This window comes from Phascolarctos cinereus, unplaced genomic scaffold (assembly GCF_003287225.1).
Source record: "Phascolarctos cinereus isolate Bilbo 61053 unplaced genomic scaffold, phaCin_HiC Scaffold_726;HRSCAF=1367, whole genome shotgun sequence".
Classification (NCBI taxonomy): Eukaryota; Metazoa; Chordata; class Mammalia; order Diprotodontia; family Phascolarctidae; genus Phascolarctos; species Phascolarctos cinereus.
The window spans coordinates 197,936,587-198,219,760 of NW_027556098.1; the positions used below are offsets into that span (position 1 = coordinate 197,936,587).

General features: G+C 35.3%; 1 protein-coding gene and 1 pseudogene across 3 annotated transcripts; both read left to right on the forward strand.

Moving 5' to 3' along the window:
- Positions 1–12,903: 12,903 nt before the first annotated feature.
- Positions 12,904–135,518, forward strand: CALCRL (calcitonin receptor like receptor). Of its 3 annotated transcripts, none has more exons than XM_020977550.2 (15): positions 12,904–13,313; positions 84,478–84,562; positions 84,733–84,855; positions 89,359–89,451; positions 91,399–91,540; positions 95,407–95,517; positions 95,760–95,872; positions 97,502–97,593; positions 115,071–115,197; positions 116,956–117,109; positions 119,907–119,967; positions 120,053–120,119; positions 124,912–125,130; positions 127,535–127,576; positions 133,216–135,518. In XM_020977550.2, exons 4-15 carry the CDS (start codon positions 89,398–89,400, stop codon positions 133,429–133,431), a joined length of 1,398 nt encoding a protein of 465 aa, XP_020833209.1. In that variant the 5' UTR covers positions 12,904–13,313; positions 84,478–84,562; positions 84,733–84,855; positions 89,359–89,397; the 3' UTR covers positions 133,432–135,518. The 3 variants fall into 3 exon arrangements, with proteins under 3 accessions (XP_020833209.1, XP_020833208.1, XP_078003068.1); XM_020977549.2 differs by having other exon boundaries at positions 12,905–13,313; positions 84,733–84,859; XM_078146942.1 differs by lacking the exon at positions 12,904–13,313 and adding an exon at positions 49,016–49,037 and having other exon boundaries at positions 84,733–84,859.
- Positions 135,519–281,807: 146,289 nt separating this feature from the next.
- Positions 281,808–282,230, forward strand: LOC110201710 (small ribosomal subunit protein eS21 pseudogene; annotated as a pseudogene).
- The last annotated feature ends 944 nt before the right edge of the window (positions 282,231–283,174 follow it).

Sequence of the window (283,174 nt, forward strand, 5' to 3'; positions counted from 1 at the left end):
TAAAAATTTCAGAAGAAACAGATAAAGTGTAAGTCCCCCCCAAAGTATTAAAAAATAAATAAAACTGTAAGTGAATTAGTTGAAAAGATTTAAAGAACCAAAAAAAACTTTTAAACAATCTGATTAAAGAAGGCAGAAAATCAATCAGCAAAGTAGCAAACAAGGTGAAATCTCAACAAAATTAGGAGAAATAAAAACAATTATGAGAATATATCTACAATCATATTCTGACAAAACTAATACACAAAAGGAATAGAGGAACATTTTTGAAAACATAAATATCCAAGCCTAACCTCCTAAAAATATAATTCCCTACAAAGGAATTATCAAAGATAGGTGGAGACTCCTGCTGCTAAAATATTTAAAGGATAATTTTATCCAATGTTTATAAAAAGCATTTAGTACCAATACAATACAAATTATTCTCAAAATTAAGAAATAATGCACCTTATTACAAGATGGATTGTTTAACACAAGTATAGTCCTAATATTTAAACCAAAGAAGAATCAAGCACAGGAGAACTATAGATCAATATCACCATTAAATATTGATTTCAAAAATTTTAAGTAAAATCCTGTAAGACTGCAACTCTTCAACTATGAAATAATTCTTTATGAATAAGATGGATTTACACAAGGAATACAAAGACGGTTCAACACTAGAAAAAAATCAACATAATTAACTGCATTAAAAACAAAAAAATATAAACATATGAATATCTTCATAGATGTGAAAAAGTCTTTGACAATGTAAAAATTCTCATTTATATATGCCAATATATTAAATCATAGAAAGTGTAGTCACACAGGAACCTTTTCTTAATATCATAAAAAGTACCTATCTAAAACCGAAAGCAAAAATGATATGCTATGGGGATATACAAAAGCCTTTCCCAGTAAATAGTAAAGCAAGAACACACACTCTCCCCATTATTATTTGATGATGATCTAGAATGCAAGCAACAGCAATAAGACATAAGAAAGAAATTAAAGTCATAAAGATAGGCAGCGGAGATAAAACTATTCCTATTCACTTATGATATGATTGTTTACTTAGCAAAGCCCAAGTAATTATTAAATCAGCAAAGATACTAATTAAGACAATAGATTTAATGATGTGGCAGCCTACAAAATTAACTCCAAAAAAATGAATAGCATTCCCATAGAATAACAGTATCCAAGATGCAATAAGAGGCAAGTCCTGTTACAAATAACTAGAAAATCATAAAGTCTCTTAGTATCACTCTGCCAAAGTACACAAAATACTTGACTCAATTTAATTAGGAAATGCTTCTTTAAGAAATAAAGAAAATTTTAAGTAACTGGAAGAGTAATCAGTGTTCATGGCTGGGCCAAGCCAATGTAATAAATATGACAGCAGTAAAAAACTTTCAATTTATACTTATAATGACATAAATCAGTTTATCAGGAAGATATTTTATAGAAATTGATGAAATTCATTTTTGGAAAATAAAAGTTATGTGATATCACTTTCAGACCTCAAAATATTTTATAACACTTCCTCCATATTTTTATAGACTTCTACTTGTGTACCCCAATTATATGATATAATCTTCCCTCTTATCTTCCTTTCCCACCTCAATCCAGGATTTTCCTCTTCCCCTGTCTTTTGTTTCTTTTAACATCACTAAGATATAACAGAAGCACTCTCAGGACTTCTGTCTAATTAGATTCTCTCTATGACTTCTGATTGTTCTAAGGTTTAGAGAGGACACATATCATTTCTCCATATTTGAATATAAGTAGTTTATCCTTGTTTAGTTCCTTAACATTTTTCATTAATATTTACCATTTTATGTTTCTCTTGACTACTGGTTTTATTTCAGAGTTCCTATGTAGCTCTACTCTTGTTATGAGGACTGTCTAGAAGTTCTCTATTTGATTTAAGTTCGGTTTGTTTTTCTCTTTTGGGATTACACTCTGTTAAGTAAGCTTTTTTGTTCTTGTAAGCCTATATCCTTTGACTTCTGGAATATTGTATTCTAAGTTCTCTGGACCTTTAGAATGGTTAGCTTCTAAATTGTGTGTGAATGTACTGTGGCTCCTTTCTTTTTGACTATAGTAATTTTTCTTTGACCTGAAAGCTCCAAATTTTAGCTATAATGTTCTTGGAATCTATTTTGGGGTTTTCTTCAGGAAGTGACTAGTGGATTTTTTTATTTTATATTCCTTTCTGGTTCTAAGCATCTAGGCTCTTTTGGTCATGGTTTTTAGGTAGTCCAATTGTCCTTAATTTTTTTTCTCCTCTATTTTCCAGGTCAGTTGATTTTCCTATGAAATACTCTATATTTTTTTCTATTTTTCAGACCTTTGATTTTATTTAGATATTTCTCTTTGTTTCATGAAGTCACTATTTGTCCTATTCTAATGTTCTTGGAGTATGTTACATATGCAAGATTTTCTTACTCTTGTGCCAAACTGTTAGCTCCTTTTCCAATTCTTTCTTCCATAGCCTTCATGTCTTTCCCATTTTTCTTCTAGTGGTTTCATTTCATTTATATAAATATTTTAAAACTCTTTTTAAACTCTTTCTTCATTTCTTCCAAGAAGAGATGAAATTAAATTTGTGTTCAAGCTGTGCTCTTCTTTGAGCCTTTGTTTATAAATGTATTGGTGTAATTCTATCCTTCTCAATTTGTGTCTTGAGTACCTCTGTCATCACAATGGCTTTTTTATGCCAGGATTCTATTTTTTTTTAAATTTGCTCATTCTTCCAGCCTATTTCCTAACTTTGGCTTTATATTAGGGTCAGGTTGTGTGTACTTGTAGAGGAAATACTTGGGTAATTTTGTTGTTATTTTGGGGGGTATTGGGTATTGTGTTATTCCAAGATCTCAGGGACAGGTCAGGCTGGGGATCTACAATCTTTCAATTTGCCCAAAATAGCCTAATCCAATTACTGACCCCTGGTCTGAGCTCTTTAAGTTGCCTGCCTAGGCTTGGGTCTGAGCAATGGGCCTGTAGGCTTTCCTCCTTTTCAATAGACTGATACAGACCTCTACCACTATCAGTAGACTGGAAAGCTCTGTTCCTTCAGAGTGACTGAATTGTAGGCTTCCTGTCTCTGGGATTACTGCCTTGCCTATTCCTCTTTAGACTTCAGAGTAGGATAGAAGTTGGAAGTGAACCATGTTCCACTTTTGGGGTCAAAGCCACAAGGCTACTATTTGACTCTGAATTTGTCCCTCACTCACTATACAGCCTAAGATCTCTTATAAAAGATAAGAAAGACTCCAAACTAAATGAATTCTATAACCCAGTATTTGGTAAAACTGAGAACCTAAATTACTTAGGGAAAATTTTAATATTTGCCAAGAACTGCAGAACTGCAAGGAAAAGTGTAAAGCAATCTTGAGGAAGCTAGTTTTAGGCTAACATTTTATACCACACACCAAAATAAGCTTCAAAAATGAATAAATTATTATGCAACTTAATATTAAAGGGAGGGAGAGAGAAAGAGAGAGACAGAGAGACAGAGAGAGACAGAGACAGAGATAGAGACAGACAGATAGAGTGAGAGTGAACCAAATACAGTAAATGGTGAGGGGAGAGGAGATGGGGTTGATTCTTAAAAAAATAAGAAAACTGATAGACCTACAGTTACATAAAAGTGAAACTTTTTACATGAACAAAATCAATGCAAATGATATAAGAAGTGGAGAGAGAAAAAAAGTCTTTGAATCAAATATGACAGGTGTAGTTCAAGCAGAATTTTTAAAAATTGGGTTTGAAAAAAAACAGCCTGATTGATAGCTTACTGGTTTGGTAATTATAAAGTTCAAATCCTACATCTGATATTTACTAATTGTGTGGTCACTGGCAAATCAATTAACTTCTCCAGGTCTAAGGGTTCTTCCTTAATCCAAAATTGGGACAAAAATTACCTGTAGCCCTATCTATCTCATAGTTTTGAGAGGATAAAATGGGATAACCTTACAAACTATAATGTGCTACATAAAAAAGTCATTGTTAAATAGCTAGGATCCATAAAGAATTTCATATATCCCCTGTTTTGAACAGTTGGGTCTATAGGTACTTTGGATCAGTAATAGTAATGATAGTCAACATTTATATAGCACCTACTCTCTGCTAAGAGCTTTACAATTATTATCTCATTTGATCCTCACAACAACTTTGGGAGATAGGTGCTATTATTATCCCCATTTTACAGCTGAGAGAAACTGAAGTAACCAAGCATTAAGTGACTTGTCCAGGGTCGTACAGCTAGTAAATATCTGAGGCTGGATTTGAACTGCGGTCTATCTTGACTTCAGGTCCAGCATTCTATCCACTCTACTACCTAGCTGCCCAAATTCAACTACTGAATCAATAAATAAGGATGGGTACATAAATATAACAAATTAGCTGATGTTTTCCTGATGTTTTGGAGCAACCCACAATAGTGACCAACTGAAATCACATCCTTTATAGGAAACCTTTTCTAAACCCTCTTAATTCCAGTGCCTTCCCTCTGTTAATTATTTCCTATTTTTACTGTATACAGCCTGCTTTTTATATATTTGTTTGCATGTTGTTTCCCTCATTAGATGTAAGCTCCTTGAGAGCAGAGACTGTCTTGCCTCTCTTTGCATCTTTAGCCCTTAGCACATCATCTGGCACAGAGTAGACATTTAATGAATGTTTATTGATTGATTGGTGACAAATAGGAGAATAATTCTTTCTGAATATTTTTTGAGCTACATATAAGATAGCATCTTGGGAAAAAACATTTTGGAAAGTTTCTAGAAAGTTTTAAAGGCATGTCTACCAGACAGATCAGCCTGTAATTAGGGGGTTATAAAATATTTTCTATTTTAGTGCTGCAGTAGACCATATTTGGGGTCCATTTTAAAGAAACTATGTCTAGCAAGTTACTTACAGTAAATTATTTGGCAAGGATTACCCCACACACTTAGGAAAGGTTTTGGGAAAAAATGATGACATTGGAATAACCAGCTTTGTTTTTTATAAAGCAAAAAAAAGTCATCACATTAACTCAGAAGTGAGTATCCAAAAATCCCCTTTTGCCTGATCTTTTCTACTAAAAATGACTGCATTTTTTTGACTGGACTAACAAGATGTTTGGGCATTGTATAGAAACAGCCTTTTGATACAGATGTGGCCATGGCAGTCTTATCTGTCAGAGATTATAATCTCAGAGACAGACAGAAAGACATAGAAACAGAGACAGACAGAGATGGAGAGAGACAGAAAAGAGGAGAGAGTCAGAGACACAGAAAGACAAACAGACAGAGATACAGAAAATGAGACAAAGAGTTATAGACACACAGAGAGACAGAGCCAAGGTAGGAAGGAGGGAGAATGGAGAGAGAGCGAGAGAGCGAGCGAGCCAGAGAGAGAGAGAGAGAGAGAGAGAGAGAGAGAGAGAGAGAGAGAGATCTTAAGCACTGTTTTACTGTTTTCTAAATGGTTGTTTCTTAGTGCTTATCCTCAAGTATTTGCACATTCAAAGCCTAGTGGTCATGTGGATCAGAATGAAATCTTGAAGATGAAAAGAATACAACTTTCATTTCTTATTCATGCTAGAAAAGAGGCTTTGTTGAAAGTCAAAAAAATGTTTCACACTAGATGGCAGCATGAGACTACTCATATGTAATACTACAAAGTGTGCTATAAAGGTCTGTGATCGGTGACTAAAGTGGAAGAATTTTATGCATTCATACTTAAACCATAGATTAATTATGACATGCATTTATGTTTGTGCAACCATCTCATCTTGTTATACAGCACATAATTTTTGTATAAAATATGTGAATTTATGTTAAACACAAAAATATTAGTATACTTTTTAATACTTTGTAATTTTTTATAAACAGATAATTTCTGTTTCAAATAGTCCTATAGTTTAAAAACAAGTTAATCATACATGGTCTTTCCATATTATGACATAATTAATTTACTATTTAGTAATTACATTTCAAATGTTCATTTATATACAACCTAACATAATTATACAACTGAAATATTTCCTTCTGTGAAATTTTTATAGAATTATGGAATTCTTGAGCTGAAAGGGACCTTGGAAATCTTCTTACTTCACTATTTGCTAAATATCATAGACAGTACCAAAACTAAAATCCGATATCCTGTGTCAAAATCATCATGTTTTTATCTAGAATTATAATATGAATTTAGAAATGGAAGAGTAACATTATTTGTAAGACCTTGAACAACTCACTTCACAACTTGAGCTTCAGTTTCCTATAAAGTAAAGGGAATGGACTAGATGAGCTCACCAGCCCCTTCCAGCTACCCTTGGAATTTTGTTGTTTTTTTTTTTTTGGCAAGGCAATCAGCGTTGAGTGACTTTCCCAGGGTTACACAACCAGTGTCAAGTGTCAAGAGGCCAAATTTGAACTCCGGTCCTCCTGCCTCCAGGAGAAGTGTTCTATCCACTCTGCCACCTATCTGCCTCCAGCCTTGGAATTTTAGCACGACTTCTCAATTCCTCTGATTCCAGTTCTGGTGTTATCCATCATAATCAGCAATGAAAAAAATAAATTTCACAATACACAATACTGATATCTTAAATATATAAAATAATTACACAATAGACAAGGATATCCAAAAATTAAACCATCCTATCCAAAAAGACTACATTTAGATCACCACAGAAAGAAGAGCAAATATTTTTAAAAACAGCTTTGAGGGACAGGGATGCCAACACTTTGCCGTATAAGACCACGTCATTGTCTTAGAATATCTGTGCTCAGGACAACCATTCTATAGCCAGCATTGCTCTCTTATGCAAATATGAAGCTTTTCATCACATGTAGAGCTTTGCAATTAGGACTGGAAATATCTCATTTTCACATGTCCATACCATTTAGATTGGCCCTACTCTTATTGAATATAATTGTCACTTCCTGTTCTAGCCACAGTCACCCTCCTTCTAGACCAACCCGACTATGGGAATGCACTTGGCTTCCTGTAACAAATACCCTGAGTTCCCCTACAGACACAAGTTCCCATCAGAACTGAACAAAAGATGATTGAAGGGAGAGGCAGATTGTGGTCACTTTGTTTTAGGTCTCTTGTTGAATTTTCTTTGAGCACTGGCAGATTTCTTTAGGCCTTGGTTAGAAGGAACAATCTAATTTGCATCATGGATGCAAATTATCACCCTTGTACATATGTTATGAAAGCAGTATTTTCTTCAGAAATACAACAGAATTATGAATGGATACTTTAAGTTTAAACATCTTCACCTTTGAATATTTTTAGAAAGATACTAAATGACTTTAAAGGGACATCATGATTCCTATTTGGATGATTGGTAGATTATGTACTTAGTTAGATTGAAAAGATGGCTCATTTATCTAAACAATTAGCTGAATACTCTAAAAGGACAGTCTTAAGTTTCAGTAGTCCCGCAAGTGAATAAAACCTTTCCCATAGACTGCCCATCTGGGCTTCCGAGGAATAAGTTGAAAGGAACCAAATACTTTGTGAAAAATTTTAAGGCCCTTTAAGTAAATTAATTCATTCAGCAAAGAAATAAAAGGAGAACTCCCTTCACCAATACAGATAGACAACTGATCTATAACTTATTGTCACTTGTCACACAGTACCTGTAAAATAGATAATTCATTGATGGCAGAATTGTGAACTATATATAGTATTGTAGAATGTAAGCTCCTTGAGGGTAGAACTGTTTAATTGTTGTCTTCATGTCCCCAACATTGAAAATAACATCTTACTCATGAGAAATGTTTAATAAATGGTTATCAAATTGAATTCAACTAATGTTATATTGATGCAATACCAGAAAAACTGCTCTATTCAGTAAATTCAGTGGTGAAAAAAATTGTCACACAAAGTACCGTTCTTGAGTTCAACCCCATATGACTGAGCACTAGTCAAAGAGAAATCTAGTATAATTTCTTGTAAATATTCTTTGAGTATTCTCATGACTTAGTAATCTATTCATGGTACTTACTAGTAGCATATAATTCTTTTTCTAAGGATATAATTTTGCATTGCTGTCCATATTTTAAGATGCTGTTTCTGACTAAATGCTTAATACTGTGAGCAACTGTAGCAGAGAAAACCACTGTGTATGGTGAGGCTCTTTGCATAAGAATCATCACTCTTATCTGAATAGAAAACTTCTTTTGAGTATAATGTATAGTTAGATATCTATATGCATACACACACCTGAAAGAACTGGTATATGATCGACCATATATTTTACATGAAACATACACACATACATTTTATAAAATCAAATGTGTACATATATATATGTCATTTAACCTCTTTCAGCCTCAGTTTCCTCATTTATGAAAAGGAAATAATAATGGTACCTACTTCATAAGTTATGAGGGTCAAATGAGATTAAAACATAAAGAAATTCAGAAACGTTAAAGTACTACATAAAATTAGTTTATCATTGTTATTACTATTATTAATCACACCTGACTGAAGAAAATATATGATATATTAAAAGGGGTGCTAAGCTTAGAGTCAGGAACCTCAGTTTCAGAGTTTGACTCCAAAATAAACTAGCTATATGACCCCACACAAATTAATTAATCTTTCTTAACTTAAATTTCTTCATAGATAGCATGTTATAATAATAAATATTGCTATCATTTCTATAACATTTTTAAAAGTTTGTAAAATACTTTATATCTATATCTATGTATATATTATTTCATTATTATATTTGATCCTCACAAAACCCTAAAAAGTAGGTGCTAGTATCTATATTTTATAGATGGGAACACTGGGGCAGAGAGAGGTTAAATGACTGACCAAGGTCACAAATCTACTAAGTGTCTGAGACAACATTTGAATTCAGGTCTTCCTGACTCCAAGTACAGTGTACTCTGTCCACTGTACCTTTTAATTGTCTCTAATAATTACTTATGTGAAATGCCTTTCAGGGTGGTTGTGGAAAAAGTACTTTGTAAATTTCATAATGCTCTACAAATGCAAATATCACTAGGTTTGCAGTTCTCATTGTTACTTGCACTCCTGGCAACTACATCATCACTCATGGCTAGTCATATGCTTTTTCTCTTCCAGGAGTCATCTCTTCTCTTAATGATATCTTACATTACAATTTCTCTTCAGTTTTTTGTTTATACCTGGGGCTTAGTGTGTCCTTAAAGAATTTATTTTGTCTATTTTGTTCAAATAATTTTGTAGCCCCAAATCAGAAATCCTGCTGGAGTCTAATTTCTATACATGTGGTTCCTTCACAAAACCACGTCACAGACAATGCTGCTTTGTTTTGTTGCTGATAGTGGAAAGTGTGCAAGAGCCTGGTTATTAGGTTCACTTTTTGACATTCAGCAAACTTGTAGATGACATTTAGAAAATTCTTCATGTATCTGAATGAAATGTCATTTCCATTTCCAAAATCTATCAGTCAACTTTTATGTTTGTAGGTCCTTACCAACAAATAGAAAACTAAACTAGAACACTCCTTAGGATTTTACTATTAGAGAACTACATGTAAGCTATAGGCAGGGTTACGCTGGAACCAGCTCATATTGGCTTGCAAGGGCCAATTGTTAAATTCTCAGCGTGTCTGCACACTAGAAATCAGCAAATGCTATGAACCAAGCATGATTTACTGTTTTGTGGATTGCCTAGACTTAAGAAAGTCATAAAGAAAATGTTAATAAATACAGTGTAAAGTATTCAAAACTAGTTACCTTATAAACCAATCATACAGTATATAACATGTTTCAAAGGGAAGATCATAAAGGCAAAATTTCTCTGGCCCTGTTTATAAAGCATAATCTGGAGTATGCATGTATAATCAGAATTCATATGGAGCTGCAGTTGAATTACAGAATCCGTACAGGGAAATGTTGCTAATCTTTCTCATTGTTCACTTCTGAATAATCTTTGCATTAGGCACTGGTTTGTTTTCTCCCCCTTCTGGAAATTCTTTAAATTTCAGTGTGTGTGTGTGTGTGTGTGTGTGTGTGTGTGTTTTCCTATAGATCCAGTTGCTCAATCTTTACTAGCATCCTCTTGAGTGTAGGGGAAAAAGCCACCAGAAGACCTAGGTTTCAATGAGTGTTCCATTGTACTATCTCTGTAAGGTATATTACTTTACCTCTTTGAAGCCCATTTTCCATATCTCTAAAATGGAGATGAGAATCTTTGCTAACCTCATAGGCAAGTTTTTTGAATCAAATGAGACTTTGTTAAAGCATTTTGTAAACTGTATAGCATCCTCCACCCCAAAAGATCTTTTTACATGACACCTTTCCATTATTTATTTCCTTCTTCATGTCCTGCAAGAAATGCTACTTTTATTCATTTTCCCATTCCATGGATGCAAAGAATATCAAAGCCAGAAGAAATTTTTGAAATCATTTAGTCCAATCACCTCTTTTTATGGACAGAGGAATAGGAAGCTATGAGAAGTTAAAAAAAATTTCCTCAGTGGAAGCTGGAATGAGAACCCATATCTTTGGATCCCATGATTTTTTTTTACCCCAACCCAAAATTCTTCCCAACTCTATGTGTAAAGTCTAGTCAACAATTAAGTCCCATGGTCACTCCCTGTGGAGTCTGTAACTATATTCTCTTCACTCTAGAGATTGAAAGGCTCCTTGTATCAGTGAGAAGTTGATTAGCCTGCTGTGGTTGTCCCCTAGCAGACAAATGGAGAACAGCAGAACTAACTATTTGTTCCTAAATACCACATTTTTAACAAAAAAAAGCTCCCCTTTAGGATATATGCCATTTTTCAATACTCAAACTTTATGTAATTCAGTTTCTAATAATTGTCTCTTCCATGACTTAAAATTTTTAGGGATTATTGCATGCTCTACTTCCCATATCTACTTCCTTTTACATATTTAGTTCCATTAAGATGAACTCTGTATATGTGTGTGTGTGTGTGCGTGTGTGTGTGTATCAGCTTGGGTCAAAAGATCATAAGATTTGGAGCCACTGCTGATGCTGTACAGGATTCATTTCAGTTCCTTGTCTATAGACTCATGGGCATCCTTTAGCAATTCAGTTCTTCATGATTTATGTGCAGTGGCTGATGTTTCACAGGATGCCATGTATCTAAGACACATGGCATTTAAAACTCTTGAATTGTTCCTTAATTTGGAAAGATCACCTGGTCCTCAATTCCTGCCATCTCAAATTACGTTATGGCAAATCTACCACCCTACCTCTTAAAATGGCCTTCTATTCATCAGAATAATAGAATATTAGTTCTAGCTCAAGGAGAACTTCAGAAGTCTTCTAGTCTGGACACTTTTATTATATAAAGACTAAGAAATGAAAAAAGAAAAACTAAGGCTCAGGAAGTTCAAATTATTTTCAAGTCCCAGTAATTATAATTACATGAATGTTCTGAGTCACAGATTTAACATACTTTCCATTTATAGCCACATTTTCTTTTCTGGAACTTTTCAATGTTTACAAAATATCTGGGTAAATTGTTTTACTTTTTGATAAAGCTTTTTTAAAAATCCGCATAAGAAATTCTAGATAATTGACTCAAATGTTAAAAATATTAGATGTATATCAAAGGAATATTTTCTTTAGGCAAAATTAGATTAATTTTAAAATATATTAATAAGCCATTGATATACTATGGTAGGTGTAGAATCTATTAATTAAGAAAAATGGTGGTCTAATAAATTAGATACTTTGTGAGAGTGGATCTTTTCCTCAAAAACTTATTTTTTTTTTCAAATTTTTTTTCAAGCCACAACATTTCATACATTAATCAAATATTTGTATGTATGCAGTTATCAAAATTTAGAGTCTAGGTGGCCATAATTGGGTTTAGGCTGAATCCATATGATGCCAACAACTTCAGTGAAAACAGAAACACTTTAGGAATCATCTGAATATTCTGGCTACAAAAATCTTAGTCAAACCAATTGGAAACACGTGGATGACTGATTGACTTTTTCATTTTTCACCTTCATGCTTGGTAGAAAGTCACATAAACAAAGACTGAATTAAGAGAGAGGAAAAAAAGAAATAAAAGTTCTCTACCACTTGCCCTCCTTTCATTTTGTTCTGATTTATTTAGTTGTAAGTTTAAGCAACATGACATTTTTATTTATAGTTTATTTATAGAAGGTGGTGATGTATTAATTCAAACATAGAGCTACTGATAACCACAGATTTCCCAGATTCCCTAGGCCTAGCTTCACATTTTCTCTAGCTAAAGATTTCCATGTAGGTTCGGACTGTGGAAAATGGAAGCCAGCTGTAACACTTCGACACAAAGATCCATAAGGTCAGGGGCTGAGTCTGTCATCCGTGTATACCCCATGTGGTTAGGAAACTGCCCCAACACCTGTGAGTGCTCAGTAACTGCTTGTTAACTGACTGATAAATTTATTTGGAGTTTTTAGAAAGACAGGCAGTCTTTTATTTGCAAACTATCCTCCTTCTAAATTATTTAAAACTAGTTTCTTTTAAATTAGTTGTAAATACAAAATACGTTTCAAAGGGAAGATCATAAAGGCAAAATTTCTCTGACTTTCTCTATAAAACATGGTCTGGGACATGCATGTATTATCAGAATTCATATGGGCTGGAGTCAGATTACAGAATTAGCATAGAGGAATGCAGCTAATCTTTCTCATTGTTCACTTCTGAGTAAAATCTGAGTTGAGGCACTGGTTTGTTTTCTCCTCCTTCTGGAAACTCTTTAAAGTGTTGTATGTCCCATTGTGAATGTTCATATTGATAGGCACCCCAAACCCACGTGCCTAATTCAGCTCCTTTAAATAGAGTATTATTTTCGGATCAACTTCATTCAAGTCACTGATGTATCTGTTTGACAAGTCCTAACAGAACACAGGGAAGATGCAAGCCAGCCAGTCTTTACTGGTAACAGTGTATTCATGACTTTAGGAACTGTTTCTGCTCAGGCTGCTTCTTGCTCCTGACTGAGAAGAGAGGAGCACAGCTTTCCTGGGGTGTGCTATTTGAGCAAGAAAGTAATCTAACACTAAATGCAGGCGGGGTCAGAGTGATGTAACAGGAAGCTCTGATGTTTCCCTTCTGCTGCTGATCACTTACAATCTGACAACACTTCCAATTCTACTCAGAACAAGCCCTCTCTCCACAGTAGAGCAGTGTAACCTCTTCCATTAAGATCACCAGGCTCTGATAACTGGATTACACCCAGCCTGCAGGATCAAATTGCAAGTCTTTTGCTGTTCCCCCACCTTGCCTGAGGGGGAGAATCTCTTCTGCAGAATCTCAGAAAAATCAAATTGCATTCAAGACTATTTTACAAAAAAATTCCTCAGGAACTGTGCTGGGTGAGTACATATTAAAACATATCTAAGTGCTGTAAATGATACTGTCATCTGACTTGAGATTGTTTCGTGGGCTTTAGTTATGACAATGGGAGAAGCTGCAAACATTTTTATTTATTTGTGTATGTTAGATAAGCTATAGAGTGCAACAGCAAAAGCAGAAACCTTGTTAACTACTATATACCCCTATAATTTAGACTAGTATTCCAGACTTGGGTGGGGGGAGCAAGAAATAAAAATTGAATGACTTGAAAGGAGCTCTTGTTGGAATAGATCTCCAAAACTAGCTATGGGTTGTGCTCTATTTTCTTATAGCCCTAATATTTAAGAAAAAAAAAGTTTTATTCTTGCCAGCTGGAAAACATTAAAACAATTGTGTCAGAAAAAATGTCTCTAAACTCTCTCAGAACAATTGGGACTCTTAGGAAAGAGGAAGAATAAATGAAAAACTCTACTGGCTCTCCACTCCTGAAGTCTCACTGGCACTGTTATTGAATGGGCAATTAAGGGCAAAAACACTACCTTTCCATTGATCATGCTTGTTTCCACTTGCAGTTTATCTCAATTCATATATATCTTCTTAATAAATTCTAATATCATTTTGAATTTTGTGTGTTTTCAAACTTTCACTTCATAAAACTCCAAATATTTGCATTAGAGTAGATTATAGAGTGGGATTCTAGGTGGAAAGTCATTATTGGAAGGTTGAAAAGTGGGCCAGGAGAGAATGTAATTTAAGCTCTGAAGGTATGTACCTTTTTATTTTTAATGTTACTTCATAGGAAATGTAGTATTTCCTCCTGTTGTGCTAGTTGTAGTTTGCTGACTTAATTATTTCTCTGTGCATGTGTTTTGAGAGAGTGTTGAGGGAAATGGAAGCATAGGAATATCCAGAAAAAGAAAAGATATATACATATGAAAAGGGAGGTACCATGGATAATAATAATTTAAATAAGTACATAGAGAATAACTACCAGATCTGTATTCACTGCTTGTTGTGGTAAGAATTATTTTTTGAGTGAATTAATGATCCCTCAGGCAAGACAAATTACCCTAATGAATTCAACAATTTAATACCCACGTAATTTGTAAGTAAAGCAAATTCTTAGATTGTTAAATACTATTATTTTAGGGAAATTTGGTATCAAAGTTGTGCTTGACTGATGTTGAAGATGCCATTATTGATCAAGATGGGTTTTGCTTTCAATGACATGTATTTTTTGTTGTGTTTTGCTTCCATTATGGACATCCTGGACTTATCACCCATAATTTTAACACATTACAAGGGACTACTTTCTCATCCAGTGTAACTCTCTGGCAGTTTTGCCCTGGATATTCAAGAACACAGATGCTTCTAACTAACTTTTCACAAGAGTACAGCTACATGATTCTCTTGCTATTAATTTCCATATTACTTATATTTAGAGTTTTTGGCCATGAGAGGTACACAAATGGGGAAAAAAATGGCAGGAGACGGGGATTCTTGGTTACTTTTGAAAGCCTCTTGAAGTTTGGCATAGGGATTAGGAAGGACATAGTTGAAATCATACATGTTTTAGTTTTGGTTTTGCTTAGAATAGATGTTTAAAATGTTATATTTCTAGTGATACTTAAAGATTATGTCCCTCTCTTTGGGAAGTTGTGTTTAACCAAATATTTCACATTACAACAATAAAGAGTGAAGACATGGACTAAAAAGTGCCAAATATCTAATTAATTGTTGGGACGGGGGGAAATAATTATGCAATATTATTTTCACTAAATATCTTAAATTGAAATGACTTATAAATTTGATCTCTAAAAATAAGTGCACAAAAGAACCAAACAATACTTATCTTCTAGAGCTAAAGACTGAAGCAAGAGTTAAAATAACGTGGACCACACACATATGCATACACACACACACACACACACACACACACAGACACTCTCACACACACACTACTCTAAAATTGTTTCCTTTAAAAATCAATAGCTTTCATGAATCCAGCCATGATTGTGGTGCTGAGGTAATTATTTTACTTCCTCAAATATATTTGTTCCTCATTCTATCTCCCCCCATAGACTGCATGGAGTCATCATGTATGCCTAAGCCATGTACAATGAAATGGGAAATTAAGGCAATGCAATGATATGGACAGTTTAAGCCAAAAAACCACTTTCACCTAAAATATTTAAGCTATTACATAAAAATGTATTATTGAGATAATTTTTCAAATTTTCCTTCAATTTCCAATATATTTCTTGACTTGTGAAAATGCTGAGATTTATTTATTCTATTTCGCAGCCATACTGTGCTATTAAGAACTAGTGATGATAAGTAAAATGTAGAAGATAAAAAAGTACATTATTTTGTACCTATTAAATTACTTGAATTGATTTTGGAGTAACAGAAATTGATATAAACTTGAGTTGTAAACATGTAATCTATAATCTATAATTTCAAAAAATATCCTTTATTTAACTAGCCCAGATTTCTCATCCCAATATGCCCATCTTTAGAACATATTCACTTTGTAGTTTTCTCAATAGAAGATTCCTCAGCTTTTGTTAAAGTATGTTAAAGGTTACCAAAGTTCTAGAATAATATTATTCACCATTTTGTAATATTTTCACTTGAGCAAATAAATTTAATATTAAATTTTGAAGAGTTGTGTCATTATTCTCAAAATGAGTAGACTTTTCAGTGAAAAATAGAAATCTGTATTTAACAGCAAATTTTGTATGTGTATATATATATATACACATATATATATGTGTGTGTATGTGTATATGTGTGTATGTGTATATGTGTGTGTATATATATACACACACACACACACACACACACACACATATATATCCCATATTACTGTCACATTATTTACTAAATAAACCAGAATTTAGAGTGTCTATTGGATTTACTGTTTTGCTATAAAAATGTCAAGGATAGAGAGTTAAAGTTTGATTATAATTCGGTCTTTAAGAATGTTCCTAGGACTTAATTGGAAATTTACCAAAAGTGACTTTGAAGGAAACAAAGTGGCATAGGCAATAAACTAAAAGACTGGTTCCAATTCAGTGTTTATTATTTAATTCATTTCGGCAAACTAATTTGCTTCCTGGGGAATACAGTGACCATTGTGTAAATGTAAATGTATTTTAAGCAGCTTGGGAAAGAATTGGTGATACTTACTAAAAACATGAAGTTGGTGCCTTTTCATATATTAGCTAACAAAGGCAAGCCAATAACCTGTTGATGTGTCTAAAATCTTGAATTTGATTTTTCACATGACCACAATTTTCTAAATATTTTAAGATTAAAAAAATCTGATTCCTTAGGAAACTGTTTTGAGTAAATGCATTTGGAAGATATTTGCAGACTAGTTTTATCCTTTATCTAATCTTTGTTTAGGAGACCAAGAAACTCCCTTGTCAGTTAAGATAAACTGTTCCATTATAAGCTGGTGTGAAAGCTTCTCTTAGTGACCAAAGGTGGTGTATTCCCTTACTGGTATTACATAACCAGAAGCAGATTTTCAGTGAATATTAAAAAGTGAAGAATCTGTGCAGTATTCTTCCTCAAGTCTGGCGTCAGTCTCTTAGAGTACCTAAAATTTTGTCCCAGAAAAGCTCTCATTGCTACCTTACTAGGTAAGTATTCCATGCCATGCAGAAATAACCTATCTCTTTTAGTGCTATCTTCTTGGGTTAATATTTAAAAGTATTCTGCTGAAAATTAGAAAGCAAAAATAACCAGAAATATGTTATATCTATATGCATATGAAAGTATAGTTGAAAAGTTATCTATATAATTAATTTAAAGTGAAAAACCTATGTCTATGATCCCCCCCCCCAACTCTTTCTTTAATGGCAATATTTAGGTTTATTTTATCTATATTTTTTTCCTTATCTCTGCATCTGTTTGCCTTCCTGTGTTTGAATGTGGTATGGTATGGTGGTGGTGGTGGTGGTGGTGTGTGTGTGTGTATGTGTGGTTTTAATGGTTATTTAGGAAAGTAATTGAGATAGTTTAATAGGACTTCATGTAACTAAAATTAAAATTATCCTTTAGGTCCTAGAAGAATATGATGTTCATATAAATGATATTAATCTCTGTCTTATAAGTGTAAATAGTTAGAAATATTAAAAATATTTTTAGTCTGCTACAACTATGATATGAAATAGCTCTTAATATAGATCTATATCTCCAAATATAGAAACATGCATCCATACATACAGTATCTATATACAGAAAAATGTATACAGAAATAGAATATATAAATATATGAATCTATAGTTATAAGTCCACATATAAATCTGTATAGATTTGATCTGTATCTATTAAAAACAGATTCATATATATAGATATATGATATAGAAATAACAATACATATTGTCTCTTTATGCTCAGAATGATGAAAGTTGTTTAAAAAAATCACTTTACATTCACTGCATTTGTGCAAAGCACTTAAGATTTTTAAGGAGTTCTGTAAATACTTTTGCCAGCTTTTTGTAAAATTGCTGAAGCAATGATAGTCACAAACAAAAAGGAATCACTTTCTGTCACCTTAAGGAAAACATTTCTTGTAATGTTTCATTTATGAAAAAGGAATACTTAATGAACCATCATTTCCACTTTTGTACATGACCCAAGAAGTGATCTCAGGGCAGGTATATGCAAACCTAACCTTAGGTCTATGGGTCAGAAAATCTGATGGAATTATAAACATACGTCATTGCTTTAGTACACGAAATGGTATCCTAAGGAGCAGAAAGAGTAAATGCAGTTCCCAGAAATTCGTAAATCATTCCCAGAGAGTTTATATAGTTGGGCAATTAACACACATATGTTAGCCTCTGTTTCTATCATTTAAACACAACCTAAATATCTGTGATTCTCAAATGGTTGGTTCACGTAGTCTACAAATAACTCATAAATACTCATTTAAAGCAGAATCTTTATTAACTATCCAAGATGGAAAATTGAAACAACAATCCAGGTAATTCTGGCTCAAATAAGGGACAAGACTTCTCTCAATAGGATACACTAGTTTTTAATATTTTCTGTAGAAATTATCTTTGAATGAGAAGTGCCTTTGCCAGCAAAGTCCTTGACTTCGTATCCCCCAGAATCTAACACAGTGCCTTGCACATAGTAAATACTTAGTAAGTGCTTGTTAGAGTGTTGTTGGATTGAAGATTAACACCCTCCATAATTAATCCTTCTAAAACCATTCTTCATAATCAGTAGAGTTCCCATCTTTTTCTAACTCTTTCTATTGTATTTTCACAATCAAATGAAACAGCTAGATAGATATTCAACGTGAGAAGTGGGGACTTTACAAAGGAAGTCAAGAAATATCCAATCCTTTTAAGATGGAGAAACAGTTCTCATTGAAGGCAAAGGGATAAAATAAATTGCCTCCTAGGTACCATGTCTACAACCCATGTCAAAATCTATTCAGAATTCACTGGGGTATCTATAGTATTTTAAGGAATCTAGTCAAAATCATTGCCTTTCAAACATTGTTTAGGGTGAGGAATGGTACTGAATTTCTTCTGGCTTCATTTCATCTAGAAAATTGTCACTTGGTAGGCTTACAAAGTGATTTGTTTGATAATAATTTTACTTAATCATCTTGCCAGTTAATAGGACAGAGGAGCTGTCAGGATGATAGATAGAGTGGTCCTTTTGGAGTTAATGCTGGGCTTAGGACCACCTTCTTCAGTGACATTTGTTCTTGGTTTTTTTTTTTAATCCTCCTGGAGGTAGGGGGTGGGACCCAGTGTACTTGGGGCCATCCTCTATATCTCTTGGAATTTCCTGGAACTCACTATAGCACATGAATGGTTTATCAGCTCTCCCCATGATTTCTGTGAGGTACTTTTAGATAGGAAACTTGACATAGTTCCATACGTCAACAAATTTTAGCCTCCTCTCTACCATTCCAAATATTTAGTAAAGAATTTACTTTTCCCCTCTTAATTTTGTAGAAAACTCAAAAATCCCTCCAAAGACCTTCATAGTACTATGTTAAATTTATAAGTTTTCTAATTGAAATGGTGAATAAAAAGTTTATTTTCATCAGGCAAGATTATTTAAGGCATAAGTTGGTGTGAAATTAGAAATGAAAAACCTGGAAGGAACTGCATGGAACAGTATGCTGGCAAGTATAGCTTTTTAATCTCTTGAAAGAGTTAAAGGAAATTCCCTAGGTGTGTAACTTATGACTAAAAAGATCCAGTGTGGGGAGAGCCAAAACATTTTATTTAGTGTGAATATGAAATGGAACTCAATGTGGCACAAGTTTATAAGAGATGTTGGAGTTTTACAGCTGGGCAAACCCTTGGTTTAATGGCAGATTGTTAACACCTACTTTGAGCTCTATCATTAAGTGATATTTTGAAGTGCATTTTCTTTCCAAGAGTAAGTATTTGAGATAATGTGCTTGGAAGGGAACCAATTCTATAAAAGTATTAAGATATTAGCTTAGTATATCACAGTAAAGTTATAAGATCAAGGTAACTGTAATGAAAATGATAAAATTTGTTTTTAAACAAAGAATATTCTATCTTATATTAGCTGGCTTATTTGGAGAAATGATGCAATTGACTAGAAATATTTGATTTCACAAGGTAACTATTCTTTAAAGGAATTGAAAATAAAAATAGGAAAGATATATATCTATACATATAGATATATATCTTTCCTATTTTTATTCTGATCCTTTTTAAATATCACTGTAGGACCCTTGACTGCAGAAAATACAGTACTATGTTTTGAAAGTCCCATTATGGAAAAAAGAACTATGCTCACGGGTGTATGTTTGCATCTGCATATATGCACATACGTAGAGTTTATAAGCAGACAAAAAATGTGAAACAATTGGGTAGAAAACTGAGACTAAAATATAACCAGAGAAAATCTCAATGGCTGGGGGAATTTGAGAGGCCTCATAATACAGTACTCAGATTTCGTTAATTTTACATGATAGAGTACAGCTTGTTGTTGTAATATGATATGGTATTTTCCAAATTTTAATGGATTGTTTTACTTTTTGATTTTATTTATATCCCATAAGAATAACTTCCAAACTTGAATCATAATGTACCATAGTTGACTTTTAAAATGAAGGACCTGGGTTCCAGTCCTGACTGACGTTTACTAGCTATGAAAACCTAAGTTAATTACTTTGGTATTTTGGGAGTCTTAGTTTCCTCATCTGTATATGAGAGGGTTGCACTAGGCATTATCGAAGTTCCCTTGCAGCTCCTAACTTGTGTGATTAGAACCAATATAGAATCCTTTTGGATTCTGTTCAATAGGAAAAAATAATCCCCCAAACCCTTTCTCATAGGTCCCATTTTCCATTATTTTAATAATGGTAACAATTTCCTCTAAATATTCATCAGATCAGTTTCTCAATAATGTTTTAGACAAATGAATTGATCAGATTCTGATTGATTCAGACCATTCAAAGATATACTTGCCCAGTTTATGCATGGTTTATTTCTTGAACATATCAAAACATGATCATTATTATCTTCTTTTACAACAGCACTATCTTTCTAGTGCATATAGTGCTCAAATATTGTTTTCTGTGCATGTCCAGCCAGTACTTCCACATTCACCTTCTTTATTGTATTAGGGTGTTTTTTTCCCTTGTCTATGAGAGTGTGTGTGTGTGTGTGTGTGTGTGTGTGTGTGTATCAAGTTAACTGCTTTCTAGAGTTATTCTTCCAATCTATTAAAATTATTTTGAATTGTATTTTTCTCTTCTAGAGCCAGAGTTGTTCTTGTGTGTGTGTGTGTGTGTGTGTGTGTGTGTGTGTGTCCTAGACTCCTTTAACTATCCAGTTAAGTCTATGAATGCTTCTCAGAATTTTTAAATGCATAAAATTAAATACATAGTAGTACAAAGAAACCAATTATGTTGAAATAAGTTTTGTTTTGTTTATACTTATCCACATTCATGAAATCTACCCACAGACCTGTTGGTTAAAAACTCTTTTTCTGACCACCAGGAAGCACAAATTTGTCAACTTTTAGGCTTTCCCATGCCCTATTCAAAATGTATTCCTATGCATTCATTTACCTAGGTCTCCTGATTGATTAAGAACCCGAGCTGATATGCAGATGACCTTAGCAAAAGTACTATAGCAGTTAACAACATGTGTTTATTTCAGAATTTAAATTGGACAGCTTTCATCTTATCTAAAAATGAATGTTACCTATTAAAAATTAAATTCAACTTTTCCTCATTCAGGGGCTGGCTGTCTAGCTAGCCACAATCCTGGCCACAAACCCTGTGAAGTAGGCATTAACGGTAAATCCATGACCATTTTAGGAGAGACCAAAAAATCAGAGAGGATAGGTGATTTGTTCAAGTTACGGCTAGTAAGTGTAGGGGGTAGGATTTGAACACACATTTTTCTCACTCCCAGTTCAGTGCTTTTTCCATTATGCTATACTTCTATGTCTTCAATTTATCCTCTACTTTACCTGGCACAATCTTTCTTAATGCTGTTAAGAGGCAGAAGAATAATTTAATCAGGCCCCACTGAGTAGCTAACTAATATATACATAGCATATTTGTTTATTGTCAACAAAGTGATGAACATATGTTAACTTATTTGATCCTCACAAGCACTCTGTGAGGTAGGTGCTACTATTATCCCCATTTTACAGATAGGTAACTGAGGGTAAGAGAGATTAAGTGTCCTGCCCAAGGTTGCATAGCTAGTATCTGAGGCAGGTTTGGGGCTTCAGTCTTCCTTACTCCAAGTCCAACACTCTTCACTATACTGCCTAGCTGGTGTTATATATGACCTTGCCAGAACCAAACTTTGAATTGTATTCTTCATACTTTTTTGAATTTATAACTTTTCTGAAAACTTTATTTGAGGCAAAGCAGTTATTTAGCTTCCTTTGTAGATCTTGTTAAAAATATTGATGAAAGGTTTAAATTATTGGTTTAAATAAGGATCTGGAATTATCTGTGGATTTGCTTTAATTATGACATGTATGCTTTTTCCCCATTTCTACGGAAAATTGAACATTGGTTTTCCTTGATATGGGCTATAGATGTTTCTATATAGTAGCCATCTGGAAGTATAAGAAAAATTGGTCAGTCCTAGGAAGAAAATATTTGCGATGCTAATTGCCATCGCCTTATACTTAGACCAGATTATTATCTCTTCTCTCTAATATTTAAGAAATGTAAAATCACATTTACATTTCTTAAATATTAGAAAGAAGTGATATAAAATATCTTAATATTAATAACATGTGACAATAGTATTTTAATATATTTACGTTTCTTATATGTATATTATATGCAAACATTTTATCATATAAATATACTTTCAATGGTAGAATCATGATTATAGTTTCAGTGAATTCTAAGAAATGACCTTTCAAAATAGGTTAAGTGAGAAGGTTACTCACTAATTTAACATAGATTGTTGAAGCCTTCCCCCACATAGCAGAATAATGGCTTAAATTGGCAGGGAATGCTTGTTGAAACTGGCAGACTTGCCAATGCTTTATTCCCTACAAAAACTTTAAGTCCATTCTTATTGCCTTTTGGACAAAACTACTGAGGGGTCTACAGACATAAAAAGAATGTACTTGTGACCTATGAAAGTTAGTAAGCCAATTAAAAAAAAAGTGTTCATGCAGCATAATACAAATTGAACTGCTTTGTCATTAGGGTCATGTCTTGCCTTACTGGATGTGATAGGTTACATATTTGCCTCATTATAATTTACCAAGTTGCTTGGTATGCATTCATCAAAGAATACAGAACTTCTGAAAGGAGTACGAACAGTACTTAAATGTAGAAGTAGACTGATAGATTATCCACTATTAATAGCATTTTTCATGGTCACATATTTTTATTTATTTATTTTTGCAAGGCAGTTGGGGTTAAATGACTCACCCAGGGTCACACAGCTATTAAGTGTCTGGGCTGAGATTGGCTTTGAATTCAGGTCGTCCTGACTTCAGGCCCAGTGCTCTATCTACTGTGCCTCCTATCTGCCCCTTTTTGTCATCTACTCTTTTTTCTTTCTCTCATTCTGTTTTTTTTTTTTTTTTGGCTAGGCAATGGGGTTAAGTGACTTGCCCAGCATCACACAGCTAGTTAAGTGTCAAGCATCTGAGACCAGATTTGAAATCAGGTCCTCCTGACTCTAGTATTGATGCTCCATCCACTGCACCACAGCTGCCCCATGGTCATAGATTTCAAAAATGCCTTTTGTCTACTAAAATGAAAAAAGAAGTTTAAGTAAGAAAATTTTCTTTATAAATGTAGAATTCATTCATGGGTCTCATCACACTATATTCACTGCTATCAAGCACAATAAACCATTAAATGCCAATTGTTTTTTGTCCCTAAGTAATCTTAAAAATTGAGATCCTAATATGGAGGAAAGAACAGGAGTTACAGGGATAGGAATCAGGAGATTTAACCTCTATTTTAGTCTCTGCCACTAAGTTGTGTAGTCTGGGGCTTGGTTCTCTCATCTTTAAAATGAGACGGTTGAACATTATTGTTAATGTTATCAAATGTTAATGTTAAAAATGTAGGCTGACCACCCTTCTTCAAATGTTCACTACACTTGGATTTAGGGGGAGTCTGAAGAAGCTGAACATCATGTGACTATACCTTCTTTCCTCCTCCTCCTTTTCTGCAGCAGCAGCAGCGGGTATGAGCAGAAATCCTGCTAGCATTTGTGTGTGTATGGCGGTTGTTTTGGCTTGTGAAATGTCTGTTTTCTTAATATGTCCATAATCATCATTTCTTCATAATTTCTGAAAAGGTATTTTGAATACGTATTTCTTGTTAGTATGCAAATAACTGAATTAGAGGTATTCTTTCCTGCAAGAAGTCTACAGTGGAGTAGAGTAATATTTTCCCCCCATAAAAAGTAGATAAGATGTACAATTGCTTTTTCATTACATTTAAGGTACTTAGGGATGTAGTTAATTAAGTCTTACTATTTAGACTGTATGTTCACCCTGTTGAGGAAGTTACAAAAAGTAAACATTTTAATTCTGTGATAAATAAATAAATGAGAGGGTTGAAGAGGCATCATGATACAGCAAAAAGAACAGGTCTTAGAGAGAGGAGGACCTGGGTTCAAGTCCCATTTCTGACCTATGCTTGCTTTGTGACCAGTACATCAATTAATCAGTTTGTCTCTCCAATCCTCTTTCTAAGAATCTAAATTGTAGAGGTGTGGGTCTGGGTGGATAGAGTGTTTCTTTTCTAGATGTTCTCTATACCAATGAGGTCACAAGTCTAGTGAAAAACAATTGTGGAGTTAGAAAAGATGATTTTTAACATCTTTTCCAGCTTTAATATTCTATAAATTTCTCCACTGAAAACATTCATTAGACTGGAGATCTCTTTAATTTCTAAGCCTTTTCTCTTTAAAAATAGAATACATTCTATCTTATTAAGAAATATCCTCCTTCTTAGCCCAGAGATATATTTAGGTATTTTTCTTCCCAAAGAGAAGTGCTGAGATAGGGCATTGTCCTTATATCATCCTTAATCTCAAAACTGGCCATAATATTTAAAAAGAGGAAGTGGAAAGAGGAAGCATGTAAAACTGCCCTCTGCTCTATTAAAGGAGCTACCATATAATTTTTTGCTAATATAAACGAAAGGATTATAATCATGAGCAACAAATGCATTTGAGTAAAATAACCAATAATTTGTCCAAAATAAACAGTGTCCAACTTAAAATATTCACATGCTTTCCTCTATCTACTTGCCTTCCTTACTTCTAACCTTCTCTCACCCTAAATATTCTGGCTTCTGTCAAGATGGAAAATTACCAAAAGTCATGTACTGTAAATAAAGCTATTATTATAATATAAACTTAAATTATATAAATAATAAATACTAAATCCCTTAAAAGGGCATCTCAACATTTAAATTACTTTTCCCAAAATACAGGGTAGTGCTTAGTCTACATTTGAATTATTTCTGGCATGTTGTTACTCAGAAAATGCTACCACTCTAGTTGGCTTCCTAAAAAAAAAGCCAAACCCTAGTATGTATTCCCTAAACAGCCTAGCTCAGAAACACTGGCACTTTCTGGTTTACTTTACACAACTAGCTTTGGGGAGGAAAACAAAAGAAAGAGAGGCATATTTCAATTCTGGAATAGCTGGGAAATAAGTTAAAGACAGTACTTATGGAAATGCTACAAAATTGAAAAATCTGATTTTTACTAGAGGAGTTGACAAGAATATTTCATGTTTAAGAATGACCACTTAGAGTGCAGAGGCCTCTCTTCATAGAGTAATGAAATCTCAACATTAAAAGAGACCTCTGAAGTCATTTAGTTTTACCTGTACCTCAATAAGAATCCTTTTTACAACATACCTGACAAATGTTCATCCAGCCTTTGCTCAGAGTCTTCAAGTAAAGAGAAACTTGCCACTTTCTGGGCCAGTCCATTCCAATTTTGTCATCTTGTTGTTCAGTTGTTTCAGTCTTGTCCAACTTTTCATGATCCCATTTTGAGGTTTTCTTGGCAGAGATAGTGTAGTGATTTGCCATTTCCTTCTCCAACTCATTTTACAGATGAGGGAACTGAGGCAAAAGGGTTAAGTGACTTGCCCAGGGTCACACAGTTAGTAAATGTTTGAGGCCAGATTTAAACTCAGAAATATGAGTATTCCTGATGACAAGCCTAGTCCTTTATTCACTTAGCCACCTGGCTACCCTTATTCCAAATTTACATACATCTAATTATCAATATTTTTTTCTTACAGCAAACATAACTTTACCTCTTTCCATTGATCCTAGTTCTGCCTTAAGGGACCAAATAAAATAAGTGCAGTCTATCTTCTACTTGATAATCTTTCAAATAACTGAATACAACTACAATATCCCCCATAAATCTCTTCTCCAGGTTGAACATCTTTAGTTGTTTCAACTGATTCTTATTGGGCAAGATCTCAAATATCATTTTAGTAGCCTCTGTCTGATGATCTCTGCCATACCAATATGTCTCCTAAAATGTAAAGACAAGCCTGAAAATAATGCTTCAAATGTGGTCTGACCAGGCCAGTGAGGATTATGCCTGTGTCTGCCCTGGGCTGGGTTCATTTGGATTAGTACCAAGTGAGATGAATTTGTACTTCCTGTTACTGTTGCAATGCTTAGAAAAAAGTTGTACAAAAAAAATTTGTATTCACTCTTTTCTAATTATAAGTATATTGGCATAAATAGGCAAAAATATTTACTGCCCTGAAATAGACTCATTATCCATACATAAATTGATCCTTCCAATATTCTCTCCATATATCTTCTATGATCTGAAAACAGTTATTTCCCTGAGATAACCTTTGCCTAAGCTTTTTTTTCCCCAAAGAATAGGTATTTTGAAAACAAGATGCAATTTTTAATATAAAGAACTTTTATCACTCTTTAGAAAGAAAATCATTAATATCTGGGCAATAGTTTCTACATAGGAAGTAGGAATTGATATCCTTTTAAAAATTATGTTTGATTATCACACCTTATTACCAGAGGCTACAGGCCTAAAATCACAGGATACAATTCCTAATCATCTATGGATGGAAATGCACATGCCACTTTTCCATTCTCTTATTATGTATTATCATTACTAACAGAATTAATGGCATTTAAAATTCCATGAGGTGACTTGACTACACATCATTTTACAGTCACATTTACATTTACATTTACACATCATTTACATTTACATCCAGCCTGCTAGCTGAGTAAAATTGGAAATGGTACTTCATCATTCTGAAGATATGTTTTCTGTTTTTCTAATTTTAAGGCTTTAAAAAAGCTGTATTTTAAAATTTTGTAACTTTTGAGGAAATAAAAGAAGTCACAAAACCGTTATATTTTAGGAATCGGGAGAGTTTGAAACCAAAAACACAAACATTTGACAGTATTAATTTACCAACATATGGATGCAACCATCTTTCCCAGATAGTTCAAACCTTCCACTGGGAATCTGAGGATCAAAATTCCATTCACAGACTGCTGCGATTGCCTAGAAAAAAATAAATTCCACATAATACCACATAACTTTGCATATCTTACTCCTAGTTTGTTATGTGTTCTCTTCACTGAAGCAGAAACTAAGGCATAGTGTTTCCATTTGATTTAGCATGCTTTCTTAGAGCATCTTTCCTGTGTGTTATAGCATAGAGACCATCAACCCTTCCTGGTAATGTCTATAGATCTCAGGTATCTAGTCAAGGAGTTAGTCATCAAGCATTTATTAAACACCATGTGCAAGGCACTATGTGCTAGGCTCTGAACATACAAATGTATAAAAAAAAGAAAGAGTCTGTGCCCTCAAGGGGCTTACATCCTAACGGGAGAAGAATACAATAAAGGGAGCTGAAAATCTGAGGGGAAGTTAATATGGTGGCAGTCTAGAGAGTCAGAAGGAGAACCAGGAGAGAAAGGAAAAAAGGCTGGCCTGAGCCTCTCCCAGAAATGAAGGCCCCAGTACTAACTGACCAATGGGAGTTACAGAGACAGGGAGTTGTTCCAGGGTGATAATGTCACAAGTGCTGAGGGAAGTTCCAAGATGAGCAGGCAGCAAAGGCATGGTAATGAAATCTGGAGACTTGCAATCAGAACCAAGAGAGGAATATTTAAAGGTACTAGCAATAATTTATAATAATAACAATGATCAGCACAACAATATTTGTTTATCATGTTTGATCCTCACAACAACCCTGTGAATAAGTATTATCATTATCCTTGCTTTACAAATGAGACAGCTGAATCTGAAAGAAGCAAACTGACTTGTCCAGGGTCATATAGCTAATACCCTATGCAAGTTTTTGAACTCCAGTCTTCCCGATTCCAAATACAGTGCTCCACTGTGTCACTTAGCCCATTAATCTTTAAGGGTCTCCTTACTCTACCAAGGACATGGAAACACATGCACATCAAACGTCTGGAACAGTCTAGGGTATGGCACAGCTCTCTGAGATAAACATGTCAGATACATCTAATAACAATTCTGAGATACACAGAATTCAAGTATTCATTTTGTTTGGTTGTTGCATAATTAATCATTTGTCCATTTGGTTGACCTATATGAGAGTTCACCAAGAATGACATTTTATTTAATTTTTACCATAATTCTCCTATGGGTTGGCCAGGAAATGCTATAAAATGACTAACCTCACCAACACCCCAGGTTTCCAGTTAGATTGGTCCACTTTAAAGCCCACCTCATCGCTTCTTTCAAGTATAGTAGAGTTTCAGAGATTTTAAGGATTCTGGCTCAGAAGCAAATTTTTACGGGAAATGAATTAAACTTATCCTTAAAAATCAGATGTTTCCAATTTGTCACTAGATTCATGACATTTTTGAATGCTTTGGTATTTATAATGACGTGTATGCCTATAGTGTTAAAAGAGGACCAACTATTTCCTTTCTTGCTACATATTTTAGCTCTGAATTGAAGGAATTTGTTTCTCAGTTACATGAACACGTGGTAATGAATCCATATTTATCCTTTTGATAATGATTACACTCTCCTGAATATCAACCATAGTTCTGAAGTGTCTCCTATACCTCTTGATATTGATAAGGTTGGGTCCTTTTGTTTAGTTTTTCTTTTTCAACCACTGGTTTTTTGTTTTTGTTTTAATAATAAATTTATTTATTTTTGTTTTCAAAATTCACTTCCATAAGATTTTGAGTTCTGAACTTTCTCCCACTTCTCCCCTCCTCCCATCCCAAGACGGAATGTAAATTGATATAGGCTCAACATATATATTCATATTAAACCTATTTTCCCATTAGTCATGTTGTAAGGAAGAATTAGAATGCCCCAATTGATGGGCGTCCCTTCAATTTCCAGTTCTCGCCACCACAAAAAGAGTGCTATAAATACATTTGTACGTGTGGGTACTTTTCCCATTGGTATGATCTCTTTGGGATATAGACCTAGAAGTGGTATTGCTGGGTCAAAGGGTATGCACAGTTTTATATCCTTTGGGCATAGTTCCAAATTGCTCTCCAGAATGGTTGTATCATTACACAACTCCACCAACAATGCATTAGTGTTCCAATTTTCCCACATTTTCTCCAGAATTTATCATTTTCCTGTTTTGTCGTGTTAGCCAATCTGATAGGTGTGATTTGGTACCTCAGAGTTGTTTTGATTTGCATTTCTCTAATCAATAGTGATTTAGAGCCCTTTTTCATATTTTCTACCTCATATTTTCATAATTTCTTCCTCTGAAAACTGCCTGTTCATATCCCTTGACCACTAATCAATTGGGAAATGACTTATGTTCTTATAAATTTGACTCCATTCTCTGTATATTTTAGAAATGAGGCCTTTATCAGAGACATAGGTTGTAAAAATTCTTTCCCAGTTTTCTGCTTCCCTCATAATCTTGCTTTCATTGACTTTGTTAGTGTAAAACTTTTCAATTTAACTTAATTAAAATTATCCATTTAGGTATTTAGGTTTTAGGTAATGTTCTCTATCTTTTGTTTAGTCATAAATTCTTCTGTTCTCCATAAATCTGACAGGTAAACTATTAGATTTACATCAATAGGTTAGATGATGGTGGAGGGATTGTGCAGGATATGGAGGCAGGGCAAATGGTTGGAGGAGTTAGCAATCAATGACAGGACAGATGATAAAGCCTAATGGTCCTGCATATTACCAGAAGGAAAAAGAGCAGGTCTCATATCATTTAAGCCTTGTTTTTCCAGTTAGCTTATAGTAACAGCCTTTATATCTAAATTGTGTACCATTTTGACTTTATTTTGGTATATGGTGTAAGATGTTGGTCTATGTCTAGTTTCTGCCATACTATTTTCCAGTTTTCCCGGCAGTTTTTGTCAAATAGTGAGTTCTTATCCCAGAAGCTGGAGTCTTTGGGTTTATCAAACAGTAAATTACTATAGTCATTGATTACTGTGTCTTGTGTGCCTAACCTATTCCATTGATCCAGCATTCTATTTCTTAGTCAGTACCAAGTAGTTTTGATGATTGTTGCTTTATAATACAATTTAAGGTCTGGTATGGCTAGGGCACGTTCCCTTGCATTTCTTTTCATTAACTCTCTTGATATTCTGGACCTTTTGTTCTTCCAGATGAATTTTGTTTTTACTTTTTCTAGCTCATGAAATATTTTTTTAGTAATTTGATTGGTATGGAACCGAATAAGTAAATTAACTTAGGTAGAATTGTCATTTTTATTATATTAATTTGTCCTACTCATGAGCAACTGATTTTTTCCAGTTATTTAGATCTGACTTTATTTGTGTGAGAAGTGTTTTGTAATTGCGTTCATATAGTTCCTGGGTTTGTTTTGCCAGGTAGACATCCAAATATTTTATAATGTCTATATTAATTTTGAGTGGAATTTCTCTTCCTATCTCTTGCTTTGGGGCTTTGTTAGTAATATATAGAAATGCCAATGATTTATGTGGGTTTATTTTATGTCCTGCAACTTTGCTAAAGTTGCTTATTATTTCAAATAGTTTTTTTACTTGATTCTTTAGAATTCTCTAAGTATATCGTTCAACCACTGTTGTTTACACATACTGGAATCACAGGATTTAGAGCTAGAATGCAACCATTAGAGATGCCCTCCCTTCCTTTTTTTTGGCCTGATATCCCAGTTCTGGAAGCCTAAAACTTATCTGGGCTTCTTGAGTTACATACAGTGCTTAAATGAGATGAGAGTTACCTGCTTTTTTTTTTTCCTTCTGGTGAGATTCAGGACAGTTAAGCCTTATCATCTGCCCTGTCATTGATTGCTCCAAGACTTACCATTTGCCCTGCCCCTATGGGCTACACACTCCCTTCACCATTATCTGACCTACTAATGTAAATTCAAGGACTTGTAGGACTCCCATCCTTTCACCCTTAGAAATCATAGACTTCTTCATCTCCTCATGTAGTTCAACTTTTTCTTATGTATTGTCTCCCCCTGTTAGAACATGAACTCCTTGAAAGCAGGAACGTTGGCTTTTTCTATTTGTATCCCTATTATTTAGCACCTGGCTTGGCACAAAGGATTTAGTAAGTACTTTTTTATTCATTTGTCATCCAACTAAGTCTCTTGATTTTATTAATGGAGACACAAGTAGAGAGATGGGAAGTATCTTGCTCATAGTCACATAGGGAATAAGTAGCAGAGTTAAGATCCCAACCTCTGGTTCTAAAGTTAGTAGTTTTTTTCCACCGTGCTATAGTATATTTAATGTTTATTGAACCATTTCTCTGTGTTTCTAGTTTGGGAAAACTGCATCATAACAATAAAGAAAAATACAGTTTGTTTTTGCTTCTCCAGAATTTCTTGCTTTGACATTATGGAAACATATTGTCCTTTAGAAATAAACATCAGGTTCGATATATCCAGTGGAGATCTACTTCCTAATGTTTCATCTTTTTTTTTCTTCACCAAGATTTTGATTTCCTTCCTTAAGTTTAATGTAAGTTATTTCTCCCAAATTTATCTGCTATAGAAAGCATACTGTTCTTCCTCAAATGTGTTTCTTTTATGTGGTTTCAGGGTTTGCTTCTAGTGTAGTTGGTTTATATTTTGTTGGCCAATGGCTTTGGGCAGTGCCACTTAAAGAAAAATAGCTCATTCTTTTGGTTTCACTGTAAGCTCTTAAAAAGTCTCTTTTTTGGCCCTATATTATTTACATTTTACTTCCTACAGAAATTCACTACATGCTAAATGCACAGTATGTTAATGTATGCACAGAACATATAAGGTTTAAAAGACATAAAAAATTCTTTAAGAGGGAAGAGCTCTGTGTAGATATATAATCAAACAAGCATTTATTAAGCACTATGTCTAATACAGTCCATTTCCAGCACTGTGCAAGGTGCTGGAGATTTTCTACAAATACTCTGAAGCAGCTAACAAGCCTTTATGTCATTAAGACTCTCCCTTTAAAACATATATTAAAAATGTCAAACACTCCTCATTAAGTGAATGCCAAGAGCAATCAGTGTGTTAAACAGTATAGTACTAGACCTGGAGGACTATTTTAAACTCTTAATCAAACATTTACTTGTTCACAACCTGATTTTTTTCTAATATTCAACTTAATTAAATTCATACCCTGATGAAATGTCACAGCTCACAATAATTTTCTAGGGTTTAAAAAAGAAATATCATGGGTTTTTGAAGTTAGTTTCAGGAAAAAAGGTGATTTTTTTTTTGCATAATCCTTACCTAAACACAAACCCATTCTAAGATTATTCTCTTGGCCACAAACAGTTGCATTTTTATTTTCTGCCTTCAACAAAGTTTGAATTAAACAGATAAAAAGAATTATTTAAACTTTTCCAACCATAATAGAAACTGATATCCCTGACTATATATATATATATGTGTGTGTGTGTGTGTGTGTGTGTGTATAAATATATATATATATATATATACATATATATACACACACACATATGCACACACATACATATGCGTATGTGTATATATGTATATATATATTCAAGAACATCAATTTCTATATACTTTGAAACTTTGTAATGTACATTAATAATAATAATTTGATGATGATGTAATTTATAAACTTCTTTAATAGTGTACATAATATTATAATAAATAGCAGGATAACTATTTAACCCGGTAGTATCTATCTGAACACCATTACAAATGAGAAGAAAGAGATAATTGAAATTTATAAAGTGAGAGAGTATGAGAAAATAAAAAAGAATGTTGGATCTGGAATTGAAGGAACAAGATTTGAATCCTTGGGCAAGTCACTGAACCTCTTTGACCTTTAGTTTCCTCTTATGCAAAATGAGAAAGTTGAGTGAGGAAGGAAATAAACATTTATTAAGTGCCTATTACGCATTAGGCGCTGTGATAAGTGCTTTACAATTTTTTTTTCATTTGGTCCTCACAACAATCCTGGGAAGCTATTCTTATCCCCATTTTATAGATGAAGAAACAGGCTGAGAAATGTTGAGTGACTTGTCCACAGCCACACAGCTAATAAGTGTCTGAGGTCAGATTTAAACTCTGGTCTTCCTGTCACCAGGCTCAATGCTCTTACCACTGCACCACCTAGCTGCCTCATAGACTTATCTATGTGGTCCCTTCTAATGGTATGATGCTATGCTTTTAAATTATGCTTTTATCTCACCTGATTTCACAAACCCTTAACAGTATTTTCACTCTCTGTGCACTATTTCTTAATATAATCAGTAGCTAAGTGTTAATGAACAGCTAATTTTTAAAGAAAAGAATAAGGGAATGACAAAAATAAAATCTTCAATAATGCATATGATTAATCTGTTATTAAAAAGGGAAAAATAACTCTGGTGCTTTCCAATATCCTACTATTGACATCGGCTTAGTTCCTTACCTCAACTCCATTGTGAGATATATACTCATTGGATTCAGAGTCTTAGGTCCAAAACTTGGACTTTGCACTTACAACAGCAAGCGTGTATGACCTTGGGCAAGTCATTTAACTTCCCTGGGCCACAGTTTCCCCAATTGCAAGGAGAAAATTTTGAGTGGATATGGCCTCTCAAATCCTCTCTAACTCTTAGTCTATTATCCAGAGAGAATGTCATTGCATCAACTTTCAAATGTGTTTGTGTCATGGAACCTTCTGGCAATGTGGTATAAACCTAATGACCCCTTCTCAGAATAATATTTTAAATTATTAAATATGTAATATTACAAAGCAAAATAATTATATCAAAATATACTTATCAATATCAATCTTTCAATGAGATAATCATTGATAAAGTCAATGATATGATAGTATAATATGTTATCAATATATATCTCTGTGTCTCTAGCTAGCTAGCTAGCTATTATCTCTCATCTGTCTTACAAATTCATGAACTGCAGGTTACAAAACTCTGAATGTAATGTTTTTATTCCTCTCTCTAACAGGGTACAATTCACCTGCTTCTGTTCTTCCATAAGCTAGTTTCTGAAAACTATTTGTGTTTGTTTGTTTACATTAGGAAGCAAAATGGATTAAAGTAATTAAATTGTATTTGATCGTTGAGTTCTAGAAACTTCCAGCACTGACTACAGAAGGAACTGCCCACCTGGGTGTCGATGCTGCAGAAGTTCATACGAATCATGGTTGTATTAGGAACATGCAATGGAGGGGGCCAAGGGAAATCTGGGAAAGATGACTTGACAATGAGCAAAGGGTCTTAAAACTCCAATGCACCTGTGACACCGGCATGTGTGAGAAGCAGATATCATTCTTTTGTCTAGTTCAAACTTTTCCTTTTGCTGGCACCAAACCTTGAACCCCCTGACTCCAAACTGCACCTGATTGGCTCCCCCTCAGCCTTTTCTGGAACTCCTAGTTCATCCTGTTTTTGTTTCAGACACTGCCTCTGATTTTTGCATCTCCAGCTTCTCAAGTTAGATCATTTTCTTTGAACTGTTCATTTCTTTCTGCACAAATTCTCCACTGCTCTCTTTTTTCCCGTTCTCCAAGCTGGAAGGGGGATCAAAGGAAAATAGCAAAGCAGTTTGATTTGGTTGAAGGGAGATTTGCATTCAAATCTTGCCTCGGACAAATTGTGTGATGGTGTTTAACCTCTTTGTAGCACAGGATGTGGAAGTATTGGATTGGAGTAAGGAAGGCCTCAGAAATTTATTAGCTATGTCATCCTGGGGAAGTCACTCAACTTATCTTAGTCTCTGTTTCCTCACTTGTAAAATGGAGATAACAATAGCACCTACTTCATAGCTCTATGAGGATCAAATAAAATAACACATTTATACCACTTTGCAAAGCTTAATGTGCTATTTAAATGCTGGCTTTTTTATTGTTAATAACAATTTTATGAATCATAATGATATAACATTTGTTACATATCATATAATAATTGTTAAACCATTATATATTGTATCATAATAAATAATATTACATACAATGTATTCTATTTAAAACTATAATTCATTATAATTAATTATCTTCTGTTTCCTAATTTGAAAAATGGTGATAATTATAGCACATACCTTCCAGTGAGGGTCAAGTGAGATAATACATGTAATATGTTTTTTTAAAAATCTTAAAGTGCTAAGCAAATTTTATTTTATAATCAATCAGCACTGATCTGAGCTAACCTATACAACCTCCCCCCAAAAAACCCAAAACAAAAGACATAACCCCACATACACACCAAAATTACTGAGTTGTGTTCACGTCCTCCTTGTTTTTTGAGAAGAAATGATAATGGTGATGGTTTCCCTAATACCATTTAATCTCTAATAGGGCCATACATTTACAGCTAAGAGTGTCCTTAGATGTTAACCTTCTCATCTTATGGGAGGGAAACTGAGGTGAAGGAGGTGAAATATCCTGCCTAAAGTCCCACAAGTTATAAATGATAGGAAGTAGATTTGAACCCAGCTCCTTTCATCTCAGATCCAAGCTTCTTTTTCCCTGGCATCACAATGCCTCTGTTCTCCATCATTATGGACCTACTTTTAAGAGCTATGTCTACCATTGGAGAAACAAATTGGCTCAACACTATTCCCTAACAATGAGTAACTTTCATTTCCTATGGAATAATGGAAACACAGGAATTTTATAGATGATGTAATCAATGTTATTTAAAAAAAATACAAACCTCGCAGTGTTTTTTCAAAAACCTCCAATTTCCCTAGAAAGGAATAAAGTTGAACATTAGTAAAGTGGGAGCTATGTATCAAGTAAAACTGCTAAAAAATAATTTTGGATTCTTCAGTGGGCTTTCTTGACTTAGTTCCCATATATCTAATTGTTTTGTGCAGAGAACTCTTCTTACGGATCAAATTCAATTGAAGGTTTTCAACATTATAAAGCTAGCCATCAGCCTAGCAAGATATTGAATAAGTGTGCCTCTCAAAGGATCATTTTTATTTTACTTAGAAAACAATAGTTGATTACTTATTTCTAATATATTCCTTGCTATTGTAAATCTCTATTTTGAAATACACAGGCTTCTTGACTTACCTGTACTGAGGTGCTAAAAGAAATCCAAACATATAAATATATATTATTTATAAACCTGGGGAAAAACTGATAAACTAAAACTGATATAATCAAGTCTCTCTGCCAACAGTTTTGGTTGCAATGATAGTCATTAACATCAAGTTTCAGGTAGCGTTGGTGCTTTTATTGGAATATAATATAATATTAGCACTTTCAGTGGAGGTAGAAATTTTCTATACTGAGAGTTCCCTACACTAGTGAAATCACAGATCTGGAAGAAAGAGAAGAGAGAAAGGAAGAAAAAGAAAAAGTATCATCTGTGCAATATATAACATCCTGAAGGGAAAAAAATAGACATGTGAAATGGTCATAGTTGGCAATATCCTTAGTATAATTTTATCATTTTAAGAGGTTGAGTTGGATTTAAAAATAAGCAAAGCACAGATGATAATATCTCACTAGAGAATGAAGCAAAGATAGATAGTGAGACACAGTATACATACTATATGCTGTTTTTTAATTCTAATTTATTTAATGAGAGGATAGCTTCCAAATGGTATAATATAGCTCAATAACTCCTTTTTTCTTTGGTTATTTACAATATTTTTTTCATAGGGCATGCTGTTAGGCACAGACCAAGGCCAGAACTTTCGACCTCCTTTGGAAACTTTATCATTCCTGTGCTATACATTTTCTGTGCTCAGAAACCTTTGCACAATATATTATATATGAGCCTTCCATTTGTTAGAATCCATTTTTCCTTGGAACAAGGCTTGAAAATTCCAAGTGTTTGCTTATCCCTGGAAACAAGAGTTGTTTCCATCCTGATCATATAGGTATGAAATGGCATCAGATGCAATTTCACAAGCCTATAATCTTGCTTAATTTAAGATTCAATGGGAACGTTATAGTACATAGACAGAATCCCTCACTTTGGGTCTTAGTTCTACAACTAGCTACTGGAACTCAATTGCCTCACATGTAAAATGATAGAGTTGGAATAAATGACCTCTAAGGCCCTATTTTATTTCAAATAATTTTACTGGTCTGTAGGAACTACAGTGGCAGTATAAGGTGAAATTAATTGGAAACTATCTGTCTCTTCATGAGTTTGCTCTATCAGGGCTCCCAATGCATCTGGCTTATGTGTGTGAGATATATTTATATGTATACACATATATGTATGTACTTACATATATAAACATGTGTATACGTGAACAAAAAAAAGTTTATGTATAGGAAGGAATAAGTTGTGTTTTATGTTCAGAGAGGACAGCAGAAAAGAAAATGGTCTTAAATTCCAGTATGTGTTCCATCAGGCAGCTCATTGACCATAAAAGGTAATTGAATGTTAGTATGGGTTACAAAATCTCCTTTCTTGCATGTCTTAAATGAAATGATGAAGAGCCAGAAGTTTGGATAATTGAGGCATAGCCAGGCCTAAAGGTCTGTGGAGCAACTAAGCTATCTGAGGTTCTTTCTAACTCTGAGATGGTATAGATTTGAGCAGACCACTCCCTCCAGCTTCTGTCTATTTTGTGTTTTATTAACATGACCACATGCTTGCCAGATGTGAAAGAAAAGGAAAGAAGGAGTGAAATAACTATGGGGAGAGTGAGTTCTGCTGGGAATACAATATGTTCTGCATTATTTCAGTTCATAATAATCATAAAGATAGCTGATATTCAAATAGTGCTTTCCATAAATTACCTCCTTTCCTCTCCCCAATAAGCTGTGATACAGCACATCTATTCTATGACCATGTAAAGATAAGGAAACTGAAGCATTGAGGAAGTGAATGACTTGCTCAACATTAGACAGCTTTTAAATGGCAGAGGTAAGTTTCAAACCTGGTTCCTAAGTCCAAATTCAGTGTTTTTTCCACTAAGCCATGTATATGCCTTATGTCACCATGAACCATTACCTAAAATAACAATTGCCAGACTTCTGTTCTTTCTTATATAGGACCGCAGTTGGCTATCTCTTTTAGTCCTTTGATTTATGATGTATCTTTTTTGCTGATCTCCTTGCTCTACAGTGTCATTCAATTGAGGATGCCAAAGATCTAAATATTGTGCCTATTTTAATACTTTCCAAAGATAATGAATCTGATGGGTAGAGTCCATGACAAGTGGGCTGTTGCATGAAATGTCTAGAATATTTTTGGCTCTCCTGATGATATGATAACTTGGGTCAAAATTAAGTAATTACAAAGTATTTTAAATGGTTTAAACTTAGACATAGATTTGTTTGACTTTTGTTTCAAAAGAGATATAGAACCCACATAGGTTTAAAACAAAACTCTAGCTAAACCAAACAAATGAAGAGCCATTAATAAGCTACCTAACATATAGTGCTTTGAAGCAATGTTTTTCATTTGTGGGAGAAATGTAAAATAAGTAAAGCATTTTATCATGATTGGGGTGTTAATGTAAGGCAGCTATGGTACAGTAAATAAAGCAATGGACCTGTTGTCAGTAAGATCTGTGTTCAAATCTTGCCTCAGACATATACTGATTGTGTGAATGTGGCAAGTCTTTTCTGTTTGTCTCACTTTCCTCACCTGTACGATGGGAATCATGACAGAACCTAATTTGAAAGGTAGTTGTAAGGATCAAATGAGATAATAATTATAGAAAGCATTTAGCATACTGGCTGGTACATAGTAGGTACTAATACATACTTATTCCCATCCCTTCCCCCTATTAATCCAACTCTTCATGATAGGTATTTTCAGGATAATATCTTTCATTGGAAGATACCTGAGTATTAGAAATGACTCATCAATTTCCATATTATCCTGTAAATATCATTAACTTAGATATCAAGATAAATATACATGTTTACAGAATGAGGGTGATTAGGAGCTTTAATAGGATTTAATAGGATTCTAAGAGACAGATTAGGAAGGAGTGTGTTTCAGAAATGGGGATACCCTGTGCAAAGGAATAGAGATGGGAGTTGGAGTCTCATTGACCAGCATATTGCATGCATGAAGGAAAATAATATATAAGTAACCTAGAAAAGTTGTCTGGCAACATATTGTAAAAGACTTTGAATACTAACCAGAGAACTTTATACTCTAGTCTAGAAGTAATTGGGGGTCCATTGTATTTTTTTGACCAGGGGAGTTGGATTTGCATGATCAGGACAATATCAATTTAATAGCATTGTGAAGGATAGATTGGAGAGGGTGTAGATGAGTCAGAAATACCAATTAAGAGTTATTGTAATTGTTCAGAGGTGGTAATGAAAGGATATTGGGCCTCAAACTGGGGTGCCAGCCACATAAGAGAGATAAGGGAATGGATTTAAAACTAGATGAGGAGGTAAAATTGTTGACCTGGAAATTGGAAATAGGTGTGAGAGAGAATAAAAAGTTAATGAGGATTAATGATGTTTCAGCTTTCAGCGACAAGTTATAGGGAGACTGAACAGAAATGGAAAGTTAAGAATGCATTATGGATAGGTTTGAAAATGTATTTAAGATGCTTATGTGACATCAAGTGGAAAATGTCCAATAGGCAAAAGGTTATGGGAGACTGAAGCTCAGAATTCTAGGGACTGATTTAAAGGCTGGGGAGTCATTTGCTATGAACCCATCATTGAGAGAGTATAGAAAAGAGGATTCCTACAAAAAAAGTTATTAATACCAGGTTAGAGATTAAAGAAGAAAGGCTTGATGATGATGATTAACAATACACTAGAAGCTTTACATAAATTGTTGCATTTTATCTTTTCAACAATCCTGGGAGCTGGATACAATTATTATCCCCATTTTATAGATGAATGAAAAGGATTATGTGACTTGCCCAGAATATCAAAGCTAAAGTCTGACACAATATTTGAATTCAGATCTTCCTGATTCCAAGTCTGTATCTCTACTGTATCTCCTAAAGGTAAAGAAAAAAAAACCTGGATGAAAATCCTACCCTTGGTTTTTTAAAAAATTGTTTTTGGTGTTACTTTTTTACATCACTATAATTACCCTCACTATCTACGCCCTGCCAGAGAACCATTCTATATAACAAGTGGTATTTTTAAATACAAAAAAAGAGTGAAAAGCCAGCCTAATTGACCAATGCATCTAAAAAGTCTGAAAATATGTGCAATGTATGACTTCTGTGGATCTCTCTCCTCTGTAAAGAAGTGGGGTGGGAGTGTCTTCTCATATCTCTTCATGGGAACCACCCTTGTGTTTTATATAATTTTGCAACATTCACTTTTTTTATTTAAAAAATTATTATTTTGACACTTTTTCCTAATTTTGTGTTCCAAATTCTCTCCCTTCCATTTAGCCCCTTCCCCACTCATTGAGAAATCAAACAATATATCAACTATATATGGTGAAATATTCCAAAATATATTTCCATATTATGCATGTTGAAAAAAAAAAGAAAAAGAAAGTAGAAAAAAAGATACTGTAATTTGCACTCAAAATTCTTCAATTCTCATTCTGAAAATTTTACATCATGAGTCACTTGGAATTGTATTGGATCATTGTATTGATAAGAATAGCTAAGTTTTCACAGTCGATCAGCTTTACAACATTTCTGTTATGGTGTTCAGTGTTCTACTAGTTTTGCTTACTTCACTTTGCATCAATTCATATACGTCTTTTCAGGTTTTCTAAAACATCCCTCTCATCATTTCTTATAGCAGAATAATATTCCATCATAATCAAGTAGACCACAGCTTCGTCAGCCATTCTCCGATTGATGAGTATGCCCTTGACTTCCAATTCTTTGCTGCCACAAAAAGAGCTGCTATATTTAGATACGTCTAGATCATTTTCCCTCTTCTTTGATCTCTCTGAAGTACAGACCTAGTAGTGGTATTGCTGGGTCAAAGGGTAAGAACAGTTTTATAGCCCTTTGGACGTAGTTCCAAGTTGTTTCCCAAAATAATTGGATTAGTTCACAACTCCACCAACGGTGCATTAGTGTGCTCTCTTTCTAAGATATCAGGGAAGTTATCCTTTGTAATTTCTTGAAACATGGTACCTAGATTCTTTCTTTGATTATGATTTTCAGGAAGTGTAACAGTTCTTAAATTATCTATTCTCAATTTATTTTCCAGGTCAGTTGTTTTTCCAATGAGATATTTTATACTTCTCTTTACCCCCATTCTTTTAACTTTGTTTTATTTGCTATCTCATGGAATCATTAGCTTCCAGTTGACTAATTCTAAAGAATTATTTTTTTTTGTGAGAGTTTGTAACTTTTTCCCATTTGGTCAATTCTGCTTTTTAAGGAGTTCTTTTCTTTAGTGATTTTTTTGTGCCTCTACTACCATTGGGCCAATTCTGTTTGTTAAAAGTGCTATCTTCTTAAGTATTTTTTGTGTCTCTTTTACCAAGCTGTTAATTCTCTTTTCATAATTTTCTTGCATCACTCCCATTTCTTTTTCCAATTTTCCTCTACCATTCTTATCTCTTTCTTTAACTCTTCAAGGAATTCATGTTGGGGTTGTATCTAATTTGTGTTTTTTGTTTTCATTGGGGCTTTGCTTTCAGTTATTTTCACATTTGCTTCTTGATCTTCCCTGCATTCAGATTCTGTCAGTTCTTTTTTTTTTTTTCCTGGAAGTGGATAGCATTTTTCATCATAAGTCCTTCAGAATTATTTTGCTTCATTGTATTGCTGAGAATAGCTAAGTCCAGGGATGTGATTTGTTCAGTAAAATGTGGATTCAGTCAAAAAGCTGCACTTAAGGACCTAGAAGGCCACATGTGGCTTTAAGGCTGCAGGTTCCCCAGGGTGGAGCCAAGATGGTGGAGTAAAAGCAGTGACTTGCTTGATCTCTCCCCCAAATCCCTCTGAATACCTGTGAAAAATGGCTCTAACCAAAGGATAGAGCAGAAGAACCCAAAAAAAGACACAGTGACACAAATTTCCAGCCCAAGACCACCTGGATGGTTGATCGGAAAGGTCTATTGCACCAGGCTGGGAGAAGAGCACAGTTCAGCGTGGGCTTTGCAGGCAAAGCAGGCCTCAGGGGACTGAATCAAGGGTAACTATGGTGATTTCCAGACTTCTCAACCCACAAATGCCAAAGACAACTTAGAAGGTCAGTAGGAAAGATCTGTCAGACCACGGTGAGAGAGGAGTGTGGTCTGGCCCCAGTCCTGGTGCAGCCCAAAGGTGGCGGCTGCTTCTGGAGCTCTTGGCCGACATTCTGAGGAGGGATCAAGTGACTGATCAGAGGGGGTCTGCAGGATCTCTTTGCTGGTGCTGAGGCCAGATTTTCTTGCTTTGCCTGTGCATTGGATCTGAGTTGTGGTGGTGCTGGGGCAAGGAGGAACATTGGCATGGTGGAGCTTGTGGAGGTGGTGCAGAGAGAATACTCCTCACAGTTCCAAGGCAGAAAAGAATGCTTGTGGTCACTAATAGGCCAGACCACAGGCCATACTATCTTGGAAGAACTGAAAATGTATAGGTCCCCGGAAGTATCTCTGAAAACAGCTGCACAAAACCCCTAAAGCTTGGGACAGTACATTCCAGTACCATACTGGAAGCAAACCCCTACCTTAACAAAGAGTTTAATAGTCAAGTAATTGGCTGGGAACATGAGCAAACTGCGCAAAAAAGTCAGACCATAGACTCTTACTTTGGTGACAAAGAAAATCAAAACACACAACTAGAAGAAAAAAACAAAGTCAAAGCTCCTACATCCAAAGCCTCCAAGAAATATATGAAACAGTCCCAGGCCCTGGAAGAGCTCAAAAAGGATTTTTGAGAAGCAAGTAAGAGAAGTAGAGGAAAAACTGGGAAGAGAAATGAGAGTGATGCAAGAAAGTCATGAAAAACAAGTCAACAGCTTGCTAAAGGAGACCCCCCAAAAAGTACTGAAAAAATAACACCTTAAAAAAATAGAGTAACCCAAATGACAGAAGAGGTCCAAAAAGCCAATGAGAAGAATGCTTTAAAAAGCAGAATTGTCCAAATGGAAAAGAAGGTCCAAAATCTTACTAAAGAAAATACTGCCTTAAAAATTAGAATGGAGCAAATGTAAGCTAATGACTTTATGAGAAATCAAGAAATAAAACAAAACCAAAATAATGAAAAAATAGAAAATAATGTGAAATATCTCATTGGAAAAACAAGTGACCTAGAAAATAGATCCAGGACAGATCATTAAAACATTATTGGACTACCTGAAAACCATGATCAGAAAAAAAAAAAGCCTAGACCCCATCTTTCAAGAAATTATCAAGAAAAACTGCCCTGATACTCTAGAACCAAAAGATAAAATAGAAGTTAAAAGACTCCACTAATCACCTCCTGAAAGAGATCCCCAAAGGAAAACTCCTAGGAATATTGTAGCCAAATTCCAGAGTTCCAGGTCAAGGAGAAAATATTGCAAGCAGCCAGAAAAAAACAATTCAAGTAGTGGAATCAATCAGGATAACACAAGATTTAGCAGCTTCTACTTGAAGGGACAGGGGCTTGGAATAATATTCTGGAGGTCAAAGAACTAGAATTAAAGCCAAGAATCACTTATCCAGCAAAACTCAATCCTTCAGGGGAAAAATGGACATTGAGTGAAATAGAGGACTTTCAAGCATTCTTGATGAAAAGAAAGAAGAAGAAGAGAAGAAGAAAGGAGGGAGAGAATAGGGTAAATTATCTCACATAAAAGAGAGAAGAAAAAGCTTTTACAGTGGAGGGGAAGATGGGGGAGTTCAGAGGGAATGAATGAATCTTACTGTCATCAGATTTGGCCTAAGGAGTGAATAACATACACTTTCAATTAGGCATGGCAATCTATCTTACCCTACAGGAAAATAAGGGGGAAAGGGATAAAAAAGTGTGTCATGACAGAAGGGAGGGCAGATTGGGGGAGGGGATAATCAGATGCAAACAATTTTGAGGAGGGACAGGGTCAAAGGAGAGAATAGAATAAATGGGGTTTGGGATAGGATGAAGAGATATATAGTTAGTTTTTCACAACATGGCTCTTATGGAAGTGTATTTGCATGACTATACGTGTATAACCTGTATTAAGTTGCTTGCCTTCTCAATGAGGGTGAGTGGGCAGGTAGGAATGGAGAGAATTTAGTACCCAAAGTTTTAAAAACATATGTTAAAAATTGTTTTTATGTGCAACTAGAAAATAAGATATACAGGTAATGTGGTACAGAAATCTATCCTGCCCTACAGGAAAATAGAAGGGGAAGGGGATAAAAGCAGGGGTAACAGAAGGGAGGGCAGATCAGGGGAAGGGATATTCAGAATGCATGCTGTCTTGGCATGGGGGGAGGAGAGAGATGGGGAGAAATTTTGAATCTCAAAATATTATGGAAGTGAATGTTGAAAACTAAAAATTAATCAATTAATTAATTAATTAACCAATTAATTAATTAATTAATTTGAAAAAAGACTGCAAGTTCCCCACCCCTGGCTAAGTCATTCACAGTTGATCATTGTACAATATTGTTGTTACTATGTGTAGTGACCTCCTGGCTTTGTTCAGTTCACTTTGCATCAGTTCATAAAAGTCTTCCCTGATTTTTCTAAAAGCATCCTGCTCATCATTTCTTAAAGCACATTAGTATTCCATCACAATCATGTGCCACAACTAATTAAGCCATTCCCAAATTGATGGGCATTCCTTCAATTTCCAATTATTTGATACCACAAAAAGAGCTGCTATAAATATTTGTATACACATTTCCATTTTCTTTGATCTCTTTGTGGTATTGCTGGGTCAAAGGGTAAGCATAGTTTTATAGCCCTTTGGGCATAATTCCAAATTGCTCTCCAAAATGGTTGGATCAGTTCACAACTCCACAAAGATTGAATGAATTAGTATCCCAATTTTCCATATCCCCTTTAACATTTGTCATTTTCCTTTTCTGTCATATTAGCCAATCTGATGGGTATGGGTGAAAGGTGTCTTAATTTGCATTGCTCTAATCAGTAGTGATTTAGAGAATTTCTAGAATACGACTATAGATTGCCTTGATTTCCTCTGCTGAGAACTGTTCATATCCTTGGACCATTTAAGGCATTCTTTCAAATTATTCTGAAAATTCATTTGACCCACAAGAATATAACATGGCTGTGGAATTTCCATAGCCCTATCTAATCGTTGAGCTTCTTTCTGATACTAGCTACTCCTATCTCCTTCTCCTGCTTGCCATATTCATAGACATATGGCTTGTGGGTAACACACTCATCTCTCCTACAAGCATAAATGACTTTTTGTCTCCCCTTCAAATGATTGCAAGAGAAAGTATCATTTCTTAATCTTTTATGTCTCATTCATTACTAAGCTCAGTGTAATGCAGATAGTATGAAGTTAATAAATACATAAATATTCATTATACAAATGCAGTCCTGCTAGTCTGGTGAAGCTATATCTCCAGTATTGTTTGGTGTACTTCATACATTTTTATGCCAGATTATTAGCCCTTTAAAGAATTCTAAACCGTAGTCACTTTCTATGGAACAGAACTACTTGAGACTATTTGCATGAAATTGAAATCTCTGTCAATGACACATAGACTTTTATTGTTTAAAGAACTAGGACCAAATCTAGAAGATATTTAAAGTACCTGTATCTCACTCACTATGTCATTGTGTTTTTAAAAGTGTGTCTAAGAAAGGATCATTTAATTTTAAAAAGGAATACCAGAAGACTTAACAGTTTCTAATTTATATCTGTTATCTTTTCTAGCATTAAAATAGTTAACATTGCTATGACTTCTGTGACCATAATTAGAAGTTAAAGAGGAAGTTAACACCCTTCTTCATGCTATTGTTTAATTTTTCCCACAAAGAATTAATAAATCATTCATTTATCAATGGCTTTTGGAAAGGACTGTCAAGCAGAAGGTCCATAAATATCTGATTCTTCAATGAAAGTTTAGATAATGTAGAACACTCCAAAGGTGATTTTAGTCTGAGACTTCATGGCTACCTGTGAACTGATTCAAAGCATCAAAGTTTTCTATTTTGAAATGGGTGTTGGGGATGATCTTTCACTATGAATTTCAGATACTGTTAAATATTAAAGGAAACAACATACTGTAGCACAAGAAGAGGGCTGGCTGTGTTCTCCTCTATACCCTGCTATACCCTGCCTGAAGGCTTGGCCCAGTGGGCAGATCTAGGAATACTGGGCAACAGAGAGGCAGGTATCCTGACTTTTTTAATACAGGGGAGAGGGAAGGGAAGAAATATACACTTCTCTTACAATTCGAGGTGTTTAGGAATGGAATTAGCAATCTGGGCAGATATTGAGCACCCTATCACTAGAAATGAAGGCTCAATGACCATGTGTTGTAGATTCTGTACAGAGGATACCTACTTGGGACTAGAGGGGTCCTTCCTATTCTTTGGAGTACCTTCCATCTCTTGAGATTCTGTAATTCTCTGCAGAGTGCTGCCCGCTGGAAGTCATAAGCTCCCTATACCTGGCCATGTTCAAGTTCAGGCTAGATACCAGTTGTCAGGGATGTTGTAGAGGGTATGGAGGAAACTGGATTTCCTCAGATTTCCTTTCCACTTCTAAAGAACGGGCAGAATTGGCTGCCCACAGAGCTTGGAGGGATCTACTTTTAGCAATGATCTATTAAGAAAATTAATGAATAAAGACATCTGTAGCAGTAATAATAATAATAATAATAACAGTAGCAATAATGATGATAATAAATATCCTGCCCTTATATACAGAGATTAAACTGTTTATTCCCATTTAATTATGTTGCTTGAGTTATTTTTTTTCTAGGAATAGGATAAATTTGCAATGAGCCTCCATTAACTTACCTGATTATTGTCCCTATGAAAGCTTAGAAAGACAGATATGTGGAATCAGTTACATTTAGTTGCCATAGAACAAAAGGAAGCTAACCAATCTGTAAAGAAATAGAATGTGGTACTTTGACCTCATTAGCACCTTGCTTTCCTACTTATCTAACTAATGAACTGGAACTTACCATTTAGCTACCTTTATTGCTGAGAAATTGAGTTTGTGCCTCTATGCCCTGGAGATCTGGCTGTCCCATTAGGTTTCACATTCTATTGATCAACATTTTCCATTTGCATACATACAAAAAAGAGGTGGAAGAGGTTTTAGATATCAGCTAGGCCAGCCTTCTCACTTCCATGCCCAGACACATGAAGCTACTCACAGAGGTTATATAGAAATATCAGAACATAAAACTCACTGTCCAAATAAGTTAATAGTTTCAACTATATCATAAAGCCTTCTCTCTCTCTCATGTATGCATGCATGCATGTATGTATGTATGTACTTATACACATGTATATACACACAAACACACATATATGTATGTGTACGTGCATATATGTATATATACTGTATATATAAACATATATGTACACGTATGTATATATTTGTATATATAAACATATACACACATATGTGTATATACACACACACACACATACACACACATATGCACAGCCTCTAGAAAACATTTAAGGCCTTTTCCCTATTAAGTCACCATATGACAAAAGTATTTTAGACTCATGACCTTCTATATTGTTCTATTTCCTATATTATTTTACTTATTATTCCACAATATCATAACATTCCTTTCTTCTTTTCACTCTCACCTGAGAAAGTATTCATTTTCCTCTTTTTAATATCTTTTTAACTTTATCCTCCTTACCCACCACTTATCTTCCTATCTCCGTGTTGGTGCACTTTTGTAAACCAAGTTCATATTTTTAAAAAGTAAAAACTGTACAGCCATCCATTAGAACCGTGCACACAATGATTCCTCTGCAGTGAGAAGAGCACTGAACTTGAAGCCAGAAGATTTGGGTTCCAATTTTGCTTCTGGAAAGTCCTTAATTAGGTGAAAGTGAGCATTATTTAAATTCTGCACCTCAGTTTGGATTTTATTTTTGTATGTCAAACAAGGACAACACAAATCCCATGCCTGTCCGTAACCTTTCCGAGGGAATTTTAAGCTGGATGGAGGGCGGAAAAGGCTTGTCTGGTTATTTCAATAAATTTGGTCTTTATTATCTTTAGTAAGACCTGCAATCCTGGTGAATCTTTTAGAGAGGGGAAGTAGTAAGATAATAATAGCTGACATGAACTAGAACCTTAGGGTTTTACAAAGGCACTTGACATTTTTATGTCATTTGATCTTTAAAACAAGCTTGAGATGTGGGGCTAATTGAAGCTAACGACATCGAGTTGAAAGGTGTCTGAGGCAGAATTAGAACTCAGTTCTTCCTAACTCCAATAGGCCTCCTAACTCCATCCAATGGGCCATCTAGCTGATTTGTCACTCAAATATATAATCACAGTCATGTATAGATTCAAGCAATTAAGTTTATAGAGCTTGAATTATTATTATTTTTTTCCTTTAGATGTCCAGAAATGTATAGACACCTGGGATGAGTAATCTTTGGCTAGGCAGCTCCTGCTATGGAGAGACTCTCCTCTCAGATAAAATCTCTTTTTGCAGGGTGGAGGGTAAAAAAAAGGACAGTGTTGATGAGAGTTCTCTGAAAAAGTATAGAAGGTACTGAAGCCCAAAGATGTTGAATATCCTCCCAAGTTACAAAGTAAGCAGTAATTGGCAGAGCTAGGTTTGGAACCCAGGTCCTCTGATTCCAAATTGAGTATCCATACCACTTTCTAGCCAATGTTGATAACAAGAAAAATAAAGTTAATCATATGAATGTCTTGTCTCCATGATGCTCACCATCTAGATTCTAAGAACAAAGCCTAGAAGATACTTCCAAATGTCCAGATGTTTGGCAGTGAGGAGGTAAGACATCTGGAAGAACAGCTAATTTTTCACTTCCCATCTGCATGTTTCAGTTTCATGTAGAGGCAATCATAAAATTAAAAAAATAAAATAAAATAAAAACAGAGCAAATCCACAGACTTGCTTGGGTTAACTAATTGTTGGCAGATCTATTTGCCAATGTTTGTTGAGTCATGGTCTTATTTCCCCTATAAAACAAGGGTCTGTTTCTCATTGGCAGCAAATCTTCAGCATCAGCATTTTAGATGCTACAAGTATTTGCTCTTGGTTTTCCTTTGTTTTATTATATCCAACCATGGTCTGAGAGAACAAAGGACCTAGACCCCAAGCAGGAAGTGCTTTGTAAAAATACAGTAAATGAGTGTCCTTCCTATAGAAGCCACTCCCTTTGTTTCTTAATTTGTCTTAGACATTTCTCCAAATAATTTCAGTGCAATTTAATCATTTTTGACAGAAGTCAGGAAACGGCATATGTTTTTGTTTGTGTGTGAAAGAAAATGGAGAAAAATAAAAAAAAAACTGGCCCAGGGTAGGGGATGTAAGGATAGGTAAGCAGAAATAGAAATAGTAGCAAGTCACATTCTGCTGTGTAACAAGAACAAGAACCAAAGGGTAAAGTGGTGTTAAGTAGACTATCAATGAGAACTCTATAGCTGATATAGTGAAGTAAAACAGAGTGGGAGAATACTAGGGAAATGATGCAATGCAATTGCATTATGGCAAATACTTTAAAGAATAATCAATGAGAAGAAAATCAGATTCAGGTAGCTAATTACATTCATGGAGATGACTGAAGTCTTCTATAGAGTCATAGAAAGGTTTGATTTAACCAAATAAACACTTGGGACCCTTGCTACTATTTTGTATCCTTCAGGAAGAGGAAAAACTGTCAAAATTGATATGGTCCTTGAGAGGCCACCAGATAGGGTAGAAAAAGAACCTGGAAGTCTACAAAAGGCCTTCGAAAATATAAATAAAGGTGAACGGAACAATAGTAAATTATCATAGTGTGACATGACAAGATTTTGTTTTAAATAGGGAATTCCTATACAATGAGAAGATAAACAAGCAGTGACCACTATAATTCAACATAGGGGAAATATCCCCTTCCCTGATATTTGGCCAAGACTACATGGAGAAATGGAAAGAGTACTGGATTTGTAAGTAGTAGTAGGTAGTAGGAGTAGGAGTAGGAGAGTCAGAGAAGAGAGAGAGTCTATGTTTACAAATATTTCTAATTGGTTATCTTTGGTTGAGTTAGAGAAAAATAGATATTAGTTCTCTTTGAAATTCAGAATTTGTGAAATTTTGTACACATGCCAACAAACAGGCCCAGTCAAGTTGAATGATTGAATGTTCATCTTCAGTTCTCCATGCTTGGTACAATCGTTATCTGGAAATAGACCTGTCTACAAAAGGGTAACTTTCTATGAAGCTTCTTCTACAATGACAATTAAAAAAAATATATATATATATATATATATATATATATATATATATAATATATATATATATATATATATATATATATGATTTTGTTTTGTTTCCTTTTTAATGATTTTAAGAGTGGGTTTGATTCTATCACTAAAATTAATATTTCAAAGCCAATTTTTAATGACCACCCCATAGGCCCATATTTTCACCTTTTTCCTTTTCAACTTTTTGATTCTTTTATTTTAGCTGTCAGCCTTTGTGTTTCATTAGGAAAGTTAGTTTTGTGTCAGAACAAATAAATTCCATTTCCAAATATCTGACAGAGTGAGATTTGCCATATCACAGGCCTAGTCTATGTGAAATGTTTTAAAATTTTTTGAATGTCATACAAATGTCAGTTATAATATTTAGCATCACTATGTGACTTGCAGAGGCAGCTACAGCTAATTCAGTGGATAGAGTGCCAGGTCAGGCATCAGAAAGTCCGGAGTTCAAATTTGATCTCAAACATTTACTGTCTGTGTGAGCTTGGACAAGTCATTTCACCTCTACCTGTCTCAGATTCCTCAGCTGTAAAATGGAAATAATAATAGTCCCTCCCTCACAGGGTTGTAGGAGGATCAAACAAAATAGCTGTAAAAAGTGCTTAGCACAGTGCCTGGCACATGGTAGGTTCTATATAAATGTTTATTCTCTTTCCTTCTCTCCCTTATTATGAGAGATAGAGAGACCACCTCAAATTTAATGACATCAGGAACTCCCAAGTGAGGAAGCTTCCCCTTGGGTAGGATAGCAGCCCCTCTGCAACTTGTATTCTTAAAGAGTTGTCTAGGGCTCTAAGAGGTTACGCAGCTTACCCAGGGTCACACAGTTAGCATGTGTAAGAGACAGGATCTGAATCCAGGTCTTCTTGGTTCCGAAAACAATCATGTTATAATCATTCTTTTCTAAAACATGACACCCAGGAGGCAGCTAGGTGGCACAGTGGATAGAGCGCTGGCCCTGGAGTCTGGAGGACCTGAGTTCAATTTTGGCCTCAGACACATAACACTCACTAACTATGTGACTCTCGGTAAGTTACTTAACCCCAATTACTTCACCAAAAAAGTAAATAAATAAAATAAAACATGACACACAGAAATATACATATACATACATATATATATATATATATATATATATATAATATATATATATAAAATGTATGTATGTATGTAAAATTAAAAGAAAAATTATTCAAACCCATATTTTATTTTCAATTCCAGTACATGCGCCATAGATGTTAGAGACTTTTCTGGTTCACATTTGCAACATCCTTTATTCACATTAAAATATAATTGCAAATGGTCTGAGATTGTTTAGTCATTATGCTAAAGATAACTGTGTTTGCTGACTAATTTGATTATTCTTCAGTTTATTCTCTACTTTTTCCAAAGCTGTGGGATAATAAATTATCCTCAGTCCTATCTCTAACACTGGGTTGAAAGTTCTAAAAAGGATACACACATATGGATATATGTGTGTATACATATCTATAGGTATGCATGTGTATGTATGTATGTATATATGTATGTATATAAACATGAATTCCAATCAATAATTTTCTATCTTGACAAAGTACCCTATAATTTAATTTCCATTACAAGACTGAGTAATTGAAGTAGCATTTGTAGTTGTTCAGTCCTTTTCAGTTGTGTCCAACTCTCCATTACTCCATTTGAGGTTTTCTTGGAAAAGATACTGCAGTAATTTGGCATTTCTTTCTCCAGCTCATTTTACAGATGAGGAAACTGAGGCAAACAGGGTTACTGGGACTTGCCCAGGGCCACACAGCTAATAAGTGTCTGAGGCCAGATTTGAACTCTGAAAGATAATTCTTATTGACTCTTCAATGTGCCACCTGAAGTAGGGTAGATTTTTCTCAAACAAAAACATGTAATCTCATCACATAAACATACAAAAAATTTAGTTAATTATCCTTTACAACAACCTTTTGAGATTGGCCATAAAACATTTAAATAATTTTCTTCAAGGTACTGATTCATTCCAGTGTAGCAATTCATATTCTTTTAATGGAACTGAGATTGTAGACGAATGGAATTTCTAAAGAGGAATATTTAGAAAAGTACTTCATTAAATACATTGCTGCTGATATTGTTCACTGGGAGGGAACTGAAAGGAATATACTTAGTTTGAACATAATGAGAAAAGAAAGTAATGTCTGTTAGCAAATATTAAGTTATGAAGAGTAAAACAACTTTTTTTGTGTCTATACACTAGGATAGTTGGGTTGAGAAAAGCCTGTACGTCTGAAGGTGAAACATAGGTTTCCATCAAAGAATATTATTATTTTTTACTCTAATTAGTTTTAAAGTCAGATTTCTTTTAGAATATTTTAGGAGAGTCAATAAATATGATTTTAGATTAGAAATTATCATTTAATTCCTCTATGAGCTACTAATAATATTGTAAATTCAATTGAGGTTTTGTTTTTTGCATTTATTGCTTTTGTTGGGGATGTAGTTATTCCAAATTTATGGTCGTTTGTCTTTATGATATATTTTAAGAGCATAATTTTTCATTTATTAAATATGTTTACTTGAATATGAACACTTATGATAAACATAACATCCCCTGAGATATAATGTAATTATGGCACAATTTTAGAGACAATATAAAATTCATCCTTCCTAATAATGTCATAATCTGTGGCATCCAAGGGTACCTTAAATGCTCACTATTTGAGCTACTCCTTTGGAATGAGGCACTAAATGTAGAAGGCCTCTCTTAATATACATAGCACCTGAAAAAATTAACATGTTAACATAGAAGAATTCAGTAGCATGAATTAGTTTATTAAATTAGTTAGCTGTTACTTATTTGAAATCTGGGCATTCAGGGAATATAACCTAAACCAGTTTAAATTTTGGTATGAATAAATTTTGACTGTAGTGGAAGTCAGGAATATCTGAGTACAAATCAGTTCACTTAACTAGCTGAGTGACCCTGGGCAAGTCACTTAATCTCTGCCTGTCTCAATTTCCCCAAATGTAAAATGGAAATAATTATAACACCTAACTTTAGTATTGTTTTTCTCATCTCAAATGAGATATTTGTTAAGTACTTAGTATACAGCAAATATGGAAAAGGCCAGAGAAAATAGGATGGGGCTGTGGAGCTAAATGGCATATTTGAGGACAGATGGGGTTATAAACCATGGGAGTAATAACAGCAACAACAACAAAATAATTTATTAAGTGATTTATATGTATTACACTAAGTGCTACCTGATTGAAAAGGTGATCTTTGCCCTCAAGGAGCTTCCATTCTAATGAATAGAATGGACATTTAGAGATACATAATATAGATAGGTAGCAGTAGTACATTAACAACTACTGTTGTCAGTTGTTGATAGTAATTAAGCCAAACGATATAATTCACATTGTTGGCAGCTTCAATTTGTGTATATATAATACACATTCATGAAATTTAACCTTTTATTAAATTTTAGACCACTTAATCTATAGTGCATTCCTATTCATTTTGTGTATGTATTTATACAGAGAGAGGGACAGAGAGAGGCAGAGAGCTTTAAATTTTTCAAAGTGATTTACATACATCATCTCACTGATTTCCACAACTCTGTAAGATAGGTGCTATTATACCTATTTTACAGATTAGAAAATTGAATCTGAGAGAGGTTAAATGATTTACCCAGGGACACACAGCCAGTAAGTAGCTGAGGTGAGATTTCAACTAAGAACTAACTTATAGTCAGCTATACCATCATCCCTTCCCTAAATATATACATACATACATCCATACACACATATACACACATACATATCTATAAACACATGTACATTTGTACATTTATGTATATATGTGTGTGTGTATGTATATATATGTGTATATATATATGTGTGTGTGTGTATACACACACACACACACACACACACACACATATGGAACTTATTAGATTTTTTTCCTGTACAAGCAATAATAATGTGTGGATGTAATCAGCTACTTTTTTCTGTGTGTGTGAAAACAAGTATTTTAGGGTACTAATATTAGTTCCTCCAAGGAATTTCACATTTCTAATTTGGAATGCAATTGAAATACACATTGCAGTTAAAATTATTCTACATACAATTATGAAGTACAATGATTAAGCTAAACTTTCCCATAATTAAATTTTCACTGATTAATCTAATTAATTAAATGGTGAATTAACAGATCCAAATTACATACGTATAGCACATACTTGGTATGCATATACTCTTCTGAAAACTGTTTAGTCTGTTATAACCTTCTATCTTGAATGTATAAGCATGAACAAAGAGTAACTTTCCTCTAATTCATGTGAACTTTAAAATAATTTATGAATATAAGAGAGGGACTTTCTCTCCTACTTGTAATAAGGCAATCACAGAAAGCCTAGAGTTGTAATCAGGTTAAGGAAGGATGCATTCTCCACCTCAACTGATGTAGTGAAAGAAAAGCCAGAATTTAATTATAAGTAAAAAGTAGGTGTTAACTAATTTTCCTATAATCCTACAATACTGTGTGAATAATGTGTTGAAGAAATTTCTTTGAGAAGATGATAGAGTCTTGGTGACAAATGATACCACACAGGATTGGCTAAGGGAATCAGTCATGCCCTTTGGACCTACATTTTTTAAATGTAAATTAAAAATAAGAAAAAAAAAGTTCAGCAAGTTATTCAGCAGTTGAAGCATCTAAAGTTGGCATTGTATAGTGAGGGAGGAAAGGACTTTCTCTCTCCCTCCCCTCCCCTTACCTCCCTCTGTCCCATCTCCCCTTTACCATCTACCAAAGATATGGTAGAATGGGAGCTGGGGGTGGGTGGGAACAGAGGGGTCACACAGCTAGTACTGTGACTAAGTTTCAGGTCTCCTTGACTATAAGGACAGCCTTCTAGTTCTCTGTCATGACAATGTATCTAGCTGAGAGCAGAGACAGGCACATAATAACAGACATGGATACAGAGAGACATTCTCTTAAAAGAGGAAATAGCTTCAAGGAGTATGAGCCCTCACAGCAGAAAAGTGAGCTAGCAACAGAATGCAGAAAAGAGCAGACCCAGGCAGTCCAGCTGAGTAACCTACCCAGCAAAGAAACCACATCTGAAGGGGGTGGGGTGAGTACTTTACAGAAAGAAAAAGGCCTTCTAGGACATGGAGTAACAGGAGCTGTGAATCACCCTTTGCCACACCTGTATCCTGTATGGATGCCAGATCATCTCTGTAGCTTTGGAGATAAAATACTTACTCCTCTGGCATTTAAAATAATTCACAATCTTGCTCTAGACTCTAGCTTTTCTTTCCAGGATGATTACGTGTTATTTGCCCTCACAGATTCTAAGCTCCAGCTAAACTGGCCTGTTTGTTGTTACCCTAACAAGACATTCCATCCTCTGCCTCCAGGCCTTGAAAAAGGCTGCCTTGATGCCTGCAATGCTCTCGCTCTGTAGCTCTGTCACTTGGAATCCCCAAGTTCATTCCTCAGTTCAAATATAACTGTCTTTGAAAAGCTTTTCCTGATTCTGACAGTTGTTAGTATCCCTCCCCTCATTGCCTTGTACTTATCTGTGATCAAGTTGTTCCAAATTGTTAAAAAAAAAATGCATTGCTTAACTGACCCAGGAAAATTGATTTCATTTTATATTAAGTTAGTTGTAGTGAAGAAGAATGGAAATTCCTCTATGAAAATTACTTTTAGTTATATAAAAAAAAATGGATATAGCTCCTTCTACATAGGAGGTCTTGGTATGTTCTCTGTAGCCTCAGGGATTACTCTGTTCCGGGCAGGGGTGGTTCAACATAAGAGAAGAAACATGTAAGTTCTTGCAGGGTGTTCTTGACACCGTTGACAAACTAAGATTCTGAGATCCCCTGATAATAGTGACAATTCCGGCTCCCATGGTTTTTTTCAAGTGAATTTGCAAAAGGCTTTGAAAACATTAGCTCATTATTTTCACAATACCACTGTATATCAGTCATAAGGCACAGGCAAAAATGGGTTATGATTGGCATCATTAGAAGGGATAACCACTTTGACTAGGTCATGGATCCATTTGAATATTTTAAAGACCTAGAGAAGAGTATCTGCTTACCCAAGTTTGCTAATTAGTAAAGACTAGATTGCAAAGCATTTTTCTTATTCCATCTTCTGATCCACTTCCTACATATACACCTCCATATTCTTGTCCCTACTTCCAGTCATCACTTCCTTTCTGCTTTGCAACTTTGCAACCTGCAGCTGTCTCAACAGCCTCATAATAATCTGCACTCCTAAAATGTTTGCTCATGTTATCGCCTCAAGAATTTAATGAGACTCCCAATTAAGCCATATGTGCTCCTTGTTGACTTCCTTTTGGCAGCACCCTACAGGAACCCTCGCCCAGTTTCAACACATTTTTACATTCATCTTTATCCTGAGCTAAACAGTAGCTGGAACAAAGTTCTAGGGTTACATGTATAAGCTAGAATCACTGACAGATTGTGTTTCTCCACTCAATGAAAGCTCTTCTCCTCCCCATGTTTTCACCCCAGTTCCTTCACTTTTGTTTACGTACTGTTTAGTTTAGTTTAGGCATCCAACTCTGCAAAATTCTCTACTAAGATAGACTCTCTCTCCTCTCCCTCCCTCTTTCCCTCTTTTTCTCCTTCTCTCTCTCTTCTTCTGCCTTCCCCTTTCTCTCCCCTTCCCCCCCTTTTCTCTCTCCCTTTTCCTCTCCCTCTCCCTCTCCCCCAACTTATAAGAACAGGGTAGCTGTCTTTCAAATACTTGGAAAAAGGTTGTCATATGAATGAGGAATTAGGCTTCTGCTTGGTCCCAGAGGGCAGGCTTCACAGCACTGAATGGAAGTTGCAAATTTAGCCCTGGTGTAAGGAAAACTTTCTAATAATTAAAGCTTAAGTAGAGTGGGCTACCTGAGGAACAAGTGGGCTTCCCCTCACTAGATGTCATTAAAACTGAATGACAATATGTAGAGAATTTTGTGACAGGGATACTTATCTATGAATCCAGGTTAAATCTGGACCTGAAGTTCCTTCCAAATCTGAGATTCTATGATTCTGTGATTTCTCCTTTCTTTTACTGTAGACAGTATAATAGTTGGTGAGCTAAGTGGATACTAAATTTTATCTAGTATGGACAAGAAAAAGTAACTTGTTTCAAAATTTCCTCAAAAAATGACCCAGTTCTAGCTATAAATCAGAAAATGAAAATATAGTCCTTTCTGCCAGACCTCACACGTTGTGATTCTAATACTTTATTTGTCATTGGTACATAGGACACAAAGCAATATGCTAGGCACTATGGGCTTTGTACGAATTACATTCAGTTACTGTCCTCAGATATCCACTATTTATTAGAGGGATATGAGGGATTAAGCCAGATTTCAATTAATAAAAACCACACATTTTACAATGAGCATACATGTATTTATATGAGCATACACGTATTTTATGTGCACAGAGAAAGAGAGAAAGGTATAAGTCAGAGCATATGCTCTAATGTCCTTTTTATAGACTTTTCTTCTAATTTCAAATTCTGTGTCAGGTTTCAGGATCACATTTCATAGGATCACATATTTAGAGCAGAAAGGGACCTCTGATAATATCTAATACAATTACCTCAATTTACAGAATACAGAAATGAAGTTTTTTAGCTCAAATTCTGAATGTTGTCATGGGAATCTCTCATGAAACTGAGTCAGGATGGCAGTTCTTACTAAAGAGAATAAAGTCAAATTCGCTAAAACAACCAAGCAACCTGTTTTTCTCCAACCTTACAAGTACCCTGAAAAAGATTATGGGAAAAGGATTCTATGTGTTGTCTTAGACAAATTATGATTCACTGTTATTGTGGTCATATTGTGAATGACCAGAGAAAGTCTATATGTACCCAAGAATTGGTTGGTGCTTGGATTTACTAATTTGGACTTTCATCTCACACACACACACACACACACACACACACACACACACACACACACACACACACACACACACACATTTTTTTTGGTGAGGCAATGGGGTGAAGTGACTTACCCAGGGTCACACAGCTAGTGAGTGTCAAGTGTCTGAGGTCAGATTTAAACTCAAGTATTCCCGGTTCTCTATCCACTGCACCATCTAGCTGTCCCTTACATATTTTCTCAAGTAAAGTAGGTACTAGTAAATTAAATTGTGATAAGCTGTTGATAGGCTAACATCTTTGCACTCTGAGAATGTACAAAGTCCTGGAACATAAACAATTACAATTTATAAAATGAAATCCTAACTAGAAAGTGCTGAGGAATCCCCTGTTGTATTGCTATTAAGGAAGTTTATAGGATAGCCTATTACTTTATATCATTTTAATGGATCTAGATATTCATATTAAATTGCTACAAAGTCATTAAAATATTACACTATTTCTCAGGCATTTCAAACCTTGACAGCAGGAAATTATAAGATTCAATCCCTAAGCAGCACATTAACTCCTTGAGGGAAGAGACTGTCATCTGTTTTTGACTTTGTATTCCCAGACCTTTTCATTAATATGTATTATGATGCTTAAGAGATGTTTGTGGAATTGAATTGAATTATAAATTCATAGATTTAAATCTGCAAAAGACTTTGGAGGTCATCTCCTGAAATTCTTCTTAAGTACTAAAAGACAGGCCCCATGGCCTTCAAATGTGAATTATCCAAGTTATATAGGTTGTAACTAGCAAAAGATTGATTCAAACCCAGATCCTCAGACTCCAAATCCAGAGTTTCTTTCATTACATCACCCTTTCTTCTCAATGGCTTTTGTGTATTATATGGTATGTAGGAATTGATCAATATTCCAAAATTCCTCTTCTCTTAAGCCCCCAAATCACTAAATTTGCAGTAATCTATTTTGCCATTTCTTCTTTTATAACATCATTCCTCTGTTGCATAGTTACCACCCTGGTCTAGACTTTCATTACCTCTTTCCTAGACTATAATAGTAGCCTCCTGATTGGTCTCCTTGACTTACATCTCTCCCCTCTCCAATCCATTCTCCACATAACTACCAAAGGGATTTTCCTAAAGCACAAGCCTGTACTCATTTATTTAAAAATCTTCAAATCCTAGCTTAAATTTACCTTTTCATTTTTATATTTTATTCTCATTAACACACATCATGGTATAGCCAAATTGGCAAATATTCCTCATTCATGGCATTCCATGTCTCATCTCCTTGTCTTTGCACTGTGTGTACCTAGGCCTGAACTTCACTCATTCCATAACCCTGCCTCTTAGAATTACTGCTTTCCTTATTAATAGTCAAGATAACTAGTAATAGCTAACACTCATAACACTTAAAGATTTGTAAAAGGTATTATTCAGGAGTTGTTTGTCAGAAGGAGAAGATGGGATGGTCTCAAGGTGAGAAAGAGGAATGGACAGAGTTCTGCACTAATATCTTCATTGAGTGTGAAGAAAGCCAGAAAGGTCTCCCCCATGTTTTGTCAATTCAGGCAAAGGTTTGGGAGGATCTGGACCATAGCTAGAAAGGATGGGTTGCAACCTGCATTATTGGAAAGAAATACTAAATGGATGAGATCACAGATCCCATACGATAATTGTCTGATTTGATCATTTGTTTCTTTCAAGGCTCAACCCAAATGTTACCTTTGGCATGATGATTTCCCCATCCCACCCTACCCAATTATCTCACATCTATATTGTATATACCTGTCTGATCGGAGAGACAACACTAAAATAACTATGTGCAAACAAGATATATACAGGATAAATTGGAGAAAATCTCAAAGGGAAAGGACAAGCATTAAGAGAGTCATTGAAATGATTGTTGCAGAAGGTGTCACTTTAACTGAGACTGAAGGAAGGCAGGGAATCCAGGAGGCAGAGATGAGGAGGAAAGCATTCCAGGCATTTGGGACAGTCAGTGAAAATGCCCAGAGCCCATAGATGGAATGTCGTTTTTTGATAAGCAGCCAGAAATCCTAATCCAATTACACAATGCCTGCCACCTAGCAGTTAACAAGTGGTTATTCATTATCAGTCTAACTTCATCACTTTACAAATGGGGTGTGAAAGAGGAACAGAATTTAGACTGAGAAAGGCTGAGACTTGGCACAGTCAAGTAACTTATTTTTGTGGCAAAAGCAAAGATCTGAATATTAATCCAGTGTTCCTTTCCACAATATCATAATGCTTAAACTCACATTAAAAAGCAAACATTTACTTAGGCTCAAATGTTTTTTGCTAAACACTTGATCAGAGCAATAAAATGAGCAGACTAAAATTTTCTCTAGTTCCAAGCTCTCTTAAGACAATTGAGAATCCTCAATTTTTATATTTACTCAATTGCTTGCTGATTTCCAAGCACAGATAGAGACAAGAATACAGGAAAATAGGATTTTGTGACCAGTCAAAGGCACCTTGATTAGCTAGCCACTAATGAAATATTTCTACGGAACATTTACCTCTGCATGACAGAAAGTAGTTTAAAAAATGCATTTCTTCAGAATATTTGCCCTGTCTTGCTAAGCCTGAAAATTTAGAAACCACCCACTACATTCATATGCATTAGTTTGCACCTCTCTAAATTGGCATCTTGCCCTCGTGTAGACAAAAAAAAAAACTTGGAATTTTTAATGGAAGACATATAATTCTAAAAGAAAGGAAAGAAAGGTTGACAACAAAGATCTTATTATAGAGGATGGGTCAATTGTTTCACTAAACCCAAATCACATGTTTACTACCAAATGGGTGATTTGAAATTTCCTCCAACTTCCTTACCTTTTTGGTACATGGAGTTACAGTGAATGCATTCTTTTGAATTAAATGAGAACATTTTCACTTCTCTTTAATTGTATGAAACGTTTTCCACTGTAGGTCTTCCTGATTCCAGAAGAATATTTATATAAGCATTTCCCTTTTTTTAATTTGTTCATTACTGTTTATCTTTTCTGAAAAATAAGATCTCTGCTTAGCCAGTCTCTGAAGTTGATGCATATTGAATTGAGTTTTCAGTCTCTTACAGGGAAATCAGGACACACTAACAGCATCTCTTATCCAATTCTGAGAAGAAAAGTTGTGTTTTGAAGTTTTTGTAAGTTTAGTTCCTACTTAAATACCAAATAACTTAAAGTAGGCTTTCAATGGGATGCTACCTATAAGAAGAGAGTAGCACTGAGACTTCAAATGGTTACATTTCTTTCTTGTTTTATCATTCAAAGATGATTTTGTATTCAGGTATGAGACAGAGTGGTCACGTAGAGGAAGTGGAAAAGTATTCTTAGACCCAAAGGAGTGTTAATTAGGCTTCTGGGCATGAGTACAGATAAAATGCAGTAGACTTTCTCATTGTCATACCCTAAGCATTAGATTTTAATAAAGCTTATGGGGAAAAGGCAGCTTTCTTCCCACGGGTTGAATATGGAACTATTTGATATTACAGTTTCGGCAGATAACCAAATATTTGCTTTGCAATGCTCCCAGTTTAAATGTAGTACTTTCCATCCTTCCTGCTGGGTGAAAAACAATTAGTGATCTTCCATATTAAAAATTAGAGTATAGCTCTTCTGCCTAATCAAATAGATAAACTAACCTAGGATCAGGTCCCAAACATGCAATAGGGCACATCACATTTGAGTTATGACAAACCTTTTAGAGCAGCAGTGAATGTCAGGGGCCTTCTCACTTAGGGTTAGAAGGTAGAGCATGGGTCCATATATAAATAATGTTGAAATTGGGAAATAATCCTATAGACAGGTCAGTTTTCTCTTTATAGTGACACAGGAAAAAACTTATACTGAATGTTCAAAGTCATATGTGATGTTAAAGAAGTTACATGTAATGTACTGCTCTGAGTTAAGTATTACCATGTAAGTGGTGGCATAGTGGATAGGAGGCTGGCTTTGGAGTTGATAATACCTAGGTTCAAATCCTGTCTCGGATAAACACTAGCTGTATAACCAAGGGCAATCACTTAGCCTATCAGTGTTTCAGGTAGCACTCCAAGATTATAAATTATATCCAAGATACCAATTTGCATCAAGAGTCAGAATTTCCACGTAGGGAGTTCCCTATACCAATGAAATTGCAGGTCCACAACAACTCAACCACCCTAGTCCTGCCAAAAAAATTAAGTGGTATTTTTATTCTAACAAATATTTACACTCTGTCCTTCCATGCTACCTTAAAAATTTCAAGCATCATTCATCTCCATGAGTTTATTTAGATTGTTTTCCTTACCCATAAGTCCTTTCCTTTCTTCCACACATGTGAACATCTTCATTCTTAAGTGACCAGCCCAGATCCCACCTCCCCCATTATGCCTTTCTTAACAGCTCCATCTTTCCTAAAGATAAGAAAGAGATAGTTTCTCAGTCCAACTTGTAATTATGTGTATACCTCCTAGCCTGCTTTTAGACTATAAACTTCTTGAGGGCAGGGATTTTGCCATATTTTTTTTTATGTCTTCAGGGACTAAGATACTGCCTTGAATATAGAAGGTACTTATGTTTGCTGAATGAATAAATAAATTAATATCCTTTTTGCTGAACCTTCATAATCTATATTTCAATTATTTGATATTTCAGAGTACATATGATCTCCTGAGTATGGGTAATCACATAGTGGCACAGATTGATATTCATCTATGTCTTCTTATACTTGGACAATGTAATTCTTGTCCATGACCTCCTATAATTCCTCCAAAGTGTAGTGATTAAATACTCTGAACTTCTCTCTCTGGGTCATTTAAGAAAATATTGATACCCAACTCCATATTCTAGCTGAGTAGATAATCGCTCACAATCCACCTGCTTCCTTTTCTACCACAGAGTTTAGCACTCATTTCTGTACTGGGTTGGTCTGGTTACCCCAAAATGATCATAGAATCCTTGAAAGCAGAGATCACATTTATCTCCCACAGCATCTAGCAGAGTAGATGCTCAATGAATATATGTTGGTGGACCACTACTTATAATTGCCATATTAACCCACAAATGAGAGGCATTTTTATGAAGTAAATGGGTTTTTATCAGAATATGAATGTTCTTTTGACCAAAGAGTGAGATAACTGATCTTCCTTTTTAGGACACACACACGTACATACATGCATACATACATGTACATGTATGTATATTTGGAGGCAACTAGGCCAAGGATCACACAGCTAGTCAGTGTCTGAGGTCAGATTTGAATTTAGATCCTGACTCCAGGGCCAGTGCTCTATCCATTGTACCATGTAGCGTGGCCCCTTTTAGGTTACATTTTAAGATAACCAGAGTTTCTAGTTTCATTCAAAAACAGAATCACTCATAAGCCATACAGTTTTACTTCAATTCATCAAATATCCGTTACACAACTATCATGTGCAAGACACTGTGCTCAGAGCTGGGGTTACTTTGGCTGAAAAAGAAAACATTTGCTGACTTTGCAAAGTGCATTCACTTGTAAGTTACAATCCCATATTTGTTGAATGCAGTCTAAATCCTAAATAGTTCAAATTAGGGTAAAAAATACGGTTGTAGAAAATTTTTAGTTAAATGATTCAAACAATCCCAGTGTCAAAGGTTTATATAAGTAATAACCTAGACTGACTTACTATGGAATCAGGCCATATTTATGTACACACATATAAAAATGCATATATATATATATATATATATGTATAACTTTTGGTGGAATAAAGTTTTTTTTTCTCCCAGTATCTTCTTTGCATATTGTAAATTGTGTCACCTCTTGTGACCATCTCAGTTGTTTTTTATTCAAATGTCTCTAATTGATGCTTTTTTCTCAGGAATGATAAAAGCATCAGACTTCCCTGAGAAAAAGTATATAATAATATGTCACTTCTGGTAGATCTTTTAAAGAAAAGTTATTTTATTTCTGATTCACTGAAAAATCTCAGTTAAATGACAGGAATTCCCTGAATTATACCTTCACACATGATAAACTTATATACATATACATATATGTGCATGTGGATTTGATACACACACACACACAATCCTAAAATCTTAGTATTCAACAAATTTACTTTGTGTGGGGATGGGGGAGAACAAGAGGTAGGAAGGTATAATTCAGGGAATTCCTGTCATTTAACTGAGATTTTTCAGTGAATCAGAAATAAAATAACTTTTCTTTAAAAGATCTACCAGAAGTGACATATTATTATATACTTTTTCTCAGGGAAGTCTGATGCTTTTATCATTCCTGAGAAAAAAGCATCAATTAGAGACATTTGAATAAAAAACAACTGAGATGGTCACAAGAGGTGACACAATTTACAATATGCAAAGAAGATACTGGGAGAAAAAAAACTTTAAATATTCCACCAAAAGTAAACTCCCATGGATTCTGAATGAATTTATATTCACTTCTCCTTTATATTTTAATGCTGATTCCAGAAAAAAAATGCAACTTTCAGTTTTAGTATATAGGATGAAGACAGAATATAATGAAAATTAGAAAAGGACTGTAATAATTTATTGTTAATTTTTAATGGTTAAGATCCATATTTTATCATTTTGCTAGTTCTTATTTAAATATATGCAAATATTAATGTTTTGTGAGATGCAGTTTTATTCAATTCAACTGTCACTTATTATTAATACCAACTTTTAAAAATTCATCTCACAATCAGAAGTGTGGCCATTAGTAATATTTTTATAGAAAAAACTTCACAAGGAACTTTTGATAGACAAAGAATTGGTGAATTTTAGAACCTAATACATTGAAAACTTAAAATTACGCTCAAAATCCTTATTACCATTATTCTCTAACTTTTAAATAATGACCAGCTTAAGTTTGGTAATAGACTAAACTTTATACCTTTAGAGGCTTATGGTCTAGCCTGACATTTAGATAAATGTGTTTTGACTGTGAAGAACTTTAGTTATTCTGAGCTCTAACTATTTAGTTATTCTGTCTGCCTGTTCATATTTTTACCCATCCATCCACTAAAAGCACTTAGAAACTTTCTACTGGCTTGCTTTTCTAGAGGCAGTTGGTGAAAGTAGCAATTCTGGATGACCGTGTTAATTTCCTCAGCTATTCCTATAAACCTCAGTGATAGCAAGAACAAATGAGAGCAATTTTAAAGCAGAACACTGCTTCTTTCTTTTTCTCTTTTTTTCTTTTAATGCCCTTTCTTCTGTTAGGTATTCTCAGAGGTAGCAGGCAGATTGTAATTATCCAGAGAATCTCACCCCTGCCCTAGAAGGTCACATGTGGTTTTATTGCCACAGTACAACCACAAAGGATCTGTCACTTCATTTTTTACTTCATCTTCTTTCAGTGATGGCCACTTTTATTACTTCTAGGAAAAAAGGGGGGGAAAAAACTTTGGACTGAGGTAATGTTTCTCACTGGAAATAGAGAATGAACTATTATAGACTGTTCTTTGAGAAGAGAATACAACAGTACATGGAAGCTGAAAGTTACAACTGTCCTAAAGGACAACATTCTGTAGTTGTTTGCTTACCACTAGAAGTTGACTTGCTACCTACTTATGGAAACATTAAAATCTGGAAGTTCTATTTCTTCTCTAGTAGTGTTTAGACTATACCAAAGTAGTCCTGAGTACTGTGTTTCCTTTTCAAGATAGGTCATCACTGACTTCAGTAAGACAAAAACTTATGTACAATTATTAAAATGAGAGGACATTATTTGAAACCTGTAAGTCTTTGGAAGGCAGCTACTCCCCATCCTTCTCTTTTCAGGTTAGTCTGTAGCCCAAAGAAAATGCATTGTCTTCAGAGATAAGTGATGAAACATCATGTTAGGAAAATGTATTATTAATTCCTGTTGAAAACTATGTCAAACATGACAGTGCATTCCTTCTTAAAGAAATCTTGGTCTGGCCAAAGTTTAGAATTAGAAAAAAAAAGTGTTTGGCTAAAGATTTAACAGGAAAGAAAGCTATTTTCGAAGTCATTTGGGAACATGTTTTTGAAACAGGAAAAAACATACAATTGAGTTGATAATAGCACTCTGTAAAGGTTAGAACCACTAAAATGGATATGCCATCTTTTTTTCACAGGGAACGTGTTGTCCTCAAGGTGCAGTTCTCACTTAAGCACTACATAAAGCAGCCAGAAACTTCTTCCTGACAATTTTTTTTTTGCACTGGAAAAATCTATTTTTAAACCATAGGCTAGACTTAGTCACTGGAGTAAATAATTAAAAATAAATCCTTATTTGGCATGTGCAAAATCAAAATAGTTCACAAAATGCATCAACGGATATCATGTTTACTTCCTCAAGTTAGTGATCCAACTTTGTTTCTCACTACTCTCCAAATGCAACCCTCTATACTACCAGAATAGTCACATGTTGTCTCATACTCATTCCCACAGCTTAGTTTAAACAGTGACCATGTCTTACAATTTGATCCCCGCTTTTCTGCCAATTCAAATCATATATTTCATTCAAAACCCACTTTGACCTTCCCTCATGAAGTTGCTCCAATTTGCTGATTTACTTGTCTATCTAAATTATATGAATTGTTCCCTAGTTGAATAATATCTATACAGTATATTTCTATCCCACTAGCTAGAATTGTAAGTCTCAATGGCCAGAACCATATGATATATATTTTTAAAATTACCTTGTATTAAAATGCTGGGAATATAACTTTAAAAATGTGTGTTAAATGACTAATACAAATAAATCAAGGAGAGATGTGAACAATAGTAATGTTAGGTGTGCTGTATAATATCCAGTCCAAAGCACTATCTGTATGTATTAATGTGTGCATGCATACATACATGCATATATACATACATACATCTGCACAGCCTGCTAGGTTTTTTTTTTCCTTCCTTGAACAATAACTCTATAATGGGGAATAATAGGCTGTGTTATTTTAATCATAAATGAGAATTTCCAAAAATGTATTAAGTGCCCTCATTCCATTTTTTCTTTTTTATTTATTATAGTAGTTTCTCTTTTTCTGGCACTTATAAATAACTTAAAAGTATTATATATGAGACAGAAATTACAACCATATTTGTGAATGAATTGTCACTTCTTCCTCTTGGCACCCAGGAAAATGTAATGCTATAGAGACTGTCAAAAGGAGTAAAATATTTTGTAAAGACTGCTTAAGGAATTAACAAAATTTTGGAAGAGTATAACCAGGCATTTGTTTTATTTTGTTTTTGCTGAACCTGTTTAACAAGGATTTTTGTTTTAAACTGAAATTGATAAAAGAAAGGGGGAGGAAATAGAAGGGAGGGCTGATTAGGGGAAAGGGTATTCAGAATGCATGTTGTCTTGGGGTTAGTGGAGGGACGAGATGGGGAAAAATTTGGAGCTCAAAATCTTGTGAAAGTGAATGTTGAAAACTAAAAATAAATAAATTAATGAATCTTAAAAGTGAAATTGAGTTCTTCTAGGAAATAAAATAATCTTTAACCGAAAAATGAGCAGCAGATCATTGGAGATAGCTTTAAGTAAATCTACTGATTTCTAAGATTTAATACATTTTTGCCAAGGTCAAATGTAAATCTGATTCCAACTTAAATACATACACTTAAATACAAGTGCATTGAGTTGGAAGAATGAGTGCATTGTATATGCAGGTTAGTATGATAATTGTGTGGTGTCTATAGGGAAATATAGAATTTTAAGGTATTCAAAAAACAAGACAGATTCTTTGACAATCAAATCTGCCTTTAAAGGGGAAATATTAGTTGACTTCAGATAAATGAATATTTAATTTAATTTTAATAAACTTTCAGTAAGGACCTATTATGTAAAGCATCCTGCTTGACATTACTAAACATAAACATACAAAAACATTTTCTATCTTCACAAGCAGGGTTTACATTTTACTAGTGGTATACAATATGCCTACAGATAAATAAATACAAAGCAACATGGAGAGGGCCAGAACACTAAAAACGTGGGGGGAAAAAGAAGTCAGGGCAGGAAAGGCTTCTTGTAAATGTACCACCTGAGCTGAGCCTTGAACAAAATTAGGGACTTAAAGAAGCAAAGGTGAGAAAGGAGTAGATTTTGAAGTTTGGAAGGAGCTGGTGGCTGGAATGTAGAATAGGTAAAGGGGAATAATAGGAAATTATTGTAAAAACGTAGATTAGGGTCTAATTGCTGAAAATTTTAACTGTTAGGCTAAGAAGTTTGTATTTTACCTTAAAGGTAATCTTTATCTATTGAAGATGTTTGAGTAAGGGAGTAATATTGTCAGACTAGTGTCTTAGGAATATCATTTTGACAATTCTGTAAAGATGAATTCAAGTGGAGAGAGATGTGAAGCGGGGAGACCAAATATTTCTATAGTCCTGGAGAGGTGCAATGAGGGCCAGTTTAGGCAGAAAGGAGATAAAATGAAGTAATGCTGTGAAGGTGGAATTAAGAAAACTTGTCAGCAAACTGACTATGAGAGCCAAGGGAGGTGATGGTCAGGGTTAACTCTGAAGTAAATCTGGGTGACTAGAAGGATGATAATGTCCTCAGTAAAACTAGTGAAATTGGAAGGCAACATAGGTTTTGGTAGGATAAGTTACTTTGGAATTTTTTTTTAAATGGGCAAAATGAAAAAAAAAATAACTTCCCCTTCAATTCCCAGAACCATTTCTTTTTTTGAATTTTCTTTTTGAGCTGACTATAATCATCTCCTTCACAAAAGAATTACTCTTATATATTACTGTTCTGTGGAGATGACAGTAAAAAGTACAGCATTTAAACAGGTTTGACCAAGCTGAAAAGGCCTTAGGATATGGACCTGATGTTAGATTATCTTTCATCTTTCTAGTTAAATTAATGGATGATTTTGATGGGTATCACAATGACTAATATTGACTTATTGATTTCTATTATCTCATTTGATTTTCACAACAATTCTTCTGAGACAGGTGTTATTATCATCCCCATTTTACAGATGAGACAGTTGAGACTAAGAAAGGACAAGTGACTTGCCCCAGGGTCAGTGTTGGAAGTAAAATCCAGACCCTGGCTTTCCTGTTGGCAGATGTCATATCCACTACATCAACTAGTACCCTAATGCTTATCACTATATAGCTAGCCACCAGATGATGACATTTTTAAAGCTATGTCAACTCAAGAAGGCAAACCACAAAAAGGTGGAGATGAATTCAAAAGTTAAAATAATTACTACACTAATGAAACCAGTGATTTTCTTTTAAGTTACAAAGTTTTAACCTCAGGAATCTATGCTATAACTTATAGCCTTTTTTAGATTCTATTAATTCTACTTAGCAGTTCGCATTTTGCTCTAAGGTGAAGGTGAATCAATTAATTACATCCTTTAGAATTCAAATCTGTCTGATGCTCAGAGACCTTGTGGTCCTAGGCTTAGAATATGCTTTGACAACGCATACCGCTGGTGGTTGTAGGGAGGGTTCACTGGAGGGAATACAGGAACAATGGTATCATTCTGATGCTACTGGGTTGTGTGTGTGGTTTGTCTGTCATTCTCAAAGAGGACCATGACATCAAGGAGATGATGACATGGCTTGCAATTGACTTTGATTTGAGTGAGGGAGGTCTGTGCAGAGTCACCAGCCTCAATTCCAACTCCAGAGCCATCTGGGTCCAGTGGCCAGATATCAGTCAAGACAACTGGAGATGGTTCAGCAAGCTAAATAGGAAGTCATTAAAGAAGATGGGATTTTAGTTTAGATAGGACTAAGAGGAAGCCTGTAGACAGAGATGGGGAGGGAAAGCCTTCTAGTCATGAAGCAACCAGAAAAAAATACCCAGAGCTGAGAGATGGAGTATTAAAAAGCTGGCTAGTATAATTAATCAATTTATGAAACCACATAAATAGAAGTCAATACCCTCTGCATAATATTAGAGCAAGGGGAAAAAAAGTGATCAAAATGGGTTAAGCTACCCTAAGAAATCAGCAAACTTTTAAACCTTAAATTAGATACAACAAAAGCTTATAAGATACATCTTTTATAAGTAATCAACTACAAGTACTCCCTAATTTAAGATTTTTTAACATAACAATAGTGAGTAAAGACAGGAGCTGGCTCCACCTAGTTTCCTAAAAAGCAAAGGGTTTCCCTGACCCCCATATTACTTTCTTGCCATGAGTTAGGTGAGCTCCAAGTAATTTAAAGTGTACATGCAACATACTCATTTTGAAAGTGATGAAATTTAAGACACAGGTTAATAATTTGCTTAATGTCACAAAGCAATTAGTGGCAGAGTTACAACTAGAAACTTGACTTCTAATTTCAACGTTCCCTCCATTACATCACATTACATGTTAGCATTTTATAAGAGCACACCATTAATATTAGTCTGTGTATTCTACTCAGAAATTGTCTGAAGCCTCTCACTACCCAATCTTGTTAAAAATCAAAATCTCTATTATCACACACATGCACATACATGCATACACGTACACATATACCCAAATACAAAAATGTTGTACTCCACCTGGTAACCCATTCATTAAAAATATTTAACAAAAGCGTACAGCAAAATGACAAAGGCATTTGGACATTCTTTTGGCGTTCTGTGTGGTAGGAGAAATGAACTTTTACACAATCAAGTCTATTTCCAGTTTTGTATGTTGGGAAGCTTTAAAGCCCATAGTCCAGATTAAGTGGAGCTATGTTTAGTTTTTGCATTACACTGAGCAATGAATTCTTTCCACATTAGATCCTATGAAGAGATAGAGTTCAATAGCTGAAGTTTCAAAGGGTGTTTTCAGGTTCCCTCCCACTTTTTGCTAATTGGACCCAGGCTTGGCCACTTGCCTCCTTCAAATAAAAGGAAAGTGACCAACAGCACCGGAAATTGGATAATTATGCCCACAATGGGAAAATTGCTCCTAAGGTTAACCACTCAGGAGTGCCAAGTGAAATCCAAACTTTTATCTTGAAATTATATCTCTTTAATAGTTATTCATTTTCTCAACTGAGAACATTTATTAGATAAGCACGTAAGCATACCAGGAATATGTTCTTTCCTGAGCAGCGTTGGAAAAGCTGATTTTAGTCAACCAGTCAAGCTATAGAGTTTAGGGAGTTTTATATTTAACTGGATTAGACCATTTTGATGTTTGATTTCAGAAGAATGGGTATTTTATCTTTATAGCAGAGGGAGCCCAAGAAATTCACTACCAGCAGTTAATTATGAAGAAATGGTACCAGAAAATTATAGTTATGATAAAAATGAATCTGAAAATTGTTGAAGAGAGGAGTTTTATAATTTTGGATGCAGTTCAATTCAATAGACGCTGGATAGCACAGAGGACTTGTAGAAAGATCTGAGGCCAAGTCTGTCTGGTTATGCCATTATGAATCATTTTTACTTTCTCAGTCTAAATATTCTTATATGCATAATGTGGATGGTAATAATTGTACCAGCTTCCAAGAGGTTACTGTGAAGCTCATATAAAAACATTCTATTAAAAAATTCTGTGACTATGTTTAAAGCTGTATTATCTGTGTTCTTGGTTGTTATACTGGACCACATTGATCACTTATTATTTGATTGATGGAATACAGTGAATGGATGGCACCAGGCTGGAGACAGGAATAACAAACTCCTTAGAAGACAGAATAAACATTTGAAATAGCATTAGTAAATGGAATAATTGGTTTAAAAATATCATGTGGTCAGATAAAAAAGGAATGATTGTACAAACCTGGCAGAAGACACTCTAGTAGTTATATCTGATAACTCCTCAATAGGGATTCTGCAATGCAGTTCTGTACTTCTAAAAAGCTAGACCAATCCTCAGATACATAACTGAGGGAGGATTACTCACAAACTGTGAGATAACCCATGTATTGTATGCAGCATGAGTCAGACCATCCCCAGAAACTGGTCTCTAACACTACGTGGGTCTGTGAAGAATGTGAGTGTTATTAGAAGACGCCTTCAAAGATAATAGAAAGGTTAAATAGCTAACAAAAGGAAAGGCTTAGTTAGATATAAAAGACTGATAATGTATAGTATATAAAAATTATGAATTGGAAAAGGAATATATAGGCTAGTTATGTGGAAGACTTTCCTATCAGAAAGGCCCTTTCTTTTCCCCCCAGTGGTGATTGTGTAAGTTTAAAAACAGGATGCATGCTTATCTATATAAGATGGTGCAATCCTGTGTGAAGTGAGAAAAGTATATCACCCATGTGGTAATAGTTTGGACCCCTAAAGGTACATTTCCCACACCCACACACTTGTCATATCTTCAGTGTTGATCAGTGGTGTCAAACTCAAACAGAAAAGGGGGCCAGTAATCCATAAATAAAGATCCCTCTGAGTTTCATATTGACTTAGTTTTAAAATGTAATCTTACCTTTTTATTATATTTTAATTTATTTTGTTAAATATTTCCCAATTACATTTTAATCTTATTCAGGCTGTACTTGGGGGTGCTATGTGCCATTTCTTTGACATCTGTGATATAGAGGATTCCATGAGAGGAAACCTTCTATATCTAAGCCAATATCTGAAACAATCATAACGAATCCACAAGTGTTTATTAAGCCCTATGTGTCAGGCACTAGAACCAGGGGTGGAGAACCCATGGCCTCAAGGCCATATGTGGCCTTCTAGGTCCTCGAGTGTGGCCTTTTGACTAAGTCCAATTTTTATAGAATAAATCCGTTTATTAAGGGGGTTTGTTCTCTGAAGTTTGGATTCAGTCAAAGGGTTGCACTTGAGGACCTAGAAGGCTATACGTGACCTCGAGGCTGCAGGTTCCCCACCCCAATGAATATCTTCTCCTTAATTATTTTTTACACATTGGTCCCAGTTCCTATGCTGCACATTCTTTATTTGTTGTTTTTGTTTACTTATTTCTTCTTCTTCTTCTTCTTCTTCTTCTTCTTCTTCTTCTTCTTCTTCTTCTTCTTCTTCTTCTTCTTCTTCTTCTTCTCTTCTTCTTTCTTCTTCCTCTTCTTCTTTAGTATTATTATTATTATTATTATTATTAACAACATGAATCAGCTTTAAGGTCTACTATTTTGGGTATAAATTTCGGTTTAAGGCAATACTGAGAGGAAAGATTATAACTAATTCAACAAAATCCCCTATCGAAGAGAGCAAAAGGTAAAGCAAATGAAATTGTGCATGATAGTTTAAGTCTTACTAAATGACAGAATGAAATGTACAATACGCAAATTAAAAAACATGTATTTGAATTAAAATAAATACTAAGTTCTCATATTGTCTATTATACACTTGTGTAATAGTAAATAGAAACTCCTGCCAGAACAGATCATAGAATGGGCTTAATGTAGAAAAGACCTGGGTTCAAGCCCTACTTCTACTGATTATGTAACTGGGGGCAAGGTATATAACCTCTCAGTGACCCCAGACAACTCTCTAAAAGCATAAACTGCCAAAAGATTGATGCACTGTTTTGGTACAGAAGGTTTCCTCTTCTGGAATCCTCTACATCACAGGTGTCAAACACATGATCTATAACACCCTCAAGTACAGCCCGAATAAGATTAAAATGTAATTGGGAAATATTTAACAAAATAAATTAAAATATAATAAAAAGGTAAGATTACATCTTAAAACTAAGTCAATATGATGAGGCAGCTAGGTGGTGCAGTGGATAGAGCTCTGGCCTTGGAGTCAGGAGGACCTGAGTTCAAATCTGGCCTCAGACCAAATACTTGATACTTACTAGCTGTGTGACCCTGGGCAAGTCACTTAACCCCAATTGTCAAAAAACAAAACAAACAAACAAAAAAATAACTGAGTCAATACGAAACCCAAAAGGATCTCTATATGTGGATTACTGGTCCCCTTTTTTATTTGAGTTTGACATCACTGATGGACACTGAAGACGTGACAAGTGTGTGGGTATGGGGAGTGTATCTCTAGGGAGCCAAACTAAGGACCACACCATGTTATATAGATAAGCATGCATCCTGTTTTTAGACTTCCACAATCACCCCTGGGGGGGGGGAAGGGCCTTCCTGATAGGAAAGTCTTCCACATAACTAGCTTATGTATGTCTTTTTTTCTATTTTTTCTCCTCAGTGGAGAGAGAAACCTCTACTTCATATGGAGCCAAGACCTTCTTGCTCCAGCAGTTTTGAGTTACTAGACTTTGATAAGCTGACAGCTCTTCAAGGAGAACCCCTTTCAGACTTTCTGGCACTTAAGCAACAGAAATATCCATCTAGGTTCATACACCTGGCTTCTAGTTCCACATTCTCCTACCCATAGGCTGTGTCAGTGTCTCTAGAGGCAGCTAGGGAGAACTGTGGAATAGATCACTGGTCTTGGAGTCATGAAGTCCCGAGTTGAAATCCAGCCTTATACACAGTAGCTGTGTGACACTGGCAAATCACTTAACCCCTGCCTCTGTTTCCTTAGTTGCAAAATGGAGGCAATAAAAGAACCTACCTCCTACAGTTGCTATGAGAATCAAATGAAATAATATTTTTATGACCTGGACAAGTCACTTAATCCTGTTTGCCACAGTTTCCTCATCTGTAAAATGATCTAGAGAAGGAAATGGCAAAGCACTCTAGAATCTTTCCCAAAAAAATCCCAGTTGGGGTGACAGAGAGTGAGATATGACTGAAAAGACTGAACAACCAGTACGTAGTAGAGACTTAGTAAATGCTTATTTCTTTCCCTAAAAGGGGAGGAGGAAGGAAAGGGAGGGAGAGAGACAAAGAAAGGAAGGGAGGAAGAAAGAAAGATAGAAAGAAAATCATGGCATTTTAGATGACTATAAAATGTGCGTGGACAGAATCAAAATCATTTTTTTCTCCCAAATATAGCAAAACTATTTTTGTAAAATTAACATATGAAAGTTAGCCTGCGTCATGTATCTAATTATAGTAGTGTTAAAGTCTACCGCCTGATGAAACTGTGGGGTACAATTATGGAATGTGTGAAGCTGTTAGTGTCCAGTCAGAATATACTAAAATGAAGAACTCTCTCTTAACTTGCTCTTTATAGAATGGTGAAGATCGAGGAAAGAAAAAAAATCCATTCACTTCAACAATCTTTTAAAGCCTAAAAAGTAAAGAATAAGACTGGGGATATTTTCACTATTTAAAGTGTTGAGTTTTCTCCCTTTCTTTGGGATCTATACAACAGAGGAAAAAGAGACAACCATTCAAGTGAATAAAGGACACAATTAAAATTTGACATTTAGTAAAGTGAGAATTTAAATGTAGCCAAAGTAAATTTTGGTATAACAAAATATTTGTTGTATTAAATAAAAAAGTAGATACTCCTAAGGGTGAATTTTTCCTTACAATGATACACAATTTATTGTGTTACATCTCATAAAATTCCTTTAGCTCTAAGGATATGGACTTGCAAGGAACGGACTTATGGACCAAGGTGAAATATGGGAACTGGGCAGAAATAAAATATAAGTTAACTGGGTCATAAAAAAAAGGAAATGTCCTCTGTGCTCAGGAAAAGGAAGGGTAGACTCAATGGGGAAAAAAATCTCTGTGAGGTCTGGAAACCACTAATCATCTATGAAAATCAGGAAAAAGTTGGCTGGACTGATGATCATCAAAGCCTGAGGGCCTGTGAAAGGATAATTTAATTTGAGAAAAGGAAAACAAAATGATCCTAACAAAGAAAACTTCTTAAGCCTGGAGTCCAGGTATGTTTGGTGATTCCTGAGTGAGAGATCGAGTTAAAAGTCAAGAAATCAAGATTTTAAGAAATCATAGCCTTTGGGAATGAAGAAGCAGGTTAGCAAGTGCATCTTGATATATGTGATGATCAAAATTTTGTTGTTTATGTAATGACAGAGGACTATAATTTTAATGGATATTAAAGTAGTGTATCTGCTAATTATATACCATTATTATCTCTGAATTTATGTGCTACAAAATTTTTTTCACATATTAAATTCTTGACTAAGGACAATGGGAGAACAGGTCAAATGCTATTGTGCTTTATGGATTACTGAACCCTGAATTATTATAATGGTTTCATAGTTACAGTGAAGTTTAAAAATGTAAGATATCCAATTTTCATCATTTTATATCATCAAAATAACATATTATTCTTTAACCTTGGGGTTCCATTTTAAGAGTAAAGAGAAATTTCAAAAAGCTCTCTCATGCCCTATTTTTATATCAAATAAAGCTTAAATGCAACCTTACTAAGACAGGAATTAAAAAAAACCTGCTATTTTATTCTATTTGAGGAAACAAAAGTATAATAGTGTTTATATGATTCAGGAGGCTGACATGTAGCAAGATAAAATGACAATAAGTATTACAGCTACTGATGTGGCTCAAAAGATTTCACTTTGGGGAGCAAAGGAAGATTTTACCTTATTAAGATGTCAGTTTCTTGGCTAAACCAGTTCAACTGAGGACACTGAGTACACCAATTGGATAGCATCAATGCTTTGACTTTAGTCTGCCTCATTATTACCTAAATTTCACCCCAAGATTCAATTGTAGCTTCTGAATTTCACCAAGTACCCTCTGAAGCCTTGCTGTGAAGAGATAATAAGTTAACCAGATTTGAAAGAATTAACAATGGACTATTTAAGGAATAGTCAAGGGATAGCAAATAATTTCATGCACAAACATGGAACAAACTGAAAATGGAAGGAACAAAGAGCAAAATGATGCAATTAGAGGCTGCGTGTTAGAAGGCAATGAACCAGGAAACCAGGAGCCTGAAAAGCAGATAGGAATGAAAATTACTATTTCTCCACTGGCAAAATTTTGAAGTAATTTTCCCTCAGTTTTGACATGCTGAGAACAAATAATGTACCACAATGTAGTCCCTCCCTTATAACTCCTTTGGGTCAGAGAATTTCTAGACAAAAAGGGAAAATTATTTCAAGCCTGCCATTGGCCTCCCATGGCTGCTAGTGGAAGAGTTTTATGAAGTTCAACATCAAAAGCAAAAGAATAGAACTTGTGCCAGGAACAGTATTGACAGCCAGTGAATAGGTGGGAAAATTTGTATGTGTGTGTTTGCTACTCTGCTTTCAACATATACCAACTCTTTCTTTGTAAGTAGTGCATAACCTAGAGAATGCAAAGGTAGGACCCCTTGCTTAGCAACCTTTCTTCCAATTATTGTTCAAGAGCTAGAGAGGTATAGGGCAGCTAGGTGGCACAGTAGATAAGAGTGTGGGCCTGGAATCAGGACGACCTGAGTTCAAATTCAGCCTCAGACACTACCTGTGTGATCCTGGGCAAGTCACTTAGCCCAGTTTGCCTCAGTTTTCTCATCTACAAAATGAGCTGGAGAAGGAAATAGCTAATTGCTTCACTGTCTGCCAAGAAAACCCCAAATGGGGTCAAGAAGAGTCAAATATGACTGAAATGACTAAACAACTACTAAAGGGGTAGAGAGAAAAGGCACTTTAATGCCATATGATTTTTTTGGTGGATAAGGGAAACAGCATTAATTAATATTTTATAGATTGCGTAGAACAAGTTTTGCCAATTTTTTTCTTTTTAAAATATTTATTTTAACATTTAAAAAATTAAATTTCAAATGATCTCCTTTCCTTAAGCCCCTTCTCAATCCACTGAAAAGGCAAACAATGTAAGTTATACATATGAAATAATTCAAAACTATTTCCATATTAGCCATGTTGCAAAAAAGTAAGAAAAAGTAGTGTGAAAATCATACTTTAATTTATACTCAGAGTTCATCAGTTTTCTCACTGGAGGTAGATAACATTTTTTACTGAGTGCTTTGGAATTGTCTTTGATCATTACATTGATCACAGTAGATAAATCTTTCACAGATGATCATCATTACAACATTGTTGTTACTGTGTACAATGATCTCCTAGTTTTGTTCATTTCACTTTGCATCTGTTTATATAGGTCTTCCCATGTTTTTTCTAAAATTAATCCCTCACCATTTCTTATAGCTCTGCCTCACTTAAATCCAATTCATGCACAAATCAAGACATCAATCTTGTGATGTCATTCATCCTCTTTGAGAGTGAAGGATGAACAATTCCATCACAATCATAGGCCACAACTTCAGCCATTCCCTAATTGATGGCTGTCACTCCAATTTCCAACTTTTTGCCACAAAAAGGGCTACTATAAATATTTTTGTACACATAGGTCCTTTCCCATTTTCTTCAATCTATTTGGCATGCAGACCCAATAGTGGTAACGTTGGGTCAAAGGGTAGGCATAGTTTTATAGTCCTTTGGGCATACTTCTTAATTGATCTCCGTAATGGTTGGACCAGTTCACAACTTCACCAAAGATTAGCAATACTTTTCAAGGGTGATTCTAAAACACTGAAAGAAGTAATTTATTTAACTATTTCTTTAAAACTTAAATGAGAAATAGAGGCTGGCCTTGGCATCAGGAAGATCTTGGTTCAAGTCTTACCACTGATATAAAGTACCTGTGTTCAAGGCAACTAAGACTATAAATTGTAGAGAAGCTAATGACCTGCTTTTTTTGTTCATTTGTTTTTGGCTGGGCAATGGGGTTAAGTGACTTGCCCAGGGTCACACAGCTAGTAAGTGCTATGAGTCTGAGGCCTGATCTGAACTCAGGTCTTTCTGAATCCAGGGCCAGTGCTCTATCCACTGAGCCACCTAGCTGCCCCATGACCTGCTTTACAAAGGATGTTTTCTCATCTGAGAGTCTGTTCTTCAATGCACTCCCATAGAAATAGGTCCAGTCTCTATTCCTATTCTTTTGCAAGTGTCACCTATGGCCTGAAGAGAGGGACAGAAGAGACATTATGTCCCTAACTCTTGTCTCAAACTCAGATTTGATGCATGGAGAGCCTGTCCCTAAAGAGATGGGAGTCAGATTTTATACTTCCTTTCTGTTAGTTGTCTTTCTTTTTCTACATCTCTCCCTCTTTTTCCTCTCTTCCTGTCTCCCTCTCCCTGTCCCTCCCCTTCCTCCTCCTCTCACTTTCCCTCTCCCTCATTATGCTTCTAGCCCAGAGGAGAAATCCAGAAATCTCTGAAATAATATCTAAGGTCTACCACAGAAGTGATTAATAGCATCCCTTTAAGTTAAGGTACTAAGTGCAAAAAAAGTAGATATCAGATTTAGGATAGTTATGAATTTACTTCAATGAAAAAGAAATTCTTAAGGTACCAAAGACTCAGAAGTATGCAGTGACAAATACTTAAAATGTGACACAATAACCCATCACTTCTTATCCTCTCCTGGTAGATAAAGACAACTTTGTTGGACCGACTGAGCAGGTATTTCACTTTTACTTTGGATCTTTACTACCTAAGAAACTCTCAGGAGCAGAACTCCAGGGAACACTGGCTGCAGCTTTGATTTTAGTCCTTCTACTATATAATCCTCTGAGTGGTAGTTCTCTCCTGCTCTGAGGAAACTGCTGCAGAAATCACCTCCTGATTGGCCGTCATAAACTCTTGACTTTCCAAACTCATGAGGTTGCTGTGCAGGCTAGAAAATCCATCTTTCAGAATTGCTATTCAGCAACTTATGGTCAGGGAAAGAAACACAAAACAGAAGCAGGGGCCAGGCCTATTAAGTCCAGTCTCAAGCATTCTTACATAGTTAATCCATCAATAAACATTTATTAAGCATCTACTAAGTGCCAGGCATTGTGCTGGGGATACAAAAAGTCCCTTCCCTCAAGGAGCTTATAATCTAATGGGGGAAGATAATAAGCACATGTTCTTTTTGTGCTATTGCTGCCAGGATAGAAATGGGGAAAATGGGGAGAAATCTTTTTCTTTTCCTTGCCGAAAGTCAAAGGCAGATTTGGCATTGGCTGTCTTCCAACAAAGAGCCTTAGCTCTAACAAAAGCAGAAACCGTCTCTCCTTGCTCATAATAATCCAACAAATGTGTCCCTCAAAAGCTTAATCACTTATCCTCTTTGACATAACACCACTTCCCCGCTTCTCATGAGTTACATTAGTCAAGCAACCATCACTTGAACTTGAACTTGTTAGGTCAACAAGCAACAAAGACAGCTGATTACAAATCATTTAGCAACATACCAGAGCACATGTGGCTCATTTGAAGGGCTCATGCATGGGCCCATCCCCAGGCCCATATTCCACGTGTTGGGGCCTGTTTATGTTGCTGATTTCCAAGGATTTTTCTATTATAGAAACAACTTTTACATAATTATGTAAATTAGGATATTAAGAGATCAGTTTATGAACAGACAAATAATATAAAATGGCCTTTAAATCCTGGGCAGTAATTTGTTTTCCAACCTTGCACAAGCCAGTTCAGTTCCTTGGTCTGTTTTCTTATCAAGAAAATGAAAAAGGGGCAGCTAGGTGGCGCAATGAGTACAGCACCGGCCCTAGGACCTGAATTCAAATGTGACCTGGGACACATAACACTCACTAGCTGTGTGACTGTGGGCAAGTCACTTAACCCCAATTGCCTCACCGAAAAAAAAAAAAGAAAGAAAATGAAAAGGATGAATTAGACCATCTCTAATGTCTGTCAGTTGTAACATATTATGACTCACAGGAGATCCCTAATTATGTCTTATAAACTGCTTTTATATTTATTTTAAATTAAGCCTATGTGCATATTAAGGGAAATTTAATCCTCATGTTTCAGTCACATATGTAGAGCTCATCATAGCATTGTTTGGAAGAACTATTTGTTGTTTAAATAGGTTTATAGTTTTTTGTTGTTCTTTTTCTAAAGATTAAAAAAATTACAAATTGAAATTGAAATTTCAAAATTAAAAAATAAAAAAAGCTCAGAATCCATAATGAAAGAAAACTTTTTGTTTAAATATAGCCAATGTGGAAATTTGCTTTGATTTTACATGTTTGAAATTTTTTAATTGTGTTCTCAGAGGAGGATGAGACAGGAGAGAGAGAAGGTAGACCTGGCTGATGAAAGTAAATAAAACATTAAAACAAAAGTAAAGATAGACTGGAGTTAGGTTGTAAAAAGTTTCAAATGCCAAATTTAGAAGTTTTGTATTTTATCTAAATTGTAATGGAAAATTAGTAAAACTTCTTGAACAAGGGAATGACATGATCAGACTTGTACTTCAGGAATAAAAATTTGGGGTCAACATGAAAAAAGGATTGGAGACAGGGAAACTTAAGGTAAGCAAATCAGTTGGGACACCTTTGCAATAATTTGTTCAAGCCAGAAATGATAAGGGTATGAATGAAGAGAATGGGACAGACACATGAGATGTTGAGAAATTAAAATCAACAAGATTTAGCAATGAATAAGAAACAAGAGTGAGAATGAAGTATGAATGATAACTTCTAGGTCATGAATTTGGTTGGAATATTAGAATAGCACTGCTCTGTATAGTAATAGGGAATTTGGAAGACATGCTAGATTCAGGGAACAGGAGGTATGGGTGGATAATAAAGAGTTCTGTTTTGAAAATGTTTCTTTTGATATGCGTAAGACCCATCAGTTAATAAGAGATGCAGGACTTGATCTCAAGAGATATATGAAGGCTGGATATGTAGATTTTGGGGCTCTATGCACAGAGATAATCCCTGCTATTTTGTATTATCTGTATCAGTTGTACTACAGCTACTGACTGATTGTTAGTCATAAATGATATTTATACTTAAGAGTTCATGATCTTGAAATGGCATCTGAATCATCAGAGAAAGTTAAATTTTGCCCAATTTTCTTGCTAAATATTTTATTATGTGTCTTTGAAATGTGTTAAGAATAATAATGCTCAACTACTCAGTATACTCATTCTTCCCAGTCATTTTGGTTAAACGGAAATTTACAGTAAACCTTATTTTTCTTTATCAGACATTAAAAAAGTAAATGTGACCAATAGACATGAACCATCTTGTACTCTAGGAGCTGATGTCTTTTAAAAAGTTGATAAATTTAAACAGGTTCAGGATATAGTTATAGCAGGCTATATCAAGTGTCTCAAATAAAATCTGAAGGCAACATAGGAATTTAAGTATATTCAAGAGGTGTTAGGGGTACTGGGAAGGTTCTGGCATGACTTAGATGAAGAGACTTCACTATCCTCCAGAATAAACCAACTGAAATCCTATTTATCTGTTGAGATCTTCTAATGTCATCTTCTCTATGATAACTTACCCTGATTTCCTCAGAAACAGTTTTTACTTCGTTGGCTCTAATTATTCCCATCAGATTACTATCTCCCTCCTCAAATACTTCATAGCATCATATCTTACATTATAGTTATCTGTTTGTATGTCAGCTTCCCTACTGGAATATAAGTTTCTGTGTTATTTGTCTGAATCTCCTATTATGCCCTATAAATAGTAGGAGCTTTACACAGTAACAGCTATACTGTGCAATGACTAACTTTGATAGACTTAGCTCTTCTCAGCAATGCAAGGATCTAAGACATCTCCGAAAGTATCATGATAGAAAATATTATCCACATCCAGAGAAAGAACTATGGAGTTTGAATACAGGTGGAAGCATATTATTTGCTCTTTTTTTTCTTCTGTTTTGTTTTGTTTCTTCTTTTTGTGGTTCCTCCTGTTGGTTCTAATTCTTCTTTACAATATGACTAATGTGAAAATATGTTTAATAGGAATGTATATGTAGAGACTATATCAGATTGCATGCTGTCTTGGGGAGGAAGATGGAAAGGGAGGGGGAGAAAATTTAAAACTCAAAAGCTTATAGAAGTGAAGGTTGAAAACTAAGAATAAATTAATTTTTAAAAAGTAATAAGAGCTTAGTAAATGCTAATTGAACTGAACTCTAAAATAGAAACTTCTGAATTGTTTTTGAAATGTGTAATGAAGGGTAAAATGTCTGATGCCCTTCAGTGTTAAGAACTGTAGTTATAGCTCATCTGGAAAGTCTAATTGGGGTAAGAGTGAAGGCCTAGTGAAGAAACAAATGTATGCAGAAAACAACTAAAAATGTTATCAAGCCAGATATTACAGCCAGCAGCCAAGTCCATTCCTAAAGGCTATAAGTGTCAATCAGTTGGACAAGTTGGGTCAAAGAAACATTGGGAATTCAAAGGGCTGAGATGGTTTCTGAAGAGCATGTACATTTAGAGCTACCTAGATGTGGTCTGGTCTGCTTTGGGAAGTGGTGGGTTCTTTCTCACTAGAAGATGATAAGAGCATGGATTTCAAGTTTAAAAGGAACCCAGCAGCTATTAAGTCCAACCTCTCATTTTACAGAGAAGGAACTAGGCCTACAGAGTTTAAGTGACAAGTAGTAAATTGCAGAACCAGGATTAAAATTCAGGTCCCTTGACTCAGAATCTAGCTTTCTTTTGGCCTCGCCATCTTCCTTGATAGAGGTCATCAAGCAGAGACTCGATGAACTTTGGTTAGGGATATATTAAAGGGGTTTCTTCTCCAGGAACAAATTAGATTTAACAGCCTCTAGTGCCCCATATATGACTGGGAGTTGATGATTTTGACTATGTGATGAAAGAACAATCTAATTCAACACAACTGAGACCTAAAGAGCCCAAATGATTTCCCCAAGTTTACATATAATAAATGTCAGAGCCAGAGGTAGAAACACAGGTTTTCTGGCTAAAAATTCTGCATTCTTCCTAGTATACCTTGTATCTAGCATAATAATTATGAATGGTAGGGATTGATGAGCCTAAAGATTAGGAGTGGGGGCTAGAATTTAAGTTTAGTGATTGAGGGTAATGACCAGCTCAGGAGTTTGAATTGGAATCATGATTTGTTATATTATATGAGATGAATTCTTATCCATCAATCTCATTCTGCAGAATTAAAATTTTATTCTGAAACAGCATCTAATATTACATAGAAATCAGATATTAGTACTATGACAAAAAGACACTAAGGTTACATTGAAAAATGAAAATTAGAAGGAAGTTTTAAAAGTTAAGCAGCTATTACCAATAACTGTATGTTTATATTTTGTTCTGGCTATAAGATTTTCATGAAAATAAAGCCGATAGATTAAAAGAACATAGCAATATTTACCATAATCTATTAATATTCTGATGATAATAGTAAAATAATGATAAAAACTAACCTTTATGTAGTACTTAAAATTTTCAAAACATCTTACAGATATTGTCTCATTTTAGGTCATGACTATTGGTTAAAAATAAATCTGCAAGGCAGCTTCAAACAGACCCTGAGGGAAAACATGGTTTGAACCTGGAGACAACTGTAAGTATGAGCAAACTAAATCAGAGTCAAACGAAATCTAAAGTAACATCAGCCTATTAACATACTCTATTACAAAAATGTCGCCTTACTATATTCCCCTGTAAAAGCATGTGTTTAGTTTTTGTTATATTATTTTTAAATTTTAATACAATTTTTCCTGACTCTTTTAGGTTAGCCCGATCCCTTTAATTTTTGTATTAAGAGTACCCCCAAAAAATATTGCTGATAGAAGAGAAAGAAAAAAAAGAGTTGCCATTTGGACAGTTATCAGCATTAGAAGACAAGGACCTCCAGTGGGTTGGTGACATGTTTCTCTTCATTAATATTGTGCTGTTATTATAAGATGTGAAGAAAACAATATAAAGTGTACATGTGGAAAAATAATTTGAACACTATTAACTACATGTTCTACTAACACTGTCCCCATAGCAACACTAATGACAGGTTGCATGGTAAGAACTGACTTGATTTTCATAGCCCAATGGCTATGATTTATCTTTAGCAGATATTTTCCCCAGAGAACATTTCTCACTTTCCTTATTGTACATATATATTGGCTCAATTGAAGTGTCATTTCCTAAGCCAGAAATGGGGAACCTATGGCTTTGAGGCCACTTGTGGCTTCTAGGTCCTTGGGTACAGCCTTTTGATCAAATCCAAGTTTAACAGAACAAATGCTTTTATTGAGGGGATTTGTTCTGTGAAGTTTGGATTCAGTCACAGGGCCGCACTTGAGGACCTAGAGGGCCACATGAGGCCTTGAGGCCGCAGGTTCCCCACCCATGTCTGAGGCAAAACCTTCCTTAGTTCCTCTGCTTATTAATATTCACTTCTTCCTCAGTTTATCATGTATTTGTTTATCTGTAAATGCTGAATCTTCCCTATAGGATGTAAAGTCTTGCAAGTCAGTGATTTTTGTTTTGTTTTGTTTGGCTTTGTATCCTCAACATTTATCAGAGCAACTTGAGAATTATAGCATTTAATAAATGTTTGCTGCATTAAATTCAATATATACATATGCTAAATATAGATAAGTATAAATATCAGATATTTACACTTTGATAGAAAGATCCATGATCTCTTTGACTGGGATACTCAATGCAGAGAACTCAAACTATTTAGGTTTTCTAATCCCCTGAAATTCTTATCCATTTTTAAATAAGTCTTTACTTCTACTAGGTACTGTGATAAGCACTGGGAGGAGAAAGAAAGAAAGAAAGAAAGAAAGAAAGAAAGAAAGAAAGAAAGAAAGAAAGAAAGAAAGAAAGAAAGAAAGAAAGAAAGAAAGAAAGAAAGAAAGAAAGAAAGAAGAGAAGAAAGAAGAAGGAAGGAAGAAGGAAGGAAGGAAGGAAGGAAGGAAGGAAGGAAGGAAGGAAGGAAGGAAGGAAGGAAGGAAGGAAGGAAGGAAGAAATGAAGGAAGGAAGGATTGATTTTGTAGGAGCAGATAATACTTTTAGAGTGAGACATGTAGGAGTAGATGTCATTTTTACAAATTGTCCATACAGGATTTATCCAATATATGGGAGGTTTTCCTATAGTTCCTTTGAGCTTTTGTGAGAAAAACATTTGTAGCAATTGTTTCCATTTTCTCTCCTTCATTCTCACTACGTGACAGGCTCAACTCCTCCTCCAGTTGTCCATACACTTAATCATATATTTTATGAGGCAGTTCAGTGGCACAGTGGTAGAATGCTGAGCCTAGAGTCAATAAGACCTAAGTTCAAATCTGACCCCTGACACTTAATATGTGTAACCCTGGACAAATTACTTAACCTCTGTTTGCCTCAGTTTTCTCAACTGCAAAATGGGGATAGTAACAGTACATACTTCATAGGTTTGTTTTAAGGATTAATGAGATAATTTTTGGAAAATGCTTAACACAATGCCTGGCAAATAGTAAACACTATATGAATGTGTAATCGTCCCCTCCCCATACTACTTCTCTGCCCTTAATAATAGGTTCTAGACTACATCTGCCCAATACTATTTCTATTGTCCTTTGGATCACTTATAATCAGGATTCTTCTGAGATCAAATTATTTTGTGATTTGCACCCTCTAGGAGAATAATTCTGTTGTTGTTTTTAATGGACCCTTTATCCAAGAAATAAATCAGAACATTTGAAAGCACTAAACAGTTTCCCAAACGTGATCGTAATTGATTCTGAGATCTCCTTACTGTCTGTCTAAAATAATCTGTCCTAATGATATGTACTAAGGATTAATTCACTGAGTTGCCCACTTAACTGTGATTATCCTAATAATGTACATTTTTCTTCCACTTGATCTTGTGTAAATGTAGGTAAAAAATTCATAGCTCATAAAAACACTAAAACAAAATATATTACTACATCTGTCAATATAATTCATAGGGAAGTCAGTCAATAAACATTTATTAAATGGTTACTGTGCCAGGCATTGTGCTAAGTACTGGGGATAAAAAAATAGTCCCTGACCTTGAGAAGCTCACATTCTAGTAGGGGAGGCAAAAACCAAACAAATATGTGAAAACAAGCCATGTACAGGATAAATTAGAAATTAAGAAACAGAGAAGGCATTAGAATTAGTGAGACTGGGGAAGGCTTCCTGTAGAAGATGATATTTGGTGGATATAAGAAGGGACAGCCACAAAAAAGGCCTGGAGCCAATGGATAGAATGTCTTGTTCAGGGATAGCAAGGAGGCCAGTGTCATTACACCAAAGAATACGTGACTAGAAGTAAGATATGAAAAGACTAGAAAGGTGTAGGAGGACTCGGTTATGAAGGACCTTGAACATCAAATAGAGGATTTTGTATTTAATCCTGGAGAAAATAAGGAGCTACTGTAGTTTGTTGAATGTTTGGGGGTGGGGCACAGTTGGACCTGTCCATTAGGAGAATCACTTTGTGGCTGAATGGAGAATGGATTAGAGTGAGGAGACTGGAGGCTGGCAGATCCACCCACAGGCTGTTGAAATAGTCCCATGTATGAGGTGATGGGGGCATGGACCAGAGAGGTTGCAGTATCAGGGGAGTGAAGGAAGGATATTTGAGAGATCATACAAAGCTGAAATTGATAGGCCTTGGCAACAGATTGGATATGGAGGGTGAGAGTTAATGAGGAGTCAAGAATGACACTTAGGTTGTGAGGGAATTGGAGGGAGTTAGGAGAAGGGGAGGGTTTAGACAAAAGGATAATGAGTTCAGTGTTGAACCTGTTGAGTTGAAGATGTCTGCTATTCACCTAGTCTGAGACGGCTGAAAGGCAGTTAGAAATATAATATTGGAGGTCAGCAGAGGGGTTAGGACAAGATAGGTAGATTTGAGAATCCTCAGCCTAGAGATTGTAATTAAATCCATGGAGTAGATGAATCATTAAGTGAAGTAGTATAAAGGGAGAAGAGAAGAGGACCCAGAACAGAAACCTGTGGAACACTTAAGTTAGAGGGCATGATATGGAAGAAGATAATGGATGAAGGATGAAGATGAGAAGTGGTCTGATAGGTAGGAGGAGAAGCAGGAGAGAGTGGTATCAGAAAAACCCAGAAAGAAAAAAAGTATCAAGGAGGAGAGGGTGATCAATAGTGTCATAGGTTACAGAGAGTTAAAAAGAATGAAGCTTAAGAAAAGGTGATTGGATTTGGCAATTAAGAGACCAGTGGTAAATTTGGATAGAAGAGAAGTTTCAATGGATGATGAGGTTGGAAATCAGATTGTCAGAAGAGAGTGAGAAGAGAGAAAGAAGAGGCATCTGTTATAGATGGACTTTTCAAAGACTTTAACCAGTAAGGACAGAAGGGATAAAAGATGATAATTAACAAGGATAGAAGAATCAAGCGAAGCTTTGTTGAGGACGGGGAGACATTTGCATGTTTGTACACATTGGAGAGTGAGCCAATAGGGAGATATTGAAAATAAGCGATAGAGTGGGGATGCCAGAGGTGGGGCAGTCTCCTGGAGGAAACAGAGTGGAATTGGGATCCTTTGGGCAGGTAAAGGGGTTAATTTTGGTAAAGAGAAAGGTCATCATCTAGCATCATCACATGATACAAGAGAGAGATAGTGGGAGAAGGCATATGAAATGGAGAAGGGGGGAGAAGAAGTTCATGGTTCATTTCCTGGTTGTGCAGTCCTTGGATAATTCCTGTATAAGTCAGTCTAGATGATGAGTGGACAATAATTCATGGGGAAAATAATTAAAGTAATTTATTTACCTAAACTACTGAGTTGTTAGCAAATTAAATTCAATACCTTCCACTGAAAAGATGGGAAAAAAACTTCATGTTGAATGTTCATTAACAAAATTTTGGTGTTCTTAAGTGCATGTAAAATACTTATTTTGATAGTTCAACTGAAAAAAGTATTTAATTTTCAAATCAAAGAATTTTAATGATAAGCATGTTATTATAAAGAGAAAAATATAATATAGAGAAATTAAAGAAGCCAAGAATATTTCCTGATCTATATGCAAATAGAAGGCACAGAAGAATAATTGTGGGGCAAGATGTGATGTCTTCGATTAATTTGTTTAATACTGATATTTTTGTTTCTTGAACATAAATGCTTTTGTTATTTAAACATACAAACATAATTTATAGGTTTATTCAATTGTATGTAATATGTAATTAATTTATATCTACATTTGTACTTTTGCCATACTTAAAAGTAAAACGCACATTTGTATGTGGATATACTCAAGCACACGTGCACACACACACAGATACAAAGAGACAGACATATTTACACAATGTAAATTGAGCATTTAAAATTTTATGTTGAATATTAACATTGCATTCTTTTAATTTCTTTGTTACAGAAGCATCTAATTTTATGTGACATTTTGAAGTCAATTTTAATGATGGAAAAAAGGGGAATCCTGGTGTTTCTAATTCTCTTCACTGTTTTTAAGGTAACAGTTTCATACCTCAATTGTATATTTGTGCCTAGTTTCATGGTGCTAGTAAAATAAATGAATGGTGCTCCAGATGCACTGTTGTACAGAGATGTTTTGTATAACTTAGTTTTATTCAGTGCATGAATAATTGATTGAAATCATATTATCTCATTAGTGCTGTGCTAGCTTCTGTGGAAGGTACAAGAAACAAAAAAAAACAAAAAAGCTAAAAACTGACACCCCACCTCAGGAACATTATATAACAATTTGTCAGAATCAAAAAAAAAAAATAAGTTAAATTAAATACGTGCATGTTAACTTAACCTTTGCCTTTTTTTTTTCTACCTATGGCCAGGCTACAGCATCAAATATGAGTTTTCACAATGATTAATTAACCTGGCTTATTAAGATAGGACAATCTATTCAAATTTCTCCTTTCTTTTTTGACCACATGTTCACATCAGATTACCACCTTTTGACTGACATGTAGTCCAGGGCCAATAGTTATCTGTTTTAAAAGTTTGTTTTCTATGGTTTTTGTTTTGTTTAAATTCACAGTAGCTTTGTTATCTTAATGTATTCACCGCTATTCCTCCTGCAAGCAAATCAGTGGACAACCTTTTATTTGCTTAGAGCCATTAGAAAAGTACATAATAGACAAAAATATAATCTGCCTCAATATTAGCAATGGAGTTATGCTATAGTGTTTCTAAGGCAATCCTCTCCCCCCCCAAAAAAAAGAAACTGTGTGTCCTAGTTGCTCATATTGATGGACAGACTCACAACTGGGGGCCTGCTGGCTGCTTACTTGTGGCATACCAAAGGATTTCTGAGGAGGAAAACATCCTTTGTATCTAGAGGAAATCATTTGGCCCACAGGCTGCTTATAGCCTCAAGCCACCGGTTGTGCAGGCCTGATCTAAATGCTGATGAAATCACTGGTCAAGTCCTGTACTTATCTTCATAAATATTTGTATTAATCCTGTCAGTAAAAGTTCTTTGTCTTATTGAGATATGGAGGTTACACTGGATTCCAAAATATTATTCTGTAGCATAATATAAATATTAGCTCTAGAAGACCCCACCAGGCTGGAAAAGCTTCAAAAAGAGTTATTACATCTCTCATCTGAGGATCACCTTCATAGGGATCATCACTAAGCTGACCCTAGAGTGATCAATGTTTTTAGCCCATATAACTCTCAAAGAACAAAAGCTAACCTATGGAAGGTTTATCAGCATCATTAGAGGGAATGCCTAAACTAATGAAATGAGTAAAGTGTTGATGTTGATGAACATATAGTGAGAGGCAGTATATATAGCAGAATGAATAAGAGGGAAGGCAGATCTGCAAAGTCAGAAAAATTAACCAGAAAAGCTACCTCTGAGACTTACTGGCTTTAGTGACCTTGGCCAAGTAATTTAATCTACTAGTACCCCTACACCCCAGACGATGATGTAAGACGATGAATTGTAGAGCAAATGTTGTTATGTAATTAATGTATAATATAATATAATTTACAATGTAATGTAAAATAGTTAATAGTAATAAAAAATAACAATTAAGGTTCACAAAATGCTTTATAAATACAATTTTATTTTATCCTCACAACAATCCTGGAAGCTAGATGCTTTTATTATCTCCATTTTACTGATTAGTAAAATTAAGTAGAGAGAGGTTTAAGAGATTGGCCAGGGTCACACAGTTAGTAAGTGTTTCAGGTTAGATTTGAACTCAGGTCATCCTGACTCTAGGTGAAATGTTCTATCCACTGTACCAGCTAGTAGCTCCGCTCCAGAAGTTCTCTCTGACAGCAAAATAAAAGGTCAACTTGACAGAACAAAACAGAAATATGTGCAGTGCAAACATATATAATAGTATACATTCAAATATAATGACAGCATCCGACACTAACAAAGGTCTGTGATAGAAACTATTTACGAAGTTTCTTCTTTGATTTTTAGCCTTTGGTCATGGCTGAACCAGAAGGAGGACAGAATTTTTCTGGAGAACCAACTCAGTTGGGTGTTACTCGAAATAAGATTATGACAGCCCAGTATGAATGCTACCAAAAAATCATGCAAGAACCTATTCACAGGACAGAAGGTACACGTTTTAATTTTACAATGAGAAATTGTAGAGTAACATTAATATTTTAAGTTCTTGAAAAAGAAATGTTGAATCTTTTTTTTCAATTTTCCCGGTAGTTTATTTGCTTATAAAGATTGTTTATGTTTCTAATATATAATCTCATTATTTCAGTAGATAATTGATTTCACTTACATGGGTCTTTCCTCCAATGGAGCAAACTATGGCCTATTCATGTCTTCTTACCCTTTTGGCCATTTGTCAGTCCTCCATAAACCTTCCTCCAGAACTCTTAACTTGCCATGGATCCCAGGACAAACCTGCCTAAGCACCTCACCATTTTTTTAAAAAATCATGAAAAACAGAAAATATTCCACCTACCTCTAGGCATATCCTGGCAAATAAAGGCTTTTTAAAAATACACAACACAATTTTAAGTTAAATCTGCATTATATTTTCTCCATAACTTTATTAAATCTAGATAATCAACAACAACAACTACAACAAAAATCAATCAATCCCCGATTTTCAGTGTTTGCTGATTTCTGGGGTATAGATTTTCATACTGAAAATTTAAGAATAAGCCATGGAGAGGCTATTTGAGCTGGCTGCACCAGATCCCTACCTACATCCTTTTAACAGTCAATTTCTATAGAAAGATAATATGACTATGAGATGCTCTGTAACTATGTCAGAACTGTTTTCTGGCATAAGATCACATACTTAAGAGGCAGAAAGAACCTTAAAAATCATCTAGTCAAATCCTTAATTTTACACAGCAGTAAAATTGAGCTTCAAGGATGTTAAATGTCACGTCCAAATTCCTACATATAGGCAATAAAGGATAGAGCTAGGTGTCATTACACTAGGCTTTTGATCGCTACGTGGAATTTTTCTGTGCTATGATATAATTACCTCCTACAATGTATAAAATATAAATCCAGTTTTCCCAGAGGGAAAAAAAAAGCTATGACAAGAAAATAAGTTAATAGTGACCTCTTTAGGACCATTCTTTAAAATTATTCTGGCTTTCAGCCACCAGCATTTCTCCTGATTTTCATAGAAAGCTAGACTACATAAGTTTCTTTTTAAAATGTCCACAGCTATTTATTCTTAGACTTAAACCTAAAATAAAAACCTTTCATCTCATCAATTGGAAAGGTGATTTGCGTAAAGTTCATTGCTATATTTGCTCTTAAGTCCTCCTCTACCTCCTGGAAAATATTTTGGGAAATTAATGGTACGTCATATTGCAACATATTCTGAAATTAGTCCCCCAGTGCCACTGACCATCTGGGTCTTTAGAGTTGCTAAGTTGTTACTTTTCCCTTAAGAGTTCCCCTGAGGGATTGGGGTGGTGCTGGTGAATTTCTAACACTGTATCTCACATTTCTAATACTTTATCTTATGCTTCCCCTCCTCTCATTACTAAGGATATCAATTAGCCAAATTTCATTAGCTTTTAGAGAGGAATGTTTACTGAAGTTGTATAGTGAGAATAGTTGCTACAAAACACCCCTCACCTCAAACTTTTTGATACACTGTTTTACCAATACGCTTAGAATCCAGAAGAAAATGAACCCACTTATATACTCTGTTACAGCTACAGGAATGCCTCTTAATGGAGCCCTCAAGATATTCCCTAGGCATGGGTTGGCTTTTCTCTCCTTGTAGAGGTTTGAATCTGCCTTTTCTCACCGTATCTAATATATCCTTGGCTCCTCATACATACCCTCTCCCAAGACCTTTTTACTTTGGGAATGCTGCTAGTATGCTGATGAAAAAGTCCCAAATCTCTCTTTTTTTTAAGTTTATAAAATCCTCCTCTGAACAAGATGGGGTCAGGGGTGGATGGGTTCAGGAGACAGAGATCAAGGCAGAGGTTGATTCCAGGTCTCTTCTCCTCCACTTCTTCTACAACTAATTTCTTCTCAGGATCATGGCTGTATGGTTTTCACCACACTTTTTAAATCCTTGAGTCCCAAAAGGGACTACTGTTTTATAAACGACTCATATTATATGACCAAGTTTTCTCAACCATGCTGAAAACACTCTATGGATAACATTACCCCAGTTCATCCAATGCATTTCAAGGAAGTTTAAATTGACTTAGAAAAAAATTTTTTTTCACTTAGTCCACAGCCAATGATTAATTGCTATCTAAGCCTTATATACATTTAGTTCATACTTCAGTTGATTTTTTCCCTCATCTGAGAAGATATCAGGACATCGTATCTTGTCATTTATTTTAAATTGGACAGGATGATTTGATTAAATGATTCAATCAATCCTACCCTTATGCTGTCAACCACACGAAACAAATGATCTCACTTGGGGGTAAACAAAAGCCCTAACTAGTTTTTTGTATTGGATAGTTTTCAAAAGGACTTTTAAGGTTAACTAGAAGAAATCATTACAAAAAACAAATACATTGCTAATATAATTGTGATTCAATTAATGGATTTTTTCTCTTCCCCATTGTCTACAAACATCATTATGAATATAAATGTTTGGCAATCAATGATTCTTTGCAGACTCATGTTTTTACAATAAAATAATTACATCAATTTTAGTTATATAATTATAATCATATTATTAACATCATAATATATCAATGTGGACATCACAGCTTCATAGATTTAAAACTGGAAGGAACTTTAGAGATCATGTACTCCAACCTCCTCATTTTAGAGTTGAGGAAACAAAATCCAAAAAAAAAAATTCCTTATCCAGTAGTATAATTGACTTAAAAGGATATTTATTTTACATGTGATAGAATGAAGAATGCAATGTAGCATATTGATTTGCTTAAGAAAAATGTTACCTCTCTAAACCCAGTTAACAAAAGCAGATACGTTTGTAGTTGCAAAGTACAATTGTATTTCAAAAATCATAAGTTAGTATAAGTCAATAATTGAATATATTAAAGAGAGTCATGAAGACCAAAGTTTTACTAAATAAACAAGGTAATCTTGAGAAGATAAATCTGAGATTAGGAACAATTTCTATATTCATAAACCCTTTCCAGTCCCTCCTACTTAGAAATGTTTTGAACAAGTGTCCTAAATTAATCCAAGATCAGGCTACTGCTACTAAATGAAGGCACTCATTCATACACACACACACACATACACACACACCCCCCTATGTGTATGTACACATATGCATATCTGTATATTTTATATGATGGAATTGAATAACTGTCATTAGATTAAAACTATAGAAGTATCACAGAAGGAGAGTATTGGTCTGTGTTATAAGCAGAGTATAAGTTTCATTCTTACATTTTCTCAATCAAGTTGGCAATCTGTACCCACAGTTCTTCATTTAGTAACCTTTCCTGTAGGTTCAAATATAATATAAAATACTAATATATATATATATATATATATACACACACATTTACATATATATGTTGATGCTAACCAGCAAAGCACCTAAACCCTGAGAAAAATTATTGGGTTTTATTATTTTAAAGCATAAACTGAAATTTTACATTTCAAAATCTCTTATTTCTGTGTTGTAAATACCTGAGGAATAACAGAATCAAAGCCTATTGAAATACAGACAAAGTGAGGATGATTTTAAGGTGGCTGTCTCTATTTTCTATTTCTGGTCTTCAGTGTACTTCATTATCAGCATTAATCAAGGAATTGGTGCATGACACCATGAGAGTTTGTATTATTAATCATGATTAGAACAACAGAAAAGATACTTATTGGCTCTTGAGTCAGAGAGCTTGTGTTCAAATCCTACTAGCTATTCTTACTCTTTGTGACCTTGGGCAAGTCATTTTATTCCTCTGAGCCTGTTTGGACTAGATACCCTTGAGATTCTTTGTAGCTTCAGTTCTGTGATCACCATTTGTCTACTTAATTCCGTAGGACCTTACTGCAACAGGACCTGGGATGGCTGGCTGTGCTGGAATGATGTTGCTGCAGGGACTGAATCAATGCAACATTGTCCTGACTATTTTCAGGATTTTGACCCTTCTGGTAAAAATAAATTAAATATTTATTATCTATCTATAATGATCTCTCTCTCTCTCTCTCTCTCTCTCTCTCTCTCTCTCTCTCTCTATATATATATATATATATATATATATATATATATATATTCATTTGTGTGTGCATACACATAGAAAAGTACATAAAAGATAAAATTCCTAGATGCATTTTCTATACTATATTGAAGAAAAAGACTGCTTCATTATGGCTTTCATTTGTTTCATTCACAGAAAAAGTTACAAAAATATGTGACCCAAATGGAAACTGGTTTAAACACCCAGAGAGTAACCGGACCTGGACAAATTATACTCGATGTAATATCCATACCCACTTGAAAGTACAGGTATAAAATACACAGATATATTACTATTCAGTGTGGGTTCAGCTATAGCAACATGTTGGTTCTTCAGTTCCATGTTCCCACATTTAATGTGTTTGTAATCTCCTTCAGCACTCCACTTTTAAGAAAAACTATTTTCATAAGCACAGCATATCTTCATATTCATCTTTTTCATTTCTATCAAAAGGTGTGGGTGGGGAATGTACTAGGACAATAACAAAGAAAGACCTTGAAAAAAGAATTATTGAATTTTCAAGTAAGGAGATGGTCTTTCTCAAGCAATGGCAGTATATGTTATGTGTTTTATATACATGTGTGTGTTTGCATAATATATATGTATGTCTATACATATACTTACTAAGTGTCTTTTGTGTGCAAAGAACTGCACTGGTTGCTTGCGGGAAAAGAGATTAAATGAAGACTGGGTTCTTACTCTCTTATGGTTTTTAGTCTGTTGATCCCAGAGAGCAAAGCCAAGAGTAATAGTAGAAGCTGCAAAGAGTCAAATCTAGGTTCTCCATTGACATAAACTATTCCAAACTATTACAACTGTCCAAAAGCAAAATCAGTTTTCTGGAGAAGTGGTGGGGTTCCCTACCTTGGAAATGTTCAAAGAGAAGTTGAATGGCCACTTCTGAGCTACGTTATCATAAGGATCCCTTTCCTGCATGTGTTAGACTAGAAGGCCATTGAGGTCCCTTCCAGATCTTAAATTTTGTGATTTTGTGAGTATGAGGTAGACTTTGCAAATTGGTGTTGAAATGAATTTTTGTAGATATTCAGAAAGCCTGTATTTATTGTAGAGGTGGATGTGTGATTGATTGTCAGTGGGCTGTATCTGTGGGTCATGTTCAATGCAAAAAGAAAAGGAAAAAAAATGCATGGCACATGCTACTCCCATGTTTGGAATGCCCTTGCTCCTCATCTCTGTCTCTTAGAATCTTTCATGTCCTTTAAAGTTCAGCTCACATGCTACCCTTTTTCTTCTCTTCCTCCTCCTTAAATTGTCATGTATATACTTATATATACACCCATCATATCCTAATAGAATGCAAGCTTCTTGAACTGGTTATCATTTTGACTATGTTTCTCTGACATTTAGCTCACTGCTTCGTACACAGCAGGCAATTTACAGATACTTTTGGTATCGAATTGGAATATAATGGGGGGAAAGTCTTATAGAAAATTCTTAATTATTTTCTGACAGAGCAATAGAATTGAGTATGTTTAATGTATAAAAAAGTTTTATAAAAGCATGAAACTTTTAACACTATGAATTTATTATGTGGAAAAAGAAATGTGATTCTGTATAAATATTGATGAACAGAGCATAATACAAACCTCTACAATTGTCTAGAGGTTAATTATTACTGCAGGTATAAAATGTCAATATATTACCATGTAGCAGAAAAATGTATTTGCTTCTCACAGGATTGTTGTGAGATTAACAGGATTTATAAGAATCCAGGGGCTATAAGATGATCTACTTTGTATTTTATATTAATTTAATCAATTAAATTAGAATTTGCATGCACATAACAGACACTTTTAGCTTTGGATCTTACCCAGGACACTTTAACTTAAACTAAAATTTCTTTCTGCTTTTTACATGGTTTTTCCCAAAAATTACAGACTGCATTGAATTTGTTTTATCTTACTATCATTGGACATGGATTATCTATTGCATCACTGCTGATCTCTCTTGGAATATTCTTTTATTTCAAGTAAGTAAAGATATATCCTGTGTGTATACTTAAGGGCATTGTGGTCATTCTCTGTTGAGATATAATTGTGCTACGCATGTGTGAAAAAATAGAAAACGTATCTATATTTAAATGTTGCCAAAAGAGAAGAAAATAATGTTCTTATAACATTTGAAGTTCAGAATAACTTGTGGGTGATACTGATAGAATTCCTCAAGAGACCAAGCATGATGAGGAGTAAATTAATATCCTTTTAAATAAAGTCTATTTTTGTCATCAGAAACACGCCAGATAATTTTAGTTTTGTCTGTGCTTTCAGTTACTTTAGTTTAGTTTTTTCGTTTTGTTTTGTTTTTGGTTTTTTTAGAATTATACTTTGCTAGGCCACAGACTTTTCAACTATATTTTCTTCTTAGAGCATGACTGGACAAAGCATTACCTAAATAACAGGATTCATGGAGAGTGACAGTGGCAACATATTATACTTTATATGTGGTAACCTTTCTTTTTTTAAAAATTTTATTAATTTATTTTGATTTATCAACAATCACTTCCATATGCTTTTGAGTTGAAAATTTTTCTCCCCCTTCCTCCCCCCCCACCCTCCCCAAGATGGCTCACAATCTGATATAGGCTTTACATTTACATACCCATGAAACATATTTTCACATTAGTGAAGTTATAAGTAAAAATTAAAACCCATAGGAGGAACCATGAGAAACATGAAACAAAACTCAACAGAAGGTAAAAATAAGAGATAGCGATTCGACTTCCATAGTTCTTTCTTAGGATGTGGACAGCATTTTCCATCCAGAGGCCTCTGGAGATGTCTTAGATCCTCATAATGCTGAGAAGGGATCAATTTAACAATCTTAGTCATTGCATAATGTGGCTGTTATTGTGTACAAAGTCCTCTTGGTTCTGCTCATTTCACTCAGCATCAGACCATATAAGTCTTTCCAGGTTTTTCTGAAGTCAACCTGTTCATCATTTCTTATAACACAATAGCATTCCATTACATTCACATACCACAACTTGCTCAGCCATTCCCCAACTGATGGGCATCCTCTCCATTTCTAATTCTTTGCCACCACAAAAAGAGCTGCTATGAATATTTTTGTACTTGTGGGTCCTTTTCCCATTTGTTTGATCTCTTTGGGTGTGGTGACCTTTCTGACTGTATGTAGCATTTCCATGCTATAGACAGACTTATTGTTAGTAACAATTTTAAGGAATGTATGACTAAAAAAACGTTTATTAAGTGCTTATTATATGCCAAGCACCATGTAGACAAATCGAAAAGTTGAAAAGGCTCTTACTCTCAAGGAGGTCACACACTAATTGGGTTAGACAACACATAAAAGAAAGTTCAACATCAGGGCAGACAGAATGGCCCAGAGAGCCTATGGGTGCAGCAGCAAGGCCTAGACATCGTTAGGGTACATCAATATATCAGATAATTATGTACCAGGGGTCTGGAGGGCACAAGCAGTTTAGGAATATTTCTCTGGAATATTCTGTCTTTCCTCCTTCTCTTCCCTTTTTTGGCCTTTCTATCCTTAATGTTTAACAGCTTCAGCAAATTATCTGGTGAACCAAGAAACTGGTTTTCTAGTTCTGACTGCTACTTACTAGCAAATATAACCCTCAGAAACACATTTCCACTCTCTGGCACTGAGTTTTCAATCTAGAAAATGGAAGGTTTAGGCTAGATGATTACTAAGTCGCTTCTAGCTGCAAAATTCTGTAAGTCTATGAGTTTAACAGCTTATTAACAGAGAATTCTTAAGCTAAGAAAGTAAATATATGACCCTATTTAGAAGGCAATGTGATGCAATGGAAAGAATATGTACTTGGAGTCTGACTTACTATTAGAGTGCCATTGGGAAAGTCTCTTTACCTCTAAGGGTTTTAATTTTCTTTTCTGTAAAATGTAGTCAATGGAGTAGATAACCTCTGAGGTCTTATGCAACTGCAAGTCAGAGAATCCTATGATTTATGGTTTACAACATGTTTACTGGGGCTTTGATCAGCTAATAACTATGCCTTTGCCTCTAATAATGGTGGACTGATTGATATAGGACATAAGAAGGGAGAAAGGAATTGGGGTAAACTATATATTTTAATTATCACCATGAAAAGTTTGACACATTAGTCCAGATAGCATCTACCTACAGTATTACAAAGTAGACATGAAAAATGATTCAGGAATAAAACGTTAGAGAGAACAAAGACTTAGACTACATAAAAGCCTCCTGCTAATATGTCATGAATACTTTGTTTTAAAAATTTGGGAGGCTAGGGACATGGAAAGCACCAAGTTGTATCACAAAAACTGAAACTGATTATATTTCGATAGAAAGCAAACTACTCATTTCTAATGTGGGAATTATTCCTGAATTAATTTTCTATGTGCACATAACCTAAAGCAAAGGTTAAAATTTATTGAAAAGTAGAACTAATAAAATGAATAAAATATACAACATGTAATTAAAATAATTTGAACTTGATCTGTTTAAACTTCATAACAAAGAGGTAATAGATAGAAACAAAGTCACAGATCCCAATATCCAAAAAAAAAAAATTTAAAAAAATTGACCAGTAAAAATCATTTGCCATTACAAGTAATTAAAAAAAAAATCCTAGAATGAAAGGAAATTCAGCAGAAAGGATAGAGAGCTAGCCTTAAAGTTTCAAGTCCTAAGTCTTCCAAATACTTCCAAATATGACCTCTGGGAAACATCACATAATCTCTTAGTACCTCAAAAACTAAGAGAACATTCTATGGAAAAGGGCATTGGGAGATTGTGATCACTGTGGCATCATAAAACAAGTCATCACCAGAACATATAAGAATGACACTGGTAGGGCAGCAAACAGAAATAAGATGAAAGAGAGCTAGAAATGTTTTTATAACAAACTCTTTTCCCCATCAGCACACAGTGGCATACCACACTTAGTCTCGTGTAGCCTGATTGGGAAGTTATTAAAATATCGATTTGTACTATACTGCAGAACACTCAAAAGTGTTGATTCCATCCCAACATTTGGGTCAACTAGCTCAGTAGTCTTACTGTTTTAGAATCTTGTCCAACAACCGTGTTATTTCAAATAGTTACATGAGAGAAATGGATTCTATTACTTCTATATATAGTAGGAGAGCTAGGTGGCACAGTGGACAGAGCAGTACCAAGCCAAGGAAGACCCAAGTTCAAATCAGGTCTCAGACACTCAGTACTTCTGTGACCATGCAGAAGTCACTTAACCTCTGTTTGCCTCAGTTTCCTCATTTGTAAAATTTAGATAATGATAGCACCTGCCTGCCAGGATTATTGTAAGTAACAAGTGAAATAATAATTATAAAGCACTTAGCACAAGGCCTGGCACTTATTAAACACCATATAATTTTTTTCTATCTTATTGAATTTTTATTTTTTAAATACCTATTTTATTTTATTGAAATTTTATATCTCCTACTCAGAAAATACTAGTCAATTTGTTCATAACCATTGTTTTCCTCTAAATTAAGCTTTAAAAAAAATAACAATCTCCAATGACTTGATCATCTATTTAAAAGGAATGGGAAATGCCCCACATTCTGAATTTCTCTAAAATAATTTCCTAAAGAAAATCTTCAGGCAGGTTTATCACAACATTTCCAGTTTTGTTAACTAGATGCAGCATGCAATAGGACTGAGTAAAGTTTCCAAAATGTTCAGGGGTTGGAAAAGAATATGAGAATTCAAAACACTAAAGAAAATTGAATTCTCTCTATACCTTTAGGTACTTTAATGTGATGCAATTGTATAAAACTTCTAGTTTATGTTGCTTTATTCCAATAAAAATGAATTTACATTTGAAAATATAAACCCATTCTTTTCGGAAGAGCAAGAGACCTAAATATGTCAGAATGAATTTCCCTAGAATTCCTGTAGCATGTCTCAAATCATATACTGCTTTGTATGATCTAATTTGAACTCCTCTACTTAACCACAGCATTTTGAAAATTATTTTATTTAACAAACTTTTAGAAAAAAATAACAAAGAGTTTCAAGAGGGAAAACCAATTACAGACACTACATAGCATGAAAGAACCATTGCTTCAAGACTTTAAATCAACTCGGTCAGTCATGCTTAAAATAGCTTTTAAGTTTGATCTTTGTAACGAAAAATGAAAAAAAGATGATTTGAATATTTTTTTTAAAAAGGTAACAGGTAAGATAGTTATGAAACAAACAAATCCAATGTCTTGTGAAACAGATAATCCCATTTGGTGCACTTGAAAGGTCCTCTTGAAAGAATGTATTGGTTAATGCGTTAATGTTAACCTTGGAGAAGCTTTCTAGTTGTATCACAAGATTCTGTCCTTAGTCTAGTACCCTTCGCCATGTTTACCAGCAGCTTGGATGGAGACATAAAAAGCACGCCTATCACATTTGCAGATGACTAAAAGCTGAAAAGGATCATTAATTACTAAAATGAAAGCATCATAATATAAAAGGGTTTTTTTGTTGTTCAGTCATTTTTCAGTCATGTCTGACTCTCTGTGACTCTATTTGGGATTTTCTTGACAAAGATAATGGAGTGGTTTGTCAGTTCCTTCTTTAGCTCATTTTACAGATGAGGAAACTGAGGAAAACAGGGTTAAGCGACTTGCCCAGGGTCACACAGCTATGTCTGGGGGCAGATTTGAGCACAGGAAGGTAAGTCTTCCTGACTATAAGCCCAGCACTCTATCTACTGTGCCACTTAGCTGCCCCTACATTTAACAACCTAAAATGATGAGCCTAAATTAAAAAAAGAAAAAAAAATACAGTAATGTCCTGCTTTTTGGTGGAAGATATCAATTTTATAAGAATAAGGGAGCTGTCTTTTTATCTATCTATCTATCTATCTATCTATCTATCTATCTATCTAGTTTGTGAGGCGATGGGGTGGAGTGATTTGCCCAGGGTCACACAGCTAGTAAATATCAAGTGTCTGAGGCCAGATTTGGGAGATATAGCTTAACAGCAATTCACAATAATCGTTTGAGTGCACTTCAAGCTCAATGACTCCAAAGTTTTATATAGCAGACAAGAAAAATAAAAAGGAATGAAAACTCAGACCAAGGGAGATAATGTTTTTCTTACACTCTTCACTGATGAGAGCACAGTTCAGTTTTGGACTACACAGTATGAAACCAACATTGATAAACTGTTGTACATTCAGAAAAGGGTCATCAGTATGCCAAAGTGTCTGTACACAATGTTTTATGAGGAGCTGTTGGAGGAACGCTGATTGTTTAGCCTAGAGAAGAGAAGGCAGAGTAAACATAAGTTATTTTTAAATCTTTGAAGAGGAAGACTAGATTATCTTGATTTGCTTCAAAGTAAAGAATTAGTACAAGTGGGTAGAATTTACAGGAAGAATGACTATGGCTTAGTACGAGTAAGATTTTATAATGAGAAGGGAATGGAATGCTTTGAGAGATAATGAAATCTTTGTCATATGTTTAATCACAAACTATATGCCTCCAGTTCTAGATAATTGTCTCTTACATTGGGTTTAGAGGATAAATTAATCTGTCTCTAGAGTTTTGGTTTTTTGTTTTGGTTTTTGGTTTTGTGTTGTTTTTTTTCTAGCAGCTAGGTGGCATAGCGGCTATGTAGCTTACAGGTCTGGAGTCAGGAAGACTCATATTTGTGAGTTCAAATCTGGCCTCAGACACTAGCTGTGTGATCCTGGGCAAGTCACTAACCCTGTTTATCTCAGTTTCCTCATCTGTAAAATGAGCTGGAGAAGGAAAAGGCAAACCACTCCAGTATCTTTGCCAAGAAACCCCCAATAGGGGTCACAAAGAGTCAGACAAAAGCTACCTAGGGGGCAGCTAGGTGGCACAGTGGATAGAGCACCACTATGGAGTCAGGAGGACCTGAGTACAAATCTAGCCTCAGACACTTGACATTTATTAGCTGTGTGACACTAGGCAAGTCACTTAACCCTATTTGTATTGCCAAAAAAAAAAGTTACTTAGGGTTATACCTTCTTATGATTCTATAAAATATTTTTATTCCCTTAATGAATGCAGTAAACTGAATTAATACTACAAACAATATAATTAGCTCACAACTTCTTTGGTGAGTTGTAATTTTATATTAGTGTAATCAGGATAAGCAGGATGAATCCCATAAATAAAAGGGTTACAGAAAGTCTGGAGTTGCTCACTCTTATTTCTAACCATCCACTTTATTCTCATATTTAATTTTATAATTCTGAACCCTGGGGTAATCTAAGGATATATTTATATATTTCTCATTAATGAACATTTAACGAATATCTCAATATATCTCTCATTTGGTCAACTAAACTTACAGACCCCATTTCAACAAATGTTATTTTTAATAAACTGGAGAAATCTCATTTGCCAATAGTGGTAAGTTAGATATCTTTATATATTAAAAATATTAACCTATTAGGAGTAAGCAAATGCCAGTTACCAGCTATATAATTTATGAACAACGAAATAAATAATAAAACCAGAAAATGCTTTAAAATAGTTTGTCCTTGAAAAAGATCACAGTGAGGGTAACCTCAAACCTTGATAATAACTACAGTTGACATCTTTTTTACTCCTGAGAATAGTACCACACAATTTAGTTCACTCTGGATAACTAAAGCTTCATCAGGGGAATATTCTTCTTCTTCTTCACAAGAAAAAAAGGGGTACAAAAGATTTATGAAGATTGTTATCTCCAACATCTTTCTCACTGTTTTCTCCAGTCTCTTTAGTTTCTCTTCAGGCATCATTCTTAACTCTCTCTCTCCAGACTTACTCATCTTAAAATGTTCTTTATGTTTCTTCATAAAATAAGCTATGATAGGTCTAACTTGAAAGCATTTTCTCCTTTTTTTTTTCCATTTTCAAGATAGTTTATCTCATAGGTCCCCATGGGTTAAAATTAAACTTATACACCTTTCATGACAATAGAGAGAGAAATACTTCATAGAATAAATTACAACTGTAACTTTTAAGTTTTTTTTTCCTTCTTAAAGAGACAGTTCATTTCTATAGAAGAGAAGCTTTGGAAATGGGTCATACTATGAATTAACTTGGTAAATAATTAGCATAGTAAAAAAATGATGGATGAGTTTTAATGTTGTTTTCAAAGAAGCCTTCAGGGACAGAGGAAAAAAAAACCTTGCTTCAATATATTTAAATATATATTTAAGAATATTTATTTCACAACCAGAAAACTTTTTTCTGCTACCACCTGATGTATAGCTCCCTTTCTAAAATGTTAGATTTAATACTTCATGTAACACACTACTTTGAAAAAATCTTAAAATTTGCATATTTATTCCTTGGTTGTAATTGATGGTGAACATCAGTGTGGTTTTTTGTGAGCATGAGACAAATGGGTACAGTCATAAAGGAGATAAGGACCAACATCCTTCCTGTAACACCAACTAATTCTGTGACTGTGCATGTCACCACTATGAGTCTCAGTGTGCTCATATGTAAATTGGGGATGATTATGCACACACTACTTTACTGTAAGGGAAGCAATTTTAAATCTCTCCCCCCAAAAAATTCAGAAGTGTGAGTTATCACAATCACTAGCTAGTGGGTACATTTGGATAAACATGCGGAAAGCCATTTGTAAGAGCAGAATTTTCTGGTAGTGAGAGTTTGTTTACTTGTTTCTTCCAAAACTTTTCCTTATTTGCTGACTTGCCCAAACAGCTAGCATATGAACTTGTCAACAAATGAATAACATCAAATCTCTCCCTTTCCACCACCCTCCTCACATCGTTTTTCTTCAATTTACACATTTGGAGAGGGGCACTTTTAAAAAATCTCAAACCAAGAGAACATCACGTTTTAAAACAAATGCATCTCTTCTTCAATTCTAACTTTTCCCTGAATATGTTATGGAAAACATTATACATATCCCTTGGGGCTCAGTGCTCTGCTCCAGCTACACAGGCAAAAGGCATTGAAGCCAGCAGGAGTCTTGCCAACATGAGGAATATGGATCTTGGCCCCTAAACGGGAGAATAATAAAGGTTGTGAACTAATTACATTGCCTCTACTGATGATTCAATTGCTCATTCTCTTTACCGCATTAAAATAATAAGAATCTTTCCATGGTGATTTTGGCAGCTTCTGCTGCAGGTTTTATCTGATACGTCCTTTTAAAAGACCACAACACCATGCTGATCCTTTCACACAAGCATGCATATGCACACATTCGTTTATTCATTCAAAAGACGTTCGTTAAGCATTATTTATATGGAGTATTCTCTCTCTCTCTCTCTCTCTCTCTCTCTAATATTATCACCACTATAGTCATTGACCAGAGATGATAAAATTGTAAGGGACTTTGAAAATTATATTATTTAACCCTATTATTTTGCTGCTGAGGAAATTAAGATCCAGAAAGATCAAAAGATTATAGATTTAGAGTTGTCAGGAACCTCAGAATTTATCTAACGCATTCCTTTCATTTTGTAGTGAGAAACCTCAGGCAGTGAAAAGTTTAGTGATTTGCCCAGTTACACAGGCAGTGAATCCGACAGCCAAGATTTTAACCCTGGGTCTTTGACTCCAAATCAAGTGCCTTCTCAGGGACTTGCTTCGTCCAAAATCACACAAAACCCAAATAGAATCTAGGCCTTCTCATTTCAAGTATAGGGCATTGTTTCAATAACATTTTCTGAATTTTGTGATTCTGTGAATAAGATTTTTTTTAATGGCATAGAGAAACAAATGTGTTCTTTTATTCCAATAATGATAAAATAATAGGTAAAAAAAATTCATGCAATTAGGATCATTTAGTCCTTTTGCTATATTTAGTCCTTTGTCTATAAGAAATCCTAAGTCATCTACAATAATTAATTTTCCAGGTCTACAAATTGTTTTTTACAGCCTTCTTGTCATCATATCCATTAAAGGCATTTATTATTAACTGTGGTGAATAATATCTATATCTAGAACTGTGAGATTTTCTATAAAACAGTTAAATCCCATGTTGCATAATTTAGCTCCATAGCAGCTATAAGAAATAGCTAATTTATAGAATCTATCTATATACCAAATACAGAGAATAGTTTTACTATTAAAAACCACCAACCAATCCCCACCCCAGGGGAGAATTATAATATGTGCCTCTCAAACACCTTAAAAATGAGGAAAAGTTATTCCATTCAATAAATGGAATGATTCATTATTAAGCAATTAGTGAATTTTGTTCAATAAATACTGCAGAAACTAAAAAATATAAACTAGATTTCTATATTGTAATCAATTAAAAGTAGACATAAAAGCTAGAGAGGAGGGATAAAAACTGGGGTAAAACAATAAGAGGAAGAGAAGCAGAAAAACTTCAGTGTTTGCCATGTACTAAAAGGGAAAGAACTCTATTTCTTTTCAGGATTACTTTCCAATTCTGTTTTAAAAACCACATATTTTCAGCCAAATTGACATTGCTTTGACATATAATCATAATAAGGTAGCATGATGTAGCAGACATGGCACCAGACTTGGGATTTTGAAGACCTGGGTTCAAATTCTATCTCATATACTTACTCTGAGCAACCCTCTGTATCGTTCTCTGAATGATACCATTTCCTTTTTTCGATTATACATTTCCCGTATGTTTTTCTTTGTGTCAATTTGTATTATTTTGTAGAAATCATTGTTAAAATATCAAACTGTGAATGCTCACAGATCTTTACAATGTATTCCTTTTTTAATCATCATCCATTATTATTATCTCACACACCTTGAGCTTTGGACTCCTCCCTTCTTTGATCTTCCTCTTGAATCAAGAATAGTTTTAAAAGCATTTTTTATTCATCAGTGACATAAGTTTATTCTTAGCTTTTAATACTCCTGACACTATTCTTTTTTGGGGGGGGGGCTAGGCAATGGGGTTAAGTGACTTGCTCAGGGTCATAACAGTTAGTAAGTGTCAAGTGTCTGAGGTCATATTTGAACTCAGGTCTTTCTGACTCCAGGGCCAGTTCTCTATCTATTAAGCTACCTAGCTGCCCTGCCTGACACTATTATTACAATAAAAGCTCTCTTTTTTAATTCTTCCTAGATTTCCTGCCTTGGTTCCATCCTTGATACTTAATTTCAACAAATCAATGGATTATGTTCTGTAATACAGATTACAAACCATCCCTGTCTTCTCATTCTTTATGATTTTTGCCCATATCTTCCCATATAAATCTTCTATAAAGGATATCTCATTTATTGTTAGCTTTTTGAGGGGGGCACATTTCACATGCAGCATTTGGACTGCTTATTTTCCCTCACCCTAGCTGCATGACCAATTAACTTTTTTTTCCACTCACACATAATTCCTGGGTAATATTTCTTTTACCAATTCTTGTGCATGTGTCATTTTTGGCAATATGTTAGAAGGTACTTATACCATTTATAAGTCCAGTATTCCAAACAAGATCTTGAATTTTATATAGTGTCCTTCTTCACTAGCAGAATGATAGTGTTAAAGAAATGGAATTTTATATTAAGCAGCTATTGTTGATTATGATAAGTCATCTATGCAGCCCTTTAAGAAATCCTAGGAATAAGTAGATTAATTTTTTGGTTGACTCTAGTTAGACACTGAAAAATAACATTTAAGCAATTTTATTTTTGTGATTCCTAAGTAGGTTTGTAGATTCTTGAAGAATTGGCTGAGAAAATGAAATACACCTTGAGTTATAATACCTGATTTCAAATCTTAATTCTTCCATTGATTTCCTGTGTGATTTTGGCCAAATCACTTAACATCTCTGCATCTTAGCTCATAAGTAAAATGAGTGGGTTGGAATAAATAACCAGTACTACAGATGGACAATTTAGGCCTAATATTTAATTGGAAGAGTGTTGCTTTGGGGAAGTAAAGCAGTCTAAAAAATCCCAATTAGCTCCTGTAAGTAAAGTCCCTTCTTTTCAGCTTAAATGTTCTGCCAGTAGTATATCATGTGATGAAATTTAGAGCATCATGGTATCTAAGAAATTCAAGTTTGAGATGATTTAAAGAGTTATTGTGGGTGCAAGTAAAAATTTGTATATTTCTGGTGATGACATACAAGCAAGATGCAAACTTTACATCACTCTATAAATGCTAATTATTGTTAACATTTTAACAAGGAGCATAAGGGCAAATATCAAAGAAATATTTTATCAGAAATGGAGATAGGCTACTCAGATGGATAGTAGAATACAGACTAGATATGGATATCATCTATTCATCTATATCTACCTATCATCTATCTATCTATCTGTCTATCTATCTATCTATCTATCTATCTATCTCTCTATCTATCTACACAAGTGGAGAGACAGACACTCTAGAATTCCTGGCTGTGTGGGTATTGGGTCATTGGATAGCTCTTCCAAGGAGGATCTAATAGAAGATCATGAATATGAATTGTACAGCACGAGATGACATCACAAATAGATTCTGATCTATATCATTAGAAGGAATATCCAGCATTGATAAGATCCCAAATCTATTGAAGTACCAATGCATTAAAAGAGTAGAGAAAGTATTACAAAATTGAATAATCTGAAGACACTTCCAACTCAATACTCTATAAACCTGTTTTCTCATGCAATTTTCACTAATGGGGTTTTCATTACATTCCACAGTCTAAGTCAAATTGAAGTACAAATAAAATGCTTATTTGATCAAGGCAAAAATGAAAATTTAGAGTGGCTTAATCATCATCTAAATTACTCAACTTTTAAGTCAGTTTGGGTATTCACAGAAATACAACCTACATCCTATCTTCCAACAATCCTCTTTAAATTTTTTCTCCTCTAAATTCATTTTGGTCCTCTTATTATTGCCAAGTTCTATTATGCCAAACTGCTCAATATCCCAAAAGATCAGAGTTGAAAGAGATCTCAGAGCCCACCTAGTCCATACCCAAATGGAAATTCTCTGTAAAATACACCTGGTAAATGTCCATCTAGTTTTTGAAGATCTCCAGTGAAGGTGGACTCATTAAGTTAAAGGGCAGTCCATTCTACTTTTCAACAGCTTGAATTGTAAAGAGGTTGCTTCTAAACCTGTGATTTTTTTTTTTAGAGTAAAGTCTGGTCTGAAACCATATGAAAAGCAATCCAATGTGATGTTAAAAGAGGAAGTATGGCAAAAATGAATAGATGGCCAGCCATGGAGTCAGGAAGAACTTTGCTCAAATCTTGTCTCTGACACTGAATAGTTATAATCTAATTATTTAGGCCTTTTTTGTTCTAGTGGAGGCACTTGGGGTTAAGTGAGTTGCCCAGGGTCATACAGCCAGTAGGTATCTGAGGCCAGGTTTAGGTCTTCCTGACTCCTGTCCACTGCACCACCTAGTGCCCCTCTAGCTAATTCTTCAAGATTCCACTTTAAAGACTAGCTGCCTGTCTGTGACAGTGGAGAGCGTAGTCGATACTCAGAATTACATACAGTGAAATCACAAAAAGTTGTCTAATAAAATTGTCACAAAAATTAGTCTAATAAGTTGTTGAAAATACAGAATGAGTCATATTACTGTTTGTGAAGCTTAGCTGTAAATATCACATTGATATCAGAGGTGGTAAAACCTCTGAAGCATTCTATAATTTTCAGTCAGGCATTGTTATGCAACCATTTTAACTAACTACATTTGATTTGTCCAAAAGAAAACCATAGAAGGACCAGTTTATAGCTAAAGGATTCATTTTGTCAAAATCTTTGACCTAGACAGTTTTTATGAAAAGATATATCCAGAGAGCAAAACATGGAAGGACTCCAGACCCACAGACCACATTTTCTATTTGTGGTTATGCTAAGACATAGAAGGAAATTATTAAATTTAAAGGATACAAAGAGAATCCTTTCTTCAAACACTCTCATGGAATATGTGCATAAATTCTGCTTAATATTTTTATTCAAATTAAGGGCATTTGAGGATTCTAAGAAATGAAGTACAGGTTTCAGATGAGGATAAATTAGTTGCAGGTTGAAGCCTTTTACAAATATATTTTAAGCTTTGGTTTAAATAAATTAGTGTATTTACCACAGTCACTTAACTTTAATCTAGTTTGTACCAATCTACTGACATGTGTTAACGAATGTGCTCATTAGGAAACAATAGGCATTGCTAGACAATCTGGGCCATTTGTACAAATAGTAATTGATACAAACCATATGACAGAATGACAGAAACCCATCTGTTTACGATCTGGGATGTAATGCCTGAAGATAGGGATTAGAATAGAATAAAGCAACAGGTTGACAGACAAGGCCCTGTGTCTTTAATTACATAATACAAAGTGAACCGATTTGACAATTACCCAATTTGTTACATCAAATTGCAACAACCAAACTGGAAGATTTGGGCACCAGTGGATAAGCTTGGGGCTTGCCATCTATTTTAATCATCAACAAAAATGAAAGTAACTCAATGGTTACTTGAACTTTCACTTTTTCCTTGTGCAGATATAACTAATCAACGAACAAATATTTACTGAGCTCCAACTCTGTGCACAGCACTCTGCCTAGAAGCTGAGAATACAAGTGCCAACAAGTACATATCATATTTATGTATATACACACACATAAACAACATAAAGTTACACACACGTATATAGTTCACTTTATGGTTGATGTTTTCTATATGAATTATATATGCATACATACACAAAGTAGTCATATACAACATAGTTTGGGAGAAAGGGCACTAGAAGTTGGAGTAATCAGGAAGGCTTCATTCAGAAGACAGTGTTTGAGCTTCATTTGATAGAGAAAAAAAGAATTCTGAGGAGGAGGTAAAGGGGAAATGCATTTCAGGCACATGACATAGCCTGCATAAAGGCACAAAGAAAGGATATGAAGGACAAAAAGACCAATTTCCTTTCCATTTCTGCTATCAGATAATTCCAAGGGTCATGTTATTTTATTTATTTACTTTTTTCGCTGGAGTTCATTTAAATGATCCTATCTTAATGGGATTTCATCCTATCCTTAGAAAGGTACTCAAGGAGTCAACTGTGTCATAGTAACAGCATGATACCAGAGTTTTGTCCTTAGGCCAATCAAACAGGAGGCAAGACTGCGTGTCTAACACCTAACCTCACTGATATACACTATCACCATCCCTTTTCTGCTAACCCTTTTAGCAACACACACACACACACACACACACACACACACACACAAAACATGTGCACATGGGAGCACACACACAATTACACAGTTTTTTGGGTGTGCTTGTAAATAATGGAATTGCTGCGATTAATTGTCTCCTTTGGCAGGAACATTCCCAGCAGCAATCAGTTCAATAACTTTTCTGCAGAGATTCTTTGGGATAAGGAAGCTTAATGAGAAATATGGGGAGCCAGGGGAACACAGAGCTACAGAGATAACCCAATGCTAAAATGGTTTGAAGAAACCAGGACAGATAAGATTCAGGTTGTCACTGTCTTCTCCAGAGTCTCTAAACCCGTTCTACCTTCCTTCAGGTGTTGTTGCTTCAATAATCTTCCTAAACCTTCCATCTTCTCTGCTGCTCTCTTCAGTTAAAAAAAATGGCCATAACTGGACTTGTTCGGGAGTCACTGAATAATTTAGATCAGAAATAGATCATAAAATGCAATGCTGTGTATATTTATGTAGGTTGAAGCAATGGGTCAGAAAATAGGAGGTATGTACTGATTTAAATTCTGTTACTAAGAATGTATCTGTATGCAGTGGCCTAATGTTAATAAAACCATTTGTGTTCCTCATATAGACATAGACTGAATGCAAGACAGACAAGTCTTAAGTGAACTTCATGGCATATCTTTGTTATACTTTTCTATCATGATAGGAAAATATGGATTATTGAAGAATTATTTAAATGTATATGTTTCCATTTACAGTAGCCTATTCATAAAACAGTTGGCAGCTGCATATATATATATATATATATATATATAGACTGAATGCAAGGCAAATAAATCTTAGGGGAAAGTCTCATGACACATTTTTATCATAATTGTCTATCATAAGAAAATTATGGATTATAGAAAATTTTGTTAAAGTTGTAAGCAATCCTAAAATAATTTGACAGGGTCATTATATGATTGAAATTTTGCTTATGTATGTCTTTTGACTTGCTTCCTCATAATACAGCTTGTTAGAGACAGAAGAAATTGTAGATCTTATCTACTTTAAGCACCCTCACTTTATAATGTGGAATTCAAAGGTCATTTAAGGGGATATGACTTGCTGATCATTGCAGAACTGGGATTTGAACTCAGGTCTTCCAGCTTCAAGTCTGACATGCTGCCCGTTATATCATGATACTTCTAAATGGCTAAAAAAATTATCAGATCACTGGTGTGTTAGTGTTTGGGTGCCACATGGTACCCAAAGACATCTTCTTCTTCATGCTCATTAGAATAAATGAGAAAATCATTTTTTCTGGGTAAGACCCTTTATTGAATTTCCCAAACATCACTTCACTTATTGACTTAAAACAGGAGATTTTACAATGCAATGCATTGAAAATGGTCACTAAGTATTTGTTTTAACAGCATCTGTGATCGAGATTTTGGCATTTTCCTCTATAAATGCAGACTGAAGCAGCAGAAATACTATACTTCCATTTTTGCTTATGAATCATTAACCTAGTTAAAAAAAGAAAAAGCAGGAACTTCTTTTGTTGTTGTTCACTCATGTCTGATTCTCCTTAACCCCATTTGAGTTTTCTTGGCAAAGATAATGGCGTGGTTTACATTTCCTTCTTCGCCTTATTTTACAAATGAGGAAACTAAGGTAAACAGGGTTCATTGAACCCAGGGTCATGTGGTTAGGAAGGGCCTGCGGCCAGATTTGAGCTCAAGAAGATGAATCTTCCAGGCCAGACACTCTATCCTCTGTGTTACCTAGCTGCCCAAGGAGCTTCTACCTCTCATAAAGGCTAAAGGCATTCACTCTGTAACAAATAATAGAGAATTGTCAGTATGATCCCTTTCTAGGACAGTCAGTGTAGCATAGTGGATAGAGGTCTGGTCACCAAGTCAGGAAGTCCTGACTCAGACACATTTTGTCTGTTTGACCTTGAAGAAGTCACTTACCCTTTCAAGGCCTCCAGGAAACTATAAATGTTGCAACAATTCCAAATCTGCATTAGTAAATGTTTTCTCACAGGAGTTAATTCCCTAAACAGATGAAGTCACAGCTTTTTTTTGGGGGAAGGGGGAGGATCTAGTTTTGTATTAGATATTCATTAACTTTGCTTATAGAAGAATTTGATATTCACAAAAGAGAAAAAGTACAGATAGTAAGAGGAATGTTTTACCTGAATATGATTTTTAAAGTATTTATGTAAAGATGAAATGATATTAAAATGTTCTGGCAGATTTTTTGGCCATTTAACTAGATGACTTGTGACAAGTATAAGAAGGAAAGACTAATTTCTTATTAAGGTTTTATTTATATATATATATATATATATATATATATATATATATATATATATATACATATATATGCATGTGTGTGTATAGTCTATCATATATATATATATATATATATATATATATATATAGTCTATCATTACTGTGTTACCAGCATATTGTACACACGCACGCACACACACACACACACACACACTGAAAAGAAACTATGTAGACAAAATCCCTACCTAATTAATTTTTCATGGTTTATCCATGATTTCCACTGAATTCAATTCAACTAGCACTTATTAAGTTCCTATATGAGTAAGATACTCTGCCAGGTGCTATAGATTAAAAAAAATATTAAATTGTCCCTGTCCTCATAGAACTTGCATTCTAATTATAACTATTCAGGAAGTTAAAGAAATTTGCATTTAAAGACACTGTCATAATTACTAAGTAGTCAGAACTGTCAAGCATCCAAGCTCTGTTTTTAGCCATAGGTTAACAACAACAACAAGAACAACTATTCACAATTCTGGTAGGATGTCAGGAAGATATAGGAATGTCTTTCTCTCTCTCTCTCTCTCTCTCTCTCTCTCTCTCTCTCTCTCTCTCTCTCTCTCTCTGAATTATATATGAATGTGTATGTGTGGATGCCTAGCTCATTTTTCTCTGTGTAGAAGGATATCAGATTTTGATTTGCTTTGTAGTATTTTCAAGAGATAGATTTCTTTTCCCTTTAAACATCTAAGGATGGATTTTAAATATTTGATTTTGGGATCATATATCTAGAGGTGTAAGGTACCTTTAAGGCCATCTAGCCTAACCTTCTTGTTTTATAGATGAGGAAACAGGCTTTTTAAGTGAGCATCTCACTGAACCTAAAGAGTTTAGTGAAGTTGTACAAGGTCACACAAATAATAGGTATCAGAGACAGGATGTGAACCTTGTCCTTTGACTCCAGAATCTGTACTGTTTTCAATGTACCAACCTCCTCTTTGAAAGTGTTCTCTTAATAAGAATTAAAGTAAATAGGAATTTGAATAAAATGACTATATCATATTTTTTTCTCATGTTTTAGGAGTTTGAGCTGCCAGCGGATCACTCTGCATAAAAATTTGTTCTTTTCTTTTGTTTGTAATTCTGTTGTCACAATCATCTGGCTAACTGCTGTGGCCAACAACCAGGCATTAGTTGCAACCAATCCTGTAAGTAAGATTTGAGTGTTTTATTAAAGGGGGAAATTATGTGTGTGTACACATATAGCTAATTATATACTTACATTTAAATTTGTGTACATTTTAAAAGCTAAGGTACAGAGAATATTTGTATTCACCTTGCAGTATGGGAAGTATGTGTATGTATAAGTGTGTACTTGAAAATAAAGTTGAATATTGAGATAATTATTCAAAATATTCAAGTGGAAAAAACACCATTATCTCAATTATCTGAATATTTTAATGAGTTACATAATTCATTTTACAGGCATAGCTACTACTTTAGATTTGAGAATTGTGAAGTTATTTTTATATCCCATTAAACACCAAAGAGAACCTGTGAAATGTATTAGACCAAGGAAGAGCCTCAGAGTCAGGACCACCTAGGTTTAGTTCTGGCCTCTATGGTATATGACACATTTTCAGAATAAATCAAGCAATTCTCTTAAGTTTACAAGTTACAGATTTGCATTGGTGAAGAAACTTTACATACAAGAAGTTGACTAAAGAAATGAAAAAATTGTTCCTGGAATCGTGGAGCACATTAGAAGCTCTATCTGTATATTAACAAATTAGCTATGATCTGTTTATTTAAAAAAAGCCCAAGCCATTCTTTGACATGTTGAGATGACATCCTACTGTATAAAGAAATGTTTATCTCTTCACATGAGCATAACCAGAATCATTCTAGAAAAATGGAACATGTTTATGTTATTTAATTTTGATATTATTCTAATAACTTTGTACAGATCAAGTTAATCATCATGATCAACTGGTAATTATTGGATATTCTTTTAAAATCCCCTCAATGATGAGTCTTTCAAAACATGAAAACAGATATTTAAGTATCAATATGAAATAGGGATAGGGACTTGACTTTTTATTTAATTGGTACAGAAAAGTTGCTTAGAGCACTGAGAGGTTAAGTGACTTGTCCAAAGTCACGTAGCGAGAATAACTCATAATTTGGCCTTGAATTCAAATCTTTCTAGTTCTGATCTCAGCTCTCTATCTACTAGATCATAATGCCTCTCAACATTAATATTACTAAATTTAATTTTAAAATATAATATATTTATATGTAATATAGAGCTATAACTGAATCAGTTGTGAAGCACTAGTGAATGGGGATTCCATTCTTGTACCTTCATAGTGAGTATTAACCTAGTGACAGACCATGCAGCTGTCATCTGAGGATTAATTTAGCTGAGTCTATAGAAGATTGCTCCCTATTTGGACACCAAAAAGTTCTGAGACTAGCAATTCATAAAATCTTCCACTAAACATAGTGGGTGATCTGAGTTCATATAGGCTCTGCTCATGAGAACGAAATAATGAATCCCATAACTATATGATGTCATTAAAATTGTATAATTTTTCAAATATATACATATATGTGTATACTATAATATACATATGTAGTACTTAATATAAGTACCATACTAAGTATTAATATAAGTGCTAAGTACTTATGTGGTACCTAGAATAATATTTAATAATATACTAAATACTGCACGTGTTTTAGTATTAATGTATATGCTATATATGAGTACTATAGTACATGACATAAAAACAATATAGTACATAAGAAAGTCAGTGGATGAGTACACTAACAATCTTGAATCTGGAATTAGAAAATCCTTGATATACATGGAAATAAATATGTAATTTTCAGTCCTTGTATATATGTCAATAAATTTTAATAAATAAGTATATAACTATTATAATTAATAGATTTTTTTCACACAGGTGAGTTGCAAAATATCCCAGTTTATTCACCTTTATCTGTTGGGATGCAATTATTTTTGGATGCTTTGTGAAGGAATTTATCTACATACACTCATTGTAGTGGCTGTGTTTGCAGAGAAGCAACACCTGCTGTGGTATTATCTTCTTGGCTGGGGTAGGTACCAGTGTCCACATATACACATTTTCCTATTTACCTTCCCCACTGTGCATTCTTTTGTCAGTATGCTTACCATTGTTTATACATGTATTAGCAAAATTATTCAGATGTGTTTCTCTTGGTTTATAGTGGGAATAAAAAGACTTTGACCTGGACACCAAATCATGCAATCTCAATATTAGAAGGGAACTCAGAGGGCATCTAGTTTTATGGCTATCGTTGTTGTTGGGTTGTTTCAGTCTTGTCTGATTCTTTGTGACTCTTTTAGGGGTTTTCTTGACAGATACTGGAGAGGTTTGCCATTTCTTTCTCCAGATCATTTTACATATGAGGAAACTGAGGCAAACAAGGTTAGGTGACTTGCCCAGTCTGGCTATTACTATTACTAGCTAATTAGCTATTACTAACTAATATGTCCAGTAAGTGTCTGAGACCAGATTTGAACTCAGGAAGATAAGTCTTCCTGACTTCAGGCATGACACTATCCTCTGTGCTACCTTGTTTAAACCATATCAAAATTATCTCTCGTTACTATTTTTCTTACATGGTTAGAAATCAGTGGATAATAGACTTTTTTTTAAATCACAATGTCGGTATATTGGTTTATCTTTGCCAAATTAAAGATTGTTAGTTTGCAGAACCAAGAAACTATTTTTATTAAAAAGGTTTTGGGTCTTGTAAAACATTAAGGAGTCCTCATTTTCTTTGACATTGCAATAAAATAAAAAGATTAGTCTATAAGTCAGGATACCTGAGTTCTAGTTCCCCTCCTGCTGACTAGTTAGTGAACTTGGACAAGTCACATGACCTTTAGGGGAATGTTTCCATATCTGTAAAATAAGGAAGAAGAAGACTGGACTAAATAAACTCAAAGGTTCCTCTCCACATATTAGCTCATGTTAAATGATTGTTCAGAGGAATCCTAACTCTAATTTCTATTATTTGAGTCAATACATGTTTGCTTTTGGAAAAGTCAAGTAATTCTTTGAATATGTATTACTTCTAAATTCCTCTTATTCTATATTACCAGAACATAAAAATATAGTGCTGGCATAGTTTAAAAGTAGGAATAATAATTAGAATGTTTTACAATATTGAGACCATGAATGCTGAGATAGTTAAATTGCTTTGCATAACTACCTTACAAAGCATAATTTCACCTTGAATACTATCTGCATAAGATCTTTAGCAACTTTTGTGATTTGAATCATATTCATTTTAGAGTTATTGTAATAACAAAATGAGATACAATTTGCAAAGTATTTTGCAAACCTTAAAGTGCTATCTAAATGCCAGCTATTGTTCAGGGTATCCCCAAAGTCTTACTGCAGTTTTAAAGCTTTAATAGTTATTAGGTAATTGTAATAATATGTATGCAATTAAATTAGGTAAATAATCTATGCAACCTTAAGCAAACTACTCCAGTGGTGGGAAAGTGAATTAATGAACCGACTATCTGAAATGTGTTGTGTTCTTTCTTCAGGCAAATTATATTAGGCAATATTGGTAATACCAACAGTTATACAAGATGTCCCAAAAGTATTAGTGCAGTTTTAAGAATTTAAATATTGTCACATTTTTATAAAATCTAGTATTTAAAGAAAAGTTTTTTCACCTTCCTTTTGTGTTTTGGCTTCTTCCATTAGATTTAAAGCTCCTTGAGGGCAGAGATACTCTCTTTATATTTGTATCTTCAGCTCTTTGCCTAGCATATAATGAGTACATAATAAATGATTATTGTCTGAGTGCCTTAGAGTTATGATGATATTATAAGCTCCTTGAAGACAGAATTTATGTTTCATAATTCCCTATATTCCACTCCCAACAATAATGAGCAATACTTCAAAGAGGCATGGGGCAGGGGGAGGGAAAGGATTCCCCCTACTGAGGCAGAGTCCAACCACCCTATTCCTATGGGACAATTTCAGGAGTTACTGTGGCAGAAGTAGTCCCTCATGGCCAACTTTCTTGCCATGAGCACCTATGGCAATTTAAGGTTTGCAAGGTACTTGACAAAGTATGTCTCATTTTGTCATTGCAATAACTCTTAGGGAGTTAGAGTAATTATCTTTTACAGATGAAGCACCTGAGGACCAGGTTGAGTAACAACTCCTGATTATTTTTCTAGTAAGCATAAGTGGCAGAATTTTAATCTCTGTTACTCTTGATACCAAGGCCAAGGTTCTTTCCACTACATAACCATTTTATTATCAAATCAAAACCCCAATTGGATTATAATAGACTATAGTGGATTCTTCTTTTCTTAGAACCTCAACAGACTAAAGAGAAGCGTTAGCCTTATCCCTCAAGACCAGCATTACAAGAGAGTCTAAACCATACTCTTTTTTATTATTATTATTTGGAGCAATCTAAATTATTTTGGGAGCCTTGGATATAATGGCAAAATTTGCATTTTGCATTTAAGGCTTCTTGATTTAATGTTGGTAAATTTCTTTTTGATTCTTAGTTAAAAATTTAAGAACTACTACATCAAATGAATGGGAGGCAGGGGAAGGCAGAGAAGGTACTGCTGGGAGGGCATAATGGAGAAGTCAATCAGAGAAGTCCCAAAGTAGAGCAGCCAGGTGATGTATGAGATATCTTAACTGGGCTAAGACACAAGAAAACCACTTCCACAAGACAGTACGGTAACTGGTAAGGACAGCAGACACTCAACAAATATCATTTGTATTCCTTTAGCACTTTCTGTAATTTAGCCTTGCCTTATAGAAATATCCATTTAAAAGGTAAATTCAGATGAAAAGTCATTTCTTTCTTTATTTTATCTTGACAGGATTCCCACTGATACCTGCCTGTTTACATGCTATTGCAAGAAGTTTATACTACAATGACAAGTAAGGCAAAGTTTCTTTCAGATTTTTATTACAAATGTATGAAAATGAATCTTTAGCACTCATTTCTCTGCCTTTTTCCCCCTAGCTGCTGGATCAGTTCTGATACTCATCTCTTATACATCATCCATGGTCCAATTTGTGCGGCTTTATTGGTATGGTTTTTTTTTAGCATGTCTTATTTTTATTATCAATTTAATTGACTCAATTTTCTAGTCTTTATATCACATGCCTAGATACTTATAGTGTAATATACTAAAGAAATCTAGTTCTCCAGTTTTTTTGTAAAATTATGTTTATGCTCAATGAAATTATTCCTTAATTTAGCATTATAGCATTCAATAGGTAAACAACCTTTTAAAAAGCAGTTTCCTAACTGGACATTTATATGTGGGAAGAAGCTTGGTTATATTTTGTACTCTTTTTTTCATTTTATAAAGCACCTCGAGTTCCTACAGTTCATGCGTAATTAATATTTTATCTAGATATCACAGAAGGAAATGTAATTATAGTAATAAAAGCATTACCTGTATTGAAAGAGATATGGAGTTTCACATAATGAAAAACATTAAGTATTTAGATAGCAAAATCTGAAAAATCCCTGAAAGATTTCTTCTATAGAGATTTAATAACACTTAAGAAGGGGGTATGCATTAAAATCAATTGCAATTTTTAAAAATTAAGGGAATAACATCATTAATCCATGAGCAAAAAAGAAAAGATGTAGCATGATAACCTTCATAACTAAATAATACTATTTCATATTTTACATACTTTCTAATGTTTATAAATCCCTTTTCTCATAACAGCTCTACAAGTTAGAAAGTATAAGAATTACTATCCCACGTTTACATTTGAGAAGTCACAGAGTCACAGAGAGGTTCAGTGACTTGCATAGGGTCACACATCTAGTCAATATTGGAGCTAGAATTCAAATCCAAGCCGCTGACTCCAAATTCAGTTCTCACTTTCTACTATACCATGATACCATAATAATCATATAAGTGTGGGTGTATATACACACATATATACATATATACACACATGTGTATACACATATCATGTGTGTGCATACATATATTATTCACACACGTATATGTATTTCACAGGTAGGCAAAGATGGATATAAGGAATCTCAGAAGTCATCTAATCCATCCTCCTAATTTTCCAGTAGAGAAACTGAGGACCAGAGAGGTAAAATGACTTGCTCAAAGTCACAAGGTTATTGTATGTTAAGTCATTCAATTCATATTTATTAAGTACTGTTATGTGCAAAGTAGACACTGAGCAGAATAGAGAAGAAATCTGAGGCATAGTCCTTGGCTTTTAAGAGCTTGCAAAATAGCTAGAGATGTCACACAGTTAACAATGCAATAGGTTAACAATACAAAGTAAAGTATGTGGCTAAAGACTAAAGTTAGTAGTTAAGATAATTAACATACCTACTAATGCCACTAGCTTTATTTGAGGTTCAAAGGTAACTTTCTTCCTCAGTCACAAATACATATAAACAACCTTGTTCCAGGGCTTGTGCAGCTTAGATAACAAATGCACATAGAACGGCTCCATCAGGTGTGGGAATTTGGACATGTTACTTAACTCTTCCATGCCTCAGTTTCCTCAACTATAAAAAGGAGATAATAATAGCACCAACTTCACAGGGTTGTTGTGAGGATCAAATGTGGCAGTGTGTGTGTGTATGTGTGTGTGTGTTTGTGTGTGTGTATGTGTATGTGTATAAAGGACTTTGCAAACCATAAAGCAGTATATAAACTTTTATGATGATGATGATGCTTACAGAAAAAGACTAATTCTTATTTATCTTTACCAAGGCAATGAAAACATTCCTCCATAGCTTGAAGGAAATAATCTTTTGTTAATGTACCTAAAGGCTACTCAGTTTATTAGCTTATAAGTCTGTTTTTCCTATGCATCCAACTTTCCTAGGCATGGCTTCTTGACTATTTCCCTAAGATAATTGCTCTATGTAAATGAAATTTACTTGCAAATATTTATCCATGATGTACCTGACATTAAAGTGGGGAGATTTTCTGAGAAGTGAAAGCAAAAAAGTATACTTTGCTTTGTTTACTGAAAAAGGCATATATACGATAAAGATGAAAGACAATTTTTTTTTGTAATTGTGTGAGTGAAGATTTCATTGTTCAGGCAGTTAGCCTGCCAATTCAGATTTTTCACACCCCACTAAACATGGCCTGATTTTTCATACCAAAGGAATGCAAAATTATACTAATAGGGGAAAAATGGAGCTGAAAACATTTTGAAGGACAAGGTGATTTTAAGGAATTATTTTTGTGGGGGAGAATATTGTCACTTAATTTTGTAGAGTTTCAAGCTCCAAAGTCTATGAAGCAGAGCAAATATAAATTTTGAATAATGAAAAAATATGACAAGGTAATGCAATTATATACAAGTACTTTTCTGAGATTGCTTTCTTCAAGGGAAGGAAATAATTTAGGAATATAAAGGGGAAATATGGCAGCACGGTAATGTGGAGTTCCACGGAGAGTGGAACTAGGATGGAGGAAAATCTTGATTCAAATTAGGCCTCTGACACATACTGACAATGTAATGCCAAGTAAGTCATTCAGTCTCTCAGTATCCCAGGCAACTGGGATATGTAAGACTCTATGTTTCAGAATGGTTGCAGATCTGTATTAGTGGAGGGAAACTCACATGAAAGCTTCTAACACTAGTAAAACCATAGTTTCCTTCAAGTGTAGTTGTGTGTCAGGGTGAAGGAAGGTGTTCTTTTAAGTGAAAAAAAAAAGTTCCATCCTACATCCTTATTATAAGGTTCTATGGAGAGGTCAAAAATGTATTTTGGTTAGATGGCACTGATTTTCACTGTGGTAGAAACTTATGTGGGAGCTTCCTTTTTCCTATTCAAAATATTGAGAAGTTTAAAATGTTATATGAATAATTCATGTTTCAAATGCCATGTTGCTTTCTACCTTTTGCATGAGAAATTCACCAATCTTACAATGTAACAAATATCACTGCAAATGTTATTTACTTTCCATCTGTTCCTGCTGTTCTGTCAACTTTCATCTTCCACTAGTTTTGTGCTCAAATGTATGTTTATTTCAATGCATTTTTTGATAATTACATTTCTACTTCTAGTTTCTTCACTTTTTAAAATAGAAGTTCTTTTATAGGGCAATAGAGTAAATTTACTTGACATCTTTAAATTGATGCTACATAGAGATTGTCAGGGGAACTACTGTCAAATTTAATCTAGCACATTGATGTATAAGTTAGAAGGAAATGCTAATTCTATTATCAAGATTAGTTTACTTAATAAACTTGTCTGTTACCCTTCTCTATAATCCTATATTCTTTTAAAAAATCTTAACTGCAACCCAATAAGATTTTTCCCCCTTCACAGACTAGCAACAGAAATTACCATATTTCTACCATTGTTTTAATAAAGGACATTAGCTAAGACACTTACATAAAATACTCCAAGCTTATTGTTCTATATTTGTTTATTTTCAAATTGATATGTGAGATCAATCACTTTGTCTTCTATCCTTTATTGGTGGGTAATATTTTCCTTTGAGTTAAAAAACAAAATCAGCTACAGTATACGCTTAGAAAAGGTAATAAATTGAAAATGGTGAGATAGCAGTTGATATAATAATATATTCAATTCTTAACAGTTCTCTTTTTACTTTTGTCTTTAGTAGTAATATGCCTTTATTTATAAGCATATGACTTTTCATGATGAAATTTCTACGGAGACCTAGTGTTTGTTTATGCTATCTTAAGTTCCATGGGGGTAGAGACTATTTTTTATGCCTCATCTCTTTTCACAGTGTCTTTTTGAATCTAGTAAATTTCAACAATAAGAAGTTTCAACCTCTCAGTTTCAGCGTTTGTCAAATTAGGCATTTGGACTGAATGACCTGAATGATCCTATGAATTCATGCTTGTATAGATTTTTTAAATTTCTGAGGTGGTTTTCTTCATAGCAACCCACTGATATCATCAACACAAATAGTAGTATCCCATTTTACAGATGAGGATATTGATCAAGATATTGATCAGCCAATGGTCACATAGACAGTGAGTTTATGAGGCAGAATTTAAGCCCAGACTACCTGATGCCAAATTTAACCCTCTGTGCACTCTCATACTGTATCTCATATTGTTTTTCCCCATGTTACGTAAAATATTACCATGGTTGTTTTCCAAATCACTGCATGGATTTGCATATGCTCATGTGTTTATATATTGTGTTTTTGGATGCAAACAATTGATTGGGCCTTTAATACTGGTTTTGGGAATAATTGATTAGGGATTTATGGAAGATGTTGGAAATAATCAAGAGGGGATTGGATTGGGAGCAAGAATAGAGAAAAGTAAATGGATACAGTAAGTGAGAACCAGAATCTTTTAGTAGGGGAGATGTGGGGCAAATCACATAATGCTATGAGAAATTGCCTTAATAGCTGCTCATTAGCACTGTTGACTAAACTTTGTTCAGTATGTATGAGATGTATTTCTTGTTAAAAGGACTTTTTAAATGCCCAGTGAAGTTAGACTTTCATGGTTTGACCTGAACATGCCCCAAGGTTTTGGGTTTCAAATGACTGCAGGATCTACAAGCAGATGATAGAAAAGAATCTTAAAATAAACCATGGAAAATATGAAATTTAAAAGAAAATCTTCAGATTCTACCAGAATTTTAGGTTCCTTTAAAAACATTCATCCTTTTTCATTAATGGATTTTTAGTTTATATATTCATGTCATGGCATGGAACCCTTGGACCTAATACATTCTCATTTATTGGTGTAATAAAGTATGCATAATTTATTAGATCCATGGTCCTCCACATGTAAAATCAGTTTAGTGTGAGCTAAGAAGTGATACACCTATGATGCTCTAGGTAACATACCAAAATTTCATTTTTCCCCTTCTAGGTGAACCTCTTCTTCCTCCTGAACATTGTGCGTGTCCTCATCACCAAATTAAAAGTCACTCACCAAGCGGAGTCAAATCTGTACATGAAAGCAGTAAGAGCAACCCTCATTCTTGTACCACTGCTTGGAATTGAATTTGTACTAATTCCTTGGAGACCAGGAGGACTAATTGCTGAAGAAATATATGACTATATTATGCACATCCTCATGCATTACCAGGTACAAGACCATTGGGGGATTTGTTAGCATCTCCTTTATACAACAATTCAGTATACCATGCAGTCTTCATTCATTTTCCAGTATTTTGCCTTCTATGAAAATGAATTTTTGAGCATGTCCTCTTTTTCCCAATTGTCTTCTTTTTCTCAGCAGTATTGTTGCTATCATTTTGCCCTTTTTTGTTATGGAATACCATTTCTGCAAAATAGAGGAGAGGTCAAACTCACCTTCCCACATTGTATCCTTGGTTTAGGAGTTCAATGGAAAGATTCCTTATTCATTAGAAACTCTGACGAAATTCTTTGCCACTTAGAAGTCATGTAGAACAGAACTGTGTTGGGAAGGGGGCAAGTATGAGGATACCACCTCATTTTCATGGGAATACCTGTGGGCTATCTAGACTCCCACAGCCCAAACCACACAGAGACCTATTCAGAACCTTCAACTGGGACTTTCATATATATATATATATATATACACACACACACATACATATATATACATATATATATACACATATATATGTATATATATGTATATATATGTATATATATGTATATATGTATATATATACATATATATACATATATATACATATATATACATATATATACATATATATACATATATATACATATATATGTGTATATATATGTATATATATGTATATATATGTATATATGTATATATATGTATATATATGTATATATATGTATATATATATATATATATATCTGATTTCCATAATCTAGTGACATTAAAGGGGAATAAAACAATAGGAGGCATTCCCTCTCCTATATGACTTACCTTAATCTACTCACTACCTAAGTTTAAGAAGAGGCTCATTGGTATATGTAAAAATAATACTGTTTGGGGATTAGAGACTTTTCTATAGCTTTCACATTATTTATTTAATTTTGGAAGAAAGAGTAGCAAAGACAGACAGAGCTTTATCTAACTTATATCACCAGAAGTGGACAGAATTACCTTGGGAAATCTGCTTTTAAAGCATTTAAAATATTGCCTCACTTTTTGCATGACTGACCAGGTAGTTAGTCCTCCAGTGTCTCATCATGACCTGAGTTGACCTTGGGTTCTCATAGAACACACCAGGAAAACACAAGCTCTAGCAGGTTTCTCCTGGCTAGAAAGGGATCATGTGCTGTCTCAGGGACTTCTGTCATCAGAAGGCCACCATCGCCAACTTTACAAAGACCTATTCCCAGAAGGTTGGCCATGAGATTTTGAATTATTTTGACCACAGCAACTTTTGAAGACAATTTATTAAGAAATGAGAGGCTGCAAGATAGAACATATAAGATAACATGTAAAGTGCTTTCTAAACTTTAAAGTATTATATAAATTATAGCCATAATTATTACTTACACCAATGAAATCATGAAATTATAGATCTTCTGATGTATTAAATATATACTGTATAGTGAGTCTTATTATATTTTTAGAACTATAAGCTATTATATATATACAATTACATGTTAAAACATTTTTTTACATTTATGTTTTTTAAAGTTTTGAGTTCCAAATTCTATCCTTCCCCTTTTCTTCCCCTTCCCCCTCTCTGAGATGATAAGCAATCAGATATACATTATACATGTGCAATTATGTAAAACATTTCCATATTAAGGGACAGCTGGGTGGCACAGTGAATAGAGCTCTGGCCTTGGAGTCAGGAGGACCTGAGTTCAAATCCAGCCTCAGACACTTAACACTTACCAGCTCTGTGGCATTGCGCAAGTCACTTAACCCTGATTGTCTCATCAAAAAAAAAAAAACATTTCCATGTTAGTCATTTTGTACAAGAAGACTCAAAAGAAAAAGAATGAAAGAAAGAAAGTGAAAAATAGTATGCTTCAGGCTGTATTCAGACAATATCATTTCTTTCTCTGGAGGTGTATAGTATGCTTCATCATTAGTCCTTTGGAATTGTCTTGGATCATTGTATTGCTGCGAATAGCTAAGTCATTCACAATTCTTCATCATACAATATTGCTGTTACTGTGTATAATGTTCTCCTGGTTCTGTTCACTTCACTTTGCATCAGTTCATGTAGGTCTTTCCAGTTTTTTTTCTGGTATCATCCTGATTGTCATTTCATAAAGGACAATAATATTGCATTACAATCATACATATCACAGCTTGTTTAGCCATTCCCCAATTGATGGGCATCCCTTCAATTTCCAATTCTTAGCCACTACAAAAAGAGCTGCTATAAATATTTTTGCACAACCTGTTATATTTCTAATTCACGTAGATTAGGACTTCATATATATCATACACTAAAAAATTCCCATTTGTATATTTTAATGTATTATATATTTTGTTCCATAATTCTTTGATTTTATTGTTAGTGAAATTAAGTGAACTATTTTTTTTTATTTTACAGGGTCTTTTGGTCTCCACAATTTTCTGCTTTTTTAATGGTGAGGTACAGTATCCACAATTTCTAGTATTCACTCATTTTTTTATATAAAGGAATAAAAAATTATTTTTGTTAAACAGATCTCTTTAAAACTTGAGGATCAGGGGCAGCTAGACAGTTCAGTACATAGAGCATTGGCCCTGGAATCAGGAGGACCTGAGTTCAAATCAGGCCTCAGACCAGACACTTGCTACTTACTAGCTGTGTAACCCTGGGCAAGTCCTTAACCCTAATTGCCTCAAAACAAAAGAAAATCTTGAGGTCCACAGACTCCCAAGGGTCCCCTCTAGATATCACATATTCCATGAACTTGGACAAATATGTGTGTGTGTGTGTGTGTGTGTGTGTGTGTGTGTGTGTGTGTGTGTATCTTTATTTTCACCAACTTTTGGTCCACCAGACAAAAAAAAAGGATTAAGAACTTATGCTCTAAAAAATTAATTGGACAATACAAATATAAATTCTGAAACAGTAAACATTTCAATTAAATGAGAAATTATTACCATTTATTTTGAACAACTTTCCTGTCAGTCAGAAATTTTAGAGGAAGCATCATGTTGCTTTAAAGAAATGAAGAAAAAAAAGTGTTCTTACAAAAAAAAAAGTGAAGGACCTTATACTGGGATAGCCAAGAGTTCTAGAAGCACATAAATGGCTTATTTGCTTGCCTTCCCTTGAAAACAAACCACTTGAGTCATACTGCAAGACAGACTGCCTTCTCCTAGACATGAGAGAGAAGAGGGCAGGAACTAGGTATTGCTCTCATTCTAGTCTAAAAGGAAGACACAGAGAAAGTTGTGTATGCTACTTACATAGTTGCAACTATCCTTATACTTCTCTACTTAAAGCAAGAGTGGAGTTGCTAACAACATGGATATTGATGGCCCAGAGAGGCACAGGCAACTTCCAACTTTTGAGACCCCTAGCCATACATAAAAAAAAAAGTCAGCAAATATTTATTATGTGCTTATATGTATATCATATATGTATGTCTGTAAAATAGATAATAAATAATTGTGTAAAAAGAGGCTGTTAGCTGAGGGTGAGGAAAGACACCACATAGAATCTGCTACAAGCAAGGCTGCAAAGACAAGAGGCAAAGGAGAGGAGGGAGTAGGTGCCAAATATAGGACAAGCCAGTGTAAAGGTACAGAACTGGGATATGGAATGTTGTGAAGAACAGCAAGAAGATCAGTTTGGCTGGACGGTAGATTGTGTGGAGAGAAATCATGTAAAATAAACCTGGAAAGATAAATTGTGGCTAGATTGTGAAAGGCTATGTGTTCCAAATAAGAGAGTCTATATTTCATCTTAGACTTAATAGGGAACAGCTGGAGTTTATTGAGTAGTAAAAAGACAACATACACTTTACACACACACACCACACACACACACACACACACCCCTCATATACACACATAAAACACATATATACATACAATACAACCCACATATACACGTAGGTGGGCATATGTGACATATGTACACATATGAGGCTGGTATATGTATATACATATGAAAATTATGCTGTATGTGTTTTATATATATATGTGTGTATATATGAAGGTTATATACTTACATGTCAGGGTTGTGATTTACATGCATGTGTTTATTATGTATGTATTTTCTTTTGAAGGCTAAAAGAGAGCAAAAGGGACATAAGAGCTGTCAAACTTAATACTCTCCTGATGCATCACATCAGATCACTTGGCTCTATGCTGCTTCTTATAAGCAGAGGCAACAGAGTAGTCAAAAGCCATTAGTCTGAGTAGTAAAGGAGAAGGGAAGACACAGAATATGATTGGGAATAACAGGAGTTGTCTTCATTTTTTAACAAAGTTGAAATCATGTTTATTACATATTCATAGGAGCTGCTGAAAGCAAGGGTAACAAGGGCACTAGATTGTCAGAGATCATGACTCAAGATAATCAGACAGATTAGAAAACTCATATATAAACATGTAAAAATACACAAAACCAAGAAATAAAAAAACCCCACAACAATACTACCAGAATGCAAACATGTATTTTTTTGTGTTTTTATACAATGAAATATTGGAGATAAAGTTGTGCGACCATTACCTTTTAGTCTAGGTAGTATTTTCATTTTGTTCAAAACACAATCACACAATTGCTGGTAAGATAAAATGTTTGTAGACTATATATGTGACACCACCAATCATTATATTTACCCACACATTAGAAAATATTTTTGAATGTTGATAACTACAAATCCCAAATTGCTTCATTTTATGTCTAATACCAAGGACTGTATTAAAGATAAATATATTAAAACAACCTCCCCCAAATCCTGTAAGGCTTTACCTATATGCAGAAAAAAAAAGAAAATAAAAATTCTATGATGTTCCAGCTTGTCCTAAATAAATTTGGCCATTGGAAATTCCAATACCATGTGAATCCTTGAGCTAAGCTACTGGCACAACCTTCAATTCTTCACATCTCACAAATCTGTCCCCTTAATCTCCACAGATAAAAATGCACATTTGTGAATGAGTCATTCCTAATCTTGATGACCTTTTTGCTTCTTAGCTTTCTCCTGTAACATGAAGGCATAACTGCCAAATTCATTTTCTGCTGTTGTGGTCATGTCATTCCTCTGCATAAAAAAGCCCTTGCTTGGTCCCTTTTGCTTTTCATCTTACAGTCTGCTATCTAGCCTTTAGCTCAATAGCTCTTTGCCTTTTATAAACTTCCCTCTTCCTATCTGTCTGTCTGTCTGTCTATCTATCTGTCTTATAGATAAGCTCTTCTCCATCTCTCTTTCTTCCTTTCTCTCCTTCTCCCTCCCCCTTCTCTCTCTCCCATACCTATAATTTCATTCTGCTGAGTAAATTCCATGTACCGCTGTATCAAAGTAAGTCAGCAGCTTAGATTTTTACAGAATTAGCAGGGGGCACTGAAATGTTAAATTACTTGCCAAAAGTAATTAAAATCAAATAGGAACTACATTTTAATCTGGTTCAGGATGTACTCACATTTAATAACATCTCTGCTCTAAATATTTCCAATTTAGATTGATTTTTCTTCTTGAGGCCAACTCTTTATAATATCTATCTGATATATTTCTGAAAAATCAATCAACAAGCAAGTATTAAACATCTGCTATATGCTATTTAATGTTAAGGCAATAGGAATACAGTAACAAAAATGAAACAGTCCTAGCCTTCAAGAATTTACATTCTGTTAAGAAAAAAAAACAGAAGGCAAACATGTAAACATATAAAGTGATTTATAAATACAATATATAATTCTGCTTACTTTGAACTAATATCAAAGTTCTCAAAAGTTGTTCCTAGCTGCTGATAAAAAACAAATACAAAGAAATGAAGATAGAAAAAAGCAGTGCAATAAAGTTGTTTTTATTCATCCCAAATATTCAGAGAAATGGCAAAAAATAATTGAATTGTTGAAATATCTGAATAATTCTTCCAATATATATTGGACTTAATATAGGATATTTTAAATGAATAAATAAAATACCTTATATGTTTAGACTAAAGCACTAAGAGACACTGTATTTGGTCTTTGCTTACCAAATTTCCAGCTTTAGTTTTTAAATTATGTCTAATTTTAATATTTAATTTGGAGCATATTTTCTGGCAATATATACAAGAACACATTTCAAAACAAAGAAGAACAATATTCTCATGGTAAGAGAATTTACCTCAGAGTCAAGAGGATATGGCTCTAAGTCCCACCCCTACTACACACTGGTTGTAAAGCCCAAAACAAATCATTCATCTTCTTGGTACAGACAGGAAATTCTCAGACTAAATTCTGTAGACAAGTTCCTGATATTCATTTGTAAGCATTTCCTCAGTTGGAATTCCCTACACCTCTGAAATCAGAGTTCTGGCTCCCATGATATTATAGTGAATATTGCAAAAATATTGAATCAATATGTGAATCGTTCTTTAGATGTCATGCCTGTCACAGCAATTTTAAAGGGAAATAAATTATTTTATTCTGAAATAATAATAGTCTCCCAGCACTTATTTTTACCATTTGGCTCCATAGTAATCAGCATAAAAGTATGAAGCTATTAAGTTTTGTAATAAAACTTTCAGAGCGATGATAATCATACATTTAACCACCTTTTTTTTTTCTAATAAGGCATCAACCATTTGAATATTTAAAATCATCTTTATAATTTTTTTCACATAGGTGCTTGGCAACCCATAGTGCTATGTCTAAAGTAGATGCCAACATATACTTGTTCACATGTTGAAAGATAAAAGTTAAAAGGACTGTCTAAATAGTTATACATATTTTCAGTGCAAGTCTACCAGCAACATCATGTGTAACAAACAAAAAGAAACATTGCCATTTGAATACTCTTATGATGATTTCACCAGCTCCTATAGTTCTAATTATCGTCTCTTTCAGAGGACTCCCAGATCTACATATTCAACCTAGTTATCTCTCCTAATTTCCAGTTTCTTATCACTTTGTGGGTCTATCTTTTGAGAATTTCTAACTGAATGTTTCCATAGACATCTCAATTTTGATGTGTCCAAAAGAGGGGGTCATCATCTTTTCCTCAACCTACCCTTCTTCTGAACTTCCTTATTACTGTTGCGGGCAACAACCATTCTGCCAGTCATCCATGTTCACAATTTCAGATTCATCCCCTAATTTTTACTTTTGCTCACTGTCCCTCCCCCCATTTCTAATCACTTGCCAAGTCTTTTCAGTTCTTATCCTCCAAAACATCCTTATCATCTTTTCCTTTCTCTCTACTCTCACAGATACCACTTTATCTCTGGCCTCACCATCTGTACTATTACAATAGCCACCTAAATTATCTTCCTTCCTCACATCTCTCCACTCTCAGAACCATCTTCCATACAGCTGCCAAAGAGATGTTCCTAGAAGTCTGGCATGGCCCTGCTCAGAAAGCTTAAGTGAATCCATACTGCTTTTAGGATAAAATATGAGTCTCTCTGTTTGGAACTTAATGCCCCTTATAATTTGGCACCACGAGCCTTTCTGATGTTATTACCCATTACTTTCTCTAGCCTAGCCAAACTGGCCTGCTTGTTCTTCCTCTCACAAAACATTTCAAATCCTATCTTTGTAAAGACATCCCTTGAATGTCTTCCACGCTCGGGATACACTCCCATCTCACTTCTATCTCTTAGAATACACCTGGGTTCTTTAAAAAAAATCCCTCAGGTCAAGTTCCAGTTACTACATGAAGGTTTTCTTAACTTTCTAAGTACAAGTGTTCCACCAAAAGAAGTTAACCTTCTTATTTTTAAAATTAATTATAAACTGTATTCTCCCACAAGGTAACAGACATTTATTAAGTACATAGAATACAGCAGGTATTCTACTAAGCTCTTTAACAAACATACACGTCATTCTTCCCCTGATTAAATGTGAGCTCCTTTAGGCCACAAATTGTTTTGGTTTTGTCTTTGTATCTCCAGTGCCTAGCGGATAATAAGCATTTATCATATGTTTTTGCATTGATTTTACAAAAATTAGATTATATTCTGAATGCAATGCACTTCAACACATAATGCTCAATGTGTTTCCTTTAAAAAAAAGAATATCTATCAATAATATCATAATATTCTTTTATTTATTTTTCTTTCCTCCTCCTTTGTCTGAATGTTTAGGTTCAAGCAGTTTTGAGAAGACACTGGAATCAATATAGAATCCAATTTGGGAGCAGCTTTTCCAATTCAGATGCCCTTCGCACAGCTTCTTATACCGTGTCTTCCATCAGTGATGTTCATGGCTACACTAATGAGCTTGGTAGTGAACAGTTAAATGGAAAAAGCTTCCATGACATGGAAAATGTGGTTCTGAAAACAGAAAATTTCTATGCTTGATTACAGAGGAATTACAAACTTTATTAACAATTTTACACCCTTATTACTGAAGGAATTGTATTCATGACTCTATGGCCAGAAGATTTCTAGCTAACATGGACTTGTTTCTCTTGAGTGCCACAAAAACAGCCCATAAGCACATTAGCATATGTTGGTAAGAGTACATACATGCACATTAAGCTTGATTCTACTCTTCAGGTCTGGGAGACTGTTCACCACGTATATATCCTCCCTGTCATGGAGGGCAGAAGAGCATCTCTGGTGCATCAGTTTGATGCATCAGCGAATAGTCTGATCCCTTCCTACAACTGCACAGTGGTCAGAAGAGGAGCTAGTACTTATCCTGCCAATTATTCCCACCCCTAAAAAAATCAACAGAGCAGAACTGCTATGCTCACTTGCTGACTCACCTTAGCCCCACTCTGGACCATGTCCCCTTGAGATGGCATGCTATGCACAGGACTCGCAATGTGCACAGGACGGGGCTGCAGGGCATTTACTGCAGCAAGCAGAATATGCGACTTGATTGTAGACCCTTTTTCCTCTCTCACAACTTAGGTGGAGTGAGTCACATCAGTAGAAAGTATATGTAAATAGAAACTTTTCCTCTTGAGTTTCTACTATGTAGACAGTCATCAGTGCATTCTGTATGATGAAATTTGATGAAGGATTTCTTAATTCTGTGGAGCCTGTATAAAGCCCTCGTTGTGAAAGTGATATCATATTTTCAAGAACCTAACTTGTAAATAATTTTAATGCGTTTTTTTTGTCCATGAATTTAGATAGCTTGATGGTATATGCAGGTTAATTTTTAATGCAAGAAGTGCCATGGTTGGTTATGCTAAAAATTAGAGTCTGGAGTACCTATACTAGGCCACCCCATTTAGGAATATCTTAGAAACACAACTAGATACCAGCATCAGAATTTTGATGACAAGGAAAAGAAAAAATTGTAGTGCAAAATTAAAATATTCTTCACAAAGCAAAACTCTAATCAAGTGGAAAACCTTAGAATGAGGTTGCCATATTTGGGGGGCATTTTCTTTTACAAGTCATGCCTAGGTAATGAGTGTTCTATATATGTTGAGTCTATTTTGATTACAAATTGATATCAATTCTGAAAAGTGAGGTGGAAATGAACAATTTTAGGTTTGTTAAATACTATCTTGCTAAGATATTTTATACATTTATGAATTTCACCTTCAGAGACCACATCATTCTAGTGAAGTTGGCTATACTGAAAAAATAATACAAAGTTTTAGAAAGTATTCCACCTAAAGAAATGCATTAATACAATTTGTGTATCTTTTAAAATGCTTTGTTTTCTGAACAAAAAGAATATTTTGAATAGAATATAATTTGTGTTAAAGTACAACAAATCAAAAAAATGTATATATTATTAGGGAACTAGAGTTCACAGAAAACCTATTAGGGTATTAAGATGAAATGAACCCAAAATTGATACACCTCCTATGTAACAGAACATTGGTTTCACTAAAGCAAACTTCCAGTTCAACTTCAGAGTCATCAAAATAAATCTGCTTCAGAACACTTTACTGGTAAACGGATATTTGAACAAGAATGATTTTGTGTGATTGAGAAGTATACAAAGCTGTTAAAATGTAATAACATATGACTAATTATTTGGCTATTATGGTGCTTACCGGTATTCATTTTTTCTTAGTCTTCAGTAGTTTCTGAATTCAGAAGGGTTTTTGTTATAACTATTATTGTTGTTGTTTTTAAATGCTCTAGGAAAGTTTTCTGGTCAGTGAAAATGAAACAAGTTAGATAAATGGACTGGCTAGTAAATACATGAATTATAAATTATCCGTATGTTGTGACTATGCTAATACCAAGTTGCATGGAATTGACAGTAGATATCAGATAAATAAAGATAGGCTGTTCTGACCTTCCAAATGGTTAAAGCACATTAAAATGGTTTTCTGTTTTTGTTTAATTCATTTGTGTTTGAAGCCTTTTTCTACAGAAGCAGATTCAAATTCTGGAACTGCCATGCTCATTTGTAAATAAATAAATAAATAAATGAATGAATACATAAATAAATAAATAAATAAATAAATAAATATGTATATTAATGTCAGATCTATTTATGTGCATTACTTAGCTATACTGCCTCAACAGAACTTTAAATGACTACAGAAAATGTTCTATTTTCAAAGAGTGTTCTATTCTAAATACAGCATTATGAGAGCAGCCTATTAATTATTGATCTTTTATCAGTATGCTTAGATCAGAACCTCATGCTGATTCACTATATGGCCAGTTTTTTTTCCTTCATAAACATTTTTGCATCATTTTCATGTGTAATCAAGCCAATGAAGTTAGCTATTTCTTGTGCACTTATCTTCTTAAATGTTATGTTTCTAAATGTTAGATTTCTGTTTTGGCATTTAAGAACTTCTTCATATCTTATTCAATTAGAATTGTATGATGAAAGGTAAAACAAGGATTTTATTTTTTATTTTTTCCTCCTCCCCCCAAAAAAACTCCGCAAAACATGAAAAAGTTTTTGTATCTATGCAGTACATATCCAAATCATACATATGTATATGTATATGTATACACATACATTTTATATGTATATATATATATATGATATGGATAAGGCACTGCTATTTTTACACTATCTGGTAAAATATTACAAAAGATAATCCCTTCCCCCCAAATTAATGATGTGGATTTTATTTTTAAGAATTAATTTACCAGTATTTTATTTCATTAAATATTTGTGCTGGACCTTAGTATTCATTCAAATACAAACTATGTACATAGAATTAATAGTAGTTATAGCATTGTATTTATTGCTTCAAATAATGAAAATGTGAACTTTTTTCTATTTTCACCATCCTTATAAGAACCATTATTTCTTTTGACCATTAAGAAAGAGTTGAGGTATTCTGAATAATAAAAATTTTTAAAAAATATATTTTTATGCTTATTTAATATTTTGTTGTGTTCTCAAAACATATTTTGCAATCAGAGCTATGTTTTGATCAGATATCAAGATAGTGATACACACAATTACTCAGTTTGTGATTTATTTCCTTTTTGTCCATGTAAAGTTTCCCATAATGATTCAAAGCCAAATCTATTACTTGATTTTTATAGAATCTCTATACAGTCTCACATTTTAAAAGAAATCAAGCTAAAATATCAAACTCAATCCAACAAGCATTTAAGGTACTATGTGAAATGTATTGATGGGTAGCTTGGCCTTGAATATTGGCAATGGGCAGGTAAGTCACTTAAATTCTTACTGTGCCAGGCAACTAAAACTACTATGAAATTGCAGAAAAGTTTTATATCTTCATTGGTAGGGGAAATTTCCTTACCAGGAGTTAACTATACCAATGAATTTGTGGCTTTGAATGAAAAAAATAAAGTACGAAACATTGTCCTATGTACAAAGACAAAAATGAAATCCTGAGTGGGGTGTGTGTGTGTGTGTGTGTGTGTGTGTGTGTGTGCATGCGTGTGTGTGTGTAAACACATACAATGTAAATATAAGCATAAATTCTCTTGTAAAATTTAAAAACATTAACAACATATACAAAGAAGGTTAATTTAAGAGACTAAAGAAAGAGATGGAAAATAGAAGAATGGAAATAGGGAGAAAGAGAGGAAGAAAGGAAATGGAGAAATTCCTTTGAGAACATGGGAAGACAGACATCTGGAAGCAAGCTATGCAGAGAAAAGATGATAGTTATGACATAAACCAAAAGGGTTTGGATAGCAATTTTTTTCCAGGAATTTTAAAGATTTTAAAAGTCTCTTACTATATTCCAAATTTTGATTATCTTCAGCATAGATGCATTTGGTAAATGTTGGTAGAGTAAAAAAGAGAGTTAAAATATTTAAGTCTGTTACTCATGGATACAACGATTCAGACTATCTTTCTTATTTTAACAGGGAAAACACATAACAAGGGGTGTTATCTTTTATCCCGACAACAACAATAAAATAAAAGTTGACTTACATCAGAGATGTAAGCCAGGAAGGAGCCTCTGAGGTCATCTACTCCAATTCCCTCATTTTGTTATTGTTGTTCCGCCATGTCTGATTCTTTGTGACCCCATTTTGGTTTATTTTATTTTATTTTATGTTATTTTATCTATCTATCTATCTATTTATTCATTCATTTATTTGCTTGTTTATTTATTTATTTGTTTGTTTGTTGGCGAGGATATTGAAGTGGCTTACCATTTCCTTCTTGAGCTCATTTTACGCATGAGGAACTGAGGCAAATGGCGTTAAGTGACTTGCCCAGCCACTAAGTGTCTGAGATCAAATTTGAACTTAGAAAAAAGTCTTCCTGATTCCAGGCCCAACCTTCTATCCACTGAGTCACCTAGTTGCCCTATTTTACAAGTGAGTATACTGAAGTCCAGAAAGGTCCATTGATTTGCCTAAGGCCACAGAGTTAGTCAAGATCAGATAGGATTTTATCCTAGGAAAGTTTATACCTATTAATCTTACAAATCTTTTAGTTTCTATTAAAGTTTCTATTAAAGATGTGATATAGATATAGATATAGAGATAGAGATAGAGATAGAGATAGAGATAGAGATAGATATAGATATAGATATAGATGTAGATATAGATATAGATATAGATATAGATATAGATATAGATATAGATATAGATATAGATATAGATATAGATATAGATATAGATGATATAGATATAGATATATGAACAAATTTCCATTTAAGGATTTCTATGGAGTTAAATTGTTATCTCCAGAGTAACTTGATATCATACTGTTCTGTAATTTCTATACTTATTGGAGTGAAATCAAATCAAGAGATGTTTTCATTCTACATGTTATGTACCCAAGAGAATTTTTTTTTATTTCAGTTTCAGGTGTCTATATTTGCCATCATTAGTATTTCTTTTATGCAATCAGATCCTAAGAAACTTCTGAAAGAACTTGACTCCTTTCTAAGATATTTGCAATTATATAGAGACTTAATAACCAAAACCACAGCTATAAACTTCTACAAAATCTAAATCAGTGACTAAAAATGAAAATAACCAAAAAAGGCCCCAAAAGGCTGCTATCTTCCCAAATTTGCCTAAAATGAGCTTTGAACATAGCTCATAATCTTACTCATAGGGTCACTGCTTAATCCTTTTTCAGAAGCAGTCTCTTCAGAAGCAGTAACAATCCCCCACTCTCCTTAACATACACTGAAGGATACAGAGCTTAATGACCCTGCTTCTGATTCTACAAAATAATGACTATTCCCTTGCATCGCTGACCCTGTGAAGCCCATCAGTTCTCTGTGCCTCCCTCTCTTGCACCCCCCATTCTAGATAGAGATATTCAAGGTAGCTGGTGGGAGGCTATCCCTCAGAGTCCCTGCTTTCCAAAGAGTTTGCATTTTTTAAGCAGGCTTTAGATTCTATAAACGCTTATATATAGATAACTGCATTTGAAACTTCCCACCAAGTTGACATTAATGCAATAATAATTATTCTTTGATTCCAGTCATTCAACCATCCTGAATTAACCTGTGAGGACTGGCCTATTGCTAGGCCCTAGAGGACAAAAAAATGACTCCATGTTTGACTATTGACTGACCCACCTATTTATTGGGAATTTCCCATGTATCCAACAACTAGCTTGGTCAGCTACATTTGCAATTATTAACACAAAGCTGGCAAACTATCAGTTAAGCAAATTTCTAATCCACATATGCAAGGTTAACAAATTTTCTTAATCATAATGTCTTTGTGGTTGATAATGGCAGGGCTAGGAGGAGGGGAGGCAGGACTGGAATCTATAGACTAGCCCACCCACTGATTAGTGACTCCTAAAATCCCTCCTCCACTCAGGTCCTATTAATCTGCCCAGCAACAACAAATATGAGGGCAGAAATACATTAGATCCGTCAGCCAGATTGGTGTACATATCCCAACCATGCTTGAACTGCATACTTGAATATTTGTGAATAATAAACTACCTAACTTGATCTTTTGAGTACTTATGTTCCTTCTTCTTACTTCTCCACAACTCTCTACTAACTTTATTGTCATATATCCAAAATCTCTCTGGCTGGTTCCAAGGGTGGCATGAGAGATTTTGTTTAATGTTTTAGCCAAATTTAGTTATACCTTTGGGATAGGAAATGGACCTGTGAATTCATTGATATAGAGTAATATAGGATGAGGAAACTTATCAGTGCAGGTTGGCACCCTCTCTGAAATTTACAGTGTTAAGAGAGTTGTGTAGAACACTGAGAAATTAAGGTGTACCTTCAAGGTCTTATAACTAGTATGTCCCAGTAGTGGATCTTGAATCTAGGTTTTCCTGGCTCTGTGGCCAGTTCTCTATCTGCTATATTATGCCAAAAAGAAAATTAAACGATACCTGAAAATACAAATCTTGTGTTATTGGGGGGAATACAACATACACAGAAATAGATAAATGCAATGTAGTTTGGGGGAGGGGAGGTTAGAGCATTATCAAGATGAGACATTTATCCATCTTGAGTCCTGCAATCATTGTTTTCAGTAGCCTGGGATGTTGTTTATCCAAACCAAGACCTAATTACATTGAGGATGGCTACTGTTAGTGATCTTTGAATATTAATATACAAGCCCTCATCACCTCATGGTTGGATTACTGCAGTAGCCTGCTGATGCGTCTCTTTGACTCAAGTCTCTCCCTGTTCTAATTCATCCTCTGTTCAGCCACAAAAGTGAAACCCAATATACAAAGTATCTGAAAGAGTTGAAAATAACAAAGGTGTGGAACAATCTCAGAATATTATAAATATTATTGTAATATTATAAAAAGTGGCTGAGACATTTAAAACTACTAGTGTATATGTCTGACCTTGATCTATGCAAAATCATTATTCACAAATTGAGGGCATCCTCAGTGAGGGTATTATTAGTAGGAAATATATAAGTTTTGCAAGTGTTATTTAAAGATGGACCACTTCTTTGTCATCTCACAATTAACTGAAGGCGGAGCAGTGGATAGAGTGCTTCAGGAAGACCTGAATTCAAATCTGACCTCAGACACTTACTAGCTATGTGACCCTGAGTAAGTCACTTAATTCTACTTCAGTTTCCTCATCTGTAAAATGAGCTGGAGAAGAAAATGGCAAGCTCCAGTATCTTTCCAAAAATAAAAACACCAAAAGGGGTCATGAATAGTTAGACGTGACTAAAACAGATGAATAATAACAACATAGAGAATATAAAATTATCTTGTGCTTCAAGCTTGTTGATTATTTCAAAAATGCATTTAATTAGGTAGAAGAAGCTCTTTTGCAACCAGGTACTCCCTCTTCATGATCAGTTTAACCCCAATAGGTATAATTATCACCTCTGTACAGGTAACTCCTAAAACTATACAACCAATCCTAATCTCACCTCTAAACATCAGTCCCACAATACCAGTTGGACATTTGCAATGTAGGTAGAGCCTACAGTTCACATTCAATCTCGAATTCAATATGTCCTTGAGGTGAAACTTTTCCCTTAAAACCACTCTTCCCTCAAATTTCCCAATTTGAGATCACAGGCATTTTTTTAAGAAACCCAAGTTCACAACCTCAGAATTATCTTGACTCTTTCCTATTGTTCACTCCCCGCTATACCATCTCAGTTACTATGCTTTGTGTATTCTAGCTTTAAAATATTGACCCCCTTCTTTCCACTCACATGACCACCATCCTAGCTCATCCCTCCAAGTTGCTTCATGCCAAGATAATGAGCCTCCTAATTTTTCTCTGTAAGTTCAATCTCCATGCTAATTCATCCTCCCCAAAGCTGCCAAAATTATCTTCCTAAAATATAGGTTTGATGATACAATTTCCCTGCTCAAGAGTCTTCAATAGTTCCTTATGGCCTATAGAATAAAATACACAATTCTCAGACTGGCACTGAAAGACTTGTAATCTGATCCCAGATGACCTTCTCAGTGTTATTTTATTTCTCTTTCACACAGTCCACCTTATAGTGAGATTAGTCTGTCTCCAGTTCTTGACTTGCTGTCTGCTTGCCCTGTACTGTTCTTTCTCCTTGATTCTACATTTTGGAGAACCAAGCTCCCTTCAAGTCTCATTTCATGTCATTCTTATGTAAAACTTGTCCTGATGCTCTGGTCAGCAGTTTCTTCCCTCCTCTAGCTATCTTGTATTTATTCAACTGTTTACATACCCTATGCCCTAGAAGGAAGCAAGTTCCTTGAGGGCAGGGACTAAGTTTCCTAGATGCCTTATGTATGAATGTAGAGAATCCACCCCAAAAGTTCAAATGGCTTATGGTAGAGCATTCCAAGCTCCTATTGGTATGATCACCCACGGGTGGAGGCATCGTAACTTAACTCTAACACAGGGATGTGATTTTGGTCCTCTTCGGGAAGGAAGGACGACAACCAATGAACCAATCCCCAGCCACAGGAGGTGATTTGTGCATATTTGTTGAATTAAATTGGTCTCTATAAAATTTGAAGCCATGATCCTGTCTATTCTTTCTCTGAATTTTTTGAAATGTTCTCTCTCAAAATCTAGAATGTGTGACATATTATGCTAGCTGTTCTCCTTACCTGCAGCAAACTTTAAGAGAGAGAGTGATCATGGTCATTTTCCCCACTTCCCCATCCCTTTTTATTTGTCAATCAGTTCTTCCTTGTTGGTAACAATAAGGTACAAAATAACAATTCCCCTTGGAGGTATGTTTGCAAGAATTAAATCATCAAAAAATGCATTCCGGGAATATGCAGAGCAGGTCAGAAATTTCCAGGATCTCTATGTTTCCTCCACAAATAGACAGAAAATCAACATGGGTTGAATATACAATGGCAAAAATAAAGGGGTAAAGCAGTTGTCCTCCTAGGACATTTTGAGAGGACCTCAGAGAGGACACCAGGGGCTGAGGTTTGGTCTGATTGAAATGTGAAGAACTCTAGATGGACCTCACTGAATCAACAAAATGGGCCCTGAAGGAAGCAGACTAGGCCTCAACAAATTTCACCTCAGGAACTTTTACCTCAGTAACTTTAAAGAACAGCAGATGGCTGAGTGGAGGAAGATTAAAAGACCCCCTGCTGTTTCCAGAAGTTAGAACTAGTGGTGCTAACCAGACATGACCCCCAGCTGTGACTGTGGGCAAGGAGAAGCAAGAACAAGCCCCATGAGCATGGCATCCCCAGGGAGCAACAACATTTTTGGGATAGCGTGGCTGGGGTTCAGGGGAGGAAAGGAGGAGTCCCTGGGGCTGAGCCCCCAGACAGAATTCAGAAAACAGTAGTAAGGTGGACCCAAGATCTAGGGCAACATTGCTCACAATTTGGCGTTACAATTTTATAATATTAAGTAATATTAAGCAGCTAAAAATAAAATAAGCACATTAAAGATAAAAATGAATGAGAAAGGAAAAAGAACTTGAACACTGATAGCTACTTTGGTATAAAAGAAGATCTGGGTTCATATTTAAAGAATGATAATGAGGTTAAAAAAAAGCCATTCCTACCCTAAAGAGTAACATCAAATGGTCACAAACCCAAGAAGAAATATTGGAAGAACTTAAAAAGGAATTCAAAAACAAAATGAGAGAATGAGGAAAAATTAGAAAAAAAATTCAAGAAAATTATGAAAATAAAGATAACAATGGAAAAAAGATACAAAATCATAAGGAAGAAAATTTTTAAAAATTCAAAAATTAGACAGATCAAGGAACAATCAGAAAAAAAAGTAATACAAGAAAATTATGAAAAGAAAGTTAATTAATTAGAAAAGGAGAAACATTTTTTTTTGCAAGGCAATTGGGGTTAAGTGACTTGCCCAGGGTCACAGAGCTAATAAGTGTTAAATACATGGTCTGAGACTGACTTTGAACTCCAGTCCTCCTGCCTCCAGACTGGTGCTCTATCCACTGCACCACCTAGCTACCCTGAGAAATAACATCTTAAGGGAAAAAAAATGACTCCTTGAAAACTAGAATTGGGCAAGTGGAATCAAATGATGTTATAAAACACCAAGCTATAACAAAACTAGAAAAAAATAAAAGAGAATCTGAAATATCTCATTAGAAAAACAACTGATCCAGAGAAGAGATCAAAGAGAGACAATATAAAAATTATTAGACTACCTGATATTTAAGATCATAAAAAGAATCTAAATACAATATTACAAGAAATTATTTAAGAAAATTGCCCTGAAGCTCTAGAACAAGAAGGTAAAGTAGAAATAGAAAGAATCCACTGATCACCACCTGAAAGAGATTCTAGGAAGAAAACTTACAGGGATGTCATAGCCAAGTTTCAAAATTCCTAGGTTAAAGAGAAAATATTGCAAGCAACAAGAAAAAAAAAAAGGGAAAACAATCAGGATTTCACAAGACCTAGCAACTTCTACACTAAAAGACCATAGGACTTGGAAAATTATATTTCAAAAAGCAAAGGAGCTGGGGTTGAATCCAAGAATAGCTTTTCCAGTAAAGTTCAGTGTAAACTTGAATTTAAAAAAATGGAAATTTGATGAACTGAAAGACTTCCAGGTATTTATAATGAAAATACCAGAACTCAATGGAAAAGTTGATATAAAAGATCCAGAAGAAATATAAGGAAATCATTAAAGACTAATTAGGAGGCAATGACTAAGGCCAAACTGTTTACTTATGATACATGAAAGTTATTAATATTAGTAATTGTTAGTTATTATTAGTAGTAATAGTATTCTTAAAAGCTATTATCATTACTAGGGTAGTTTGAAAGAAAGATTGGGAATGAATTGTGTAAGATGAGATGATTCTAAAAAGCAAAATTGGGTAGTGATAGGGTTGGGATCTGAACCCCCGAAAGGAAAAACCCTGGACTTTCCCACATGGCCAAATCTCTGGCATTTGCCTTAGGCTATAATCCCATCAACTGGCTTTCATTGTGGCTACACCCAATCTCCCAATTCCCTTACCCTTAATCTAGCCTAGCTCTCCATTGTTTTACCTCCCTATGGCCCTTAATCCTAGCTAAACTCCATTTTCTTTTGGCCATGTGGTCCAGGTGCCAGAAATTCTGTTAACCCAGCTTACTTGCCACTCCCATCCAGATCCTCTTTAGACCCCTCCTCCATTCAAACTACTTGGCCACTCCCAGATCCCTCCCACAGTCTTTCTGTATATAAGGTCCATCTTGTCTCCATTAAGGTGCTTAGATTCTTAAAATCTAGCCACTGCTCAGATTCTTACAATCTAGCCAATAGCTTACTAATGTTCAGACTCCTTAAGAGTCTGCCCAATAAGACTGATGTTCTGATAAACTTTGTCTTTGGTTTCAGACAGGATCCATGTATTGTGATTTTGGGGGGATCTGTGTATTGTGATTTTGGGGAATCAGTAGCAAAAGGTTAAAAGAATTTTTTTCTCACAAAAGTGGGGTGTAAAAGGAAGTATTAATATAGAGGAAGCAGGTGGGGGTGGAGGGCTGGTAATATTGGAACCTAACTCTCATCTGGGATGTAGAGGAAATAACATACATCTGAAGAGGTTTAGAAGTCTTCTGAACTTCTAGAGAGGTGAGAAAGCTGGAGTTTAGCGTGGGAAATGGACTTTTAGAAGGGTATTATAGATTAAGATTAAGAGGGTAGGGTGAATAGATAAGGGAGGGAGTAGCTAAAATAAGGAATAAGAGGGTAAGGAGAGAATATAAAGTAACAGGGGTAGGGTGAAAAGAGGCTGAGAAGGAAGACAGTAAAAAATAAAATGAAGGCAAATAAAATATTTGAAAGCAATAGCAAGTTGCACATGGTAGATTCACAGTTTCATGGACAATTATGTTTTTTATTGTATTATGTTATGGAAATGCTTATTTTATTCCATAAATTTAAAATAAAATTTAAAAAACAGTGAGGGAAATTCACAAATAGTAATTATAACTTAGAATATGAATTAGAAAAAATATTACAAAATTCATTTGGAAAAATAAAATTAAAGATTATCAAAGGAAATAATGAAAAAATATAAAAGAAGGAGATTTAGCCATACTAGTTCTTAAATTGTATTATTAGGAAATAATTATTAAAAACTATGGTACTGGCTGAAAAATAGGAAGGTATATCAATGGAATAGAGTAGACTACAATTCCCAGCAGCAAAATTATAACAAAAATAATAATCTTGTATTTGACAAGTGTAAAGCCTTAAGATTTAGTGATTAGAATTCATTATTTCATAAAAATCATTGGGAAAACTAGAAAGCAGTATGGCAGAAACATAGACAAACATCTTATACCCTTTTTACCAAGATAAGGTCAAAATGGATACATGACCTAGATATAAAGAGAGATTTTACAAGAAAATTAGAAGAACACAGCACATATCATTTATCAGACTTGTGGATAGGTGAACAATTTATTATCAAATAAACCAGAGATAAAGAGCAAAGTTAGGTATAAAATGGATAATTTTATTTTATTAAATTAAAATTTTTTTGTACAAATAAAACGAATATAGCCAAGATCAGGAGGAAAGCACAAAATTGGGGGGCAATTTCTGTAGGCAATTTATCAGATAAACGTCTCATATCTAAAATATATATAAAAAAACTTTGACAAATGTATAAGAATAAAATTCATTCCCCAATTGATAAATGGTCAAAGGATATGAACAGGCAACCATCCAATGAAAAAATCAAAGCACTTTATAATCACATAAAACAGCTCTAAATCATTATTTATTAGAGAAAAGCAAATTAAAACAATCTTGAGATACCACTTTACACTTACAAGATTGTTTAAAATGATAGGAAGGGAAAATGATAAATGTTAGAGGGGATATGGAAAAATGGGAACACTAATTCATTGTTGGTGAAATTGTGAATTGATTCAGCCATTTTGGATAGCAATCTGTAATTATGCCCAAAGACTTATTAAACTGCCTATATACGCTTTGATCCAGCAATACCTCTACTTGGTTGACTTCTGAAGATAATCAGGGAAAAAGAAAAAGAACCTCTATGTTAAAGAATTGGAGATTGCAGGAATGTCCATCAACTGGAGAATGGCTGATCAAGTTGTAGTATATGATTGTAATGGAATACTACTGTGCTATAAGAAATTATGAGCTCAATAATTAAAAAAAAACACAGACTTACACAGAATAATGAAGAGCAAAATGAGCAGAACCAAAAGAATGAATAGAACAGTATATAGTAAGAGCAATATTGTTTTAAGAACAACTTAGAGTGAATAAGTTATTTTGACTATTATAAACACTCAAATTAACTATAAAGAACATATGAAAAAGATGCTATCTGCATCCAGAGAAAGAACTGATAAGCAGAAGTATGTATAGAATATATATACCTATTTGTGTCCAATGGTAGCCATCTCTAAGGCAAGGATGGGAGGAGGGAAGAAAAAAATAAATTTACATGATAATTTTGTTGTATATGTGAAGGGAATAGCAAGTTATGCATAGTAGATTTACAGTTTCATATGCAATCATCTTTTTGTTGTACTGTTTGAAAATGCTTGTTTTATTCCATAAATTAAAAACAAAATTTAAAATAATTAAATCATCATTAACACAAGTAAATATAATACATCAACTCCTCTGTTTTTCAAAAACAGTTCTAACAGATGTCAACATAGCAGAAGTCCCTCATCACTTCAATATTTTGCTCCATGCCAGGTTTGTGATATGTTTCTTAAACTTATCATCTATTTTTTTCAGATATCCTGTCATATGCCACCCTCTCCCAATAACTGACATTTTTAAAGTTCTTAATGATTCATAAACACTTTACATACATTCTTTTATTTGATACTCACTTTCATAGAAAAGGAAACTAAAGTTGTTTCAGGTTAAGTGACTGCCCCATCTTCATATTTCTAGTAAGTGCCACAAGCAGGATTTGAACCCATGTTTCTCCTGACTCCAAGTCCAGAAGACTTTCCATTATGTTATGCTTTTGTTCTTATTTCTTTTCCTATGTATTTTGTCCAAATGTTCTCTGCTATTCTTTCCTCTTACGGTCTAGATTTTCACACATGTTTTGATTTTGTTAATACACAGTAGCTTTCCCACCATCTCTCTTACCTAACTATTCTTTTTGGAGAAGGTTTTTCTTTCCATAGCTATATTCCAGGAAAATATAATTTGTTCATTTGTTTTAATATCACTAGTTTATCTTTTTTGTTCCTCAGATTTCATGCCAGTGTACATAAAAATATAGAGCCATGGATTTTTATCATTCCCATGAATGACTGGCATTTATCCTCTGTAATACCTGCTGCTCTGTGGCATATGGTTTGGCATTAATATTTGTTTTTCAGATTTGAAAATCTACAACTAAATAGCTTTTAACAGTCTTTATTATTCATCCTGGTCCAAAAACATATGGCTTCTATATCTTAAGCCATTAGTCAGACATCTAAATCCTATTTCCAGACTCCATCTTCTCAACTAGCTGATAACTTCTCCAATCCATCTTTCTCTTCTGAAGTCTCTACCTCCAATTGGCCACAGTAATGAAAACAGGGTTTGTACTTCTAAGGTCTTCAGTTTCTTGCTGATTACTTTGTTTAGTGACCCGTAGTTGTATTTTCTAGGTTCTTTCTGGCAATATCATTTGTCTCCATGTGAATCATCAGAAATTGATGCTATTAACCTGATTTGACAATACTCAGGCAGCTAAACCATCTATAATGTGCACCTCGAGAAGATGACATATCTCCTTTGTTCATATCAGGTTAATATAAGTCTGCCTCAATACATCCCCTTACTAGGGAATTGACAACCACCACATTCATTCTTACCTCTTTGAACAGTAATGGATGACCTTTCTCCCTGTAATACCTTTGGATTCTCCTCAACATTCTTGAAGAAGCAAGTAGCTCTTTCCTCCTATAAGAATACCTATATGTGTGCATGTATTACTTGCCATTGGCAGGAATACAAATATAGTATAATTTTTGCAGGTCATTAGAAATTTTCCTTTAGTCTCTATACTAGCTGGATCTGAAAGCCTCAATTCTAAATCACTCTTGTTCTTATCTCATGAGTAAATTGTGTGATTATTGCTGCTTTTGTATTTGCCATGCCTCACATTGTGGGGCTCAATTGCTAGCTGGATCCTAAATAACATTTTGGCTATAATGGGCTTTCAAATGGGCTTTCACACCTTTTCTCAGGAGTTTTCCAGACCTTCCTCATTAAATAATGTTGTTTGTTTTGAAAAGTGATTCAAATATCCCTGCCAAATTCCTAATGTGAAGAGAAGGGATCCTCAGCTGCTATTTGTGAGGTCCCATGATGTACTTCTAGTCATTTCCCCCCTCTTCTCTGCTTTCCCTACTGTTTAGACTTCAGTAACCTTCTATTCTGGCTAGTCTCTTTGCTACCTCAGCATCTTTTTCATAGAGAATAATGATTACACAAAATTCCCACATGAAATTAATTTTTTTTTTAATGTAAGAGTTTTACTGACTCACTGCAGGACAGTTGGAGAACCATTATTGCCCACATTTTGGCTTTACACAATCTGGGATAGCAGGAAAATCAGTATAGCCTGTATTCAGACTGGTTGAATATTCACATTTTGTGCCAGTAAAACATTCAGTTTTATGTAATTCTTCTGAAGTATTTTTACATTTATTTTGTCTCCAAACTTTTTTGATGCTCTATACTGCATAATTGCATGATAAATTTCCAGTAAGAATAACTACCTTAAGTTAACACCTCTGAATTTGAAATGTGGTACTCATGAAAGTTTCTAAAAACTAGAAGTGGGATTATGTTGTCCAATGTGATGGTCTTTTAGGAAATTAATATTAATGAACCTCAGGGCAACAGGGCAACAGGGCAACAAGGCTTAGAGGCAGCAGAAGCCTGTGCAAGCATGGATTGTTTGTTGCAGGTTGTTTTAGAGTGTTTATACCCTATTGTGGCTTCCTTGAAAGCTATGGAAGGTTTAACTTCAGGAACAGCTAAGATAGGATAGTTTTCACTGCAGGAAAAATGTTAGGACAATGTGCACACAAATCACCTAACTTCTTAAACTGAATCGTACTTTCCTTTCCTTTCTCTTCCTCACTCAAGTCCAATCCACTGCCAAGATTTATTGATTCTCCTTCCACAACACATCATATACTTCTCCTACTGCAACTGCCCTAGTCAAAACTCTTACATTCACCTAGACTATTATTATAGCCATGTCAATGATCTCCCTGTTTCCAGTCCCTCCCCCCTTACAATCCATCCTGTGCAAAACCTGTGAAAATAATCTTCCTAAGACAGAACTATGATGACATCATCCCTCAAAATTTTCAGTGACTTCCTATTGCTTATATCATAAACTAACTCCTTACTCTATCATTTAAAGACCTCCATAGTCTGGTACTAACATATATTTTCCAGATTTATTTCACATTACTTCCCTTCGTGGACTCTACATTTAAGTCAAACTGGAATAGTCTCTTTTCCTCAGAACTTGACAAGCCATCTGCATCCTCTGTGCTTTCAAACAATAGAGGCATTTACTCCTCCTCTCCTAGTCTTTATTTTTTTAAAGATTATTGCTCAGTACCACCTTGTCCTCGAAATCTTCCTTGTTCTCCCAAAGGGAATGCTCTCTCCCTATCAAATAGTCTTAGTAGTCCTTTGCTCCCATAACTCCCTACCTGTATAGATATATATAGAGAGATAGATATAGATATCTATATATATAGATATAGATAGATAGATATGTGTGTAGGTGTGTGTGTGTGTGTGTACATGTATGTATATATATATATATGTATATATATATATATATGGAGAGAGAGAGAGAGAGAGAGGGAGAGAGAGAGAGAGGGAGAGACAGTACATGTTGTATTGTTCCCTACCCCACCCCCATTCACTGGAACGTAAGTTCTTTGAGGTATGTCAATTAATCTAGAATCTTGAATGTGATAGTAATTACAGAACTTTTGTCAAATTACAGGTTTTGATTTTTGCTTTGTTTTGTCTGTTTTTCTATGCAGTAGGAAGTTTGTGATTCTTCTGCATATTGATGTTAACAACTACATAGCATAAAAAGTTAATTTAAGCAGTGGTGGGTTATTTCTCCTGCTAAAGTGAAGGATTTTTTTGGTTGACAGAAAACATCTGGATTGGCAAAAAGAGAGGATTTGCTTTCCTCTCCAAAAAAGGCAGTTGCTTCTTTTTGCTCTCAAAAGCTCCAAGAAGAGAATTGGGCTAAATGGAGTGATGCACTGAGTTGGCTTTGAATTTAGCCCGCTGCATGTATTTCACAGTGATTTTACAAGTAAATTTGGCCTAGTTTCTTATACGGTGAGTTGTTGTGTATTCTACTGTCCATTGAGAATATGTCATTTAGTTTCCATTATTCATACTAGAACCCCTTCCATGGTTGTTAGTGGGAAGTTGGAACCAGTTCCAGAATAGCAGTCCATCAGAGATTTCCTCTTTTGATTTTATTTTCAATATGTTCTATGCTTCTGAGATAAGAACTAAAAGTAATATAAATCAGATTGGTGCTCTAAATATGCACAAATTAATGAGGGCAAATATTTCCATAATATGTTTTGCCTTATAATTCAATTTCTTATGATATAGGTCCATCTCAGTTCAAATGCATGTACTAATTCAATGAAAACTTTAATACCCTGTTGTATACACACATTTTCCCACTTAGTTATAATGACCTACATAGATTTTACTTTTTATCTCTAATGATATAATGAAGGTTAAACTCTATCCAACTCCAGATGAGCAGATGGGTACCAAATTCCATTTCAGATGGGGAAAGGAGACAACTAAAGATTACTAACAGATAAATTTGTGTCTAATCCAACTCATCTGGCAATCAAAAGAAAATTTCTGTATCTAGTATGCCAAATTTCACTTTTGCGTCCAATTTTGGGGTTAACTCAATTAGAACATAATACTAAGGTTTTTTCTCATTCTTTCTTCAGCTAAACACTTAATTATGGCATAAATATTTTATACTTTAATAAATCAATGATTTTGTCGATATAGGTAGTACCTCCATATTGGCACATTCCACAGATGCGCTAGCATCCTGAACCTTCCATCTCCTCCTGGGCACAGTGTGTCCCTGAAGGCAAGGCTACTAGGGTCCAGGCTAGGAATCTTCAGTCTGTTCAGGGAGTCTACCACTTTCTGCTGTTGCTTTATATTGACCCTCCTCAGGTGAGAAAACCTAAGACTGCAGGTGTGCTAGTACCCTGAACCTTCTATACCTTGATCAACACAGTATGGTCCCTCAGGAAAGAATGCTCGGGGGCCAGGATGGGCATCTTCCATCTGCCTCAAAGAAATCATTTCCATCTCTACTAGCACAAGGCCATCTTCTACCTCTTGCTGTCAATTCAGTATCCTAACTGGGATGTGGAGAACCTCTGATCAAAGAACAGCCCTCCCTTTGGCTTCAGACCTCCCATATCCTTCCATGCCTGCCATTTAAGGGTAGAGGAGTGGTCCCTCCATTCAGTGATGAACATTCTCACATCTGATCATACCTTCACATCCCAGTGACTTTAAAATCCTATAGAACATCATCCAAACACCATTCACCAACCCTATCATCACCCAATTCCTCTTTCCCATCCTTCTCAGCCCTCCCACCCCAAAGTTCTATCCTAACTCCAACCTCCCTTCTGTTATTTGCTTTGGAATGCCTTTTCCATAGGCAACGACCTTTCCTTCATTTTAAATCTATTCCTCTCACACTCCTTCCATCTACTTGCTCTTGCTCAAACCTGGCTTTTTCCTTATGACACAGTCTCCCTAGGTTCTACCTTCATTCATTCTCCTCAGCTCATTAGTTATGGCAGGAGAGTTGGAATATTCCTTGATTCCCATTGTCACTTTCAGGTTCTTCCTTTTCCTCCATCACTCAGTAACCTCTCTTCCTTTGAGATTCATGCTATTCCTCAAAATCTTGCTAGTTGTTTATAGATCCCCAAGTCATTACCCTTGTTTCTGCAATGAGTTTAATACTTGACTTACAATTTTTTTCTCTTCTTCTCAATTCTTGCCCTCATAGTAGAGGATTCCAACATAAGTAATGATTCTCTCTCAAATATTTTAGCCACTCAATTCCTTAATCTGCTTACCTCCTATGAGCTACTTTCCACCTCACCTTTCCTGCCCTAATCTCTCTGCTTACCTCCAATCTCATATCTCCAAATGACTTTCAGACATCTTGAACTGGATGTCTAGTAAACATCTTAAACTCAATATGTTCAAAATAAAATTTATTAAATTTCTCTTTAAAATCTCACCACCCCCTAATTTACCTATTAAGTCTAATGGGCAACACCCACATCCCAAACCCTCAGGCTCACAACCTAGGAATCCTCCTGGATTCCTCAGTATTTCTCACCTTCATATCCAAGCTGCTGCCAAGGCTCGACAATTTTGCTTTGCAAGATCTCTCAAATATACCCCTTTCTCTCTTCTAACACTGCCACCAGTGTCAGAAGTAGTAGTAGTGTAGGCCCTTATCACCACATGCCTTGGTCATTGCAATAGCCTACTAGTGGGTCTGCCTGCTTTTAGTTCCTCCCCCCTCTAATCTATTCTCCATTTCACCTCTAAAGTGATTTTCCTAAAATTCAGATTCTATCATGTCATTCCCTCATACTCAATAAACTCACCTACTCAATAAACTCCAGTGGCTTCCTATTGCTTCTAGAAGCAAACATAAAATGTTCAGTTTAGCACTTAAAGCCTTTCATAACCTAGCCCCCTCCTACCTTTCCATTCTTCTTACACCTTAATCACCAACATGTACTCTTCAACCCACTAGCACTGGTTTCCTGGTTGTCCCACAAATACGACAGTCCGTGTCTAGGCACTATACATTTTCTCTGGCTCTCCTCCATGCCTGGAATGCTCTCTTTCCTTTGCTCTGACTATGTCCTCCCTGGCTTCCTTTAGGTCCCACCTAAAATCTCACCTTCTCTAATTCTTTTTAATTCCAGTGCTTTGTCATTTTTAAACTATTTCATAATTAATGCATATAGCATATAGCTCGCTTTGTATATATTTGTTTGCATGTTGTCTTCCTCATCAGATTGTGAGGTCCTTGAGAGAAGGGACTGTCTTTACTTCTTTTTCTATCCCCGGTACTTAGCACAGTGCCTGGCACATAGGTGTGCTTAATGAATGTTTATTGATTGATAGATTGTGTGATTCTTACTCATATTTTCCTATAATCCTCTACTGCAAATTCACCTAATGCAACAGAAGTAATTTTCTTGTTTTTAAAATATTTTTATTTTGTTAAATATTTCCAAATTATGTGTTAAAAATTAACACTTTTTAAAAGATTTGAGTTAATTTGTAGTCATAAATTTTATTCATTCTCTACATATTTGAGAAATGAGACCTTTATTAGAGAAACTTACTGTAATTTTTTTCAGTTTCCTCTTTTTCTTCTGTTGTTGGCTGTATTCCCTTTGCTTGTGCAAAAGTTATTTAATTTCATGTAACCCAAATCCAAAAAGATTTGAGTTCCAACATCCCCTCACTATCTCCCACCTTTTCCTCCTCTTTGAGAAGGCAAATTATTTGACATAGATTATATCAAATGTATAATTTGCATGTGAAGTCATGTCAAACATTTCCATATTGTTGTTTGTCTTTGTTCTCAAAGGGACCATGACATCAGAAAGGTGATGTCATGACTTGCAAGTGAATTGAATTTAAGTCAGGCAGGGCTGAGCAAAGCCACCAGCCTCACTCTCTCCTCTGGAGCCATATAGATCAGGACAACTGGAGAAGGCCCCAGATGCAGTGGGAGACTTGGCCTTTTGAAGCTAGGGTTTTAGGGTCTTTCCCAGGTCTCAGTTTGTCTGAGGCAATGCCCATTCAGAGATTGAGGCTAGGTAGCAAATGGCAAAGAATGACCTCTTTTACCTAGTCAAAAAAAATCAATCTGGGAGGGGAAGACCCTCAGGGTTTCTGGCCAAAACAGAAACAATTGTTATTTACACTTATTCTGAGACATCTGAGCCCAAACAATGGCCAGATGAGGCTTGGTCTGAGTCCTATTGTTGGCCAATCAATGAAATCCAGAGTGATTTGAGTTTAAGGCATGGTCCCCCAAAAAAGTAAATCTAGCCAGTAAACTCCAATATAACTTGTGAGGTTTCAGAGATCAAAATTTATATTCTTTTGGGCAAAGCATCCATAGGTAATGGTATGAAAAGGAGGAAGAGGAAGGAAGGAAAGAAGGAAAGAAGGAAGGAAGGCAAAAAAGGAAGGAAGAAAAAAAGGAAAGAAGGAAGGAATGTTTTCTCTTGTTTATCAGTCATTCTCAAAGAAGACCATGACATTAGGAAGGTGATGTCATGACTTGCAAATGAATTGGATTTAAATCAGTCAGGGCCAATGCAAGGTCAGCAGCCTCACTCTTTGCTCTGGAGCCATTTGGGCCTAGTGGCAAAATACAGAGAAGAACAACTAAGATGGCCCTGGATGCAGTGAGAGATGTTGGCCTTTTGAAGCTAGGCAGCTAGATGTCTCAGTGGATAGAGTGCCAGGCCTAGAGTCAGGAAGGCTCCACTCAGTGGGGAAATCTGTCCTCAGACAGTTACTCTCTGTGTTACCCTGGGCACGTCACTTAACCCTATTTGCTTCAGTTCATCATCTGTAAAATAAGCTGGAGAAGGAAATAGGAAACCACTCCAAAAGAAATAGCAAAAATTGCCAAGAAAACCCCAGATGGGGTCACGAAACTGAGATATGACTAAAAACCAATTGAACGATGACAACCACAAAGTAAATTAAGTGGTTAGTTAACTACTTTCATTGTCATATTAGCCAGGTGGCGAAAGAAAAAACAAACAATATAGAGTTTAAAGTTAAAAAACAGTATGCTTCACTCTGCATTCAGAGTTCATCAGTTTTCTTACTGGAGGTGGATAGCACCTTTCATCATGGATCCTTTGGAATTGTCTTGAACCAATATCTTGATCAGAGTAGCTAAATCTTTCACAGTTGATCATCTTTATAATATTGCTGTTATTATGTTCATCTGGTTCTGCTCACTTCACTTTGCATCAATTTGTGTAACTCTTTCTAGGTTTTTCTGAATTTAGCCCACTCGTGATTTCTTATAGTGCAATAGTATTCCATTACAATCATATATCACAACTTGTTCAGCCATTCCCTAATGGAATGGAATGGTATTGATGAGTCAAAGAGTATGCTTTATAGCTCTTTGACTATAGTTCCAAATTATTCTCCAAAATGGTTGGGCTAGTTCACAACTCCACAAGCAGTTAAATGTGGCCAAATTTTTCTGGATCCCCTTGAATATTTGTCATTTTCATTTTTCTGTTGTGTTAGCCAATCTGATAGGTGTGAGGTGATATCTTAGAGTTGTTTTAATTTGCATATTTCTAATAAGTAGTCATTTAAAGCATTTTTATGTAACTATTAATAATTCTGATTCTTCTGAAAACAGCCTTTTCTTATCCTTTGACTGTTTTTCACTTGGTGAATAATTTATAGTCTCATAAATTTGATTCATTTCTTTACATATTTAAGAAGTGAAACTTTATTAGAGAAACTTGCTGTAAATTTTTTACACAGCTTCCTCTTTTTTTTCTATTTTTTGCTGTGTTAGCTTTACTTGTGCTAAAGCTATTTAATTTCATGTAATCCAAATGATCTGTTTTTCTTCACATAATCCTCTCTCTCTTGTTTGGTGTCCAACTCTTCATTTATCCATAGATCTAACAGGTATCTTTTTCCATGTTTCCTTAATTTTCTTATGATATCATCCTTTATGTCTAAATCATTTATCCATTTTGACCAGAACTTGGTGTATGGTGTGAGATGTTGGTCTGTACCTATTTCTACCAAAATGCTTTCTAGGTTTTCCACAATTTTTGACAAATGGAGAGTTTCTATCCCAAAAGCTTATCAAACACTAGATTACTATGCTCATTTATTGCTGTGTATTGTGGACCTAATCCATTCCACTGTTAGACCACCCTATATCTTAGAATATATTGTTTTGAAGATTACTGCTTTGTAATATAGTTTGAAATCTGGAACTGCTAGGTCACCTTCCTTAAAAATTTTTTTGCATTGATTTTATTAACATTCTTGACCTTCTGTTTTTTTTAGGAGGATTTTGATATTTTTTTTCTAGCTTTATAAAATAATTCTTTGTTTTATCTGCATTTCTCTAATCAATAGTGATTTAGAGCACTTTTTCGTATAACAATAGATGGCTTTCATTTCTTCATCTGAGAACTGCCTGTTCATATCCTTTGACCATTTAGCTACTGGGGAATGACTTGTATTCTTATGAATTTGACTTAATTCTTTATGTATTTTAGAAATTAGGCCCTTATCAGAGACACTGGTTGTAAAAATTCTTTCCCAGTTTTCTACTTTCCTCCTAATCTTGGTTGCATTGGCTTTTTTTGTGCCAAACCTTTTCAATTTAATGCAATCAAAATTATCCATTTTGTATTTTGTAATGTTCTCTATCTCCTGTTTGTACATGAGTTCTTCTGTTCTCCATAAATCTTTAAAGTACCACATCACACCTATCAGATTGGCCAAGATGACAAAACAGGAAAATGATAAATGTTGGAGAAGATATAGGAAAATTGGAACACTAATGCATTGTTGGTGGAGTTGTGAAACGATCCAAACATTTTGGAGAGCAATTTGGAACTATATCCAAAGGTCTATTAAAAAAATGTGCATACTCTTTGACCCAGCAATACCACTTCTAGAGCTGTATCCCAACGAAATCATTAAAATGGGAAAGGGACCCACGTGTACAAAAAATATTTGTAGCACCCTTTTTGTGGTGGTCAAGAATTGAAAATTGAGGGGATGCTCATTAATTGGAACTGGCTGAACAAGTCGTGGTATACAAATGTAGTGGAATACTATCTTGCTAAAAAAAAAATGGTGAGCAGGTGAACTTCAGAAAAACCTGGAAAGACTTGTATGGACTGATGCTGAGTGAAGTGAGAAGAACTGAGAGAATGTTGTACACAGTAACAGCCATGTTGTGCAAAGACTAACTTTGATAGACTTAATCCTTCTCAGCAATGCAAAGATCTAAGAAATCTCCAAAAGTCTCAAGATGGAAAATGCTATCCACATCCAAAGAAAGAACTATGGAGTTTCAATGCAGATTGAATCATATGATTTGCTTTTTTTTCTGTTTTGTTTTGTTTCCTCTTTCTAGTGGTTCCTCCTATTGGTTCTAATTCTTCCTTACAACATCACTAATGTGAGAATGTGTTTAATAGAAATGTATATTTATAGCTTATATAAGACTGCACACCATCTTGGGGGGGGGAAGACAGGGAGAGAAAAATTTAAAACTCAAAAGCTTATGGAAGTGATTGTTGATAAATCAAAACAAGCTAATAATAATTCTTTGGTACTTTGATATGACACTGAATAAGTAAATTAATTTAGGTAGAATTGTCATTTTTATTATATTGGCTCAGCTTACCCATGGACAATCCAGTTGTTTAAATGTGTCTATTTGTGTGAAAAGTGTTTTGTAATTGTCTTCATATAATCCCAAGGTTTGTCTTGGCAAGTAGCCTCCCAAATATTTTATATTGTCTCCAGTTATTTTAAATAAAATTTCTCTCTCTTGCTGCTGAATTTTGTTGATATTATATAGAAATACTAGTGATTTATGTAGTTTTATGTTATAGCCTGTCACTTTGTTGAAGTTGTTAATTGTTTCAACTAATTTTTAGCTGATTCTCTAGAGTTTTCTCTGTATACAATAATATCATCTGCAAAGAGTTATAATTTTGTTTCTTCCTTGCCTGTTTTTATTCCTTCAGTGTCTTTTTCTTGTATTGCTATAGCTAGAAATTCTAGCACAATATTGAATAATAGCAGATCATAGAAATCCTCATTTCACTCCTGATTTTTTAGGAAGGCTTAAAGTTTATCTCCATTATAGATAAGGCTGGCTCTTGGTTTTAGGCAGACACTATTTATCATTTTAAAAAATCTTCCATTAATTCCTATGCTTTCTAGTATTTTTAATAGGAATATTAATAGAATATTTAATAGAATGAGTTTTGTATTTTGTCAAAGGTCTTTTTCTGTAGCTATTGATATAATCATATGATTTTTGGTGATTTTGCTATTGATATGGTCAATTATGGTTATTTTTTCCTAACATTGAAACAGTCCTGCATTCCTGGTTTAGATTCCACCTGTTCATAGTTTATGATCTTTGTAACTCATTGCTGTAATCTCTTTGCTAGCATTTTATTTAAATTTTTTTCATCATTATTCATTAAGAAAATTGGTCTATAGATTTCTTTCACTGTTTTTGCTCTCCATGGTTTAGTATCAAAACCACATTTTTGTCATAAGAGGAATTTGGTAGGACTTCTTTGTCTATTTTTTTTCAAATAATTTATATGGTATTGGGATTTACTGTTCCTTAAATGTTTACTACAATTCACTTATAAATCCATCTGGTCCTGGGGATTTTTTGCTTAAAAAGCTCATTGATGGCTTATGCAATTTCTTTTTCTATGATAAGGCTATTTAATTGTTCTATTTCATCTTCTGTTAATCTGGACAATTTATACTTTTGTAAATATTCATCTGTTTCACTTAGATTGTCAGTTTCATTGCCTAGAATTGGGCAAAATAACTCCTACTAATTGCTTTAATTTCATCCTCATTGGTTTTGGTACAGGTATGCTTTCCACTTTGGATATGAGTACTTTGGTTTTCTTCTTTTTTTAAAAAAATCATATTAATAAATGATGTATCCTTTCATCCTTTATAAGATTGGCTCCTAGTTTTATTAATTCAATGGATTTCTTGCTTTCAATTTTGTTAATATTTCCTTTGATTTTCAGGATTTCTATTTTGGTGTTTAATTGGGAATTTGAAATTTATTCTTTTCCTAGTTTTTTAGTTGCATGCCCAATTCATGAATTGCTCTTCTCTCTTTTATTGATTCACATATTAAGAGATTAAAAAAAACATTTCTTTTAAGTAGTGTTTTGGAAGCATCCCACAAATTTTGGAATGTTGTCTTTGTTGTCATATTCTTTCATGAATTACTGGTCATTTCTAGGATTTGTTCTTTGACCCACTCATTTTTTAGTATTAGATTATTTAGTTTCCAGGTAACATTTAATCTATACTTTCAAGGCCCTTTTTTTCCAATGTAATTTTTTTTTTTTGCATTACAGTCTAAAAAGGATGCATCTAATATTTCTGGTTTTTTGCATTTGGTTTGTGAGTTTTTTACACCCTAGTACATGGTTATTTTTTTTTGTGAAGATGTTATGTATAGTTAAGAAAAAGATACAATTCTTTATATTCCCATTCAGTTTTCTCAAGAAGTCTAACTTATATAACTTTTCTAATATCTGTTAATCTCCTTGATTTAATTTTTATTTATTTTATGGATAGATTTATCCAATTCTGAGAGGAGAAAGTTGAGGGCTCCCACTAGTATGGTTTTATTTTCTATTTCCTCCACTAATTCATTTAGCCTTTTCTTTAATAGTGTGAATACTGTGCCATTTGGTGCATATATATTTAGTACTGCTATTACTTCATTGTCCATGGTTCCTTTTAGCAAGATGTTGTCTCCCTACTTTTGGCTTTTTCTTTTTTAATTAGGTCTGTTGTTGCTTTTGCCTTGTCTGAGATCATGATTACTATCCCTGCCACATTAACTTTAGCTGAAGCATAATAGATTCTGCTCTAGTCCCTTATTTTAACTCAGTTCATGTCCCTCTGTTTTAAGTGTATTCTTTGTAACCCATATGTTGTTGGATTCTGGTTTCTAATCCATTCTGCTATCCACTTCCTTTTTCTGGGTGAGGTCATCCCATTCACATTCATGGTTATGATTACTAAATATGTGTATGTGTGCATGCATTCTCTCTGTGAGACAATTTAATGTGAGTTAGGTTCTAGCATTACTCAGCCACACCCGCACACCTCCACCACCATTTTGCCCTCTACTATAAAATCTCTTCCTTGGGTGCCTCTTTTATGTGAGATAATTTTCCCCATTCTTCCTCTCCCTTTCCCCTTTTCCTAGGGGATCCCCTTTTCTCACCTATCTTTTTTATATTATCCCAATATGATTGACCCCTCTTGTACCCCCTTTCCATTTATAATTCTTTTAGCTCCCATAATAATGATAAAGTTCTTAGATACACATATCATCTTCCCATATAGAAAGGCAAACCATTTAACTTTGAGTCCCTCATGATTTCTCTTCATTTTTACCTTTTTATGCTTCTCTTGAGTCTTTTACTTGAAAGTCAAATTTTCTCTTCAGCTCTGGTCTTTTCATTAAGAATGCTTGGAAGTCCTCTATTTCATAAATATCCATTTTTTTTCCCTCAGAGGATTATACGCAGCTTTGCTGGGGATGTTATTCTTGGTCATAATCCCAGTTCTTTTGCCTCCTGGAATATCATATTCCAATCCTTTTGCTCCTTTAATGTGGTATCTGCTAAATCTTCTATGGTCAGGTTCTTTTATTGTTGTCATTGTTCTTTGCTCACTTTTCCATGTCGTGCTCTGTTCCCAGCATGGGGTTGGATCAGGTTTAGAAGTACTGTCTCAAGCTTCAGGCTTTTACACAGTGCTGTGTTCAGAACTAGTTCTGGGAGTTTGGGAATTTGGGAGGCTTCTGTTATGATCTGGGGAGAAGAATGGTCACTGTTCTCTTGGTCTACACTGGTCTTTACCCAGAAAGGGGCCCTGATACCTTGTGATAGTAATCCATACTGCTCCTCAGGGTCCTTGATACCTTGGGATGGGAAGTGATACTTTCCCTCAGGGCTTCCCCTTCTTTTGATAGAAAGTGTTCCTCCCTGTCCTTGAATTTTGATAGAAGTGGGTATAAGCAATGGAGTTGCCAAATAGCATCTAGCTCTGTGTCTAGTGACAGCATAATTGTCCCCTGCAGTCTCTTTCTGACCAGTTGCTAGGTCTCCTTACTCTCTCTGTCTGGCTTGGAATCTCCTAAAGATGCTGCTACTTCTGTTGTTACCACCTTGTCCTACCATTACTGTTTCATCCACATGGGCTTTGGGCCAGTCTCTACCCCCACACCACAAACATCTCTTTCTGAACTGCCTAAGTTTTCTTAGGATGGGAGAATGTCACACTCTGTAACTCCAGTATTTGATTTGAAATGTTGATTTAAAGTGATTTGGTGGGGAATGTTGGGAGGGTTTATACGAATGCTTTCTCTACTCTATCATCTTGGCTCCCCATTCTTCTTGTCTTAGTTTTTCAAGGGTCCAAGTATATATTGGCCTGTCCACTTGCTGGTACTTATTCTTGCTACATGACCGACCTATTACTTTTTTCAGTAATCCACGTTTACCTTCAATGGTGTTTTTTATGACCATTCTTACATACACACTATTTTTGGTAATGTAGAGTAGACAGCAGAAATTCCTGATAAATTTTCCATTATCCTTTGTATTATTTGTAGTACTAAAAGAATTCACAATCCTATAGAGCCAATTGGAAAATATTGTCTCTAAAGAGATGAGTTTATTTTTTCAGTAGTGAACAATTTGGCATAATTGAAAACACTGCACAGCTTCCCCAGTACTGATCCCTTCTTCTTCCTAAAATCTATGACTGTATCATTATCCATCTATAGTGTTTTTTTAAAAATTAGATATATTAATCAATTAATTCAATGCACTTTCTGTGAAGTTGAGCATAAATATCTCACTAATCTATTCTTCATCTTTTTTAATAGTAATGGTCAAAATTCTCTTTCATTGCTATAGATTTCATTGAGGAGGCCTTATAGCATTACAAGACTTGGCGCAATTATTATGTTGTCCTTAATGTCAATGAATCTTTCTTTTGTTATGACATTATGCAGGATATCTTCTACAATACTAATGAATGAACAATATACCTCCTTGTTGAAAATCTTGCTTGATATTAATATTCAAGGATCCTTAACAGACTTACCTTTGAACATGAATCAGCCAGGAAGCCTTGTATGATTTTTAATGTACACTTTGTGTGAGGAAAAGTTCAAAGGTGACATTCCACCCTACCTAGTCTAATGCTTTCTTGAGATAAATAAAGACAATGAGATCTAATATTCTTTATTTTTCTCTACTCTGTAAACAATATGGAAGATGCATATTTGGTACTGACATTCCACAGTACAAACCTCAAGCTTTTCTGCTAATTTTCTGGAACTACTAGTAAAGTAAATTATCTTTTAAACCAATTCACAAGGTTTTCTATGCACTGTTTTGTTCCTGAAGAGAATGAAAAGTTTTTGTCTTTGGCCTATTAAATACAAAGATCACAAAATTTTTCTGGTAACCTTTTCCTCTAAAATAAACCCAATGTCTCTGCTGATCAGAAACTGTCATATTTTATATTGTCAGCTATTTGAATAGTTGCAAAAAAAATCCTTTTGATTTGTCTCAATTGAATTAACAACTAGGGCCTTCCCAATATAATATTTTACAAAACAGTTGTTATTCTTATGCCTTGTGGTACAAACCTTCATAATGGGTTTTCTCTGAAAAGAGTCTTACCCATTATCATATTCCCTACAGAAGATGCATGTTGTTTTTTTTTCTTCTTTTTTCCTTCTGAACTACTCTAATTTTATGATTTTATGGGGGTCGAAAAGGACACACAAGCCAGCAGGCCTTTCAATTTTCCTCTTCCTGTTCTCATCTTTCCATTCTATTATTACACCTTATCTATTTTCTTTTTCATAATTTTCCAGTCTTCTAAGTTCAAGGTACCTATTTGCATATCATAGCTGACATGTTTGATGAGAGCCTTGGAGAAGATGGAAAAGAGTTCAAGACTAAAACTCAAACTCCCATAGTTCTCATACTCTTCATAAAGGTCTTCATACTTCTATAGATCCTCTCTAGTATGATAATAACGTTTTACAAATAGGGGTGGGGCTAGGGAAGGAAGAAACAAACCTTTTTTAAGTAACTACTAAGTGTCTAGCAGTGTGCTAAGTACTTCACAAATATTTTCTCATTTGATTATTTACTGTCTTTCGATTCTTGAAGTGTTGAAAGAATGTCACCAGGTCTCCTCCTTTTCAGTCCTAGTAATCATTATGAGTTGCTTTTCTCCCTGCATGGACCACTCACTCAGACAGATGAATTGGGCTTCACATCAACCCAGATACTATTATTATCCCACTTTTTATTCTATTCATAGAGAATGTATAACTTGACCAAGTTAGCACAGCTAGTTAGTAGCAGAGATCAAACTACAGGTCAGATCTCATAACTATGAGTCTAATACTCTTTGCATATTATCATGTGGTCTATATTATGAGATACAATATATATGCACACATATACATACATAGATACATAGATATACACATTTTATATGTATGTAGATACATACACACATATATACATATATGTGTGTATATATGTGTATATATGTGTATGTGTGTATATATATGTATATGTGTGTGTGTGTATATATATATATATATATTTATATATATATATATATATATATATATATGATATATGATATATATGGAACATCTGGCAAAAGGAAAATTTTTGACAAATCTACCAAATGGTGTTAGTACATTTAGTGTAATGTGGCAAATGAAAATCTGTAGAAACTCTATTTTGCAGCCTAGTAAAATAAAGCCAAAAATAAAACATACATTTTTTGATATGTTTACTATGGGAATGTGTTTTTCCTGAGTATTTATATTTATTACGACTTTACTTTTGCAGTTGGGAAGGAGGTTGTGAGAGATAGGAACAAGAAGAAGCTAGTAATATGGTTACCAAGCTCCCCCCCCAAGAAAAAAAAAGAAATAAAAGAGGGCTACTGAAGCATTTTTAAATGCAAAGAAAAGAGCATAAGAATATACATGAAAAAATACAGACACATGTGAAAGCTTTGAAAGTTACATGTAAAATTATATAATTAAGGGGCAGCGAGGTGGTGCAGTGGATAGAGCACCAGCCCTGAAGTCAGGAGTACCTGAGTTCAAATCGGGCCTCAGACCAAACACTTGACACTTACTATCTGTGTGAACCTGGGCAAGTCACTTAACCCAAACTGCCTAAAATATATATATATGTGTATGTATATATATATATATATATATATATATATATATATATATACACATATATATATATATATATACGTATATATATATATATATATACATATATATGTATATATATATATATATAAAATTAAAAGGAAAAGTAAGCTGTATGCAATAGATATCTATGGTGTCATGTAAAATCCTCCATTTTGATACTATGTTTAGGGATATGTCCATTTATTTGGTCTTTGTTGAGTTCAGAATTTTTAAAGATTCATTTTTAAAAAGAAAAAAAAGAAAATGATATCTTCTTGAAACATGACTCAGACAAGGTCAGTTTGTGCAAACTAGTATGTGTGAAATAGTGTAGTCATAAAAAGAAGTGAACTGATGTTCTACCCTGATTGTTTTCTGTTTGGCTGCTCTGTCAGCACTGGCTGAAAATGAAAGGATCACTTTCCCCCCACTTTTTTTTGCCCAATTCATTTTCAGTTAGTTGATATTGCCTATCATCTCTCTCAAATGGTGGCCAATTCTTATTGGCTCCCTACCACTTAGCAATCCTGGCCACAAGGGCCAGAAATATAGGAGTTTAGCTTTAATCCTGGCTCTGACTTGCACTAAATGGCCTTGAGCTGTTTGTTCGATCTTTGCACATCCGTTTCCTCCAATGTGGATTGCAATGTCAACACCAAAGGAGATGTGGCAGATTCTCAACCTCCCAGCTTCTGGTTGCTTGATTTTGCAAATGATTACAAAGGAGAGAATGATGTCAATTAATACAATGAAGAGAGCAGATGGCAAAGAAAAAAAAGTATGGTATAAGAAAATCTTACTGAAACCAATGTTAATATAAATTCTTTGTATAGCTGAGACAGGAAAATATGTAACCCTGTTTGTAGTTTCCAGGGAGCTGGAAGGTCAAATAGTCTATAATTGCCACAGGTGTTAGATCACAGGGTGCCCTAGGACAGAACAGACTGTACCGTGGACCCCAGAATATATTTTTTCACATCCTGCTCATTAATGTAGCCTTTATCAGACTACAATGTACCATTTTATTTACCAGAGCATCGCACGATTTTTTTCAGAAGTTGTTCAAAAATATGGCTGACCTAAAGTTGCCTCATTCCTTAAAGCTTCATCAGCTTTCTAATGTTAGAATATAAGGATTCTATTTTACAGTTCAGGATATCTTTTAGCCTTATAAATAATTTTACTCCAAATTCCTATGTGGCTGATCACTCTTATTATTTGAGAAATCATGGAACAAATCATAAAAGTCATAAAGAAGTACTCTAAGGTAAAATGAAATAATGCTGATAAATATTCACTTAATCAAGATTTCAATCATAGAAGGATAATTTACTTCTTAATGATAATAGGGTCATAGAAACAAGAATTCAATATGAGTACATATGTTAATATATAGGTATGCATATGTCTATCAATCTATCTATAACATTTTCAAAAGGGTATTGGAAACAAGATGAAGAAAAACCTCAAACAAATCGGTATTTAATTTTCAAGAATCCAGCCCCAAATAAATGCAGCTGTTTTTAATATTTTCAGATTTGAGTATGTAACCTCAGTGTATCAAAGTTTACAATACATGTGGCAACCAGCCACTTTTGGCAATGAGAGAGATTTGTTGTAATAATAGAATGTTCAATCTATTCATCTTCAACCCTAGGCATTAAAAAGAAAAAAACAAAATAATCCTGGCAAAGCTATGGAAGGTTTGACTCTTCTGGCCATGTAGGTGTCTACCAAGGATTGATGATTGAGGAAAGGATCTTTGGCTCCATCTCTAATTGATTCAAGTTCATGTGATGTATTTTAAAATTCTTCTCCAAATTAGATTAGCTGCTCTGAGTTCTCTAATTCCCAATTTAGGAGACCTACTAATTTAAGGTTTTTTTGGCGGGGGGGTTAGGAAAGAAGAAAATTTTGTTTTTAACATATTCATGGTCTATTGTTTTCTACTCCCTTCCTTCTCTACCTGCCCCTCCCCATATCCAATGAATATGCATTCTTGAAGTGTGAGATTTAGAGAGGGTGTGTGTGTGTGTGTGTGTGTGTGTGTGTGTGTGTGTGTGTGTGTGTGTGAGTATGTGTGTGTGTATCCATCTGTGCCTTAGATGATGCGAATTTAGTTATTCCTGCCAGGAAGTATAGGCTCACACAAGGAAATAATCATACCAGTAGAGATTCTTATATTTCTGCTTCTACCCAGCAAGCCAAAGAGAAAGAGGACAGACAGAGAAAGGTAAAAGAGAGAAGACAAAGGAAAAGGAAAAGAAGAAAAAAAGGAGAAAGAGAAGGAAGAAAGGGAAAAGGAAAGGAAGAGAAGAGAAAAAAAAAGGGAAGGGAAGAAGGAAAAAGGAAGAGAAAAAAAGGCAAAGGGAGGGAGGAGAAGGGACATGGCAAAGTTGAAAGCGGGTTGTATCATATAAATGTTCTCTATGGTTTCTGGACACAATCCTAGAAGCTTATATCCAGCTTCCCAACCTCAAGACCCTGCATTAATCTCAGTGGCTTGAAATCCAAAGCTATACCTTCTCTCCCTATAAATCCATCCCACCAAGGACTGGCTTAAGGAAGAAGTGATAGCAGAACTAAGGTAGTCAGCACAGTCCAATTAATAGAACTCTAGAATGAGACTGAATCACAGTGAGAAAAAGGGTGGAGGGGGACATGCAGAATGAAACAACCTCAAGACTCTGAGTAGAGTGGAGACTCCAGTATTGTACATAGCTAAGAAAGGTTCCCCCCTACTCCCCATAGGCACCTCTCACCCTAGACTCTTTAACTAGGTCATCTCACCTCTGCTTCAAGACCTCATCATTATGGAAATTTTTCCTTACATCCAGCCAAGATTTGGCTCTTTGCAACTTCTACCCATTACTTCTGGCCCTATGCTGCCAAATTGAACAAATTTAATTTAATCCATTTTTCACACAACAGTGCTTTGCTTCTAATGCTTAAAAACTATCCCTACCACCAAGACTTTTAATGTTCTTTAAGCCCATTTTTCTCAACTAATCCTCCTAGATCATGGACTGAAGATCCTTCACCATTCTGGTTGCCCTCCTCTGGACATTCACTGCATTGTAATAAATGATGAATCTGAAGAGTACAGAGAAGGATGAGAAGATTACGTGAACTGCTGTGGATTAAAGTAATCAGAACCAGTAAAACAATATATGTAGTGATGACAACATTGTAGTATAAATAACAAGATGACTGAAATTCCATACTGTGAAATTATAATGACAAAGTTTGTCCTCAAAGAAGAGATATGAAAATGCATCTCTCTCCCTTCTATGAATAGGTAAAGGGACCATAGATCTAGAACACTGCATATGGCTTGAACCTGGTTGATGTATGGGTTAATTTTGCTATTTTATAAAATCTGCTGTTGAAATTCTTTGTCATCCACCATAGCTTATGCTATGTCAAAAGCCAAAGCTCTCTGGGGAGATATATAGTGGGAAATACAGGTCATATAAAAAAGATATCAAAAAATTTAAATAAGAAAAAAAAATCTTCAATTTTTATTTTGTTTTGTTTTTCCTGTCTCCCTAGATTGTCTTTAACACTTCCCAAACACTTTTTAATTTGTTGGGGTCCACAAAGCTGAAAAACCAAGATTTTTTAAATGTTGCCTTAAGTAAAAGTAAATAGATTCAGAGCAAAAATCTAAAAGCCTTTTCTACAGAGTAAAGATTTATTATTATTTTTTATAACAACAACTACTTTAAGAGTTTAGAGGCTTTATTCACTTCTCCATTTGAATCTGTGTTAGGATTGGAGTCATCAGATAAATAAGGTGTTAGTACATTACTGTGTATGCATATACTGGTTTAACCTCTCAGGCAACATTCCAACTCAGTAATATTCGCAGAAATTGCAGCTTTGGATTGGTAGAGAGCGTTTCCTAACAAGGAGTTCCTTGTACTAAAGAAATTATCTTCCCCCACCCATTTCTCTCTTCTCCCTCCCTTTCCTTTCCTCCCTTTCTCTCTCTCTTATCTTTCTCACCTCTCTCATATATATGTGTATACACATACATATATGTGTGTGTGTGTGTGTGTGTGATTAATGCTGATATTTATCAGTATTTCAAAATAAACTTTTTATGGACTTGTATTACCTGAATGTTTAGCTTTTATTATTTATTCAACAGATTTATAAAGGTTGTTAGTAACAAGATAAACAGGTTCCTACCTATAACAGCTAAACTAAGTAGTGAAAAAGGAAATTAGCACACTGTTTACCACAAATTGTATAAGAGAATTTAGCAGTTAAGGAGTCCACTAAGCAGGTGGGAATTTGAGTCACTTGAAGAAGGCAGGGGAGGAGGTTTGGAAAATTTAATTATGAGGTTATGCTACCAGATGGTTATCTGTGTTGAAGAAAGTACAAAGTTCATAAGTGCAATGAACTCTTCTTTGCAGGGCTCAAAAAGTAGAGAGTCCTCCCTTTCTTTACTCTTTCTGTTCAAGATAATGAGTACTTTGTGGTGGTGTGAACATTGGATATACTTATAAGACAGCAACATTGGACTTCAACCCAGACTGGCCTGGCCAGAGGCACAGTACTATCAAACAAACCACACTGACCTCATCTCATTACACTGATGCTGCTGTTAGTTTACTGATGTGTCTCTGTGAAATTAAAATTAAGAAAGGCAGCTATGCCAATTGTGTGAGCTTCTCTCCCTCCCTACTTCCCTCTTGGTAAAAAGATCAGCAGTGAAATATTATTGATATTATAGTCTTTATAAGAAAGGGGAAAAAAGAGTAGTTTTACCTAGGTATGAGCCAAGACAAATCAATCAAAAGCTCTTAAAATCCCTCCACTGAAGAGGTAAGGGAACAGTTTTATTTGATGTTTTGCTTAATAGCCAGAAGACAAAGAAGTAGAAAAGAGGAGTAGAGGTTTACTTTTGGTTAAGACTTTCTAGTTTCTCTAACACACACCTGAAAAAAAAATACTTTTTAATCTACAATTCTCACATCCATCTCAATCAAGCCTAGCCTAATGTTTATTCATATTGACCTGAAGTGCAATGCTGCTTTTTAGTAGACTGAGATGGTAATTTGTATTCTATGCCAATTTAATCTTGGAACTTTTCTGTCAAGAATAAATTAAAGGGGCAATTTTCCAGGGTTTTTTTTTCTCCTCTTTTTGTCACTGTGGGCACCTGGCCCCTAAGAACTAGACTGAGATCACAAATGAAGTTCAGAAACAAAAGTAAACAGCGAATCCAAACCACTATTATTATGAACTTATTTTATTAAAATATTTGAATAGCTTACCAAATTAAGAGCAACACTTTATGTTGTCATTGCCTATAAATATTTTGAAACAGAGTCTTTATGCATATCTTATATGCCATCTTTTCTCTCTCTCTCTCTCTCTCTCTCTCTCTCTCTCTCTCTCTCTCGTTTTAGGGTTTTAAACTTAAGCTGATAGATGAATTACAGCACTCCTTTACTGAAGTCACTTCCTGATAAACAGCCAACACTAAAAAATAAATAAATATAAGACAGCTTGAGAATTACAACCTTCTTGGCTAGTCACAATTGGTGTGTTGTTATCCTGGCCTGTATGCAATATTTGTTATTACTTTCCTTCTAAACAACTGAATTCATTCCACCAAAGAATGTCACAAGTTTACTGACATTACATTAAAAAATAAGACTAGCAATGAAGACAAATGTCACTTGTCTAAAAAAATTTTCAGTCTTATTTCTTCTCTGGCTCATTTTGTCAAGTTGGAATCACTCCCAACTCTAAAGGAGTTACAACTTGAGTTTTTTAGCAGCCACTGTTTGTAGAGGGAGTTAAGCAAATACACATGCAACTGAAAAAATTGCAACTTTTCTTCTCAGATATAGGGTTCTGTACATTCATTCAGACGATGCAATAATTTTATAAAGGAAAATGATAGTGATGACTATATTGCATTAATTTTTATATTTATTTCAAACCATTAAATTGTTTAACATGTCTGGCTTTTGTAATGCTATTAAAAATAAAGTCAATTCATTTATATTTTGAATTCTATATAGAAGGGGCTGATCAGGTCTCAGAAGTAGAGGTTATCCTTCTGTTTGCCAATGTTAAGACTTTTTCCTTCTTGTTCTTTCCTGGAACTTGCCCCTTTAATCATCTCTTCCTACCATCTTCAAAATCTCTTTGTCCACCATCTACTTCCATGTTGTCTACAAACATATCTAGATCTTCATTCTTAAAAACAAACAAACAAACAAAAAACACTTTACCCTGTCATCCACTACAGTTACTTCCTATATTCCTCCTTTCATTAATAGCCACCATCTGGCCTAGACAATCATCACCTCTTGCCTAGATTACTGTGCTACACTCCTAACTGGTTTTCTTGCCTTGAATTTTCACCTCTTCAATCCATCCTTCACAAAATTCTCTTAGTGCTTTACCCTAAATTTATCCTCAGTGTGTGCATTTAAACAAAAGGTTGTGTGACATGTTGGATGGACTAGATTGCTTTCATTGTACTTCCAAAGACAACAAGAAATATCAATTCATTGAACACCTGGTTATCTAGCTATACAATGTTCATGTCATTCATGATCAAAAGGATACTGTAAAAACAATGAGTGTTTATATGTACCAATTTAACTGTTGGAAAAGATGAAGCACAGAAGTTCTAAAAAGAACCTGAAAAAGTTCCTCCAAACAACTAATATTTGGTACAGTGACTTCAATGTGAAAATTAGGTTAAGGGATCATACAGAAAAATAAATTTGAAAACACAGTTTGAGATTAAGAAAATTAAGAGGCCAAAGGCTTATACAGAAATTTGAGGCCTCTATATTATGAATCCCTTGATATATCACATCCTAACTGACATACTGGTTATTTATGTTACCTCCAACAAGCCACTTAATCTCTCAGTGACCCCAAACAACTAAGAAAGTAAGGTATGGAAAGGATACCTATCTGCATTACTCACCAAGAGTCCACTATGCTGATGAAACCACAAGGCAGGAATAAATATATGTAATCATGATGAGCACTTTCTTCCAAGTAATCGTGGGGTTGGAAAACCACAAGACATAGGAGCACTAAAAATCACACACACACAAAAGAAATTGACTGCCATATGTGTTAAGAGATAGGAAATAACTAGTTATGAAGATGGGAAAGGTTTCAATACCATTATCTTGATATAGTCAGGTCATTAGCCTGTTAGAGTACAAAGCAAAATTAATACCAAATTTGTGGGGAAGGTGGAGATAAGTCACTGCATCCAATTATAGTTGCTCCATTCTAAGCTATTAAATCAAGTTATTGACTCTGAAAATGGGAAGTAGATAAAAGACATAGACTTTGATTAACACCACTCCTTAGAGAAACTATCAATCTTAAATAGTAGCTACAACAAAGACACAAAAAAGTCCTGGAATTGAATAGGGTAACAGTCCCTTGATCTTTTTTGCCAAGTGGAGAGACATGAAAGCCAAGAATAATACTAACAGAGAATATAAACTCATCTGCAAAACATTACAGAAGAGAACGAAAGAAGATTTCAAGCATTCACCTCACAAAGAAAGAAGAGTAATAGAGGGAAAAGCATTCCCTACAGAAAGCCTGGCATGAAATCTAACTAATTTCATCCTGAGAATAGACAGACAGATAGATGGATGGATAGATGGAGGAAACTCCAGGCACGGCAACAAATAGATGTAGAACGTAACAGGTTTGTGAGGATTTCTATAGAGAGCTAATTGCCATGACTGTACTATGATAAAGTAGAAATAATAATAAAATAAAGTGAAGAAGTGGTTGTATATTATCAAATACATGCAGAAGAAACTCATGCTGGAGGTTATGAGATATTCAGGGATATATTTTCAAGATATCTCAAAGAGAAGATTCCAAAAAAAATAGAAATGATTGCATATGTAATTAATACCAACACAAGGTGAATAGGAAGATATTAGTAACTTTCCATCTCATAAACTTACTTTCTTATCTCTACAAAACTTTTATAAGAAGGGACTATACCTATAGTCCTTGATGGAAATGCAAAAAAGGAACAGAAAAGTTTTGCAGGTGAATTTTACAAGAGACACACCACTGCCATAACCTTTGCTGATGACAGAAAAGTAACTGGACTTTGTGGAGCAAGATATGACATAAAGACTCATAGGGAATCAGTGGAGGGCAGAGTCAGGATGGCAGAGTGAAAAATCACAATTGACAAACTTCCTCTAAAACCTTTCCTTCAGAATGACCACTGAAAACACTGAGCAGAATTCTGAGAAGGAAAGCCTCAAGAAAAAGTCATAGTAAATCATTTTTATGGCACAGGAAACTTAGAAAGAGTAGTCTGCAGACACTGGGGTAGGGACTAACTTGGAGCATGGTGCAGTGTGGCAGAAGTAGAGTGGGGCAGAAATAGTACTGATTATGGGTTGTAAAGCAACAGCAGGACCCAGGGACAGTAAACAGACTGGATTCCCTGTCAGAAAATTCCCAGGGGACCCCTGCACTAGCACTGGGCTCAAGATGAGGTACCATTTGGCAGCTCTGTCACCCATTACCCATTTCTGAGTCATAGTTCTAGGTTGGAGAAAAGTGGTTATAATTACAATGAGCAGGGGCCCCAACTGGTAAAAACCAGAGGCCAGACAAGGAGGACAGAGATCAGATTTCTCACCAGATCACACATCATTGGAAGCATCTAAAAACTTGTAGCCTCCAGAGCAAACTGTTAAAGCAGAAGGAAATACAGCACCAAAGCTCAAGCTAGTTACACACCCACCACAGAGGTGAGCAGAGACTCTAATGTAAGGTCCAAAATCAAGAAGCTCAAGACACAATCTCAGTAGACTTTAAAATACCTACAAGCAAAAATATAGATTTACAAATACATACACCCATATATATACAGATAATACATATAATACACACACACAGACACACACACACATGTATATATATGCCCAGATTATCAGAAGAGGCTATGGGATATGTAAATAATCCTATCTGACAAAAAGAAATTTAATAAGCCATAAATGATCTCCCTAAAAGGGGAAAAACCAGGACCAGTTATATTTACAAGTGAAGTCTACCAAATCGTTAAAGAATGATTAAATTCGATATTATATAAACTGTTTGAAAAAAAATAGGTAAAATCATCTGTGAAAGACTTGGCTACTCTGATCAATAAAATGATCCATGATAATTCCAAAGGACTCATAATGAAAAATCTATCCACCTGCAGAGAGAGAACTAATTGAAATATATATAATTTTCTTTCTTTTTTTCTTTCTTTCTTTCTTTTTTTCTAACATGGCTAATATACACATGTGTTTTGCATGACTTCACATGTATAGTGGGTTGGGTGGTTGGTTGGGTGGTTGGTTGTTGTCCTCCATTCTTGAAAAAGACCAAAATGGCATCACTATTGAGGCACAAGAAGTGAATCACAACAACTAAAAAACCAGTCAGTGCACCAGAGAATAGATAATGAAAAGAGGGTGGAGGGGAAATAGAATGTGGTAGTAAGCACTGTCAGATGGGGTCATTGGAATGGGTGTTTTTGTATAATTGTTTTTGTGTTATGATGAAGGAATCCTCCAAATGGAAGATTTTTTTTCTACCAGAAATGGCTATGATGTGAAGAGAAAAAGCATTAAAATAGTGTGGGGCATAAAGAGGGAGACATCTGCTTATCACCAAATGCCTAAGTTGCTCCATGTTCTACATTCAGGCAATTATTCACCTCTCTCAAAAAGAAAACAGGAGAACCTCAGAAGGCCCAGGTTCAGATATGTAGTGCAAATCAGAATCTGATGATACCACATCCTTCTTGTCATTGACACCATTCTGGAACTAGGAGCCAGGTCACAGTGTCTCCTATAGCCAGGCCTCTCAAAATCCCACACTTACATTGGAGGCACTGACTTGTTCGCTGTCCTGAGAACCTTACATACAACCACTGAGACCAACTTCACACCAAATTCACCCATAGAACACATAATACTCCGTAGCTTTCCAACATCATCGCAGCATCTAAAAATGTATTCACCAGAATCACTGTCTCTCCTTCCTTGTTGTCTTCATCAGTGCTTCCAGGTTGTTTTCTCAACCTCCATATCCACTAACATTAGCCCCAAGACAACTCTGATGAATCTAACTATTTCCAGGGAAATTTCAGACACCTACTTGGCTTTGTAGCTTGTTTCTCCCTTTCCCCCTCTTATGTTCACAGCATCCCAAACTCTAGCCTCATTTACTTGCCTAAGATATTTACCACTGCCATATAGGATGTCCTGTTCAAATGGGAAAAAATAAACACTCTAGATGATGAAGTGTTGCAGATATTCTTTTTGGGGAATGACATCTAGCTGATTGTTTCATGCCTTGGTATACTACATTCTTTCTAAAAATCCTTGGACAATAAAAATCAAACAAGGAAAAACTGGGAAAATCAAGTGGATGAATTTATACGACATAGATTAAGACACACCGCTGGCAGCCAGCCCCCTGAATTAGAACATCAGCATATGTATCTTGGATAGGTACTGCAGATGTATAATGAGCTGGGGTTGGAAATGACTAGAAGGAGGAGGGTGGCTTATATAGCATATAGAAAATTGTAATGACCCCAATCTACTTCCTGCCTCAAAAGCAAATCATATTTTAATACCAGCATTCTCTCCTTTGAGGAGAGAGGCAGCATAGACAGAAAATTGACTTTAGTCTGGAGGAGCTGGGTTCAAGCTCCACCTTGATTCATTCTAGCTGTGGGACCTTGGGCAAATAACTTAACTTCTAAGTGTCTCAAGTAACTCTCTAAAACTTAACATTGCAAATGAAGTGCCAATCTGCTTTGACTGAGGAAGTTCCATACTGTGAGCTCCCACCCATGAAATAACAGGTCTGACCATGAAATAAATAAGTCTTTGTTAAGCATTTACTAAGGTGCCAGGCATGTAGCTATACATGTACTCCCTTCATTCTCCAAGAGGACCAAAATGGCATCACTATGTTGGAGTCAAGGTATTTGAGTCTGACTGTGGCTGATCAACTAATATGAGCTCAGAAGGCTCTACGGCAGGTCGGTCATAAATGTCCATATGAACATTTGAAATGGATTTGTGCCTAAATTTGAGCATCTCATATTTCTTTTGAGCAACTTCAACTCTGCTCTGTGCATAGATCATAGTGCCCCCTTTGATGTGAGCATGCCATGCTGTCAGTCAGTGTCTCCCATGTTTCACAGTTGATTCCAAAGATCTTCAGAGAAACCTTGAAAGTGTCCTGATATGTTTCTTCTGATCACCATGTCAGTGCCTGCCTTGTGTGGATTCTCTGTAAAATAATAGTTTAGGCAAACATATATTTGGCATTCAAACAAGTGGCCAGCCCATCAGAGTTGCACTCTTTGCAGTAGAGTTTGAATGGTTGGCAGTTTAGTATGAGAAAAGAGCTCAGTGTCTGGTACCTTATCTTGCCAGGTTATCTTCAGAATCTTCCTAAGATAATCCAAATGGAAGTGACGCAATTTCCTGGCAAGGCACTCTTAGACTGTCCAGATTTCTCATGCATACATCAATGAGACCAGCACTACAGCTCTGTAGACCTTCAGTTTGGTAGGCAACCTAATACCTCTTCTTCCCATACTTTCCTTCAGAGTCTCCCAAACAGGGAGCTAGCTCTGGCAATGTGTGCATCAACCTCATTATCTATGTATACATTCCTGGAAAGTATACTGCCAAAGTAAGTGAAGTTCACAGTATTCAAAATTTCTCCATTTGTTATAACTGATGATTTCACATATGTATGGTGTGGTGTTGGCTGGTGGAGAACTTGTGTTTCCTTGGTGTTAATTGTTAGTCCAAAAATTAGCAGAAGCAGCAGAGAATTGATCCATATTTTGTTACATCTCAGCTTCAGAGGCAGCATTGAGTGAACAATTTGTGAACAAAAAATTATGCATTAACTGTCCCTCCACTTTAGCCTTGACTTGTAGCCTTTTCAAGTTAAGTAGATCACCATCAGTGTGGTAGCTGACTTTGATGCCTTTTTTGTCCTTGTTGAAGGATTCTGATGACATTGCTGAAAATAGCATGCATTCTAAAAAGCATGAGAGCAAGAACATAGCTTGCTTCACTCCATTGATGACTGGAAAAGAGCAAGAGCATTGTCCATTATCCAGAACCTGGGTAAGCATGCCATCACGAAACTGACATACAGTGCTGATGAACTTCTCTGGGCAACAAATTTTGACATGATTTTCCACAAGTCCTCACAACTGACAGTATCAGATCTGGGTCAGATCGATGAATATTGTATACAGACCTCTGTTCTGCTCCTGACATTTCTACTGGAGTTGTCAGGCAGCAAACACCATATTGACTATTCAAGGATGCCTTCACTGTCCATCTCTATAAAGGTAAAGGAAATAGATTGTCCTGTGACAATCACAGGGAGTTCGATCTTTTAGTCATTGCTGGCAAGATTCTTGCCCAAATCCTCCTTAATAGGCTGATCCTTCACCTGGAAGATGGTCATCTACGTGAGAGGCAGTGTGACTTCAGAAAGAACTGAGAACTGGTAGATATAGGTAAGTGTTAAGGATATAAAGAAAGGGAAAAAAAACAATTCATGTCCTCAAGGAACTCACATTCTAATGAGGGAGATAACATACCAACAACCATTTACATAAAAGATAAAATAGGATAAATTGGAGATAGTGTCAGAGGGAAGGCACTAGTAGTAGAGGGTTAGCTAAAGGAAGCCAAAATGTGAAGACAAGAAGGGAGAACATTCGAGGTATGGGAGACTGGCAATGAAAATTCAAAAAGTAGGTTGGCTGAGTGTTATGTGCAAGGAGCAGCAAGATGGACATTGTCTTTTGCTGCATCCCATAAGTTTTGATATGTTGTCTTATTATTGTTATTGTCTTGAATGAAATTATTTATTGTTTCTATGATTTGTTATTTCACCCATTAATTTTTTAGGATTAGATTATTTAGTTTCCAATTAATTTTTAGTCTATCTTTCCATGGCCTTTTATCACATATAATTTTTGTTGCATCATGATCTGAAAAGGATGCATTTAATATTTCTGCCTTTTTGCATTGGACTGTGAGGTTTTTATGCTCTAGTACATGGTCAATTTTTATGTAAGTGCCACATACTGCTGAGAAAAAAGTATATTCTTTTCTATCCTTATTCAATTTTCTCCAGAGGTTACCATATCTAGCTTTTCTAAACTCGATTCACCTCCTTAACTTCTTTCTTATTTATTTTGTGGTTATATTTAACTAGTTCACAGATGGGGAGGTTGAGATCCTCCCACTCATATAGGTTTGCTGTAACTCCCTGAACTTCTCCTCTAAGAATTCAGATGCTATAACACTTGCTACATATATGTTTAGTAATGATATTACTTCATTACCTATGGTGCCTTTTAGCAGGATGTAGTTTCCTTACTTCTCTCTTTTAACAAGATCTATTTTTGCTTTTGCTTAGTCTGAAATCAGGATTGCTACCCGTGGTTTGTTTGTTTGTTTTTACTTCAGCTGAAGCATAATATATTCTACTCCAGCCTTTTACCTTTACTCTGTGTGTATCCCTCTATTTCAAATGTGTTTCCTGCAAACAACATATTGTAGGATTATGGCTTTTAATCCATTCTGCTATCCACTTCCATTTTATGGGAGAGTTCATCCCATTCACATTCAGAGTTATGACTATTATCTGTGTCTTTCTCTCCATCCTATTCCCCCCCTCTCCATTTATGCTTTTCTTTCTCCTTTCTCCTTTTCTCTCCTCACTAGCATTTTGCTTTTGACCACTGCCTCCCTTATTCCCACCTCCCTTCTATTAGCTCTCTCCCTTTTCTTCCCCTTTACCCTTACTACTCCTTCCCTCCCTTCCTTTCCCACTACCCTTTTCTTTCTCCTTTTCCCTCGTACTGCCTATAGGGCAAGTCAGATTTCTACACCTGATTATGTTATTCTCTCCTTGAGCCAAATCTGATGACAGTAAGGTTCAAACAATGCTTACCTCCCTCCCATCTTTCCCTCTACTGTAATAAGTTTTTGTGCCTTTTCCTGTAATTTACCCTTGTCTGCCTCCTCCTTTCCTTTTCTCCTAGTACAATCCCTTAATTAGATCCACTTGATCCACTTACTTTTAACTTTTAACTTAACTTTCTTATCTACTTTTAACCCACTTAATTAGATTTTTTTATCATTACATCAAAATTAACTTCTACCCACCCCTTCTGTTTATGTATATCCCTTTTAAATGGTGTGATAACAATACAGTTCTCAAGAGTTACAAGTGCCATCTTCTCTAGCTTGCTCTTATTAATAACATGTGGTGTTTTTTCTGTTCTGTTTACCTTTTTATTTTTCTCTTGAGTCTTTTATTTAAAGATCAAATTTTCTGTTGAGCTCTGATCTTTTCATCAGGAAGGTTTGGAAGTAACATATTTCATTGAATGTCCATCTCCTTCCCTGAAAGATTATGCTCATTTTCTCTGGATGGTTGATCCTTGATTGTAATCCAAGCCCCTTTGCCTTATGGAATATCGTATTCCATGCCCTATGATCTTTCAAAGTAGAAGCTGCAAGGTCCTGCATAATCTTGACTGTGGATCCATGATATTTAAATTGTTTCTTTCTGGCTGCTCACAGTATTTTTTTCTTTGCTCTAGTAAATTTGGAATTTGGCTACTATATTCCGTGACATTTTCAATTTGGGATCTCTTTCAGGAGGTGATGTGTGGATTCTTTCTATGGCTATTTTACCCTCTGGCTCTAGGACCTCAGGGTAGTTTTCCTTGATAATTTCCTGAAAGATGCTGTCCAGGCTCTTTTTTTCATTGTGGTTTTCAAGTAGACCAATAATTTTTAAATTGTCTCTCCTGGATCTATTTTGCAGGTCAGTTGTTTTACCAATGAGGTATTTCATGTTTTCATCTATTTTTTCATTCTTTTTTTCTGTTTGACTGATTCTCACTCCCTCATAGAGTCATTAGCTTCCACTTCCCCAATCCTAACTTTCAATAAATTGTTTTCTTCTATTAGATTTTGTACCTCCTTTTCCATTTGGCCTATTTTAATTTTTAAGGACTTCTCCTCAGTGAGTTTTTGTGCCTCCTTTTCCATTTAGCCAATTCTGCTTTTTAAGGAGTTGCTTTCTTCAGTGTACTTTTTTTTTTTTGCCATTTGGCCTATTGTATTTTTTAAGGATTTATTTTCTCCAGTTAATTTTTGTCCTTCTTTTTCCAAGCTATTGACTCTCTCTTGCATACCTCTTATTCCTTTTCCCAACTTTTCTTCTATCTCTCTCATTTGACTTTTAAAATCCTTCTTGAGCTCTTCCAAAAAGGCTTTTTGGTTTTGAGACCAGTTGATACTCCCTTTTGAGGTTTCAGATGTGGACTTATTGGCAATACTGACCTCTTCTGATTTTCTGCTTTGATCTTCCCTGCCCTCATAATAAGAATCTGTGATCATTGTACATTTCTTTTTACTCATGGTGTTTTCTTATTTCCTAAATTAAAAAAAAAAGAACTCTCCTGTTGGAGAGCTGAAGGCATTGATCCAAGCTTCTTGTGCTGGGAGCCTGGGGCCTGGTCACTGGCTTTGCGCGCTTGGGCCTCAGGTACTGGCAGTTGGAGGCTGTAGCATTCTGGCAGCTTACCTGGTGTTGGGCTAGAATCAGCAACACTGGAACTCCAGGGGTAGGGATAGGGAATCTGGCCCCTGGAGGATGCCTGCTCACCCAGCCTTGCACCCCTTTCACTAGATCCTGCTCATCCAGACCTTGCACTCCTTTCTTTGGCTCCTGGTCATCCAGGCCTTGCACAGGGATGTTCCACTGCTGCACAATGTCTCTTATTCTAGAGCTTTCCCTCTTGAAGTTGTGCTTCCCAGAGTTTTGCTGAGGCACCAGGAGACTTCACTGCCATAGAACGCTGTGACATGTAGTGGTTTTTCCAAGCTGGTTTCCATTGGTTCCCTTGCCTGTACAGAGGCACTCAGGGGTCCTGGTGTTGGTGCTTGCTTATTCCACCACACTGAGGCTCAGGATCTCTCCCTGGTATGCTGAGGTGGAGTTTTCCAAAAGCTTGCTGAGACACCTCTCATTCTATACTGTTCCCCCTCCCCAAATACAAGAAGGGCCTTTCCTGTTAATCCCCTAAGCTTCCTGGGCTATTCGACTGCTGCACCCCATCTTTCTGACAGTTCAGCTCTTCCACAGTTTTTCCTGGGGTGATATTTTCCGGGCTTTCAGAAGTCAGTAAGGCAGGGTAAGAGCAATTTACTTCTTACTCCACCACAAGATGGCCATTGTCACTGGATCAAAGAGAAGGTGGAACAAAGTCATGTGTAGGAAGTCTAGAATGTTAGAATGGGCAAGAGTATTAAGGGCTTTAAAAGTCAGAGAATTTTATTTTTAAAATGGAATGGGATAGCACAATATCAAAAGAATTAAAATTAGAGCTGAGGTGAAATGGAACAGAAAGGTGCCCAGTGGGTATAAATATGCTGGATTGTGGTGTCAATGACTATCTGCAATATTAAAAACAGAGTAAAAGCCATTATCAAGAAAATGACTGGAAATATAATAGGAAGTGGAAGAGAAATCTGGGAAGATGGCATAGTAGGTCAGAAAATTCTAAGCTCTCCAGATTTTTCCCACAAACAAGACAAAATAGCACCTCAGGGCAAATGTAGAGTAATAAATATAAACAAAGTGTGAGGCAGAACAATGGTCCTCCTGGAGGAAGGAAAATCCCAAGGACTAGGTTTGGTCACCGTGAAGTATAAACATCTACAGGCTAGTTCTGCTGAAATAGCAAGCTACAAGCTCTGGGGTTAGGTGAGTTGGGACATAGTCTTAGCCTCATCCCCAGCCGCAGGAATTTTCACCTCCTGCACAATGTGGGGGGTCAGGCATCTGAGCAAGGAAAATAAGGTAAACTGTGCTAATAAGGTATGCTAGGCCCAGCTGTGCTGCCAAGACATGGCCCTGAGTGAAAAGGAACCAGTACACACCTGATGAGTACAGAAGCAGTGGGGCAGAGACACCTCTATCTGTGGGCACTTACAGGAGGCTGGAGGTCTTGGTTCCAGCTCCAGGCCAGAGGGGAGAACTGAAGGAGGACCTGAGGCTAGAGGCACCATACCCCAGATCCCAGCCAAGAGGTTATTACAATTATTAGGTACTACAAATTTAAAAAATTAGCCAGCAAAGGAGAAAGAGCCCAATAATAGAACGTGACTATGGGAATAGGGAAGACTGGGATTTGTCTTCAGAAGAAGATACTGAAGCAAAAAAAGCCTCTCTTCCCCCAAAGACCAACATCAAATTATCATCTCCCTAAAAAGAATTCATAGAAAAACTTTAAAAAGATTTTTTTAAAAAATGAGGGAGATTGAGGGAAAAAAAATTTTAAATAACAGTCCAAGAAAAATAAGAAGATTATGAAAAGAAAGTCAACAAACTGGAAAAGAAAATTCAGAATCTTAAGGAAGAAAATGACTCCTTGAAAATTAGAATGGGCAAGGATAAGCCAGCAAAGTTATGAGACTAAGAAATGTGTGTGTGTGTGTGTGTGTGTGTGTGTGTGTGTGTGTGTGTGTATAGAGAGAGAGAGAGAGAGAGAGAAAGAGAGAGAGAGAGAGAGAGAGAGAGAGAGAGAGAGAGAGAGAGAGAGATAGGTATAGGTATAGAGATGGATATAGATAGATATATAGATAGAGATATAATGAAAAAATAGAAGAGAATGTGAAACATCTCATAAGAAAAATAATTGATCTGGAGAACAGATCAAGAAGAGAAATAATAAGAATAATTGGACTACCTGAAAGCTACAATAAAAAAAAAATCTTGATACAATAATACTAGAAATAATTAAAGAAAATTGTCTTGAAGCATTAAAACAAGAGGGGAAAGTAGAAATAGAAAACATCTACCAATCATACCTGAAAGAGATGCTACAAGGAAAAATATAGGAATATCATAGCCAAATTCTAAAACCTCCAGCTCAAGGAGAAAATATTACAAGCAACAAGAAAATTAAAAAAAAAATTCAAATATGGCAGAGCCAAATTTGAATCACACAAGAGTTAGCAGCAGTAACACTTGGGTCTTGGAACACTATATATTGAAGAAGAAAAGAACTGGGACTGTGGCCGAAAAAATCATTCCTGGCAAATTTAAGCATAAACCTAAATAAAAAACATGAATTGCCAGATTTTCAGAATTTATTGAGGGAAAAAAAAGTAACTCAATAGACATATAAGATTTGACATATAAGATCCAAAAGAAAAATAAGGTACACAACAATGACTAATTACAAGGGACTTGACAAAGACAGACTGTTTACTTTTTATATGAGGAAATATAAAACATACATCTAAAATTGATTTTAGTAACTGGGTAGTTCAAAACAAAGAGTGGTGTAGACCTGAGTATAATATGATTCTAAAAAAATAACCATTTAAGCAAAGGTAAAAAAAGTAATTATGTTATACAAACAAATGAAATATGAGATGAAGAACTATCATAAGAACTAGATTGGGGAGTAAGGTTGGTAGTTCTGGAACCCCATTCTCATCCAGAATGAGTTAAAGAGGGAACAATACATATATACCTAGAAGTGTATAAAAGTCTTCTAAATTCAGAAAGAGACAAAAGGCTGTTAGGGAGGAGGGGCAGAGTGCAAGAGAAGGCTTTTTAGAGGGAACCCTCCTTGTGTTAGATCTTGGTTAAAGAGAGAACATTTTGAAGGGAATAAAAGTTTTCTAAATTTAGAAAGAAATAAGAGGGTAAGGGAATAGGATAAAGGAAGGTATAGAAGGACATTTAAATTAAAAGGCATGGGATGATAAGGGAGGGATTCTTGGAGGGGGTAGGTTAAGTAAAAAGAGGGCAAGGTAGCAAGTAGAAGTAAAGTAGAAGAGTCAAGAGGGATAGGAAATAAGAGATACCCACAAACATAAAATAAAGATCAGGAGTAGAATTTATTAGGAAAAAAGCAGGAGTAATAATCATGGTCTCATACAAAGTTAAAGCTAAGATAGATTTAATGAAAAGAGAAAAATAGGGAAGCTACACTATATGTTAGTTATATTATTCAATATTGTTTTAGAATATTTCAAATAAATGGGCAGTAAAAGGTTGGAATAGTGCTGTGGTATAGGAAATGATGAATTGGTGGACTTAGAAAAATATGGAAAGATTTGTACTTATGAAGGAAAATGTTACCCACTATGATTATAGATATCTAAGGATATAAGTATGTAAGCATAGCATGTATTTGTATATGAATATACATATATATATGTTATATATATACCTGTGTGTATATGTATGTATGTTTATATGTATGTGTGTGTGTGTGTGTGTGTGTGTGTGTGTGTGTGTCTGCAATTAATTGTAGCCTTCTTGGAGGATGAGGGGGGGAAGGTGGAAAAAAAGTGTGCAGCAGATAACAAAAGAAAGCTTACAAGAAAACAAAGATGGATAGCTCCGTACACAGTGTGTAGTATTTATTATATAGGCTTTCTTGAAATGAAAATTTATTGCTGTGTATTTTGAATACTCTCTTACATTCTGCTGTGCACATGGCAGTGCTTTTTATTCATTTCTTATTTTATATTTAAGCTTTAGTAGTTCGGTGTATAAAGTGTTTCTTTTTCTTTTCTTGTATATTTAAGGTTTAGTATTTTAGGTTACAATAAATTAATAAAAAAAAGAAAAGATGTGGTAGGAGAGTCATATATCTAGATTGAATGATAGCAGATGGTTACCTGATCTTTGTACTGGTATCAACAAAGTATCGAAATACCTAGAGAAAGCCCCTATCTTATGAGTAGCAATTATAATAATTACCTAAAATGCCTCAAACATGGCTCTGGAAGGGCATATCTTATTCAAAAGGAATAGGACAGGCAAATTGTAAGGAGAAGGGAGGAGAAGATGGGTAGAATAGCATATATGTATTTTAAAAATCAACTAATGAAATCCATGAATCAGAAGAGAAAAGAAAGCTTTTGCATTTCTAGATGAAAATCTACAGAGACTGAATCAAAAGCAATATTGTCAATGAAGCCTACTATAAAGCACCTAGACAGAAAGATAAAATAAATAAAACATTTGGAAAATATTTCCCATCCTGACACAGAGAGAGGCTATAACAATAAAACAGGATGTTAGTTATTCAGAAATCTGCTGGAGCTCTGTTAAAAGTAGAGTAGCTAATCTTGATTCTCCTCAATAATTTCATTCTTCAAAAAGAGAACTTTTGCACCAACAAAGAGGAACTGGTGGCTGGTGTGGAAGTTATGGGAACTTGGGAAGGAAAAATTTGTGTTAGGGAAAGAGAGGAAAGTTAGACCGATTCTGATGCATATCCTAGAGTTTGGCAGAGCAGATTTCAGAGTTCAGGTGCAAATGAACAAGGAACTTAGTGACCAATTTGGATTTTAAAGAGTTAAATTCAAATGTGTAAAAGATGAAAGATAGGACAGGAAATGGAAGATGAACACAAAGCTGCAGCATGCTCCTTAAGAAGAGTATCAGGAATGCCAAAGTTCCTAATGAGTCTGGGGAGGAAACAAAGGGGCATACAAAAAGGCCTTTTCTTAAAAAGAAATATTCAGGGAAGAAGGAACTTCAAACAATGTGTTGTTTGGGATCAATAGAATTATAATGACATAAAGGCACATCTGATGCCTTTTACTTTGCTTTTCTTTTCTCTGCTAAAACAGAATGATCTTTGGACTGGAAAAGAAAGGGAAAAAATAGCTACAGTAATAGAAAGTCGAGAAGCAAATAAGTAGAGGACATACTAAGAAGGCCATCTCATCATTTTGAACTTTATCACTGGCTATTGTTTTCATATTCCTTCCCTTGGATCCTTGCACACCATTCCTGTGTGCCCCAAATATGATAGTTAGCATTTGTTTTATCTTTCCTGGAACCAGTCCTCCACACCTCTACCTTGTCATCTCCTCATCATGTGGAATAGAAAGATATCATGTTCCCCCCACCCCCACCCAGCTTCTCTTTACATGTTGTCTTCCCCTATATGTGGTCCTTGAAGGAAGAGGCTGTGGACTTCTTGCTTTGTGTAGTACAGTGGTTAACATACAGTGAGTGCTTAATAAATGCTTTACTATCTATCTAGCTATCATCTATCATTGGTGAATTTATTTCACTAGGTCCAACTGAACTAAATCTTAGAACTGAAAGCATAGGCAGGTATGATTCTTCAACCACTAATAATGTGATCTCTGAATGATCATGGAGGACACATAGGTTTGGAAGATGGAGAATGTTCAAGTTTTCTAAAAAGCATGACTTCCTCTAACTAGAAGCCAGTGAGTTTGAATTGGTTTCCTGGCAATATTCTAGAACATGTTCAAGGGATGGTTGGTGAAATAGATGAGATCTCAAAAACCTAGCATTACATCATCAAAAAGTCACATTGGACTACCCTTCTCTCCTTTTTATTACAGTCCGCTCAGGGAATTGCTGCAGCTATTGTTAAACTAGATTTGCACAAAGCATTTAATAAAGTGTTTCATGGTATTCTTATAGGAATGGCACAAAAATGTATGCTAAGAGATTAGGTTCAATGTGGTAGATTAAGAGCTGGTAGAATGAATGGCTAAACCCAAAGAATAGCCATAGAATCATAAAAATTATATTTGGAGAAGTGTTATTAGTACCTACTCTTTCTTTTTTCTTTGTTTTTAACAAATGAAGAAAAATATATATTAAATGAACTGTTCAAAGTCATATAGGTTAGCAGGTGACTGAGTCCTGAGTCTAATTCAGGTCCTCTGATTTCAGAGCCAGCATTTTTTTACTTTCTCTACTTTGTCTCACCCATGTCAAGTAGAAAGGAGCTCTCCAGTGCAAAAATACAAAATTTACCCTTGACTCTCTACTGTTTACATTGTTATCTACTACTTGAATGAGGTATAGATGAGATGCTGATCTAATTTCCATGTTTGATGAAAGAATTAAGATTCAAACAGGGCTTGGCCATCTAAAATATTCTAACATGTAAAAGATGAAAGATAGGACAGGAAATGGAAGATGAACACAAAGCTGCAGCATGCGCCTTAAGAAGAGTATCAGGAATGCCAAAGTTCCTAATGAGTCTGGGGAGGAAACAAAGGGGCATACAAAAAGGCCTTTTTTAAAAAAGAAATATTTAGGGAAGAAGGAACTTCAAACAACAGGTAATAAGATGAAATTTAACAGGGCAAAATGTAAAATCATTATTAGTACAAGATGGGAGGAGTTGTGATTAGACAGATTATGTGGGAAAAAATCGGGGTGTTTTAATGAACAGGAAGTTCAATATGAGTCACCAGTGTGAGAGACCAACCAAAAAAATGCAAACAATCTTAGACTGCATTGAGAGTGAGAAGGTTAGAGTTGCTCTACTAACTATAAACCAGTGACTTTGAATTGGACCTGTGAGACAATTTCTGGAGCTATCCAAAAGTGTAACTGGCTGTTTTGGCCAATTGGGTTACTGCCACCTGCACACACACATACATACTTTGGAATTGGGATCTTCAAAGAAAAACTATATGACAACTCACCATGTGAGACAGTACAGGTTTTCCTTGTTCAGGTATGGATTGGATGGGTTGGACTTCATTCAAAGGCCTCTGAGATCCCTTCTGAATCTGAAAGAATATGATTATGTAATGCCATGAAAGATAAAATGGTACAAATGTTACTGTAATATTCCCCAGTTAAGAAAGTAGCCAAAAAAAATCTCCATTTTTTGGGGCAGAAACTCTATGGAGTATTTACAAAAAGACATGGTAAAGAGTCACAGAAAATCAAAGATGTAGAGGGAATAGCTACACAATGAAATTATATAATGGTGATGAAGACTATCATAATAATAGCCAAGGTTTACATAGCACATTAAGGTTTGAAAAGTTATATATATATATATTGTGTGTGTGTGTGTGTGTGTGTGTGTGTGTGTACATATATACATATATATGTATATACATGCATATATATGTACATATGTGTGTATGTACACACACATACATATACATGTAAAATTCGATCCTCACAATTACTGTGTGAGGTAGTTGGTATTATTATCTCCATTTTACAGATGAGGTACCTAGGGCTGAAACGGATTAAATGATTTGCCCAGGGTCACATAACTAGTAAGTACCTGAGCAGGATTTGAACTCAGGTCTTCCTGATTTCATGTCAAATACTTTATCCTCTGCACAGCATAAATTCCTCATTACATCCCCACCAAAACATCAAAATAAGAATACATAAGCTTCAAGTAGTACATAGTATACTGGTTATTTCCACTATTTTGTAAATCAGACAGCCTGTGTGTATCATGCCTAAAATTCATGTTGAGTGGTCAGATCGGCACATTCTCTTATAGTTTGAATAAAGTACATATTTTAAAAGTTTTTCTATAATTTTGACATTGAATTGCTGAAGTAAAAAGATGCCACACATGTTTTCATCTTTAAATTACTAATAAAGATCTTTGGTGGAAATTTTTTGTTATCAACCTAATTTAATTACTGTCTTAAATGTTGGTAGATGATAATAATAATGCTATCTTATAATGTATTATCTTATTCTTTGCATTTCTAATCTGTGAGGTGGGCTCATGGGTGCTTGAATATTTTTTGTCTAAATTTTTAACAAAGTTATTCCCTATTGATTTGTTAAAAATGGATTTGTTTCAGCTTCGGTCAATGAAACATAAAGGATCAACATGTCATAGTCAATACAGGAACCTTCCAGCACTCTGAAGAGAAAATTCTATGAAACTAGATTAGTTGCTTCCATAGGTCAGCTTTTATCTATGCCAAGTCAAAAGTTTACTTAATTTGATTGAAAGTGGCTGTATCCTGTAGTAGAAAAATAATTTGCCTGGAAGAAGACTTAGGTTCAAATTCCAGGTCCCAAAGTTCATGGCTTTATGACTATTTTAAAAAGTCATTTAATCTCTCTGAATCTCAGTTTCCTCATCTACAAGATGGAGATGATACACCATCTATGGAAAACATTCCCACCTCAAGTCTTCCTCACAGAATCCCTAGCTTCCTTCATGACTCTGCTCAGATGCCACCTATTGTGGTGAATTCACTCTGATACTCTGCGTTACTCATTTTCTCTCCCTCCTCAAATTAGTGAACATTTAGGAATGCAAGTTCTGTGCAACTATTTTTCATTTTTTATTGTTATTTTGCATTGGCTAGCATTGTGCCTTCTACATAGCATATAACTAATAATGCTTGTGGAATTAAATGATCTATATCACAGAATTTAGGGGAAATAAGATGAAAAAACATAATAAAACACAATAAAAATTTAAAATAGTTTAAAAAAATTAAGTGTGGACATTAACACGTGGTGCTTGTCTAAATAAAAAGATTGTGGTACTGATTTTGGTACTTTCTTTCGAATATCTTATTTTTGTGTTGAGACTAATATTCTGGTAAGGAAATTAAGCAGCAAAAAAATCTTTAACAGTGAAACTATACAATGACTTCTAAAAAAATAATAATGTCTTACTACAAAATGTGGGATTTCAAGGTGGAAGAAAAATAGCAAAACATAAAGGGTACAAGCACAAAAATTCTTTACAATTTGATTATATTTTTTATTACAGAAAGATGAAGAAACTAAAAAGTTGCAAAGGTTTAATTCATATATTCATCAACTTTTTAAACACATGGTCAAGGGCATCCTCAACCGCTTTTTCTAACTGTACTTTGCCTCCTGCTTTACTGAGAAGCCTTATAACAAGAATTCATTCTTCTTCCTCTCTGGCTATCTTCTTCACACATTGCCAAAAGGTTCTCAAAACATAACATGCCATGGAGGAACTCCCACTGTGATGTATAAAAAGTTTGAGAGACATAGTTTCTGAGTAATTAATCGTTTTATTAATCATGCAAGCAGATAATAAAAGGGATGACTCCCCCCCACCCATGGAACCCACTCAATGCTTATGTGCCCTTGGAAGAGTGGGTGTTCCTTAGGGTGGCAATCAACCCTGATTGGTTAACAATTAATGAGAAGAATGAATATTATAACAACAGGTGGATTTATTCTAATGAGGTTGGGGGGAGGGATTATCTCTTATCCAGACTACATACAGCTAGGGCAATCAAGACAAAAGGAGTCCACCTCTTGTCAGATCTGGTTGAGTGGAACACAATGGACTAGAATTCACCTTAGATTAAATTCTTTGTGAAGTTTTCTAGTAGGGTAGATTCTCCCACCCAGTATTGAAAAGCATGAGGATTTGGGCAATCTTATCCATCAACGGTATTCTTCAGATACTGAACAATTTATAAGCTTCTGAAAAAAAAATCCTGGTCCTAATTCAATAACTGATTACTAATATGAGAGAAATAATCATTTCTCTCATCACCCTGGGGCCTTCTTTCCCTGGTTTTTCCTGAAACACTATTTCAGGAGCCAGCCACTACCTTCAAATAAATTCTGCCGTTGTTCCTGGATGAGGTATGTCAAACTACTGTCTTATGATACTTGCTACTCACTATCTCAATAATTTTCTAGACCAAAATGTCCTTCTCTAGCCATCCTTCCTCAGAGTACATTGTTTTCCCCATTAACATAATGCCTGTCATATAGAAGGCACTTAATCAAATGCTTGTTTCCTCCCTCTTCCCTATCAACATTACCAGCATTAAACTCCTTAAAGGTAAATCTGACTTTGCTTTTGTATTTGTATCTCCTGTGCCACAAAGCAGGAGTTTAATAAATGCTATTCATTCATTCATTTATTCATTCATGCACTCATTTTCTATCCTTCAAAATCTCTCCATCTATATCTTTCCTTCTACATTTCCCTCTACCCCAAGATATGTGGTGTGGTGTGAGAGTGTGTGTGTGTGTGTGTGTGTGTGTGTGTGTGTGTATGTGTGTGTGTGGACACCTTTGTCAGTCTAGTGAAGTCTTTTTTTTTTCTTACTAGGCAATGGGGTTAAGTGACTGGTACAAGGTCACACAGCTAATAAGTGTTATATGTCTGAGGCAGGATTTGAACTCAGGTCTTCCTGATTGCAGAGCTGGTGCTCTATCCTCTGTGTCACCTAGCTGCCCCTAAGTCTTCTGACTCCTTTTCGGAATAATACTTTTGAATGCATAAAACAAAATGCATATGATTACAAAGAAAATTAATTATATTAAAATAACTTTTTGCCAACAGAATTATAGACCTCACAAAGTCTACCTAGGGACCCTTTGGAAGCTAAGAACTCTTGTTTCAGAGGATAAGGTAGCCCTACTCCTTGTCAGTCACTTGATTCCACTTCTCCCTGCCCTTCTGGTATCTTGCTCACTCACTGGTTTGCTGCTCACATTTCCTCACTACCTATTCACTCCTCATCCCTTGCAACTTGGTTCCATGCCCATCATTTTATTGAAACTAAGCTCTCCAAAAGTCACAAATGATCTTCTCATGATTGGACCTTTCAGCATTTTCTCAGTCTATGTCCTTCATTTTAATGGAACCTTTGACAGACACCTTTCACATCATAAAGATTTAAAACGCTTATTTAATTGAATTGAACTGGCTGTACCCTATTTATTGATTCCTTTACAGCTGTGCCTTCTTTGACATTTCTGACTTCCATTTGACATTTCTCCTTCCATTTTTCCAACCACTCTTTGATCTCTTTTTATGTTTTTTTCTTTTTTCCTTCTAACCTTTAAATATGGAAATCCCTGAAGCCCTCTCTATTCCATTCAATTCAATTAAACAAACACTGATTTGAAATGTATGTTCATTTGTAAAATCTTATGGAGGAAAATAGTGGAAGGTTATAATTGTATAAAGCACAGAAAATAAGGGAGGGTAAAACCAATTTAAACAAAGTTTGATGAGAGGTTCAACTAACTGATATCATCCCAAGGGGAATTATGGATGAAAGTGGAAGTAGTACAACAAACAAAAGAAAAATGGAAAAAAATATTTGCAAAGATTTTAAGAACAAACTATTTTCACAAGGAAAATAAAGTCACTACTCTAATATCACATTCTTAAATTTGCTTATAGAGAAGGCAGAGTTGGCCTGAATAAGAGCAAGTATAGTAAGAGAAAAATCTATGCTAGAGTTGACACAAATCAGTTCATAAGATATGGGAAGTAGGGGAAAATGATAAAGACATGGGTGGGGGGAGAATCTCACACCTTGTTAATACCAACAAAATAAAAGGCAACTGATAGAATATTGATAACTACTAAGTCTTTTGAATATTTGAAGGCTTTCCTAATTCATGTTAATTCTTGTGCCTTCTTTCTCTTGAATATTTCCTATTTATCCTGCATGCAGCTTGTTCATGCATAGTTATTTGCATATCATCTCCCCCATTATACTATGAGTTCCTAAAGGGTAAGGATTGTCATTTGCCTTTCTATGTATTCCCAGCACTTAACACAATGCCTGGCACATAGCTGGAACTTAGTACATGTTAGAAAAATCTGAAACAAAAACCTACTACAGTGAGTAAGTGAAGTAAAAGCCTTTATTACACTTTTCAAGAGAGAAGAGGGCACAACACACTTTAGTAGCACATGGGCACTGGTTCAGGGGTAGAATCAACTTTTAAACTGCTAGTAAGATCCATACTATACCACTCAGGGCTACTATTGGTCTGGTTCATCTGAGTTATACCCTTCCTGGATAGCCCATCGCATGTTCTTTCTTGTCATGTTAGGTCATGTGTCCCATGATCAAAAATGGAAGCTATCTCCACCCTTGGGGTGTGTCAATTAATATTCAATAAGCATATTAAGCAAGTGCAGTGGAGAAAAGCCTTTACCCTGTGGAGGCCCTGTCCTTGAACCCAGCGGTTGCTACTGGTTTAGCCTCAAGGGTTCTTTCTTAAGGAACTAGTTGTTTACAAAAACGTTTGGAGTACTTTCTGATTGGTTGAGGGACCATCCACAAGATCTTGGAATTTCTTATCCTGCTGTGGAAGCCTAAACCCCTAAAAGCTTTCTTACAGTACATATTTATTGACTGATATATATGTAAGGCACCATGCTTAGCATTAGGGATACAAAGACAAAAATGAGATAGTCCTTGCCCCAAATCCCATCCATTTTATCTCAGAACAATTTCTGGTACCCATCCCCTCCATTACATTCCCATTGACCCATATCCAAGTATTTATTACTTCTCCTGTAGAATATTATAATGGTCTCCTTGCTGGTCTCCCTATTTCCATAGTCTCTCCTCTCTCCATCCCTGACACAACTAACAAAATAATCTCCCTAATGGACATGGTGAGACAATGTCACCCCTCTGCTCAAAAGCCTGTAGTTTTTCAGTTGTTCAGTTATTAAGAATCTCAGAATCAGACAGGACCTTAAAGGTCAACTTGACCAATTTACATATGAATGAAAAACCTTAGTACAACATACTTGACAAGTGATCACTCACTTTGAAACTCTGTTCAATTGCCCATAATTTCACAATGCTAAGGATGAAGCATGCTACCACTCTCCTCAAAGACAGGAGCTGGATTTAAAACGCAGAATGAGACATACATTTTTCATGGTCAATATTTATTTTACTTGGCTGTGCATATTTGTTACAATGGTTTTGTTTTATTTTATTTTTTTCCAATGGGAGTGGGTGGAAGGAAAATGAAATAAATGCTAGTTAACAAAAAAAAACTTAATTAATTAATGAAGTAGCCACCTATATTTTGCTTGAAGACTTCTAGTGAAGGGAGAAACTGCTGCCTACTTAGAGAATTTATTCTACTTTGAGATAGCTCTAATTGTTAGTATATTTTTCTTTGCATTAATCCTTAGTTTGCCTCTTTAAATTTTCTACCTCATAGCTACATTGGGATTCAAGAGTTTCGACAATATGGCTCTAAAACTACTACACTTCATTGCATACACTATATTTCAATTAAACTGCACTATTTTTTATTTCTAATTTAGGTCTGCTTTCTCAGCTCCATGTTTTTGCACATGTCATCTCTCATGCATAAATTGGTAACACTAACAATAATGAGAAATCAAATTCATATGACAGCTTAGCCTTTGCAACCAATCTTGCAAATTGAGATTGTCCCCATCTTTCAAATTCAGTCTGAGAGATTTGCCTCTTCCATGTACTTTTCATTGAGCCCTCTAGTCTAATGTTATCCCAACTCCCTCGAATCTCTTAACCGATTCTATTGAACATCTTCAATACATTTATCATTCTAGTATGTATTATTTATGTAATCATGGTATACCTCGGTATGTTCAGTTTGACTAACATGGAGGCCCCTTTGGGGGGTTTTTGAAGCATGTTTACATTGCCCAACATGCAGGCCTCTTCATTCTCCCAGGTAAGTGGAGATAGCCTCCTTTCATTGACTAAGTTTTTAAAACCGGTAAAAGTGAGTTGTTTGCTCTTTTTTTTGGCTGTGCTTTTCTTGCCTTTCTGTTGTACTCTTTTTGGTTACTCTTTTATGCTGTGTTCAAAGAGTAGAGACCCCAGTTCATCAACAGCATGGGTAGCATGAATTGACCTGGAGAAGGGACACACTTGGCTTTCCCTGCTTACTCAGAGAAATGGGCCCGAGGCTGGCTGTTTCTATTCTGCATTGTTTGTCCATAGATTCAGGTAAAGCAGATGATCTTCACGGTGCCCAGGAGTTCAAGACATGGAGCCAAGATTCCAAGTGGGAAGGTGTAGCCAACAAGCCCAGAAGCTCTGAGAAGCCAAGGTGCCTATGAGTCAAGCCCTAAAGGGATTTTAAACTTGGAACTGGGACTATGTTCTATGGAAACTGACCTAAACTATGAATCTAGTCCTCTTACCCTCACAGAGACTTAAGTGGTATAGGGAGGGAGGAGAATTATATCTCTTATGTGTTTGGGATGTAAGTGTGCCTATTAGTGATTACATTTTCTGAAATACATATGAATTTGTAAAAGCTAGTGTGATTATTAGTGATTAAATGAAACTGGGATTCAGAGGACCACTCACTATAGTTAGGTGAACAGATTCGGTTGGAACTGGAACCATTTACAGAGAGCCTATCCCCACTGATGCATTTTGTAATTAATTTTAAAGTCTCAGTGTTGATCAAAGGAGTTACCAAAGGGACTTGATGAAACTACAAGATACTGAGCCTTCATTTAGGTTTTTAATTTTCGTCTTCCTACAGAGAGTATGGACACATTACTTAATGCTTATCAGCAAAGTTAGGAGGTGACCAGAGTCCTGGGAAGGCATCATTAATAGGATAAAGCACAGGGGAGCCAACGTAACTTCTCTGCCTAAGAGATGGCAGCAGTTAGCACTGTATTAGAGTATGGATACTTCCTAGAGAGACACTAGGAAAGGCACACATACTTTCAGCCACACGGCAACTATGAAAAGGGGCAAATCACAGGATCTGAGGGGTGAGAGTTTAGGAATATCAACCTCTAATCTGATCAGCAAGCCACTTGGTAAGATAAGAGAATAGTTGAAGTGGTCCCTGAAGCTGAATGAGTAACAGGGAAAAAAGACATAATTTTGGGGAGCAAAGGACATGGATTTTTTACTCTGTTACTCTGAGTTATTCAGATAGTATAGGTCCAATGGGAAAGCGGTTTTCTGTTTAGTAATATCAACTACATTGCCTTGTACCTGATATACAATTGTTACCTTTCACTCTTGCACAGGATCTGAGAGATCTCTTTTACCTGCATCTGTGTCAGGGGTGTGCTTGTAAATAGGTAACAACCAGCTCTCTGGAAAAAAAAACATACCTGATATATTTTTAAGTTTAATCTGAATTATTGACATTCTCTCCATCAGTTTCTTAAGTCTAGAAAATCAACGAAACAATAAATCAAGCCCTGTTGTTGTAGCATTTGCTGAATTTCAAGGTTTAAATGTTTACACTGAAAATTTAAAAACTAGCTTTCAAATGGGTTTGAGCTGATTCTAGCACACCCTTGAGATGGAGAACTAGAGCTATATCCAGACTGCATAAAGTAAACTGAATGGAAGCATGATAACCCCAAAATTTAATGATTTGAGTGTTATCTCCCCAAACCAGATCCAGTCCTTGTAAGCCCAGAGTTTGGGGCTTTGGAATTTGGGTTACATGTATGTCATTTCAAAGGAAACAAGCTAAAGAATTATTAATAATTTTAACCAAATTCTCCCAAACATTGTTTGATAATATGTGCTTAATATCCAAGAAACTTTACAAAGTGCAATACTTTGCACATAGTGTATAATTAAAAATAAAACTTGGTGAACTTAATTAATATCCAAAAAGAAAACAAAGAATCCTTATATACCCTTTACATATAAGATGCCTTTATTTGATAACAGCATCCAACCATATGACTGAAATAATTTTAAAACTTAAGCTTTCTAAACTTTGCATTCTCACAATTTAAACCCAAAGAATTAATCATACTCCCCTAAATTTTTAGAAACAAAAAATACTCTTAGGTGATAATAAGTACTCACAATGTTTATGCTTATGTCTTTCAGGCACATTTGCTATCCAATATTGTGTTTTTGGAAAGTGTAATGATTGAGTTAACAAAAACAAAAAGGCTCCTAAAGTGAAAGAACTGTGGTTTATTAGCTGTAGGTTCAGAGTTCTTAGGTTTGAATCCTGGCTCTGCTACTGTGTGACCTTAGACAAGCAACTTCTAGTCTCTGAGCTCCAGTTTCCTCATCAGTAAAATGAGAAGGCTAGATATCTCTGATCTCCTTTATAGGTGCCGTGATGAAAATCTAGAAAGCTTCTTCTGAAGAGTATTTTCAATGGCATGTATTGTTTATCCTTCATGATATGTACCCATAAAAGAGGTTTTACTTTATTTTATTTTTTAACTTTGGCTTTGGAACTAGGGCACCTTGCAAAGATTTGCAGCTGGCTGTTTCCCTAGCTTAATGAATATTCATCACCCTTGGCAAAGAAAAGGGAGCAGGGAAAACCTTCAGTTCTTTTAACATATGACAGTGTTTGGCCCACCCCTAACGATAGCTCTTTGTTTTTGCACGTCGCAGCAAACTGATGGGAATTAATGAAAGGAAACTCCCTTGAGAAGAGGAGGGAAAGAAAAGCTAATGGAGGATGAATTGATGAGCCTTCTAGGAGTGTTTTATAAAGTTTAACCTCCAACAAATCTAGGGGATTTCACATAACTTCCTCCTGTTCTGCCAACATGTTGGCATTCAATAATGTGAATTATTGTATTAATAGTAATGCAACATCTTAACCAAAATGGCTTGAGGGAGTTTTAAAGTGAACCAAAGTAAACTTTGTAGAGAAAAAGAAAACTTTCAAGAACAGTTTGGAGATACTCTATTATCTTGTTAATGACTGGTGGTAATGATATACTTTGCTAGTAATTTCAACTCAATGAAATTATAGTGCTTATTTAAGAGAGATTCACACATAAATTCAATAAAGGATGAAGAACTGAGAAGCCATTTTTTAAAAAGCAATTGTCACAGCACCCCTTTGCATTCATGTTCGTCCTCCCACAAGATTTACAAGTAACTCTGTGTGTGTGTGTGGGGGGGGTGTATGTGTGTTCACGGATAGTCTCTCTGAAGAAAGCCATGTATCATAACAACATTACAAAGCATCTCTTTTTATAATGTAAAATTACACACAGTGTAGTTAAAAGCAAAGTAATTAAAACTATTCTGTTTCATTTACCTTTCCATGATTTTGTTTTCATTTTCCAATAGTTTATTTTCTGACTATCAGATTATCATTCCATTTTACAGAAAACTCACTGTATGTTAAGATTTAAAATTTTACAGCATGGGAAAAAAAGTGCTTCTGCACCACCCTCTGGAACTCTGGGTGGTAAGAATTTCAGGTGGGAGACACAATCAGCAATACTCATTGTTCAAATTAAAACCTTTTAACATCAAAAAGTGACAAGAGGAAATTCTTTATGCGTGCTTTATCATCAATACCAAAGGCATTATTTAAAATTATATTATAATGATGTCACCGCAGCCCATTAATAAATGTTACAAAGTCCTCAAGGTATTATGATAGATAATTATTCAAAATAAAAGAAAAAAAATACATACAGAGTAGAAGGCTTTGCCACTTTGTAAGTTCGCTAACTTTTTTTTTTTGAGAATTCATACAAGGTCTCTAGACTTTCCTGAACACTACAACAACAGACTATTTTTGTTCTGACACTTTATACTGGAGAAAAGCTATTTTTAGAGTGATTCATATCCTGGCATTCATAAACAATAGAATAAAGTCAGCCCTGAAAAAAATAGAGTATTTCCACTGTGAAAAAGAGAAAAATATATAGAATAAGCAGTATCTGTCTAAAAATACATCAGTATGGCAATTGAATTTTTGTGATGCATCATGATACGACTGTTACATTACTTTGGGAAGATGTTTTTAAATCTTTTTAGTCCAATTTTCTGTGATATAAGAAAAACTTCAAACTACTTGCTTAGGTAACATACTTATACATAACTTACTATCTATTTTGGTAGCAAATTATTTCAAAGGAAATATCTTCTTATGTGTTGGATCAGAGTAATGCATTTTTCTGTAATATACCCAATTTCTTTTTGGTGCCCCATTAGAAAATATTTCTGAGTCTTACCAGAATTTTTTCACTTTTCCAAGGAATTGCTCTGAATTGAGATGGTCAACAGCTTGCAAACAGATGGGAGAGTCATGCTGTTTGTGAACTTTTGCCCCAAAAAAGTACACAAAAGAAACAACCTTTCTATGGGGACAGTGTTTGTGTTTGCTGTAAAGGGTGATGTTCTTGTTCAGATGCAAATTTTAAATGATTTTTAGAAATCATTTTGAGGTCATGCCAGATCAAGACTCCAAAAATAATGCTGGTTGCATATAATTTGTTTTTGTGTGTCTAGTTTTATCATAACCTGTTCAAATTTTGGATTATTTTCCTGCCTGAAAAATATTTTTAAAGTAATATAATCAGTAGCCTCTGTCATCAGAAAAAAGTTGGGATGAAAGAAAATTTAATTTTTTCTCTTTTCAGATCAATCTCTTTAAGGTCCAATGTGATTGTTTTTAAAAATGTAATGTTAAACCTAAAAAAAGTTTACTCAATAATAATGCTTAAGAAGAAAGTTGTGCTCTGTTTTGCAAAAATTTTAATAGAAATGTTTACGTTTCCCCAATGTCCAGTCATAAAGTGGGTGGGAAATACATGAAGAGAGGAGAAAAAAAACTGTTAATGTTCAGAGAACCATGAGACTAACAACTTGATTTTATGTCACTGTTTAAAAAAAAAAGGCTTGAAGATTTTTGTTTCATGGCATTGACTGATTGTAAGTTTAAATGCCTTCATCTAGATTATAAGAAAAGATATTATGTATCTTTCAGTAATTTAAAATATTGAAAACAATTTTCATCATTTAAAAGCAATCTCAGAATAAAAGACCACAGTGATTATATTTTTTAGTAGTCTCTGGAGAGGACTGTATGTTACAAAACCAAAGTTCAAAAGAAAAACTTCCCCTGGGAAGATGTGGTCATCTGTAATATTATATAGTGATCTTTAAAAAAAATGCAGTTGTATTATTTCACAATGGCCACAGTAGGTTTGTTTTTGTAGCACAATTGTTTTTAAAATATGTCTTAGGCTGGGGAACATCTAAATAATAATAGTCTGTTCAGATGAACTATCGATGCCTGGTGTTGGTTAGACAGATGTTTTATCCTTCCAGATGGATAATGAACAAGATACAGGAAATGTTGGATCCAGTAAAATGGACTGAGGGTTAGATGGAAGTGGACTCATCCCTTTGGGGAAAAGGGCCTCAGGTAAAATTTCCTTTAAGAAAAATCCCTCTGTCTCTCTTCCTAAAAGTATTTATTATTCCCCTACCAAGGACAGATATTACCATGCACACTACTTAAAAATCTAAGACAATAGTAATCTGGACAGATATATTGAGACATAGAAATGCATGAACATTAAGGGAATAATTAAAACGTGCAAATATCTCCATGCTGTAGAAGTAGTTGGGAATACCATTTAATGGTATAGTAAAACAATAGGAAATCAGCAAATGGAATATTATAAATCTTAAAGCATTCTAAAAGGTCAGAGTATTTTTTGTAATTATTTTCTAACTAGTCAGTGAAGTTTCGTAGAGTAGATGGGAAATGCAGAGGGGATGGGTGGAGGAATAGGAAACAAGGGAAGTGAGGCAGGCTACAACTGACTGATTTTGAAGCCAAGCATAAAAATAAAGCTAGTATTATCCCACAGTGTATTGAGAGTTCCTGGCTATCTCAAAAAAATTTATATTGTAGGACTACTTTCAGTGCTTTCTGCGCTTTTGAGACTTTCCTTCAGGCAGCTAACTCAACGTCCAGATTCCATCCTTGCCAAAGTCGCCATGCTCCACCTCCTCTTGCCCATTGACACTTGCTTATCCTGTATTTCAATTACTAAACATAAACTCTATGTGATTTCCAACATAGTCAAACCTGAGTTGAATCTGTGCTAATGGAATGATGGAAGAGAGTTCAGGGTATTTGGTCCATTTTTAAAAGTGATCGTCAATTTATTGAATGCAAAGAATTTACTCTAGCAATAAAAATTCCAAGTGAGGGAGGTGGGAAAACAGGGTCATTTGGACACCCTTCAAATCACATTATACAACCAGCCATCTACTTCTTCTCTCCTAACCCCCAAGAATAATAGATAGCACTTATATATTAGCTGGCATTTATGTAGTGCTTCAAGGTTTACAAACCACTACACAAATGTTATCTCATTTGAATTTTACAACAATCCTAGTAGGTAGATATTATTCCCATTTTACAGAGTAAATTGAGGTAGAAAGAAGTTAAGTGACTTGTCCAAGGTTACACAGCTAGTGCATATCTGATGTCAAATTTGAACTCAAGTCTCTATCAATTGTAACACTTAGGTATCTAGGAAAGTCAATTAGAATAACATATGTTTGTGTAGTCCTTTTTTTTCTTTTTTATTGAGGGAGGGAAGGGAATCTACAATATTTACTATGTGCCTGGCACAATGCTAAGCACTTTATACCTATTATCTCATTTGATCCTAGCAACAATTCTGGGAGTTAGGGGTATTATTATCCCCATTTTACAGATGAGGAAACTGAGGCAAATAGTTAAATTTCTTCCCCGGGGTGACACAGGTGATAAGTGTATGGGGCTGGATTTGAACTCAAGTCTTCCTGACTCCAGGCCCAGCACTCTATCCCCTATGCCACCTAGCTGACTACTAGACTTGTGGTGTCACCTATCATGAAGAGGAACCTCTATTAGCGCATCAACATTTTTTCTGTAATTTGTCGATAATTTCTTATTAATCAAAAGTGTAGCTTGGTTGTACGTAGCTATTTACATTTTGTCTCCTCCATCAGACTAAGCAGAGACTGCCTTTTCCCTAACTTTGTGTTGCAGTGCCTGGCACACAACAGGTACTTAATACACGATTTTTGACTGATGGACTATTTGACAATTACCTAGGGCACTGTGAGACAAAATATTTTCCTGAGGTCACATAACCAAAGGCAGGAATTGACTACCATCTTCCTAACCCTAACTTTGCTCAGTCTACTAAGGTTTATGAATCTTTTTTCTTACATCCTACTCACCCCACCCCATTAAGTAGGTATTATTAATATCATTATCCAAATTTCCCAGATCAGGAACCTGAGGTACATAGAAGTCAAATGACTTGTCAAAGATCTCACACACATAATAAGGGTCAGAGGATGTATTCAGACCAAGGTTTTGGGGGTTTTTTTGGGCAATTGAGGTTAAGTGACTTGCCCAGGGTCACACAGCTACTTAAGTGTCAAGTATTTGGTCTGAGGCTGGATTTGAACTCAGGTCCTCCTGACTTCAGGACCAGTGCTCTATTCACTGTGCCACCTAGCTGCCTCCAAGGTTTTCTGCTTCCAAATCTGGCCCCTTGTTTCTACAACACGTAAAGAAGCTCTGAGAAATCTTGCTTACATTCAGAATCCAAATGCACTAAAATCATACTCAATAAGGTTTCACTTGATATGCAATTAGTATGTAATGTAAGGAAAACTGATAGTATAATTTTAATGTCCATGGATTTAACAACACTTTCAGTTTTACCAGTACATTTAGTTAGATTTAAGTGCAAGTCATAATTGCTTATCTATGATTTTTTTAATCGAAATTGTCTTGCTACTGAATTCACATTACTTTTTTTCTGTGCCAAATTACATGAAATGCAGTATTTAAGCATTAACACTTAAATATGACAATTGCACTACTATCATACCTATGTGTTGATGCTCATGAGTACCACACCAAGTAACCATAATGCTGCATGTGGCCTCTTACCTCTACTCATGGTACCTGATGATTATGGTCGTAATCTACTTGTATCATATCAATTAAGGGGTTTTTTTTGGGGGGGGGATCTTTTACATAATTAGATCAAAAAACCAACTCTTCTGTTGATTTAGGATGTTATTCTGCCCACCACTCCTTCTGATTGGATGGCTCCTCCCAGAACTTCCATTTAAGGAGGGTACCCTGACTATGCTCTGAATTTTCTCTACCATATCCATGTACTTTAATTTCAAACCCCACTCCCACTTCAGCTTCCTTTTTCCTTGTTGACTCACTGAATGACAAACTCAGAACACCTGAATAGACATTTTCTTCAACACAAACTCACAAAAGCACACTCAATTCAACATTCATAGCACATGGCATGTAGCAGGCTTTAAGGTAAAATAAATAGTAGGAGATCATGCATAATTGGAAAAGAGTACTTAGGAAAGAAAACAAAATTATGTGCATATTATAAAGAAGTATTTCTCTGTGTTTTTTCTTTGAGCTTGAGTTGAAGCTACAATAGCATTCTGTTATGACAAAATGCTAGAGAACTTCTTTAAAGAAAGAAGACAGGAGCACATTCCCATACAAGAACAGAAAAGCCCTTGGGGGTCATCCAGTCAAATTGGTCCACCATTTAGGATACAGTCTTCCCAATTCCCATGCTATCCATCTACTACATTCTTGAACAGCACTTGCAACAGAAGCTCATTCTGCTATGATCCGTCTCTTGTAGTCTGGCCGAGACAATTTTTTTGGCTGTTGGATGAGAGTATTTGACTATTTTTTCCCCCCCTCAGATAATGGTTGACGTATTCTCCCATTAGCACCTCATGCATACCTCCAGAGCCAAGATCTCCATTCAGCAAACTAAAGTACATTTTTTTTTCTCAGAGCTGAGTGATGAATTTAGCCCTGGAGCTCCAGGCAAGAAAGTAGCCCACTCAGAATTTATGTATGGTTCTGGCCTGTTCAGCACTTTTCTGATCTACTTTAAAAGTATACACAAAGTTTTCATACTTAGATGAAAGACAAAAAAAAATCCTTTGAAAAAAGCTAGGCAACCGTTTAATTAACTATTTATTTCATTTGTTTGACTTTTCAATTCTCTATACTTCAAGCTCAATTAACTATGGAACTTATTCATTGGAAGATAGCAGCAAACTTTTTTTATTAAAGGCATTTGAATCTCACGTTTGAAGGCTTCTCATCAGTCAGTTTTGGACACCATATACAGAATTTAAAACACTATTAATAAGATTCTTTTAAAAGGATACTTTTTAAATGGAGCAAGAGAGTGCAGTATGCTTCCTGCATCCTGTGACTCATCTCTGCTTCCCAGCAGCCCAAGGCTCAGCTCTGTGAAGCCCCTCTGAGCTTCCCAAGCTTCCTGGGAGTTTCTTAGGCTTCAGATCCTCTTAAGGGAGAACACAGGTGTTTCCTTAACTTTACCCCACCCTTCAACCTAAATAACAGTACTTTTAGACATTCTAAAGAGAATTTACTGTAAAGTACTACAAGGAAACTTAAAATGGTGTTGCAAAAAGGGAGGAGTAAAAGTGGATGGGAAGTTTAGTAATAGATCAGCAGCTTAACAGAGTGCATAGTTGACAAAGTTTATTACAGTTTAATTCTGAGCCTCAATACCAACTATAGGACATTTTGTACTGTTTTCCTGGACCTGTCCCGGACCCTGTCCTTGGGTGGAGCTGGGGTCAGGACCTTTGTGGGCTGCCACTGAATGGGCGCAACTGAGCTGATTGATGACATGGTGACTTCATGGCTTTCCAAAATGTTATACCAACCATATGACTAGTTGTCCACAGTGATGCCAATACTAAATAAGTAATTTTAACATATTTTTGATGATTCAATGTCTATAAGGTGCTATCTTGTGGTCATTTTAATTTGTACTTTTTGGGTTATTAGAGAGCTTAAAAATTTTTAAGTCAGAAATTCATAATCTTTTTTGTATTATGGATCCCTTTGCAGTCTAATGAGACCTACACATCTCTTCTGAGAAGATATTTTTAAATTGCATAAGACAAAATGTATAAGATCACAAAGGAAATATATTTGAATGTTAGTTATCAAATTTTTTTTACTAAAAAGTTCAAAGATCATAGGTTAATAATCTCTGCTTTAAGTGATTATTGACAAATTCTGCTTCTCTCATTCCTATTCATGACTTTTGACCATTTGAAAATGAATCTTATTATTAGAAATTTGTGTCAGTGTCTTATAGACTGTACATGTCACAGCATTTTCAGATCTATTCACAGCCTTTCAGAAAACCCTACCATAATTCATTGTGGTACAGAACTGACCCTGGGTTCTCAGAGCCTATGCCAGAGAAACATAAGTCCTGGGAACATCACTGTGCTAGCCCTTTGAGTAGAATCACAGCAAAAGAATGAGCCTGTTATCCAAGGACCAAAAAAAATCGAATATATAATTTCATTACTAGTAGGTTATGGCGGGGAAGTATTAGTAGGAAAGTGGCAAATGGGGGAGGGAGTGTTAGGAACCACAATTTTTATACTATCTATAGACATTAAATTAATTAGAGTTATTATAAATACAGGATCTTTATCTGGTGACATTGAGGTAACATACTTTTCAAAGCACTAAATCCCATCAATAATGACATTCTTGTGAAAAATAAAACCAGTAGAGAAATGGAAGTTGCTACTAAGTGGAAGGCTGTTTCATGGATTCTTCCTGGAAAGGCAATGAAAGTAGCAGGCCTTATCATATGCCAAAAAGCAATAAGACATATTTCATAGACCACTGTTCATCTTATCTTGTGAGGCTGATGGTGAGCATAAGCCAAGACATCATAATTAAAATAATGGCAATAGTGTGCCAACATCTTTTGCAGAGGATGAAGAGGAGGGAATTTCTTTAAAGAACTTTACAAAATCCTCCCAAATAAATATTCAGAAATATTGATACTTGGTGATTCCAATTCAAAGCGGGGCACTAAAAAGGATCCTGAAAAGTATGATGAAATATGTGGCTCAGGTTCCAAAAGCAAAAGATTCCCAAAGACCTAACACTGTTCAGATAGCTCATGCCTGTATGTCATGAAAAGAATCAGACAAAGTGGACCAAGGTGAGCACCAAAAAAATTTTTTTAATGCAATTGACTAAATTTTAGCAGTTTGTTGATTATAAATTAGAAAAAAAGATATTTAACTCTGAAGGGAAAAAATCAGGCTTAAATTTCTTTTCCAACAAGGACTTTTATGCACATATTAACAGGCAGCTAGGTTGCATAGGAGGCAGTGAAGCAGAACACTGGATAGAGAGATGGACCAAGAGTCAGGAATAAGAGTTCAAATCCAGCCTGAAACATTTATTTGCTATGTGACCTGAGGCAAGTCACTTAACCTTTAACTCATTTTCCATCTGTAAAATGGGGATAGTAATAATAGCTTACCTCCCAGGGTTGTTGTCATGATTAAATGAGATAATATCCATAAAGTGCTTTTCAAACCTTAAAGGGCTATATAAATGCTAACTACTATAATCATTGTCATATAAAATTCCTTCAAAGATGCAACTTCAGAGATTAACCTCTGATGTTTAAGAAGAGAAGCAAACAGAAGGAAAGGTGTGCTCACCAAAGATGTCCTGTGTAAGGTCCAAATAGAAGCAGAATTCACAGTTGATGGTGACATCCTTGAGATTTACATTTTTTCAGACTGTGTACATTATATGATTCCATTTTCATTTACTTTCTGCTATTTATTATGACTATATTCCCAGGGATGAGAGAATTAGTGATTTAGATTTAGGAGGGACCATAGACAAGACTCTCTTATTTTATACATGGAAAACTTAGGTCAAAAACATTTAAGTTGCCCAAAGTCATATGAGTAGAAAGTGGCTCATCTGGGAATTGAAGCCAGATTCTTTAAGTTTAAATCTAGTCTTCTCTACACTATACCACGTTGCCCCATGATGAACCCACACCAATGAATAGGAATCCTGGTTGACCAAAGCAGTCAAAGAATTAAAGTTGAAGGATTTGTTATTTTTGTTCAGTCATTTCAGTCATGTCTGACTCTTCCTGACCCCATTTGGGGTTTTCTTGGCAAAGATATTAAGTGGTTTGTCATTTCCTTCTCCAACTCATTTTACAGATGAAAAAAACTGAAGCAAACAAGATTAAGCAACTTCCCTAGGGTAAATCATTCAAAAGTAAAGAAGAGGTGCTTGGTGGGTATGAGTAAACTGCATACAGCATATTACTGTTGAAGACTTGAATGGAAGAAGTATCAACAGAGAAACATATAATTGGAAAAGTAACTGAGATGATCACGTAGCAACAAGGAAATATATCTGATGTATATCCTGCCTGCTCTGTTGGCATGCATGCTATGTTAAAAGCTAAAGGAAGATCTGAGCATGAGTGAAGGACTGATGTGAGAAAGAGAACTGTATAGTATGCAAAGGCATTCATGGGTTGCAGTTTGCATCATTGAAGGGAGTATCTCCATCAGTGAAGTCACAGATAGATTAAAGTGTCAAAGTAGGTTTTTTAAAGAATATTTAAATTATCTATCCACATAGAATTTTTATTCTGTAGTACATTGCATAAATCCATATACTTTCACTTCTGTCATATGCTACTCCAATTTTTCTAACGGTTTGTAATGAGCAATGATCTTACCTCTACTTCTCCTCAAATAGATGACATTCCTACAGGATATCGATTTTGGAACCACTTGATTCTTTCAAGACTTAGTTCAAATATTACATTCTATATTTCAATCATCTGAAATACTAGTGCCCGGTGGAGCCAAGATGGCAGAGTAAAAGCAGTGACTTGCTTGAGTTCTTCCCCAAAGCCCTCCAAATACCCGTAAAAATGGCTCTAAAAAAATTCTAGAGCAGCAGAACCCACAAAAAGACAGAGTGAAATAAATTTCCAGCCCAAGACAACTTGGATGTTGATTGGAAAGCTCTATTGCATCAGGCTGGGAAAAGAACAAAGATCAGCCTGAGCACACTGGCAAAGACCAGGCCTCATCAAACCTGGAGCAGTACTCAGAGGACTGAATCATGGGCAGCTATGGCAGTTTCAAGACTTCTCAACCCGCAAATGCCAAAGACAACTTAAAAGGTTAGTAGGAAAGGTCTGTGACCATGGTGAGAGAGAAGCTTGGTGCCAGCCCCAGTCATGGTGTAGCCCTGGGGCAGAGGCTGCTTCCAGAGCTCTTGGCCCACAGAGTGAGGGGAAATCGAGTGGCTGATCACAGGGGGATTGCAGGGATCTCTTTGCCAGTGCTGACACAGAAATCTTTTTCACTTGCCCATGCTTGGATCTAGGTCACAGTTCCAGCTGGTGATCCTGGGGCAAGGAGGAGCCCTGGTGTTCTGGAGGTTGTAGTGGTGATGCAGAGATAATCCTCCTCACAGTTCCAAGGCAGAAAAGAGTGCTTGTGGTCACTCATAGATCAGAGCATAAGCCAGGAAAGGAGTAAACACCTCACCCTTGATCATACCACCTTGGAAGAATTTAAAAATTACAGGTTCCTGGAAGCATCTCTGAAAACATCTGCACACAACCCCTGAAGCTGAGGCAATACATTCTCCACACTGGAAGCAGACTCCTATCTTAACAAAGAGTTTAAAAGTCAAGTAATTAGGTGGGAACATGAGCAAACTATGCAAAAAAATTAGACCATAAAATATTTCTTTGGTGACAAAGATAAAAACACATGACCAGAAGAAGACCACAAAGTCAAAGCTCCTACATCCAAAGCCTCCAAGAAAAATATGAATCAGTACCAGGCCATGGAGGAGCTCAAAAAGGCATTTTGAGAAACAAGTAAGAGAAGAAGAGGAAAAACTGGGAAGTGAAATGAGAGTGATGCAAGAAAATCATGAAAAATAAGCTAATAGCTTGCTAAAGTAGACCCAAAAAATACTTAAGAAAATAACACCTTAAAAATAGCCTAACCCAAATGGCAAAAGAGGTCCAAAAAGAGGAGAAGAATGCCCTAAAAAGAAAAATTGGCCAAATGGAAAAGGAAGTCCAAAAGATTACTGAAGAAAATACTTCCTTAAATAATAGAATGGAGCAATTGGAAGCTAGTGACTTTATGAGAAATCAAGACACTGTGAAACAAAACCTAAAGAATGAAAAAATAGAAAACAATGTGAAATATCTCATTGGAAAAACAACTGACTTGGAAAATAGATCCAGGAGAGATCATTTAAAAATTATTGGACTATCTGAAAGCCATGATCAAAAAAAGAGCCTAGACATTATCTTTGAAGAAATTATCAAGGAAAACTGCCATGATATTCTAGAACTGCCATGATATTCTAGAACCAAAGGGCACAATAGAAATTGAAAGAATCCACCAATCACCTCCCGCAAGAGATCCCCAAAGGAAAACACCTAAGAATATTGTAGCCAAATTCCAGAACTCCCAGGACATGGAGAAAATATTATAGGCAGCCAGAAAGAAACAATTCAATTATTGTGCAAACACAATCAGGATAATACAAGATTTAACTGCTTCTACATTAAGGGACCTGAGGGCTTGAAATAAAATATTCTGGAGGGCAAAGGAGATAGGATTACAGCCAAGAATCATTACCCAGTAAAAGTGTGCATAATCCTCAGGGCAAAAAAATGGATATTCAGTGAAATAGAGGACTTTCAAGCATTCTTGATGAAAAGACCAAAGCTGAATAGAAAATTTGACTTTCAAATACAAGACCCAAGTGGAACATGAAGAAGTAAACAGGAAAGAGAAATCATAAGGGACTTATTAAGGTTGAACTGTTTACATTGCTTCATGGAAAGATGATATTTGTAACTCATGAGACCTTTGTCAATATGAGAGTAGTTGAAGGGAAAAAATTATATGGATAGATAGATGATAGATAGATAGATAGATAGATAGATAGATAGATAGATAGATAGATAGATAGATAGATAGATAGATAGATAGATGTCACAGGGTGAGTTGAAGATGAAGGGTTGATATCTGGAGAATAAAATTACAAGGTGAGAGAGGATTATGCTGGGAGAAGGAGAAAGGAAGAGGTAATGGGGTAAATTATCTCACATAAAAGAGACAAGAAAAGGCTTTTACAGTGGAGGGGAAGTGGGGGAAGGAGAGAGGGAATGAGTCAATCTTATTCCCTTTGGATTTGGCTTAAGGAGAAAATAACAAACACTCAATTGGGTATGGAAATCTATCTTACCCTACAGGAAAATAGGGGGGAAGAGAATAAGAGAGCAGGGAGATGATAAGGGTGAAGGCAGATTGGGGAGGGGTAATCAAAAGCAAATACTTCTAAGGAGGGACAGGATCAAAAGAGAGAATAAAATAAACAGGGGGCAGGATAGGATGAAGGGAAATATAGTGACTTTTCCACAATGTGACTACTATGGAAGTGTTTTGCATGACTACATATATACAACCTGTAACAATTTGCTTGCCTTCTCAATGAGGGTGGGCAGAGAGGGAGGAAGGGAGAAATTTTGGAAACCAAAGCTTTAAATACAAATATTAAATGTTGTTTTCACATGCAACTGCAAAATAAGATATATAGGCAATGGGGTATAGAAATGTATCCTGTCCTGCGGGAAAATAGAAGGGGAAGTGGATAAGAGAAGGGGGGCAGAGATAGGAGGGAGGGCAGATTAGAGGAAAGGGTATTCACAATGTATGCCATCTTGGGGGGGGGGGAGGGATGAAATGGGGAGAAAATTTGGAACTCAAAATCTTGTGGAAATGAATGTTGAAAACAAAAATTAAATAAATTAATAAATACTGAAATACTAGTACCCCGTTACCCAAAATTGTCTTTTGTTTGGATACAGATAGATATTCCAAAAATACTTGATTATATGCACATAATCTCTCCTTTTATAATGGAAAGTAGGTCATCCTTTTGTCTTTGCATCTCCAATTTCTAACACATAGTTCTCTTATTATATTCTTGTTAATTGATTGATTGATTTTTTTATGTTTCTAAGAGAGAATGGAGTAGGATTAAAATACTGAAGTAAAAAGCATTGAAAGCTCATTTTTTAGGTACAGTCAGAGATGTTACAATGAACTGATGCAATTACACCAGACCCTACACTTGTAGTATAGGACATTGGTGTATCATATCTTGCTGCTGAAACCAGCACTCTGCAGTCACACACTCTCACATATTTGTAACTATCCATGTGCATACACATATATGCATGTTTGTATACAAATGTGCATATATATACATATATATATACACACACACACACACCACACACACATATACACACACACATACACACATACATATCTTTGGATACAGATGTATTCACATGTATATATACATATATGTGTGTGTGTGTGTATTTATGCGAAACCAGAGAAAGAAAAATATGATTTCCTAATTATAAAAGCCAAATTCTAATATCTTCCTTCCTAACTGTCCCTCCAAGATCACAGGTACAAATTCGCAAGGACTAATAGGTAAAAGAACTACTCATTTTTATGGGAATAAAATGATCTTTCCTTAATAAGATAAGAGGTATACCTAATACTAGAAGGTAGCATTATATGTAATGGAGATAAACTAGAGGTCTTTCCAATAAGATCAAGGTAAAGGGGAAAGCAAGGATATCCATTATTACCAGTGCTGTTTTACATAGGGTTAGAAATAGTCACTATATCAATAATAAAAAAGAAAGAAATTGAGGTTAATACCATGGGAAAATAGGAAACAAAATTATTGCTGTTTGCAGAAGATATAATGTTTTACTTTTAAAAATCTCTAGAACAGGAGAGGATTCTGGGAAAATGGCAGAGTTGGTCAGATAATTCCAAGCTCTCAAGATTTTCCCCCACAAAAGAGATGAAATATCACCTCAGAGTGAATATTGAATGGTAAAAATAAATGAAAGTAGGGGCTGAACAGAGGTCCTTCTAGAACAATTGGAGAAGATCTGAAGAAAAATCCCAGGATGAGATTTGGTACCTGTGAAGAATAAACATCTTCAGGCTAGCTCGTAGTCTGCTTAAACAACAAATGGCAATTCCTGGATGTAGCTGGATTGGGAGGCTGCCTCTGCCCCAGCTGGAGGAACTTTTACCCCAGGACAGTGAGGGATATTGGAAGTCTAAGCCGAGGAAGATTGAGAGAATCTCCTCCAACAAGGAACACCAAACCCAGCTGTGCTGCGGAGACACAGTTGGGGCAAGAAGGAACCGGCACATGCACAGTGACTGCACAAGCAGTGAAGTGGGGATGCCACTGGATGTATTTACTGGAGGCTAGAGGTCTTTATTCTGGTTCCAGTCCAGAGGGGTGAACTGAAGGAAGATCTGAAGCTAGAGGCACCATCCCCCACATCCCAGGAGTGGAGGTAATTATAAAAACTAAGCTACTATGAATTAATTTAAAAAATGCACAGGCAAGGTAGAAAGAATTCAACTATAAAGCATTACTATGGGAATAGAGAAGACAAGGGCTCATCTTCAGAGGAGGATAATGAAGCAAAGAAGCCCTCTTCTACCCCAAAGAGTAATATCAAATGGTCACCTTCTCAAAAGGAATTTATAGAAGAACTTTAAAAACTTTAAATATAAAATGAGAGAAATAGAGGAAAAACTAAAACAAAAAATCCAAGAAAAAAGATGAATATGAAAAGAAAGTCAACTGATTAGAAAAGGGGATCCAGAATCTTAAGTAAGAAAATGACTCCTTGAAAATCAGAACTGGGCAAGGCAAAGCCAGAAAAGTTATAGGATATCAAGAAACTATAAAACAAAATACAAAGAATGAAAAAAATAAGAGAATGTAAAATATCTCCTAAGAAAAACAACTAATCAGGAGAACAGACTAAGAAAAGAAAACATAATAATAATCATACTATCTGAAAGCTATGATAAAAAAAGAATCTTGATACAATAAATTCAAGAAATAATTCATGAAAATTGTCCTGAAGCATTAGAACAAGAGGGGAAAGTAGAAATAGAAAAAAATCCACTGATCACCACCTGAAAGAGATTCTATGAGGAAAATCCATAAGAATATTAAAGTCAAATTCTGAAAGCCCCAGCTCAAGGATAAAATATTATGAGCAACAAGAAAAAAAAAACATATGTCAATACCATGATTAGAATCACACAAGACCTAGCAGTAATGACACTAAAAGACTGCAGGTCTTTGAACACTATATATGAAAGTGCAAAAGAACTGGGATTCCTGCCAAAAATATCATAGTCAGAAAAGCTAAGCATAATCCTGCATGAAAAAAATGGACATTTAATGAACTGTCAGACTTTCAGGACTTTATTTAAAAAAAAACTGAACTTAATAGAAGATTTGACATATAAGAGTCAAGAGGAATATAAGGTACATACCAAAGACTAATTGCAAGGGACTAAATAAGGGCAAACTGTTTGATTTATGTATGTAAATGTATGTAAACATATGTCTAAAATTGTTTTTAATAATTGGGTAATTCATAAAAAAGCCTGGGGTAGACCTGAGTATGACATGACTTTCAAAAGTAAAACTGTTTAGGAACAGCTAAAATGAGTAATTATTTTATACAATTAAGGTGCAAGAGGAAGAACCAATGCAGAGGAATTAGATGAAGGAGGAGGACTGTTAGTTCTGGAAACCTACTTTCATCAGGAATGGGTTCAAGAAGGGAACAAAATATACGCATCTAGGAGAGTTTAAAAATCTTCTAAATTTAGAAAGAAATAAAACCCTAGGGAGATAGGGAGAGGGGAGAGGATAAGGGAGAGATCTCTAGAGGGGAGGAGAGGGAATAGGTCAAAGGTGGAGGTATACAAGTATGTTTAGATTTATGGGAATGGGATGATAAGAGAGTGATCCTTGGATGGAGGGTAGGTTAAGTAATAGGAGGGTGCAGTAGAACACAGAAGTAGAGGAGTTAGGAGGGATAGAAAATAAGAGATATGCACAAACATGAAAACAAAGATCAGAAGTAGAATTGCTTAGAGAAAGTATATGTATATATATATATTGTATGTAAGTATGTGTATAAATGTATATGTGTATCTATATAACTGTATCTATATCTATAGATATCTGTGCTCAACTGTAGCTTGTGGGGAGGGACGGGGTAAAGAACAATGTAAAAAGCATATAGCAGAGAACAAAAGAAAACTAACAAGGATACAAAGAAAAGATGAATAGCTGTCAACATAATGCATAGTATCTATTATATAGCTTTCTTGAAATGGAAATTTATTGCTATGTATTTTTAATCCTCTCTTACATTCTGCTGTGCACACGACATGCCTTTTTTACCTTTTCTTATTGTGTATTTAAGTTTCAGCAATAAAAAGACAAAAAAAATCTGTAGAACTTTAAATAAAATTAATTGAAACAAGGGAAAGGGAAGGGAACTAGCATTTATTAAGCACTCACTTTATGCCAGGTACTATGCTAAGATCCTTACAAATAGTATATTATTTGATCTTTATAATAAGCCAGTGAGGTTAGTACTGTTATTATCCCATTTTTTTATAGTTGAGGAAAATGAAGCAATTAAGAACTTCAGCAAATTTTTAGAATATAAGGTATAACCATAGAAATTATTAGCATGTAATTATCATACCTACAAAACTGAGCAGCAAGAGATAAAAAAGGGAAATTTCATTTAAAATAACTACAAAATATATAAAAAATTTGAGAGACTCCCTACTAACAAACACACAGAAACTACATGAATATGACTACAAAACACACTTTGCATGAATAAAGACAGATCTACATAATTGGAGAAATACTAATTGCTCATAGGTAGACCAAGTCAGAATAATACGTATAACCTTACTACCTAAATAAATTTACTCATTCCCTGCCATTCCAATCTAACTACTAAAGGATTGGTTTTTAAAGCTAGAAGCAAAAAAAAAAATTATGAATTTAATTTGGAAGAACAAAAGGTCAAGAATCTCATAGGAAGCAATGAGAAGGGAGGGGAGTGGGGAAGACGGCTAGGTTGTACAAGATCTCAAAATATACACTACAAAGCAGGTATTAACAAAATAATTTGGTTCTGGTTAAGAAATACACTTATCAATCAATGAAACATATTAGGAATACAACATGTAGAAGCAAATGAATACAGTAGTCTTCTGTGTAATCAACCCAAGACTCAAGGTAAAGAGATAAGAATTCGTTATTTAACAAAAATGCTGCAAAAGCTACAAAGCAGTCTGGTAGAAACCATGTACAGACAACCAAAATGTACCATGTAGCAAGCTTACACAGTATACCAAGATAAGTTTCAAATGGATGGATGACATATATAATGGCAACTATCCTAACTACACAACAGAGGAGCAAGGGGGAAAAGTCTACCTTTCAGATCTATGGATAGGGAAAGATAGTGACTAAACAAAAGATCAAGAGGATCATAGAACATAATGGAGAATTTTGATTAGATAAATAATTAAGAATTTTCAAATTAAGAAGATTTTCCATAAATCAAACCAATGTAATTAAAATTAAGTGGGAAAAATAACTGGAGAAAAAAATCTTTACATCAAGTTTCTCTGAAACAGATACATTCCTAAAATAGATAAGGAACTGTTTCAAATTTGTAAGAATAAGAGCTATTTCCAAATCCATAAATGGGCAAAGGATATGAACAAGCACTTTTCAAACAATAAAATACAAGCTGTACATTGCCATATTGAAAAAAAAACTTTCTAAATTACAGATAATTAGAATAATTTAAATTAAACCAACTGATGTTCCACCTCACATATATCAAATTGATAAAGTTAACATAGGAAAATGGTAAATCTTGGTTGGACTATGGAAAATGTGTGTATTCATGATGTGTGGTGGAACTATGAACTGGTCTAGCTATTCTGGAAAACAATTTGAAACTATGCCCCTAGTTTATTATATTGTACCTATCCTTTGGGGTATTAGGTCTATACTCCCCAAAAAGAGGTTTTTAAAAAGAGGAAAATGATATATACAAAAACATTTATTGTTGCCCTTCTTCATATGGCAAAGAACTAGAAATGAAAGGGGTGTTCATCAATTGGGGATTATCCAAACAAGCTTCTACATATTGTCTTCCTAATATGTTTCATTGATTGATAAGTGTATTTCTTAACCAGGACCAAATTATTTTGTTAATACCTATTTTGTAGTGTATATTTTGAGATCTTGTACAACCTAGCCATCTTCCCCACTCCCCGTCCTTCTCATTACTTCCTATGAGATTCTTGACCTTTTGTTCTTCCAAATTAAATTATAGTATACTGATGTAAGGGGAAATTTATGTTATAAGAAACAATGAAGGAATTTTCAGGGAAACTTGGCAAGACGGAAGAATTGATGCAGAGTAAAGTGAACAGGAATAGAAGAACAATTTATACAATAACATTGTAAAAACAACTTTGAAAGACATAAAAACTTTGATGAGCACAAGGGTAAACCATGATTCCAGAGGACCCATGAAAAAACATGCAACCCATTTCTTAACCAAGAGGTGAAGGATTCATTGTGCAGATTGAAATTGTTTTGGACGTGGCCAATGTAGAAATTAGGATTATTTGACAATGTAAAATTGTTTTAAAGAAATTATTATGAAGGATATGAGAAAGAAAGAGAGAGAGAGAGAGACAGAGAGAGAGAGACAGAGACAGAGACAGAGAGAGAGACAGAGAGAGGTTTTTTTTATTCATTGAAGGGTAGATTTTCAATAAAAAAAATTTAAATATTCTTTGTGGTACAGAAAAGTACATGCAAAATGCAACTTATTTGGCATCCCTCACCTTTCTGGGGTTTCTTTCTTATCTATCACTGCCAAAAACAAGGCCAGAGTCAAAATTTTGTCCTTCAATTAAAGAGACTAGGAAACATACCATCTTAGAAATAGATGGGGAAAAATGTCTGAGAATCAGTTGTTCTAGGTGAAGCTAAGATAAAAGAATAGAGGAAACATTGTAGCCAAACTTGTCCAACGTTCTCCAAATAACTTTAAAAAGCACATGGTATTGAATTCTGTATTGGCTTAGCAAACAAAAGCTAGAGGTGAGCCACTTTTAGTTAGGAGGTCATAAGAAGTCTGTGAGACCAGGTTAGGGGGCTGTCCCTAGAGCAGCTTTACAGCAACACCAGCTCTGGGTCTTGGAGACTGCAGTGGTGGTGACAGCAACAGCAGCATTACCAATACTTGTTCCAGGAGCTCTCACATTTCAGAGACAGTTCAGGGCTTAGAGGAACCTTTTAATCACAAGGGACCAGGGGCCCTGGTAGTTCCATGGCAGCAAAAGGAGCTCCAACCCTTACAACTCCAAGGGAACAGGGGCCATTTCTGGGTAAAGACCAGACTGGATCAGGAGAGTAATGACAACACATTTCCCTCGATTACATCACCTTGGAAGTGCCAAAAAATTACAGAACCACAGAACTAGTTAAGAAACAGCAGGGTGAAAAAGCCTAAAGCTTGGGACAAGCCATAAATGACTTCTCTAAGAAAAAAAAAATCCTATGACCAGGTGGATTTGCAAGTGAATCTACTAAGCATTTAAATAACAATTTCAATACTATATAAACTATTTGAAAAAAAAATAGGTAAAGAAGTCCTATGAGATTCCTTCTATGACACAAATAAGCTTTTGATTTCTAAACCAGGGAGAGCAAAAACAGAAAATGAAAATTGTAGAACAATTTCCTTAATAAATATTGAAGCAAATATTCCAAACAAAATACTAGCAAGACTATTATAGTAGTATGTCACAAAGATCATACACCAGGACCAGGTGGGATTTATATGAGGAATCCAGTGTTGGTTCCATACAAGAAAAATTATAAGCAAAAATAACCATATCAATAACAAAACCTACCCAAATCATATGATCTTATCAATAGACAAAGACAAAGCTTTTCACAAAATACAATACCTATTAGTATTAAAAACACCAGAAAGCATAGGAATGAAGAGAGCTTCTCTTAAAATGATGAATGGTATCAATCTGGTTGATATCCATACTTGAAGAAGACCAAAATGGCATCACTATATCAGGGTCAAGGCACAGTGTGTCCAGCTGTGGCTTATCAGACTGGTATGAGCTCAGAAGGCTCTACCACAGGTCAGGCACAAATAATCCTTATGAACATTTGGCGGGGAGACATTTCTAAATGTGTGCATCTCATATTTATTTTGAGTTACTGCAATTCTGCTTTGCTCATAAAGCACAGCACCTTCCTTGATGTGTGTAGGCCACGCTAGGCAATCCTGTGCCAGTTTCCCCCATACCTCACAATTGGTTCCAAAGTTCTTCAGAGAGACCTTGAGAGTATCCTTGTTTCACTTCTTCGGACCTCCATATGAGCACTGGCTTTGTCCAAGTTCTCCATATAACAGACTTTTAGGCAAGCATACCTTTGGCATTTGAAGAACGTGGACAGCCCATCAGAGTTGCATCATGTGCAGTAGAGTTTCAATGCTTGGCAGTTCAGCTTGTGAAAGGACTTCAGTGTCTAGTACCTTATTTTACCAGGTGATCTTCAGAATCTTCCTAAGACAGTTCAAATAGAAGTGATTCATTTTCCTAGCATTGGGCTGGTATACTGTCCAAGTTTCACAGCCATACAACATTGAGGTAAGCACATTGGCTGCAATTTGATATGTAGCCTAATACATCTTCTCTCCCACACTTTCTTGGGGAGGCTCCCAAACACTGACCTCACTCTGAAAATGTGTGCATCAATTTTATCATTTATGTGGACATCCCTGGAAAATGTCTATCTAAAACAAAGAGCAAGCATTAATTGGAATGGGGATAAATTACAATTCTTTCCAATAAGATCTGGGGTGAAGCAAGGATATCCATTATCACCATTATTACTCAGTTTTGTCCTAGAAATGCTAGCTCTATCCATAAGACAAGAAAAAGAAATTGAAAGAATTAGAATAGGCAATGAAGAAATAAAACTATCACTCTTTGCAAAGATATGATGGTATACTTAGAGAACCCTAGAGAGTTAACTAAAAAACTAGTTGAAACAATTATCAACTTAGCAAAGTTGAAGGATATAAAATAAACCCAAACAAATCAACATATAAGAACTAGAAAGATAATTCCATTTAAAATAACTGCCGATAGTATAACATACTTGGGATTCTACCTCTGTGACATACCCAGGAACTATATGAACATAATTATAAAATATTTTTCACACAAATAAAGACAGATTTAATAAGTGGAGGAATATTTATGGCTCATGAGTAGGCTGAGCCAATATAATAAAAATTACCATCCTCCCTAAATTAATCCACTCATTCTGTGACAAAACAATCAAACTACCAAAGAATTGTTATATAGCACTAGGAAAAAAATAACAAAGTTCATTTGGAAAAACAAAAGTTCAAGTTAGTCAAGGGAACCAATGAAAAGAATGTGAAGGCAGGCACTCTAGCTCTACCAGATTTCAAATTATATAACAAATCAGTAATCATCAAAACAGTCTTGTACTGGACAAGAAATAGAGAATAGATTAGGTACACAATATACAGAGGTAATCTAGTGTTTGATAAACCTAAATATCCAAGCTTTAGGGGGAAGAACTCACTGGCAAAAACTGCTAAGAAAAAAAGAAAGCCATATATAAGAAACTTGGCATAGATCAATATGTCATACCATATACCAACACAATCTCCAAAATAAGTACAGGCATACCTCAGAGATATTATGGGTTCAATTCCAGACCACAATAAAATAAATATTGTAATAAAGTGAGTCAGACAAATTTTTTGTTTCACAGTGCATATGTTATGTTTATACTACACTGTAGTCTATTAATTATGCAGTATTATGTCTAATGTATACCTGAATTAAAATGCTTTATATTAATATATTTTCATATATTTAATATTATTTCTAAAAATGCTAACCATAATCTAAGTCTTCAGAAGCTTGTAATCTCTCTGCTGGAGGAAGGTCTTCTCTCAATGCTGATGGCTGCTGACTGATCTAGGTGGTGGTTGCTGAAGGTTGGAGTGACTGTGGAAATTTCTTAAAATAAGATAATGAAGTTTTCCATACTGATTGACTCTTCCTTTCCCAGTTAGAGGCCATTGTGAGGTTACTAATTGGCCTAATTTCAAAATTGTTGTGTCTCAGGGAATAGGGAGGCCCAGGGAAAGGGAGAGATAGGGAATAGCTGGTTGGTGGAACAGTCAGAATACACACAACATTTAAGTTTGTCATCTTATATGGGCACAGTTTGTGCTGTTCCAAAACAATCACAATAGTAGTATCAAAGATCACTGATCACAGATCATTTTCACAGTAGTGAAAAGTTTGAAATATTGCAAGAATTACAAAAATGTGACACAAAGGCATGATGTGAACACATGCGGTTGGAAAAAATTACACTGAAAGACTGATTGATGCAGGGTTGCTACAAACTTTCAATTTGTGAAAAACAGAATATCTGCAAAGCACAATAAGGCAAAATACAATAAAACAAGGTATGTCTGTACATAATTTAGGCACAAAGGTTAATAAGCAAAATGGGGAGTGTGGAAAAATTACCTGTCAGATCTATGGATAAGGAAGATTTTATAACCAAGCAAAAGATAGAGAGGACCACTGGAGGTAAAATGGATATCTTTGATTACATAAAATTAAAATATTTTTGCGCAAACAAAATCAATGCTGCTAAATTAGAAGGAAAGCAGGAAACAGGGAAATGTTTTTATTTTTGTTTTATCGCAAGTTTTTCTGATAGTGGTCTTATTTCTCAAATATATAGGGAACTAAACTAAATTTGTAGATAAGAGTCATTCACCAAATGATAAATGGTCAGAGGATATGAATAGACAGTTTTCAGAAGAAGAAGTCAGGGTTATCAATATTCACATAAAATGCTCTAAATCAATAATAATCAGAGAAATACAAATTAAGAAAACTTTGAGATATACCTCACACCTATCAAATTGGCTAGTAAGAGAGAGGAAAATGACAAATTCTGGAGGATGTAGAAGAATAAAGACATTTATTGACTTCTGGTGGAGTTGTGAACTGGTCCAACCATTCTGGAGAACAATCTGGAATCATGCCAAAGAACAATAAAACTGTGCATACCCTTTGACTTAACAATAAATACAATTACTGGATCTATATTCCAAAGAGATCACAGAAAATAGAAATGGACTTATCTGTACAAAAATATTTATAGCAGTTTTTTTTTTTTGTGATGGTAAAGGATTGGAAATTGAAGGGATTCCCCTCGGTTAGAAAATATCCGAACAAGTTGTGATATATGAATATAAGGCAATAGTATTGTTCTATAAGGAATAATGAGCAGGTAGGGTTCAGAAAAACCTGGGAAGACTTATATGAACTGATGCAAAGTGCAGTGAGCAGAAAACCAAAAGAATATTGTACATAGTAACAGCAAAAGTGTGATGATAAGCAACTGTGAAAGACTTAGCTTCCCTGATCATTGCAATGATCCTCAAAAATTCCAAAGGACTTATGATGAAAGATGCATTCACCTCCCAAGAGAGAACTGGTGAACTCTGAGTGTAGATTTAAGCATATGTTTTCCACTCCTTCACTCTTGTCTCTTTTTTTTTTGGCAACATGGTAGTAGGAAATATGTTTTACATAACTCCACATGTATAATGGGTATTATATTGCTTACCTTCTCAATTGATAGGTAAATGCTTAAGGGATAGGGAGAATTTGGAACTCAAAATTCAAAAAGTGAATGCTAAAAAAGAACCCATTTGTAAAAAAAAAATTGTTTTTTGTCTTGACTGCATGGATAATTCTTTCCTTCATGTTTACTAGTGATTTCCATTGACTTCAGCTATTCACTAGCATATATTATTAAGAAAAGTCTCATATAAGCAGTCCTACGAGCTATCATAAGATGGGTGAGGTACTGAGTGGCACAGTATAAGACAGAGAATAATTCATCAGCTTTATGCTCTTGATACTTTCCGTCATATCTGTTTTATAGTATGACTTAAATTTTCTTAGGGTGATGAGACGCTGATTTTGAACATGGTGATGGAAGATGTTCATCTTCTTAAGAGAGGTTGTTACATTTAATATTTTTTAATATAAATTTATTTATTTTTAGTTTTCAACATTTACTTCCACAAGATTTTGAGTTCTAAATTTTCTCCCCATCTCGTCCCTCCCCCCCACCCCAAGATGGCATGCATTCTGAACACCCCTTCCCCTAGACTGCCCTCTCTTCTATCTCTCCCCCCCTTCTCTTATCTCCTTCCCCTTCTATTTTCCTGTAGGGCAGCATAGATTTCTGTACCCCATTTCCTGTATTTCTTATTTCCCAGCTGCATGTGAAAACATTTTTTTTAAACATGTGTTTTTAAAACTTTGGGTTCCAAATTTTCTCACTTCCTCCCTCCCCACCCACCCTCATTGAAAAGGCAAGCAATCCAACATAGGTTATACATGTGCAGTTATGCAAAACACCTTCATAGTAGACATGTTGTGAAAAACTAACTCTATTTCCCCTAATCCTATCCTGTCCTCCCATTTATTCTATTCTTTCTTTTGACTCCATCCCTCCTCAGAAGCATTTGCTTCTGATTACCCCCCTTTCCCAATCTGCCCTCCTCTCTATCATACCCCTGCTCTCTTATCCCCTTCTACCCCTATTTTCCTGTAGGGTAAGATAGATTTCCATACCCAATTGAATGTGTATGTTATTGAGGGAATAAGCCAAATCCCATGAGAATAAGATTCCCTCATTCCCTCTTACCTTCCCCTGTTTCCCCTCCACTGTAAGAGCCTTTTCTTTTCTGTTTTTTTTATGAGGTAATTTACCCCATTCTACCTCTCCCTTTCTTCTTCTCCTAGTATAATCCTCTCTCATCCCTTAATTTTATTCTCCAGATACGACCCCTTAAACTTCAACTCACCTTGTGCCCTCTATCTGTCTATCTATCTATCTATCTATCTATCTATCTATCTATCTATACACACACATATATAATTTTTCCCTCCAACTACCCTAATACTGACAAAGGTCTCATGCATTATAAATATCATCTTTCCATGCAGGAATAAAAAAGTTCAATCTTAATAAATCCCTTATGATTTTTCTTTCCTGTTTACCTCATCATGTTCCACTTGAGTCCTGTATTTGAAAGTCAAATTTTCTATTCAGCTCTGGTCTTTTCATCAAGAATGCTTGAAAGTCCTCTATTTCACTGAATGACCATTTTTTCCCCTGAAGGTAGGTGATTCTTGGGTGTAATCCCATTTCCTTTGGCCTCTGTAATACTATATTCCATGCCCTGCAGTCCTTTAATGTAGAAGCTGCTAAATCTTGTGTTATCCTGATTGTGTTTTCACAATACTTGAATTGTTTCTTTCTGGTAGCTTGTAATGTTTTCTCCTTGACTTGGGAACTCTGGAATTTGGCTACAATATTCCTGGGAGTTTTCATTTGGGGATCTCTTTCAGGAGGAGATTGGTGAATTCTTTCAATTTCTATTTTGCCCTCTGGTTCTAAAATATCAGGGCAGTTTTCCTTGATAATTTCTTGAAAGATGATGTCTAGGGTCTTTTTTTGATTATGGCTTTCAGATTGTCCAATAATTTTTAAGTGATCTCTCCTAGATCTATTTTCCAGTTCAGTTGTTTTTCCAATGAAATATTTCACATTATTTTCTATTTTTTCATTCTTTTGGATTTGTTCTACTGTGTCTTGATTTCTCATAAAGTCATTAGCTTCCAATTGCTCCATTTAAGGAAGTATTTTCTTCAGTAATCTTTTGGACTTCCTTTTCCATCTGGCCAATTTTTCTTTTTAGGGGATTCTTCTCTTCATTGGCTTTTTGGACCTCTTTTGCCATTTGGCTTAGGCTGTTTTTTAAGGCGTTATTTTCTTTCAGTATTTTTTTGCATCTCCTTTAGCAAGCTGTTGACTTGTTTTTCATGATTTTCTTGCATCATTCTCATTTCTCTTCTCAGTTTTTCCTCTACTTCTCTTACTTGCTTCTCAAAATCCCTTTTGAGCTCTTCCGAGGCCTAGAACTGATTCATATTTTTCTTGGAGGCTTTGGATGTAGGAGCTTTGACTTTGTTGTCTTCTTCTGGTTGTATGTTTTGATCTTCTTTGTCACCAAAGTAAGATAATATAATCTGACTCTTTTTGAGCTGCTTGCTTATGATCCTGGCCAATTACTTGAGTTTTGAACTCTTTGTTAAGGTAAGAGTCTTCTTCCAATGTGGAGAATGTACTGTCCCAAGCTTTGGGGGTTTGTACAGCTGTTTTCAGAGATACTTCTAGGGACCTATAAGTTTTCAGTTCTTCCAAGGTGGTATGATAAGGGGTTTACTCCTTTCTTGCTCTAGTAGTGATTACAAGCACTTCTTTCTGTCCTGGAACTCCACAACCACTACAAGCTCCACCACATTAGTGCTCTTCCTCACCCCAGGACCGCCACCCAGAACTGTGACCCAGATCCAGGAATGGGCAAAGCAAGAGACTCCTGTGTCAGCACTGGCAAAGAGATCCCTGCAGTCACCCTCTGATCAGCCACTCTATTCCCCATCAGTCTGTGGGCCCGAAGCTCAGGAGGCAGCCACTGACTCCGGGTCAAGCTCTCGGGGAACTGGAACTGAGACCCAGTGCTCCTCTATCAGCACCACAGAAACAGACTTTTCCCACTGACCTTCTCAGTTGTCTTTGGCATTCATGAGTTAAGAAGTCTGGAATCTGCCACAGCTGCCCACGATTCAGTCCTCTGAGGCCTGCTCCAGGTTCTCTGGCCTGTGTGCTCACACCCCACGGCGCTCCTCTCCCAGCACAGTGTGATATACCTTTCTGATCAAGCATCCAGGTTGTCTTGGGCTGGAAATTTGCTTCACTCTGTCTTTTTGTGGGTTCTACTGCTTTAGAATTTGTTTAGAACCATTTTTACAGGTATTTGGAGGGGGTTGGGGGAGAGCTCAAGCAAGTCATTGCTTCACTCCCCATCTTGGCTCTGCCCCTACTACATTTAATATTCTTGAAGGTCCTTGCCAGAGTTCTTATAAAACTTCCTATCATACAGCAGTACTTAGAGAACCTCATTGTGGAATCTGATAACTTTAGATTCATCCCTAAGAACAAGATCTGAAACTGTTAACATCACTTCATGCCTCAGGAAGTGGGATTAAAATTATCAGGAAGTAGAAATGGCAAATAATTTCCATAATATTTTGCTTCAATCATTAATCAGAGACTGTATGTGTGATTTCTTAGGGTAACTCCCTTAATTAATAGTTTATGACAGCAGATAAATCCTAGGGAATATCTGAGGTATGTAGAAGTTATTTGACTTGCCCAGAGTCACACAGCTAATTAAGTATCACAGGAATTTAAACTTTAGATCTCTTGACTCCAAAGCTAGTATGTTGTCCATTATATACTATGTTGCCTTTAATCAGAATTTACTAAATATTCAAATGGATCTCTGATCTCACCAGTTTGGGAATTCTCTCTAAGGATGTAAAAATGACCCATTAGAGTTTAGGTTTAACAAAATCTTGTGTGTTGGTAAATGTTCAATAACTCACTCTCTGGGGGAGGAAATGTATGCATGACACAATTTTAAGTTTAATATACATTTTTTAATGTTTTATCCAACACTTTCGTAAGCTAGAGAATCAATAAGACAAAAAAAATTAACCCCTGATGTGTAGAATTTGTGGAGTTCCAAATTGTAAATGTTCAGACTGAAAATTTCACAATCTGCTTTCAATTGCTGTTTGAGCTGGTTCCTGCATACACCTGAATAAGCACAATATGATATATGTATCATTTCATACATATAACATGAAACACAATCATAAAATCATAGGAAATCCAAAGCAAAAGGAACCTCTGAGAGCAACTTGCCAAATGTGAACCTATCTAGGAAACTTCTCTCCAACTTATCTAACTAGTGATCAGCAAGGTTTTGTTTAAGACTATCAATGGGGGCAGCAAGGTGGCACAATGGATAGAGCATAGGCCCTGGATTCAAGAGGACCTGAGTTCAAATCCAGCCTCAGACATGTAACACTTGCTAGCTGTATGACCCTGGGCAAGTCCCTTAACTACATTGCCTAGCCAAAAAAAAAAAAGACTATCAATGAAAAAGAAGTCATTTCCACTTAAAGCAGTCAATTTCACTTTTGTAATTGACTGATTTAAGTGGTAATAATGCCTAGTTATTCTTTGCACAAGTAAATCCCTTTTCCAATTCTGTGTATTTTCACTGGTTGTCTCCCATACCTAGAACTCTCTCCCTCCTTATCTCTGCTTCCTGGCTTTCCTGGCTTCCTTCACAGCTCAACTAAAATCTCCCATTCAGCAAGAACCCTTAATTCTAATGCCTTCCCTCTGAGATTTTCTCCATCTGTTTGTATATGGAGATGTGAATACTGTTTCCCTCTTACTTTGTAAGGTCCTTGTCAGTACTATTTTTACCCTTCCATGTATTCATAGTGCTTAACATAGTGCCTGGCAGCAATGGATACTTATTGACTTGACTTGGTTCCCAGAAGAAACTAATGATGACATCTATCATTCCTCCATTCTCAAGGTAGTCTATGTCTTTCCTAAGGAATGACATCTAAAACAGAACAAATGATAGCCTAGAGATTGTCTGACCAGAGAAGAGCATCTTCTCTCATTGGAACATTTTGCTTCTTTCAATTTAGCCTGAGGTTGTATTAGATATTTCGTATCATATTTTGGGGTTGGTTTGGGGATTTTAGGCTTCATGTCACCCTAATTACTCATATTGAGCTGGTAGCAGTCTGTAAGTACCAGATCTTTTGAACATATACCATAATCTCTATATATGACTACCTTCACTATATGTGACTCAAAGTCCAGGAACCTTTAGACCATGCTATGTTGTTTCAGCCAACACCTCTTCCCCTTGTGGAGAGTTGTAACCACAATCACTTCCAAATCCAGATATACAATTGAAAACATCTGATTTTCCCTGCACATTGTCCACCCATTGATGTGGTCTTCTACTCCCATTTAACCTCCTGAAAACTATCAAGCAGAGATATTGTTTCCATCATGGGCAAGAACTTTGTTACTTATTTTTATGAATGCCTCTATTGCAATTAGGAAAATTCCACCTAAGATAGTAGTACTCTGAACAGTCAAGTATCATTCATCAAATTTTACCAACTCTTTATTCTTTGGGTTCAATAAATTCACTTCAATGTTCATTGTTAAACTGGGTAACCATATGGCTAAGAACAAATAGAAATCAAACTGGCTTATTTGCTGTTTTCAAGGATTACATCCTACCTCTGTATCTTTACAAGACTATTCCCAAGTCTGTAATGTTCCTCATACCTCTTGGAATCCCAAGTTTTCTTCAAGGCTCAAGGTCTACCTTTCAAAGAGGCCTTGCCCAATTCTCCCAGTTATTAGTACCCTCTTAAAATTATTTTGTAAGTTTTGTGTACATATCATGTATCTGCTTATTCATGGACATATTATACCCCCTCAGTAGAATGTAAGCTCCTTGAAGGCAAGTCTTGTCTTAATTTTCTATCACACAGTAGATATAATAAAAGCTCATTAATTTTTGGAGGATAGGTATTTTCATGCTGTTCACATGTAAAATCCTCTTCCAAGCCAGCTGATGACCATGGATTGTTCTGTGGCTAATAGTATTTTTTCTTTTCTTTTTTTTTTAGGCAATTGGGGTTAAGTGACTTGCCCAGGGTCACACAGCTAGTAAGTGTCAAGTGTTTGGTCTGAGGCCGGATTTGAACTCAGGTCCTCCTGAATTCAGGGCCAGGGCTCTATCCGCTGCGCCACCTAGCTGCAGCAATGGTATTTTTTTCTAAAGAGCTTGTCTGTTCTTTGATTGATACTCACCACACTGGTCTGTTTTCTATTATAGTTTCCCCAAAGTTCCTACCTAAACAACTCTGTTTGAACTTCAACCACTATAGCTCACCAATCAAATGCATTCACTCATCAGATTATTAGAATCACGCATTGAGATTGTACTGTGAAATAGCACTGGAAATGAGAGGGGAAAGATATAGATTTGAGTTTTGTCTCTTCAAAACTAATGTAAGATGTTGTTGCAGGCATAGAAGTATTAATGTCCAAAACCAGAAAGTGGTCCAACCATGTAATTATCTCTGACCAGACTGCATTTGGAGTACTGAAGTCAGGTCTGGGAATTACATTGACAAGTTAAAGTTAGAAACCATTCCAAACCATTCCACAGATGGAATAGGTTGCTTGAAATGGTTGTATGTTCATTATTATTGGAGGTGTTCTTATAGACTGGACAACATCTTGTCATGAATGTAGGAGCAATAGGTCAGGTGACATTTAGATAAGGATCATAGATTTAATATTAAAAAGAACCTCAGAAGTCATTAAGCCTAACCTTCTCATTTTACAGGTGAGGAAAATGAGGTCTAAAAAGGTTAAGTGACTTCCCAGGGTTATTCAACTAGTAATTATCTGTGGCAGGATTTAAATCCAAGTTTTTGTGACTCTGTGTTCCATTCCAGCTCCAATTCTATAATCATATTATACCACTTTCATGCATGTCAGTGAACTTAAAGTACAAAGTTTGGGGAACTTTAGGCACAGACAAGGAAGAAAGTATTTTCTGTCATTCCAGGGAATCAGGGCGACATGGCTTCTTCCCCCTGGATAGGTCCAGTGGATAGAGAAGGCATTACCCCTAAGGTTGAAAAAAAAAACCCAAACCAACAGAGAGTTGACTCTCTCAGTAAGGGGCTTCCAAATACAAAGTGAAGGACTGAGACAGTGGCTTTTAAATAACTGAAACACCTACAGTTTTGCTGACTGGATATATTAGCTCTAGGCTGAGCTCTGGGATATCCTCTAGAGGGGTTGGATCACGGAATAAGATGTGGAAGTTGGGGTTCAGCCAAAGAGTCTAGAAGAGGGGCTGCAAAGAGCAGATATTAAATCTCCAGACTGGGAGTTGCTGAAAAGATTTATGGAAGTAACTTTTTTGTCTCTTAATCTGTTATTTTGTTTCCCCTCTCATATTTTTCAATTATAGTTCTCAATGATAAATCTGTTTTAGAACACCTAGGACAGGAGTTGGCTGCTTTGAAGGAGCAAATGAAAAGGAAAGAGCAGAATGTTCTGTAGTGAAAAGCATTTGATTAGCAAGTGAGAGCCCTTGTTCTTTCAATATATAACTATGTGACCTTAGGCAAGTTATTTTCTCTACTTGGGCTTCATTTTCCCCGTATATAAGTGAGGATAATAATAACTCATATTTCATGAATTGTAAACTTTAAAGTACCTTATAAAATGAACTATTATTCATTATTATAGAAGTCTATTTTTACAGGCTGGCATATCAGTCTAGGCATATCTTCTCACTGGGGGGAAGGGAATAAGCATTTATATGGCATGTACTATGGTCTGACACTGTGCTAAACATTTCACGTGTATTATTTCATTTGATCCTTACAACAACCCAATGAGGGAGGTGCTGTTATTATCCTCATTTTGAGGTAACTGAGGCCCAAAGAGGGAAAGTGACATGCCCAGGGTCACGCAACTAGTAAGCATCTGAGGCCAGATTTGAACTCAAGTCTTCCAGACTCTTGGCTAAACATTCTATCCACTGGGATAAAGCTGCATCATATATGCTCCTTAATTTACTCTACGTATTCTTTTTATAAAGACTTCTTCTGGCCTCTGTTAGATTCTGATTATCAACCAATAAATGTTTTTTTGACAATTTATAACAGCTCTTTAAGCCTTGTTTCAGGCCCTTGGTTTCTCATAGATCTGGCAAAAGAGCTGACATTATTTTGGCCCTGATATTACACTTTTGGCATCAATTACAACCCGAGCTCATAAGGTCATGGGACCAGCCAGGGAGAGATTATTTCAATTTTCTGTCCAGTCTTCTCATTACTATCATGTAAAGATGCAGACTTCTTGAAACTAGGATGCTGCCCTAAACCCAGAGGTACAATTCAATGGTTCTGCTTGTTCTACATTCTCTTAGTTTCCTAACACCTTTGGCAAGATTTTCTTTTGGGCAAGAAATCATGGCAGAACAGTAAAATGTCCAGTGTGAGTTTGGAGAGAAGATTCTATTAATTGGTCACAAGTATGTTCAGGAGTGGACTACAAGATCAGTTATCTGGACAAACCAATAATGCTGGTAGAAAAGACTTCTGCTGTCCTGTTCTTTTTTTCTTTAAATTAAAACCTCAAAAATCACCAAATTTCAGGAACTCCCTCATATTACAGATAAGTAAAGTCTATCTTAAGGAAGTTAGGTGAATTTCCCAACATCACGCAGCTGGTAAGTGGAAGAGCTAGGATTCAAGCTCAGACATTCTGACTCCAAATGCAATGTTCTTCCTTAACAACCTGCAGGCTCAGTAGTAAAAAATGATCACTTAAAGGGATAGGGGCATGATGAGAGGCGTTAGGGCCTTTAGGGACTTTCTATTGTGCTTTCTGAAATTTCCATACTTACTTTTAACAAATTGCCCTTCATATTACACCAATTCCTCTCAAGCTTTTTCTCCTCAAAATTATGGAAAATTTGCTCTTCTCAGAAGATATTGTATCTCTAGGCATGCTCTCCAGTTCTCGAAGTATCTTCACTCATGACCACTGACAAACTGGAGAGGAAGAATATCTAGATATGCTTCTTTCTTCTCATTTTTACCTCATGGCTGTATCATTCCCACCATCACTCAGGTTTTGGGTGAGTTTTTTTTTTAATCATGGTCATCATTAAGCTTTAAATATGACAGGCTAGGGCTAGGCTGTAAAAACCATCTGGAAACCATAGAAATTTGCCCCACCCAGAGATTCCCACTGTCTTTTAATCTGACCCATGATTACTGCTAACTATCCCCAGCTGTACTGAATCCATAAAAAATCTTAACTCCTCTCTGTGCAGCTTTAACTCCTCCCATTTATTTCAGGAGTTTAGAATCAAAGACTCCCATTACAGAAACCAGAAATGACAGAAATCATCACTGATGATAAGAAAGAATCAGGGGAGTTTGGGCAGACACATTGCATGGGATCTTGATTTCATCTTTTCAGATTATCCTTTTCCACCCTGCCCTTGGAGCAAATGGCCAAAAACAAAAAGCTAAAAAAATTAGGACATCTTTGAAATTTAGGGTACAATGGCCAGAGACAGATAACAAAGACATCCTCAGTCTGATCAAGAATAACTGGACACCAGAAGCCCTGGATGAGGAACAGTTTGCCTTATCCTAACCAGTATTTTATTTACTGGATTAAAGAGTGCAATAGTTTCTCCCACAGGAGTACATTTTAATATTATTTTAATTGGTTACAACTGTCATAGAAAAAAAACGCCAGACAACTATGTAACATCACCAATCTCTCCTATATTTCAGTTTGTATGATGAGTGTGTGCTTTAGTGGGTAAATTTATAAGGTTTTTTTTTAATGTGTATTTGTTTTCCATCTAGTCCTATATTATTTTTGTATGTAGGACCTGGGATTCAACATAAACTTTACCATTAAAGAGCCCCCTACTCTATTCTATTTTGCTTCCTGCTTTAACCAAATCAGCAATCACAATGAGATTTTGAAGGGCATAACCATTCACAATCCTTCTATGGTTAATTCAGAATTCCTGTGATTCACAGTTACAATTTATAGTTTGGGTTTTTAGACCAAAGATCCCTTATACCAATCCATGTCTGCAACATCACTCCTATGTGTCTACAGTTCTCTTTTTAATCTGCCTTGCCATTGCACTTTCTGAAATCTCTGTACTTATTATTAGTAAATCATCCTCCATATTAGACCAGTTCCTCTCAAGCTTCTTCTCCTTAAAATTATGGAAACTTTGCTCTTCTCAGAAGATATTATATCCCTAGGCAGGCTCTCCAGTTCTTGAAGTATCTTCATGACCCCTGACACACTGGATAGAGAGGAAAAGTAGACATGCTTCTTTCTGCTCATTTTTTACCTCATGACTGTCTCATTCCCACCATCGCTCAACAGCTTCTCCTATTTTGAGGTTTCCTCCAACCAGATATTTCCAACCTATCCAGACACTGGTGGCAGTAATGTTCTGTACTTCATATCATTTTCTCTTCTTTCTCAAGGAATTTTGTACCTAGTTCACAATCTTACTCTCCTCAAACAACCCCAAATCCTGGCTGGAAGCAGCTAGGTGGTACAGGGAATACGGTGCCGCGCCTGGTATCAGGAAGGCCTGAGTTTAAACTCAGCCTGCAACATTTACTAACCGTGTGATCTTCAACAAGTCATTTAACATGGGTTTACCTCAATTTCCTGAACTGTAAAATGGGGAATAATAAATGTGCCAACCTTGTTGTAAGGATCAAATAATAGAATATTTACAAAGTATTTAGCATGGTGCTCACCAATTAGTGGGTGCTATATTAAGGCACATTCTTCTCTTATATTCCCTTCCTTTTCCTTAAGGGGGGTAAAATGAATACAGTGGGAGGGGAAGGCGAGGAAGGATTTGAAAAATCAGCTCACATAACTGGGATGTACAAATACAAGTCTATACAACAAGAAAGGTTGGGGAATAGGCTGCACTTGTATTTGAAATTAATTCTCATCTTAAATAGTCAAAGAAAGGAAGAGCACACAAGATGATCCATCAGTTACAGAAATACACACACACACACACACACACACAGTTGAACACAAAAACACATTTCTTCAAATAGGGAGAGGCATTAAGGGAAAGGGTGGGAGCTGGGAGAGAACAGAATAAGAGGGATGGTAGATTAAGGGAGGAGTTAATAGTAAGCAAAACAAACTCACACAGGAGGCCGGGGACAAAGAGAAGGACAAAGGTAAGAGAATAGGATAGAAGGAAAGACACCATTAACAATCATAACTGTGAATGTGGATGGTTTGAATTTACCCCAAACAGAAGAGTATAATAGAATGGAATAGAAAATAGAATCCAGTTTGATTTTTTTAAAAGAAGACCAATTTGCCATTATGAAAAATGAAAAAGGTGAATTTATATAATCAATGTAGAAGAAACGAAAGAAATTATTAGGAACTATTTTGCCCAATTAAATGACAACCTAAATGAAGTGGATTCATATATAAAATATGCTGTTCAAAAGAAACACACTTAAAAAAGATGCATGCAGATTGAAAGTAAGGGCCTAAAGCAGAATCTATTATGCTTCAGCTGAGGTAGAAATGGAAGACTTAGCCATCATGATCTCAGACAAAGCAACAGCAAAAATATGAAAGAAAGATTAGTTAAAAGAGATAAAAAAAGAGAAATACATTTTATTGAAAGGTGCAATAGCCAGTGAATTAATATCAATGCTAAATATATAGGTACCAAATAGCATAGCATTAAATTCCTAAAGGAAAAGTTAAATAAATTACAATTAAAATGGATAAGGAAATAATAATAGTGAGAGGTCTCAAATCATCTTTCTAGAATTATCTCCTAGATAAATTGACCCTCCCCCCCAAAAAAAAGAAAGAAAAAAGAAATGAAGGATCTAAACAGAACTTTAGGGAGTCTGATATGACAGACCTCTGAGGAATATTCAATGGGAATGGGAAGAAGAATAAATATTTTGTAGCTGTGCATGTCACCTTCACAAAACCTTCACAAGTTGATTAGGCCATAAAAAATATTGCAAATAAAAGCAGAAGAGAAGAAATATTAACATATTTTTATGGATCATGGTGTGATAAAAGTATATTCAATAAAAATCCTTTGAAGTAAGATTAAATATCAGTTGGAGACTAGAGAATGAACATGTCAAGGAACAGATCAACAATTTCAGCAAAGACAATGACAACAATGAAAAAATATTGCAAAGATTTTGAGAAGTAGCCAAAACTGTACTTAGGGGAAAATATTTATCCCTTAACACTTTCATCAAAAAAAGATAAAAAGAACAGGTCAAAAAATTGGTTGTAAAACAAAAAAAAAAAACACCAAAAAGCAAACAAACAGAAAATCAACCAGTAACAACTCTGAATTAAATATTGAAATAGAAATATTAAAAATCAAAGAAGAGATTAACAAATTGAAAACAAACAAAAATTTGTATTAATCACTAAAACTAGGAGCATTTTCTGGCAAAAAAAAAAAAGAAAACAGATAAACCACTAGCTAATTTGATTTTTTTTAAAAAAAAGGTGAATTCATGGCCAATGTAGAAGAAATAAAATAAATTATTAGGAACCATTTTGCACAATTAAATGACAATGTTGTCATTTAATTGTGCAAAATGGTTCCTAATAATTTATTCATATATGCAAAGAATGAAATACCCTGATAACAAAACAGGAAAAAGTACTTAAATAACCTTATATTAGAAAAAGAAAATGAAAAAGCTATAAATGAACTCCCAAAGGAGGGGGGGGAGAATCACAAGACAGGTCCAGATGAGTTTACAAGTGGCTTCTATCATTTATAGAAAAATGAATTCCAATGCTAAATAAAGTACTTTGTTGGAGGGGGAGGGGAAGGGGAGGAGAAGAAGTAGTCCTGACAAATCCCTTTAGACACAAATACCTAACCTAGGAACAATCAAAGAAAGAAAGAAAGGCTTCATTTCTCTCATATATAAGGAACTGAACCAAAGTTATAAAAAAAAGCCAATCCCCAATTGATAAATGGTCAAAAGATTAAAACAGGCAATTTTAGAAGAATTCAAAGCTATCTATAGTCACATGAAAAAATGCTCTAAATCATATCGATTACAGAAATAAAATTTGAAACAACTGTGAAGTACCATTTCATACCTTTTAGAACTGATAAATGCTGGAGGAGAAGAGGGAACTTAAGTAGACAATAAACTGTTGGTGGAGTTGTGAACTGCTCCAATCATTTTGCAGAACAATTTGAACTATGCCCAAAGGGTATAAAATTTTGAATATACTTTGACCTAGCAATATCACAAAAAAGGGCTTATATGTACAAATATATTAATAGCAGCTCTTTTTGTGGTGGTGAAGAATTGGACTGAGGGGATACTCATCAACTGAGGAATGGCTAAAGAAGGTTTGGTATATAATTATGATGTAATATTTATATATTATAAGTTATAAAAAATGATAAGGGGAGTGGTTTTAGGGGAAAAAAACACATGCAATACCTATATGAATTGGTGCAAAGTGAGGTAAGAAGAACCAGGAGATTGTGCACAGCACCAGTAATGTAATAATGATTGACTGCAAAAGATATAGTTACTCTGATCAACACAATGATCCAAGATACTTCCAAAGGAGTCATGATGAAAAAATGTTATCTACCTCCAGAAAGAGAACTGATGAACTCTGAATGCAAACTGAAACATAATTTTCTCACTTTATTTATCTTGCTTTAGGTGATATGGTTAGTATGGTAATATGTTTTACATGATTTCACATGTATAATTGATATCATTTTGCTTGCCTTCTAATTAGGTGTGAGAGGATTGGGAGGGAGGGAGGGAGATAATTTAGAACTCAAAATTTAAAAAGAACATTTAAAATAAATAATTATAGAAAGAAAATGCTCAGAGTCAGGATATGGTTTCTTGTTGGACAAATATCAAAGAGGCATTTGATAGAATACCAGTAAGGGTGAGATATAAGATTTAAGAAGACCAGAAATGTGGGAGAGGAAGGTTATAAAGGGATTTGAATGACAGAATATTTTATATTTGATCCTAGAGATTATAGACAGCCTTTGGAGTATAACAAATAGGGAGTGGGAGGGTGACATGGCCAGACTGATGTGAGTACAAACTTGTATCAGAGAGACTAATCACCAGGTCATTGTAATTGTCCAGGGGTACGGTGATGAAGGACTGCAGCATGGTGTTGGCAATGTCAGAGGAGAAGGGGGGCAGGCATATGTAAGAAATGGTATGAAGGTAAAATCAACAGGCAACATATCAGCTACAGAAGATGAGAGTGATGAGTAGAGGATAATACCTAAGCTGTGAGCCTAATTTACTGAAAGGATAGTGTAAACTCTAGTAATCAGTAAATTAGGAAGAGGGAATAGTTACAGGTAAAAAGATGAGTTCAGTTTTGGACGTGTTTAGTTAAGATGTCTATGCAATATCTAGTTTAAAGAAATCTAATAGGCAGGTAGAGATATAAGACTACAGATCAACACAGAGAGTAGGACTGGATAAGTAGATTTCAGAATCATCAGCATAGAGGTAATTGAATACATGGGAGCTGATGACAACATCAAATAAAGCAATATATAGCAACAAACTCAAATAGAAACAAGTATCACTAAAAAATACATAAGGATCCCTGTGGGCTACATATTAACTTAGAAAAACATATATATATTAACATTTTCTATGTTCTATTGTATTGTTTTTACTTTGTTAAAATATTTCCCAATTATATTTTAATCTGGCTCCAGATGCACTCTGAGTGACATGTATTTGATCCCTATGGACTCCAAAGGGACAAAGAGAAGAGGGTCCAGGACACAACCCTGTGGCTTGATGACTCACAAGGCCTTAGTTGTGCACAAAAGGCAAGTGATCTGCCTTCTCCCACAGCACCAAGATCCAACATTTCAAGTCCCCTTTCCTCTTATTCCAAAAATATAATAGTACCTGATCAAAACATAAGTGAAAATGTATTCCAGTTGAGCTGTCTGCAGCTCATCTGTTCATAGCCATTCCTATGCAAATTATAATTTTTATTGGCCAGTGGATCCTGTACATATGGGGCAGAGTGCCCAGAACTCTGGTTTCTGTTGTATCCGGTTATCCAGGTTAACATAATCATTTAAATGCCATTTAGAATGAATATATTGTTTATAGCTATGAAAATAATATAGTGGTGTTCCATCAAACCACTGAATGTTAGAGTTACAGGGAACCATAAAGAAAAAATAGTCCAAATATCCCCATACTATTTCATAAAGGAGGAAACTCAGATCCAGAGAAAGAAATGATTGACATCAGGTAAACTATACTGAAGCCTAGCTAAACCATCCTTTTCAACCCTCAGTATAACAAAGTATTGAATGTCACTGCCAAAATCAATTACACAGTTGTCTGTTTCATTTAAAGATGACCAAAAGAAATAAATCATCTATAATGTGGTCAATTAATTTCATGCCTGTAGACATGGTCTTAGTGGTAGAGAAAAATGAAACTTGGTTTCTTTTATCTTTTTTTTATAACCATTCTTCAATCTAAGAGAAAAAAATAGCATAGTTAATGCCAAGTCTCACAGCCTGAGAGAAAGGACCTCCTCCACTCAGTGGAATGATTATACATGGTCTCTTCTCATGCCAAAGTTTCTTGTTTCTTGTTTTCCATTTTGTTTTTAGATTGTAGATAGTATCTGCTATCCATAGTTTTTTTTTTGTCTTGAAGCAGAAGGAAAGGGTAATCACTTGTGGCTACCACATCAGTAAACAATGGTCACCGATATGGCCAAAAGAATGTTTGAAGAGTCACAGCCCCACAGCAAGGAAATAGGCTGGAACTGTAACATTTGGGTGATGTCATTAAAAAAAACAATATCAGGAAAGGAGGAAAATGGACAGGGTGCAATCTAACATTGTATGGTAAACTCTGAAATAATGAATGGTCCTGGTTGGCAAAATCTCATCAGGAGATGAGGAATGGAGACAGTTTATTTTATTTTTTTATATTTTAGTAGATAGATGTGTATGATAGAAAATACTGGTGACAAGTGCTAATAAGATAGAAAAAGACAAGCTTACTGTTTAAGATAACCAAGAACTGAAGAAATCAGTTGAGATAACAGTGTTAATGGCATATGGCATATATGTATCTGTGTGACTGTGTTTGTGTATGTGTGTATGTGTGTGTATATATATACACACATATATCTTTATATCTGTATGTGTGTGTGTGTGTATATATATATGTATATATATATATATATATATATATATACACACACACACACACACACACACACACACACATATATATATATATATATATATATATTATATATATATATTTATCCCATCAAATATAATACAAAGAATAACTTGGCTATATAAAGCTTAAGTTTTCCTCAAAACAATACTTTGATTGAAGAAAGGCAAGTATTATCATTCCACTTCTACAGATGAAGGAATTGAAGTTCGGAGAGGCCAAATCCCAAAATTATCCAATTAACGAATAATAAATTTTGGAGCTAAACCTATCTGTCTTCATTCTGAACCATGCCATTTCCACTATACTACAAGGCTACGAATATCAGTTTTTTGTCCTTTGGTGGATCTGGTCACAGTACTTCTTTAATCAAAAGGCGGCCCATGCTTCTTGAATCCTTGAGTGCTTATAAATTCCTAATCCAAGTTTCCTTCATCTAAGTCACATTCTGACTCTGACTTACCTTCCCAACTTCCACAAACTACTCCTTAATGTAGTCTGCATTTGCTAAGTCAAAATGTAGGTGCTAAATGCTAGGGATACAAATAGAAAAGTGAGATGATCCCTACTCTCAAAGAGTTTTTACTCTAATTGAGGAAGGCAGCACACAAGAGAGTTCAGTTGAAATGGAAAGACCATTTATTTCCATCAGTTCAGATGGAAAGACTCAGAGGTCCTAAGAGTGCATTAGCATGAGAAATGGCAGAACCCATGACTCTTTATGGTAAAACAAGATATCTGTGTCAATTATAGCTGAGCCCTCCCACATATCTGCTCATCCTGGGAGATGAAAAGGTTGGCCTCACTTGGTGCCTCCTCTATCTGGGGGCCTCCAGGAACTACTGTGGGATCTTGCCTTGCCGTCAGTTATCACTGAAAGTTGGCTCACATCATTCCCCAAGTCTGATTTGGACTTCCTCTCTCTCAAGTTGCACAAGTTGAAGTTCCTCTCTTATTTCAATGCCCAATTCAGAAGTACCTACTCCATGAACCTCATTCCAACTGAAAGTGATCTCTTCCCCTTCAGGTTTCTTCCAGCACTGTGCCTGGTTCTCTTCTCCTGTACAATTAACATGCTCCCTTCTATCATATTTTTTTATGCACCTGCTTTCTCCCTGCCCCCATTAGCTTGTATGGTCTTTGAGATATGAATTACCATAGAATTTTCTTTGTATTCCCCAAAACTTGACAATGCTTTACAAACAGTAGGCAGATAAATGCTCTTTGATGTGAAACAAATAATATTTATGCTTTGTGAACTGCCTATTGTGAATATTATTTGCTCAGCACCTACTCAATTCTCAATCCCGTGAAACTTGACTTCTTAAACTGCCATTTTACTGAAATTTTCATTTGGAGATATGAATACCAATCTGCCAAACTTTTCTAGGCCTTATCCATCTTGACCTTTATGCCACATTTGAAATTATTGACCATTTTCCTTTTTTAAATATTCTTTCCTCCTTCTCTACTCTTACCTCTCCATCCCTAATGGCTTCCAAGACACTGTTCATATGAATACATATAATCTCAATATACAATACTATTCCACCATCCACTTGTGTTTTGCTTTCCTGTAACTTTTGAATAAACATTCCAGTCAAGTGTCCCATCCCAAGTCTCAGTGATACCTATGACGTCAAATGTGCTTCCTCGTGTGAGCATCTCTAGTTCACCTTGCTTGTTGCCCGTACTTTGTCCATTTGTATATGGAAATTTGAGGCTTGTCTTTCTGAGTGTCTCTTTGGCCATTTGGCTTCCTATATTGTAGCTAGTCTCTACAGTATCTAGCTTAGTGCTTATGCACATCAATGGAAAAAACATTTTTCAAGCATTTGCTGTGTTGCCCTGTACTTTGGGTCTTCTTGGTCATTGTTCTGAATACATCTAATTTTATTGTCACCTATCATATATTCTCATGTATTAAACATACAGACTACAGCCCATAACTGTATAACACCCAGTGCAACCTGAGCCAAATTAAAATGTAATTGGAAATTGTTCACGATAAATATGTATCCTTATATACAATTTAGTGTCTCTCCCATTTCTTTTTGAGTTTGACACCATTGACTGACTCCACATGTCTTCATCCTGACCACACATATGGCATGAGAGATTTTGTCAAATTCTTTTCTCTAAAATTTAGACATGATATTATTTCCTAGTAGCAGTCTAGTAATTGTTAAAAATGGAAATGAAGTAAGTATGTGATCAACTTTTCTTGATGAAGCCATGCTGGTTCTTTGGGATCACCAGTTCCTTTTCTGGATATTCACTAACTTTCCTTTTAATAATGCATTCTAGACTTATGTTCAGAATAGGCATTAAGTTAACTGGATACTATAGTTCAATGACTTCATTCTTTTCCCTTTTGGAAAATTGAAACATTTGCCTTTCCCTAGTCCTTTGGTACCTCACCTATTTTCCACACCCCTTCAATTTTAGTCATTAAGCAACAACATCTGTTATTTCTATCAGTATCCAAGGATATAACACATCTAGATCAGATGACAAGAATTTGTAAAGGGCACGTAGGTGCTCTCACTCTCTCTTAACTTATGGTATATAAATGGACCTTTCCATTTCAAAGATAATTATTCTATTTCCTCTTCTATTATTCTAGGCAGTTAATATTTTTGTAAATATTCTTCCATTTCACTTAAATTGGTAAATTTATTGGCATATAATTAGGCAAAATAATTCCTTATAATTTCTTTGATATCTGCATTAGTAGTATATTAGTGCTTTTCATTTTTAATAGTAGTGATTTGATTTTCTTCTCTCTTTTTCAAAATCATATTAACGAAGAGTTTATCTGCTTTATTGTTTTTATCATAAAAGAAACTCCTAGTTTTATTTGTTAATTCAATGGTTTTCTTACACTCAATTTTTATTAATCTCACCTTTAATTTTAAAGATTCACAATTTGGTGTTTAATTGGGAATTTTTTGTTGCATACTCAATTTTTTGGTCTTATTTTTCTCTATTTTATCTTCTTATTTATGATTTTATTGATATAAACATCTAGACCTATAAATTTTCCTTTAATTAATGCTTTTTCTGCATCCCTGAGGTTTTGGTATGTTATCTCATTATTGACATTCACTGTAATGAAATTATTTATTGTTTCTATGATTTATTATTTAACTCACACATTCTTTAAGATAAGGTTGTTTAGTCTCTAATTAGTGTTTAATCTGTGTTTCCACGGTCCCTTATAAAATATAATTTTTATTGCACTGTGATCTGAAATGTATGTATTTAACATTTCTGCTTTTCTGCATTTAACTATAATGTTTTTATGCCCTAATATGAGATCAATTTTTGTAAAGGTACCATGCATGATCGAGAAGAAGGTGTATTCTTTTTATTCCCATTCAATTCTCTACAGTTATCTATTACATATATAACTTATTTAAGATTCTACTCAACCCCTTAACTTCTTTCTTATTTATTTTTTGGTTAGATTTATCTAATTTTGGGAAAGGAAGTTTAAAGCCCCACACTATTATAGTATTTGAATCTATTTCCACATGTAATTCAAACTTTTCCTTTAAAAATTTAGCTGCTATAGTATTTGGTGTATAGGTTTAGTACTGATATTGCTTCATTTTCTATGGTACCTTTTTATCATAATATAGTTTCCCTGTTTATCTCTTTTAACTAAATCCATTTTGGCTTTGACTTTGTCTGAAATCATGACTGCTACCCCTGATTTTTTTTTTTTACCACAGCTGAAGCATAATAAATTCTACTCCATCTCTTGATTTTAACTCTGTGGGTATTTCTCATTTTTAAATGTGTTTCTTGTAAATAATATATTGTCAGATTCTGATTTTTAATTAATTTTGCTGTCCATTTCTGTTTTATAAGTGAACTCATTCCATTCACATTCAAAGTTACAATTACTAGCTCTATATTTTCCTCCATCCTATTTTTCCCCTCTACTATCCTTCTCACCCACTCTTTTTACCCTGTCCATCCTCACAGCCTATTTACTTAACTACCCTGTTTACCTTCACTGGTATTCTTTCGTTGTTAAAATGTGATGCCAAGAACTAAACACAATACTTCAAATGTGCCCTGAAATAGAGCATAGTATCTTCTCCTATATCTCTCTCAATGCAGTCCAAAATTACATTTTTTTTGGATGATGCATACAATTCTTTATTTATATTTACATTAAAGTCTATTACACTTTTTGTTTTCAAGTGAATACATTTCTAAATATATTATTCCCACCTTTTACATTGATTTTTTTGAATCCAAATTTAATACTCTAAATTTTTTCCATTAAGTTTTGTCTTATTTTATTTTACTTAGCATTTTAACCTTTCAAGGTCTTTTCTTTGATCCTGTCTCTGTCACCCAGTACGTTGATTATTTCTCCTGCCTTTATCTTATCTAAAAATCTCACAACTATGCGACAATGTCTATTCAAGTCTTGGATAATAATACTGAAAAACACTGGGCAAAGCATAGACACCAGGCATATTATGCTAAAGACTGTCTAATTTGACTCTAAACCATTATTCTTTTGGTTTAGCTATTCAACCAATTTTAAATCCACCTAAAATTACATAATTATCTAGTCCATGTTTCTCCATCTTCCTACAAAACTAGAAGGATAAGCCTGGTCAAATGCTTTCATAACATCCAGATAAATATTATGCATTATCAATCAGTTACAAGCATTTATTATATTACAGGCAACATGCTGAGCACTGGGAACAGAAAAAAAGATAAAAGCAATCCCTTGATCTAATATTATAGTAACTCTTTCAAAAAAGGGGGGTGTTAAAATGGCATGACTTGGTCTCCCTGATGTTATTTTGCCTTTTTGTTATCTCCCATTCATTTTTGAGATATTCACTAACCATTCTTTCAATATGTATAATGGGCCTTTTCTAGTCTGACCTTCCAGCTCTTGTGATAATTGCATATTACCTCAACCCCAATTATTGTTTTGTTAACTCTGTGTAATATTTACACTCAAATACCCTTTTAGTGATCTTCAGTTTTAAAGTTGAAAGATCAAATTTGGAAATCAAATATCCCTACTGGTAAGTGCCTAGAGATTAGTATCTGGGCATATTTGTATATCAAAGCTTCATTTTCTGTTTTTATGAGGGCATCACTCAAAAATGTTGGAGAATAAAAAGTATATTTTTTTAAGCTTCAAATGTTGTTCCTAGTATAGCTGCATAGACCTCTGTGAAAGTCTAACTGATTTCTCATTGTGACACGGAATGAACCTGGATTCTTGAGGGCATGCCAGTAGAACACAATCTCTGGCAGATTGTACCATGCTAAAAAGGCTAAGAAAATGGTTCTAGCACCAGCCTATGCCTCCTGAGAACCAGTCTAGCTAAGTATACAGAGGCACGTTACATCTTGGTAATGAATTATTTGGCCATGGCAATCTATGAAACAAAATGAGACAGATATGTCTTTCTCTTCATATTCTCCTAGAGTTTTCTATCTGACAGTTGCTAGACAGGGAGATGAAATGCAGGGACCTGGTAGTGATCTTCCTCAAAATGTTAAACTAAGGAAATTTCTGAGAGGGAATTATCACAGTGGGATATTAAAAATCAAAGGATGACACTGTTTTGTTTTGTTTTGTTTTAATAATCATGTCTGGACACCACAAGAAACACCTCAGATAGAGATTAAAGAGACAGAGCTTACAGTATGCCAATCAGGTATCAATCTCCCCATTCATTTTGAGACTCCCCTATTCTGTCCTGGTTGTCTGGGTTTGGAGGGTCACAACCTTCTGGATGCCAGAAATACTATAAAGAGCCTAGCCAAAGAAGGAAATAGGAACGTTGCAGCAAGCTAGTAAGCAAGAACTCCAAGAGGACAGCAAGTACCTTTCCTGGGAAAAGACTGAAATAACTAGTGACAGTGAACCTCTGATTGTCTGTATAATTGGAGTACCAGGAGGTGAAATGCATACCAGTAAGACTATTTATTCTTTGCCACCACTGACTGCTAGAACTAAAAAATTAACATTATTGTATCAACATCAGCTTAGAAGTTCTCCAGTGGAGCTTCCCAGGGTTCTTTGTCCCTGGGTTTTTAATATTTTTATCACTATTTTGAGCTACAACATAATTGGATCCAAATTGAAAGTATGGTTTTAAAATGAGTTCCCATAAGTGGTCACTGGAGCACACTGGGAATGTTACTAATCTGAGTAATGTCCCAAAGAGGGGGAGAAAAGAGATTTTTCCTTCAGATCATTACTAGAGAATGGAGAAGCCAGGATTTTTAATCCTGTATTTTTTTTTTCATTTCTAAGTTTCTGGGGAAAAAATCTCTAATGTGAGCACATTATCCTATTGCATATTTAGAATTAGAATAGAAATGGGTTTAATGGGATATGGAAAAATGTTAAATGTATGAACTATTTTATGGTAATGATTTTACATTTTAAACCTTACAGTTATCCAAGAAGAACAGGGAGTGCTTTCCAGCATATGTGCAGAAATCTAAGCTAACAGCTTAAATTTTTACATGTGTGATCAAGGCTTGGGTCTGATAGACCAAGCTGACAGCACTGTCTGGTGGCTTATGCCGAGATTGCACTCTGAATAACCAGATCATGCAGTGGAAGGGACATTGATATTGAGGCTTACTAGATGCTGTATAAAGGAAACTTCAAAATCCAATGAAAACTACCTATAGTACAAACTTCATGAACATATGGAGACACTCAGCTTGAAAAGAAAGAAGTATATAAAATGTCTTCAATTTTGTGTAGTTCCTTCCTACTTCTTTCATGATAGTGGGAGGGTAGAAGAAAAAGATGTTGGGGGAAGGAATCAATGTCAAAACTATTTGAAGACTACGTATAAGCAACAACTATTAGTGTTCAAGTTATGATTACCTTGATCAGTGACCAAAGAATATGCTGACAAATTATAGGAGGAATGGAATCATATCAGTCTTGCCATTCCAACTATAAATGATATCAGAAGACAAAATTAAGTCCAATTTAATAGAAGAATGATTGATGAGTTCCCTCTGAAGAGACAAACAAAAGAGTTGATTGATTTGGTTTCATAGTAGGACAAGTAGTGATCAATTCAGATTTCATGATAAAACTTTTTCAAAAAGACTAGTGTCAATATTATTGCTGTTTGCAGAACAACACCTGTGGCAGAAGAAGAAAAGGTAATGGTGTTAAGAAATGGATGAAATCAACCAAAGTGAATCAACATGTCCTTTATTACTTGGCAAATACAAAATCAAAAGTGAGGGTGAGGAGGATGACAAAATATGTCGGAAAATGTTAAACAGGCATAAGAAACAAAAGAGGCACCAAACTTTTAGATCACACAAGAAACTCAGATCTAGATGAGATGAATACTTTCTCTAAGCAAAACAACTTTGAAAGCAGCAAATAATGGCATAAAACATAAATTGCTTATCTTTGTTAGAAAACAAATGATTACAGATATGTGAATCATTTCTGAATTAGCTATCTATAGACAGATCATTAACTTTTTAGGCCATGATTAAAAGTCAATTCCAAATGAAAAGGAATAAAGACAGTAAGGTCTGCCATTCAATTAAACTAGTTCCAACCTGTCCTATTTAAACAAGCTATTAGTGAACAAACAATGAACTAGACGAGGGGTAGGGAATCTGCAGCCTGAAAGCCACATGTAGCCCTCTAGGTCTTCAAGTGTGTCCCTTTGACTGAATCCAAACTTCATGAAACAAATCACCTTAATAAAAGGATTTGTTCTATAAAACTTGTACTTAGTCAAAAGGCTGCACCCAAGGACCTAGAAGGCCTCAGTTTCCCCATCCCTGGAATGCACATTTCCTCTGTTGCCCATGATCTCTCGAACCTCTCCAAAACAGAAATTAAGCACCAAAGATTGAAAAAAATTGCCTTTCTCCACAGTCAAGGACATGCAGAATGCAAAATTAACAGTCACATCCATAACAACAGAAAGAAATATAGCCTCCAGATCTAGTAAACAAGTCTGGGTATCTATGAATAAGGACGGCAAAATAAAGGAAAATGATCCAACACTTGATGAGACTGAGGACCCTGTGGAATGTGAGACGATGAAACCACAACAGGATATATTCCTAGGTAGTTTAGAAGAGAAATGATAATTATAAGAGCAGAATTTATGTCTTGCACAGCACAAATAATGAACAGAATAGAAAAGTTTGAATCTGCTATGTCAATCTTCACCAAAGAAATAAAAAAGAATAATAGATTGGGAATGCAAATACAGAGAAATGAAGGACAACATAGAAGAATAAAAGCAAAAGGCAAAAACATTAAAATGAAGTATGTTCTCTGTGAAAGCAAAACATACTGAACTCAAAGATAGGATGCACAGAGACAAAGGATCATGCATTTCCCAGGAGAACATGACAGGACAAAAACCTTTAGCATTGTAATGAAGAAAATAATAGAAAAGTACTGCCCAGAACTTCTAAATATGGAAAATGAAATTCTAATTGAAAGAATTCATAGATTACCTTCAGGGAAAAAAAAGGCAGCAAACTTCAAAATAGTTATATTTAACAATTCAATTTAGAAACAAAAAATTCTATAAGCCATCAGGAAAAAGACCTTCAAATACCAAGGAAAAGATATTTCATTATCACAAGACTATTCTGTACCCATTAGAAAAAGGAAGGGGGATGAAATAATTCATTCTGAAGAGTAATAGAGTTTAGGACACAGCCTAGGATGACCTATCCCACAAATCTTATTTTACTCAGACAGGAAAAAAGATGGATATTCAAAGAGTCTGACGCATTTTTAGAAAGAAAACCAGAACTAAAGAGTTTATTGCTGTAACACCCCAGACAGCAGAAAAGCAGGAGGAATGAATATACGAAGCTGGCAAGGATAAGAAAGGCAAAAGAGTGACAACAGAGACCAATAAAAGACTTTATTCGACATGCACACAAGGAGACAAGATAGAAATCTGGTACAAGTAATTATGAAGACGCAAACAGGGCACATTATGTATAGAACCTGGTGACAGCCAGCCACAGGTGAATTGTTGGGTTTTTTTGTGAGAAAACATTACAACATGGGAAGATACATAAAGGAAGGAAGGGAAACAGGGAGATACAGAGGAGTGAGCCTACAAAACAGTAGGAGAGGATGGGGGGAGAAAGAGTGAAAAAGGAGGGGAAGGAAGGAAGCCCTACTTTAGAGGTTAAAGGGGATTCCTATGGTTGAAGAGAAATGGTCAACAAAAGGAGATCAAGACCTTATACTGCATAAGGCCTGGAGAATTTGGTGCTTGAAAATTCTACTTGTCCTGGGAAAGGAGGGTATAATTGGAACCCCTGGGAGTAAATGGTACTTGGAGAAGTGGAAGAGCTTGGACATGGGGAGGAAACTTACAGGCAATTGAGGGGGGGGAAGGTGAACAAGAGAGGGTGGTGATCAGTGGTAAACTGCTTAATCAGAAATGTTGGAGGTGGGAAAGGGTTTTACTATGGGGCAAGGTCCTCTCTGAGACCTGCAATAATTGGTATTGTTCTGAAAGTAAGTCATAATGGAAAAGGGGAATCCATGGGGTAAGCCCTTTAAGGCAGTGGCAAAACATCTAGAGGGGAGATCCTAGAATAGATACCCCAGAAACTTTGATTTCATAAAGAAAACAGAGAAAAGAGAGAGACCAGATAATTATGGAGTCATGAACCGTTGAATGACCGTCTAGAAGAGTAAAGAGAATTAGAAGTAATGAAGAGAGTGAGAGAAATCCTCTTTGGAAAGGGGCATAAAAATGAAATTTAAAAACTAAGGAATAGGACAAGCTAAAGAGAGGAGACATAAAAATAAAACAAGAAGTGGGGATGGGGATGAAGTGAAGAGAGCTAGTGGGAATAGGGACACCTTAAAAAAATGGAAGTACAATAACTAAAGGAACATAATACTCTGTCTACAGAAAAGGGAACTTTAAGATGAAAAGCTTCTGCACAGACAACATTAATGCATCTAGGATAAGGAAGGAAGTGGTCAAATGAGAAAAAATTTGTATCATATTTCTCTGATATAAGACATATGTAAATAATAAATAAATGAGTGAATGAATGAACAGATAAATAAATCAATGTGGATATATGTGCATATATACATATGTGTGTGTGCAGGCATTTAAAACAGATAGCTATTAGAACCATTCTTCAATAGGTCAATGGTCAGAGTACATGAACAAAGTTCTCCAAAGAACTGCAAAGTATTCATAACCACATGAAAATACTTGAAATAACTGATAACAAGAAAATACAAACCAAAACAACCCATAGTTTTTCAGCTCACACTCTAAAAATTGGCAAAAATGACAAAAAATGTTTAATCAGTGTTGGAAGGATTGTAGAAAGGTAAGCATACAAACATACTGTTGGCAGAGCTATGAAACAATACGAACATTTTGGAATGCAATTTGGACTTATGCAAATGAATTGACCAAATTTTCATACCTAGAACAGAATTCTGTTACTGAGATTGTGCCCCAAGGAAGCCAAAATAAGGAAAAAGTCCCCATTTACTCCAAAATATCTATAGCAGTATTTTTTTTGGTGACATCTAAAAACTAAAAATAAAGTAGATGCCTATTAATTGGGAAATGGCTAAGCAAACTGTGGCACATGAATGTAACAGAACAGTACTATGCTATAAGAAATTACGTTTATGAGGAATATATAGAAGCATGGAAAGATCTATATGAACTGATGCAGATACATGGTAACTACAGTAATGGAAATGAAAATGGAAAGAACAATGACACCAAAAAAAAAGCAAATATAACAAAATTATAAAGATCAAGTAGGACTCAATCAAGAGATATGAAAAGACACCCCTAACCTATACCTTTGTGGGGATGAAAGGTTCATGGGTGTTTCACATTGCATATTTTCAGACTTTTTCAGAGTATTGATCAGCTGTGCTAACTTTTTTTACTCCCCAAAATGTACCACTTATCACATGAGATGGCTTTCTGGGAGTAGAGAAGGGAAGAATACATGAGATACAAAACAGAAAATATCAATAATAAACATTGAAAAATAAAAAAATTAAAACCCAAGCTATTAGCACACAAAAAAGTAGAATGATAAAAACTAGATATGATATAACCTATCACATTTCCTAAGGAAATTGAACTGATGGAAATCTATTGCCACAAAGAGGAAGCCAAAACATCTTGGAAACCACCTTAACCAGTAAATAAGTGATCTCCTGCTAAATGGAGAGCAATGGAAATCAAGGGAAATACCAGTTTAGAATCCAAGCTCACATAAAATATTATATCAGTGAATGGTTGAATAATATAAGAAATATAATCTCATAAAAATAGCCAGAAACCACACAAGAGAAAGCTCTTAATCAGAAGCTTCCTGTGATATCTGGTCAGATCAGTTCAAGAACATTTCAGGATGAAACTGGGAGGACAACAAATAATCAAAAATGGAATACCTCTGATGAGATCACTTTTCTTCATTAACAAATGTAACTAATGAATTTGGGTTTCAGCATAATAGTCTCTTGTGTGTAATATGAGTAAGTACAATGGAACTAAAAAGAAAGCAAACATGAAAGTAAGCAGCTGGATCAAATCAAGTATTCACAGAGGAAGTCCCAGCTAAAGGCAATATAATTTGATTGTATTAAGGGATGGATTTTCAAGATATCTAAGAGAGGAGAGAATATTAAAGGCTGAGAAAAATTATGTTTTTTTACTAACCAAAAGTAACTGAGAAACTATCAAGATGTTGCTGACCCATATGCCTACTTTCCCATCTCCACCAAATCCATATAAGTATGTAGCACATGCACATGGAGGGTACCCTTGCCAAGATAAACAGTCATTCACAAATTATGTCCTACAGAAAATCTTTAGAGACAACAAAATGTTTCTTAATTCTAAAAAAAGTATTTGAATCAGTAGAGCAAAATGCCATCTTAAAGTCAACAAGGTGGCTTGAATGACTATATTAAATTATTATAAATTCCTTCACAGAGATAACAAGTAAGTGTGATTGACAACTTTCTATTACTACCAAATAAAGTATAAATAGGAAGATGTACGCTCATCTACAAGAAGGAGTTTCATCACAGGTTGTAAATGAAAACAAAGTTCCCCCTGGATTGGTTTTCAACATTTTTGGTGTTGTGGACCCCTTTGGCAGTCAGTGAAGCCTTTGTACCCTTTCTCAGAACAATGATTGGTTTTTTAATTCATAATTTAAGGCAATACTAAATTTCAGTAAAAAGTTAATGAAAATAGACATGTAATGTTTTTCCATGCAAATTCATGGAATTCTTGAAATCTTTGAATAGAACACCAGTTAAAAACCCCTACCATAGAAGTAAAAAAAAAAATTCTTCAGATAATCTAGTTTACAGATGATCTGGAAATTTTGTGAGTTGTTGGTCAGTTGTTCAGTTGTGTTCAGCTCTTCATGATCCCATGAACCATACTGTCCATAGGGTTTTCTTGGCAAAGATACTTAGAAACTGTAGTGGTTCACCTTTTCCTTCTCCTGTGGATTAAAAAGTGACTTTGCCAGTATCACACAGCTAATAAGTTTCTGAGTTATATTTAAAGTCAGATCTTCCTGACTCAATGCCCAGTGCTCTATCCACTGAACCACCTAGATGCCTCCTTTGTGAAGCCCCAGATTATTTCAAGACATCCTAAGTGATATTTATAGCTATTCCTAAAAAGAATGTGGTCCAACTATTCACACAGGAAAAAAATGGATGAAGAATAACTGATCTGTAATGTGTTTTGATAGACAAGTCATACACCTGATCTAGCTTTACACACATTTTGTATAAACAGATTGACAATGTGCTAGGCCTAGAATGGAATCAGAAAGAAAAGGTGGATGGAGTGCATTTGAGAAATTACACGATGTTTTTATGGATCCCAAGAGTCTTCAAAAAAAAGTACATGTTTTAGCATTCTTTTGTTTTACTGTATTGCTTTAGATCATTTTCTATCTTAGCCTCTACAGAATTAAAGTCATGGGTGACCCAAAGGGCCTTTTCCTGGATACTTCTTCCTGTACTTCCATGACATCACTCTCTCTTAATTCTTTTTGCAACTGTCTGAATATTCTTCATCACTCTCCTTTGCTGAAGCATCTTCCATATTCTGCCCCCTAATAATAGCTTCCTGCTTGAGCTTCTGTCCCATTCCTTTTTCTCGACTTTCTTTAATGTATTCTTTTTCTTAATGATCCACCACCTTTTTGTGATTTAGTTATCATCCTATGCATATAATTCCCAGATGTATATATTGAGCCCTTGTCTCTTTCCTGAGCTACAGTCCTGCATTTCCAAATACCTATGAGACATCTTCCAGCTGGATGCCCCTCTAGGTATCTCAAATTCAACATATTCAAAGCAAAAATCATTAAAATTCCGTGTAAATACATCCCTCTTCCAAATTTCATCATTTCTGTTGAAGGTGCCATTATTCTAGTGAACAAGAGTTACAGTTTAAGAGACATCCTTGATTCTTCTTCCTCCCTTAACCTTTATGTCAAATTAGTTTTTATCTTATTAATTTTACCTCTACCACACTTTTCACATCTGCACTCTTTTATTTACTTACATAGTCACCAGCATAGTTCAGGCTCTCCTTGCCTCTGCCTGAACTATTAAAAAAGCTTCAAAATTTGTATCCATGACTCCAGTATTTCCCATCTCCAACCATTCCTCCATAAAGTTGCTAAAATCTTCCTAAAGCCTAAATCTTACCATGTAATTACTTAGGTCAAATACCTTCAATGACTTTCAAATATCTCTAGCATAAAATACAAACTCATTATCTGGACATTGACATCCATCCCTTTGCTACCTATCTCATGCTGATCTTTCCAGGCTAATTGCACTGTATTCCCCTTTGTGCATTCTACATTCTAACTAAATCAGCCTACTTCTGGGCCCTTGAATTTGGCATTCAATATCCTAATTTAATATTTTTGCACAAACTGCACCTCCTGTCCTTCATGCTTTGAATATTCTTTATCTTTACCTTTTCCTCTGAATAACTAGCCATCATTACAGTTATATTTTGTCCTATCTCCTGTGAGAATCTTTTCTTGATCTCCTTTGTTGTTACTAATGTATTACACATCCCCCAAATTGTACACATACAGTCTCTTGTATATGGTAAATATTTAATAAAATACTGCTTGACCAGATTGGATTAGGTTAGAACAGCTCAAAAGGACTCTAATATGTTGTGTGTGCCCTCTGTGCTGGTCACAACAGAGAATGTCAAGAGTCTCACAAGATGGGAAAGCAGGGAAGGATTATGATCTTCATCACAGAAGGGAATATCCACAATGTTTAAATCATAGATCCCAAGCGCTGCAATAAGATGGGTAAAGGAATTAGGGGTAAATTCAACTTCTCTTGATTATTGGCAAATCATTTCCCATATGACTCTTTCCTCATGTTGGGTAAATTATCCCGCACAATTCCAATTGGGGTCTCTTGACATAACTTTGCTCTTCCTTATTTGCTTACAAAATCTCATCTTGATCAATTAAACTCTAGAGCTGTCAATATTGTTTCCAGGTGAGTTGAATTTGACATTTCTTTGTGAAGAAATCCTGTGAATTCTATCAGCCTTGTGAATTTTTTCAATCCATATTTTCAGTTGATCTTACTATGAAAAATGTTATTGTGTAATTTAGAAAATGCTGGTTAGAATTCTTCACATTTTCTTTTTGGAAGAAAATTTGTTCCATATATAATAAAATATTCCTAGAAGCATCCGTTTATTAGCCCCAAACTAGAAACAATGTGGGTGTCTATAGTGTGAGAAATATCTTAATAAATTATGATATATTAATATGATAAAATGGTATTCCAGAAATAAAAAAAAATCTGGCAAATATGTAATGTCCCAATAAATAGGAGAGAGCTTGATCATATGTAATGGGGACAAGCTAGAAGCATTTCCAATAAGATCAGGGTGAAACAAGGATGTCCATTATCACCTCTATTGTTCAATATTGTACTGGAAATGTTAGCTTTAGCAATAAGAGAAGAAAAATAAATTGAAGGTATCAAAATAGGCAAAGAAGAAACAAAGCTATCACTCTTTGCAGATGATATGATGATATACTCAGAGAATCCCAGAGAATCAAGTAAAAAACTACTTGAAATAATAAATGACTTTAGCAAAGTTGCAGGCTATAAAATAAACATACATAAATCATTGGCATTTCTATATATTACCAACAAAGCCCAGCAGCAAGAGATAGAAAGAGAAATTCCATTTAAACTTACTGTAGACATTATGAAATATTTAGGAGGCTGCCTAACAAAACAAACCCAGAAACTACATGAACACGATTACAAAACACTTTTCACACAAATAAAGTCAGATCCAAACAATTGGAAAAATATCAGTTGCTCATGGGTAGGCCAAGCTAATATGATAAAAATGACAATTCTACCTAAGCTAATTTACTCATTCAGTGCCATAAAAATCAAACTACCAAAACTATTTTTTAGAGCTAAAAAAATAACAAGATTCATTTGGAAGAACAAAAGGTACAGAATATCAAGGGAACTAATGAAAATAAATGCAGGGGAAGGTAGCCTAGCCATTCCATATCTTAAATTGTATTATAAAGCAGCAATTATCAAAAGTACTTGGTACTGGCTAAGAAATAGAGCAGTGGATCAGTGCAATAGGTTAGGTATGCAAGACATAGTAGTCAATGACTATAGTAATCTAGTATTTGACAAACCCAAAGACCCCAGCTTTTGTGATAAGAAATTACTATTTGACAAAAACTGCTGGGAAAACTGAAAAAGAGTATAGCAGGAACTAGGCATAGACCAAAATCTCACACCATATACCAAAATAAAGTCAAAATTGGTTCATGATTTAGATATAAAGGATGATACAATAAGCAAACTGGGAGAGCAAGAAATAGTTTACCTGTCAGATTTACGGAGAACAGAAGAATTCATGACAAAACAGAAGATAGAGAACATTATGAAATGCAAAATGGGTAACTTTGATTACATTAAAATGAAAATTTTGCACAAACAAAGCCAATGCAACCAAGATTAGCAGGGAAGCAGAAAACTAGGGGGAAAAATGTTACAACCAGCATCTTGATAAATACCTCATTTCTAAAATGTATAGAGAACTAAGTCAAATTTACAAGAATACAAGTCATTCCCCAATTGACAAATGGTCAAAGGATATGAGCAAGCAGTTCTCAGATGAAAAAATTAAAGCCATCTATAGTCATATGAAAAAATGCTCTAAATCGCTATTGATTAGAGAAATTCAAATCAAAACAACTCTGAGGTACCACATCACACCTATCATATTGGCCAACATGATAAAACAGGAAAATAATAAATGTTGGAGAAGATGTGGGAAATTTGGAACATTAATCCATTGTTGGTGGAGTTGTGAACTGATCTAACCATTTTGGAGAGCGATTTGGAATTATGCCCAAAGGGCTATAAAAATGTGCATACTCTTTTCTATAGTTCTTCCAGGGCTGTATCCCAAGAGATCATATAAATGGGAAAAGGACCCACATGTACAAAACTATTTATAACAGCTCTTTTTGTGGTGGCAAAGAATTGGAAATTGAGAGGATGCCCACCAATTGGGGAATGGCTGAACAAGTTGTGGTATATCAATGTAATGCAATACTATTGTGTTATAAGAAATTATAAACAGGCACACTTCAGAAAAACCTGCAAAGACTTGTATAGTCTGATGCTGAGTGAAGTGAGCAGAACTGAGAGAATGTTGTACACAGTAACAGCCATGTTGTGCAAAGACTAACTTTGATAGACTTAGCCTTTCTCAGCAATGCAAAGGATTTAAGACATCTTCAAAAGCTATAAAATGGAAAATGCTATCCACATCCAAAGAAAGAACTATGGAGTTTGAATGCAGATCAGAGCATACTATTGGCTCTTTTTTTTCCTTCTGTTCTGTTTTGTTTCCTCTTTCTTGTGGTTCCTTCTATTGGTTCTAATTAATCACATGATTAATGTGAAAATAGGTTTAATAGGAATGTATATCTATAGCCTGCATCAGATTAGGTGCCGTCTTAGGGAGGAAGGGAGGGAGGGAGGGGGAGAAAAATTTAAAACTCAAAAGCTTATGGAAGTGATTGTTGAGAGAACTTGTATGAACTAATACAAAATGAAATATGCAGAATTAGGAGAAAAAAATGGATACAAAGCTACTACAATGCAGATAAAAACATATTAAATTGAAGCCAAATTCAAGTTAATTTCAATGACCACCTTGAAACATAATAAAGCACACATCCCTCTCATGGTAGAGAAATTGAAGAGTAAGCTGTTGGACACATTTTTTCCTCTGATTTTGCTTAACTTTTGTCTTCATTTTTGTGTATTTGACTTTCAGAGTTTCTGTTTACAACAAATAATCCCATCTAAACAGAAAACAACCAAACTCATATGAATTAGAAGCTTGAGTTTCATTTTTTTTTTATTCTCCATCTTTTCCCCTGTGAAGAAAAGTTTTATGACAGAGCAGCTTATTTTCATTAAAGGTACTGTGTAATATCTCAAATGTAATACCATGGTATCCTCTTCTTAATTAACTGATTCTATAATATTTATGTCCAAGATGCATGTACTGGAAGAACAACTGAAAGATCATCCATTCAACTACATGTCATCATGTGGACAATCAGGAGTATTCATCCACTTGGTTTACACTGGCTATGCTCTCACACCAGTTTAAATCTATATGAACCTATACCAGTTTACAGTAACTGGTAAAGGGAAGGAGAACGAAAAATACACACCAAAGGTTCAAGACTAGGAAATGAGAGTGTGGGATTAGCATTGATAGACACAGAGACGTAAAGATGATGGTCGTGTTTAGGACACAGAGAGGTAAAGATGATGGTCGTGTTTAGGAGGAAGATAATGAGTTCAATATAAGACATATATATATATATATATATGTAAGGTGACAGTGTAATATGTAGGTAGAGATATCTAGCTGACAATCAGAAATGTAGATCTGGGACTTCAAATGAAAGATGATAGTGATATAGATTTGTAAATCTCAATGGAGACTATAGATGAATCCATGAGAATGGATGCAACTGTCAAAGGAGAAGCATATAGAAAAAGCAGGGAACCCAGTCTAGAACCCTGGGATATGCCTTATTTTTATAGGAGGGAGAAGAAGAAAGGAACAATGGAAAAAAAATTTAGGATGGAACAGAAAACATGGTTGGACTTTTTGGAAACCTATCAGCTAAGGAATATTAGTATTTCATGTCTTTAATGCTATGACCAAATTAATTCAGTTTTATTGCCCACTGCAAAGATGAGATAGAGGAAAAGGTGGTGTGGAGGAGGATTAATGCAGAATTTGTATAATTATAAGTACAGCTTCACTATTTACAGACACAGGTATTAAAATTCAATAGATCCCATTGGTCTATTGAGTATTTATTCAAAGGAAACTCGTACTGTATAATGTTTGAAATACAGTGGGCAAATCTAAATAATTATCCATAGGATTAAACTGACTGCAGAATCTTATTGTGTAAAGTTTGATAGTTGTAGTCAACCTCTGAATTGTGGGACATGATATAAATTGGACTCAAAAATCTGTTGGGAATAAGCCCGTTCACATGAATGATTACTGATTTTCCAAGTCTGACCTTTCCTCTTAAACTGTGTTTATGAACAGATGTATGATAGCAGTGCAGTGTTGAAGTGCTGTTGATAGATGTTCAGTTGTGTGTGATTGCAAAAATAAGGATCACTTCTCCTCCTCTGAAATGGATTTTATTCAGTGAAGACATAAATTTCTATTTTAAGCATTCTTTATTGCATTCACAAATAGCTTCTGGGAAAAGATGTTAAATTTGTATTGCTGGTGATTTTGAATATGTGACAAAAGAAATATGAGGTTTTAAGAACAAAAATAACATTTAGATTTCTTCACAAGGAATAGGATTACTGGAACCATATAGAGTTTTAGTGATATGCTTAAATAATTGATATTTATATTGAAATTTAAATAAATGCATGTGTATACCTATACGTATGCATATATGTGTATCTATATATGTATACAATATACATACACCTTATATTACATAGGTTTCACCTGAGTCTTACAAAAATTTTATAAGGTAGTTATTATTAGACTAAAGAGAAAAATAAGACTGGGAGGTTTAATGACTTGCATAGGGTAATACAGCTAGTAAATGTCTGAGTCAGAATTAAAATAGCCAGATTTCAACAATTCCAATTCTAATGCTTCATTGGAGAGCAAATAAAACATCATACATTTAGAGCTGGAAGAGAACTCAAAAGCCTTTAATCCAACTTCCTCATTTTATTGATGAAGAAACTGAGGCCCAAGGAGTACTGTGCAGGTCACACATATAGACAGTGAAAGAGAACTCCAATTCAGTTAGAATTGGCAATCCAGGTAGGAAGCTGTAAATTCAGCCAGGTAGGTAGAAATTGAGGGTTAAAATTACAGGTCAAAAGCTACAAACCCTACATAGTCATTTAAATTCCAACACATACAAGGTGAAAATTCTCGTGAAGTCTCATTTCATTACCTCATTTTGGGCTTGAAATGATTCTGAGTGGTACTAGTAGAATTTAAGCCTTGGAAGCTAATCCAACTGGGAAAACGTTGAGCATGGGCCTAATAACAAATTGTGTATGTCTTGTGTTTCGTTTTTTTTGTTGTTGCTCAAGACTACCCCTGCTGAATTGAATGAGACTTCTTGTGAGAAGATTGGCCATCGAATGAATAAGTTCCCATAGTAAACCACTAAGAGATTAAATAGGGTTGGTTACCATTGGAAATAAGGGAGAGAAGATGCTCCTTTGATGAAATCTGGGATCAAAATGCAAAGTGTAACAATTAAGTAATGAGACTCATTTTTCTCTTTTTGGCTAGGTAATGGGGTTAAGTGACTTGCTCAGGGTCACACAGCTAAATGTTAAGTGTCTGAGGCCAGACTTGAACTACAGTCTCCTGAATCCAGGGCCGGTGCTCTATGTACTGTTCCCCCTAGCCGTCCCTTGAAGAGGAGTCTTCCTGACTCCAGGCCCAGCGCTCTATCCACTGTGGTACCCATCTGCCCTCAAAACTCATTTTTCAAAAAATGGGGCAAATATTCCAGAATGTACAAATCCAAACAAGTATTGTCGTAGAATCACATAATCTCTGAGTAAAAGGGTATTTCAGCTGCCATCTGGTTCAATCCATGCCTGAATAAAAATCCCCTCTGCTTCATACCAAACATGTAGTCATCTTGCCTTTCCTTGAAGACCTCCGGTCATCCACTACATGTCTTTCATTGGAGGCTTGGTACTTATTCAGATGCTGCTATCATTGTTCAATGAATTGGTAAACTTTCACCATCTTGGGAAACAACCTTCTGACCAAAGCTATGAGTCACACATAAAAGTCAGTCTCAGTACTACAGCAATCTACTCCATATATTTATTCTTTCATCCCTCTCTATGGTATTCAACAGGCATGGCTCTGAATAACACTTAGTTATATCAAGAGAAGCAAATCTACCTTCAAAGGATGAAAACTTGGCATCATTTATAATAAAGATTTAGGTTATTCAAAAGAATGGGTCTTCTGAAAGCAATTTCAGAAAAGAACTTCCAAAAATGCTTTGAGAAATGGTGGCATTGGTGAAATATATGTCTTGCCTCCCAAGGTGACCACTTTCAAGGGAATGAATAGTCTACGCCTTTTATACCAAAAAATTCTCTTTTTGATATAATTGATACAACATTTGTATTCTACCATTATACTAACACTATATAATTCTTATCTCAGTGTTTCTACTTATTATTTAAATTAAACCCTTGTAGTCTTATAAGTTGTTTGGGGTGAAGAAAGTATAATTGCCCCCTATGGGATTTATACTTCACAGTATAATAAAAACTATTCATTTACTGAAATATCTAGTAAAAATATAGGACAAAACAAATGTATTACATTCTCATTATTGTTAGAAATTACATCACTAAAACTCCAGGAAAGGAACTTACAGTATAATAAGATAAGTGTCAACGTCTCCAAATTCTTTATGTGAAAGAAAAAGTATAATGGAGCTGTTTTGATTTTTTTTTCAAGGAACCAGAAGAGCTGAGCTTTGCAGTATCATAAGGAAACAAATGGAGATAAAGATAAGAAAACTCAACATGAAAGCAAGAGGGAGAAGCAGAATAACACAATGCAGACTATTTAATGGGAGGAAACATGTACTGTTTTAGAAGATGATTAAGAAAAATTAGAGGCTCCCCATCTATCTGAACTGAGCCTTGACACTTTAAAGAATATGACAAAATGGGAGCAACAACTTATAATATGAGACAAATTATTGGGATGCCTACTGGCTCTTGTCATATTATGAGAGTGCATTCTAAAAGTGACTGAAACAGGAAGGAAATCTCAGGCATTAGATGAGAGAAGAAATGCTTGGAATGTACCAAACTCATGGGGTAGGTATCTATTCACTTGATTCACAGAAGGCTACCTTGTCTGTTTGATTCTTCTCTTCACATATTCTGGATTAGACATTTTCCCCAATCTTTTCCAGTCTGAATATTGTTTTCCTTAACTAAAAATAGAAATATAAAAAAATTGAATACTTAGTTCTTCCTTTTCTTGGTCATCCAATATTTATTGTCCCTTGCTTCTAGTGCAAGTAATAACTTCCTAATTATGTCCTTCTTCTTCCCTTTAAAAAAAAAAGGCTTCTTGTTTTTGTTGATTGGTCTCTTATTCATGACCAACCTCAGCTTATTCTAACCTCTAGAGCCTGGTGCTATTCACTGCATTGTAATAATAAAGCAGGAGCCCAGTCTGGAACCCTAGGATATGCCTTATTTTTATAGGAGGGGAAAAAAGAGAAGGAACAATTGAGAAAGTTAAGGGGGTGTGGAGCAAAAAACATGGCTGAATTTTTCAGAAATCTAAGAGTTAAGGCATATTAACATTTCTTGTCATTCATATTGTACCCAAATTTATTTCACTTTATTGTCCATTGCAAAGATGATATTGGAAAAAGGTGGGGTGGAGGGATCTCCATTGATTCCCACCCTAATGCTTTTCACTATCTTTCTCCTCTCTAATTTATAGATTTCTTCACATGAAAGAAGACTTGGTATACGTCTTCCAATTCCTTTTTATCTATTCTTTTCCCTTTGCTTAAGATCTACCTCTACATAGATATAGTAGAATGATCAGTCATATCCCATTAAACCTCAGGGAAAACTATTAAGTCACAATTAACTCCTTTCACTAAGATTGTTACCCTACATTGTTCATTAATCACACTGTGTTCATTTTTTGGTGTAGGCATCTCATGGTATGACTTTTATTAATTCTATGCTTATTGGATATAATTTTTTGTAATTTGCTGACCCTGTCTACTGATCAAGAAATGATCCTCTATACTAAAATTATTCTACTTTGTTGTATTTGCTATTTTTTGTAGTATCTGACATGTATATAGTCATCTTTCTCCCTTACACTTCATTTTCACCTTTAAACTCAGATGACTCTTCTCAAGCATCCTTACCCTAAGTTCCTCACACTACTTAGTCCCCATGACCTACTCTTCCACCCTACTTCAATCACACACACACACACACACACACACACACACACCGCCAAGTGTAATTCTGAATTCTCTTTATCTAGCCATAATCTATTGACTTTCAATTTCTCCCACTTCCTTTCCCTACAAAATCCTATCTTTTGTCCTTACTACGACTTAGAATACTTTGACCCCTAAATTCTCTCCCAAGGCATCTTCCCTTCACTAGCCATTCTCTTCTATTTTCCCCAACTTGATCCCTTGATGAACCAATTCAGCTCTACAATGTTCTCTTCTCTTGAGTCCCTCACCTTCTTATCATTTCACTGATCATGCCCTGCTAAGCTTCAGCCTTGGATCATTCCTGGCTTCCTCTACTTTTGCTCCTAACGTATACTGCTTAAAGAAGGTAGAGAAAATCATATAACCTTTCTAATCGGGTCCACTATAACTTTATGTTATACAACCTTGACTGGGCCCTCACTGCTGCTAGGCAATACTGATAAACCTCTCTTCTCCACTTAACTATCTCACTTTCCACAACAGCTGTTCCATATGTTTTCTTCACTTCTCAAATCTCCTGTGATTCTCCCTTCCCCCCCACTATCTTAGCTGAGAACCTTGCAGAGGTAATTTTCCATGAGTTCCCTCTTCCCCTATTCCTCAACACATATCACTCATATGTCTTCTGCTACTATCTCCTTCACCCCTTTCTCATGTGATGAGGTGGCCTTACTCCTTACCAAGGCTAATCCCTCTACCTCTTTAAGTGATTCCATTCTCTCCAGTCTCCTCCAACAAATTGCTCCTTCTGTCATTCCCACTCTATCACTTCCTTGTAATCTCTCCCTGTTTAATGATTCATTCTCTGCTGTCTACAAATAAACCAATGTCTTCCCTTTCCTCAAAAAACTCCCATTTGCTCTGTCTCCACTGTTTTCTTATACCTCTTCTGCCCTTGTGGCTAAACTCCTAGAAATGGCCATCTATTAGCAGGTGCCTCCATTTTTTCCACTCACACTCTCTTTTTATTGAGATTTAAAAACAACATTTTATTTTTCCCAATTACATTTAAAGGCAATTTTTAAAATTCATTTTTTATAAAATTTGAACAGACAAGAGCTTTCTTAAAAGAAAAGTCTAATTAGGTCATCTCATGTCCGAAGCTGTCAGGCTGTGTTTGACAAGATCAGAACTGATAATACTACAAAAGTGAATACAAGTAGATGGGTACTATACAATAACGATTCAGCGAAGCTCCAAAAATCTTTATAAATACAGCCATTGGAAGGACGATCTTGATTCAGGAAGGATTTTTACTAGTTGTGTGTAGCATAACTGTCATAGCTGTCTCTGTAAGACCCTCCTGAAGACCGGTCACCGTAGCCTCCTTGACTCCAGCTGCTGCTGTAATAGTCTCTGGAACCTCCATATCCCCCACTTGTTGATTCATATCTGCTCCCCCCATAACCACGGTCTCCACCTCCTCTGGAAAAACCACGGCCTTGACCTCGGCCTCCATGGAAGAAGCCTCGGCCACTGGATGAACCTATCCGGTACCCACGGTACCGGTTTTCTGATGATTTGCCTTCCTGGTCAACTCTAATCTGCTGCCCATCAACAGACTTTCCTTTCCTCCTCCCTAAGATGGAAAGCAATCTGATATAGGTTATATATGTACAATCATGTAAAATATTTCCATGTTATTCATGCTGTGAAAGGAGAAACAGAACAAAAGGAAAAAAAACTTAAAAAAAAAAAAGAAACTGAAAATAGTATGCTTTGATCTGCATTCAGATTCCATCTCTTCCTCTGGATGTGGGTAGCATTTTCCATCATGAGTCTTTTGGAAGTGTCTTGCATCATTGTATTGCTAAGAAGGGGGTAAGCGGATCATAGCTGATTATCACACAATGTTGCTGTTACTGTGTGCAATGTTCTTCTGGTTCTGCTTGTTTCACATCATATCAGTTCATGTAAATATTTCCGGGTTCTTCTGAAATCTACCTGTTCATCATTTCTTACAGCACAATAGCATTACATTCATATACCCCACTGTTTTCTGCCATTTCCCAATGGATGGGTGTACCCTCAATTTCCAATTCTTTGCCACCATAAAAAAGAACTGCTATAAATATTTTTGCATGTACGGGTCCTGTTCCCTTTCTTATGATCTCTTTGGGATAGATATTTAGTAATGGTATTGTTAGATCAAAGGGTATGCACAGTTTGCTTGCCCTTTGGGCATAGTTCCAAATTGCTCTCTAGAATGGTTGGATCAGTTCACAACTCCACCAATAGTGCATTAGTGTCCCAATTTTCCCAAATTGTCTCTAACATTTGTCATTTTTCTTTTTTGTCATATTGCCAATCCAATTGGCTTGAAGTGGTATTTCAGAGTTGTTTTAATCTTCATTTCTCTACTCAATAGTGATTTGGAGCATTTTTTCATATGATTATAGATAGCTTTGATTTCTTTGTCTGAAAACTGCCTGTTCATATCCTTTAACCATTTATTAATTGGGAAATGACTTGTATTCTTATAAATATAATTCAGTTCACAATTCCACCAACAACTCTCACTCTCTTCTTAACCACTTACAATCTGGCTTCCAACCTGATTATTTTACCAAAATTCCTCTCTACAATGTTTCCAATCATCTCTTAAATGACAAATGCAATGGCCTTTTCTCAGTTCTCATTATTCTTGATCACTCCATAGCTTTTGACATTCTCAATCACTCTCCTCTTTGATAATCTTTTCTCTCAAGTTTTTTGGAACATCGCTCTCTCCTGGTTTTCTTCCTGCCTATTTGACTGTTCTTTTTCATTCTCCTTTGGTGTTTCCTCATCCTAAAACCATAGGTACCACACAAGGTTTGGTCCTGGGCCCTCTTCTTTTCTCCCTTTATACTAATTCACTTGCTGATCTCATTAACACCCGCAGATCTAATTACCATCTCTATGCTGAGGATTCTCAAATCAACCTATTCTGCCCTAACTTCTCTGCTGAATTCCAATTTCATATCTCCATCTGCTTTTAGATCATCTTGAACTGGATATCAAGTAGACATCTTAAACTAAACACATCCCAAAATAAACTCATTATCTTTCCCCCTAAACCCTGCCCTGCTCCTACCTTCCTTAATACTGTAGAGGGAAATAACATTCTCTCAGTCTTTCAGGCTTGCAACCTCAGTGTCATCCTCTACTCCCAATTATATCTTGCCTGCCCCCTCATATCCAATCTGTTACCAATGTCTGTTGATTTTACCTTTGCAACATCTTTTAAACATGCCCCTTTCTCTTTTCTGAGACTGCCACCTGTGCAGGTCCTTGTCATCTCACATCTGGACTATTGCAATAGCCTCTTAATGGGTCTGCTTGCCTCAAGTCTCTCTCCACGCCAATCCATCCTCCATTCATCCACCAAAGTGATTTTCCTAAAGTGCAACTTCAATTATGTCACCCCACTCCAATAATAATAATAATAATAATAATAATAGTAATTATTATATTATTATTATTATTATTGTTATTATTATTATTATAATCTCTAGTGGTTTATTATTACCTCCAGGATAAAATACAAAATCATCTATTTGGCATTCAGAACTCTTCATAACCTAGTCCTCTACTACCTTTCTTGTCTTATTACACCTTACTCCCCAACATGAACTCTTTCATCCAATGACACTGGTCTCCTTGCTATTCTACAAACAAGATACTCCATCTCTCACCTGAGAGCATTTTCTCTGCCAGTCCACCAGGCCTGGAATGCTCTTTATCCTCAACTCCACATACTGGTTACTCTGACTCAAGTCCCAACTAAAATTTCATAGTCTACAAGAATCTTTTCTTGAAGATGGCAGAGTAAAAGCAGTTACTTGCTTAAGCTCTCTCCCAAACCCCTCCAATACCTACAAAAATGGCTCTAAAGAAATTCTAAAGTAGCAGAACCCACCAAAAGACAGAGTGAAACAAATTTCCAGCCCAAGACAACCTGGATGGTTGATCAGAAAGTTCTATCATGCCGAGCAGATAGAGGAACGCAATTTGGCAGGAAAGCAGGCAAAACAGGCCTCAGCAAACCTGGAGCAGCCCCCAGAGGACTGAATCATGGGCAGCTGTGATGGTTTCCAGACTTCTCAACCCATGAACACCAAAGACAACTTAGAAGGTCAGTAGGAAAAGTCTGTGACTGCAGTGAGAGAGAAGCTTGGTCCCAGCCCCAGCGCCTGGAGCATAGCCTCAGGGCAGCAGCTGCTTCCTGAGCTTCCAGCCCAAAGACTGAGGGGGAATTGAGTGGCTGATCAGAGGGGAATTTCAAGGATCTCTTTGCTGGTGCTGAGGCAGGATTCTCTTGCTTTGCCATGCTTGGATCTGGATCACATTTCTGGGTGCCAATCCTGGGGCAAGGAGTGCTGGCACAGTGGAGCTTATTGTGGTGGTAGGGAGCAAATCCTCCTCACAGTTCCAAGGCAGAAAAGAGTGCTTGTGGTCACTCATACCCTAGAGCACAGGCAAGGAAAGGAGTAAATACCTCAACCCTTATCATACCACCTTAGAAGAACTGAAAATTTACAAGTCCCTAGAAGTATCTCTGAAAACAGCTGCACAAAACCCCCGAAGCTTGGGACAGTACATTCTCCACACTGGAAACAGACCCCTACCTTGACAAAGAGTTTATAGCTCAAGTAATTGGCTGGGATCATGAACCTTGCAAAAAAAAAGTTAGACCATAGAATCTTCCTTTGGTGACAAAGAAGATCAAAACACAACAACCAGAAGAAGACAACAAAGTCAAAGCTCCTACATCCAAAGACTTCAAGAAAAATATGAATCAGTCCCAGGCCATAGAAGAGCTCAAAAAGGATTTTGAGAAGCAAATAAGAGAAGCAGAGGAAAAAATCATGAAAAACAAGTCAACAGCTTGCTAAAAAAATACTGAAGAAAATAGCACCTTAAAAAATAGCCTAACCCAAATGGCAAAAGATGTCCAAAAAGCCAATGAGGAGAAGAATACCTTAAAAAAGCAAAATTGGCCAAATGGAAAAGGAAGTCCAAAAGCTTATTGAGGAAAATACTTCCTTAAAAATTAGAATGGAGCAATTGGAAGCTAGTGACTTTATGAGAAATCAAGATAAAACCAAAAGAATGAAAATATAGAAAACAATATGAAATATCTCATTGGAAAAACAACTGACCTGGAAAATACATCCAGAAGAGATCATATAAAAATTGTTGGACTGTCTGAAAGCCATGATCAAAAAAGAGCCTAGACATCATCTTTCAAGGAATTATCATAGAAAACTGCCCTCATATGCAAGAACCAAAGGGCAAAATAGAAATTGAAGGAATCCACCAATCACCTCCTGAAAGAGATCCACAAAGAAAAACTCCTAGGAATATTGCAGCAAAATTCCAGAGTTCCCAGGTCAAGGAGAAAATATTGCAAGCAGCCAGAAAGAAACAATTCAAATATTGTGGAAACACAATCAGGATAACACAAGATTTAGCAGCTTCTACATTAAGGTACCAGAGGGCTTGGAATATAATATTCTGGAGGGCAAAGGAGACAGGATTAAAACCAAGAATCACCTACCCAGCAAAACTGAGTATGATTCTTCAGGGGGAAAATGTCATTCAGTGAAATAGAGGACTTTCAAGCATTCTTGATGAAAAGACCAGAGCTGAATAGAAAATTTGACTTTCAAATACAAGACTCAAGGGAAACATGATGAGAGATTTATTAAGGTTGAACTGTTTACATTCCTGAACAGAAAGATGATATTTTTAACTCATGAGACCTTTGTCAGCATTAGGGTCGTTGGAGGGAAAAAATTACATGTATAAATAGGTAGATAAGTAGGTTGGTAGTTAGTTAGTGAGAGAGAGAGAGAGAGAGAGAGAGAGAGAGAGAGAGAGAGAGAGAGAGAGTGATGGCATAGGCTGAGTTGAAGATAAAGAAGTAATATCTGGAGAATAAAATTAAGGGGTGAGAGAGGATTATACTGGGAGAAGGAGAAAGGAAGAGGTATAATGGGGTAAATTATCTCACATAAAACAGATAAGAAAAGGCTTTTATAGTGGAGGGGAAATGAGGGAAGTTGAGTGGGAATGAATGAATCTTATTCTCATTGGATTTGGCTTAAGGAGGGAATAACATACACATGGGTATGGAAATATATCTTACCCTACAGGAAAATAGGAGGGAAGGGGACAAATGAGCAGTGGGATTATAGAGGGGAGGGCAGATTGGGGGAGGGGGTAATCAGAAGCAAACACTTCTAAGGAGGGACAGGGTCAAAAGAGAAAATAGAATAAATGGGGGTGGGATAGGTTTAAGGGAAATATTCTCAGTTTTTCACAACATGACTACTATGGAAGTATTTTGCATGACTTCACATGTATAATCTGCATTGAGTTGCTTGCCTTTTCAATGAGGGTGGGTGGTGAGGGAGAAAGGGAGAAAATTTGGAACCCAAAGTTTTAAAAACAAATGTGAAAAAAATTGTTTTCATATACAACTAGAAAATAAGATATACAGGAAATGGGGTATAGAAATCTATCCTGCCCTACAGGAAAATAGAAGGGGAAAGGGATAAGAGAAGGGGGGTAGAGATGGGAGGGCAAATTAGAGGAAGGAGCATTCAAAATGCATGCCATCTTGGGGCAGGCAGAGGGACAAGGTGAGGAGAAAATTTGGAGCTCAAAATCTTGCGAAAGTGAATGTTGAAAACTAAAAATAAATTAATTAATAAAAAAGAATCCTTTCTTAATCCTTAGTATTTCCAACACCTTCCACCTGTTAATTATTTCCTATTTGTCTTTTTTAGCTCATATGTATATATTTATTTGCTTGTCCCTCCCATTAAATTGTGAGTTCCTTGATGGCAGGAACTGTCTTTTGCATCTTTTTGTATCCTTAGATCTTAGCACACTGCCTGGCACATAGTAACCATATAACAAATGTTTAGAAACTGAGTGACTTTTATGATATGGTGACCATTAGGGCCCTGTCCAGTTCTTAAATTCTACAACCTTGGACTATCAAATGTTTGTAATATATAGAAATTTAAGAGGTATTTGGTCAATAAAAATAAGGATCACCTACATAAACATGTTGCTCACATCCTTTTTCATTATGTTCTATGTCACATATTATTGCATAGCTATCAACTTTGAAAGATTTGAAAAAAAAATCTTCCAAACTTTTAGATGAGCACTTCCCCATGCTACTTAAAAGGATAATAGAATTTCCAGAATTAGAAGGGACTTCTGCAGCCACTGGCCTAATTCACACCAAAAGAAATCCCCACTATAATGCATTTGACAAATATCCATTAAGCCTCTTAAAAAAAAATCTAATAGGAGGGAATCTACCACTTCCTGAGGCAGTCCAGATATCATGCAAATAAAATACACACACACACATGTGTGTGTGTGTATATATATATGTGTGTATATATGTATACATATATGTATATATGTATACATATATGTGTATATGTATATATGTATATATGTGTATATGTATACATATATACACATATATATGTGTGTATATATGTATATATGTATACATATATACACATATATATGTGTGTATATATGTATACATATATGTATATATGTATACATATATGTGTATATGTATATATGTATACATATATATACACATACATATATATACACATACATATATATGTGTATATGTGTGTGTGTGTGTGTGTGTGTGTGTGTATATATATATATATACACACACACACACACACACACACATATAAAACCTCCATTCGGATACTCCATTATGGAAAAAGAGCTACATTTGGAATAAGAGGCCCTATGGTTAAATCATTCCTTTGCTGGCTTAGTTGAATTCTCTTATTTGTGAAGGATAAGGGGTAGGTGTGACCTGATTCTCTTGTCTCTTCCAGTTCAAAATCAATGATTCTATAATTATGGTTGAGATTACTTACTTTGGGAAGACATAGCCTACATGTTGTGGGTTTTAATACACTTTTAAGCACTCTAAAAATAAAAAAGTAATTTTTTCCATTTATAAAACCCAAGAAAACATGAATAGAGTGAGCATCTTACTTTAAATTTTACAGTGGCAGTCAAATTTATCAGAATCAGTAACAACAAACAATTTTTATTGGAAACAAAATAGACAAAATCTTAAAACAAAGATAGCATACAAAAAACAAATTCTCTTCAGCATTTTCTTTCAGAAAGTTGGAAAAAATCAGTCAGTTTAATATATCATGAAATTTTTTAATTGGCCATTTGGAAGCTAAATCTTTGCTGGTTTAATTGAAAAAGAGTATCGTGAGATTATTTAGTATGACTAAAATGGGAGAAAACATTAAAACAAATACAACGTATTTAAAAATGAAAAACAGTTTGAATATATTCCTTCAGAAAATTATAAATATTATTGATAGTTTGTTCTTTGTTGGTTTAAATGGAAAGAAGGATCATAAAGTCAATTAGCCAATGACCCCACTGTCAAAGAGGCATAGATAGCTGTCCCCACTCAACCTACACAACACTTAGAAGGACATTGTCTCCCCTACACAATCTCTACTTTGGATAAAAAGTGGAAAATTGTCATGAAAGGCATTGAAAATAATTGATTTTCTAGAGAACCAGTGGCATGGCCTCTATTTGATCTATTTGTAGTTTCAGCTATAAGAATATTCTGATGAAATTTGACTTAGTGATACATTTCAAATAAAACAGTACTTTTCTTTCATTTGTCTGTGCTTACTTATTCAGACTCATGTGATTGAATAGAAATGAATGCTCCTTGTTTACATATTGAGACATTCAAGTAATTCAAACTAACAAAGAAAAAGGTCAATGTATTTCATAATAAAGTCACTGTATATATATCTGATATCCTGTTCCATTATGTAACTGGGTGGAATAGAAAGAACAATAGATTGCAATCTTCTATTCTGACTGCTGTCTCGGTCAACGTGCCAATGTTTTGCTTTTCCCATGATAACTTTATATGCTCCGAACCAAACATTTATGAATGGGAACAAAATGTACTTTGCTAAGAATTAACTTAAATACCTATTTTTGTTTTTTTTGTTTTTTAAACTAAGGGATACATAAGTTATCTTCTCCTCCAGAGAGGGAAAAAGATAACAAATCTGTATACTGTTCCACATAGCATGGCCAAATAAATACTTTGTACTGAGCAATAGTCACAATGTGAGTGGAGCTTAGAAGACAGTGGGACCATAGGTTATTAACAGATGCAAAAATCCTTGTAAGCATTGGAGCAGAGAATATGAAACATGGTACTATTGAGATTCTAGCAATCTGAAATAGCGTACTTTCCCTCAGCTAAATTTATTATGAACTGGAGGCCACACTGCTAAATTGGTGAAGTTTGGTTAAGGGAATATTTTCATAAAATATGTAATTTGTCTATACCTTTTGCCTTGTCTCCTTTTTCCACACCTTAACTTCTCAGTGGAGAATGAAGCAATTCATTGGATATATCCAATTATGGAGGAACTCTATAGACCAGCCACATTCTACACATTTCTCCAATTCCCCTCTTCCTTGAAAACCACATCCTTATTCAAATAGTACTTGTTATATTTCATGTCCCCAGTATTATTTTTCTCTGTCCTCTATGGTTTCAGCTAACTAATCAAGAACTCTTAAAATATTTATAAATAGTGTCTTTGCTATTTTTAATGTGTCTTCACATAACTGTTAATATGTGTCTTCACATAATCCTTAATAGCATCTCCACTTGTTAATGATGGAGGATTAGGACATAAAATAGTCTGTATGTCCGTATAAGACAAACACACACATATAAATATAAATATATACATGCATACACACATTTCATAAAATGCTATTATATATATAACTGATATTTTGATCCATTATGTAAATAATATGGATTACATTAATAATAACAATAGATTGTAATTTTTTTGAAAGATACATTATAAATAGAGCATTTAGGTGACTATTATGTGACAGGTATCATGATAATAAAATAATAAACTACTATTTATATGGAATTTTAAGGTTTGAAAGGTGCTTTACAAATAGTATCTCATTTTATCCTCACAACAACCATGGAGGAAGGTGCTATTATTATTCCTATTTTGCAGATGAAGAAATTGAGGCAGAAAGAGGTTACACGACTAGACCAGGGTCACACAGTTAATAAGTGTCTGAGGCTGAATATTTATTCAGATCTTCCTGATTCCAGGTCCAGCACTCTATCCACTATTCCACCTAGCTGTTAAGTGCTAATCATTTGTGATAGAAACATGAGCAAATAAAGCAGTTCCAACTCTCAGAGAACTTATAATAAAGGAAGACAATAGCTAAAGAGGAACTGGAAAAGGGGGAAGGGAAGAGAACCTGTATGGAGCAGCTAGGAAGGAATTAAAGAAGTCCAGATAGCTAAAAAGAGAATGAAATTAACTTTGTTGGGGGGCCTCCAAGATGTGGTGATCCAGGCTAGGAAGACACCAATCAGGAGAATAGGTGTCATATCAGAGATTTCTCTAAAATGCAAAAGTAGCTGTAAGGGAGCCAGAGAAGTCCTGAGAGTAAGTCTGAACAGGAATGATGTAAGTATGACTGACAGATATTGGTGCTCCATTATCCACTTGCATCCCTAATTTTTTGGGTGGTTCTTTGCACTGAATGGTATGGCTGAATCTAGTTCATGCCATCTCAGGACAGACTAGCCTCATAGGACTATGCTAGCTTTTGTCAGCACTTTTGACATATTATTTCAGTTTTATGATCTGAGAGACCCTACAAATTCTAAATTGGGCATCCAGATAATTTCCGTTAAATTCTGTATTTATCTAAGTAAGAGGTCTTCCAGGATTTTAGTACTTCTATTGCATTCCCACTCAGTACCTGTGTTGATATTTCCCATGGAAGACAGGGCTACTGTCCCTAATATATATATGTATGATATATTTTTGTGTAATGTAGAAATCCTGTCCTGGACATGACTGACACATGAAGCATCTTTCTCTAACTTGAGTTTATCAGTTGTTCTACTAGAAATCCTTCCTGTTTAATAAAATCTCCTGCTTTCCTGTCACTTTCTCCTCTTCCTCCTCCTCCTGTTCTTCTCCCTCTTCCTCTACATAGGATGGTCCAGGTAATGGTTTATATCATCAACAGAAACTGTTTGAGTGATTACCAGAATTTGGTAATTCACAAAATACTGACTTAATAATGTTTCCTGGTCTTATGCTGTTAATTGTCATTCTATATTTCTCCAACTCTTTTTTTTAGATGTTTTAAATCTTGTCATGTCATTATCCTTATACACAGTACTTATTTCTCAGATCAAAATGCCCTACATATAGTTCTACATGAGCCTGGATTTGGTCCAGAATCAAATATATATAATATATATAATAATCTGGCCTCTTTCCACCTTTCCAATATTCTTACACCTTACTGCCTTCTACATATTTTGTGACCTAGTAACCCTGCCTTCCTTGTAACTCTTGGCAACTCCATTTCTAATTCTTTTCTCTGGCTGTCCCCTATGCTTATATTGCTCTTCCTTCTCATCTTTCTTCAAGTAACAGCTAAAATCTTACCTTCTACATGAAGTACTCAAAAACTTAGTTCCTTCCCTCTGAGCCTAGCCTCAATTTATTCCACGAATATATCATGTTTGTGCATAGTTGTTTGCATGTTTTCTTCCCTATTAGACTGCAAGCTCCTTGAGAGCAAGGATTGTCTTTTGCCTTTCTTTGTATCCCCAGTGCTTAATCAAGTAACTGGCATATAGTAGGCAATTAATAAATGTGCATTGAGTTGAAACTCCAAATCCTTTTCATTGTAGATACAGTAACAATCTCTTAAAGTCTCAGTTCTTTTCTAGCACTAGCTATACTGTCCTCCTTTCCCCATCTTGACCCTTTGGTGAACCAATTTAACTCTACACTGTCATCTTCTTTTGAGATCTTAACTTGCTTATTATGTCACAGATCTTACCCTGAGATGTCTCAGCCTTGGATCAGTCCCATTATCTACTTTCTTCACTCCTATATGTGTTCTGCTGAATGAAGTTGGAGTAAATGTCATCATCTCCTGTCTCATAAAAGAGCTGGCCCTGTTCCAGGAGCCAAGATGGTGGAGTAAGCAGTAAACAGCTGCAACTCTCCCATACTCGCCTCCAAACAACTACAAAATAGAGATCCAAAACAAATACTAAAGCAGCAGAACCAGCAAAAAGATGGGGTAAAGAAATTTTTTTAGCCCCAAAAACTTGGAGGATCAAAAAGAAAGTTTTGTCTCACTCAGGTGGAGGGGAAGCACAATCCAGGATGAGAAGCATCCCAGCAAGTCAGTAGCAAGCCTCAACTCAGCAAATCAGTGGGAGATTCTGGCCCCAGAGTAGTGAAGCATGCAAATGCCAACACCAGGAAACCCCTACATTCTTAGCACAGCCAGGGGAATTGGCAGATTCCAGCTCTGAGAACCATCACATGCTTCAGTGTAGCCCCAGGCAAACAGGCAGCTTCCAGAGGCCAGACAGCTACATGCTTCAGTGTAGCCACTGGAAAGTGCAAGAACACCATACCAGGTCTCAGCACATACCAGACACCACCGCTAGGACTCCTGTTTAGCACCAGATAATCTGCCAGATACCTAGGCCTCCAGAAGCACCAGCCAACCCCCCAACCCAACACCTTAGTACAGCACCAAACAAGAGGGTTCCCTGGGGCCCTCAGGGCAACATCAGTGCAGCACCAGGTAAATAGGCAGGCCCACAGGGGTGGGGAAATTATGGCCTTGAGACCACATGTGGTCCTCTAGATCCTCAAGTAGGACTCTTTGGCTGAATCCAAACTTCACAGAACAAATCCCCTTAATAAAAGGATTTGTTCTGTAAAATTTGGACTCAGTCAAAAGGCCACACCCAAGGAACTAGAAGGCCAGATGTTCCCTCAAGGCCATAGGTTCCCCACCCCTAAGCCATGGCCTGTAGCCTCCAGCACAAGAAGTCTGAGACAGTGCCCCTTTCTAGGAGTAGAGTTCAAAATCAAAAAAAAAAAAAGATGAGGGGAAAAAAAACAAACAAAAAAAGAAAAATCTGACCATGGAAATTATTATGGTGACAGGGAAGGCCAAGACACAAACTCAGAAGAGGACAGCATTGTTAAAATGCCTATGGGCAAAACCTCAAAGAAAATTGGGAAATGTCCTCAAGCTCAGAAGGAACTCATGGAAAAGCTCAAAAAGAAGAAAATATTATATAAGAGAGGTAGAAGAAAAATTGGGAAAAGAAATGAGTGATGTACGAGAAGTATGAAAAAAGAGTTAATAGTTTGGAAAACTGCTTAAAAAGTAGAATTGGCCAAATGGAAAAGGAAAGACAAAAATCCGCTGAAAAAAACAACTCCTTAAAGAGTGCAATTGGCCAGAGGGAAACAGCCCCTTAAAAGTTAGAATTGGGTAAGTGGAAAATAATGACTCTATGAGACATCATAAATCAATCAAATCCAAAATAATGAAAAAAATAGAAGAAAATGTAAAATACCTCATGGGAAAAATAACCAACCTGGAAAATAGATCCAGGAGAGACATCAGGATCATTGGACCGCCTGAAAGCCATAATCAAAAGAAGGACCTGGACAGCATCTTTCAAGAATTATCAAGGAAAACTGTCTTGATTTCCTGGAACCAGAGGGCAAAATAGTCATTGAAAGAATCCACCGATCACCTCAGGAAAGAGATCCCAAAAGAAAAACCTCAAGAAAAATTATAGCCCAATTTCAGAACTATCCAATCAAGGGAAAACTATTACAAGTGGCCAGAAAGAAACAATTTAAATATTGGGAGTCACAATCAGGATCAAACAGGACACGGTAGCTGCAAAGTTAAAAAATCAGAGGTCATGGAACATGATATTCTGGAGGACAAAGGAGTTAGGACTACAACCAAGAATCACTTATCTGGCAAATTTAAACATAATACATCAAGGAAAAAATAGTCACTCAACAAAATAGAAGGATTTCAATCCTTCATAAAGAGAAGACCAGAAGTAAACCAAAAATTTGATATCCAGTATTAAGACCCCAGAAAAGCAGGTAAAAAGAGAAAACATAAAGGATTCAATGGAGCTAAACTGTTTACATCCCTACACAGGAAGATAACACTTATAACCTTTAAAAATTGTGTCACTAACAGTATATAGTATAATTCCAGACCATTTTAATTAGCAGTATGTAGGAGGAATATATATATAGACAAAGGGTATATGTATAAGGTGAATTTGAAGGAATGATATAAAAAAAATTAAGAGGTGACAAAGAGGAGTACAATGGGTGTGGAAGGAAGGGAGAGGTAGAATAAGGTAAATTATCTCACATAAAAAGGTGAGAAAGACCTATTACAATGGAGGGGAACATGAGAGAGTGGCAATGGATATGGCTTGAACCTTATTCTCATCAAAATTAGCTCAAAGAGGGAATAACATACACAATAAGTTGAATACAGAAACCTATCTTAGCAGACAGAGAAGTAGGAGCAGAGGAGATTAGGTAAAGGGGTGGGGTAGGGACTGATATAAAGGAGGGAAGATCAAGGGAGGTGGTAGACAAAAGCAAAACACTGGTTGAGGTGGAAGGGTGAAAGGAGAGAGAGGACAAACCGGGGGAAGAATAGGATGGAGGGAAATACACAGGTAGTACTCATAACTGTGAATGTGAATGTGAATGTGATGAACTCTTTCATAAAATAGAATAGGATAGCAGAGTGGATCAAAAGCCAGAATTCTACAATATGTTCCTTATAAGAAAAACACATGAAGCAGAGAGACTCACACAAAGTAAAGGTAAGGGGCTGGAGAAGAATCTATTATGCTTCAGCTAAAGTAAAAAAAAAAAAGTAGGGTAGCAATCCTGATCTTAGACAAAGTAAAACCAAAAATAGACCTAATTAAAAGATTTGAGGAAGGATACTACATCTTGCTAAAAAGTACTATAGACAAAGATGCAATCAAATTAGAAGAGCAAGGAATCTATGTCAGATCTATGGGGAGGAGAAGAATTCATGATCAAAAAAGAGAGAGCATTATGAAATGAAGATAATTTTGATCACATTAAATTAAAAAACTTTTGTACAAATAAAATCAATGTAACCAAGATTAGAAGGAAAGAAAAAAGATGGAAAACAATCTTTATTGCAAGCATCTCTGATAAGGCCTTATTTCTCAAATATATAGAGAACTAATTAAATTTATAAGAATATAAGCCATCCCCAATTGATAAATGGTCAAAGGATATGAAGACAGTTTTCAGACAAATAAAGCTATTTATAGGCATATGAATAATGTTCTAAATCACTTTTGATTAGAAAAATGCAAATTAAAACCACTTTGAATTACCACCTCACATCAATCAGATTGGCTAATATGACAAAAAAGGGAAATGATCAATGTTAGAAAGGATGTGGGAAAATTGTGACAATAATGCACTATTGGTGGAGTTGTGAACTGATCCAAAAATACTGGAGAGCAGTTTGGAACTATACCCAAAGGGCAAGCAAACTGTGCATACCCTTTGATTCAGAAATACCACTACAAGGTCTGTATCCCAAAGAGATCTTAAAAAAGGGAAAAGAACCTACATGTGTAAAAATATTTATAGCAGCCCTATCCATGTGGCAAAATACTGGAAACTGAGGAGATGCCCATCAATTGGGAAATGGCTGAACACACTGAATGTAATGGAATACTATTGCACAATAAGAAATGATGAGCAGGTGGATTTCAGAAAAACCTGAAAAGACTTAAATGAACTGATGCAAAGTGAAATGAGCAGAACCAGGAAAACATTGTGCACAGTATTGGCAACATTGTGTCATGATCAACTAGGAAAGGCTTAGCTCTTCTCAGCCACACAACGATCCAAGACAAGTACAAAGGACTCACAAAGGAAAATGCTATTCATATCCAGATAAAGAACTGGACTTTGAATGCAGATTGAAGCATATATTTTTTTTTTACTTACTTCATTTTTTCTTGTGTTTTTTTTCTTTTGATCTGTTTCTTTTTCCCATAACTGTGATGAATAAGGAAATATGTCTTCCATGATAGCACATGTATAGATCATATCAAACTGCCTACTTTTTCAGAAGAGGGGAGGGGAGGGAAGGGAGGAAGGGAGAGATATTTAGAACTGAAAATCTCGTAACAATGAATGATGAATATTTTCTTGACATGTAATTGGCAAAAATATATATATATGATTAAAAAAAAGAGCTGGCCCCTCCCCTTACCAAGACAATCTTCTCCATGCACAGACGATCCAATTCCATACCATTTTAACTAGCAGATTATATACATCATCTCTGCTGTCTTAATAAACTTCACTTTATCCTAGTTGTTTCCCTGTTGCTTAGAAAAACAATCATGTCTCTCATCCTCAAAATTCTCTCACTTGAGCCATCTCTCCCTATTCTCATCCCATACTCTCCATCCTTTGGTGGCTAAATTCCTTGAGAAGACCCTCAATAATAGGTGTCTCTATTTCCTTCTCTTTGACCTCATCATTCAACAGAAACTGTTCTCTCCAAAGTTACCAGTGATCTCTTAATCAACAAATCTGATGACCTTTCAATTTTCATTTGTTTTTGTTCTCTCTGCTGCTTTTGACACCATCAATTACCTCTTCCCTTATACTCTCTATTTTGGATCTTTTTTAAACTTCTTTCTTCTAACTTTCTGCCATTCTTTCTCAGTCTCTTTTGCTGGATGTCAATTCACATTATGCCCACTAACTGTGAACATCTATAGTCCTCTGTCCTGGATCCTCTTTTTCTTTCCCTCTATATCATTTTACTTGGTGATCTCATCAGCTCTCATGAATTCAATTATCATCTCTGGGCTATTGATTCTCACATCTACTAATCCAGTCCTAAACTCTCTGATTGACTCCAGTCTTTCATCTCCAGCCTCCTATTGGACATTTCAAACTGGATGTCTGACAAACATCCTAAATTCAACAGTGGAAACAAAATTCATTATCTTCACTTCTCTCTCTTCCAAATTTCCCTGTTGCTGTCAAGGGCATTATCACCTTCTCAGCTAATCACCTAGGCTTACCTGTCACCCACTGAATCCAATCTGTTGCCAAGGCCTGTAAATTTCACCTTCATAACATTTCTGTGACTCTGCTACCACCCTAGGGCAGGCCCTTATCACCTCATTCCTGGAATATTACAATTGCCTTATTGTTCTGGTTGGTGTCCATGCTTCAAGTCTCTTCCCACTGCAGGGAGCTATCAAACTGATCTTCCTAATATGAGCCTGACCATGTCACTTCCCCCCACTCAGCATGTCTGACCATGTCACTTCCCCCTTACCACCCCCCCCACCCTTCCCTGCCAGTGGCTCCCTGGCACTTCTAGGATCAAACATAAAATCCTCTGGTGTTCAACTCTTTATACAATCTACCCACTCTACCACCTTCCCAAGCTTCATACACCTTACATCCCTCCCCTCATCATGTGATCCTCAAACAAGATATTGAACTTCTTGTCTCTGGACATACTCACTGGTTGTCTCTCATGTCTGGAATGTTCTCCCTCTTCAACTTCCTCGTTGGCTTCTTTGGCTTCCTTCAAATTCTAGCTAAAATCTTCTGCAGGTAGTCTTTTCTAAACACTCTTAATTTCCTGCCTTCCCTCTATTGATTAATTCCAATTGATCACGTACATAGTTGTTTGCAAGTTCTCTTCCCCATTAGACTGTGAACTCCTTGAGATTAGGGACATTTTTAAAACCTTTCTTTGAATCTTTAGCTTCTAGCAGAGTAATTGGCATATAGTAGATACTTGATATTTATTGAATGACTGATTATTCAATACATACAAAATCAAATGGTAAAACAGGAAAATCAATACTATTAGTCATCAACAGCATTGTCAGGGACTTCACATTTATAATTCTATTTTATGAGACAAAATAACCTATGAGAAAGAAAAATAATCCTGAAAAAATCATGCGCAGCAGGATTAAAGGCCCCCAATCTGTGGTCTAGTTAAGGGCATTACCCTTATTTTTAACTTCCACTGGCCAACCTGTCTCAGATTTCTTGGCAGAAAACCCTTCCTTTGTATTCTAGGTCCTATTAGATCTGATGAAATCATTCTCAATCCATGGGTGAGGCAGGAAGGAAAAGATGCTCCAGCCTAAAGGATGTTTCTCCATGAACACTCAAGCCTAATCCAGTGAAACAAATTGATATGTATCTTAAGATCCATCTGTTGTTTGCTTTTTTCTGTCTGAATTGTTAAATGTTATCATTTATTTTTTCTTATTTTTTTAAAATGTTATTTATACTACATAGTATGCTAAGCTTTTAGATAAACTTTGAAGTAATTTAAAATATATTTGCTTATATCAATCATGTATTTAGATAAAAGGAAGCCTATATTCTAAATAGAAAAAAAAAATAAAAGGAGCAAAACATCAGTTAATGTTGCAATTCAGTGTATCCTTCCTCTGCAGGAGAGTCAGCCTGCAAGAGGGCAAGTGACCTTGGTCTTAAATTCAAAAGGATGGGTTTCAAAGCCTGCTTCACACAATTGTATGACCCCAGGCAAGGTATATAAGTTTCTTTTGCTTCAATTCCCTCATCTATAAATTAAGGGGAGGGGTTGGACTCAATGGCCACTAAGGTCCTTTCTAGCTCTAAATCTTTGTTCCCATACCCTTTTTGTATAAACATTATAGCCATTCTTTGCAGCATTCTGAGTACACAAGTCTGTTCTTTTTCTGATCACTATATATCATCTTGCACATGCAAAGGTGCCTTATAAATTTAAGGCCAAAGTTTCCTCAGAAAAGCCCTCTAAACTTAGAAAAGAAAAAGATGTGATATTTCAAAGTACACATTGGCAAGATGCATTAGATTTAAGTAACTGGGAAGGCCTAGGAAATGGTTCTCAGATGTTAATTAATAAATTAATTCAATTAATTAAATAAATAAAAATTTTAAAATAATTAATTAATTAATTAGAAAAAACTCTCCCCAAATATCTATTCCAAAAAAGCAGCTTTCAACACAGAAGACTGTTGGAACATATTCTATGCTAACAGTGCTATTTTGTGGTTTTTTTTTTCTTTTTGACTAGGCAATGGTGTTAAGTGACTTGCCCAGGGTCATACAGCTATAAGTGTCAAGTGTCAGAGTCCACATTTGAACTCAGGTCCTCCTGACTCCAAGGCTAGAGCTGTATCCACTGTGCCACCCAGCTGCCCAGTGGTATTTTTCTAAATATATATCTTTAGGAGATTAATGGGGAAAAGAGTAAGGAACTGCTAGAAGTACCATAAATCTATTCCAATAAATATTTATTAAGCATCTACCTTGTGCCAGGCACAATGGTAGGCGCTTAGGATAAAAAGGTAAAACTGAACAGTCCTGGCCCTCAAAACATTTATATTATTTTGTGGTAGATAATCGACATGTGGCATAGGCACTTTAAAAATATCTTCTCCCCAAATAGGATTGCCTTTAAATGTTTTTAATCCCTTTGAAAAAGTGGTCATCCCATCTCACCTAGGTTGGAAGAGTAGGGGCTGTACTGATTTGGCCACTGACCTGCTCCATTGGTGATTTGAGACAATTTACCCTTCATTAAGCAAGCTGGTGACACAGCCCTCCCCCATGCCAAGAACTAATATTGATATCCAACTTGGTTTGCATACCTGATATTCATAGGCCACAGAGCTCAGAATTCTGGAGCTTAAGAAACTCCAGCTTCAACATCTCTGGAAGCTGAGATTACGGGCCTATGCCAACACACTTACCTGGAGTGGCCTTCTACACTGAATATATTGGTGCCTAAGCCCTCCCTATTCTGGCATCTAGCTGTTTCTGTGGGAGACTGAAATGGATTCTGTTCCAACTCCTACCTTATACTTGTATTTAAAACAGCAGCCCTTGGGAGGAAATTTCTTTTCCTCATTATCAGTGAGAATGGGAAAAATCAAGGGTTGATTGATGACTTCAGAAGACTGATGATGAAGCACATGTCCTACACCTTGGCATAAAGGTTACTGACTAGAGGTAGAGAACTAGACATGCATCCTCAGACAAGACCAAGGTGGTGGTTTGTTTTTCCTAGACTCCATGTGTTTGTTAGGAGCCTTCTTGGGGTGGGGAGACAGACAGGTTTACGGATAGTGAGAGATGAAAAAAACTGGAATTGGAAATGTGAATGGGCTCTTTTTGAAAGTGGTGAATTTCCCATCACTGGAAACTGTAGTACCGCAATAAAATTAGAAGTGTTTACTTCTGGGGCTTTTTTTGCTAAGTGTTTACTAATATGAATATATTTAAAGAGTCATTTTCATCATATATATACACATATATATATATATATGTGTATATATATATATATGTGTATATATATATATATATATATACACATATATATATATATATAAACTATCAAGTTCACTCTCCCCTATTCCCTTTACATTCAGAGGAATTTTAGTCAGAAAAATGTCACTGTCTGTTCCTCACAGTCTCTCTAGCATATTTAGACTGACTTAATTTAATTCAATTCAACAAACATTTATTAAATACATATTACATGTAAAGCACTATATCATGTGCCATCTGCTCTGTGGCTCTCTCTACCTAAAAAAGCATTCTCTGAACCAGGCCTTCAAAGAGTATCTGTATCTCCCCTGCCCCTAAGGAATTTAACCTACTCAGCTATGGAGCTCTGCTCTGGGGCTGAGCTCTACAGATTGGTGAGTCAGTGATTGCAAATTCATCTAACATATTTGTCTATCCAGCTAATTTGGTCTCAGCATCATTTCCATCTACCCTAGACATCTTCCCATTTGCTAGTAGCCCTCCCACCCTCTCTATCCCATTTTCCACCTCAGGTTCTGGGAATAGCAATCATGTCAATATCACCATTCCTTCTGGAAAGGATGACACAGGCTATTACCTTTGACTTCATTCAATATTCTTGTGATTTCTCAGGCCAACAACCCCCTTCCATTAATTCCATATGTTGCTCCCCACTCCTCCTTAATCCCATCAGAAAGTAGTTTCCTAGAGAGCAAGGGGCTATCTCACTAGCATCCTATACCGCTTTGCTGAATGGTAACTAGAGGTGCTTAATAAATGCTTTTCCACTCATGGAACATGACACATTCATAGCCCTCGGTAACTCAGTGCATTGAATGAATCTGTCATTAACTGAGGTAAGAAGAATATAAGATTGAGTGAGACAGAAATAAAAGAAGGACTTGGACTAAATGCTCTAGGAAAATAGGATAGAAAAATTTTTTCAGCTGGATCAAAGTCTTCACGAAGTCACCTGAGTGACTTACCTAGCACTACATGGCTAGTAAGTATGGGAAGTAGTTCTTGAACTCAGGACTTCTGACTCCCTGATTGTTAAAACTAAAATATGATAGTTTTATTAGAAAAAAACTTCAAAACTATTAAATTCCTCATTGGCTATTCTGGCCAATAACATAGTTGTTTTCTTAAAATTTATTCTCTAATTTAAAATAGTCAATGTGATATAGTTAACAAATGACAAATGATACCTTACCAAATATTTATGTCAATTACATGTAATAGGTATTTTGGACAGGGCCATACACATGTTAGGACATTTGAAAATGACAACTCACTGAGAATCCCCACAGAGGTCCTTTGCATTTTTTGCACGTCCCAAAACTATTTTGGAGAATCCTTTAATACCAAATCCCTAATTATTTATAATAATAAAAACACTGAACATTCCTAACAGAAGTTACTAAACTCCATCTTGTCTTATGGTTACTTATTTCATAAACAAATCAACTTGCCAAAGATTCTTATCATGATCTGCCCAGCTTCAAGGCTGATTTTGAAAAGACAGAATCATAACTATACTCCTAAAGCCTCCCCCCTCCACCCCAATCTTTCTTGATTCCCCTTTCCATAAATAATCTTGTTTTGAGGTAGCATCAGTTTCCATCATATGCCCCAATCTAGTTATGCTTTACACTTAACATTCCCTGAAATTTTGTCTTTAGTGCTTCAGAATTTGGAACCCTGATGAAGTAATGCTCAAGAGAATTTGAAGTAAAGGAAAGCCAAGTATTTCCTAAACTGAGGCTTATCACCTGTCCCCTTGAGAAGACTGAATAGCTCACTGTCTTTGGGCCACCATTTCTAAGTCAGTACATAATAAGTCTATGGTGATACACATAAAACATATAACCAATGTCCATCTGCCCACGTGTGATCGAATAAAATAGTGTATTGTTTTTAACTTCAATAGATACATTATTAGTTCTTCCTCCACTTTCACATTTGCTCTCAGTCCCTCAGCTTCTGACATGCAGAACAATGCTGGCAAGTTAGTGGATCCCTATGTGCCGTGGAAATGTTCTGCGAGCAATAAGATCATCGAGACCAAGGACCATCAGTCCCTCCAGACGAATGTGGCCAAGGTTGACAAGGTTACAGGCAGGTTCAATGACCAGTTTTAAACTTATGCAATTTGTGGAGCAGTTAATTGAATGGGGGAATCTGGTGACTCTATTCTCCAGCTGGCAAAAAATGATGGTATTGTTTCAAAGAGCTTCTAATTGAAGGAATCTTGTGCAAAATATCTTAATAAATCAGAAAAACAAAAAAAACATTATTACAAAAAGGAGTAAACAGAAAAATGGCCAACAGTGCTGAACACAGTTCTGTGAATATCATAGACTATCAATAAATACCTGCAGATTGAATTGTGTTCATGATGACTATAGTTATTTAGAAACAGTCATCATTTTTTACATAATTCCCTTGCAAGGTACATTTACCTTTTTTCTCAAATAATGCATTCAATTTTTTCAGTGTGATAGAAATATTAGCAATAATTTTTTATAAAAATTTTAAAAAAGGCAACTTCTCATTTCTGATTGAAGTTTTATGAAGTTTTTTAACTGCCAAAATATTTTTAATTTTCAACAAACCAAGCCTTAATTTGCTCAAATAAAAAGATAACCTTTAGTTGACCAAAAGAAATTTATGAAACACTGACACATCTTTCTTCCATCAAGTAAGCCCTCTAGCTTGATTCTCAACAATTTCATGATCCTTCTCACTGGCTAAAATTAACTTTAAAAGTCGGGCTCATGATTCATTACGAAAATGACATGTCAAGACTGACTACATTTGCTATGAGGAAAGACTTTTATGGGGGAGGAAAGTGTTAGGATAGTGAGATTGATTAAAAAAAAAAGAAACAAAGTCAAAAAATGTTTAAAAAATATGCAGAAGAGAGCAGAAGGAAGTTCAAAAAGTGACAGAGACAAACAGGGTAACGTTTGTATTACCATGTAAAATTGAATGCTTTTTTAAGTCATATGAACATATTCATGGTAAATATGCATCGCACATTTTTCAGACTTATTTGTACACAGAAATGTTCATGGTTGTGGATGGTTATCTACTTCCTAGTAATTTCTTAAATAAATTAATACCAACAATTAGCTCAATTCCTGAAGCTAGGAAAAGGGACACCAAAATGTGAACTGTCAATGCAATCATAGGAATTGAAAAGGAAAATTG

Excerpts from the sequence above, each read along its gene's own strand:
- CALCRL (XM_020977550.2), top strand. The coding sequence starts at position 89,398 with ATGATGGAAAAAAGGGGAATCCTGGTGTTTCTAATTCTCTTCACTGTT. Across the intron at positions 91,541-95,406 it reads ACCTATTCACAGGACAGAAG|GACCTTACTGCAACAGGACC; the intron begins GTACACGTTTTA and ends TTAATTCCGTAG. Across the intron at positions 95,518-95,759 it reads TCAGGATTTTGACCCTTCTG|AAAAAGTTACAAAAATATGT; the intron begins GTAAAAATAAAT and ends TTTCATTCACAG.